At 37.2% G+C, this 245,390-nt stretch overlaps 3 protein-coding genes across 9 annotated transcripts; 2 read left to right on the forward strand and 1 right to left on the reverse strand.

The window, feature by feature from the left end:
• Nucleotides 1-375: 375 nt before the first annotated feature.
• Nucleotides 376-127,284, forward strand: LOC140754677 (uncharacterized). 6 transcript variants are annotated; one of them, XM_073089711.1, is made up of 14 exons: nt 376-585; nt 22,468-22,594; nt 96,067-96,181; nt 97,670-97,800; nt 103,558-103,650; nt 104,173-104,329; nt 107,036-107,147; nt 110,982-111,375; nt 111,838-111,968; nt 112,436-112,644; nt 115,206-115,328; nt 120,052-120,252; nt 121,782-121,859; nt 123,336-127,284. In XM_073089711.1, the coding sequence occupies exons 2-14, from the start codon at nt 22,538-22,540 to the stop codon at nt 123,728-123,730; spliced, it is 2,196 nt and encodes a 731-aa protein (XP_072945812.1). In that variant the 5' UTR covers nt 376-585; nt 22,468-22,537; the 3' UTR covers nt 123,731-127,284. The 6 variants fall into 6 exon arrangements, with proteins under 6 accessions (XP_072945812.1, XP_072945818.1, XP_072945814.1 ...); XM_073089717.1 differs by having other exon boundaries at nt 111,141-111,375; XM_073089713.1 differs by having other exon boundaries at nt 22,471-22,594.
• Nucleotides 127,285-134,238: 6,954 nt separating this feature from the next.
• dop (microtubule-associated serine/threonine (MAST) protein kinase dop) lies at nt 134,239-224,820 on the reverse strand. The gene is made up of 37 exons (XM_073090059.1): nt 224,450-224,820; nt 185,795-185,883; nt 185,152-185,226; nt 174,480-174,613; nt 173,136-173,211; nt 165,381-165,484; nt 164,827-164,952; nt 163,809-163,928; nt 163,240-163,321; nt 162,652-162,756; nt 162,128-162,292; nt 160,932-161,050; nt 160,337-160,489; nt 159,813-159,918; nt 159,234-159,433; nt 155,376-155,446; nt 154,591-154,700; nt 153,728-153,845; nt 153,247-153,371; nt 152,881-152,983; nt 151,937-152,145; nt 151,491-151,577; nt 150,468-150,616; nt 149,142-149,287; nt 147,465-147,591; nt 146,486-146,612; nt 145,785-145,886; nt 145,388-145,459; nt 145,043-145,165; nt 144,417-144,508; nt 143,865-144,011; nt 141,968-142,084; nt 139,670-139,903; nt 138,327-138,505; nt 137,498-138,066; nt 136,940-137,089; nt 134,239-135,547 (listed from the first exon to the last, which is right to left on the reverse strand). Exons 1-37 carry the CDS (start codon nt 224,580-224,582, stop codon nt 135,389-135,391), a joined length of 5,103 nt encoding a protein of 1,700 aa, XP_072946160.1. The 5' UTR covers nt 224,583-224,820; the 3' UTR covers nt 134,239-135,388.
• Nucleotides 224,821-226,153: 1,333 nt separating this feature from the next.
• On the forward strand, nt 226,154-242,554 carry LOC140754856 (uncharacterized). 2 transcript variants are annotated; one of them, XM_073090005.1, is made up of 10 exons: nt 226,154-226,352; nt 232,887-232,961; nt 233,852-233,987; nt 235,183-235,259; nt 235,588-235,636; nt 236,595-236,693; nt 237,230-237,308; nt 239,059-239,254; nt 240,035-240,155; nt 240,367-242,554. In XM_073090005.1, the coding sequence occupies exons 1-10, from the start codon at nt 226,290-226,292 to the stop codon at nt 241,401-241,403; spliced, it is 1,932 nt and encodes a 643-aa protein (XP_072946106.1). In that variant the 5' UTR covers nt 226,154-226,289; the 3' UTR covers nt 241,404-242,554. The 2 variants fall into 2 exon arrangements, with proteins under 2 accessions (XP_072946106.1, XP_072946108.1); XM_073090007.1 differs by lacking the exon at nt 226,154-226,352 and adding an exon at nt 226,375-226,912.
• The last annotated feature ends 2,836 nt before the right edge of the window (nt 242,555-245,390 follow it).

Consider the following 245,390-nt stretch of genomic DNA (forward strand, 5'->3'; position numbering starts at 1 on the left):
CATATGAAAATGCGTTATGAAACACGAAAAAACTGTCAATACCAATACTTGATTTCCACGAAATGAATACGAAATTCACAAAAACATGTAAACTAAGTCTATTGATTTGCCATTATCACATCAGAATCAAAATGAAGCGGTAAAATCGATTGAAGGCCAATTCCAATGCGAGTAATCACTGACACAAATGTCATTTTTCGCGCCGAAACGTCAAACGTCAGTCAGCCATTTTGTGGGACACGATTGGCGGGTGCCAGGGGTAGTTGTGCGATGTAGGTGTCGGGGTCGTGTTGTCTCTTTCCAACTCGTTATGTAATACGGAAACGAGCGAGCAGTGCTGGGTTGCGAGCAAGTTCCGCATGCGGGCACGCTCTGGGGGTAGCTATTGATTTTTCACGGAGTTTGCGGCAGTCGACCGTCAGGCCGGTGCCGAGCGCGAAAAACACATCTGTATCGCGCATCGCGACTCGAAAAATACATTCCACATTCAAAAATTAGTTTCGGAACGTTTTGAGTTTATCATATCGATTCACCGCGAATTAATTTGATTTTTTTGTGCAACTTTAGTGCTGGGAAAGGAATTTCGTAAGTGCTACATGTCTATTTTTTGTCATTGGACTCCATTTTAATCATTCTATGTAACATTTGTAGTTTTGTCATGCTTTTTTTGTGTTTCAATTAACTTGGCTGAATAGATGTGGTTATTTTTCTGTACTTTTTGTTTTAGCAGACTAGTCAGCTGATTGGCACACCCCATAAACGTCAAGCTAGTGATTGCACTCACACTATCATTATTGTAATTGGCATAAAATTCGAGGACATATGCTTATCGATTTTTAATTGAACTAGAATATATTTTCTTCACTCACCAATCGTTCGTTAACCGCATTTTGTTTATTCACCTTTGACCGCACTGTGTGATACACATTCATTTTTTTCTTTTAAAAAAACTTGTCACAGATTGCTTAATATTAGAGCACATCCGCACACACGTTTTTGTTAAAAATTTTGTGAAAATCAGATAATAAAAAATAAAATCCGTCCGCAATCAATAGCAAGTACATCAGACCGGAGACAGATCTCAAGACTAACCGGAGATGTCGTGGAGTCGTGACGTCATGGATCGTTAACACCATGACGTCACCCGTCCTCGAACCCCTAGTCCTCGGATTCATTAGATCAGCATGAGCAATTACTTTATATATTAAATTGTGGCCCCATTTACGACTATAGCGCTTAAGCACTCCGCCTACTAATCTGTAATGATTTATTAGTTACAATATTAAATATAGTATTCTACAAGAAATATAATTTAAAGGATAAATTTGGGCAGATTATATCAGATACTAGGTGTTAACACAAAGAAAAGTATCTTGACATATACCCAGGCAAATAAATTCCCTATCTTTAGGTCGTTAAAGTATAAAGCTACTATGGCAATTCCGGAAAAGTTGAAAATTTTCATCATAAATTTAGGACTGAAATGAAATGAACTGTGACTATGGTTCGCTATATGGCTCGACCGGCATTTCTAACGTGAAGCAGTTCTTGCTTTTGGGTGGAAAGGTGTGGATGCCAGCTAACTTCAACATAAGGCAACCATCTCAGCCTTAACCAGTGGCAAAGCATCTGTGATCTACTTTTTTTTATAATACATTAGTAGCAGACGAGCATGCAGTCCACCTGATGGTAAGTAGCTACTGCCGCCCATGGACATCTGTAATCAACCTCAGATAGAATTAGATATTCCTACCTGAGGTCGGCCACAGATGCGCCGCTACCCCTGAGAACTAAGCTGGAACACCTCGGAAAAGTCTGTCTCCCTTTCCACACCCTTCAAACCGGAACACAGCAGCGCCTAACACTGCTATTATTAGGTAGAAATAGGTGTGGTGGTGGTGCCGCCGAAGTCGAACCACAAAGGGTTCTACCACCTTCTTAACCATCGTTAGAAAAAAATAGTTATCAAAACTGTTTAAAGTCTTCTAAATCGCATTCGACCACCGAGGTGGAACATTGTGCACTTCCACGACCATTGTCTAGCGAAGAGGGTTTAGGCTCTTGCCTAAACCCCTCTCGCCCTGAAAGGAGAACCGTGCCCAGCAGCACAGTAATGGGTGGACGACGATATGCCACAATACATAGGTCTCACTGCTGGGTACTGGATATTTCCAAGAACTGGGGACGCTCCGAACGTACTTTGTTACGTTATAATATATATTCCAATTGACAATCTCATTACCATCCAAACTGCTTACAAATTCAGTCCTGGATGAATACATTTGTCCCTTCTATCCCTTATGTAAGGGTGTTATTGGATTGTTATTTGTTTTTTATCGTCTCAGGATACCGATAGTAATTGATATATCCGCGACTGTGCTTATTTTGGTTGTTAAATAAAATTTTAGATTGTCAAAGTGCACTGCCGCCCATGAACATCTGTAATCTAAGATAGTATTGAAATCCTACCTGAAGTTTGCAACATTAAGATATTATTACTAAAGAAGTTTTTAAGAGTGTAGTAAGGGAGACTTATCCGAGGTATTCCAGCTTAGTCTTCTGGAGTAGCGGCGCATTTGGAGTCGACCTCGGGTAGGAATTCTACACTTATCTGGGGTTGATCATAGATGTACATGGGCGGCAGTAGCCACTTACCATCAGGTGGACTGCATGCTCGTCTGCTACTCTTATATCATACAAAAAGGTTATTGCCCCCGTGAGGACTCAGTTGGAATACAAAGTATGTCTTTGTCCACTGCCATACCCTTCAAAACAAAACACAGCAGCACTTAACACAATTATATGGCGAAAAAATCGTGATGACTCCGAAGTCGAACAAGGAGACTTCTACTGCTTTTAAATCTATTTATGCCTTATAACTATATTGTAGCGCGAATGTGTTCCACTTTGAAGGTTGTGACAAGGCTGATACACTTCGAGGCATTTTGTCGTTAGCCTCTAGAGTTACAAGGTAACTGTGATCGATTACAAATAGGATTTATATTCTATGATTTTGTGGGTCGCACAATCCTTCGTGGCTCGACTCCGGAGGAACTACCGCCACACATATCTACCTAATAACAGCAGCGCTTAGCATTGCTGTGTTTTGGTTGAAAGGTGTGGTAAAGGAGGCATACTTTTCCAACGTTCCAGCTTAGTCCTCAGGGGGAGCGGGGCGTCTGTGACCACAGGAATGAATTTAATCCTATTTGGGGTTTATAACGGATGTCTACGGGTGGCAGTAGCGACTTACCATTAGGTCGACTGCATGGCCGTCTGCTACTCCTATATTATAAAAAAAATACAAATATGACCTTGTGACCGCTTATCATGAAAATCCAAAATTAAAACGAAATAATCAAATTCCGTAGGTCAAATATCACAATTTTAACCTCTTAACATAATGTGCAATATCAATTTTAAGCCACAAAATTTGTAAGTAGCTCTCACGAATTATAAAGGACAGTCCTTCTCATTATAAAGAAAAAGTTTTTATGAAGCCAAATTTGAGTAATAAAAGAATATGAAAATAATATCAAAGACCAAAATTAAACAGTCTTCAGAATCATTGTTAGCAATTCCAACTTTTATTTCAATTAGATTTCGTTTCTTTGTGTAATCAAAATGTCAACTGACATAAAAATATTCAGTTTGAAAATTCAATCTAGGTTTAACGTGGGAGTTTAAGTACAGTATACCTATTGTGTGTCCTTTCATCATTATTTTTAAAGCCAAGTTTTTATCCTGCTATAATAAGGTTTGAATGTCAAGGTACTTACACTTCCACGCTTATTTCTTTCGAGAAGTTGTTTTTTAACACGATTTTATTAGCTCGGGTTGTATCTATGTATGTAAGTATGTATGTACGTATGTATGTATGCATGTAACGAAATATTTGAGCTCAAATTTCACCCGTTTCGAGAATCAAGGTCCTCGAAGAAATTTTAAACTTTGCACACGTCTCAACGACCGATGTCAATGCACTAAAGACTTTAAAGGTGGTAGAACCCTTTGTGGTTCGACTCCGGCGGCACCACCGCCACACCTATTTCTACCTAATAACAGCAGTGTTAAGCGCTGCTGTGTTCCGGTTTGAAGGGTGTGGTAAGGGAGACAGACTTTTCCGAGGCGTTCCAGCTTAGTCCTCAGGGGTAGCGGCGCATCTGTGGCCGACCTCAGGTAAGAATATCTAATCCTATCTGGGGTTGATTACAGATGTCCATGGTAAGTGGCTACTGCCGTAGCCACTTACCATCAGGTGGACTGCATGCTCGTCTGCTACTCTTATATTATAAAAAAAAAAAAAAAAAACTTTACTGCAGTTTATAACTATTAAAATATCAAGCACCCACACTTTTTACTCTGAATTGAAAGTCTTTACTTTGAAACTCTTTGTCATTAAAAATGATTTCTAGTTTCTAAGCGAGATCGAGAGCTAGTTCTAGATTAGCAATAAAAGCGTGATTTTTTAGTTTTTTTAACTTATTTATTTTATTTTTAAAGGAGACGAGCATGCAATAATGGTAAGTGACTACTACCGCCCATGGGCATCTGTAATCAACCCCAGATAAGATTATTATTCTCACGTGAGGTCGGCCTCAAATGTGCCGCTACCCCTGATTGAGCTGGAATGCTTAAGTTCTTATTTACATGATTTTAGACATATCATCGGATAGTTCTTGCATTTTGGTTAACGTATCTGTTATCGGCTTCAGGTAGAACCCTGTTCTATATATTATCTCTATACATCTGTTTCACTTCTTACAACAGGGGGAACGAATCGCACCCTGAGCATATCAGCAATGAATATCTACTAAAACTAACTTTACAATAGTTATGGGAATGTATTTTTAACTAGCTTTTTTGTAACAAGGACATAAGTACCATGAACTGTTTGAAAAACAGAAATAGGTGTGATCATAGGATAGTGATGTGAAGATAACCTTAACAATCACAAATACAATTATTTATCCTAAAAATACAAAAAAATAAAATTAAATATTTATAAATAATTTATATAGTAAAAGTAAATATTTATTAAATAATTTATTTTTAAAGATTAAGGGTTATTTTAAAAAAAAATCTATGTGAGATTCAAAGAGATCCTAAACATAATTAGTAAGACATTCAAATTAGGACGAAAATAGGCCTCCTTAAGTAACCATGTAAGGTAAAGTAAAGTAAAGTAAAATGTAAGGTAATATTAACGTTACCTTATTTTATGGTGAGATTACCAATCTTATCAGATCTTTACATTAATTAACTCGTAGCTCCATCTTCCAGATTAAAGGAGAGAGCTGGATCTAGACCACTAATTTATCAACGCTGATGCCAGCGATCCTTACTGATTAGTAGCTTGATACTATATAACGATACGGACCACCACAGCGATATTCTAGGGGTAGAAACTCTAGCTACACTGTATCACACTTGGGATCTTAAGTTTAAATTCCATACTTATGATTTATAATTACATAAGAAAACAAACACATTACCATCCGGTAGAACAATATAAACAACTCAGCTCATTACTTCAGAAAATAAATTACAAAAATACATATTAACAAGCCTCCTAAATATTCTCAGAGTGAATTTTATTTTCTGTTAAATAAACTTACATAAGATGCATCTCGTAAATGCATATCAATTTCAATTTGCAATTCTATGACCCAACTGAACGTATTTACGACGACGCGACGCTTCCACGTCGATAAACTGATTAGGGCATTCCAAGAAAAAGTAGTACTTTTTTCTATAAATCTAGTATATTTTGAAGAATTTTTACGTCTAGCATAACTTAGTTTGCGTTGTAATGGAGATAATTCTATCTCCATTCGGAGATTCGAGTGTTTGCATAAGGTACTTGACTTTTTAATAGTAATAGATTTTTAATTCTTCGTTATTTTTCACTCGATCTCTCATACAATTTTCAAACGTTCGGTCTCCGAAGTATAAGTTTTTGATATAATGTATTTCTGGTGACTAAAAATGTCGTAACTTGCATCAAGTTTTCAAAAGTGTCATTCAAAAGAAATTTCATTGTATTCGATTGAAAAGCCCATACAACAATAACAATAACATACAACAACAATCTCGCAATATCGTCTTCATTTTAAGTTCCATTTAATACGTTATTCCAAATTCGAATGTAAGATGCATTTTGGAAATGCATATCAATTTCAATTTGCAATTCTATGACGCAACTGGACGTATTTACGACGACACGACGCGACGCTGCGCTTCGACGTCGATAAAGTGATTAGGGAGTTCCAAGAAAAAGTATTACTACATCTGTAGTATATCTATAAGTTTAGTATAACTTCAGTTTGCAATGGAATCGCGATTGGAGTGTATTTCCCTATTACACGTGCTCTGCAGTAGGATGTAATACATAATCGCAATTTGCTATAGGTTTAAAGTAAAACACTTCGTGTTCAAATCCGAATGTAACTCTGGCCTGTCTATTTCTGTTTTGTAATAGGACTAATAAATTAAAAAGAATTTGAAGATCCACGAGTCACAGCGGTCACCATGCTATCTGACAGGCAGTGTGTCCAGAGTTCGATATTTAAATGATGAATTAGATTTGTGTTTTGAGTCTACGTGGTTTTTTTTTCAGATAAAAACGAATATACAGATTGGTTGCTATATACCTACTATATATGAAATGCTTTTAATTCTAAACTCTACAAAAAATTTAAAAAAAATATTTTTCACATATAGGTACTTGCTACGATAACACGTAATAAAAATAAATATTCGTCATTCCCGATTTAGGTACAGTTAACTCCATTAATGAAATCAAATGCAATAGTCGCAAGTGTAAACACAACCTAAAATGTAGTCTAACTGCACTCAATAGCAGTTGAAGAGCCACAGTGAAACTTCGCATCGATGCAACTTTCCCGACGTTAACGTTTGCAACCAATTCAATTATTTCCCTCGCAAACTCCTGATTCGATATCCGATATTTAATATTGAATGATTGTACAAGTAGATAGTACAGAGCTGCTAGATTTGTCGGTATGGGATAGATTTGTCGGTATGGGATTTTGATCAAGAAAATGTTGATCAACTATGGTTTCCATTAAACCTTTAATCTGTTTACATTATCTTGTTTAAAACCAATGTATTTTTTAGATTTTATTTTGAAAACTTACGATAATTTATTTTCCTTATGACGTATAAATATAATATTTATCATCATATACTTGCTTTGGTTTTACTTTATGAGATATTTTGAGCAAAAAATGTGACTAGACTATTTCTTTTGATGTGAAACATCTATAGCCGCACGTAAAACCGATTTCTGGCGTGGCGACGCATGACGCGTCGCCACGCTATACGATGGTATATATATACAGTCTATATACAGTAGTGTGTACGGTGTGGCGACGCGTCGCCATGCGGATCATAATATTTTATTTTATCATTATGACATATTTAGTTCCTATCACAATAATTATGTTCTTTTCTGCATATTACTTTTACAAAATAATGTCGATGTTTCACATCTGCCAGGCGTCCCGTGACGGCTCACATTTTTTTCTAACGATGATACGATTATTGTTACATTATTGATAATAAAATTATGCATTGTGTTTATGCATGCGTGGTAAGGGAGACATCATTTTCTGATGCATTTCAGTTAAGTACTCAAGGGCGCATCTGTGGCTAACCTCAGGTAGGAATGTCTAGTCCTATCTGGAGTTACATGCAACAGGTAGACTACATGCTTGTCTGCTATACCTATATTATAAAAAACGCTCGTGTATATTTGAAGTCTGCAAGATAACTCGTGACAAAGGATTAGCCTCAGAAAACCCGGGTAAAACAATAACACAGGCTAATAAATTACGATTTCATTGCTTTATAAGTCGCTAGTGTGTAAACGACCTAAGACGATAAATGTACATTGAGTTAGCGGACCGCTGAAACTTTATTGCTGGGCTGGGAACTAGTTTTCAGACATCGACAATTGCGAGAAACTCAATTTATGGACCTAACGGACTTAAGATTGAATTTCTTTGTAGTGGAAGTAATATGTAGGGTACATGCCAAGTGTAATTGCTACAGCCAATGGAATTTGTAATTATGTTGTATTAAATCTATTAAGTACTGCCCCACTATTAGCCACGGGTCTCTTCAAGGTTAAGTCCACCGAGTTGACCAACCAACCAACTACCATGGGAATCGGTTTTTCATCGTCATTTATTCGTTATTTTTCACAAAGTAATTTAATCCAAAGTCTCTGTCCAACTCTTTCCAAGTATAAATTGTAGTTTCAAGAAAATTGTGGTGCCTAACCAAAACCCTGAAGTTGTGATGGTTGCAAACCGAAATTCTGGCCAGTAATTTAGAAACACCTTGAGCTCCCTAAGAAGAGGCCTAACGACATTTTTTTTCGGTCTTCTGGTATGATAATTATTAGAGATGCGCCGAATAGTGGTTTCACCGAATAACCGAATACCGAATAATACTCGGTTTAACCTTTACCGAACCGAATATTCGGCCGAATTATTCGATTTCTTACATAAATCACACATAAATCTTACATTTGAAGTTTTGTGTTTTATTCCTGTACCATGTCGTGTACACAAGAAAATAGAAATATTCGAACCGAATATATTCGGCACCAAAACCGAATAATTCGGCCGAATACAAATAGCAAAAAAGATGCCGTATACGCCGAATACCGAATACCGAATCTCTAATAATTATATATTTCTAATAACAAAGACTTGTCGTAACTATCGCTAAGATTTCAAAAGTGTGAAGAGCATCATGTCCACTTTTCTTGAGCAACATTTGAAAGAAACTTCATTGTATTGAATTGAAAAGACTATAAATAGAAGAACAACTTTGCAATAGCGTCTTCACATTAAGTTCCATTTAATATGTTATTCAAAATCTGAATAGTCTGTTCAATTTTAAGGGTTAAAACCAAGTAGTACTCTTTTAAATTTCCTTATTTAAATGGTAAAGTGAATTGAATTTTAAAATTGAAATGTCATAATAACATTGTTTTAAAAACTTTTCAATGTGGACAGTAAAATTCTTTCTTTTTCACCAATTTCAATCTCGCTATTGTCATTAATGGAAATAATGAATTTCCATTACATTTTATTTAACTTATTTTAAAAGGTTTCTGCCATTTTATTCTACGATATTAGTTATAACTACAATACAAACACGATATTCATTACTATTTTTTATGTCAGTAGTATAGTTTTCACAATTGTGGTCTACCACGCTGAACGTATCGCAGTTCCTAGAGTTCTAGTCTAGATCAGTCTAGCCATCCATCCTAATTCCATTAGTTGACAATTGCTGACGCTAGATGCTACTCCAATCAATCCTGTTCCTTCTGTCCCATTTTTGGATGTGATCTTCTTTTGTCAAAGTATCTTCCCAAGGATATTTTCATAGATAATTTTAAACCATTAAACCATTAACCAAGGTGTTACTCTATTTCTGAATTCATCTATTTCAGGTATTTCTTATTAGTCTAGTCTGGGAACAACCGACACTCCTTTATTGTAGACTTGATCCCTATTTCAGACAATTTTTTGTATCCTGATCACTTTAAATCCCATGGACTGTTAGTTCCCAAAGCTGCTTTTTTTACTTAGTAACAAAAAAATAGTGTTCACTGTATATTTGTAAAGTACCTCACCGTAACACGTCATAAGAAATAACGAAATGTAACAATAGAAGGTTGACAAAATCTGCGCTATCATTCCCGAACCGCCGCGACACTGCCTCTCAGGGGATCTTAAGTTCAAGTTAACGCTTCGTGTGATATACTAGTTCCGACCCCGACTTCATGCGCGTAGATTTTAGATTATGAAAATATGGCCATATAGTTTGGTATTCAGTAAAGTACCAGTGTATACCAATTTCATGACCATGGAATGATCATTTAGTGGCAAGTTTATAGCAAAGCAGATAACGCGAATATATTATCCATTTTAAAATAATAATTATATATTATTTGAGAATGGATAATATAATTATTCATCATATTAATGTTCTTAGTAATTTTTAAACGTTGATATGCTACAGCGCCTCCTAAAAGCGAGTCATAAAAATAGGTTAAAAAACCTTTTTATTTAAATATTTCTCGAATATGCGAATTTTCATGCGAATCGATCACATGGTGTTGAAGTTAAGAGGTTGCGCATTCCTAGCCACCTCATCTATTTTTATAAACTAGACAAATTTTGCTGTTCTTAAGAACTACTACCCTAAAAAGCCTATTACGTACAGTGACTCTTTATTCATGCAACCATTTTCAAGAAAAGGCAAGCAAGAAAATGATATGTAAGCAAAGAATATAATATTATAAGTACACGATAGAAAATCTGCGCTGTCATCTCGGAGAATCGCAACCTCCGGAGATGTCAAGATGAAATTTGCATCTCGTTTTTCTGTATATTAATCTCGGTTGACGGATCTAGGTTATTTGGTTCGTCGGCGGTTTTGTGAATGATAGAATTAAAGCATACATTACGAGATCATATTATGAAATGGATATAAGTTTTTGTAAGTTTGAAGTTATTGTATTCAAACTTTATTTTAAGAAGTTAAGTTTCGTTAAATGTGCGTGCTTGCGTTGAATATTAATGAACCAGTACCGATACCAATAATGAAAAATTCTCATTTTATACTAATGTTAAATAAACCATAAAAGGGTTTCTACTCTAGATTTCCCTGTATCGTGGGTGCTATGGACACACAGAGACAAATACACAAACACCCAGACCCAGAAACAGAAACTTAAATTCATACAGATTCTCTTTATTCATCTAATCATTTTCAAGAAAAGGCAAGCAAGAAAATGATATGTAAGCAAAGAATATTATATTATAAGTACACGATAGAAAATCTGCGCTGTCATCTCGGAGAACCAACCTCCGGAGATGTCAAGATGAAATTTGCATCTCGTTTTTCTGTATATTAATCTCGGTTGACGGATCTAGGTTCTTTGGTTAGTCGGCATTTTTGTGAAAGATAGAATTAAAGCATACATTGCGAAAGCATATTATGAAATGAATATAATTTTTTGTACGTTTGAAGTTATTGTATTCAAAATTTATTAGAAGAAATTTAGGTTCGCTATGATGAATCAATACCTATATCAGTCATAAAAAGTACTCATGAATACTAATTTTAAATGAAGGAAAAGCCACAAAAAAACTTTTTGTACAAGTATTACACTACTGTAACGTCTTTATGTGGGACTTAAAAGTACTTTTTTTTACTTGTAGCCATTACAACTTTATTCTCAAACAGAGAGAGGCTATTGATCAACGTCAGGTTCGACTCCTGTCTTAATTATAATTTGATTTTATTGATGACGTCACGAGAAGCATTTGTGACAATTATTAATAATCAATCTATCCAATGTTTTTCCTACCAAAGATCGAGAATTACTTTACAATAGAAATTTTTAAACTTCGATCTTTAATGGATCGAGTATCAATAATGGGTGTTAGTCAGTTGCAAATTTGTAACTTGGCTGCAACCTTTATATGTCCCACTGCTGTGATCCCACAGAATTTTCTTTCCCGAAGCACGGAACTGTTATTGACAGACAGTAAAGGCATTTAACATTTAGCGTACACTTAACTCCTATACCTGACGTTGCTTAACTTTGAACATCCATATAAGCAGTTACACATACCTACATACTTCGTATACCCCATGACTTACATAAAAACACACTCCTACTACCAACATTTCCTTGAATACGAGCCCTAAAATGTTCAATCCAGGCAGCACTAAATCGTTTTGACCCTCAATGTTAAGAAAAGCGCCAGTTTAACGCCCACGTCTTCAAGATTTTGGATGGTTCTTTAGAAAACTTGCCGAAATGGAACGTTAAAGGGCTTACGTACAAAAAGAAAAAATATTGTATAAACGAATTTTAGACACGAGTTAAAACTAAGGTGGTTTTTTGGCCTGAATAAGTCAGTATTTTTAAGTCAGATGTTAGGTTTCCTGCTAGAGATATTTGATGAGAAAAGGAGTTGTCAATGAAATGGTTGCTTGTGTTCTTTTAGTATATATTTTTTGTGACAGGAAAGAGCTTATAATCGCAAATGGTCATAATGTACCAATTACAATTATTTAAAAGTTATCAGTATTACCGTCCTATACTTAGTTAATTGCATTTTTTTGGCTAATCGAGAAACGAATAAAAGGGATATGTTAAAAGAGATAAATGACAATGGCTTGTTTGCTGTGTGTGTGTGCGTTTCTTTTTTACTCTGAGTCTTATTACTCCATAAATATAATCAAAATATTAGGTTCTTACACACAAACACAGAGCAGCAAAAGTTGCCAAATAAACATGTCCTGCCGATCTCAGCTCAACTTGGCGCGACCACTGCCGTGCCTAAATCACAGTCTACGATCTCTAATTCATACAACATTCGCAACAAACTAAGTACTTTACGAAGAACTTTTGAACGATAAACAAGTTCCTCGAATCGAGGCATTTGGCTCGCGTCCATAAAGAAACTGAATGCATTTTTAAGGTTCCCCACCCAAATGGTAAAAACGGAACCCTATTTTTCCACTGTCTGTATGTCTGTCTATCTCTGTCTGTCATAGGGCTCTAACTCCTGAGCCATAATAGATAAACACTTCATTTTTTATGTGTCATGAGCTTTTGCCCGTGGCTTCGCTCGCGTTACGAAGTAATATTTTCATCCCCTATTTTATCCCCTTGGGGGTAGAATTGTACAAAATCCTTTCTTAGCGGATGCCTACGTCATAACATCTACCTGCATGAAAATTTCAGCCCGATCCGTCCAGTGGTTTGGGCTGTGCGTTGATAGATCACTATGTCAGTCAGTTACCTTTGAGTTATATATATTTAGAAGATGTAAGAAATATGTTATATTTCTGTGTTCACAAATTTATAAATGAAAATAATAGTAATAAAAAAACAAAAAATAAAGAAAGTTGAAAATAAATGTGGGTTGCCATACAATAAACCGCTATTTTTCGACGTTTTTCGCTATACCGATTGAACCGTAATATATGGACAGTTCAAATTGACACAATTCATGTACTTTAATAGCTGCTACAATAAAAATACTAAAAATAATAAAAACCCGAAAATTATGGTACGGAACACTCGGTACGAGTTCAACTTGCACTTGGCCAATTATTATACTATTTTTGTAATACGAGCTATTTCGGATAGACACTACTAGTCTACTACATCGTGATTTTAATGGAAATTGGCCAAAGCTCGCAAAAATGCAAATGCAAATGTTATGTACAAATGGAATTGGTCATTCATTTTGAAGACGGACTTGCGGGCTTGGTTTTATAATTTTTGCTTTATGTCGTCATATTTCTCTCATGTAATGTTCCTTCGCTGGTCGGGTTATTAACGCCATAGTGAAATAGGGTGGGATGCTTAAAGTTAGCGAAGCGTTGGCGACTCCTCTGGTGTTACATATGTCCATAGCCGACGGTGACTGTGTTCCACTAGGTAGCCCGTCTGCCTTATCGTTAGTCATACATATTAAAAACAATGTTTGCCACACCCTCATTGTTGTGTGCAGTTAATATAACAATTAGTAATAATTACAATGACAAAAAACCAACTGTATAAAATTACCTAAAAAGAGAAGTAAGGCTACATTACTTCTGTTTTTAGTTCTCTTTTCTTACGTTACGCTGACAATTTAGACAATCCAACGACGTCTCATATGGTAAATCCGTTAAGCAGTTTAGGGTGTAAATCTTGCCGAAGAATGTTATTTGACTAACATTACCCTCCGCAATCCGTCAAAAATAACTTGAGCTCAAAATTGTATGTCTAAACGTAACGATTTACCTGTGCATTGTTTGTTTATCATTGTTACAGTTTTTTTTAAGTAGAATACAACTCACTTAGACCTTTCACTTATAAATAGTCCAAAGATTTAAATAAGCTTTGAATAAACTCAGCTTCGTGAATCAAGGCACTTTTAAAGTGGCAATTCTATCCATTTAATTCTGAGTCGGCTCATTATGAAATACTTTGTAAGAAAATCTACGGCTTTGGTAAACTGAAACCTGTGCTTGGTTATTTAAAATTTTAAATGTGGAAGGTTCCTCCTATATGAAAGAATGAATATTCGTAATATTTGTTATGTTGATTATTCTAGATGGACTTATTCAAAAAATATATGAGATTGAAGCAGATGAGGCATGCATGCAGTCCATGATAGGAACTGATACTACTGCCTCCTTTTTTTGACAGGGAAACCCTGCATGGGTTCCTCTCATCTGTATGGGTAGCGGTGAGGATATACCGGGCTCCTACTGGATAAAAGCCGACGGTGTTTCTCTGGACATACTTTGTCGGGACCACGGGTACGCTAATAGCACTCGTCCGTGGTTCCGACTCCGTTTGCTCGCATCTAGTCCATCTCAGTTAAATATAGAAGTGCTACTCGATCCTGTAGTTTGCAACTTTGCCACCTCACGGTTTGTTGGTTTGATGAAGGGCACTTCCGTGTCATCTTCCAGAGACTACTACTTTCTCCTGTAGCCGATTAGAAATATATTGCCATCTACAAAAAGGTTCCACAAATGTTCTTGCACTTAAGTAAAAAATAAAATATGTGTCTACAAAGCTTGGGTCTTTACCAAAATTAACACCATTTATCACTAAGTAAGAATTAAAGCAAATAAAACCAATTAATATTAATTCTGACCTTTGACCTTTGAGGCACTTGTGAGAGAATCGAGATAAATTATTTATTTACGCCCACGAGTCAGCTATTTTCGACTATCCTCTAGGCTTAGCGAAATTATTTTATTAGAGGGATATACATAAAACAGTACTACATAATACTATTTATTAATAAAAATTACGAGAAAATATATTGTGGTGAGTCTTAGAATATTGAAAACATTTTGAAAATTAAATCGAAGATGTAAAGCTTCGTCAGCCACGTTAAGCCATTGATTTTTATTGTTTTATATTACGTCTTAATCCTAAGGACACAGAGGAAACACCCCGGGATCTCAAAAAGAACGCACCGGTGTTTCCCTTGCGTGGTGCCCCTTTGGCTCTCCTCAGGGCAAGTACCCCTCATATGTCAAATACCCATAAGTCAACAACCACGACGACTTGTAACCACAACAAGTTGTCGTCATCCCAGAATCACAAATAGTGAGCGGTTAGAGCCCCTACTCATGATCGCTAGTGACTCCAAAGGTCCACAAAGCGAAGGAAGACTACTAGGCTACTAGGCTGAGAATAACCACCTCTACTGAGAAGTTCATTTACCTACTCTTACTACATGTAGGGCTTCTGGATTTGACGAAAACCAAGGATTCCCTATAAATAACTTGATTGATTACCCAAAGTTTGAGATAGTGACACTTACTGCGTGGGAGACCGATTTCATATCACTTATGATATTCATATCAGTAGATCATTATATAAGGATTTTAAGAAAACGATGTAGCGTAAAGCTCGCTAAAGGTACTTACCTAAAGGTACGTACCTTAATATTGAATCTTATGAGCACTTGAGTTTAAAAAATTGAGTAAAAGCCCTATTTGAAATTGGCCACAGTCACGTCACTACTCCTGAGATCTGCCCCTGAGAGATGCCCCTGAAATCAAGGTCCTTTGATGTTCTAATCAAGTGGATTCCGACAAAATACTGTCCCCGTAGTAAAATATCAAACGAGTATAAGTATAAGTATAATAAAATAATTTTAATCAATTCGTTTTAAAATGAAGTAAAAATACCTACTTCTAACGTCTAAATTTATAATATAGGAGTAGCATATAGTCCACGAGATGGGAAGTCGTCACTGCCGCCCTGGACATCTGTAATCAACCCCAGATAGGATTCAAACTTCCTACCTGAGATCGGCCACAGATGTGCCGCTATCCCTCAGGACTAAGCTGGAATGTCTCGAAAAGTATGTCTCCTTTCAAACCACATCCTTCAAACCAGAACACATCAGCACTAAACACTGCTCTTATTAGGCAGAAATAGGTGTGGCGGGATCAAACCACAAAAGGTTCTACCACCCTTACCTTTTCAAGCTTAAACACAGCAGCACTTAACACTGCTGTTATTTTGCAGAAATAGATATACCGACACACAGTCGAACCAATAAAGTCTACCTTAAAAAGCAATCTCAAAATCAAACAAATCGTTTTCCAAACCCACAAAATTACCGAAATAATTCAGGGTCAGAACCATTCGAATGTTACAATCCATTAATATTTGATCCAATTCTTCAGATAGATTAACCAGAGAACCCTCATCAGGGCGATCCGTCAGGTGACACGGTCAATTTGAGAGCCTATTTATTGTAACAGTTCCAAGTAACAGCCGATATTTTCCTATAGTGGAACTTGCGGAGGTCAAATTGTTTTAGAGATTTAAGAATATGTTATGTTGAAAATATGTGGTATATTTTTTCATTTATGATGTAGTAAAGATTTCTTATCGCTTTGATGCATGAATAAATTGAAGGTAGTATAATTCCTCGTGGTTCAACTGAAGCGTCTCCACCATACCTATTGCTGCGTTATAACAGCAGTGTTAAGCACTGCTGTGTTCTGGTTTGAAGGATGTTCTAATGTTGAGTTTATGCACTGCATTTTAACTTAGTCCTCACTAAGATAGTAGAGCTTCTGTAGCCGTCCACAAGTAGGATTCTAATCCTATCAAGGGTTAATTATAAATGGCCTTGTGAAGCAGTAAACACTTGTCATCCAGGTGGAGATTCTATATTAAAAAAAAAAACTAATTATTGATTATATTAATAACTGTATTACAGTAAGAATTTTGTGCCACATTTTAAAAGCAACTAAACTAAATTGAAATGGCTAAGAAATGCTTAAAAACCTATAAACCAGTTAATTCCATGGGTAGTTTTAAACCGTTTAAAACTTATTAAAATTGCTAGAAGCCGAGAGAAAGTCCCGGTGGAAAAAGTGTCGGAAAAAATAATAGCGCATTTTTCTAAATGAGAGGTCCAAGTAACAATACAGTCAAGGCCGAGCTTAATTAAAACAGTGGCTATTGTTCCATATTTTTATACTCTACATAGAGTCGCGCCTGGATTTCTTTAAAACGTAGCGTATTAAATTTTACGTCCTTGTCGCAGGTCACTTTTTGCAACTTGGTTTGAAAATTTGAGCTGTAAAATAGATTTAGTAACTTCACAACTTGTTAAGAGATGGCCTTAGACAAATCTGAATCACGCTATAGAAGTTTTTGTAAGTGCCCTCTTTCAGACCCTGCGATATTAGAGATCTTTTGGTGTTGTAAATGTCAAGATGACAGCACCTAATTTTAATTAAATCCTTACTAATATTATAAATCCGAAAGTAACTCTGTCTGTCTGTCTGTCTGTCTGGTTGTCTCTTCTTCACGCCCAAACCACTGAACCGATTTTAATGAAATTTTGTGCAAAGATAGTCTGAGACCCGAGAAAGGACATAGGATAGTTTTTATCCCGGAAATCCCACGGGAACTAGGGATGGCGATCTAAGATCGATTAATCGGAGAATCGATCTTTTGGACCCAAAACATCGATTATTTTAATCGATATTAGTAGGGATTGAATCGTAAACTATGCATTTGATCAAGTGATGATCTTTAGCAAAGTTGAAGGTACGAATTTTCAGTTTTATGTATGTTAGTATGTTATATTATTTTCTTTTAAACGCGGGCGAAGCCGCGGGCAATAACTAGTAGCCTATATGCGTTATAGAAAGTTTTAAAGGCTTAAGTTCTTTGGAGAGCTAGTTAACTCATCAGTCACAGTAATAATTAAAGCTCGTCATAGATCCTATGGATTATCTAAAAGTTTACCGAATCTTTTAAATATGGGTTGCCATTCTGACGTTTTTACATCAAACCGCACTGGAACAATGTAACTTGCCGTAAAACGTAATGTATATTCCATTCGTATGTATTAGGCAGTGATAGCCTAGTATTTAAGATACTCGGCCTCTCGATCGAGGGGTCCGAGGTTTAAATCCCAGGCACGCACCTCTGATTTTTCAAAGTTATGTGCGTATTAGAAATAATGATCACTTGCTAAACGGTGAAGTGAAACATCGTGAGGAAACCTGCATACCTGAGATTTATAAAAAAAAAAGAAATCTCGAAGGTACGTGAAGTCTACCAATACGCACTTGGCCAGCGCGGTGGACTACGGCCTAATCCTTCTCATTATGAGAGGAGACCCGTGCCCAGCAGTGGGACAGTAATGGGTTGATGATGATGATTCCTATGTATTATCATATTCCATGTTTTTCCCAATTATAAGAGACATGTATCCAGCGGTGAGACATACAAAGTGTTAAACTTACATTTTCACGCACAAACATACAAAAATGGCTTAATTAATCCTCGTCTGACACGAACGAGCAGAGACACGAGTGTAACACATAAGAGGCTGGAGTGCAGGCCACAGACACAGTGTCGGGAGCAATGACCGCTATGTTTTTGTTTTACTAAAATGTGTGTATAGCGGGTATTTAAAAAGTAGTATTTAAGAAATATACTTTATGTTTATTTACTAAAAAAATATTATTAATGCCTTACTTTTTCGTCAATGACTGTCGATATGTCCCAGTGCTGGGCACGAGTCCCACCAACATGGGAATGCCCCAACATACTTCTTCAATGTGAATTGGTGGTAAGTCTCATTACTAATAAGTAATAAAATTAATTAACATAAATGCATAAAGCATTATTATTTTTTTATAATATAGGAGTAGCAGACGCGCATGCAGTCCACCTAATGGTAAGTGGCTACTGCCGCCCATGGACATCTGTAATCAACACCAGATAGGAGTAAACATTCCTACCTGAGCTCGGCCACAGATGCGCCGCTACCCCTGAGGACTAAGCTGAAACGCCTCGGAAAATTATGTCTACCTTAGCACACTCTTCAAAGCGGAACACAGCAGCTCTAACACTGCTGTTATTAGGCAGAAATAGGTGTGGCGGTGGTGCCACCGGATTCGAACCACAAAGGGTTCTACCACCTTCAAAAAAAAATAAAAAAATACGGTTACATGATAATTTATGATATTATATTTTTTATCTATATCAATATTTATTTTATAACAGTACATTTTTTGGTATACATATGTGGTTATTCACGAAGCATTTTAAAGAATTCGTAGTACGAGTATTTGTTACAGCAACACATACATAATGAATTAAAAAAAAACGTGAAACCACAGATTTTCTTTTCTTTTACAAATTAAATTGTTAGTCTGTCTGATGACCAACTGACAAAGCTCCAGGTTCAATCCCCGGCTACACAGAAAGCTACTGTATAATTCTGTTCTAAGTCTGGGTATTCGTGTATTTCTATATGTGTACTTTAACACACACTATACAAGAAAGCCTAGAATCTACAAAGTGTTACGTAAATAATATCTTGTTAGCAGCGTTAATACTAATCCATAGTTTGAACGCACGAACACGAAGTAATTAGTTAAACAGTTCTGACCTAATCAAACAAACGGTTGGTACATACCTACAAACTAACAAAGTTATGCTAAAGCACATATTAAGCTACAATACCGCAAACGTGCAAAGGTTGCTCGGTTGATTGATTGAGCAAACTTACGTGCCTATTGTTTTTATAATCAGTTAATCCCAAAAAATAGAAAGTATTGAATACTAATTGCGTTATTTAAGCCATGTTTCTTACATATAATAAAGACATAACAGACAAACATGCAGTCCACCTGATATTAAGTAGCTACTGCCGCCCATGGGGATCTGCAATCAGCCCCAAATAAGACCGGTTTCCCGCATGCGGCCCGCCACAGATGCGCCGCCCCTGAGGACTAAGTTGGCATGCCTCGAAAGAAGTATATCTTCCTTATCACACCCATCAAACCAGAGCACAACATCGGTTAACGCCACTGTTAATAAACAGAAATAGGTGTAGCAGTGGTGCCGCCGGCGTTGAACCACAAAGGGTTCTACCACCTTTAAAATATATTAAATACGATCCTCGGTTGCCATTTCTTTTTGTACACCCCTAAAGAAGGCTCCTTACCACATCTGGTAAATTTTGAAGTATATTTTAGGCTCCAATATAGATAACTGGAGTACCAACATGTTAATATATAGAGAATAAATAATTACTTATCACACATTGCAAAGTAGACGTATAAATATACGGAATAATAGGAATATAAATATTTATTTCATCCAAACAAGAACGGACTTAACATTAATTAACTGAACACAAACGACACAATGCTACACATTCGCAAACATATCGCTTATGCTACAATACGGCCCATATAGAGTGTCTGAAAATACGTATGCTTCAGCACACTGGTCAGTTTTGTAAGCTAATTATTTTTTTGTAATTTATCTAGTTATGAAGATAATAATGGGCCTTGATTCTACACTTAAGCACTAAGTTCCACCTTAGTCCTTAACCCTTAAGCTTTGTAAGGAATTTGTGGCGAATATCCATAGTTTTGAGAATTGAAATAGTTGCGTAAAAAAGTTTTGCCACGTCTCCGTGCTAAAATGTCCCTAAAATATTTGAAATAATTATTTATTTATTATGTAAATTACGCAGTATTAGTTATTTATTCGTAAATTTTCCCTAAAAATGTTTTTATTTGTCAAGAATTAAAAAAAAGAACTTACTAATAAGCCGTTTGTGGCTTTATTCAATTTCAAGACGGCGAAGTATCTTTAGTAATCTATGCGAATATCACGTAATATTCCTGTCGAGTTTACGGTAAATCTCTGTAATCAAATATGAATTAGTTGATAAAACTCCTTAATATTCTTTTGACACCGAACGATGATGATATGCAAGGTTTTCATGGTCCAATTACTAAGCACATAACACAATTACTTTTAATCTGGGTCTAGATTTTTGTAATTTTTCCATGTGTCTACAACGCCTATAAAGACACAGATATAAAATGTATAAAAATAATGATTCTCATAAAAACGTATATGTGTTTGTATACGCGTGTAAGAAGTTATAGTTGTTTACTATAAATAATAGAATAAGTGTATACACGCAAACAAATTATAACTGAGCAAACGACTACATGTAAGAATATACTAAAAATAAATTATCTTTTAAATCGATACGAGCCCTATACATCCTAAACAAACACTCTGATCTATTGTTCACACCAAAAGAAGAATAACTTCAAAATATCTACAAAATCGCACTCGCTACAAGCACACAAACTGTATAATTAGCTAAACACGCTTGTAACATCTGCTACAAGCAAACATATCACACGCTACGCTGGCTTGTTGAGCTCGAGTGCTGTTAGCGACGCTTTTTCTATCTTATCTTCAGTAAATTACGTAATTCCAACATGTCACAGAAAATAAATTGTGCTAGTTTACTTAGTAAATGTTAGTATTTATTCCTAATTGAGCACCCATGCATGTTTGATATAAAGTAGAAGATTACTTTTAACTAGGCCTTTTGTAATTTATATATTACTAGCTGAACCAACGTTTGCCGTTGTGTTGCCATATAAATAAAAAAATGTTAAGGGTGAACAACCCTTATCACTTAGGGGTATGAAAAATAGATAGTAGCCGATTCTCAAACCTTCTGTATATGCATATAAAATTTGGTGAAAATCGGTAAAGCCGTTTCGGAGGAGTACGGAAACTAACATTGTGACACGAAAATTTTATATATAAGATGTAATAAAAAGAGATTAGTAGCATTACCATGAGTTGGCATAGAAACGCCACTATAGAAATGGTAAATAGAAAATTATTGTCATTTTGCTAGTGAATAACATAACTACTATCGTTACGGTATTTCTTGACAACGTCTGTCAAATTAATGACTCATGGGACCGAATTTGTATGGAAATAGATTATAATGACATTCGCTAGCGATTTGATTTCGATAGGTTTTTTACGTATCGAGTTACGTCACTACGGATTTTAGTTCTACGAGGAACCACCAGAGGCGCTGTACAATTTTTCATACATTTATTTTACGCAGTCGCTAGCGAGTAATACTTTTGTAAACTCATGGTAGTCCTATAGTCCTCAGTTTTACTGTAGTAATTCTATTTCTATGACCTACGGGCTATGTTGTACAATCTATATAGTTATTTTAAATACTACAGCATTACACATATTATAATTATGCATATTATTCGTACATACTCTTCAGACTTTTTTTATTAAAATCTCTTTTTATCACGCTTTTATTAGCTTGACCTATGTAGGTATGTATGTAACGGAATCTTTGAACACCACTTTTACCGATTCAACACTTATCAAGAACCGGTGACAATACCCGATTATATTTTGTCTCATTTTCCTCCTCAGCATGGGCAGGAGTAAAGATTTTCCTTGTGCGATGTTTTTAGTTTTTGAACTATAATTATTCCATTCTTTCTTTCTTTTAGTGTAAAACTAATAGCTGCGTTCTCTTCCAGCAGCATCACATGCCCCAGCCCGCGGGGTACAGCTTGACCGCGTAGACCCGAGCCGGAAGGCAGCCCCCAGATGATCGGCTCATTCTGGAACCTGTGCCGTGCGTGCCCCTCCATGCCTGTTGATAAGGTTAGTACTCTTGCAACTCACTTGAATAAAGGGAAATGAGGAAGAAGTGATTATACCTCATTTTCTCTTGCAAGGAACTAATTTCAATTATGAATGAAGGAGAGGAAGAAAGAAGTACTTGTACTACATTCTACGTTTATGTATTTTGGCAAGGTGGAATTCTTGCGTACTTCCACGCTTACAGAATGAAAAAAGATGGAAGTGTTTATTCCTTAGGTTAGGTTAGATTAGGTTATCTTTATTATTCCTTTTTATACAGAAAATTGGAGCAGTGATTAAGTAGCGGTTCAGACTCTGCCTCTTAATCGAGGGTTTTTTTTTTATATTTGAACCTGACGATAAAGCAGACGTGCTACTCGTACCTGAGGGAAAGTAGTTAACGTCGCCTGTGGACATTTGCAACACCAGAGGAGTCGCCAATGCATCGCCGGCTTTGAAGGAGAGCTCTTTTTACACCTTTTTTGAAGAGCCCCATGTCATAGCGCTCCGGGAATACCTCGGGAGGAAGCTCATTCCACATCTTACACGTCCGTGGCAAGAACGTCCGTGCAAACCGAACCGTGGAGGACCGCCACGAGTCCAGTTGGTGTGGATGGAACTTCATCCTTCGGCGAGTGGTGCGATGGAGGAATGGTGACGTAGGCACCAGGTCAAATAGTTCCTCGGAACACTCACCATTATAAAGCCGGTAGAACACGCAGAGGGAACCTATGTCCCTCCGTAAACTTAAAGGTTCTAGCCGATCGGAGATCCTCGTATCGTTGACGATTCGTATTGCGCGTTTCTGCACGGAGTCAAGTGGGTTAAGTTGGTATTGGGGCGCCCCTGCCCAGAGATGTGAGCAGTACTCCATGTGGGGTCTTACTTGCGCCTTATAAAGCAGAAGCAGTTGCCCCGCAGTGAAGTACCGCTTCGCTCTGTTCAAGACGTTCAGCTTTCTTGACGGCAACTTCGCCTTAACGTCCAAATAACCCCGGTACTGCACATCACACGATATGTCAACTCCTAGGTCCCTATACTTTTATTAATGGTGTGTGGAATTCCTTGGAACCGTGGCGCTATGACGAATGGTTTTTTTTTAGCGGTGAACGCGCAGACTTGTGTCTTCGTAGGATTGATCTCAACAAGGTTAAGTCGACCCCATGTCGAGACTTGCTCCAGAGAGTCCTCGATTTCAGACACAAGTCGGATTCTACTTTCCTCCACGAGAGTCCGAGAGGTGTTTGCACGGCCTGTGTACACAGCATCTCCCGTACTATCATCTGCATATGAAATGAAATGAAATGAAATGAAATGAAATGAAATGAAATGAAATGAATGAAATGAAATGAAATGAAATATATTTATTTTGTATAGGCCAACGGCGGCACTTACAAATTGTCAGTTACAATATTTTCTTAAACTACTACCGGATCGGAACGCGACCTCTACTGAGAAGATCCGGTAAGAAACTCAGTGGGTTTGTCTTTTTTAATTTTAAAAATAATTATTCCCTTTTTAATTTTTTTTTTTTTTAAATGCCATTATTTTTACATATAATTAATAAAGCATTAGCTCCAGTATCTTGCTTTACATTTATCTAAAAAAAAAGAAGTTTGTTCAGCAAGATACGCTACACTTTGACATTTTCTTAATTAACTAATAATTATGTTATTGATCAGTCCCAAGCTGTTTTATCATTAATATAATCAGAAATTTTATAATAAGCTTTACGACTAAGTGTGCTTTTGATAATAACTTTAAATTTATTAATTGACAAATTTCTGATTTTGATGGGCAGTTTATTATAAAAACGTATACATTGACCCACAAAAGAATTACTTATTTTGTGGAGACGAGTAACATGTGTAGAAAGGTTAAGTTTGTTCCTTGTATTTACATTATGCGTGTCACACCGTTTTACAAATTTATCAATATTTTTCCTTACATAAATTAGGTTTTCATATATGTATTGGGATATAACAGTTAGAATATTTATTTCTTTAAATAGTTCTTTTAGTGAAGCTCTTGGAGGCAGGCTGTAGATAGCTCGTATAGCTCTCTTTTGCAATATAAATATATCATTTAGGTGTGACGAGCACCCCCATAGCAATATACCATAAGTCATAATACTATGACTGCTGAATACATAGCAATGAATGCTGCCAGTTTTTTGCAACATGTCATTGATATGCAGAATGAATAGAGTGGAAGAGAGGACAGAGCCCTGAGGGACGCCGGCGTTAACAAGCTTTGTGTCTGAGCAGCACCCGTCAACTACGACTTTGATTTGCCGCTCAGACAGAAAACTGGCTGTCCATGTGCACAACCTCTCGGGAAGACCTTAAGATGGAAGCTTCGCGAGAAGGGTTCAAGGTTCGAATCCGTTAAATTCGTCAAAAGTTATGTGCATACTATAAATTAATTGTCATTGTCTAAACGGTGATAAGGTTTAAGAGGTGGTAGAACCCTCTGTAGTTCGACTCCGACGGTAGTGTTAAGCGCTGCTGTGTTCTGGTTTGAAGGGTGTGGTAAGGGAGACATAATTATTGAAGGCGTTGCAACTTGGTCCTCAAGCGAAGCAACGCACCTGTAGCCAACTTCAGATAGGAATCTTATCTTAACGGGTGTTTATTACAGATGTTCATAGGCGGCAGTAACCATTTACCACTGGGTGGACTGAATGCTCGTCTGAAATTTCAATTGTATAGAAAAGTATTCATTGATTATTTTAATTTGATTACAATACTTTTGATAAAAAAACCCTTATCTAAATTAAGACCCTTCCAAAGGAAATTTTGGATCCACCACCGATTCTAAGGTACATAACTAAGTTAGCCTGATACCTAGAACATGATTCTTTGAAACTAGGACATAAATGACGCATTGCTGTTTGCGGTATCTAGATTTTATGGGCGATATTTTAGCCTAAGATTGTTACAGCCTTCGTAAGAATATGACGAAATTCTGATTAATCACTTTTGCATGTACCTACCTAATAGTGGTAATAGTAGGTCCTTGAGCGTACTTTAAGTCCAAAATTAAGTAAACATCTTGAGGTAACGTTTAATTGTTTTTCGCTTTGTTTAAGTAATGATAAAAAGATTTAGTAATATGTTGTCCATGTTAATATGAGCTTGCTTGTAGCCATTGGATTATTATTAGGTCCTTGAGCGTAATTTAAGTCCAAAATTAAGTTAGTAAACATCTATAATTAGTGTGTACCTCATGGCTTTTCGCATTTATTAAACAATGCCTATACTTTAATAAGAGTAAAGAGCTGCACTTTTTGTTATTTTGACTTTAGCCTGTAAAATGTTTAAGAAACAAATATACGAAAATAAAGTGCCTCAAATTCTAGTTTTTATTCTGGCGTTTAAGGGATGTCATATTTAGACCATAATTATTTTTATTTTATATTAATAAGCATGCAATTCAGCTGATCGTAAATGTTCAATACTACCCATGGACATTTGTGATTAATCCCAAAGTGGAAGTCTTACCTCCGGTCGGTCACAAATATGTTTCTACGAGTTTCAACTGAAAGTCTATGGCTTACGGTAGGCATTCCAACTTAATTCTCAGGTCCATCAGTCCTTACAGACATCAAAAAACCCCACCATCAATTAGACCTGATATAACACAAAATACAGGCAGATATGATTCAATCGCACAGACTTAACACTTTAAACAATATGTAATTAAATTTAATGTTCATTTACTCGTCACAAAGCTCGAATTCCACGCCCAGCAAGCCCCGTTGATAGGTAGACAGCAATGTATGTCAATCAAGAGTAACTAATCGTCGTCTTGACAGATACGTGCGACGCTGGATTACAGCTGTCGCCGTGTGACCAAACTAATTACCTACGTCACTAATTCTATTAGTTGGTGTGTTAAGTGTCTGAAGCTTATAGCATAGACCCAAATACCTGAAATACTATTAATCACAAGGGTTTAGGAGATAAAGGAATATCATCGTCAACCGTTCGAAGGTGTTAGTATCCATTCTGGCTTAACTCCGGCGGCACCACCCCCACACCTATTTCTGCCTCATAACAGCAGCGTTAAACGCTGCTGTGTTCTGGTTTGAAGGGTGTGGTAAGGGAGACATACTTTTTCGAGGCGTTCCAACTTAGTCTTCAGGGGTAGTGTCGCACCAGTGGCCGACCTCATGTAGGAATATCTAATCCGGTCTGGGGTTGATTACAGACGTCTAAGGACGGTACTATCCACTTACCAACAGGTGGACTGCAATCTGCTAATCCTCTATTATAAAAAAAACCTATTCTGTTTCACTGCTGGGCACGGGTCTCCTCTCAGAGTGAGAGAGGTTTTAGGCCATAGTCCACTGCGCTGGCCAAGTGCGATATGGTAGACGTCACACACGATTAAGAACTTTTTTCGTTTTTATCTTAGGCGTATAGGCTTCCTCATAATGTTTTCTTTCAGCTTTATAGAAAGTAATATTTATTATCTAATACGCAATAACTTTGAAAAATCGGAGGTGCGTGCGTGGGTTTCGAACTTCGCGATTGAGGAGCCGAATTTCAACCACTAGGCTATTACTGCATTACAATGTGTAGGTACTCGAATAATTAAAAAGACATTTTGAAAAAAAAGGACTTTGAACCTAAGACCAAAACTTATTTTTGTGTAGTTCTTTAAACACCTTTTTTTTGTTTACGAGGGGAAACCTTCAAAAGGTACCCGTTTAAAAAGTTCTTTATATACCTAACATCGTTGCTATATTGTTATAGTGAAAATAAAAATACGAGTATATGTATTGATTCAGCGTAAATTCTGTACAGAATTATTTTTTAACGTCAATAAGACACTTCACAAATAGTTTCGTTTATGGTAAAGATACTTCGAAACACACATAATAACATAATAATATTTCAAATATATAGTTATATTGTATACGAAACCATAGATTAGTAAAGATACTTCGCCGCCTTGAAATTAAACAAACGGCTTATTAGTAAGTTCTTTTTTTTTAATTCTTGGCAAATAAAAACATTTTTAGAGAAAAATTACGAATAAATAATTAATACTGCGTAATTTACATAATAAATAAATAATTATTTCAAATATTTTAGGGACATTTTAGCACGGAGACGTGTCAAAACTTTTTTACGCAACTATTTCAATTCTCAAAACTGGGTACATTTTCTTGTTAGGAGTGAATAATCTTTACTAATATAAGTACGAAACTAATAAAAACAACGGTAATTTGGAGGATCCACTAAACAACAAAATCTACTTAAATTCTAAAATTCAAAATTCATTCGAAATTCAAATGAAAGACAGACTAAATCTGCTTCGACAGAACTGGTAACGTAGATAAAGACTTAAGCTCGAAGCTCATGCAACGCTTTAAGCTCTCTGGCATCCTGTAACAAAGCTTTATATAGTTGAAAATTTCATTGGAAAAGCTTATTATTTTAAAATGTTTCTACAATGTGTAAACAGAAAAATAAATTTGGCGGTTAAAGTTTTTGAACTCCAATTCTGAAAGTCATTTTTAGGGTTCCGTACCGAAAGGGTATCAACAAATACTAAAAATAAAATAAAGTTGAATGTTAAAGAGGGTCTCCCATACAACAAACCGATAATTTTCGGCATTTTTCGATCTAACTGTTAAAGAGTACTAGTAACTGTTAAAGAGATCTAACTGTAAAAAGTACTTTTACAATCCGTTTACTACTTTAACTGGTATTATAATAAATACAAATAAGAACCATAAAACATATTTCAATACAGTTATTTTAATTTTATTATACGATGTTTACGTATCATTCATCATCACCTCAACGCCATCTATTGTTGTTTCATATAACTAAGTATTGTTGAAAATAATAAAATGAATAAAAATAAGTAAAAAATAATGGTACGGAAGCCTCATATATATATTTTTGAATTTTCTAGGGACATAATCAATATAATCATCTTTAATCCATTACGGTCCTATAGCTGGGAAAGTACAGATATCTTCTTATCCAATCAATTAACTGTTGAATTATCATATAAACACAAAACCGTACCTCTTAAAAATATATCCTACGGTACTCTTATTAAGAAGAATCCAACGATACCTCAAATGTTAAAATCCGTCAAGCCATTTGGGCTAAAGGGTGTGCCAAAGGATGTGACATACATACATACGTTTGAAAACATTACCCTCTGCAATCGTGTAATTTCTTAATCCTCTATTATAAAATGCTTTTAGGATAAACCGATATAACAGATCCCCTCTGCGCTGACTATGAAAAATGTTACTAATAAATTGATTTGAAATCCATTAGCTTATACACTGCCGCCAAAAATAGATCTAGACTTAAATTTCTGAGTGATGGATTCTGGCCAGTATGAGTATGAGTTTACGTTTTTACAAAAATGACTGTTTTCGTATTTGTTTACGTATTTCCCATACATTTTCAATCAGTTCTGATACAGTCCGCTAGGGGCGCTGATTGGAAATGTATGGCAAATACGTACGTACCAAGAAGAAATAACGTATTAAGGAAGACATACTCTTCTAGGGCGTTCCAACTTAGTCCCTAGGGATAGCAACTCACCTGTGGCCAACCTCAAGCAGGACATAATATTATCTAGAACGAGCTCTTGCCCGCGGCTTCGCTCGCGTTACAAAGTAATATTTTCATCCCCTATTTTATCCCCTTGAGGGTAGAATTGATCAAAATCCTTTCTTAGTGGATGCCTACGTCATAACATCTACCTGCATGCCAAATTTCAGCCCGATCCGTCCAGTGGTTTGGGCTGTGCGCTGGTAGATCTCTATGTCATTCAGTCACCTTTGAGTTATATATATTTAGATTGATCATAGATGTCCACTGACAGCAGTACCCACTTACCATCAGGAAAACTGAATACGCATTTAATAGATCTAGTCTTTTATAATTTTCGTAGAGTGATGGATTCTGGTCGGTTGTAGCGCGCTGATAAAACCTGTCATCTCGAAACAATACCATTCATCTGGCTATTACGCTTATGCCAGCGTTAAATGATTTATGGGCCGCCGTTATCAGCAAAATGGGTGTTAGTGAATTTTTGCTGAAAAAGCCGTTTGTGGGGCAAAATGCTGTCCTTGAGTTTTTTTCGCAAATAGCTAAAATAAATTATTGGTATATAAAATAAAAAGCGTAGGTATATAAAGGCAATTGCAAGCATCTGAATAAAACCAAGAAGAAATAACGTATTAAGGAAGACATACTCTTCTAGGGCGTTCCAACTTAGTCTTAAGGGGTAGCTACACATCCGTGGCCAAACTCAGGTAGGAATTTAATATTATCTAGGATTGATCACAGATGTCCACGGACAGCAAGCCACTTACCATCAGGAAAACTGAATACGCATTTAATAGATCTAGTCTTTTATAATTTTCGTAGAGTGATGGATTCCGGTCGGTTGTAGCGCGCTGATAAAACCTGTCATCTCGAAACAATGCCATTCATGTAGCTATTACGCTTATGCCAGCGTTAAATAATTTATGGGCCGCCGTTATCACGAAAATGGGTGTTGGTGAATTTTGCTGCAAAAGCGGCTTGTGTGGCAAAATGCTGATTTTGGATTTTTTCGCGAATAGCTAAAATAAATTATTGGTCTCAGGTAGGAATGTAATCTTATCTGGGGTTGATCACAAATATTCACGGGCGGCAGTAGCACATACCTTTAGATAGACTGAAAGGTAATTTGGAAAGTCTTTAATATTAAAAAACCTCTACCACTTTCAATAAATTTAGACTTTTTTAAATGTTAATAGAGCGTTGGGTTCTGGCCAGTTGTAGCGCGCTGATAAAACCTGTCATCTCGAAACAATGCCATTCATCTGGCTATTACGCTTATACCAGCGTTCAATGATTTATGGGCCGCCGTTATTACGAAAATGGGTGTTGGTGAATTTTGCTGCAAAAGCGGCTTGTGTGGCAAAATGCTGATTTTGGATTTTTTCGCGAATAGCTAAAATAAATTATTGGTCTCAGGTAGGAATGTAATCTTATCTGGGGTTGATCACAAATATCCACGGGCGGCAGTAGCACATACCTTTAGATAGACTGAAAGGTAATTTGGAAAGTCTTTAATATTAAAAAACCTCTACCACTTTCAATAAATTTAGACTTTTTTAAATGTTAATAGAGCGTTGGGTTCTGGCCAGTTGTAGCGCGCTGATAAAACCTGTCATCTCGAAACAATGCCATTCATCTGGCTATTACGCTTATACCAGCGTTCAATGATTTATGGGCCGCCGTTATTACGAAAATGGGTGTTGGTGAATTTTGCTGCAAAAGCGGCTTGTGTGGCAAAATGCTGATTTTGGATTTTTTCGCGAATAGCTAAAATAAATTATTGGTCTCAGGTAGGAATGTAATCTTATCTGGGGTTGATCACAAATATCCACGGGCGGCAGTAGCACATACCTTTAGATAGACTGAAAGGTAATTTGGAAAGTCTTTAATATTAAAAAACCTCTACCACTTTCAATAAATTTAGACTTTTTTAAATGTTAATAGAGCGTTGGGTTCTGGCCAGTTGTAGAGCACTGATAAAACCTGTCATCTCGAAACAATGCCATTCAGCTGGTTAGTACGCTTATTCCAGCGTAATAAGATTTATGCGCCGCCTTTATCCACAGACTGTGTGTTGGTAAAATTTTGCTTAAGTGGCAAAATGTTGACTTTCGGGGATTTTAGGGGGGATTTTAGGGGATTTTACTAATAATAAAGAACTAACAAAAATATTAAAACATATTTATGATTGTAGAGCTTTGTAGGTTTTACCACGCTTTTATTAACTTGACTTGTATGTATGTAACGGAATCTTTGAATTCGATGTTTGCCCACTTTGAACGGTCCGATTAATTTAAAATTTGAACAATTATCAAGAACCAATGACAATACACAGTTTAATAATTTTTATCCCATTCTCCTCATCAGGATCGTCAGGAATCAGGATTAACGATTTTCCTTGTGCGATTTTAGAGTGGTTTATATTTTTTAAACTATAATTATTAATTGCTATGCGTGGAACCCTAAATCATTTTCTGAAAGGAAATGCCTAAGCTACTCCTTATAATCAATCTTATATACTTTTATATACATTTAGTAAAAACTATTTTGACATTAAAAACAGACACTTCAATTTTATTAATTTTGAAAATTAATTGCAGTCCATCTGGTATTGATTGTCACTACTGCCCTAGACATCTGTACCCAACTCTTAGTAGCTCTAACCTACCTGAAGTCTTTCATTTCTGTTTCTGGCGGATAAGTTAAAACGCTTTGTGTAACTTACTGCCTTACACGCCATTCAAACCAGAACACTAGAAACGCTATATTGCTATACACCAGACATGTGTATTAACGGTAATGTTACTCCTGTTCTAAGTTAAGAAAATGAATGTTCTTTCGTCATTACGACTTAATAATCGAGCTATCTATCTATTGCTTTCCCTGTCAAAGTTTGTCATTTAACATTTCCTATCCACTACAAATTGTTACGATCTTTGGCGAGCGAAAATTGGATTCATTCTTTATTTAGGGGCTTAAAGATTTAAAGTGCTACAAAAATTCATATATTTGCTAATTCCATTCTCAAATAAATAATGATTTACAATATACCTATATTATTTATAAGACACTTCCTACAATCTCAGCTCCACACCAAGATTCCTGGGTGCCATGGACACGCACAAAGACGAATACACAAACACCCAGACCCAAATATCTAGATTCATCCAGATATTTGTATGGACGGGGATCGAACACGGAACCCTTTGCGCGTCAGACCGGTATCGTCGTCAACATTAATAATAATTCAATGTACAAGTTTATTAAACTTTTGAAACTAAATATTACCTATACTAGTTTGTTTGCACAAAATTAATAGTTTATAACACCGGTTTAAACAATGTTACGATCACGTTACAAACTTTACTCGGTATATGGCTTTATGGACAATACCCAACTTTACGTGGAATGGAGTTTCAGGTAAAATTGGAAACTTCGAATTTTGCCTGAAATTTCATGTTGCTGCGTAAAGTTTGTAGCCACAAAGACATGATGAATTTGTGAAATGATGTTCGGTTTTTTGACTGCCTTTAGAAGTTTGGGATCTCATAACTGAGAATCAAAAAGACCATTATTACTTTCTATGATTGCCTCTCTGTTTCTCCAAGTACCCTTATAGATGAGTATCATAGTAGGTACTTAATTCAAAAACTTGTAACAGATGTCAGAAGTAACAGATGTCCACGGACAGCAGTAGCCACTTACCATCAGGAAAACTGAATACGCATTTAATAGATCTAGTCTTTTTTTAATTTGAGTGTTGAGTGTTGAGAGTGATGGATTCTGGTCGGTTGTAGCGCGCTGATAAAACCTGTCATCTCGAAACAATGCCATTCATCTGGCTATAACGCTTATGCCAGCGTTAAATGATTTATGGGCCGCCGTTATCACGAAAATGGGTGTTGGTGAATTTTGCTGAAAAAGCCGTTAGTGGGGCAAAATTGGGTTTTTTCGCAAATAGCTAAAATAAATTGTCGGTACGTAAAATATAAAGCGTAGGTATATAAAGGCAATTGCGTGCATCTGACTAACTAAAAAGCAAGAAGAAGTAACGTGATAAAGGAAACATACTTAGCCGAGGTGTTCCAAGTAAGTCCTCAGGGGTACCAACACATTTGTGGCCAAGTTCAGGTAGGAATTGCTCACTCATTTGCTCCTTCTTTATTATGTAAAAAGTTGAACCACAAAGGACCCCTGAATATATAAATTCTATCAGAAGGTTCACGTAACAACCCATCACATATCGGCGGAATGGCTTCCACCCCTAGGGAACACGGGCCGCAATTATAAAGAGAATACATTACTGGCTTTACTCTTACAAAAAATATTATACACAATTTTACTTATAGATAATATTGTGGCATTTTTTATAATATAGAAGTAGCAGACGAGCATGCAATCCACCTGATGGTAAGTGGCTACTGCTGCCCATCTTTAAACAATCCTAGATAAAATTAGATTCCTCCTGCCTTAGGTCGGACACAGAAGCGCCGCTACCTAACTACTAAACTGGAACGCCTCGGAAAAGTGTGTCTCCCTTACCACACCCTTCAAACCAGAACACAGCAGTGCCACACTGCTGTGTATTGGTTTGAAATAGGCAGAAATAGGTGTGGCGGTGGTACCGCCGGAGGCGAACCACAACGGGTTCTACCACCTTCAAAATTCACAATTTTACTTATTGTTACATATGTGGTTCAGTCAGTTACATAAAGTAGATCAAGGAGACAACGCCACGAATATTTAGTTTTTATGTGAGCAATGATACATGTACGTAAACACTCAAAGGATTACAATTTTATGAGTTTTCACATTCTCAATAGATTGTCATGAAACTTGTTTAAGCTGCAACACTTTAACATTTCGCTGGTGAACACTTGTTTCCTACAATCGAGGGAGGTGTGGAGAACTGCACCACTCTGTCCCAATGCGTATTTTTTAGGGAGTTCAACCAGTAACGAATATGTTTCAAGCCGCGCATAAAGCCTCCGTTTGATTTCTCCTATCTAATACACAGACCCAGAGCTTCATGTGCACTTCAACGCACGGTTGGACTCATAAAATTTAGCCACTAACGGTCACCGATCCAGCAACTGACCGGGCTCTATGTTACTTTATTTTATAGTTAACGAGCTTTTGCCCGCGGCTTCGTTCGCGTTACGAAGTAATATTTTCATCCCCTATTATTATCCCCTTGGCGGAAGAATTGATCAAAATCCTTTCTTACTGGATGCCTACGTCATAACATCTACCTGCCTGCCAAATTTCAGCCCGATCCATCCAGTGGTTTGTGCTGTGCATTGATAGATCACTATGTCCGTCAGTCACCTTTGAATTATATATATTTAGATTTAAAATCTACGCAATTAATAAAGCGTATATTATGCATATTAGTTACGTGTGGAATATTCTCTTACACAGGTACAAAACAAATTCAGCTGCGATATAAAATATATATCAACAGTTTTCACGACTAATAGCCTTTTAAAAGCAACAAAGTTTACCAATAAAAATAAAAGCTACACAAGCCGGTAATACGGAATACATAATAGTATTACGGTGTAGCCTCGATCAGGCTCTAGAGAGCTACGAGCCATCGAAAGTACAAAGAAGATACGCTAATGACTTTCAGGCCTTTAAGTGGCTCTTTATATTTTTTATTTCAAATGACTTATTTTTTACGTCGTTACCTGATACTTATAAGAAACATTCCATTCGAAATGCAATTCTAGTGAGTCCCATAATTTCATGTACTGGCACACAAGGCATCCTAACTTAATTTTCAAGTGTAACGCAATAAAAATAAAAGCTACACAAGCCGGTAATGATATAGAATACATAATAGCATTAGAGTGTAGCCTCGATCAGGCTCTAGAGAGCTACGAGCCATCGAAAGTACAAAGAGGATACGCTAATGACTTTCAGGCCTTTAAGTGGCTCTTTATATTTTTTATTAAGTATTATTTATTTTATATGTTGTAGATTATTACCTATTTCATACTTTCAAAACACATTCTAAGCGCCATTCCATTTTAAAGAGTCGCATAGTTGCCTATGTGGGCACACAAGACGTAACTCGTAACGTCCTAACTTAATTTTCAAGTACAACGCGTTCGATTAAATATAAAAAAGTCAATTCATAACATTCAAAATAGGATCTAGAACTTACCACAATAGTCCTCAAGAGTATCAAGGGATCGTAAACTACCCTTGAATAAAATTATATCCAATCATAACTAATATTATATGTGCGAATGACAGCTTGTTACTTTGTTTGCTTCACTTACACGACTTGACTACATAACCGATTATCATGAAATTTTTACACACGTTGTCAGGGGTTTAGAAAAGGATATAGGGTATTTTTTATTCCGAAAAAAGTACCGTTCCGAGGCATAGATAAAAACTAACCGCAAGCGAAGCCGCAAATAAAATCGTAATTAAAATAAACGCCCGTGGGCTTTCACAAACACATGTGTACCTGAGCGAGCGTGAAACATATACTTCTACGATATGTAGCAATGAGATTGCGAAATTAAAAATGAAAAGAGCCATAATGCAAGTCCGTAATGGTCTCAAACGGCCTCAGTTAAGTCTCTAAAGAGCATACGAGCCAGTGCAGTTACAAAGTTAAGGTTTTAAAGTTTTTTACTGCCTTTTAGTGGCTCTTTATAATATTAAAGTTTGCTTATAACCAATATTCTTCTCAAGAACAAGAAGAATAGACTACGTTTTATAATTATTCTGCTCTGAAGAGCATATTAATAGTACTAGAACACGTAACATTCCAGTTTAGTTATTCTATTTTTCCATTACATAGATCAAATAATTTACTAAATGATGATAAAACGGTATTGGAAAATAAAATATGACAGGCGCGACAATGCGCATCAGTATTGGCCACATCTGAAAGAGCTGAGACCACATAAGTCTCTAGAGACCACATGAGCCCGTTAAAGTACAAAGGAATACATTAGTGGAGTTTAATGCCTTTCAGAAGCTCTTAACGACATTTTATAGTCATACTTTAAACCGTAAAGTTATATGTAAAATCGTAATACCCATTGCTAGAAATGTTTGCGCTGTTATCATTTTAAATTGTATAGAACGTGCTGGCATATTAAGCGTTCCAACTCAGTCTATAAATTCTGTCATAATTTTGTTATTTAATATGGAACATCGTTCTATGCAATTATTTTAAAACTAGCTGACCCAGCAAATTTTGTACCGCCTCAAAATCTATTTATCACATATATTTCATATAAAATATAGCCTATGTTACTCGTGGATAATGTAGCTTTCGAATGCTGAAAGAATTTTTAAAATCGGTCCAGTACTTTTTGAGCCTATTCATTACAATCAAACAAACAAACAAAGTTTTCCTCTTTATAATATTAGTATAGATATAGATAACAAAACGCGCTTGCATCTCTAAAAAATATAGTAATACATGCACTGGCACACTAAACATTCTTATTTAGTCTTAGAATCACTAATCAACCAATAACTCTAATGTTAGAAATTTGAAAATGTATTCATAACTTCACGTATATAACCACTTCCTTTTTGAAGTCAGTTAAAAATATATTGCAGATATTTTAAAAATATGTTTAGGAAGAATACATTTCTTATACGATTTTATTGCCGTATTAATCTTTATTGATGTAATAAAGCAAGAGCCCATCTTACATTATTCAAGTGCGGGAAGGCGGTATATTTGAAAAGCCAGAGCCTATAGAAGGCGAAGCCTATAACCGTATTTCCGTAGACGTTAGCCTATTGTATAGGCACAATACTGGTTGTATCAATAGAAATTCAATACACCAAAGGAATATTATATTACGAGTTAATCCCTATTGCAATCTTTAAAATGTTTAACATATACATAATAGAGCGTAATATTTTTTATGGTAATGTTTTTGGTTTTATATTATTGTTTTTCATTTTTATATAAATGTGTTATACATTTTGTAAATAAGTTTTTATTAGTATATAGTTTAATTTATTTTATCTTAATTAATGATTATTTTAATATTTTATCTGTACATATATTGTATGTAGCGTAAGAATAAACACCTTTTAATTGCTAATTTTAAGGACTAAATTAGAACGCTTCATAAATAGAAATCGTAGAACACTTTGCGGCTCGACCAGTCGGTATCATCGTCAGTATGTTTGTCGAATAACAGCAGTGTTGTGTCGAATAACAGTACTGTTGTGTTGTGGTTTGAAGCATGTGGTAAGACAAATACTTTTCCGAGGCATTCCAACTTAGGGTTTTAACATGTTGTGTTCCGCTTAAAGAGTGTGGTGAGGGAAACATACTTTTTGAGGCGTTCCGACTTAGTCTTCAGAGTTAGCAATCTATGGGTTAATTGCACTTATCCTCAGATGGATTCCAAGCTCGCTTACTACTTTTATCTTATATATTCTCGTGTCACAATGTTAGTAACCGTACTCCTCCGAAACGGCTTTACCGATTTTCACCAAATTTTATATACATATTCAGTAGGTCTGAAAATCGGCTAGTATCTATTTTTCATACCCCAAAGTGATTAGGGTTTTTCACCCTTAACATTTTTTTATTTATATGTCAACACAATGTTTGCCGGGTCAGCTAGTATTATATAAGAAAATTAATATCAACATCCATTTTGTTAGTAAGATAATAAATTTATCGCTTATATCGCTATTACTAGACAAGTAGGTAACGATAGATTCTAATCGCCAATCTCAATAACCTATTACGGTAGGCTAGGATCCAGGTTACGTACATTGCTCTACATTAGTCTACAACCCTTGAGCGTATGTGGGATTATTTGAAAAAATCTGGGTTACTTAATTATAAGGGGTGTTTAGGCGTAGGAGTAAGTAAGAAAGTAATAAGTATGTTGTAAAAAATCACTCAGTAGCCGAATTTCTTTAACAAGAGTGTTCTAAGACGCTCTGTACACTCACATACCATTCACGCTCCACACTAGAATTCCTTATGACGTCGGTACCATAGACACACAAGGACAAATACATAAACGCCTAGAACCAGAAACAGAAACCTAAATTCATCATTTAAATATCTGTCTATTCAGGGATCGAGCCCGGGACCCTCTGCGCGTCATAACGCTCTGCTATGCGGATCGTTTTTACTTGCTTGACTGTATTTATTTGATGCTTACAAAAGATCTAAAATTAACAATTTCTGCTACAAGATATTATCAAATTTTGATCTTTAGTGGGTAAATCTTGGATACATTGATTATAAATAACGCTCGTAAGACTAGAGGTTGAAAGCAGATAAGTCACTAAAAACGCCGTAGAAACAAGAAACGAACAGTACCCTTACCACGAGTTTTTAAAACATCGCACAATTTTACGTTACGTTTACTTAATCCATTATTCTGTTCCGTTTGCTTCAGTATACTGAGTAAACGTAACAATAAGTAGTGCTCAAGTCTTTTTGACTGCCTCAAATATTCGCCAAAAAGAGAAACTAAACATAACTATTTTGTCAATTTAGACATTTAATGTTACGTTACTGATACTACAGTTCTGATACAATCCGCTAGGGGCGCTGGTTGGAATTTGTAAGGGCAAACCGTAAACAAGTACCAAAATAGTCATACTTATCAAAACGTAAAAACTCATGGTAAGGGTACCGATATACACGAAATGTGACATGACGTAAGGTAACGTGACGTCACTTAACGTTACGCTCACGAAAATGCCTCTTACAAAAAGCAATTAAAAAAACCTTAACCGAGAGTACGCCTTTACATTTAATTATTTCTGCAAAATACAATTCTGCGGAGGAAAAACAAATATCTTCAGGTCAAGGTCATCAGCGGCTTTCTAACTTTCCGGATTTTCCGGGACGCGACCCTCAAGAGTCGTTTTCCGTAAGTAAAATGGCTTCGGGGAAGCTGGAAAATTTTTAAAACATTTTGTTGACTTATAAATGTTTTAAACATTTAATGGCAATTAGTGGTTGAAATATTTAAAAATATGTTTTAAAGTAGATATTTCAATTCCGTGTGTTGTGGTTGTTTTATAGGTACATAATTTGCAAAAACATGCAGATCTAATTGATTAAAAACTAACAATTTCTAAGCTGCACGATGGTAGAGGGTGGTAGAACCCATTGTGGTTCGACTCCGGCGGCACCACCGCCACACCTATTTCTACCTAATAACAGCAGTGTTAGGCGCTGCTGTGTTCCGGTTTGAAGGGTGTAGTAAGGGAGACATACTTTTCCGAGGCGTTCCAGCTTAGTCCTCAGGGGTAGCGGCGCATCTGTGGCCGACCTCAGACAGGAATATCTAATCCGGTCTGGGATTGATTACAGATGTCCATGGGCGGCAGTAGCCACTTACCATCAGGTGGACTGCATGCTCGTCTGCTACTCCTATATTATAAAAAAAAAAAAAAAATTAAATAAAAGCTTTTTTTTATATTGCTCATGAAAAAAGATGAATAAAACAGAAATACACGGAAGGTTAAGCATATGTACGAGTATATTTTCTAACAACGGGCAGAAGCTCTGTTCTATTCTTCTTCTTAGTCGTTCCTTCATGGCTGAAGTTCGTTACTGCTTTGGCAGTCTGTTGTGCACATAGACTTAGAATTTTTTCGCTACGCTAAAGACCAACAAAGCATGAGAAAGACATATGTCAACTCATATAGACAATCTACTCGAGAGAAAGAGATGCCAAGAAAAGTGACGGCGTGTCAATTTCTCTTCGAATAAGTGGCCTTAAGCTCCCCCGACTACGGCGCGTTTTCTTATTTTACCAAAATTAATACTAGTATTAATATATTGCTGAGTTTTTGTTACAAGGGTGTCTTGCTCTATTGTCAAGTGTACCGTTACAAGGAAAAATAATCCACGGAAGTATACGTTACACAGGTAAATGCGATTTTTCTATCCTAGGTTTTTAAGCAATATTTGGTAAAATTTCATATTAATTGGTTTCATACATAGTTGTTACAATTGTATATTCATTTATCTTGCTATAAATACATATATTTCATAGATAGATGAAAAGTTACCAAAATATATACGAGAATTAAATTATTTATTTACGCTAGGGCTTGACAAAATGGTGACGTCATATTATATCGATAATGTGTCGATAATATACTAACGATCATTTCATGCATCACAAAAGTAGTATAAAAGTAAACATTGTTGACGTATTGTAACGGATTTTACATATTCTGAATTTTTATGTTATTATAACTCGAATAATATTTGTATCACCTATATCTTTTCAAGGATACCAAGTCGATCAAGTGAGGTACGTGAAATGTGGATAAGAATAATAAATCGGCCAGAATGGACTGCTATTAAATCATCGGTAATATGTAACAAACATTTTGAGGAAAAATAGTTTATACCAAGGAAGTCGTCGTATTAATTTGTATGTCATAATACTTGTTTTATAATATTAATAAATAATCATCTATGAAAATATGGTATTTTATTAATTTGTGTAATAATTTGGATACGAAAGCTACGTTGCCACGGCAGGCTCATCAAATTAATACTGGATGTCAATCGATAAAAAGTATGAAGGTAACAACACTATTACGCACACATACACATATCAATTTTGGTAATCTTTGGTAATGCGTTTAAACTGACATTGTGTATCTTGGACATCCTATATCTATGGTTGTGCAGGTGTGCTGCATATCCATCCAGCCAGTGTGCTCGTTCGTCTGCTTCTAAAGCACTCCGTAACAGACATCTCGGTGAGGCCTTTAATCTGGTCAGGCCACCTAGTTGGTGATCTTCCCCAAGGTCCCCGTTCTTCTATACTAATATTATAAAGAGGAAAACTTTGTTTGTTTGTTTGATTGTAATGAATAGGCTCAACAACTACTGGACCGATTTTAAAAATTCTTTCACCATTCGAAAGCTACATTATCCACGAGTAACATAGGCTATATTTTATATGATATATATTCGATAAATAGATTTTGAGGCGGTACAAACTTTGCCGGGTCAGCTAGTATTTTAAATGTTGATTACAGATATCCATGGATAGTAATGATTTACCATCAGATGGACAGCATGTTCATTTGCTGCTTCTGTCGATTAAATGCTGTTTTGACACATAAATCAGACTCTTAAGAATCTAGTACGGGAATGGTACAAGGGAAAAAGTAAAATCATGACATGTTGCAAAACAATGATGTTAGGAGACAAAAAAACAGCAATTAGCAGGACAATGGAGGTGGAAATGACTGAGATAACGTCTCACTTCACACGCTGTTAAGGAACTGTGCATTGTTATTTTATTTGCCTAGTTATTTTCATTTAACAGTAGAACATTAGGCCATGATTTGGCCATATGTGAAGGACTATACAACCAGTGTGGTATCACCTTCATAATTCTCATTCATAATATCCTTAGGACAAAGTGCATAATAAATTTTACAAACATGACTAAAAAAATTTAAATAAGGCTCCAGTGATCACTTAAAATAGAATCAAAGTGAACTGTATGCTCATTTATTATATCTTACTAGCTGACTCGGCAAGCGTTGTGTTGCCATATAAATAAAAAAATGTTAAGGGTGAACAACCACTCAGGGGTATGAAAAATAGATAGTAGCCGATTCTCAGACCTACTGAATATGCAAATTAATTTGGTGAAAATCGGTAAAGCCGTTTCGAAGGAGTACGGTAACTAACACTGTGACACGAAAATTTTATATATAAGATAACAAATATTTATACCTATAGTGTGTAGTGTCAAAGTAACTAAATTAAATGTTTCATTTGCGCTACCAACTATTCTGACTCAAGAATCACTAAATTGCTTCACTTCATAAATCAATTCTAAAAATTAAAAATAATAATTTCGATTAAAAACAACATCATGTATAGCGTCCTTCTCACCGCGCATAAAAAGCATCTGTTCGCATTCAATCAAAATAAAGCTAACGCGTTGGTGTGCGATCAATCAATTTGCTTCTACGAAACGCTCATGAAAACACCCTTTCAGAGCACAAAGCGGAATAAAATTCTAATATAACCTCCATTTTGACGCGCTTTCAAGTCAAACTTCCTTTGTCAGCCAATAAGCGCAGAGCTCGCTGAACGCTGATTGGCCGGCTCGGTTATTGCGGCGCGGCGCTGCGTGCCCATTCGTCAGTTATTCAGGGCAACAACCTTAATGCCTTGAACTTTATACAGCGTGTTTGTTTTTAACATTGCGTGACCCGCCCAGGGAAATACGTTGGAAGTTTTAATCATATTTTGTTAATGTTGTTTATGTGTTGAATTTCTCATCGTATCAGTAGGACTACCATGAGTTTACAAAAGTATTACTCGCTAGCGACTGTGTAAAATAAATGTATGAAAAATTGTACAGCGCCTCTGGTGGTTACTCGTAGAACTAAAATCCGTAGTGACGTAACTCGATACGTAAAAAACCTATCGAAATCAAATCGCTAGCGAATGTCATTATGATCTATTGCCATACAAATTCGGTCCCATGAGTCATTAATTTGACAGACGTTGTCAAGAAATACCGTAACGATAGTAGTTATGTTATTCACTAGCAAAATGACAATAGTTTTCTATTTACCATTTCTATAGTGGCGTTTCTATGCCAACTCATGGTAATGCTACAGATTGTGGCGTGAACAACTGAAATCTCATAAAATGTTTCAATGCTCTTCATTCATAACTGAGTCTGGTTTTAGGGTCCCGTACCCGAAGGGTTCTAACAGAGCACTATTACTAAGGTTCTCCTATATGTGTACCATCCCTTGAACCATTATAGGTAGATACTTGTAATGTTCATAAAATGATACGCGTCAAATAACATAACTGCTTTGTACAACGTAAAAATTAAGAAAAAAAATAACTAGTAAATCAGTGCTCTCGGTGATGTTCGCTATTTTTAATAAATTATTTTAAAAATATACTTATAGAGTTAAATATTTCACGAAATAACGGAACCTCTCATATTAAAACTCGACTCGCACTTCACTAGTTTTCTATTTCAATACCGCTTAAATACAGTGACAAAAACATATATGTAATACTAGCCATATCTATTTATTACAATAATAACTAACATTTTTACAATAGTTATTTTGATTAATGTTAGCTGTAAAGTTAACATGTAATTTTAATTACACGCGAACAGCAGTTAACTGTGTGAACAAACATTAAGTTACTAATTAGTCGTGTGTAAAACCACTTATGTTACGTTATATTAAGAAGTTACTGCGGTAGTAACGTTACAAACGATATAACATCTATATAAGGTACAATTAGTATGGTTCGACCGAGGACCATCTCTACACCTATTTCTAGCGTGAATATATGCGTTTCGCCGTAGATGCTGCTGACTTACATAATTATGAGAAGATCATTTTAGTCTCCAGAAATAACAACGCATCAGTCCTCAGAGATAGAGGCGCATCTTTGACCGACATAATGTAGGAACAACTAATCCTATCTGAGATTGATTACAGATGTCCAAAGTCAGCAGTAGCCTCTTACCATCAGGTTGACTGCATGCTCGTTTGCAAGTCCTATAAATACAAAAAAATACAGGTAGAACCACTTGTCTATATGGAGCTGTTACAGATGTCCATATCCATTATTAGTTCCATGCCCATGTCCTGTGTCATGTGTAACATGCACTTACACAACGAAATCTCATACACCGAAACAGAAACAGAAATCTCATTTCCTTATTTAGATATATGTCTGATCGGGAATCGAACCCGGAAACCCGAAACTTAATGCATGTCAGGAATGGTGACCACTCCCACACGCGCGTTAAATGTACGTCGCCAAAAAAGTACACCCTGTATAAAGCGAAAATAGGTGTGTTGAAGATTCCACGCAATCACAAGATATTCTATCGCTTTTGAATTATATCCGGTACAAGCGTTATGCCCTTTCGAACATTGTTTACTATTTGTCCTCGTTACTTGAAGCAATATCCGTCGCCGGCATCTACAGGGTGATTTAAAGGAAATTGAAAATTGTATTTCTTGAAGTGGAAATAGTTCTTTTATTAAACTACTTCTGATTGGAAATGAATTGGAAACGGAGAAAATAATGTTTGTTCTTTTATTTTGTTGTGTACAGTTATCGATGTACAATATGTGTGAAATTATAAAGGTACAAAGTTTGTTAAGGTAGTATAATTTAATTTTTTCCACTAAAATGAAACTACCTTCATATCTACTTAAAATACATACCAATTCTATGCCCATATAGAATTTTATTGTAATGAGTCAACATTTAAGTCGAAACTAATGTAATAAATACAGAATACTAAGATGCAATTATTGTAGTACAAGGAGCCTTAGATATATTTAAACCAATTTAGATAAGGGCAAAAATGATTTTAAACAAATTGCGACCCTAAAGGGCGTAATTTTTATCGCGTAAATAATAAAATAACTGCCTGAACAACCCCTCAACCTAAACTTTCTAAACCAAGGCGAAGTTGAAGGTGGTAGAACCTTTTGTGGTTAGACTCAGGAGGCACCACCACACCTATTTCTCACTGCTGCACTGCTGTGTTCTCGTTTGAAGGGTGTGGTAAGGCTGACATACTTACGCGAGACGTTTCAACTTACTCCTCAAGAGAAGCAACGCATCTTTGGCCGACCTCAGGTAGGAATCTAATCTTATCTAGGATTGTCAGAGATCTAAATGCTGTTGTAGCCACTTACCAAATGGACGATGTTTGCTACTTTTATATTATAAACTAGCTGACCCAGCAAACTTTGTACCGCCTCAAAATGGATTTATCATTTATATTTCATATAAAATATAGCCTGTGTTACTCGTGGATAATGTAGCTTTCGAATGGTGAAAGAATTTTTAAAATCGATCCAGTAGTTTTTGAGCCTATTCATTACAATCAAACAAACAAAGTTTTCCTCTTTATAATATTAGTATAGAAAACTAAACCACTACTTTCTGAACTCAACCATTACCAAAAACATCCCTACAATAGTAGAAGCGTTTAGAACGATAAATTAACCCCCAACCATTGTGGTTGACATCATATATCATAAGAACCTTGAAGCTTGTCTTATACGAGATAAGTGGTCCCTTGCTACAGACAGTTTGAAACTCAACTTTTTAGACATTTGACCCAAAACTGAGGCAGACCGCTTACTGTGGAGATATAACACAAAACTGTTAGGAGATTTAATATATCTATATATACACTAGCTGACCCGGCAAACGTTGTTGCCATATAAATAAAAAAATGTTAAGGGTGAACAACCCTTATCACTTAGAGGTATGAAAAATAAATAGTTACCGATTCTCAAACCTACTGGCTATACATATAAAATTTGAAAATCGGTAAGGCCGTGTCGGAAGAGTACAGTAACTAACATTGTGACACGAGAATTTTATATATGTGAATCTAAACCATTCTCAACTCCCCTTGAACACACACAACAAATTTCATCAACATCAGTCCAGTCGTTTAGGAGGAGTTCAGTGACATACATACGCACATAAGAAATATATATATAAAGATGTACAAAAATTTCTCTTATATCCTATGTTATAATGGGACATAGGAAAATTGTTGTTATTTTTCATAAGGTAAGTTTTTAAATTTAACTAGTAAGTTTGAATTTCTAAGTCTAACTAGTATTTTTATAAGAAAAAAGTCTGAATGCTTTACAATAAATAATTTAAAATTAATGTAATGAATGTCACTCATTTATTTTCAATTTAGATGTTTTTTTTATAATATAGGAGTAGCAGACGAGCATGCAGTCCACCTGATGGTAAGTGGCTACTGCCGCCCATGGACATCTGTAATCAATCCCAGATAGGATTAGTTATTCGGTCACAGATGCGCCGCTACCCCTGAGGACTAAGCTGGAACGCCTCGGGAAAGTCTGTCTCACTTACCAGACCCTTCAAACCGGAACACAGCAGTGCCTAACACTGCTGTTATTAGGTAGAAATAGGTGTGGCGGTGGTGCCGCCGGAGTCGAACCACAAAGTTTTGTACCACCTTCAAGCTGTTTTGGGCTGTGGGGCGGGCCAAAGAAAAAGTTTATATACGTTCGAAAATCATTACCTTCCGTAGACGGTTAAAATAAATTAAAGCATCAAATTTATTCTAATAGTTTCAATATCATAGTGTATTGATATCTCGTCTTCTAACTTCTAAATATGATTAATATTTTAAGTAGTTTTTTTTAGGATTTGATGCCAATAAACAATAATGCCTTCTACACTCAGCACATATGGTGGGTGCCATAAACAAAGACATAGACAAGAGAAAACACCGAGACCGAAAATAAAACTCTGTTCATCGGTCGGGAATCAAACTTGGAACCTTTTTAAATCTGCTTCAAGATAAACTTGTCCTAATTAGTTTTTCTACTTCTGAGCCTTTCCGCTGCCTTCTTAAGTCACTAAAGCACCGTTTTTACAAATAATTTCTTTTAAGGCTTAAAACGTCATTCCCCTTAAAGCCCCATAAAGCCTTTAGCATTTAAGAAAGCCTTAAGAAACTATTTAAAAGTCCTACCTTTATGGAAATTTCTTTATTCCTGTATTTAAAATTCAATCATAATCATGAATTTTCCATTTTTCCATCTTTCCAAACAAAAATAAAGAAAACCGGTTGAAGCGCTCTTAGAGCTCTAATATAAGAGTAACAGCCAACGCCGACAACAGTCGCTGTCAGTCGGCAGTAGTCGCTAACATCAGGCGACAACCAGTGACGACAGTCGTCGCCAGTCGCTTACAACAGGCGGCGAACTTTGTCGATGATAATTACAAGTCTCTAACAACAGGCAACAATCCTCGACAAAGTCGTCAACAGTCGCTAACAACAGTTGTCGACCATCAACGACAGTCGTCGACCATTATTAGTCTCTAACAACAGGCAGCAATCCTCGACAACATCATCAACAGCCGCTAACAACAGGTGTCGACAATGAACGACAGTCGTCGACAGTCAGTAACAGCTGGCAGCGAACCTCGACAACGGTCGTCGACAGTCGCTAACAACAAGCGACGACAGGCGTCGAACAACAGTGACGTTATCAGTGTTATGTCGTATGCTATAGTCCGCGCCAAACTGCTAGTCCTCTCCGAATATCGAAACAAGTCGCGTTGCAATAGAAAATTGTAGATATTAGCGGGATGAAGACAGCGCGGGACCCTCCCTACCTTTTTTTATATAATATAGGAGCATATGTAGCAGATATGTAGCAGACGAGCATGCAGTCCACCTGATGGTAAGTGGCTACTGCCGCCCATGGATATCTGTAATCAACCCCAGATAGAATTAGATATTCCTACCTAAGGTCGGCCACAGACGCGCTGCTACCCCTGAGGACTTAGCTGTACGCCTCGGAAAAGTATGTCTCCCTTACCACACCCTTCAAAGCGGAACACAGCAGCGCCTAACACTGCTGTTATTAGGCAGAAATAGGTGTGGTGGTGGTGCCGCCGGAGTCGAAACACAAAGGGTTCTACCACCTTCAAACCCCCCCCCCCCTACCTCCGTAATAATTCCATATTGACCCTCTGCATATCATATCAGAAGGTCAATCACCTGATAATAACAATTTATATTTAGTAACATCTTATAAAACCAATTTTCTACAACCTACATTTCGACCATTCAACCTTTCTATAAGATAAAATCGTATCAGTTACGCACTTGAAGATGTACGGTCGATACGGATACCTCTCTGAAGGTTCTGCCCTATATCAGGGGTCAATGACCGACTGTACCTTCCAGTGTCTTATAGCGGGTTCATGAACTTTGATAAGTAAGTTAGTATAGAAATACTTGACTTCATCTTAAAACTTAATAAGTACCTACTTTTACCACGACTGTTACATATTAAATTATATTTCGTAGCTTTATTTATAATCGTTTATTGAGTTGGTTATTTATTGATAGCTTGAAAGGTTGTATGGTTGTTATTGTTAAGTCTATCTCCATTTATAGTTGAAGTAGAACCCTTAGTTTGGTAGAACCCTTTGTGGTTTGACTCCGGCGGCACCACCGCCACACTTATTTCTACCTAAAAACAGCAGTGTTAGGCGCTGCTGTGTTCCGTTTTGAAGGGTGTGGTAAGGGAGACATACTTTTCCGAGGCGTTCCAGCCCTCAAGGGTAGCGGCGCATCTGTGGCCGACCTCAGGTAGGAATATCTAATCCTACCTAGGTTTGATTACAGATGTCCATGGGCGGCAGCAGCCACTTACCATCAGGTAGACTGCATGCTCGTATTTAAAAAAAAATTGAAACATGTTACATATTAGGTACTTTGTGGCAAATTTAAAATGTATAATTGTTTATTGTGTTTGATATTTATTAGTAGCTTGGAAGGTTGTATAGTTATTTTTGTAGAGTCAGTCTTTATACTCTCTATTTATATGCCCTGCAACTGCTACTTTGTTCTGGTTTTGAAGGGTATCGTAAAAGACGAATACTTTTACGAGGCTTTAAATTAGTCATACGAGTTCTAAGACAATTGTAGTATTCCCCAAGTAAGGATACAATCCTCTTTGCAGGTAAAAGGGTATTTATCCTGGCTGATTTATGAGCTCTCAGTCCTTAGTCATGACAACGCAACGATCGGCTCCCCTGGAACCCTTTTATATGCAGTCATAGATAAGTATAGATATCTCATCATCATCATCATCAACAACCCATTACTGTCCCACTGCTGGGCACGGGTCTCCTCTCATAATGAGAAGGATTAGGCCATAGTCCACCGCGCTGGCCAAGTGCGTATTGGTAGACTTCACATACCTTTGAGATTTTTTTCTTATTTTTATAAATCTCTCAGGTTTGCAGGTTTCCTCACGATGTTTTCCTTCACCGTTTAGCAAGTGATAATTAATTTCTAATACGCACATAACTTTGAAAAATCAGAGGTGCGTGCCTGGGATTTGAACCTCGGACCTCTCGATCGAGAGGCCGAGTTTCTTAACCACTAGGCTATCACTGTATAGATATCTCACCGCCTTGTAATTGTAAGAATCCATTAAATGGTTTAAACGGCTAACATATTTGTTAATGGCTGTCATGGTGAAATTTACTCGGAATAATGTGCAGTTAAGACGTGCAAAAACACGAAATCGAAGAAAAAGTGCGGAGAAATATCGTTTCATTCGTAAATGATCTAAAACATACATTTTTTTAATATTTACCAAACACGAAAATAGGTATAGTCCGATTCATAATTAGGTGTCCAAAATGTAAACAAAGGTGTTGACCTATCAATAAAATATGTGTCAAATGGCAGTTTCTTATTTTTGACAATATTAAATTAATACATCGATAATAAAATAATAATCTAAATAAATTAAACCCAATTCACATTTTCCAATATTTATATTAACTCAATTTCATTTCATACAGTAATAATAATAAAAAACAAGATTTATGAGAGAAAATTAAATTGTGATAATGGTCACACAATCGGCATCCAAAACATTTTTTGTGCCGCCATTTTTAAGTTTCGTAGTTGATATTATTCATTTTCGTGATCGTGATCAAACTCGATTTTTTTCTAGTTTTCTTAGAGCGTTTTTTTTTTAATTGTGTGCAGTTATTAAGTTTTTGTTTTATGTTGAATTTTGTGAAATTTTTCGTTTCTTGTTAATTTGTTAAGGTTTGCAATACCTGTCATCGAATTTTGACAATGACATTTCTTTGTTTACATTTTGGACACCTAATTATGAATCAGACTATAGATGACAGTGACAATTTTAATTGTCAAAACGGGTTACATTTTCTTGTTAGGAGTAAGTAATCTTTACTAATCTATGTATGGAGTTAATCACAGATGTCCATAGGATGGCAGTCACTCATTCTTACCGACAGGTGAACTGCATTCTCGATTTCTATTACATTATCATAGAAAATAAATTATAGTTCAAAAAACTAAAAACCACACTTTTATATGTGCGACCACACATACCGTCGTCCTTCCCGGGGCCACTGGCTGGGCGCTTCGAGCTCCCACTCTTGCCACCCGCGACCCCAGAAGCCCCCTTTTAGTCGCCTCTTACGACAGGCAGGGGATACCGTAGCCCTATTCTGGTCCCGGATCTACAGGGACAATACATACAGATCAAGCAAACAAAATCATAGTAAACCCAGATAAAACTGTGATCAAAAATTCAATCGTAATTTGGCGCATAGTTAAATATTTGATATGGTTGCAGAAATCATTCCACATGTCATTGCAAAAACAAATATTTGTTGTTTTAAATGCTGGTTTTGATCCCAAAAACAATGAAATCGTAAACAAATGTGCGTAAAATAAAAACTTAATTTGTATTCCATTAATTATAATTTGTATTTGTATTAATTTTAATTCGTATTTGTTTTACCTTCAACATTCGCTATAAATATCAAATGAACAGAAAACCTAAATTATGTTAAGTCACATTGACATCCGTAGTCAATCCCAAATAGGATTAGAGTCCTATCTAAGATAGATCGCAGATGCTTTGCAACCCTTGAAGATAAGATAAAAACACCTTGCTAATCCTTCATTAATAGTACTCACTAAATTATGTCGTAATTAGACAATGGGCAAAAATTGTCAATTTTCGGTCTTTAATAAGCAAACCATTATGCACCCATTACTGTCCCACTGCTGGGCACGGGTCTCCTCTCATAATGAGAAGGATTAGGCCATAGTCCACCGCGCTGGCCGCGCCGCGCGTATTGGTAGACTTCACATACCTTTGCGATTTTTTTTTTTTATAAATCTCTCAGGTATGCAGGTTTCCTCACGATGTTTTCCTTCACCGTTTATAAATTTATAAATTATAAATAAGCAAACATTCGATAAGATTAAACTGCCGTTTGTGTCTCTCACCACACTACATAAGTAGCGGTAGTGCTATAGGAATCACAAAATATGCTACTTTAAAATTTGGTGAAAATCGGTAAAGCCGTTTCGGAAGAGTACGGTAACTAATATTGTGACACGAGAATTTTATATATAAGAAAATCCGTCAAACCGTTTAGGTTGTAGAGCGCGTAAAATAAATTCGCTCAAAGAAGTACCAAAAAATATTCTACAATTTTAAAATATCTTACAGCAAAAAGCAGTATAATTTTCATTTCAGTTGTTTTCACAGTTTAACTAAGTAAATGGTAGAAGCTTACAAAGATAATTGGTATTTTCCCTCAGAGTGCTTTGCAGTTAATTGGCTAACGTTAGCTTTCCGGAGCTCGAGATGAACTCGTGGATGCTGTAGACGTAATTGTCGAATCGATCTTTTGTAGACAAAAAAAATATAATAATAATATCTCTCTCATGTCTCTAATATCTCTCTCACCACACCCTTTAACCAGTGCTTAACACTGCTGTTATAAGATTGAAATCGATGTGGCGTCCGTATATGAAAGAAAAAAATATTTTCATAATATTTAATTTAAAAACACATTACCCTCCGCAGTAAACTAAAAATAGGTGTATCGGTAGTACTACAGTAACTACAACATATTCTATAATTTTAAAACGTTTTACAGCAAAAAGCAGAACAATTTTAAGTTAGCTTACTTTAAGTTAGCTAAATGGTAGAAGCTTACAAAGATAATTGGTATTTTCCTTCAGTTAATTGGCTAACGTTAGCTTTCCGGAGCTCGAGATGACCTCGTGGATGCAGTAGACGGGAATAATTGTGAATTCACCACTAAATTAGTTCAAATAGTCGCAGACAAGATGGCTAACAAACTAAAGTATATCTACAGTTATCAAATTAAATCGTTTAAAGGTTTATAACGTGGGTGTGAGTAAATCTTTGCAATCATAGCGTATTATGAAAGTTACAATTATAAAAGAATTATAGGTCAGAAGTGTACCAGTAAAACCAATAGATATTCACTTCACAATTATATTTTCCAATCAAACACTTGTAACAACACACTTATTGCTCTTCTAGTAAGGACTCAATATACCCTCCGTTCAAATCAAGATGGCCGGCCGAGTTATTCTTAAAAAATAAAGTACCGAAGTCAAGTTGCGAACATAACATGTTTTCAATAATTGGTATATAGAAAATATACTATTTAACCTTAAAATTAGATTATTATTTTGATTAAATAAATCTTAAAATTTAAATTGATAAAATAATTAATAAAAGCTTACACAATTAAAACCCGTCTTAATTAGAACGCGTTTTCCCGGGTTAGAATTAGGTAATACTAAGTCCTTTGTTAAGACTAGAATTAACTGATGCTTGAATATCGGTTAAAACTAGTTCTAACTAGGGAAAACGCGTTAGTTCCGAAGCATTCGCTTCCGAAGCAGTCAAAGGTCATAATATGTTTGAAAATAAAAATTAAAAACAGGTTTTAACTGTAACATGTCTATGTCGTCAACTCATTGTCTCACTCCTGAACTCGAGTCTTGACTCTTGAGAACTTGTTTTAAGGAAATCTCAAGAATGTCAGTATAGTAAAACGCGACCAATCAATCGAGTGGGCGAGGTTCAAATCCCAGACACGCGTCTTTGATTTACAAAATAATGTGCGTATTTCAAATTAATTATCACTATCTTTACTGGTAAAATAAAACATCATTACAAAACAGATTACAGATGTGCATGGATGAAAGTAGCCATACCATATGACTATATGCTCGTCTGCTACTCCTATTTTATAAAATAACTAGCTGACCCGGTAAACGTTGTGTTGCCATATTAATTTAAAAAAATGTTAAGGGTGAACAACCCTTATCACGTAGGGGTATGAAAAATATACCTATGCCTATAAAATTTGGTGAAAATCAGTAAAGCTGTTTCGGAGGAGTACGGTAACTACCATTGTGACACGAGAATTTTATATATAACATAATGATTCCTTTTGTGAAAATAAGTATCGTATTATACGAGTACATTAACAACATTGTCACGATTTCTTTATAAACTTCTAGTGCATTGCCGCTTACGAATATAAAAGGAATTCTAGCTTGGAGTCTGTCCAAGACATGCAGTTAAGTTTATGTGCTTTAGTATTCAGACAGCTTTACTATATTTTACAACAGACATCAAAAATCGGTTAAGTTTGAGCTTATTCAAACTACAGCTTCCTTAGCTCCCCTCAATAAGTTTGTTTTTTTTTTTATAATATAGGAGTAGCAGACGAGCATGCGGTCCATTTGATGGTAAGTGGCTACTGCCGCCCATGGACATCTGTAATCAACCTCAGATAGGATTAGCACTTAACACTGCTGTTATTAGGTAGAAATAGGTGTGGCGGTGGTGCCGCCGGAGTCGAACCACAAAAGGTTCTACCACCTTCAAAATTATAGTATTATTTATTTATAGTATCATATTAATTAATTATTTTGGGTTATTTTAATAATATGTTATTTTTATAATAATAAGTGCCCATTTATATAGTCAAATAACATGTTCTACAAATGTAGTAACAAATTCATTTAAGTCCGACAAGTAAAAACATCTTCCAGAACAAATTGGATTTTTGGAAGGATTCCACTAAAAGCCAATCCGACCTGATGCACTGCGGCAGCTGCAACGGTCGATAATCCCTCCTCTTGCCAATACACGAACTTTTGGAAAGGAAAAGAAAATGCCTCTGCATTTATACCGGCAACGTCCTTATGTAATACTGAGGTTCAGGAACCTATTTTTAAATAAATTATACGGACAATGTGAAATGTCAACGTAAAACCGGATGTAAATTATGTTAATTCAATGAATGATATTAACAGTCCTGTTCAGGAATTTGGTAATGTACTTTGTGGTTCTTGTTTTTTGACGTGACAACGTCTTAAATTAGGTTGCGGCTGGGAGTCACTTATGAAAAAGTGTAACGCCCGGTAACGTTACGATGAGTCACCGAACGAGAGAGAGGCCCGCCGAATGCCTTGCGTCTCTCTCCCACTCAACTATGATCGGTCTGCCGCGCGCGCAGCACTAGAGAATTAGGCGCATTGAATCGGCGCATGCTTGTGTCTCTGTCTTTGTCTTTCTCGAACGTTCTTGGCGTTGGAAAAACAAGAAAGCGTCACAATACAAGTTCACACGTGTGGTTAAAGTATCGTCAGCTGTGTCTGTAGTGAAAATATTTATATTCATATCAATAAATATTGTACCGAGAAAAAGACGTTGTCACGTAAAATCTTCGCCCGTAAAACCGACTTTACAGGCAACCATTTTTATTGTTTTTATTTATTATTTGGATTATTATTTTGAAATAAATACACAATACAATATTGTAGAGATGTAACCAGGCTCGTCTGTCTGATGATGTCTTTATTGTGACTGTCCTAATACTAAGCTTAACCTAACTTATATAACTAAGAGTCTGACGCACACTACAATATACTCGTAATTAACAACTATTTTTAAGTCTGTTAAAATTGGAAAAAATTAGCGTACAGTTAATAAATTGTTAATTTCAATCTTACGATCTGTCAGACTTAGAAATGACTTAACAGACTGAGACTAGAGTTTTAATCATCTGTGCATATATTTTATACAGATTAAAAATCCACTAACATAACCTGTGCGTCACCTGACAATATCAAAGTTTATAAGGTATACATCAGACAGACAATTTAAGTTATCTTCATCTTTAGATATAATTAGCACAGATTAAAAATCCACCTGTTATTTTTTATTTATTTATTTTATTGTGTAAAGCATTTAGTACAATAGGTCAAATAACGATACGTAAAATCCGATTAAATGCTACCTTTACAGGTGTTACCTACACATATCAAAACTTAGTTAAAACCTGTAAAAAGCTGTGCATTCCTGTCAATGTCAATTATAAGGTGTACTTCACACAGGCAATTTAAGTTATATGTAGACACTACAGATTCTATAAGGACCTGTAGTCACTGCATCAATTTGTCAAATTCAAAATTGAGATTGTAAAATCAGCGAACTGGTTCTGTTTTAGAGGGTGGTAAGGGAGAGATTATTTTCCAGCTTAGTCCTAGCGGCGCATCTGTGGCCGTCCTCAGTAGGCGGCGGCAGTAGACACTTACAATCAGGTGGGTTGCATGCTCGTCTGCTACTCCTATATTATAAAAAAATACAGAATTTATAAGGTGCTTCAAAGAGGCAATTTAAGTTATCTGTAGACTCTACAGATTCCGTAAGGATGTAGGCACTGCATCAATTTGTCCGCAGTGCACGGCACTCCGGCAATCTTACGTAATCCTTGGCAATGGCACACGGGACGTGCCTATAAAAATATAGGTTAGTTAACTTCAAGCTATGCAAAGTTACATTCTGTTAAATAATAACCACATTTATTATCATAGATTAGTAAAGATTACTCACTCCTAACAAGAAAATGTACCCAGTTTTGAGAATTGAAATAGTTGCGTAAAAAAGTTTTGCCACGTCTCCGTGCTAAAATGTCCCTATAATATTTGTAATAATTATTTATTTATTATGTAAATTACGCAGTATTCGTTATTTATTCGTAATTTTTTTCTAAAAATGTTTTTATTTGTCAAGAATTCAAAAAAGGAACTTACTAATAAGCCGTTTTTGGCTTCATTCAATTTCAAGGCGGCGAAGTATCTTTACTAATCTATGGGGCCTGTATAGTATTTTAACTTTTTGGAGGGATTCTAGATTACATTTATTGTAATTTGTATGCCTGTTTTTCGGTTACTTTTTAAAGGATTTCTAATCCTTTGGAGGTGAAATTTAATGTTACTTTTTAAATTTATGGTGACGTGAAAAAATTCATTCCGTCCGGATTTTTTCATTTATTTAAACATGAAATTTAATCGAGTTTTCTAGATCGTTTTTATATTTCACATACGGTAAGTTAGAACTGGGTAGAACTCTCTGTGGTTCGATTCCTGTGGCACCACCGCCACCGAGTTTTACTTAATAACAACAGTGTTAGGCGCTGCTGCGCCACTACAAAATTATTGAAATATATATGCGAGACGTCTCAACTTAGTTGTCAGGGGCTTTTTGGTACTGTATTCATAGTAGCCTGTCCTCCAGCAGCAGTGATAGCCTAGTGGTTACGATACTCTCGATCGAGGGGTCCGAGGTTCAAACCCCAGGCACGCACCTCTGATTTTTCAAAGTTATGTGCGTATTATAAATTAATTATCACTTGCTAAGCGGTAAAGAAAAAAACATCGTGAGGAAACCTGCATACCTGAGAGAATATAAAAAAAATCACAAAAGTATGGGAAGTCTACCAATACGCACTTGGCCAGCGCGGTGGATTATGGCCTAATCCTTCTCATTATGAGAGGAGACCCGTGCCCAGCAGTGGGACAATAATGGGTTGCTGATGATGATGATGTCCTCCACGGTTCGGTTTGCACAGACGTTCTTGCCGCGAACTGTAAGATGTGGAATGATCTTCCCCCTGAGGTATTCCCGGAGCGCTATGACACGGGGCTCTTCAAAAAAGGTGCAAAAAGAGCTCTCATACAAGGCCGGTGATGCATTGGCGACTCTTCTGGTGTTGCAAATGTCCATAGGCGACGTTAACTGCGTTCCATGAAGTAGTACGTCTGCCTAATCGTTAGGTTAAACAATAAAAAAGCAGCCTACAAGAGAGGCATTATTAGTAATCCTCAAAATAACTTAGATTCCCTATGTCGTATTTTCCCTGTACCAAAACTCCTTTGACATAGTGCATAATACAGTACTGCCATTTTTATTTATTATACTATAGAAAATTACTGAACGCACAAAAATATATATTCTGCGAATTAATTACCATCGGACTTACTTTACCTACATATGTAATTGAATATGGACCCAAATCAAACGGATATTACAGTTTATAGCTCAGACCAAAAATAATAAACTCGGCAAAATATTAGGGCACACCAAGTCCTCTGCCAAGTGCGAATTGGTAGATCTCACACACCATCGAGAACTTTTCAAATTCTACCAATTGTCCCACCTCACACATCCTTGGGAACTTGTTTATAGAATTTTCAGGCGTGCAGATTTCGGAGCGATGTTTTCCTTTAACGTTTTATCAAGTAATTAATTTGTAATATAAGTGCGTATTAAAAAAAATGAGGAAAATTTGCAAATTTTTCTTCATTAAACCTAGGTGCATGCCTGGAATTTAAACATCAGACCCCCCCGAATAAGGCGTTGTCTATCTTTTCTGATCTCAGGTCCATGGCTTACCACTCTGAAACCTTTTAACGTAGCAATTACTGTTTTGTTTCGGGTTTGATTTGGTTTCTCGGAAGCCACTGTCTAAATTCGATGAAATTTTGTGCTTACATAACGTTTTACTGTCCAAGTTCGGCTCGGCTCGGTGACGGTGGCGGTGGACAAACAACGTAACGATATAACCATTATACGTAAGTAAGTACACACTAGTGATTAGAGGTGTTATACCTATATCTCCGCTATTCGATTGCTCTTGCTGAAATCTTCAACCAGAATGCCGCTCTCTGTTAACTCGAGCGCCGCCATGATATCATCCCCACTACGCATCCTCGCTGCATCTGTGTTTGAACTGTAGTATCATATTAGTAATTTATTATTTTAAAGTACTACATTTTTTTTTTATAATATAGGAGTAGCTGACGAGCATGCAGTCCACCTGATGGTAAGTGGCTACTGCCGCCCATGGACATTTGTAATCAACCCCATATAGGATTAGATATTCCTACCTGAGGTCGGCCACAGATGCGCAGCTACCCCTGAGGACTAAGCTGGAACGCCTCGGAAAAGTCTGTCTCCCTTACCACACCCTTCAAACCGGAACACAGCAGCGCTTAACACTGCTGTTATTAGGTAGAAATAGGTGTGGCGGTGTTGCCGCCGGAGTCGAACCACAAAGGGTTCTACCACCTACCACCACACCACAAAGGGTTCTAACTCGAGCGCCGCCATGATATCATCCCCACGACACATCCTCGCTGCATCTGTGTTTGAACTGTAGTATCATATTAGTAATTTATTATTTTAAAGTACTACATATTATTAAAATGCGATATCGTTAACATCCAAGCTTCTTTTTAACGACGATAATAAGTAGGTAACGTGCATACACTGTACCAGTAGCACTACCATGAGTTGGCATAGAAACGCCACTATAGAAATTGTAAATAGAAAACTATTGTCATTTTGCTAGTGAATAACATAACTACTATCGTTACGGTATTTCTTGACAACGTCTGTCAAATTAATGACTCATGGGACCGAATTTGTATGGCAATAGATCATAATGACATTCGCTAGCGATTTGATTTCGATAGGTTTTTTTACGTTACGAGTGGCTCACACTACGGAATTTAGTTCTACCAGTAACCACCAGAGGCGCTGTACAATTTTTCATACATTTATTTTACGCAGTCGCTAGCGAGTAATACTTTTGTAAACTCATGGTAGTGCTACAGGGATGTCAGACTTCATTAAGATGTAAATTACAGTAATTAACTACACAAAATGGCTGACAAGCTACAGTTAACGCTGTGATAACATACTTTAACTTTTAACAATGTTTAAATCTATAACATTACTTAAAAACGCCTTTTATTTAATTACACACTTTTATCTCGTATTTAGTGTCATAGGGTATTGTTTAAAAATTCTTTCTAGTGCTCATTTACGTCACAGATGTAATTTGTGTGCAAAAAGTTAATATTTCTAATTCGAGACGACAGGACAAAAAGACGACAGAGAGGTCACCATACCAGTCAGACGCACTGGTTCCGGGTTCATTCCCCGGCTAAGTAGAAATCTAAATAATGAATTATAATTTCTGTTCTGGGTATGGGTGTTTGTTCCTTCGTCTATGTATATGTCTATGGCAAAAACGATACAGGGAATCCTAGTGTGGGGCTGTGAATGTATAAAGTCTTTTTCACCTTTGTTTAACACGGAGAAATCCTCATGGATTCGCTTCGACCTTACTTTGGACTGGTTGGACTCTTACAGACTAACCACCCGGGAGAGCAGCGACATGTTGGACTCTTACCGACTAAACCTCGCCGTTCTTAACGCCGGTGCCGGTACACATGAAGCGTTATAATTACCTTCGTGGCCCGGCAACATCTACCGGCGCTGGTTGACGCCAGGCACGTGCTGAGAGGGAGAGACCACTCTTAGTATATTTTATGTGATACGTCTGTCTTTTATGAGATGAGCAGAGTATACACGACATTTCCAGACGTAATGACCAGAGTTAGATTCTGCCCCCAAATCTGTACCCTTGCCATGAGTTTTACGTTTTGACAAATATGACTGTTTTGGTATTTGTTTACGTATTGGCCCATACAATTTCCAAGTTCTGATATAATCCGCTAGGGGCACTGATTGGAATTTGTATGGGCAAATACGTAAACAAATACCAAAACAGTCATGTTTGTCAAAACGTAAAAACTCATGGTAAGGGTACTGCTCCCGTGAGCTCATAGCTCAGCGAAAGCCGCGATAAGAGTGAGATTTTCACGGAAAAATGACATGAATCATAAAAATGACATTGGCTTGATACTTAGAAAAATCAGAGTTTTCTAAGAAAAAAATACCTAAGAAGATCTAAAATAAAGCAACTCTTTACTGATATGATACATGACTAAAACAAGATAACCTTAATCCCAAATAAATCTGTGACAAATCTGAGAAACAAAGTCTTTTTATCTTTTATCTTTCAGACAGATGATAAAGTTGATAAAGTTTATCCACTTTCCTAAAAGATAATCAATGTTGAAAGAATACATTCTCAAAGTAAAAATAAGAGAATTCGGACGGTAAAAAGATAATAAATCTTCATGTTGAGAAAAACAGTCATATTTGTGGGGTCAATGAACCCGTTTTGGGTTTATTCCAGTTAGGGTTTAATCCAGTTAATTAAAAATGTCCCAAGAATTTGCAAGTTTTATGAAGCCCTCGCTACATTTATTTTGTTTATGTTACTATGTCTTGAGTGCATTTAAACATGTAATGTAAATATATTATTGTTATAGAAATCTGTATCTATCTATACATAATCTATATATAATGTAACCCAAAAAAATTAAAGGTGATAGGAGCCCTTTGTGGTTCGACTTAGGGCCACAGATGTGCCTCTACCAAGGACTAAGCTGGAATGCCTTGGAAAAGTATGTCTCCCTTACCACATTCTTCAAACCAGAACACAGCAGCGCTTAACACTGCTGTTATTAGACCGAAATAGGTGTGACTGCGGAGTCGAACCACAGAGGATTCTACCACCTTCGTCTGCTTCTGCTATATTAAAAAAGAAAAACCCTTACCATCTAGGCGACTGTCCACTCCTTTTCTCCACTAAATTATCCACCACTGTACACACTATCACACTATCTCCACTGTGATATCAAAATAGTTCTTTAAAAATAGAAAAATCTTTATAATATGTTCAACTTTAACATTTTAGAAGTTAGATATAAATCCTATCTAGAAATTTACATAACATCTGTAGCATACCATTGTGACCTTTAGGGTATAGGGTATAGGTCGTTAGCGATCGTTAGGCTAAAAAGAAATCCTGAGGTCACGGTCACTTAATGCCCTTTTTCAAACCTGACAGTTCAGTTTCCTGACCAGATTTATGACATTCTCTAATAATAAACTATTTGTAATTGAGACCAATAAATAGTGGTTTAGATTTTGGGCTATTACGTGGCTTGTGGTTATAACCACAAACTTAAATTACTATTTAGTCTCTCTACTATGTCCGCGCCTTCTCATTAGAACCTTCTAATTCCAAGATTCAAATCCCACGGAACTCTGAATTTTCGAAGACAAGACAGATATTTGTGGGGTCAATGAACCCGTTTTGTGTTTATTCCAGTTAGGGTTTAATCCAGTTAATTAAAAATGTCTCAAGAATTTGCAAGTTTTACCCTCGCTACTGCTATGTAAGGTCCAAGATTCAAATCCCACGGACCTCTGATTTTTGAAAGTCATGTGCTTTTAAGAAAGTATCAGTTTAAACAAACTTTCACCGTTCTTTAACGGTGAAAGAAAATATCTTAAACATATATACCTACCTAAGAATGAAACACAGCATCGCTTAACACTGCTGTTATTAGGTAGAAATAGATGTGACGATGAAGCCATCGGAGTCAAAACACAAAGGATTTCGATTTCGAAACCATTTAAGAGAAATATTTAATAAATTATCACTTGCTTTAACGGCGAACGAAAATATCTATGTACATACGTGAATCTACATACCTGAGAAATCTGTAAAAAATCCCTATGTTTGTGAAATTATGTAAAGATTTTCACTTTTATTTTGTAATAAAAGAGTAGCAAACGCAACCACAATGAGCATGTAGTCCACCTGAGGGTTTGTGGTAACTACGGACATCTGTAATCAACCTCGGATAAGATTAAAATCCTAATTCCCACCTGAGTTCGGCCAAAGATGCTGCCCCTTAGGTCTAAGCTAGAATGTCTCGGAAAAGTACGTCTCCCTTACCACACCCTTTAAACCAGAACACAGCAGCGCTCAACACTGCTTTTATGAGGGAGAAATAGGTGTGGCGGTGTTGCCCCCGGAGTCGAACCACAAAGGGTTCTACCACCTTCAAATAGCCTAAAGTTTCTCAAGTTAATTTCTCTTTTTGAAACCAGTAGCCTGTATGTTGACGATAAACTTGATATAACTTTACCTCATACAGTTTGGAATCAAACTTTTGTGTATAAGTTGTTACAAGAACTTCAAGTGATTTCTGAAGACTTTTGAAAGTTTTTTCGAACTATTTGTAAGCTTCTTCAAACAAGGTTTAGTTTGACGTATTTCGGTTTTCTGGGAAACTTAATCGGTTTTACAATTTCTGAGAAAAGAAAGAGTTAAACAAGATTTTCGGTTCGTGTGCGGGCGTCATTGTAATTAATTCAGTTTTCCTTTTTCGTTCGAGATTTCTGGATAAGTCTAGATAAATACTGTTAGTATAAAAATTAAAAGTAGTTGATACCTACGCCTTCTTCTATTTCTTGGAGAAATATATAGGATGTTTTACAAGGGAGGTCCAAATATTGAAATTAAGAAACCACGGCATGTATTTTGAAGGAGACAAAATCTCTAATAAGAATCTTTTAGATTATTTTAACAAAAATAGATTAAAAAATGTATGACATTATTTATCACTGCTTAATTACACAAATAAATGTTGTAATTCTGTGTCAAAAATAAAAGTATCATTTTTCAAAAAAAAATAACATAGCCAAGGTAAAAACACTTTCGTTTCCTCAAACGAAAAGTCATTTTCCTTCTACTGCAGGAAATTGCGCTGAAAGGAAATTCCACGAGAGACGTAATGCTCAAAGGGTTTCTTCTGACATGTCTGTGTTTTCTGGCTTTTGGTTCCATTATTTTTGTTGCAAAGATGCGTGTGTGTTTAAAATGTTTATGAAATTATATTTACCTTTTTCATATATTCAGAACTATAAGGTAATTTTATGTTTATAAATTCTATACTGTTTTAACTTTATGTTGTGGCAACTTCCCACAACTCGTCAAAAGATAGCGCTACACGTTTCTGAATCACGTTATTGAAGTTTTCTCAATGACTTGTACGAGTATATATAAAAGTACATGATCCCCTTCTCTCATTCTTTCCTTTTGTATGTTCTCCTTTCTCTTTTTTTTTTCATTTTATTTTATTTCGTATTTTTTATTATTATTATTTTTAGTATAGTTGTACCGCCTTTAATTATTCTGCACATCCCTAAGGTTGACTGGGAGAAAATACTATTTAGCATTAAGTCCGCCTTTTGCACCACATTGTTTTTAAAATGATCAATAAAGAGTAAATAAATAAATAAATAAAAATGCCCGTACATTTCCCCGTACATCACGTAGCCCAGCGGGAGATCTCCCATTACCAAATATAATTTAAGTAATGAGAATTATTATGTCCCTTTCATCTTTGTATTACTGAATACATATGATTCAATAGTAGAACGTGTTTTCGAAATGATATGGCCAAATGAAGCCAATAATTATGCTATTGAAGGTAAGATACAAGATACTCGTAGCCTGTATTTTTTATAATATAGCATTGGCAGACGAGCATGTAGTCCGCCTGATGATAAATGGCTACTGCCGCATGGCATACATGGCATGGACATCTGTAATCAACCCCAGATAGGGTTATATTTCTACCTGAGAACGGGCACAGATGTGCCGCTACCCATGAGGATTAAGCTATGACGCCTCGGAAAAGTATGTCTCCCTTACCACACGCTCCAAATCAGAACACAGCAGCGCTTAACACTGCTGTTATTAAATTACCTATACCTTAAGTTTCTCAATGATATTTTCAAGCTTTCATAACTAAATGGCCCTGAGGCTAACTTCTTCTCAATCTGAGAGGCAACAGCCCAGCAGTGGGACACTAGACTAACTATTTGACTACCCGCGTAGCGAAGCGGTCCCCATATTGTTCTGACGAGGAAAGAGTCCCGGGATCGATCTCTGGCTAGACAGACACCTAAATAATCGATTTAGATTTCCGTTTCTGGATCTAGGTGTTTGTTTAATTATTATCTGTTTGTGTGTCAATGGCACCCATGTCACAGGCAATCCTAGGGTAAAGTGAAGAAAGCGTTTTATGACCCTAGTAGGTACTAAATACACCTGTTACTACTACGTTTTCACATCGATAAAATATCAATAAGCCATTAGTAAGGCTTTCGTGACCTTTACACGTCACTGGGCGTAAACGGATCCTGGCAGAGGGGTGGCCACGGTGCTTGCGTCACGCGGCTGCGACATGCGGCTGCGTCAGGCGGCTGCGTCAGTTGCTCTATTTTACCATTTATACTGGTAAAACATACAATGGTCTTTGACGTGGAAAGTCTTGTGTAATTTATGTGGTAATCGCGTATTTATTTGATTGTTTATGCATTTTTTATGCAAATAACATTAATAAAATAAAACTTGTAACTTCTGAAAGTAATTTATCCTCAAATGTACAAAACCTATATGCTAGTGGTTGAAATTTGGCCTCTTAATTGAGGAGTCCCACATACGAATTCAAAACACACCTATGATTTTTCTGAGTTATGTGCGTGTTTATAATTAAGTAAACATTTTTGTTAAAGATCTGTTAATATAAACCAACACAATTATTTAAAAAAAAATCTCAACATTATGTGAGATCTACTAATTTGGCCAGTGCGGTAGACTATGGCTTAATAAACCCCTCTCACTCTGAAACCCGTGCCCAGCTGTGGGACAATAACTCCTTGCTGACGGGGTACCATATGGCCGGATACACGAAGTTAGTTTAATAAAAACAGAGCCGCAATTGACGCAAGCCGCATGCGACTAACGCAGAAGCCACAAGGTACTGGGGTCGATAATTATTCTGTTTTGAAGAGAAACCTTTCATATTAAATTAGTTTGTCAATTTCCATCAATTTGTTATGAAGTCTAATTAATAAGTTATTTGGCCTTGCTTTTACAAAACCGTTATTTACGTAGCTTAAATAAATATTTTATGATTATGCTTAAATATTTTTTTATCATTTAGATACTCGCGAACAATAATTATCTACCTAATAACTCGTCGAACAATGACAAATATGTAAACGCCGTTTCGCGTATATATTCGCTGTGAAAGCTCTACATCCCGCGGAATACACGAACATCGTAGCGATCACCGAATACAGCCGCGGAAGCGTATTTGCACATTGTACTCGCGCCTATTCGCTTATACTCGGCAAATATTTCCGTTGCAAATAATCTTAAAATCCATTACATAGAATTCGGAGCAAAGAAAATCAACATTATCCTCACAATAAAACGAAGTAATATGATGCGTACTCTATTCCACCTCACACACTATGTCGTGGGTCTGCTTCGTGCCCGATAGACCCAGAACTTATTCAATTGGTGTTTGTTTCACCGGGGATTGAATCAAAAACCGTCCGTACGAGGAATAAAAACAACATAAAGTACTATTTTCTTAAGGTATAGTCCGTGCCAAAGTACTAGTCCGCTGTGAAGTTGTTGCGAGCAGGTGTAGTCATACATTGCTATGGCGACACGATTCATTTCTATATTCAGAACGGACTAGCAGTCTTACGCGGTCTCTACTAGTCTAATATATTTTACTGCGCAATTCAATTGCACAATCACTTTAATCATTTTAATAGTATTCAATGTTTACTTCCTTATACAATTTGTTTTAGTAAAAGATAATGTTCTAACTAAATAAGTGATTACGGTATGACTCAAAATGAGTCAAATTATCAAAACCGGACAATTGTCCATGAAGGTGACTGTACGGTCACGTGTATTGTTGTTTTTGTATTGTCGTGTGAATGTCGTTAATGCCTTTTAGCGCATGGAAATAAAAGTGTTGTGTAAATGGCTCTTAAATTTTATAATACACAAACATACACACAAACTAGACATTTTTTGTATATAGGACAATACAGGAATTGTGAATAGTCGTAAATATTAATAAAGTTATTTAATTAAATCGCTTTATGTGCCAAAAATGTCATAAAGGTCAAGCCTTTAATATTCATGGAATATCTATTTTCATTTTCCCAAAAAGACCTTGTTGGAGTCACCACCGCCACACCTATTTGTGCTTAATAATAGCACTTTAGAGCAGAGGGCTTTTCCTACAGGACACATTCCATTCTAGTCCTCAGGTAGCAACGCATCTGCGACCGATCTCAGACCGAACTCTACCACTATCTGGGGTTGATTATAGACGTTCTTTGGCATCAGTTGCCACTCACTTTGCTACTTCTATAAAATAAAACTCCTATTCTACGTGTAATATTATTTTTTCTTTCTTTCTTTCTAATAACACAGCTCAGTGATCATTGATGCAAAAATTAAAAAAACATCTACTACGTACTAGTAATTAGCTTTTTAATTAAAAGGGTGTTATAATTCACGTAATTAAATGCAAAGTAAGAATGCAGTTATTGAACCAGAACACATCTGTAATCAACCAAGCGACTTTGGAGTAAACATATTTAGGGTTCCGTACAAAAGGGGTAGAAACGGAACCCTATTACTACGACACCGCTGTCTGTCTGTCTGTCACAGGGCTCTATCTATTGAGCCGTAAATGATAGACACTTAAAATGATGCCGCTATTACAATAAATACTAAAAATAAAAAGGGCTGGAAATAAATAGTACTCGCTCTACAAGTAAATGTCATTTTTCGTCGTATTTAGGGTTACGTCCCTAAAGGGTAAAAACGGAACCCTATTACTAAGCCTCCGCTATCTGTCTGTCTGTCACAGAGCTCTATCTCTTGAACCGTAATAGATAGTCACTTGAAAATTTTACAGAGTATGTATAACGGTGGCCGCTATGACGACAAATACTAAAAATAAAAATACTTGAAAATTAAATGGGGGTCACCATGCAAGAAGCCGTTCTTTTTGGCGTTTTCAGCTTTATCTCTTGAACCGTAATAGGTGGACAGTACCAATTTGCTCTATGCGTTTACTTCTGTGGCTGCTATAATAACAAATACTAAAATAATGAAGTTGATTAAAAATAAGAAATAAACTAAAATTTTGGCGTACGGAATGCTCTGTTTGCAAGTTCGACTCGCACTTGGCCAATTATTTTACATACATTATATTATGTTTCTGTGCGATAGGTATCTTTACGTTGATAGTACTGAATATTTATGAACTCAATCATAATTTGATTGAGAAAAAAAATCAATCGAATTTTTTAAACTCTACATTTTTTTTCTTAAGGCGGTATGTGTAAAATAAGGAATATCGGTAAAACATAATTATGTCGGTGTATGTTACTATGCCTTGTAATAGCTACCTAACGTTTTCTACCGAAATATATTTATTTTTGCATTCAAAATAAACTTTTAGAGAAAGTCCCAAAATGAAAAAGAATTTTACCATAATTCACCACATTATCAAAGAAAAGGTTGGTAGACTTTATACACCTATAATATCACTATTTATATACATTGATGTCGTCCGGTTGTTTTCTGCAAGTTACGCAAAATTAAATAAAATCAAATACACACTCAAAGTATAAAAATCCGATATAGTGTGATATCGCCTTCGAATTTGAACCCGAACCTTCAGAGCGAAAAACCGGAGTTGATGCCATTGGGCTATTACCGTTCATTCTCTTGGTTTTATTGTTATTAAAACATAAATGTACACTAATAGACGATAATATTTCGTTCGAAACAATAAACGCCTATTAGTAAACACGGTCACCTATTTCCGCTCGTATTTCGTCCAATTAAACAGATACATAATTCCGCACCCCGTAATGTCAGGCGATCCAAATATAGCATGAAAACCCCACCGCGAGCGGTCAGTGCGTGCGCCCCAGACTGTGGTATCGATCCCACCACCGTCCACCACTCCCTCGCTCCACTTCTTGTCGCTCACTTCTAGTCGGTCATAGCCCCGCGACACGAAATCATGTTACACACACCGCGTTCCAATTAAAAAAAAATAAACTGTCACCTGTCAAAATTCCCGCGCAACGTTCGGAAATTGAAAACTGTCAATCGATCACGTGTTTCGGTGAATATTTTTTATTAGTGTCGCGAGTGAGCCAGCAACACCTCGTCTAATTGCACGATGATTCATTGCCCTCGTTCGGGATAGACATTATCTCAATTTACGGCATCGCGTTTCATAATTGCGCTCGGTAGGATAAACTGTTGAAATTAATATGATATTTAAAACGAAAACTAAATGAAGTGTCGATGAACGAGACAGCCATCGCTCCGGATTCGAAGCCTTTCGGCTTTCTAGTGCTTTCACCGTAATAATCTGTCTAACAATAGGATGCAAAAAAGGAAATTATTATCAGCCGCCTATCAGATGCAAATTATCACGCCACTTATCTAGCAGTCCCCCTAGATAGAGCGGGACGGGCGATGCGGGCGTCTCTGTCGGCACACTAACCCGATCGAGCGTAATATAGTTTTCTTACTGTATGTAACAGCTGATTTAGTCATTACCGGCGACGTCCGAGAGGTGTTTGAGCGATGGTGAAGTGAAAAATGCAAGATTTGCATAGCGCCGCGTCATAATAAAGTGGCTAGTGGAGTGACTCAGTAGTCGACGCCGCAGCCGCGCTCCGGACACCGGCAATTACGTTTTTCTAACGGAGTTTCTAAAAAATACCGCACTAGAAAGAAAACGAAACGAAACGATTCACCTCGACTTATTTTTTTCGAAATTTCATCTTTTATTCTTAGCGATTCGGTTGACGATATTGAACGAAGTGAGAGTGAGATGGTGTCGTGATTAACTTTTCTTTCTCTTTCTGACAATGGAGAGAAGCGTTTTGGCGGACACGAGGCACGTTCATTGGGCTTCTGAAGTGAGTATTTTTTTTTGGCTGAATGTCCAATGACCTTTGACCTTAGTTTGCGTGCGAAAGCAAGGCGACGGCGCGGCGGCCATTGCCGAAATCGAGGCATTAGATTACTGTGACCGCACTGCAATTGTGTCAAAATATTCGCAATCCCTGTATATTTTATTAAAATAACACTTTGGTAAATCTTTTATTAATATTGGTTGTCTGTGATCGAGAGACTACGATATTTTACGGTTTTACAGTCTAGTAGATTTAATTCAGAGTTTTTATAATCTGTATAGTGTATCCACTGAGAAATGGCCACTGAAGCCTCTGAAGAGGTAAGTATATAAACATTTTTATATATTGACTGACTTATACAATTCTCAACCAAATATTTGTTTCTCAAAAAACCTATCTTCAAAACAAACATGTTTTATCAATTTTCGCATACTTCAGATATTTATTTAGTTGATAAACGAAAACCTATGACGTATAATCACAGTTTTTATCTACCACAGAGTAAAAATAGAGAATAAAAACCAGCTATTGTTATGGCTCGTGGTTTTTGTGCTAACAATAGGTATCACGCTTCACTTTACATTTTTTACAAGATGGTGTCCAATTTGAATACCGTGATACAGCCTGTAATTTTAGTTCAAGTTTTAATTTTAAGTTTTTTGGCTGGTCAAAGATTTTTTCCTGTTCAGTTTGAAGAACCAATCCCGGAAATTGAATTTTATAGGAAATCGGGGTTTTACATATAAGTTCTACTAAAATATGATTACCAGATTAAATTATCAAATACAAATAGATATTATACTCCTTGTTCTTGGATTTCATTTCGTGTTATGATTAAATGCACGTAAAAATGTTTCATAGTCCGGACTTTTGTAGCAGTATTTTATCGTTGATCTATATATACATTTTTTAGTTATAATTACTTGGATGATGAAAAATTTATGAAATCTTTGCTCATTGCTCAAAACTGGCCCTGAAAAAAGAACATCCTGGTATATACAGAATACAACCTGGCACTGCACTACCATACACCCAAACATTTCTATATAAAATAATTGTCTTAAATAGAAAAAGATAAAAAAATATATTTCTTTAGCGCAATTTTCTTTAATATGTATGATACATGATACCACATCAATCCACAAACAAATGTACGAACTTTGAATTTTAAAGAGCAAACAAATATGTTTTCTTCTGATGTATGGAGCCAACACCATACTCATAAATTCACTTACAAATAACTGATTCAATTCAATTCATTCATAAATAAGTTCTGATCGAACACAGACACCCAAATATTGTGTAACTGTGTGATTGATATATATTATTGATAGTAATGGAACAGTGGTATGGATTTGGGTCAATCTGTAAGATTTCGGAGTTCTAATCTGTAGCGAATGACTCTAAATTTCATGTTGACTATATTTTTTACTACTTTTTGCCCGCGGCTTCACCCGCGTTTAAAAGAAAATAACATGACATACTAACATACATAAAACTGAAATATCATTCATTGGAATGACAGTGGCGCCATCTGGTGAAAATTGGTCGTACCTACTCTGAAACCTTCGTGAGCTCTTGGACAATAACTTTGCTAAAGATCATCACTTGATCAAATGCAAAGTTTACGATTCAATCCTTACTAATATCGATTAAAATAATCCAGTTTTTTGGTCCAAAAGATCGATTCTCCGATTAATCGTCTTAGATCGCCATCCCTAGTTCCCGTGGGATTTCCGGGATAAAAACTATCCTATGTCCTTTCTCGGGTCTCAGACTATCTTTGTACAAAATTTCATTAAAATCGGTTCAGTGGTTTAGGCGTGAAGTAGAGACAACCAGACAGACAGAGTTAATTTTGGATTTATAATATTAGTAAGGATTTAGAGAAACAAATGAGGACGCAAGGTGGTACCTATGCCTTATAAATGGTTATCGACACCCATGGAAATGTTTAATTAAACTTCTAAGAATAAGCATTGAAATTCTGCCTGATTTTGCCATAGACGCATTGCTAACCTGGAGGAATACACTGGAATTATTTTATAGATGCCTTACTAAATTAGAATGCCTTGTTTATATGTATTTCCTACTAAATCCTTTAAACTATTCCTCATTTTAAAGTATATTAAATAAATAATATATAAAAATAAACGTAACATATACCGCGTTTTAAAACATAACAAAGTTAATATAGCCTTTTTAATTTTTTTAAAATTTTGATGTATTCAAGCAAAGCAAAAAAAGCAGTAAATATACTCGAAAAGCATGTAGGTACTAATTTTTTTTTTATAAATAAATTAGAAGTAGCAGACGAGCATGCAGTCAACCTGATGATAAGTGGCTTCTGCCGCCCATGGACATCTGTAATCAACCCCAGACAGGACTAGATATTCCTACCTGAGGTCGGCCACAGATGCCCCACTACCCCAGAGGACTAAGCTAGAACATCTCGGAAAAGTATGTCTTACTTACCACACCCATCAAAACACAGCAGATTATTAGACGGAAATAGGTGTAAATACGAATGTATAAGTAGTACCTATAGTATTGAATACTCTAACTACATCTATATCTGTAACCCATCCTTCCAATCGTTCCACAAGCCTTTTTGTGCCTTCAACAACCCGATTCATCCGCTGTCAAGCAGTACTAGTTAATTTGTCTTTCCTTCCCATTCAACTATGTCTGCGAAATCGATTATCGACTTATCTTTTTCAACTTTACTGTGAATAAGGATTTACAATTCAGTCTAAAGATAGTTTGGATTAAATTGTGATGGAGAAAAGGATTCACGATTACCCTTAAAGGTATATTGGATTCAAATTTTAAATTTGACGACGAATCCTTTTGCGAACTGATTGTTAAAATTTAAGGACATCTTTTCACTAGTCTTAAGCGAAGTACCCAACGATGAGTATTGAGTATATTAAATTTTAAAACGATTGACGCTCGATTGTCTGGTCGAAACACCAGACAATCAAGCAATTCTATCGGATCTACCCGGCATTTCATGAAAGGCTCTTTAATGTTTTACATAGTATGCTCTCAATATGCCAATCCAAATTGTACCTAATAGCTAAGTGGAATATGGCATAACACACTATTGAAACGAAACAGTGGTACAGAGCTACACACATAGGAATAGATATACCAAAGTGTCTTAAGATCGTCAAAAAACCTTAAAAATATTTAGAGGATGGGGGAACCCTTTGTAATATTATAAATACCTTTGTAGTACACTTCTTTGGCATCCCGCCTATCTGCCTAACAGCAAAGCTGAGCTATGTTCTGGTTTGAAGGGTGTGGTAAGGGAGATATACCGAGATATTGCAACTTAATCAGGCGTAGCAGAGCATCTGTGGACGACATCTAGAAGAATTCCATTACATTTCCATTCCATTTCCATTACATTACATGTAGTTCAATTCCATACTGCAGTTTTTTTCCCTAACGCGGAGGGTATTGTTTTTCGAGCGTATGTTTGTGTGTTTCATTATTTGGGATGTCCTACAGCCCAAATGGCTTGACGGATTTTAACAAGTTATGAGGTTTCGTTGGATTCGTTCGATTCGGGAATTGGCATATCCTTTTTTTAAACAGGTGGGTTTTTGTTTTTTTCCTAATTATTTTTTTTCAATTTCTAGTCCTAGCTTATTTTTGATTACTTCCATAACAAGCTTTTGTGTCCATAGGCTATATTTTTAAGCAGTCCTGTTTTTGTTGTCATAATTGCTATTTTTCAATTTAGCTATTTTGATTACTTCTACAACAAACTTATATTTTTCAATTACTAGTCCTATATTATTTTGATTACTTCTACAACAAACTTATATTTTTCAATTACTAGTCCTATATTATTTTGATTACTTCTACAACAAACTTCTATTTTTCAATTACTAGTCCTAAGTTATTTTGATTACTTCTACAACAAACTTATATTTATAATTTACTAGTCCTAACTTATTTTTATTATATCTATAATAAACTTGCGTAACTTGTTTTAGTTTTAGATCATCAAAAGTATCTATGATTAAACACAGGCGGACGTATTATGCAACTAATTGACTGCTTCCTATAAAACTACATAGAATGGAGCCGAAATAGCCCGTTCTACATTCATGTTTGTTTTCGTCTACTCACGAACATAACTCAAGAATGGTGTAATAAAAATGTTTTCTTAAGTCTTTAGTGCATTATCCAGTTTTATGGAGATTTCGTAAGATACTATTTACTATTATATCGTAAGACCTAATACGATTTATTTTACGGTGGTCAATTCATATATATTTTATATAGAATTATAAAGATTGTATTGCACCTGAAGGTAAGTGGTCACCGATGGACATCGGTAATAAACCCTAGATAAGATTAAAATCCTACCTGAGGTCGAACACAGATGCGCCGCTACCCCTAAGGACTAAACCGGGAATGCCTCGCAAAATTATGTCTCCCTTGCCACACCCTTTAAACCACAACAATAGCGATTAACACTACTGTTACACGCAAAAAATAATAAAATTAGGCAGAAATAGGTGTGGCGGTTGTGCCGCCGGAGTCGAACCACTGAGAGTTCCTTTACCTTTTTTTCGCCTCATATCATAAATGAGATATATTTAACTACAACAACAGCAACAACATATTCTTTATTTGTACACCAAATATAAGCAACATATAAAAACAATATATGAGACAGCATACAAATAGGCGGTCTTATCGCTTAGAAGCGATCTCTTCCAGACAACCTTTGGGATGGAGTTAAAGATATATGAGATCGTGAAAGGTATATTTATTTTTAACTATATTTATTTGTACCAATATTTCTGTACAATTTTAGTCATGGATACGGAATATTTATATATATAAATCTATATGAATTTATATAAATCTAATCATATATAATCCTTTTTGAACGTAAACAATCTACTACCGCTTCTCAAGGTATCATGTTATGGAGAAAAAGCGACACAAGAAACTCCATTGATATGCATAATTTGCTTTTAAAAATAAAAATATACTTAGGTGCTTGCATGTACTTAAAATTTAATTACGGTGGAGTTACGTCACACCATGGGTATTTTGCATTTAAGGAGCCATTTACATTTAAAATAGCAAAAGAAACGTAATAACCTAGAGCACTCGTTTTAAATATTATGCAACATTTTAATCGGACAAGTAACTCGCCGAACAATTACGAGTGTGTAAACACGCTAAAAACCCCCGTAGAACACGAGCATTACTAAACGTTGCATTACACTCATGATGTTTATGTTATAGTCAAAGTCCGATACACAGTCTCTTCGCGGAAGGACTGGTTTATCCTAGGTTTGGCCAAAGCCATCAGGCAATCCCCGAAATACATTTCAATTTCGCCCTTTGCCTGAAGTATTTTTAGTCAAACCCAGGAGCTCCTAACTTTTCAGTCAAACGTCGAAAGTAAATTATTCTGCTTCGGTTTTGGCCTAGTCAATCCTAGAAGTGACTGCAAAACTCGGTCAAACGTTGATCTGAACATGTTTAAACAGGTTCATAATGTCTCTCGCGGTGTTCCGACCGATTGTTTTGTCATTTCATGTTCGTTCATTGAGCGTGCGGGCGTGTAATTGTGTAAAATTGAAGATGAGTGAGGTTAGGTTAGGTTAGGTTTTTTTAAATTATTAAAACAATAAACATCAAAATTTTAAAAATGTTATTTTTTTATACCTAATGTTACAAACTAACCGCCGTATATTCCAAAGCATTTATTTATTTATTTTATACTTTATTGCACATCGTACAAAAGGTGGGCCTAATGCCACACGGCATTCTCTCAAAGCATCTCAAATATAAAAGTGAAAATCACGTAAGCTGACCAATCAGGTGTCAGAACTGGCAGAGTTAAGCGGTTCTTAAGACTTGAAAGCTGCTTAAATGATAAAATGCTTCCAAATATACGAAGATAAGACACTTCATACCTATATCGGAGTTTGACTCGTCAAACCCCGATTTAATAAAATTGTGTTTTGACGTTTGCCTGACCAAATTAGTCTCTCCCAGGTTTGACGAAAATTGTTTAGTCAAAGGCCGAAAATTTACATTTGTTTGGGCTTTGACTAAGTCATTCAGTCTGACCTGAGGATTGACCAGTCCAACCTAGGAGCGCCGGAGCTTCGGAGTTTGCCTATAACATTTAGACTAGACTAGTTTAGTTTAGACAGTCGCCGAATATAGACAAATAGGAATAAAATAACCTCGGGTGTATTCAAAACTTACCACGATGTTCGGCATTGCGCGGTGTAGGTTACTCAAAACAAATTAATCCTATGGGCTTATACTGATGGACGGAGTTTATACACTAGTAATTGTCCGGCGATATATTCGGCGAATAATTCGTAAGTATTTGACGATATATTGTTAAGAAAAAAGACAATACGCAAATGTAAGTAGACCTGCTTTAAAAAGTATAAAATTACTATAAAAGTATGGCAACACTCGCCGAACACCGACCTACAAGTTATTGTCCATAGAATTTACGTTTCCCAGTGTTATGGGAAATCGATAGCGCCGGTTTCTCCTCGCGGGAAAGTCGTGAGAATAATGGCTTTGTTCACTTGTTCTCAATGTAAGTAAAAATGAGAATAAAGTACCGTTTTACTTTAATTTTTACTGATATATTGTGGTCAGTTGAAATTGGAAATATTTCTGGTTTAATAATGTATATTTATAGTATTTCATAATACAAGTAATTGGTGACTGGATGTGTCCAAAAATGTTTAAAATAGTAAATTTCCCACATCTGACACACATTTTCCCACATTCAAATGTGTTTTCTCAGGAAAGAGCTCTATTCCCGACCCAATTCTAGCAGAATTGCCTCTTCTGTGCTCAGTCGTAAATTAAGATTTTTATTACATAGGTACGAAAAAGAATCTGGACGCTAGATAATTTAATTTTTTTTCGGAATATTAATCTATAATTTACGTTTTATAGCTTTTATAGTTTAAACAATTTAATTTGTTATATAGAACCAAAGTATTATGTGTGTATGTGTGTGTTTGAATGTAAGAGTGTTGAATGTAGTATTTTCATTTATTATGTTATGAAATGTAACTATGTCACTCCCATAATTTAGACGAATCCAACGACACGTAATAATCACATATACATACTCATATTATTAAAATCTATAAAAAAACGCTTTCTATACTCACAGCCCCACACTAGGATTACCTGTATCGTGGGTGCCATGGACACACACAGACACAAATACACAAACACCCAGACCCAGAAACAGAAATCTAAATTCATAATTTAGAAATCTGTCTGACAGGGGATAGAACCCGGGACCCTCTGCGCGTCAGACCGGCATGGTGACCGCTCCGCCACGCGGGTCGTATAAAGCCGTTTGGGTTTCAGGGTGCACCTAAGAATGCAACATATACGTAGGTACTTTCGTAAAACATTACCCTCCAAAGTCTTTTAAAAACGTATTTTAAAACGGAACTGTATAATACGCTAACGAGAGCACACGTCTCAGAGATAAAAGTAAAACAATAAAACTGACATTAAAACAAAGCATTATCTGCACAATACCTATATCTGAAAGAGCAACAATTTCTCTAATGATATGTTTCAAACAGACATCATTATACGAATATCATTTTAAAGGTAGAACCCTTTGTAGTTCGACTCCGGCGGCACCACCGCCACACCTATTTCTGCCTTATAACAGCAGTGTTAAACGCTGCTGTGTTCTGATATCACAACTTCAGCTAAAGGAGACATACTTTTCCGAGGCGTTCCAGCTTAGTCCTCTAGGGGTAGCAGCGCATCTGTGACCAACCTCAGGTAGGAATATCTAATCCTATCGTTGATTACAGATGGCTATGGGCGGCAGTATCCACTTACCATCAGGTGAAGTGCATGCTCGTCTGCTACTCCTATATTATAAAAAGAAGCATGGTTATTGATTACAGACAAAGATTCTACGTTAACGGCTAGATTTTTGTAATTTTCCGTTGAAAAGCGTTAACATGTTTTGAGAATTAGGTCGGGAGTAGAGCTCTTATGGATGCTAAGGTGTCTTTGTCTTTTTTAATCGCACCCTTGTGGCGTAAAGCACTATGTTTTTTTTTAAACCTTTACTTAGAAAATACCAACAGAAATTTTAATCTCGAAACACTACAATTTCGATGGTTCTAAGGCAATTAAAATAATGTGCTTCAAAAATAATTAAATTTGACTTTTACCTATTTAGTGCCTAGTATATAAGTAATACGGCAGTGATATATGGTTAAAAAACCCGGTCTTACGATCGAGGAGTCTGAGGTTTAAATCCCAGGCATGCACCTCGGATTTTTCAAAGATGTGCGTATTAGAAATTCATTATCACTTGCTAAACGTTGAAGGAAAACATCGTGAGGAAACCAGCATACCTGAGAGATTTAAAAAAAAAGTATGTGAAGTCTACCAATACGCACTTGGCCAGTGCGGCGGACTATGGCTTAATCCTTCTCATTCTGAGAGGAGACCTCTGCCCAGTAGTGGGACAATAATGGGTTGATGATGATGATGAGTATATAAGTCATAAATGTAATATTCATACTACTCACAATAGTTAATCTTATCTCTATATTTGAATGTACAGAATCACCTGTAATATCAAAAGTTTTCAATGAACATTACGCGGTCTGCAGGTACAATTTCGAAAAATAAAACAAATTATTTATAGGAGATAACGATCAAAAATAGTTTTACAATTAAAAAGTCACTCAAAACCCATTTTTTTTTCGTTTGATAAATTAACAAAATAAAACAAAAGTAGTTATAATAATATTCCGCAATTCGTCAGAATTAGCGTAATCAGCGTTACATTATCCTGAATCACGCTATCGAAGTTTTTTACACATCGTGCATATATACAAGCTCCAAATTGATACTAATGTAGCACGGCCGCTCCTAGGCATAATCACCTTCCTCCCTTTGCCAAAACGACAAACAATTGTCGTATCATTTCTTCTGTCCACGGTTTAAATTCAATTCTAATTTACACACGCAGTATACTTATTGTAAAGTATTTTCTATAATACCAAGTCATTTGTGTTACATAATACGATATACTATTACTTAATCAACTTTTAACAAAAAATATTACAAGTAATAGTTACGTAATGTATGCAATAGGTTTTATCGCTGTATGATTCAATAGCGAAGAAATTTGGAAAAAGTGCGTTACATTTTGATGGTAAGCAATGTTATTGATAATAAGCACGTACTAAAATACAAGGTAAAATCGAATTAACTAATTGGAGAAAATGATTGAAAAATCGACTAATAATAAACGTAACTAAAGGTAATATCAGTATAGATAGACAACTAGACGCGTAAATATATTTCGATGATTAATTTCACGTATTAACCAAAATATGTCAATCCAAAATCGAGGAAATAAATAGAAAAAATACTTCAATTCTTGATGTAGCTTCTTCAAATTAAAGAAAGACTAGGATTTTTTAAATCAATTTTCGGGAAAGCGAAACACGCCATAACTAAGAAGTGACACAAAAAGTTGGGCAGAAAATAGATTAATATTTTTATGAGATACGTTGCGCCGAATGGTTTTTATTGATCGAACATTAATAGCTAAAAAAATACTCCTAGCAAATTAAAATCGCTTAGACAAGAACACAAGTAATCTAATGGAGAACTGATGATGACACCTATATTCATTGAATTAATAGATATGACGGCCTGAGAAATTGAAAATTTTTTTCATGTGTTAGCAATATATTCAAATTATTTAATTACGTATAGTATTATTTTGTATTATTTTCATGATGTTTTATTTTTATAATAATAAGTGCCCATTTATATAGTCACTGGCTGTATGGGTTATACGATTGTGTGCATTAGCATAAAAAAGAAAAAAGAACGCGCTTGGCGCGAGACTTGTATTTTACGCGGGAGTAATTAAAGTTGTAAATTGGACCAAGAAAATAGTTTATGTTATTACATGGCAAACCAATAGATTAGTAAAGATACTTCGCCGCCTTGAAATTGAATGAAGCCACAAACGGCTTATTAGTAAGTTCTTTTTTTGAATTCTTGACAAATAAAAAAAAATTTAGAGAAAATTTACGAATAAATAACTAATACTGCTTAATTTACATAATAAATAAATAATTATTTCAAATATTTTAGGGACATTTTCGCACGGAGACGTCGCAAAACTTTTTTACGCAACTATTTCAATTCTCAAAACTGGGTACATTTTTTTGTTAGGAGTGAGTAATCTTTACTAATCTATGGGCAAACCATTAAATGCCTATAGTTCTGCGTGGATAGTAGAAATACAACATCGTAAGTGTTGCGTATCGATTCAGCAAAATATCGATACAATCTGTTTGCATACTTGCAGATTTCGAACCAAACTCGTAAAAAGTTTATTGCGGTTCGGAAGCGGTTCGGAAAACCCTTCATTTACCGTAGGCTTCGTATGAAGTCGATATTGCAATATTGATAGTTTTATCGATGTTTTCATGATAAGTTTAGGATATATTGCCTCTTGCATATGCAATACAAACCATCAACTAATCATGAACTAAATTCACGATTCTCAAATTACTTTCAATTTTACAATGTCACGTGATCCCAAATTGACAGACTGTCAAAAATTTGAAGATAACATATTAAATTTCTCATCGAATTTTAAGTCCAAATAATTTACACAAGACTAAACTTTCAGATCCTTTAGATCCCTTCGGAGGAAGTTGATTAAGATATTTTCGGCAAACTTTAAGCTAAGATGTGGACGATATTTAGGTTTATTCGGGTAACATGCGAGACGAATCGACCGTGTGATTGGACCGCGGCGGATGATTATCAAAATTGACCGTTCGTGTACAGGTCACGAAATTTCTTCATCTTATACATAAAATTCTCGTGTCACAATGTTAGTTACCGTACTCCTCCGAAACGGCTTTACGTATTTCCACCAAATTTTATATGCATATTCAGTAGGTCTGAGAATCGGCTACTATCTATTTTTCATACCCCTAAGTGATAAGGGTTGTTCACCCCTAACATTTTTTTATTTATATGGCAACACAACGTTTGCCGGGTCAGCTAGTAAATTATAAATCTTTACGTGTTGCCCTATAAAACCAAAGATATTCTACTATCTATAGTTATACATCGGACATGAGGATGGAAAGTGTCATTCACGGTTTATTGCATAGACCTTTGTGATTTATTGCCTGTTGGTATGACGTCGTTCTGAAATACATACCAGTACTTGTACGAGTATGTTGAACGGCAACCAAACCGATTGAGAGTATTTGTTGTTATAGCGGCCACCGGTATGCATCCTCTGTAAAAAAATCTTGTGTCTATCTATTACGGTTCCGGAGATAGAGCCCTGTGACAGACGGACAGACAGCGAAGTCTTAGTAATAAGGTTCCGTTTTTACCCTTTGGGTACGGAACCCTAAAATCAGATAAATCCGAGATTATCTCTGAAACATACAAAAGTTTGTAATAGTTTTGAATTTTCTATAAAATATTCTATACTGCAGTGACGAGACTGTTATTTTTTATTAGCTGTATCTTTGAATGACTATCAAGTCATTTGTCAATGTGACATGTCAATTTGTCATGTTGACAGATGACAATCAGTATGGTGTACACTAGCGCCATCTACATAAAGTATTTCTCTATCATAGACAACGTTCTACAAATCGACAGTGTTGACCTTGTATCGATACACATTATCGAGTATTCCATAAAATTGTGATTGAATGTTATTATGTAAATAAGGAAGAGAATAGGTCGGTAGCAAAATAAATTGTATATCGATAAAATAATGTTTCTCGCGTGAAGTGAATATATTACGTTCAGATAGGAAATTATATAGGAAATTGTGTGTATATAAATTCCGGAACAAACTGTTCCTTATTACTCTAAAGTAACGGTAACATTAACTGGATCCAAGCTCTTTGGTAGAGACTATTTTAGACGCGGTTTTTACAAGAAAGTTTTAATTTAAAAGGCTGAAAATAGATTTTCAGACTAAAAATAATATTGAAAACCTTAAATTGATTTATTTTTAACATATTAGTAAAAGTGAAAACAATTTCGAATAAATTCCATTTGGGTTGTTATAAGGCGGTTATTTTCCATCAATCAGATTTCTGTCTGGCCGGAGATCGAACCCGGAACCTTTTGCGAAACAGACCACTACAGTGACATACTTAATTTAAGAAACTAACCAAAACTAAGTCATTTTTATAATATAGGAGTAGCAGAGAAACATGCAGTCCATCTGATCGTAAATGGCTAACCATGGACATCTTTAATCAACCCCAGATAGGATTAGACATTTCTACTTGAGGTCAGCCCCAGATGCGCCGCTAACCCAGAGGACTAAGCTGGAACGCCTCGAAAAAGTATGTCTACCTTACCACACCCTTCAAACCAGAACACAGCAGCTTTTAACACTACTGTTAGTAGGGAGATATAGGTGTGGCGGTGGTGCCGCCGGAGTCGAAACACAAAGGGTTTCTACCTTCAAAAGTCTTCATATAAGCAGGAAAACAAACGTGGTTATGAAATCACAGTTGCCAATTCTATTTACTATGAAAGGTATCAAATTTAGAGTAACCCGATACTATTATTGAAAAGATTGACATGTGGACGTGAGACGTATTGTTGTCGTGATTGCGAGGGAGGCAAGAAATCTGATATTATGTGCCATGAGTGCTTTGTTCTTATTTCAGTTTATTATAGCTACCCTTTCTTCCTATAGATAGTGTATAAATATACGCGCCTATCTTCATTAACACCTTTCGAACCAGAACATAGCAACACTTAACAATGATGTTATTAGGCAGAAATGGTGTGGCGGTGGTACAGCCGAGGTCGCACACCTTCAAAAGTGTTATTAGGTTGTCCCTGTAGCTCGGGACCAGAATAGGACCTATTGTGATTTTACTCCAAAGGTACTGTCACAGCTATTTCTGTCTAATAGCAGCAGTGTTAGGCGCTGCTGTGTACTGGTTTGAAGGATGTGTTTATGAAGACATACTTATCCAAGGCGATCCAACTCAAACCTCAGGCACAGTGACTAGCTTTACGACCTTAATCGGTGGTTAATTAAGAATAGTAAAAAATGTAATACGGTATCTCCAGCCTCTGGTAAACGGCGACTAGAAAGGGGCTCCCAGGTTACGTCGGTATGAGCTTGAACCGCCCAGTTAGCGACCCCTAGTAGGACAATGGTATATGTAGCCGCGTATCGTCATAATCACCTGAAACGCCGTTGAGAATTCAGATTTCTCACCCAAGCAGAATGGCGTAAGTGGTATAGGAATCCTTTTTTTTTTTTGTTTTCGAGGGGAAACCTTCAAAAGGTACCCGATGACGTGGGAGCGACGCCGGGTTATGTAGAATTTTTACCGCACTAAAACCCCCACCGGTGGCCGTCCTCAACGCTTGGTGGAGAACTCCGGGATCTCCGACGGAATGCAACTGGAGTCCTCCGAGCGCGATGTCCCGGTCGGGCTCTGCCCTGGGGGGAGCAATTTTGGCTCCTCCCACACCATCTGGTGTTTACGACGGTATGCGACCACACATGCCGCAATCCTTCCCGGGGTTGCTTGCTGGACGGTCCGAGCTCCCGCTCTTTTCGCCTCTTACGACAGGCAGGGGATACCGTAGCCCTATTCTTTTCCCGGGACTACAGGGACAATCATCGTAAACACCTGAAACGCCGTTGAGAATTCAGATTTCACACTCAAGCAAAGTGGCATAAGTGGTATAAGAATCCTACGTAACCCAGCGTCATTTTCAAGATTACCACTGTATCTTTCGAAGGTCAATGGATACTCGACTTTATAAACAACATATCTATTTTTAATTACATAATACATTACTCACACAAGTACACTGACCGTTTTTGCAATTCAAATGAGATACCGCTGAATATGTTAAAATTTTGTGTATGTTTGCAAAATATTCCGTGAATGGAAAATGCTTTTATTCGGATTAGATTTCCATATTTCACATATGGGTAATATGGACACAATTCTTATATACCTACTCGTAGAATACTATTAGAATGGGTAGTCGGAGCTTTCAGGTCTGACACGCGCTGGATTCTAAGTTCGATTCCCGGCTAGGTAGGGTGTTTTACAACATGGAGTAGCAGACGAGCATGCAGTCCACCTGATGGTAAATGGCTACTGCCGCCCATGGACATAAATATTCGTACCTGAGGTCGGCAACAGACGCGCCGCTACCCCTGAGAACTAAGCAGGAACGCATCGGAAAAGTATATCTCCCTTACCATACCCTTCAAACCAGAAAACAACAGCGCTTAACACTGCCGTTATAAGGCAGAAATAGGTATAGCGGTGGTGCCGCCGGAGTCGAACCACAAAGGGTTCTACCACCTAGGGAGTGTAGAAAGCATTATTTAATATAATAATTTACAATCTTAATCTATCAGATTTAATACCTATAATAATTATTAGTAAAGTTTCCTTTACCCCACTGCGGAAGGTAATGTTTTCCGAGCGTATGTATGTCATTCTGTGGCACGCCTGCTATATGACTTGACGGATTTTAACATATAAGGTGTCGTTGGATTTGTCTAAGCCGTTCCAGTGAAATAGGCTAAATGCATACTACCCTTTCCATTAATGTTATTTTCAATTATTCAGATTTTTTGTTTCTACAATCCTTACTAATATTATAAATCCGAAAGTAACTCTGTCTGTCTGTCTATCTGGTTGTCTCTTCTTCACGCCCAAAACACTGAACCGATTTTAATGAAATTTTGTACAAAGATAGTCTGAGACCCGAGAAAGGACATAGGATAGTTTTTATCTCGGAAATCCCACGGGAACTAGGGATGGCGATCTAAGATCGATTAATCGGAGAATCGACCTTTTGGACCCAAAACATCGATTATTTTAATCGATATTAGTAAGGATTGAATCGTAAATTAAGCATTTGATCAAGTGATGATCTTTAGCAAAGTTGAAGGTACGATTTTCAGTTTTATGTATGTTAGTATGTTATATTATTTTCTTTTAAAAGCGGGCGAAGCCGCGGGCAAAAACTAGTAATTACTAAATTCAAATGTTACTAATGCTTAGTAGCATTAGTAGCTACTAAGAATCACATTTGGTAGGTCCTGTACCCTTAGTATGAGTTTTTACGTTTTTACAAAAATGTTTTGCTATTTGGCCATACATTTCCAATCAGCACCCCTAGCGGATTCTATCAGAACTGATTGGAAATATATAGGAAATACGTAAACAAATTTTGTCAAAACGTAAAAACTCATGCTATGGGTACTGATTTAAATACGTTAAGAATTGCTTTTATGCGCTTAACCACTTAAAAACAGTAACTGAATTGGTTGATTCTTCACATGTGTGTCTTTATGTTTCCCAAAAACCTCACATATCATACAATTTTATCACCCAACACAATCTAGATACAACGTGCTTAGACTGCTTACATAAGACTTGCTGTTATGTGGAGCGCTGACGAAATGTCTAAGCGAAAGTGCTATCTCAGACAATACTTAGGTATGTCTGAAACATGGTTTCAAACGTAAAGTTGCACGTATTACGAATACATTAAAGTTTTTTTTTGTAATATAGGTAGCAGATGTGGTAAGTGGCTGATGGTAAGTGGCTACTGCCGCCCATAGATATCTGTTATCAACCTCAGATAGGATTGGATTCCTACCGTACAGGTACCTGACCATGAATTTTTTACGTTTTGACAAATATGACTGTTTTGGTATTTGTTTACGTATTTGCCCGTACAATTTACAGTCAGCGCCCCTAGCAGATTGTATCAGAACTATAGTGTCAGTAACGTAACATTAAATGTCTAAATTGACAAAATGGCGCTTTATGTTTTGTGTTTCTTTTTTGCGAACATGTGAGGCAGACAAAAAGACTTGAGCACTTACTTATTGTTACGTTTACTCAGTCTACTGAAAAAAACGGTACAGAATAATGGATTGAGTAAACGAAACGTAAAATTGTGGGATGTATTAAAAACTCATAGTAAGGGTACTGAGGTCGGCCACAAATGCACCGCTACCCCTGAGGACTAAGCTGGAACGCCTCGGAAAAGTATAACTTCCTAACACATGTAGGTGTTTCTTGTATAGCCCTTACCTGAAACTTATTTATTTTTTAAGTATTTGTTGTTATAGCGGCCACCTTTATAAATACTCTGTAAAGTCCATCTATGTATGATATAGAGTCCTATGACAGACGGACACACAGCGGAGGCTTAGTAATAGTACCGTTTTTAACCTTTTAATACGGAACCCTAAAAGTACAACCACTATAAGAACCAAAGCGCCATCACGACTCACAAGTGCCCGATTACATATCATAAAGCGATGGACTTTCTCTCTTACGTTATAGCAATAAAACAATTACGACACGTAATTAGAATAGATTATCGCACAAGCTAATGACATTCCCTGTGGCTAATGAGAGTGAAACCTATAACTCTTACTTCTGGGTCATTTGTATTCATACTGTATTCTGAGTGTAACTTATTATAAGGCCTGCACGACTTTATACCTATTGTTTGTTTATTTTGAGCAAAGGATTTTTCGGCTTTTGAATATCCATCATCATTATCATCAACCCATTGTTGTCCCACTGCTGGGCATGGTTCTCCTCTCAGAATGAGAAAGATTAGGCCTTAGTCCACCTTTCTTAACCACTAGGGTATATCCTATCCATGAATTAATTAATTATCTAACCTTTGAATATCCATAAAGCAAAATATTCAAAGGAAAATTCTCGTGTCTGTCTGTATGTACGTCTGTCTTCGTGTATAAGCGTCTTCCAAATATTTGAACAGAGAAATATTGAAAATTGATTTTTATAGAGATTCAAATCATTTTATGATGGACTTAAGCTTCATAAAAGAATTCTGATTTTGTAGGATAATTTAAGGGGAAAACTAAAAAATACATTTAATTTTTTAACATGTTGATGTCAAAGAAAATATACGAAACTCGAGCTTCCTCTCCACCATAACCAATCCACAAACAAGAAAATTGAAATAAAAAAACCTTTGCAGGTAAATTGGGAATCTCACTCACAGTTTGTCGAAAATCTGAACGATATACCTATACCATTATATTCCTACGGGAAACGGCATATTTCACTATATGCATGTCAGACTCTGAACTAACCATTATATTTAGGTACTAGCTGACCCGGCAAACGTTGTATTATATAAATAAAAAAATGTTAAGGGTGAACAACCCTTATCACTTAGGGTTATGAAAAATAGATAGTAGCCGATTCTCAGACCTACTGAATATGCATATAAAATTTGCTGAAAATCGGTAAAGCCGTTTCGGAGGAGTACGGTAACTAACATTGTGACACGAGAATTTTATATATAAGATTAGCCATATAAACCACTTTAAAAGATCAATTTCATTTGTTTACAAAACTCATTTTAATTACTTATAGCCTATGTTACTCCAGGATAAATTACCTAACATATTTAAAAAGATATATTTATTCGAATCAGTAGTTTCGAAGCCTATTAAATGCAAAGAAACAAACAATGAAATCTTTCCTCTTTATAATATTAGTATAGACATGTTTCTTACATCTATATTTTCCTTTTAAAACAGTTACTCCAAGATTTCTACCGTGAAGTCTTCAAGAAAATAACCTAAACGTTAAAGAATACAATTTATCATAATATTTAAGATATTTCACGGCACAATGTTTCTCTCTCTTAATTAAATTCAGCGACCTTTAGGGTACTTGAGGGCTCATTCAACAAAAAGGCTGTAATGTTTTGAACACCGCAAACAGTCGGAATTAAACCTTTTACCACTAGACATAATGATATTGTTGTTTTATTGCAATCACGACGAAGCTTTTACCATTAGAGATTTAAGAAATAAATATAGATATTAAATTAAAAAAATACAACCGACTTCTATGTCACTACAAAGCAAGAAATAATTGAAATAAATGTTGGTTTAGTACATATTTCTAAATGAAGAAAAATACTTAACGAAAAAACTTACAAACGCACTAGTCGCCCCTACGATTTTTAAAAGTTCCCATCGATTTATCTGGTCTACCATCATCAGACCCTGATTTCCTTATCATTACCACATTTAAAATATATTTTTTCCAACAAAAAAATAATCATCAAAATCGGTTCATAAACGACCAAGTTATCCGCGAACATACAAAAAAAAACATATATACGGTCGAATTTAGAAACCTCCTCCTCTTTTGAAATCGGCTAAAAATATTTATTAAAGGTCAATGTCGCCTCCCAGCCTGGATTATACGACATACCTACTTCATATACGATGGCATAGTAACTAGTCAGACTGTAATCCCTCCGAGAAGTCCAATAACTGAGGATCATACGAGGTTCGACCGAAAAGGTATTACCTAAACGGGGAAATAAATTTTCCGTCTGACTTATTGGATGCCTTATAAGGGTGGATTCAAAGCTTTGAACGTTTCATGGGGTTGGACTTATTGGGACTGGATCGATTACAAGGTATCCGGGTTTGATTCTCCTTTTCGATATTATGAAAAAATAAAAAAAAACTTAAAAATAAGTATGTTCCAAATAGAGGTCACACAAGACACCGTTTTCTGCTATATCTGTTAAATTGTCCTTATCATGCCGCCGCCACACCTATTTCTGCCTCATAACAGCAGTGTTAAACGCTACTATGTTCTGGTTTAAAGAGTGTGGTAAGGGAGAAATACTTTTCCGAGGCGTTCCAGCGTAGTCCTTAGGAATAGCGGCGTATCTATGGCCGACCTCAGGTAGAAATATGTTATCCTATCTGGGGTTGATTACAGACGTCCATGATCAGAAGCCACTTACCATCAGGTGGATGGTATGACTGCATGCTTGTCTGCTACTCTTATATTATAAAAAAAAACTTAGCCAATTATTATTTTTTATTAAATACGCCATAGGCGTTTAAATTCTTGTCCCTGTAGTTCCGGGACCAGAATAGGGCTATGGTATCCCCTGCCTGTCGTAAGAGGCGACTAAAAGGGGGCTTCCGGGGTTGCGGACGGCAAGAGTGGGAGCTCAAACCGCCCGACCAGCAACCCCGATGGACCCGATGGGACGATGGGAGCCCGACGGGGCAACGCGCCAAGTGGACTCCGGTTGCGTTCCGTTGGAGATGCCGGAGTCCTCTACGCAGCTCCGAGAACGGCCACCGGGGGGGTTTTAGTGCGGTAAGAATCCCACATAACCCCGTGCCGCTCCCACGGCATAGGGTACCTTTTGAAGGTTTCCCCCTCGACAACAAAAAAAAGCGTTTAAATTCTGACATGCGTATTACATCCGCTACTTTTATTCTTTATTCAGTCTTTTACTTTGCCAGTAGAAAATTAGCAGTTTTGCCACTTCATAGCTAGGAATGTGCTAGATAGTAGCGCTATAACATTCCTAATCCAATTAAGGCGGATGAATCTAATCATCAGGTTAGCGGACCTTAATCTGGGGCAATGTGCCAGTATGAATTTCACGAATAAAATGGATTTCAACACGTTTTCATTAATTTTAGAGTGATGAGATAGAAAACAAATACAGGTCTGTGGATGAGATAGTAAATCGCGCTTTGGTTTTTGGATTGATAGTCGATCGGTAAATTTGTAATATGTGAATGTGTAATTTCGTTTTACTGTTATTGTATTTTTAATATTCTTGCTACACCACATATCTACTGTATGTTATGTGGTAGATATCCCGATACAGGTTGCAAAACATTTTTATTGTTTATTTCCCTCCCCAAAGTCACTCCCATTCATAATTCAGTTGTATACTTTATACCATAGTCTTTGGATCACGAAAAGGCATATAAATACCAAACAACTCTTGGCTATGACAGACGGACAGACACCTATTTCTACCCAATAACAGCGGTGTTAAGCGCTGCTGTGTTCTCGTTTGAAAGGTATGTTAATCTTATCTGGGATTGATTACAGATGTCCATAGACAGCAGTAGCCGTCAAGTGGAGTGCATGTTCGTCTGCTACTCCTATATTAAAAAAAATATAGGCTATAAAAGACTGGCTGACAGTGTGACGTGGTCCTATAAAAGTTCCGTTTTTTGTCTTCCCGTACAGAACCCTAAAAAGTCATTTTACTACCCAAGTAGGTAGTAATCATTGTAGATACTGATCCTGTTAATCAAGGTCAGTAACAACGTCTCCGATTAATGATATAATCGCAAGATAATTTGAAGCGAGAGGCATCCATTTGTGTAATTAGCAATTACGCTGTTTACGAGTAATTACACGTGGAACCAGGTTAACGGTAGTCGGTCGCCATGTTGCATCGTTGGGTGGCCATCAATATCTAGATTTAGGTAATATGGGTAAAATAGATTTTAATTTTTGTTGAGTGCATATGTCTGTAGAGTTATATTTTTTGAATGTATGCATTATGGGTATATGTCTTTTAGGCACGATTCTTGACTTGATGGGGTGTCGTTAGATTCACTACCAAGCGAAAATGACACCAAGTACATTAAAATAATAAATGAATATGTATACACTTACTGACTTCATTTTTTGTTTGCAAGTGGATTATTTATAGAAGTATATTTCGTCAATTATTAATGTTTCTTATTTTCGTGAGGCGATCATTTTAGTCCTTATAAGAGGCAAGGCTTCTGTCGCCTTCAAGTCGAACTAAGTTATATATGGAATCGGTACAAAAATCAAAATCAAAAGTAAACCTTTAACGTTCTTATTAGTGATCGAAGACTTTAACGTAATATTTTTGAACGTCAATAGCCTGTCACTGCTTCGCAACATCTTTACAAATGTATATGAGCGGCAATGACTACTTACCATTACATGAACTGCATGCTTGACTACTTAAATCTTACAAAATAACATCTTTAAAATGCTTTTTTCGGTGCGCCGAATACAACTTATTCACAGAGCCGATTTCCGTTTTTAAAATATGTGATGTCTTGAAGTTTACTTTTTTTTATGCGTTAGGAAAACTAATCAGTGTATACAACCAGCGTGTTACGGAAATGACGCTCGTCGCTTACGGAAATTGCGTACTCGGTCGACACTACTGAAGGCAGAGCATAACTATAATAATAACACCATATAATAATACAGATAAAATAAAAAAAATCAAAGGTTTGCACTCCGGAAGAAGTGATAACTTTCGAAATTTAACCTGAATAATAAAATACAATAAATAAAAAATGAAACTAACACTCATTGACATATTTTTTATATGCTAACACCGGACGATATCTTGAATTTTGCAGTTTTCATTGCCCGTTTCGTGCAGTTTTCATTTTTTACCCGACGGCATTATGCACAATGCCGCTAAAGAAGATTTTACTTCAAAAATAAAAACAATAACTATTTAAAAAAATACTTTAACGGTCGAAATATGATGAAGCATCTATAGCTCCATTAAATAAGTTATAGAATATTTAAAGGTTTTTATGCGCAAATCCATTTTTAATAAATTAGTTTCTTCTCTATATACGAACAATTGAAACATTTCACTTTAAATAAAAAAAAAATATTTTTAACCGACTTCATAAATTTTGTACAGAGAAATCAAATATTGTAGTCACCCGATTGGCCGCATTTCCGTGCACAGAATAATTTACGAGGCGCTGTCGATTTGATGGCTCTGTTTATTTATACATCTGTGTCTATATATCTCTTTCTTTCTCTGTACATCTGAAATAAAAGAATTTATCGCTTCATATTATCGTTCGGCTTGAGAACAGTACCTACTAAAAGCTAATTGCCCATTCGCTACTACTATTCCTTGAATCCAATCCGGTAGTAGTTTAAGAAAAATATTGTAACTTACAATTTGTAAGTGCCGTCGTTGGCCTATACAAAATAAATATATTTCATTTCATTTCATGAATTTCTGGTAGCTTAAGCGATAAGCATCTGTTTTCAATAATCAATCTATCCATTGATGGTCTGACAAATATCGAAAAATAACAATATTTATTGCGAAGAACTGGTCAAATTTCGATCGTCGGTAGATAAAACGTTGGATAGATTAATTATTAATAACGAGCGTTAGCTTGAATAGTGGTTTTCTGCGCACAGAATAATTTACGAGGCGCTGTCGATTTGATGGCTCTGTTTATTTATACATCTGTGTCTATCTATCTCTTTCTTTCTCTATACATCTGAATTGAAAGGTATTATGTCTTCATATTATTGTTCAACTTGAGAACAGTACTAAAAACTAATCGCCCATTAGCTACTACTATTCCTTGAATTCCTGGTAGCTTTAGCGATTAGCATCTGTTTTCAATAATCAATCTTTCAATTGTTTGCGTATCAAAGACCGACATTTGCCGATTACATCAAAGTGTCAAATTTTATCTTTGTCAGGCAAAATTTACTAAGATTGAATAATAGCGAACATTACTAAACATTATTAATTTTTGATCCTTGATAGATAACATTGGATGGATTAATTATTAATACGGGGTGATTTTGTAAAAGCAACTCTTCACACACAATTGGTTAAAATCTAGGGTCCATACGCAATCGATATCCGCGATGTCTAGCATAATAGGCTACCCTTAGGGCTAAGAGGCCATTGAGGGTAAGGGCGTAGGGTGCGTTGGGTGATGAGTTAGCAAGCTAACAAGCTTTCACACTAGAGCTGTTACTATCCAAATTAAACCTGTAGGAAATATTATTTCCGAATTACGATAATGTCTTATTTTTGCTATATATTCTATTTATGTACAGGGTGATTATAAGGATTAAGGGTATTATAAGGATTAGCTAAAACTGCGAATAGGAACAGACCGATTTTGATGAAAATCAAAACTGCATTATAAACTATTTCCTAGTGCCCTAGTGGAGCTGTGAGTGTAGAAAATGTTTATTATTTGTTTTTTGAAAAGAAACACCATGTATTTATTACGCCATGGGATGGTGCCGCTTATAAAGATCAAAATTCTGAGAGACTATTATAAATGATACAATTATAAATACAGGATGTATTTTTCAATAAACAAACAGAATAACGTCTATCTAAAAGAATCGCCTTAATGTAAGTATGTATTGTCCGCGCCAAACTGCTAGTCCGCTCTGAAGTTGTTGCGAGCGGTGTAGTCATACAATTTGCTATGGCGACGCGACTCATTTCTATATTCAGAGCGGACTAGCAGTTTGGCGCGGACTATACATACTTGACTATCAGAAAACGTAGGGCTACTGCATTGTATACGTTTACCCAGTGTGTACTATATCTATGTACAGTAAATAGGCAATGTGTACATTTGAGGCCAACGAATAAACAGTAACGTGACGTCATGAAAGCCACATCACCACGTTAATAATTCCGCACCCCGGGGTGTGAACGATAGCCGAATTTATGCGTAATTTCGTATAAAAGTAGGTCAACTCTGATGAGTGTCATGAGTTGATCGTAGATAGGTTTGTTAATGCTATGTCCATCTGTTTTTAATAAAGATATTGCTTATAGATTAATGAGCGATAGTTTATGTTGACTATCGTTGGTGAGTCGATGATTGTTGCCGCCTGTCGTCGTCGTAGTGTCCGATGACCGACTACGGTTTGACCGTCGACCGACCGTCGTCAGCAGCACCTGACGACAGGTTACCACAGTCGAGGACAGTCGACAACCGTTGTCGAATGGCTGTGACAGTCAATAACAGTAGGCGATTGTCGTTAAGAGCAGGTGGCAACAAAAGCGATAATCGTCGACACGAACTGTCACTCGTGTATTACCCGTATTATTGTACCCTTTTAGGGTTCGTACACAAAACTGCGATGCGACGTCGCATCGCAAAAATCTGCGAGCTCCCTCGACGCATCGCAAGAACTTGCGAATTGATTCGCATCGCACAGTGGTTGTTGTTGTTGGTCACCCTGAGAGACGCTACGCCGTACGATATCGCATCGCAGCAATTCGCATCGCAATTTTCTGCGTTGCGAATTCGCATCGCGTCGCATCGCAGTTTTGTGTTCGAGCCCTTAAAGAGATATGCATAAAAATGTAGTTTGTGTTGATCGCATCAATATACTTCACACATCTCTGAAATGTATATAATATTGAAATAGCTAATTAGCATGAAGTCCAACTGATGATAAGTGGCTACTGCCGCCCATGGGTATTAGTCATACACCCCAGATAATATAAGAGTCTGAGCTGACAGCCACCGCTGTGTTGTTATCCCCAAGGACTAAGTTGAAACGCCTCTAATAAGTATGTCTTGCTTACCAAACCCTTCAACACCGAACACAGCAGCGCTGAAAAATACTGATAATCACAAATCACCTATTTATAGTTTGAAAATATATTTTTTTATTTCATTATACAGTCACACACATCTACCCACACAAGTAAAAATAAATACCTAAACAGAACACGGAACCTAGAATTATTGTTGTTATAATTATTTGATCGTGAATGCTAAAATATTGCAGACTAACGACAATCCTTCGGTCGTAAAGAAAATATACGGCATAATAAACCTCTTTATTGGTAAAGTTTGTCTACAGATAAATAGTTAAGATAAGTTGACTCACAGTAATATAGGAAGTCAGTCTACGGATGTAATGTAGCGCTCTTATCATTGTTTCGACTGAGTGAAAAAATAAGTTCGATTTTGATTAGGTATGATTACCACTTACCATCAGTACCCTTACCATGAGTTTTTACGTTTTGTCAAATATTACTGTTTTGATATTTGTTTACGTATTTGCCCATATAAATTCCAATCAGCGCACCTAGCGGGTTGTATCAGAACTATAGTATCAGTAACGTAACATTAAATGTCTAAATTGACAAAATGGCGCTTTGTTTTGTCTCTCTTTTTTGCGAACATGTGAGGCAGACAGAAATACTTGAGCACTTACTTATTGTTACGTTTACTCAGTCTACTGAAGCAAACGGAACAGAATAATGGATTGAGTAAACGTAACGTAAAATTGTGGAATGTTTTGAAAACTCGTGGTAAGGGTACTGGTGGACTGCATGCTTCTTTTCCTACTTCAATGTTATAATAAAAATCGCTTTATCTATGTCTGTCTTATAGAGAAAGTACCTACGATATGTCATGAAGGCATAACTGTGCAATCTATCATTTATTCGATCCTGTTTTTCAAAAGCATTGACCTTTTACCAGGGTAGCAGATAAATTTGTTACTTAAATCAGTAAAAAATAAATACATTAACTTAAAAATGTTTTTAAAGCAATCTTTTTATAGTTACGTCATTACATTTTTGTATTCTTCTCATAAACCTTTTCATTGGATAGGAATAACGTCACAAATCCTATGTAATATGAAGCGTTTACTTTTAATTTCATAAAATATATCTACATTTACCCAAAAAAGTCAGTTACACCGCCTTAAACAACTTAAAGTATCACTTACAAACAGGTTTAATAAAAAAAAAAAAAATATTTCTCTCGTAAAATTACCATTATCCTCATAACAAGGTAAAAATACAGGAAGGTATGAAAACAACCTTGTAGGCTTACCTTGAATGAAAGTAACACAAATATTTGGTTAAGTACAACCCAGCCCTGAGGGACATTTCACGGAATGAGAATTAATTCTTGAAACTTATTTTCGGGAAATTTTATGAAAGTAACAAGCCCTCTTGATCACTGCCGCCATCAGAACTTTGAGAACACGATTACGAATTTTCTGACACATTATTATGTTGTAGGAAATTTGTTTCTTTACATTTTCCGTTATTTAATAATGTAAATTTAATTGATTACGGTATTACTTTGACCATGATCAGACCATTCTAAAAGATTGGACTCCTTCTACCTACGACTAACACCCGTTAAGGATAATTCATCTATCCTTTTTTCTTTCTTTTTTTTTTCTCGAGGGGGAACCTTCAAAAGGTACCCGACGACGTGGGAGCGACGCCGGGTTATGTGGGATTTTTACCGCACTAAAACCCCCCCGGTGGCCGTCCTCAACGCTCGTTGGAGAACTCCGGGATCTTCAACGGAACACAACCGGAGCCCTCAAAGCGCGATGCCCAACGGGCTCTACCCTGGGGGAGCAGTTTTCGCTCCTCCCACACCTTGTACCTTGTTGTTTATGACGGTATGCGACCACACATACCGCCGTCCTTCCCGGGGTCGCTTGCTGGACGGTTCGAGCTCCCACTCTTGCCGTCTGCAACCCCGGAAGCCCCCTTTTAGTCGCCTCCTACGACAGGCAGGGGATATCTACTTATCGGAGATCGTAATTCAACAATTCTTGTAGGCAGAAATTTCCATTCGATCTTTAGTAAGCAAGAATTGGATAGATTAATTATTAACAATGGGCGTACATTGTTACCATTTTTGTCTTTTAGTCTTGAAAGCTCAGAAATATTAGCTTGGAAATCGAATCTAAACCATTATCTTAGGTATAAGATCAACTGAATCTATACATCTATAAAACATTACTACAATTTCCTACTTCTCATCCTTGAAAACTTCTTCATTACCTGAAAGAAATATGAGTTATTTGCCTTGCATTCGAACTCAGACTACTTACTATTGGATCGAAATACAACTGAATAGTCACTACCTTTAAATCTGCGACCATTTTCATTATTTTCAAATTATCTCTATTTCAGCACATCATTTCAGCACCTTTCCAAATCATTCAAAGTAGATTACTAAAATCTTAACATTGATTAAGAATATTTTTCCCTTAAAGCCTGACACTAATGAGATTAGCGTCGAGCGTAGATAATAATTAACAATTAATTAAATTAGGCAGACAGTGTCGGCCTAATTACTGATTTCGAATGAAGCCCCTTTGAGCTAAAATTACTTTGAGCTTAAACTTTGTCACATTTTTATGTAATTTCTTACCTAAGTCTAGTTCTTACTAAAGGCTACATCCTTGTCTCAATCTAAGGTCTAAGATTACAGTGGACTGCTTCTTAGGCTGTTCTGTATTAAAGAATGGGTTGAAACTCAGTCTCTCAATTAAAGGTCCGAGATGTAATAGTAAGCAAACCTCTGATTTTTCAAAATCAAAAAATCAATCAAAAATTATATGTGTATTCGAAATTATGCGTTACATTGCTCTCGGGTAAGACTCCACCTGACTTGGAGTCTGATGGAAATAATCACATACAATAATGTGGGTTGCATTAAAATATACTTATCTAGCCGGGGATTGAACCCGAAACCCTCTACGCGAAACCTTATAAAATCATACCAATATGGCGACCATCTACCAAATTTAATTCCTTTTTTTATATTATAGGAGTAGCAGACGAGCTTGCAGTCCATCTGATGGTAAGTGGCTACTGCCACCCATGGACATCTGTAATCAACTCCAGACAGAATCAGATCTGAGGACTAAGCCGGACCGCCTCGGAAAAGTCTGTCTCCCTTACCACACCCTTCAAACCGGAACACAGCAGCGCCTAACACTGCTGTTATTAGGCAGAAATAGGTGTGGCGGTGATGCCACCGGAGTCGAACCACAAAGGGTTCTACCACCTTTGACCTTCCTTTGCTGTACTTATATTCTTTTTCCATTGTTCCAGCTGCACTCGGAATATCGCAGCACTTACAGATGGCACGAGTACAAAGAGCAGCAACAGCAAGGGGTGGTGAAGCAACCCGCTCCCACCCCGCCCACCGCGCTGCCCATTCCCAGGGGTGAGTATATGTAGAAATAAAGATTAAAGTTAAGGTGGCAGAACGAACCATAGTATGATTGGTTAACGCGAACACTTCACTCGTCTGTCCTCCTCGGTAAATTTGGGACTAGGTATGCCTGTTCCTAGTATTTAAAAATACATGATCCAGAAACCTATTCCTCCTAGTCCCATAAAATCTCGACACGCGTACAATCTGGTCTTGGACTAGGTACTTATTCTTGGACTAGGCTTGGTCTTAATATGTATTAAAACTTGGACTAGGTCGGACCTAGTCCGGTAAAATACCTAGTCCCTGAACCTGTTCCAGTATAAACGCCTCACCTCTACTTTTAACAGCAGTGTTAAAAGTCAACCTGTTCGAAGGGTGTGGTAGAATATAACACGGATAATCATAACTCAGTTTTCAGGGGCAACAATGCGAATGTAGCTATTTCTATCGTGAAGCAGATCTTACGTTTCAGTGAAAGGATGCCGATTGACTTACATATGCGGCGGCAATCTTAGTTCTCAGGAAAGGCAGATCTATCAACGGCTTTAGACAGAAACCCTATTTAGCTTGGAGTTTTTTGCAGTCTATATGCAACAATGACCAATTATCATGAGGTGGAATGTAATATTAGTTATAAAAGGAAACAAATAAATCCTTACTCTTCTTGCCTCTTAATAAACTAAAGACGAAACTTTTTAGTAATATCATCAAAATATGATTTTATCCAAACCATAAAGAGAAATCAGTCAGAGAAATCAGAAGTTAAGATTCTTAAAATTCCAACTTATACTGAACGTTGTATATGTAAAGCCACTTATAAGACCTTCATTATTCCGATTCCAATTTGTATCCTAATTAATAAGTAATAAAAGATGACATAACTGGGAATCGCTGATTGCCTCCAAACTTATTCTTAATTTCCCTTCCGGCGCCATTAGCGAACTTCTGAACATTATCTAAGTAGGACGCTACTTACTCATTCCACTCCGGGATTAAATTACAAGTTAGGGGTTTGTTCTTTTAAAAAACATCTACAGATAATTATTTTGGGATTTCAATACCAGTCAAATTAGTAATTACGCTCGGGATCTCTTCATCATTTTGTTTAATATTAGTTTCTAATTCATCTACAAAGAATTAAAAAAAACCCAGATTTCTAATAAGGCATTTTCATAATATAAACTCTCTGAAAAACCGGGATATTTACAAAGGACAAATAATAAAAAAGGATCGACCCGAAGGAATTTAAAGAATTCAAGATAAGATAGATAAAGATTCAAGAATAAATTGCTCACTTAATTGAAATGTAAGTTAGGATTTGGTGAACTAAGAAAACAATACCCACTTCTTTGGCTAACTTTATAAACTTCGCAATTCTATGGAACCAATGAATGATAAACCAGACAAACCAGTAAAACAATAAACAAGAGAATAATAAAAAAGCAAGAAATGTCCATCCAATTTGGGTCATGAAATAAATTCACTTTCTCTCCCCAGGGCCCATGGAGCCGGCGATGCCTCGTCGCAAGAAGTACCCCGGCGTGGCGTACAAGACGAACGAGCTGTTCGACCCGGCACCGGCTGACGACATCCGCCCGCAGCAGACCTCGGCCTTCGACCGCGCCCGGGTGAGGCACAGCACGTGACAAGTTCACAAAGACCCTTCGATTCCACTGTAGTCTCACCTGGCTGCAAGATATTTTTATATTCCATGCTAAATATAACTGCTGACGACATCCGTCCGCAGCAAATCTCAGCCTTCGACCGCGCCCGGGTGAGGCACAACACGTGACAAGTTCACAAAGATCCTTCGATTCCACTGTAGTCTCACCTGGCTGCAAGATATTTTTATGTTCCACGCTAAATATAACTGCTGACGACATCCGCCCGCAGCAAACCTCGGCTTCGACCGCGCCCGGGTGAGGCACAACACGTGACAAATTCACAGAGGCCCTTCGATTCCATTGCAGTTTCATCTGGCTGGAAGATATTTTATGTCCTATTTCTAAATACAGCTACTGACGTTATCCGTGCGCAGCAGACCTCGGCCTTCGACCGGCGCCCGGGTAAGGCACAACACGTGACAAGTTCACAAAAGTCCTTCGATTCTACTGTAGTCTCATCTGGCTGCAAGATATTTTTATGTCCCATTGCTAAATACAACCGCTGACGTCATCCGCCCGCAGCAAACCTCGGCCTTCGACCGCGCCCGGGTGAGGCACAACATGTGACAAGTTCACAAAGACCCTTCGATTCTACAGCAGTTTAGCTGGCTAAATCTGGCTGCAAGCCTTTTATATATCCTACTGCGAAATACAATTATCTCTCTAAAATTCTCAAAGGGGGTACCTACACTTAATGGCAACAATTTTTATTTCCTACTCTACCTTCGATCGCGCTCGGGTGAGGCACAGCAACTGACAAGTTCACAAATGTCTTCGTGATCCAGTAGTGTTGGTATTACCGTCACCACTGCCTGAAACCTATTATTAACGCGCAAAGGGTTCCGGGTACGATCCAAGGCCAGACAGATATATGAATGATAAATTTAGATTCAAGATCTGGGTATTTATGCATTCCTATTTGTTTGTGTCCATGTCACCTACACAGGAAATCCTAGTGTGGGACTGTAAGGGTAGAAAGCTACTAATATGGAACATAGATCTGTATTATGAAATGTTCCATATTAATCTGTAAATCGGTCACGAATGTATCATATTCTTCTATTATCCAGATGTATCTGAAATTTCATTAACAACCTACATCAATGCATCTAGAATATCCTTAATAACGCAGCAATTTCTGGAATCACTAAACGGGAATATCCTTAGAATGAAAAACAATATCATCTACGTAGGATGTCAAACTTCAGCATTTTGGGTCACACTTAAGCAAAATTGCTCCTGACGTGAAATTCTCCAAGCGAAACATTAGATCCGACGGTTATTCAATTGTGCGGATCTTTTACGTAGATTGCGGATCTTAAGCAAGATTAGTTATAGCAATTTGCTGGCTTTGGATCTAAAATATTTAATCGTAGTCACAATAATAAAAATCTTGTTTCATGACAACGTAATAGAAATTTAAAACGAATGCTAACTAAAGATAAACTGAAATTATAAGATTAAAATTACAATGTAAATAATAATAAAGTTATACTTATAAAATAAATACGTTTTCTAAAACTCCTTGTGTATCGTCATGTGACATTTTAATGCCCAAAAGGCCAGCCTTTCTTTGCATAGCAAGTATCCTGATGTAACATTTTAATGCCCGAAAGGCCAGCGTTTCTTTGCATAGCGAAGCAATTTTTTGGGTGCAAAGCTGCCAGTCATCCAATGCGAGGATAAGCCTGTGGGACATGTCTTTCATAAAAAGTCATATCAGCCGATCAGGGACCCAATATCTCTATAGCAAGCGCAACAATTTCATAGTATTTTAATGGAAGAGTATTTGCGACTCTTCAGAAACTGAGCACGGTCGGCTGCAGCCCCAACTCTACTGTAAATATCCTTTATATAACTATACTAGCTGACCCGGCAAAATTTGTACCGCCTCAAAATCTATTCATCAAATATATTTCATATACAATATAGCCTATGTTACTCGTGGATAATGTAGCTTTCGAATGGTGAAAGAATTTCTAAAATCGGACCAGTAGTTTTTGAGCCTATTCATTACAATCAAACAAACAAACAAAGTTTTCCTCTTTATAATATTAGTATAGATAGGTTAAGGACAGTGTGTCCAGACATGTTACATCCCACATCAGGGCACGACCTAATTTCTCGGCACAAAAGATTAAGGCCCACGACTTAATTTCAAATGTACGGTTCTTCCAAGAATAGATACTCTCAAATAAATAATTACAACTTGGTTTTCCATGCCCTTAACACACTCGGTAATTTCTGAAAATATTATTATTTCTTAAGTATTTTGACATTTCTGAAATTCATGCATGAACGTCATCACTTGGAGCTTAAAAACCTCGCAAAGTTTCAAAGTCTTGAGAGATCTTCAGAGTCGACGTTTCGGAGATGCCTTTAATATTTCAAAGCTTTCATAAGCACTTTACTAAGTAGGACGTTGCTAAGTAAGACGTAACACCTGAATTTTATGAATTTTAAACTAAATAAATAATTAAATGTCTATGTGAAAATTTACTAAGGTCATTAACCGCTTATCGTTGTAAATCCATTTTTGTCCCACCGCTGGGCATAGATGTGCTCTCAATTTGAGACCTTTCACACATTAAGAGGTCATAGTCGAATTTCACCGCGCTGACCAATGGATTGGTAGACTTCACATACCTTTGATAACATCAAAAAAACTAAAAAATAAACTTAAATTTTGGTTCAAGTAAAAATACGGAGCTTCTAACCTCGGATTTCGATTAATAGACCGAGGCTCAATCAGTAAATTATCGCTACTTACTTATAAACCAACCACTTAAAACAATAAGATATTGCAATTAAATATTAAAGAGTATTAGCTTTTTATGACGTTTACCAAAAAGTGGTTATAACAACCACTTTTTGATTAAGCGAAAATCAAATTGCAAATCAGTTTTACCGCAAAAAACTAAAACAACGTTTTGGACATTCCAAAAAACGGATTAATCATACTAAGTATAATACTGTTAACATTTTAAAGTTAATCTTGCGAAAGACTTACAAGATCGGCCTACAGTTTCTAAGTTAGTCGACACTCCATCAGACCTTGGTAACTGACCTTATAAAAAACAATGACGATCTATTTTCATGGTGACTCTGATTGAGTAAACGATGGTTCAGTACCCTTATTATAAGATTTTACGTTTTTACAAAAATGAATGTTTTTGTATTTGCTTACGTATTTGCTCATACATTTCCAATCAGCGCGCCTAGCGGACTGTATCAGAACTGATTGGAAATATATGGGAAATACGTAAACAAATACAAAAACAGTAATTTTTGTAAAAACGTAAATCTCATAGTAAGGGTACAGATAACTAAAATCTTTTAGTTTACTTAGTACCGGAATTTTCTTTGTATCGCAGAGGTTCTCAAACTTTTTGACTACTGACTGCTTTTAGAATAAAATATTTTTTAGCATCCCAAAATTGCCAATTTGCGCTCTTTATAAATGGGACCATGAAAAAAAGACATATCATGGAATAAAAAAAGATATATAAAATATATATAAACAGTCATCTGTCGCTATAATAAGACGGCAAAAAAGGTCCGTTGTGATATCAAACATCGTCCCAAAAACAACGCTTCCAATTTTTCACTGCTCTATAACTTCCAGTGCCCAAGAGAGGGTTTATGCCACTTTGAGAATCACTGATCTAAAGCATTATCGACAGTGACAAGTGAAATTTTATCATGATATTGAAATCAGACCCTTCTCTATTAAACTTGCTTGAGAGGATATAGTTTTTGCTGGAGGCGAAGTTAAATTGCAATCTCCTTTAGTTTGCTTAAGGTCTTATAACTTCGAGGTTGCAAAACCGTTGGCATTACAGAGAACTTGATTTAAATTGAATCATTTTTAGGGTTCCGTACCCAAAGAGTAGAAACGGAACCTTATACTATTTTTTCTCCGCTGTATGTCTGACCGTCTATCAAAGATTTCTTGAAACCTAATACATAGACACTTAAAATTTTTACAGAGTATAACAATAGCCGTTATAACAAAGAATTCTAAAAATAATAATAATCTAAAAGCAATAATTGGGGATCGCTATGCAAGAAACCACTATGTTACGGTGTTGTCGCTTTAACTATTTAATTGTAAGACAATTCAAGTTTAAGAGACAATACTAATCTTAACAATGCATTTACTTCTATAGCTACTATGATAACACATACTAAAAATAAAATATACATAAAACTTTGGCATGGAACCCTCCATGTACTAGTTTGACTCGCACTTAACCAATTATTCAATAATACAAAATTAAAATAAAGATTGTATTTTTTTTATTCATATATATAGAAGGTGGTAGAACCCTTTGTGGTTCGACTCCGGCGGCACCACCGCCACACCTATTTCTACCTAATAACAGCAGTGTTAGGCGCTGCTGTGTTCCGGTTTGACGGGTGTGGTAAGGGAAACAGACTTTTCCGAGGCATTCCAGCTTAGTCCTCAGAGGTAGCGGCGCATCTGTGGCCTACCTCAGGTAGGAATATCTAATCCTGGGGTTGATTACAAATGTTCATGGGCGGCAGTAGCCACTTACCATCAGGTGGACTGCATGCTCGTCTGCTACTCTTATATTATAAAAAAAAATCCCTTACTACATTGTTTTGCTTCTTACATCATGCGTAAGTTAGAACCAAATTTATTGAATTTCAATAAGCCATAATGAGTAGCTTCAGCGTTCATTAGTCGGGCTAATTATCATTCTCCTATGTTCCACTCCCAATTAATTTGGGGTCAACGTAATATGATCACGCTCATGTGTCAGTATCCAGAGTTAATTTATATTCAGGCATGTTTAGCGCTGTTACTATGATAAAAATGTTACTATTGACTTTACATCTTAATCCAAAGGAATAGTAATAAGCAAGCGACCTTTTTTTGTGGACGGGAGGGAATCCTTCCAGTTATGTAGGAATTTTACACACTAATGCCCCTTATTGGTCGTTCTAAACGCTATGTGTCTCCGTGATATCCGATTAAACGCAAACAGAGTACTCGGAATTCTAAACACTGTGCCCCCGTTGGGCCCTTCTCAAAGAGAGCTTGCGATCATCCCGCAGGTTTCATAGGTATGCGACCACACCCACCACGCTCTTTTCTAGGATCACTGACTCGTCGGTTCCATCTCCTGCTCTTACCTCCTTAAGTCCCCTTAGTCACCTCTTATGACAGGCAGAAGATATCGTAATTCTATCTTGATCCCGAGATTACAATAACAAAGATTAGTAGCAATAAGTTGCAACTGTGACATCCTCCAATCGTATTAAAGGACTTAAATCCTATTTGGGATTAATTACAGATTACCATCTGGAGAACTGCACATTAATTTGCTACTTAAAAACAGTTATTTTATGACCGGCTTCTTAGAAAAGCCGAAGTCGATAAAATAAAAATAAAAAATGTGGCGAAGATTCATAAACACTTTTCATAATGTTCTGATAGCATATTCATCTAATAGTTTGATGCACGAAAAGAAAGTGAAGAATCGAATATGACAATAATGGTGTGGGGAAATACGATAATAATGGTGTTAGCTATAACTTTAGAAATACTTACAAGGAATAAAAATACAAAATCGTGATTCTTACAATTACAAAAGTCGATATTCTGATCCAAATTAATGTGACCTTCATGCACTTGGCATTGTGGCGTATTATTGCAATGTAATTGATTGTAAATGACCTTTATTTGTGTTATAGAGTGCTCAAAGGAACGATGCAGACCGCGCCGGCCGACGCAGCAAATCTGAGGGCCCTCGTCAGCCGCGCTGGACTGATACTGTGGAGCCTAAGGTAATCTCTCTACCCTTGAGTTTTTATTAGCATTTTTTAATGCCTACTGCATTGATATGCCTGTGGCGGACAAGGACTTCACTTGAAAAGAAAAGTTCAGGATAACATGTCACAATTTCCATTCGTTGCATATGGCAGAGCCAATAAGACAAATGTGTCAACAGTCCAAAAAGGCTTCGAAATGCTTAAAGATCATTGCGATATAACAACCAGGACTAGCTACTAATATAAAGATCTTTTTAAGAAATAAACAATTTTAATTGTTTCTAAGCATCGTAGTTACTTACTATGGTTTAAATTCGTTTAATTTTTTTGAGACTTTCAAAAAATTAACCGACCAATTTTTATTTCTACTGATAATATGTCTGTATTATCTATAGTACTTATATTTCTATTTAGTTTTTAAGTCATCGCAAACATTTGTCGATTAAAATGGCCACACATATTATCTATAGTAAATTGGCCTGCATACCACAAAGTGTACTTTCTTGCTTTGTAAATGACCTTCTCATTGTTACCCAGGCAACAACCGCCTTGGGGGAAGTCCTGGCTGTGAAGGAGCCAGAGGTGGTGAGCACGGAGTACCGCAACCAGTTCGCCTGGCCTAAAGACAGCACCGACTCCGCCCCCCGGAAAAGCATCTCCATGGGTGCACTGAAGAAGGCTGCGGTGGCCGAAGGTTTGTGACGGGACACTCGAAAATTTAAACATAGATTATAGGGGTAGCTTCAAGAAAAGCCTAAAAATACAGACGAAATCTTAGTGATTGTTTTTAGCACTGCCTATCTTATTAAATCTGAAAGTTATGGTAGGTTATGTTATAAAAGAAATTTAAAATGTTAATATTAATTTAATTTGTTTTCGGTATCGTTTATCAGAATATGAAGCTCTCCCGATATAGATAAAGCTTTGGATTAGTTTGATTCAAAAAGTTAGATAAAACTACCTTTTCTTCCTTCTACACTTCATCATTACGTAAATTTAGTTATAACGTGATAAACTCCTGATAGCACTCATCTGGTAGGTCATCCAATGACGACAGTGACCGCTATAACACAAACCCGTTTGAATCTGATGTTAATCCAAAATCCAAAGCGTCGTAAACTATTTCTTACAATTAAAGAGAAATTATCTCTCTTGTTCATCTCATCTGCAAAAGGTCCCAATGCTCCAATTGTAATCTCAAGTAGGCTCGTGATTTCATACATTTGAATACACTCCACAAAGTTCTCCACAAACTTTTACTCATACATAAAACATTCGACACAAGCAATTCGTAGACGTGATTCGCATTTGCGGTTTACATTTAGGTAAATGTGTTTTTGGAACGAGAGAAACCTCTGAATGTACAATTATATCCTTTGTAAACCTATCTAAAAGGAGATCTCGTGCGTAAAGGTGGACAAACACGCACGTAATTACAAGTAAAAACAATCTGATAATACTTTTGGTCAAAATGTGTCTTATATACATAACGGTTTAAGGGTTAAAGGGGTCGCCCCCCTACCACTCTTTTTTGTATAGGCCAAAAAAATGTTCTTTAAACCTTTTTTTTTATCGACAAATTTCTGAAAGTAAGTAAGAAAAAATTAAGTAGGAGGACCTTTTTTTCGGTAATATATTACGAATCCAAACTATATAATATAACCTACTCTTAACAAAGCTGTTGCTAGGCCCATGGAAGAAGCCCACATGGTTAGGTATACTGCTGTGAAAAATATTAACGTAATCGAAATACTTATTATTGCTTTTCATAAAATAGATTCATATTAATCAAACTGAATTGTTGTTGTAAATGGCTGTCATGTCAATATTACCAATATTTTCTGCTCAAAAAAAAACAAAAAAAAATCTAAGTTATCTCTTGTAACTCTAAACGAAGGGATACAATATCTCTGGACGAAATTAATAGTGTCTCAAGATTTCGCGTGTTTGTAAACAAAAAGGATTAACATTTGAATTAACTTGATCACAAGTTTCATTTGCCAATTCGAATTAATTTGCATACAATTGAATCGCTCGAAACTTAATCAACATTTCCCATTTCCATCAAATACGTCATGTATATGTATCTACTAGTAATTGTTCTCGCATTCGAATTTGGAATCAAATGTTTAAATTTAATTACGAATAATGAATCTATTTAAAAAGTTATCGATAGTTTAAAAATGGGTCATGTTTAATAGTACACACACACAGCACATGTATGGAGTTTCTTGCGCCGCTTCTTCTCCATAGCGTAACACCTTCCGAAGCGGTGGTAGTTTGTTGACTTTCAAAAAGTATTCTATATGAATAAATGAGATTTGAATTTGAATTAAGTTTATGTCGGACCCCGTGCTCGTGATATGAAATTTAGAACAGTTTCAAGATGCTAAAATAATTAGAAAAGTACAACTAATCTAAATGCTAACCAATACCGACTAAATTGCGAATTTCATTAAAATGGATTGAATATTTCCAAACACCTTTTATACTTCTATTTCTTATGATTATTTATAGATAGCTCTGTATATAGATCTGTAGATTTTTTGTGTAATTTGTCGTTTAACATGAATTCCCATAATTTAATCCTTTTAGGCAAAACCATCCGTGGTAGAATAATACGGGCTGTATTTTTTAAATAAACCCGTTAAAAAAATTCGATGATGATGTTTTTTTTTAATAGACTTAATAACTCCTTTCTGAGTTTTCGCTACTTATTTACTTATACTTTAGCATTTGGCCATGACGGTTCACTAGGCAAATTCACCCTGAATATTTTATTTACACATCCATTTGCCATTTGCAGTTGTCAACTAATTTCCATTCTGTTGTATCTGTCCTGATCAACAATTCCATTAACTGTGCCATTCGTATTTGTATATTAACAAGGAGAATGCAAAATTCCTTCAGCTAAGTGAGTTTCTAAGTAACTTGGATTAATCGTTTCTTTGAACGTGTGCAAATTGCTGCAGAATTAAATGGAATTGCTATTGAGTATTCTTGTTGAAGGTTGAAGTTTAGTAGACTAAGTATATAAAACATATATATTTTATAACGGACTTCTATGTCACTACAAAAAAAAATAAAACATAATTTAAATAAAACATAATTTTAGTCAATAACATACATAGTCCTGAAGTTAATAAGTATACTGAAAATCTTATACCAAATTGAATTACATGTAAAAAAACTGTAGCCTCAAATGTGACACCTAACGGCGAAAATTAGCAAATATTGCTATATTTTTTTATTTTTTAAATACTTAAAAGTTAATAAATAAGTTAATTAATTTGTATACATTTCAAATTAGGTTAATATTGTAAATAATTAAATATAAATGAAATATACCTATGTAGATGAATATATATAAATTATTTAAGGTCAAATAATAAATTTCCAGGTTCAGTGGAAGCGGAGCCACTGATGAACCACGTGGACGGTGACCACGACGATGGTCAGAAACGGTACATCGAGGACTACCTGTGGAACGGACAAAAACCGGGCGTCCAGAGGTAAGTGTAACATGGACATACTAGTGTTTCCATATACAGGTTGATCTTTTTCTTCACATTTATGTAAACTTATTTTTTTGCAAAATATTTTACACTTAAATGTAATTGTAATATAATTATGTTTTTTATCAAATTTACATATTATTTTTACTTACGAAAACGTTGCCTGAAAGATCTAAATAAATTAAATAAAATCCTGAATGCAAATAATATGTTTACAAAACGTGAAATTAAGATCAATCCAATGATAACAGAATCTGTTTACAAAATATTATTTATCTATGTATCAAATATACTAATACGTCAATGCTTTTGTAAATAGTTTCTGACTAAAGATTAGCTTTAGCTTAACACGTCATTTAAGCTTTTCATAATCTTGTCTCTTAGTCAACAACGTTATAGATTGTTTCAAATTCGTATTTTAACATTATTTTCGCATGCTCTCATTTGACTCTTATTCAAATTATCTAATACATAAAACGGGAACAGTCTATAATAAAATTAAATGAACACGATGTTTTGTCATCAAAAACGCTTTGCTTCTGCTAAAGCGCTTATTCGCAAGCCTTCATAAAAATTACCATCAAATGGGTTAATAGCACCGTGTTCCACAAGACACCTTCACAGTTCACACAACACTTACACAAACAATATTATTTTGAAAAATCCGTGAGAATCCGGACTATACATAACTATATTTTTCTTCAAAAAACAATAAACAAATTTGAACACACTGTATAAAACATTTTTATTTACATGTTATATAAATATTTAGAAAATACATATTTTCTTTCTTAATATTTTTGTAAAACTAGATAAATAACTTTTGTAAAAAATATTTTTTGAAAACGAATTTTTCAGGTGAAGATAACTCAATGATATCCCGTTTTGGGTTCACTGCTATGCTTCTGATATTTCTATGTCTAGTTTTGTGTAAAACGCGAAGGAAACTTTTACATAGACGATCTGTCTAAAATTCCTATATACTTTACAATTTACATAAATTAAACTTGATCAATATAGAAATTTATGGATTCTCAAAAGATGTTGCAACGATATTTTTGCCGTTCCGTTAAAATCCTACTTTTGCCTCGCTTACATATTATGAGGCCATCTTAGTCTTCAGGAGTGGCAACCCATCTGTAATCAGCTTCAGGTAGAACACCAATTCTATATGAAGTTGGTTACAGATGTAACGGCAGTAGCCACTTATCATTAAGTGGACTAATGTGGCATACTATTTGCTTCTTCTATTTCGTAAAAAAAAAACTAACAAATAAACAAAAAATGCCCAAAAACTCAAACACCATTTCCATATACAGAATCCGTAGAGCTATACTTCGATCTCATAAGCTCATTGTATTTTCGATTTAACCATCGAATAATTTAAAGGTGAACTTAAAACAAAAGGCTAATTATTACAATTTAACATAATTGTTAACGTAGTACTTATGTACTTATGCACATCGATTTGAAAAAGGTATGAAAAAGTCTGATAAAAAATACATAGACCGTTTAGTATAGGGTTTCTCAAAGTAGCGGCGAAGGGGTACGCCCTTGGGGTACGTCAATTAATAGTACGGATCAAGTGACAAATTTTGCTCAATAGTGGTTTTTATTTAGCAAAATAAAGCAAATAAATTTTCTTCGTAGAATAGTCTGTTTGGGATGAGTAACATCAATCGATAACGTTAATATTACACTCTCTATATATATAAAAGGAGTTCAAGTTATAAGTTTGAGAAGCCTTGGTTTAGTATACTTAAAAAAACTAACAAAGTTTCAACGTGATCAAAACCCATTGGAAACGAAGTCTTACTTCGTTAGTTACATAGTTCTAAATGGCGTCTTCTGAAGTCTCGTCACAATTTAATCAGTTCTTACAACGCCGATGAAATTTTTACAAATTCGTTTCTGGCACGCGATAAAGTTCTGCTACGTTGAACAAAGGAAGACTAAACAAAGACAGGGTAATAAACGGTTGCCAGATGCCCCGATTTTGGCGGGACATTCTAATTTTTAACACAATAAATGAGTCCTAATTTTCGAGGATTTGACCCAAAATTAAATATAGGAAAACTCAGGCGCAATTTTCGAGATTTTTTTAATGTCTGTTTTTAATAGTTAATTGATTTTTGAATACTAAAGATGGAAATTTGATAATTTCTAGTAGAGACAAATTGTCAAATTTTGATCTTTAGTAGGCAAATAATTGAAAAGATTAATTATTAATAATATGCATGAATCTTCAGTTACTGTTTATAAAGTTACGTAACTTCGTTAAACAGTAACACTGCTCGTATTAACTTATCACTAAATATTTCAAACTGCTCTAAAAACTAACAATGGTCTTTATAAAGTGATAGCTAATTTTGTAACCATGGTAAAACTATGTGATACGAAGGCCATACTTAATCTAAAGGTTAAATTTCTTTGGTTGAAGGGCTTTCTTAAACGGAGCATTAGAGTTTACTCCTCAAGGGTAGAAACGCATGGTTTGCGTACAACGCACTACTCAACATAAGTAATATAAAATATGTTTTCAATAGAAAAAGCTAATGTTTTTTTCATACAGCCACAATATTTGTCACTGTGACCTTGATGTAAATTAGTTTTCCAATGATATTCCCCTGTCGCTTATATTGTACAGAGAATATTATGTATTTAGGATCAAGGCTGCCTTCGTACGTGTTACTATTATTGTTATATGACCTTGTATATTTCGTTTATTTACAAAGGATTTATGCAAGTAATATTGAGTCATCAGTTTTGACGTAAATATTTTTGCTACGTAATAAACGAGCCTTTTACAAAAGACCGATCCAATAATTACTAGCGTTCAATTAAAGGGACACATATTATAATCATATTATGATTGTTGAGACGAAGCACACGATACTATGAGTTTTTGTGACTTATCTAAAGCGTTTGACTATGTTGAAATAATAGAAAACAATTGGAACTAAGTGGATACAACCAATACGCTCTAATAATGAAATTAGTGTTCCTCAGGGCTCCTATCTAGGTGAATTTTTGTTTTAAGTGAAATAATTTGTTTATCTATGACACTTAATATTTAAAATAAACCTATAAAATCAGTCATAGCTTTGATAAATTCCAGACCTGAGGACTAAGTTAAAACGTCTAATAGTGGTTTTGAAATAAAAAAGTAAATTATCAAGAACCTAAGTAAAATACTCATCAGTAGTGAATTAGAAAACAAACAAAAATGGTACTTGTACGACCAACAAGTGACACTTCTAATCTAGCATCGCAGACAATTCTTTGTAGTTATTTCCTTTTTCTATAATCTTTTGCTGAAATCCATAAAATAAAAGAGGTTCTAGTAAAAGTTTCCTACGCGGCTGTTCTGCCCCTGCTCTTATTTCTCACAATTTACTGGGTACTGCAGAACAAGTCTAAATTTCGTTTTTGGTATTTGCTTACATCTCAATCTCCTCACGGTGGCGGTTCCTAGGCCGAGTAGAATTAGACCAGACTATATTAGTTCGGAATGACAGCTAATAGATACTTTTTTGATATCGATGTGTCCTGCACTTTTGTCGATGTGAACGTTAATTCAGATTTTTGTTAGATTGTATGTCGATGTTTCACCTAACACTATCGAACACCAGTCTAGCAACGCGACGCCGCCCGCGGCCGATCCTTCTAGACTCTTCCAGGACTTACATCCTAACCTCACCATTGCGAGCTTAACAATTATTTGAAGCATGACTACCTTACTAACCTGGCTCGGCGCGAGCTCCTTGTTTTGCCGCATATCATCGTAAGAAAAAAGTCCAGCCGTCTAAGATTAAAAATGGAATTTTCCAGAAAATCGACGTTCCGTAGCGCGCTATCGGCCCTCATATACAACGGGGAGGATCGTTCCAAAGATAATAGGAAACGTTACAAAAGCGAGTACAAAAAGAAATTTAGACCGTTCTCTCAATACGTGTACGAGGCGTCTAAAGGGACATTTACGAAATGCAGGGGGAAAGGGAAGTCGAATGAGGAGGCGAGCGAGAGGTTGGTGGGGGAGGCGGAAGCGGGCGCGGGAGCGGGGGCGGGCGCGGGGGCGGGGGCGGGCGCGGGCGCGGGGGCGAGCGCGGGGGAGGACACGGCCAGCACGCTGCGCGCGGCCGGCCTGCAGCCGCTGGGGCTCGCGCAGGGCGACTCCTGGTACCGGGAAGTGCTGGACCTGCGCAAGCGCGCCGGCGAGTACAAGGTGTGCGCCCCACCACCACTATTCTACCCTACATCACAGCCCCTACACCTAGCCCTCTACACCGACCTAGCATCCACTACCGACCACCACAATCGACAGATGCGCGGCTGTGGTTTGTACTTAGACTACCCACATGGGCTAGTATTAAATCCAGGAAAGACCATAATATATTGATCATAATTTATTCATTTAACGCCGTTTTAATTATGTCAGGTTTTGATCCTTCATGCTAAGAAATGAATATGAAACTCCATACTGTACTTGTTCAGAAAACATGTATTAAACGTCCCCCACAACTACAACTGTATCACTGCAACAGAACCCTTAATTTTGTTCCAATAGTCTACTTCACGCGTAAATTTGCAAATGAGCCGTTCTACTGTCCGTCAAATGCATCCATTTGATGGATGGTGTGACGCAATCATGCTTACATCATATTCAAAATTGCCATTAATTCGACAGTACCGCGGCTGGGGAACAGAACTAGCGCCAGAACACATCACTCAGCTTTACAATAAGCAAATCGAGCTCTGGTACCAAGTGTCCCGACGGTCCTCGCTGTCAGCTCTATCACTCGCTTCCACCAGTCACAAGTAAGTGATGCACTAGATATTTTGATAGCAGGTGAACTATCCGGCTCAGAGGACCAATAAATGCGATTTTTTCAAATCAACAAATCTAGTTTTTATTTCTATCTCCCTTAATTCCTATGCCAAGAGTTGCCAAGAGAGAGTTCACATAACAGTTTTGGTCACTTATCTCATTCAAAATCCTAATAATGTTTCCATAATCCTACGCTATGAGATCTGATTTTCCCAAAATGTCCTTTTAGCTGAATGTCACCCGCTTCAACACTATCATTATAAGTTAGTTGGCAAAGTGGCTGATGCAAGCAAAGAATGGCTTGGATTGCGATTGTGAAGCCAATAATGCAAATGTAGACGCTGTAAAAGAGAGATTTAGAGAGACAGAAAATATTTGGCCACCGCCTAAATAATTTTTAAAATCTAAAACCTAATCTTCATCATCAAAAGTTTACAGTGTATTCTAAAATTTCTAGGGCTCTGCCACGTGATGAGAAGGATGGGAAGGAATCCAGGAACCATTCTCCCAAGAAGTTCAGGTCCTTCCGCTCGGCTCCGCACCAGTCCATCCATGCCAAACTCCAAGAGACCAAGGCTTTAGAGCGGTCGCCTCATAAGACCTCGCCACAGAAGCAACGCAAGAAGATTCAAGGTCATAGCTTCGATGATGGTGCTACCCAAGACGGTAATAAACATTTGAGCTATAGTAATCTTGATATCTTAAACAGCGCTTGATTTAGGAAAGGTAGTAGAGCCAATAGGTTCAATCAAGAAGGTACCACCGCAGTCCACCTGGTGATAAGTGGCTACTGCCGCCGGTGGACATCTGTAAACAACCCCAGATAGGATTAGATATTCCTACCTGAGGTCGGCCACAGATGCGCCGCTACCCCTGAGGTCTAAGCTGGAACGTCTCGGAAAAGTATTTCTCCCTTAACCACACCCTTCAAACCAAAACACAGCAGCACTTAATACTTCTGTTGTTAGGCAGAAATAGATACCGGCTTACATATGAGACTATCATCTTAGTCCTCAGAGAGAGTAAACCCTTGCTCAGCAGCAGCAGTGGGTTAACAATGTATGTTTTATCGATTTTGTTACAAAGCAATAATGGAGGCGGAAGTGTTCTGGTTTAAACATTACCTAAACAGACAAAGGAACTTATGTAGACCATTCAAAATTAGTCTTCAAGGATAGCCATTTACAAAACATTTGCGCTAATCTTACTAGCATGAACATACATTTAGTTTGAAAAAGATTTTTTTCATGTTAATAACTATTTGCATTAAGGTCAAAGACTGCTAATTAGGAAGTTTAAAAGCAAAAGATATTAAAAATGTAACTTTTTATTATTCATTTCCTGCTGTTTCTTGGCACATTAAAAATTGTTGTCCTCATGCATAAAGTTAGTTGGGGTAATATCGGACATGGAGTATTTATTACCTGACATGCATAGGGAAATGTTTGTCGAGCGTATGTATGTAAGTTTATATGTATTGGCTCATTTTTGGCATCAACAGCGTTACGGAATTTAACATATGAGATGTTGTTGAATTCGTCTAAATCGCGACAATGACATAGGCGATGTTTTTAAGCAGGTGGGGACTTATCGTTAAAAAATGCCAGGTTTTTATAAATAATAGGTTTTTATTATTAAAAAATTAGTTTATCAACACCATAGCGCAGTGTATGATTGCAACAATTTTAAAATATGCTGCATAAATTATATTCATACAATTTTGGTCGTGTTGAAGGTGGTAGAACCCTTTGTGGTTCGACTCCGGCGGCACCACCGCCACACCTATTCTACCTAATAACAGCAGTGTTAGGAGCTACTGTGTTCCGGTTTGAAGGGCGTGGTAAGGGAGACAGACTTTTCCGAGGCGTTCCAGCTTAGTCCTCAGGGGTAGCAGCGCATCTGTGGCCGACCTCAGGTAGGAATATCTTATCTTAACTGGGGTTGATTACAGATGTCCATGGGCGGCAGTAGCCACTTACCATCAGGTGGACTGCATGCTCGTCTGCTACTCTTACATTATAAAAAAAAATACCTCATGTCCGATATTACCCTAACTAACCTTACATTATAATTTTCATTGCTACCATCTTCTGACTCAAATCGAAAATACTCTAAACAAAGCATACTTATAACACTTTTCTTTGTTTAACCGAATTAATTAACCAACTTATTGTTCATGAAATTCTATCGTGTGAAACTTGAACCGAATGGTTCCGGTGTATGAGTTCCGTAGCCACTAACCTTCGAATGTATTAGACCATTAAGTATTGTGTTACGATAAATCAGTAGCCGCAGAACTGTCGGACCCACAGGTTGTGTTGCCTCGTAAGTTAACATTTAACTTAAATTTAACATTTTTATTAACGGTAACTTAACATCGATATTTAATGTGCATCGCTTAAAATTAGTGAGGTTAGCTTATGTACTTCAATGACTTTGGTGGTAAAACAAGGTTAGATTTATTTATTTGAGGTAGTTCAAATTTATAAATAGTCGAACATAATCGACATGGGATATGGCTTAACTCGCTGTATTATATAGGTACCTATTTTTTGTAGGTAACTTTTTTATAGAACGTCAAAATTTACAAGTACATACACAGACATTGTATTGTTACTAATAAAGTTTTCCGTTCTTTGTTTTTATTATATAAATACTACTATGGTTCGACCGGGGGTTACCATCACCATCATACATTTCTAGCGTGGAGTAATTCTTTAGTTTTGATGCAAGAGGGTGGACGTCGGTTACCTTACATATGAAGCAACCATTCCCTTAAGAGTGTCGATGCATCTGTGAATAACTCGTGCTCTATACAGAACTAGGCACAATCTTCGAAATCCGTTGTACCCTCTTACAATTTATAGGCTTTAGAAGGTAGTAGAATTTTCTATGGTTTAACTCCTGAGGTATCACCTCCACAACTCCACATATGTCTGCCTAATAGCTGCAGTGTTAAGCGCTGCTGTTATGAGGCAGGATAAGGTATGGCGGTAGTGCTGTCGGAGTCGAACCACAAAGGTCTACCACCTTCAAAACCTACCCCGAGGTGTCCTAATTTAGACCTCAAGTGTAGGAATTCATCTGAAGCAATCCGCGGACAGGAATATTATCTTATCTGAGATTAATTGGAGGTGTTCATCGACAGCAGTGGGTATTTACCATCATGCGTTTGCTACTTCAGTAGATTAAAAAAAAAAGGTATTATTTAGTAACATGTGTCGCAGGGGCGAAGTCCGAGGGCGCGTTCCGGTCGCCGCGGCGGCGGCCGCGCTCGGCGGACCCCGCGCCGGCGCCCGCGCGCCACCTGCCCAACGGCGACGTGCACCCGCGCCCCGCCAAGCCGCAAGGTAACACATACCCCCTATTTAGTCTTATCTAGTCGCTTTATATTACCTGTTTAGTTTTTAGGTGACAATAGGTCGACTGATATCAGTGACGATATCATTTAAAGAAGTTTAGTCGTCATAGATCAACACTGATCGCAGTTACGAAATAATTTAAGAAGGGTCTAGAAGTCTGTTAGCGAAGAAGTAAAATTAATTAATAGACTACTGAACAGATGAATAAAAGACCTTTTTGACAACCCTAATTTATTTTATTCGTCTGCTTAGGGGACCACTGATCTATTTTATTCGTCCACTTAGCGAACAGCTAGCAACAGCCATTATTTAACCAATTTCCTTAAGTTATGAGGAATCAGGACTCACCAAATAGCCTTCGTACCTTTCACTGGCCATGAGAGATTCTAAACTTATGTGGAATAAATTAGTAATCGTTTCCACTATAATGAGAATATAGTTTCCACTATAATGAAATATGTTTGATTTTCGAGTAGAAATATACTCTTAGTCATGTTTTTAACACTATCTTGTATCCAAATGAAACTAATAATGTGCTGTGAAACAGCAAAACATTTTCCGAAAACAACATCTTATGTAACGTTATGTGATGTTATGCGAGAAAAATAAAATAAATGCTACCAAGAACTAAGCTTCACAAAATCCTTTAACTCTAGAGGAACAAACACAAAACAAAAATTGTGCTAAAATAATATATACCTTTATATATATTGGGCTGTAACTAACATCAATATGTGCCAAAAAAGCGATCTTGTTTACTCAAAGATCGCGGGCAAATTGCTGAAAATAAATGAACGTGTGAAATTGCTCGAATGTATAAGTTTTAAGAGCGAAGTGACATTAGATAGTTTAATGTTAAAATCACCGATTTTCTGGCTGTTCGTTGAATCGCCTACTTTTTTTTAAATAGTCTATTAGATATGTTTATAAAAACTATAAAATACAAACAGTACAGTTATTAAATTTGCAAGGGATATCGACAAAATAAAAGGTAGTAATTATACAATTGGACTTTTCTTAAAATTTAATTTCTTCTTTCTTCTAAAATTTTTAATCATTCTTCCATTTATATGTGTAGAACTTAGATAGTTCTGATTCGTTTATTTAATCTGTGTAATAGATTTAAAATTAATTATTACTTATTATTGTTGTTATCCTGCCTGATGCCTGTACCCCGACCATTGGCTGTTTATTGAGAATTTGGCTCTGTTTTCAAAATTATTTATTTTTATTTTTCCTATACAACACTTTTTATTTTAAAATATTTGATTCGAATACTTTTTAAATACAGGTAACGTGTTAATTAAAACTTATATTTAGTTTACAACACATGCGATTTTTAATCTATAAAAACCCCGAGCCAATTCTCCGCCAATTTTTTAGTGTGGCAACATTTGTTCTGTAGGTTTGCCGTTGAATAGAGGGAGTAGTATTAGGGTTAGGTCCACATCGCGGGGCGGCCGGTCGCCTTCCGCGCCGAGCAAGCCCGTGGGCGGACCGGGCGGGGCCCCCGCAGCCCCCGGGGCCCCCGAGGCCTCCGAGCAGGCCCGACGCAGCCGCAGCGTCTCTAAAGTTGGCATTAAACTGGGTGCGTACTACCGCCAGGTGGCAGTTGCGTCGACGCTCTGTTTTTTCCTTTGGCAACACCCCACGGCCAAGCTTGTTAACGGCAGTTGTGGCGCTTTATGTGGATGTGATTTTGATTGGCAACGCAAAATGTAATGGAAAATTTTCATTCAGCTTACTGTAGCTCAAAATTTATAAAGTTTCTTATTGCTTCTGTGTTGTGGGCTTACGATTACATTTTTGAAGTGTTAACTTCTAGGCGCACCGCACACATTTATGTGGCCAGTAAATAAGTCAAATCTTGTTCGGCGATGTAAACTCGGCGAAACTCGGGTAGCCGAGCGAGATGGAAATACCCGAACCACTGTAATTCGATGTACGACTATTGTTTACAGTTGCATTTAACTTTATTATTAAAAATAAACTTGATTTTTTTATTAAAAGTATAACAAGTACATTTACTTTATTGTGTACAGAACAGATAACCGCCATAGAAGTTACCACTTCTTCAGTGTAAGCACACGCAGTTATTCGAATGGAAGTTTTTCTTTAGATGTCAGTGCGTCTACGCAACGTCACGTTTGCGCATTGGCAAGAATGGCTTCGACACGGCACCTGGAGTGTTGTTCTTGTCCGTGTGAACACCGAGCACTTGTGAACCAGGGTACCCGTACACTATGAAGTATACTTGTGCAGTTAATGAAATGTTATCCTTGACCGTGTCACCCCGAGCACTTCGACCTTGTGAACCAGGGTACCCGTACACTATGAAGTATATATTACAATTAATTACTTGTGCAGTTAATGGAATGTTGTGCGTTGCCCCGCGCACTTCGACGTTGTGAACCAGGGTACCCGTACACAATGAAGTACCAAAGTTGCAATTTACCTAATTATTACAACCTGTGCAGTTAATGGAGTGTTGTTCCTGTCCACGTGGACATCCCGAGCACTATGAACTTGTGAACTAGGGTACCCACCTTAAAGAATACCTACATACAATGAACTATATTAAATGTGCAATCGTGAATTTCATGAATCCTTATGTAACGTTCTAATACCTTCATGAGATCTTATTGCAAACATGTGATAAGATTATGATGAATGTATGGATGACTGATTTGATGGATGAATTATCGTAGGATGACCTTCTTTGCAACTCCTTGATGAAAGTCACGAAGGTGTACGTTGATATAAACCCTACTTGTTAAATGTATATACCGTTAGTATACCTTCAGTCATAGATATACTATTAGTAGTAGTATACTATTAGTAGTATATCTATGCCTTCAGTCAAGTTCTTGTAAATTTATTTATATATATATAATCCTGAATTTTATTATAAGTTTCGATTCTGTTACTTCAATTTTAGGGCAAAACCCTTAAAATAGTACCTAGATTACCTTACTGTTACAAAGTTTGTCTCTAGAAGTAGTATTCAGAAATAAATTAGTTTGAATGCAACCATTCGATGTTGTAGTTTCTCAAATCCTAGCAAATAAATGTTTGTGCATGCGATTTTTTTTGGATTGTACTTAGCTTATTAAACTTCAAGTTTTAAAGTTATAAAGAATTATCTGTAAAAACTAAACATTGTGATCACAATTACAACTGTTTTAATTGGGGTTTCCGGTTTTTTGATCGGACTTTGCACTTTTTTTAATTCTAGCAGTTTTTCTTGTTTTAAAATTAACGTTATCTTTATTATTTCTTTTAGCTACTAATTAAAGTCTTATATTTCATAAATATCTTTTTGGTAAATAGTTAGGTTTATAATGAAAAAAATGGTTTTAAACTTTATGACTAATCTGTAAATAGATAAAGCAAAGTAGAATCCAAAAGAAATGTGTGAAATGTGTACTTTTTGTTATATAGGAATTAGATAATCTCTGTTATGTGTTGATATGATCTGTGTTTGTAGAAGTTCTTACGCCTGTTGTTATAAATGATCAATATATCCAACTTTTTCCTACTAACAATCTAAATTTGAAAACTTACAATAGGCATAGATTGTCAAATGTATAATAGGCATAAGTTGTCATAATTATAATAGCCATAAATTGTCAAATTTTGATATTTAGTAGGCAAATCGTTTGGTTGATTGAATATAATTAATAATAGATGTTAGATAGCCGATAAGAAATTTAGATCTTTTCCAATAAAATTTCAACTTTTCTTCCTCATCGAGCCTTTATACACGACATGCAGTCCTGATAAATACGATGCAAACTCAATGCAGTTATAATGTTAATATTTTACAAGTGTCGTGAATAAACGCCTTTATTCTATCTGTTCTTACTAATAGCTTAATTGTACCTTTTGCAACATTTATATTTATTGTTTACCTATCGGTTGATAAATTACTTTTAATTAAATATTTATGACGTGATCAATGCGTAGCTTTATTTTTTTTTATATTTTATTAATATTTTAATATTTTAATGTGAAATGAATGTTAAATATAAAATAAAGCCAAATGTAATATAGGTATATTTATATATCATATTCAGTCAAATAGTTATATGTATGTGTTCATTTTATATCTCAATCAAAACTTGACCATATTTTAAGTTCAATTTTTTTGCTTCAAATTGTCAAAAATAAGTCATATAATAGGTAATATAGCATACCAATTTTATACAATTCTGGCCTAGTATGCTGTCACATTTATATGATCCCTCTGTTGTAATATTAAATACTAGCATAAATTAATATCGAAATATATTATGTTCCCTTTTCAATTTCATTATAAACCAATATTTGTAATTATTTGAAACACAATTAAACATACAATCCTTGTCCCTTGTCATTTCATGTCACACTTTATATATTCGTTCCCTTCCCTAGTATATTAAACAAGAAGCCATATATTAAGTCATACATGATATAATATACGGTTATCCAGTGGCTTAACAACACAATGTCGGACCCTTGTTCAAATTTTTGATTGGGGTCCCAAAATAATAAAATCTATCTAAATTACCTTTGTAAATTATTAATAATACTATGGGTCATTCCTACAACGGCTCTCGGCTACATGGGTCCCTTTCAGCGAGGGCCCCTGACATTTAAAGTTTTGTTACACTACTGGCAACTCCTAATCGTGTCATTAAAAAGATAACATTCGAAATTCAAACCGTTCCAGACGACGAGATTCCGTCGCACCGCAGCGCTTCGGTCGCCAAAGACCATTTCTTCGACGACTCTCCCATAGTGAAGTCGCCCCCGGAGCCCACCCGGGTGAAGTCGCCCGAGCAGATGAACATGCGCTCGCCCGACCCGGTCAACTGGACGGTGCCTCTCGACACCGGCAAGACCTTCACAGTCACCCAAAACGTTAAAAACGGTGAGTGCAGTTTCATAAGCAGATTGGCGGCCAACATCATAAAATTAAGCTAGATTAAGTTGGTAGTCATTCTGAACTGACTGAGCCCCGACGTTCCCCAAATTGTAATCGATTAAAGAGTATCTTCTTCCGTAGGAATTGGTGTTGGTAGTGCAATGGTATCACTGGTGTGGGCACGTTAGTTAGGCTCTGTATTCCAAATATAAGCCAAATTATTTATAAATTAATTGTTTAATAAGGTAGGAAAATTTATTGTAAGAATCTCGTATGTATATGGCAACATTGTGTAAACCATAGACAAGGAGCTAGAACGTAACAAGTTACGCTCGATTTTTATTACTGTCATTTATTAGATGCATTTTTATGAATGCATTTTTACGAACGAGATACTCTTTATACTCATAACATTGAAAACCTTGTCGAACAAATATTACGTAGGTAAGCGATATGTAGTAATATACGAATTTGATTACCCATAACAGAAATCTTTTGTCTTAATTACAATGTGTACTTAGAATAGTTTAATGTTAATATTTAACTTGAAATTATTATGAAAGAAACGGTTTCGTTATATGATAATTTAGATATAATTAAAGATAAGTCTAAGTCATATCTAAACAATAGTTAAAAAATAACTAGGCTGAAAGACGTTATTTACTTTTGATAAAAAAAAATATCTATAAATATATTCTCACATAATATCTTAATTCTTTAAAAAGTAATTATCCTAAATACCTAATTATATATTCCCAACTGAGCAGATATATAAATAATAAGAATATCTCATTAGATTTTTTGTAGAACCTTAATAATTACGATTTAAGGATTTTTATATAACATCAGCTGAAAATATGACAATACAAAACTTTTTCGAAATTCAGATTTACATATAAAACTATTGTTTAGATATGACCTTATAAGTGTTAGGGTTTTTATTAAGTACCTACATTGTTTTGTGGAATTGGCATGTTGATATGGGTGATTTAATTCTCGTTTCAAGCCATCACACTGTCATGCAACACGACAGTACGCTAGACATACATTTGACTGCATAATACTCATTACGTCATCTGTTATGTACCGAAGGTGTGAATAGCAACCCCACACTAGTAAACATGTAGAGAGCTTGCAACACTGACACCGAATTCAAAAACACAATGAAATCATGTACATTACTGTCAAAAAAATACAAGCAACACTACAAAAGTTTTCTGAAAAATATTAAGTCATCTACACTCATTCAATTTCTCATACCACGATTTATTTGTGATCATCTCAGTGATTAATTTTCTTTGTACATTGTTCATGGTCTACAGATATTGTTTTTATTAATAATGTTCATAAAGCACACATTATTATGTCCTGACTAATATATTGTTACAATCTAATATTTAAATGTGCCTAGTATGTAATCTAAAATGATAACCGTTTTTTAATAATTAACGAAACACTCAAAACTCTATCTGTGGACGTAGAACGTAGCGTTTGTTGTGTCACGTCATCCGACCATACGACTCACCATATTTCAGATGAGAGCATTAAGCGCCCTAGCTCTGAGTTTAAGAGTAGCTCCGTGGCCGAAGACGGTGTCGCAGTGAAGCCGGCAGGTACGACGAACACCGCCACCGCCTAGACCATCGGCCATACACACGATAATGAGTGTGACAGACAGCCATGCGACAGTGAACTCTACGAGAGCTGACTTTAAGTTATTAAGAATTCACTGCCACATTAGCACGACACACAATCGACACCAGAAAATATATAACCTGTTTTTTATAATTATATCTATTGAATAGTTCATGATTAAATTGTGTTAATCCAATAACTGAGATGCTTTTATTTATTTTGACCGTACTCCGCTGAGACGTCGACCACGTATGTATTCACTCGTCTGTGTGTGTGTCTGTTTCGATGTTTGCGTTCGTACACTGTCACTGTATGGCACTTCAACCTTCCTATTATTTATTCATACCATTTATCGTTCACTTTTGCATGCTGCCTGTACCCGTTTTGGGAAGATGCCACTATATATTATCTAGATTTTGGGTGTTGGTGACGTTTAGATGTTTAGATATACAGGGGTTATATATGTTGATTCAGGATTGGCATCTTTCTACCATACCTCCTAGCTATCATAAACCGAAAGGCTTATATGCTAAATTCCCTAAATAACTAGTTATAGATATATTAACGAATGTGTTACAAGCTGTCAAATGTTTTTATGAATTTAAAAAAGATTGCATGTTGTTTTGGAAAAAAAGAAATATATGAATATTAGTTAGCTTTATAAAATATACTTGGGGTTTATACTATATCTACTATAAATATAAATATAGATAGCATGAGTTTAAGAGATATTGACACCAACATTTTTGTCATAGACATTTTAATAGCAGACCCAGACTTGTTATTTCTGCACATAGTATATGTGACCTAAAGAGGATTCACCTATAGATACCTCACTGTTTTTAAGATTCTTCTCATTATTAGATTTTCCCATTAAATATTTTTCCCACAATAATAATTTTACTATCTATAATCATGCCTGAGTACTTCTTCTTCTTCTTCTAGTTTTCTCTCTTCTAGCATGTAGACAAATAGTTCAGTGTTGGTGCCAATATCTTCAGTTAGCAAAAAGCATGGAAAATTGAAAAATATTGATACAAGTTCGAAAAAGAAAAATAATTTCAAAATTTCGGTAAAATTGGAATTAAACTATATTTGGTATTTTAATTAAATTTTTCCAAAATTGAACGAAAATTTCCACATGCAAGTAAAAGTAAGTACTGCAAAAATATAAGGGTATCTCATAAAACCTAATTAAATGGGAGTATATAGATAAATGTAAGCGTTTATGTAAAAAAGTATTATATGGTTTTCTTTGTTAAAGCAATAAATGGTATTGTATGTGCTTATTGGTGTACAGTTGGAAGTTTCAAATTTAAACATGTTTATTGCGTAGTGCAAATTATATATTGATGAGGCTTCAAAATTGTCGTATGCAGAGAATATGTTTGAAACTCCCAAAGAGCGAACTGTGCTCGAAAGATGGAAAATAAACTATTCGAATGATGTTCCAGAAATCGCTCCGATTCACCATCAACAAATGTCGCCGATTCGTTCGCTGAAAAAGAGCGAATCACCCACAAGCCTGAGCAAGCGCACTGACAAGACGCCGACCACACCGACCAGCCTCACGCCTATCGATGAGACTAGGGCTTTAGACATGAACAAGATTAACGGAATTAATGGAATAAATAGCAACCAACTGACTCCAGAAACACCTATACAAGAATCTATTAAAGAAAAGGAAGTGGTTAAGAAGTCGACTGAAGCTACTCAGATAGCACCGGGTGTTGTGGACACGACTGTGGTGAACGAGCCCACTACGGGCGGACTTACTGCCGCCGAAGTCCTCGACAGGGCTCGTACGAGGTTCGATAAATTCTGGGGCAAAAAAGAGGATGACGTTTAGTCCATGCAATTAAAAATTACTCCGCGAATTGTGACATATGAGCTTAAATTAGATTTAAAGTCAAGGATGCGTCCTAGAGCCGAAATTGTAGCATGAGGCATGACATTGTTCTGTAGTGCAGTGCTCTTTTAATCCTATTTATATCGCGACATTACTTTATAACAACAAATCGTTATATAACTGACAATTATTCCGATTGTTAGTAGTTTCACATAATCGTAGTGTCGAAATTTTGAAGCTGTTACAATAACGAAGTAACAATAAGGCAGGGCGCATCTATGATATAAATATACATTTGAGCGTGTGTCTTCTCTTTACCCGAATTTATTCCCGCTACTATCATAGTGAGTGATATTATCTCACGATAGTTCGACATAAAAATGTCACAATTCGTCGAATAATCAGATAAGTAGGGGAATTTAATGCAGTATTTAAAATGAACTAGCTTCGCTTCAAAACGACGACTGTAACGATATTATGTATTTATTCAATAATTTACAAACAAAGATCACTATCTATCAAATAGGAGTGTGGTGGCTTGTGATTGTAGTGAAGAGTAGTAATTGATTTTGTGATTTTATTGGTTATTAACATTTATATACATGTAAAAATACTACAAGTCGAATATAGTACTTCATTGTGAGACAAAATGGTTAGGAACTTAAAGTTATTCTGGCATAATATTTGTTGCTTGTTATAAATAAGGTACATTTTGGATGGCCATTTATGGTTTAAGTATCAAATAATTATTCCGGTTATCGTTAATAATATTTCCAAATAATTTTTGAATAATTAAATAATCAATTATCTCGTAATTTAATGAAATTGTTATTAACAGGCTCTATCTAATTTTCATAATCAATATCACATGTCATGTCTGTCTTATTCGAGTGTTATCGATCATAATTTTTAACTATTTCAATCTCTTAACATTTCTCTATTAATCGAAATCAATGGAATGTGGTGTATGGTAAGGGAAACCTCGCATTTATGAGAATTTCTTTGGACAGTGTCTAAAATTACTTGAAATTTACTTAGTTATTACTAAATATTTCTAGCAAAATATGAATACTACATTTAGGTATCTATTTAACCTAATATTAAATATAACGCAAATTAATATTTAAACATCGATATAATATCGATGTATTTAAAATAAATTAAACAGTACTTGTTTGTTTACGTTCTACGCGCACGTAGTTGACGGTTTAAATATTCTGGCAAAATCCAGTAATTAAGTTTCAATATTCAAAAAGTTCAATGAACCTACATAATACTATCCATCAAGCCGTCCAAGGTAGTATTTTTTGCAAAAATATTATTAATGCCTATTTACGTGGCTTTTATTCTTAGAACTAAATGCAAAAAATATTTTTTTATCTGCAGCCGAATAATATTTTTATCTGTGAAATCAACCAATCACAGACTAGCAGATTTTTAGCGGGAAACTTAGGTTTTGCTAATGCTATCTACTTGTTTATATAAATATATTGAAAAATTGTAAAAATGGAAGTGTCACATCTAACTTGCCGCTTGTGTCTTTCGGTGACCGATTTTAACGTATCCCTATTCGGAAGTTATTGCCGTAAAACAAATATGTTAGACAAAATTCTCGTGTGTCTAAAACTAGTCATTGAAGAAACTGATAATTTGCACACGATTTGCTACAAATGCGCGGAAAGTATCGAGAGATTTTACGATTTTATTGCATTCGTGAAGAAAACGCAAACAAAGCTTTGTGACAATGAAAGGTTCGAGTCGAATAGTTTCAAAGAGCCACCGGCTGACGTGAGCCGCCGTCACGTCACCTCGTACGTGAGAGAGCAGGTATTTGACGCAGATTATACATTCTCCTTTCTCGAAATGGCCAATAATGACGAGAAAAAAGAAACAAAGACATCGAGTCCGTTCTTTTCTTACTTCTCCCCACCAAATGTCGTTTTGAAATCGTCCGACCCTCGCGTGTGGAAAACGCCGCGTCCACGTAACGACGACTTTCAAAAAAGTGAGCGGAAAAAACCTGATTTGCAAAGTAAAATAGAAAGACCTCGCCAGCACTCCAGAGATTTGTTTGAATCGCAATCTCAGGACGCTGAAGAGGTGGAAACGAGGTGTCTAGATTGGAAATTAACCCCGGACGAGAATATAATGAGGCGGGTCCGAGAAAGGTGCTTCGGACCCTCCGATTTCTAGTTTCAGCTAGATTTTGTATCTTTTTGTCATACCCCAAAGATATAATACATGTCTAGATTAGTCGCACTCGTATTCCGACAGTGACGTAACACGATAAAAGTTCAATTTTTAAATGTATGAGCATTGTAGATCATAGACAACACAAAAACAATATTTCTAAGACTATTCTACACATGTAAAATATCTTTGTCATACCTATAGAACGTTTCCTTTTCCTTAATTCCGTAGAACAGGGTAATGTAATAGCTGATTTGTAAGTTTGAACTAGTAATACTGTAGAAACCTGTCTGATTCCTCTAATTGAGAACTCATAATGTGTGGTATGGTAAGACATTGGCAATATCAAATATCGAGTCATTTACGCTTAAATTCGCAGTTAGATACTCGCCGAATCCAGACTAATAGGCCCGAATAGGAGTTTGTTTCACCTAATCGGGTGTATTCTATATTCGGCAAGACCCTCGATCGTTCTCCAGCGGGTGTAGATTGGCGCGAATCAAAACATAACGCGTCTATGCTCGTGTGTTTACGTACTTGACATTGATCGACGAGCTACTCGGCGAGTTGTTCGCGAGTATCTAAGTGTTACACAAGATATTTGATACGGTCAATGTGTATGTAGCTTCGGACACATTTTTGTAAGCGAACTAAATTATTTATTATAAGCTAATTCTATATTGTATAATTTAATATTCTATTGTAGTTAATTCTGCCGAACACGTTGAGTGGTCAGTGTGGAATGAATTGAAACCATAATTATTTATTAAATGTAATATTTATTGTATGAGTGTAAATTGATGTATTGGAATTTCATGTTTGTTAATGTTTACTGGGGTGTTTTGGGCTGATTTTCTGATCTTGCTTTTATTGATAAAAACCTTACATAGACGAAGTGACAATATCGACTCGTAATTACTTTAAATCAATTAATAATTAACGTAGGCGAAATACGTAAACAATATAAATTATTATTATTATTATATTTAACTTTTTTAAATAAACAAATGTGTTCATTATTCACAGCTATAGGTACTAGACCTACTAAAGTCTATTCGACTGATAAACCACCAAAAATGTCTTATTCGGAGTCGATACGATTACTTCGTCGTTGTACTCCAAGGGCCCCAGCTTTGATTACTGTAAACCACAACAGTTTAAGTTCCTATCGACGTCGCCATTATTTTTCCGCGCACAAAACAAACCACATATAATATTTATTTGTACGCTGACCCGGAGTCAAGTCGTTTAGCCGGTAATAATGAGACGTTTAGCTTTGCTACGGGTTTATATTAGCGTGTTTTTGGTTTTCAGTCGTTACATCAAAATGGACACCTCAATAAAATAAAATTTAAAAAACTGTATCTTGTGTCTTACTTGTTCCTTTATCAACCAATTTACACAGACTGCAATTACTACTGTACATTTACGTATACTTCGATCAAGAAAACCAACTAAAACATTTGTGTACAAATAATATACCTTATGTACACACTATAAGCCATCAGGAGGGGAGATCAGTTGTATTGCTCTTCCTTAGGACTAAACTAACGTTACCATGTATGGTATTGTAATAATCTGTAGCAATCTTACAAACTACATGCAAATAAACCGAGAAGAACTCAACTGAGCCAATCAGCTTTCAGACCTACTACGAACCTATTTATTTGTCTATTATTTGTAATCTGATCACACTCAGATCAAATCTGTGTCACAGATTACAAAAAAATCAGTCTCACAAAAACAAAAAGGTTAATACAAAATAAAACTGCACACAAACAGTTTATTCATGACTTTATTTTCATATCAATTCATACACATATTAGTCTACAGAAAATATCCCCTCGCTCACTATAGACACTTGTTTATTTATAAATCACATTCAACATTTTAAAAACTAAGTTATATTAAATTACTTTTGCATTAATATATAAATTTTATTATTATGGCAGGCAACGTAACACATGAAAATGAAATAATACTACTGACAAGCCTTCTAAGATAAACTTAACAGCGAAATTAGGATCTACTAACCATGTTTAAATGCGAAATGGTAAGGAGCTAGTAACGAAATAAACTCCTTATCTTATGGCGAGTCTAGAAACAACCATTATGCGGAGTCTATTTCGTTCCTTGATTAATGACAACATTAGCGCATATACATTCAGTCGTATAAAACAGCAAATCATATATATTTACTCAATATTTTATTAATTAATATATTTTCAAACATTTGTTAGTAGAACCAACATGACTGCTGCGTACATACAAAACGAATCGCTCTTTTGATAAATTTCGCTAAAATTATAACATCAAGATATACATATAATTTTAAGCCATGGTCCCAAAACAATTTAATGATCAACTAATGATAATAATAAACAAATCATTTCTGTTGGTCACTAGCGTACTTTTTGATTCACAAGTTTTTTATGCACGTCTTTTTAAATATACGCTTCACTGGACATAATCTGTAACGCCATAATGATTCTGATCGAATGTTTAGACAAAATCCATGACAAATTACTAAACTGTACAATTTAATTTTTAACAATAACTTGGTCTTTTGGTATTTATATGTTTTTAACAATTGCATATTTTGTCAACAGTTATTCCCTTATTTTTAAAATCTCAAATATAGCCCCATTTCTTCCCAAAAGCATAGCGGCCATCACATGCAACCAGATTTTATGATCAAATACCACGAACACTACAAGAAATTTATGTTAACACGCCAAAATAATTACAGCGTTACGAGTATATTCAGTGTGCGACCTCCCTAACTCTTATACATGATAGTATTAAAGGACTTAGATACAAGTGACATATAAACATCATACAAAGTGTCTTAAGCTAATCGGAAGTATGATGAAATTGTCCTAAAATATTTTGTTATATGTAAGAAATGTATAGTGCATCTAAGAATTACAATGACTAAGTGCAAAAAAAACATTCCAGTGTCTTATGTATAATACACACTTGAAATAGAAAGAGCAAACTATGTAATACAAAATTGTACATGTTACATTTAATTTCGACTAGATGGAAGTAGTGTTTATGTCGGAATTGAGAAGGAATTCAAAGAACAGGCATTTGCATTTATGACATTGTAATTCAAAAGATTTGACACCAGTATTATTGCCCATTATTAATAAACGATCTATCCATGTTTAGCTAAAGACCAACATTTGAAAATTTGTTTACACAATGTATTGTCAAATTGGACAAAAATAGATAGATTGCGTATTAACATCGGGCATATGACTATCACATATAAAAGTAGGGATTTACATACGGGCATAATTTTACCCTGTCTGACCACGCACAAGTAAATAAACTTTACTAAAAATCATTTATAAATTAAAAATAACCAACCAATGAGTATTATTCGCATAAATGACTTATTCTACTTTAGAAAGCTGAATATATGCTATCAAAGTGGTTAGAAGATAGTTACAAAACATATTCAACGAAAAATAAAACAAAAATACAGAAAGTTTAATAATTTTGACATGAACAAATAAAAGTGAATTCTTCTATAAACAGTTTTAAGGATTTTATACAACAATTATAAGTATTTTTTATAAATTGTTATATTGTTGTCATGGTTGTTGAGTTTTATGCAAAGTTGTTTTTGAAAAAATATTGACATCATTTCACTTAAGTTATGATTATTTCGCACAATTCAATTTTATATTTTGTATTATTACATATTATAAAATTTTAGTGATGGCTCTTAACAGTTTGTGTAATAATTTGAACATTTTAAATTATTTAAATAAATTACTTATGAATCCTTGCAATCTTACAAGCATAGATAAGCAAAACATTTTAACATACGGTTTTATCAATTTTAGGCGTAGTACAAATATTTTCTTATAATTTAAACATATTTTTTTCTTTTAAAATTCAGAAAATGAATTTATTGGAATGTTGAATGCCACAAATATATGCAAATATCGTATTAAAATAAAACATAAGGTGAAGGCCAAAATGTAACATATAATCTTAATTTAAATTCTGGATAAAAAGCATTATATTTATAAATTGACGTAGTCAATTCGCATAATACTTTATTAAACCTCGACCTGCGAGAATCATAATTAAAAATCATTACACGGGAGAAGTAAAATAACTGTAATTAACTTATTTAAAGGTAAATATGAGAGCCTGAGATGTTTAACAAATTAACATGTTAACAATGGAAGACTTATATTGATCGACACCTCCCATAGAAATTATTATGTGCCGTTTCTTGACCGCCATGCGTATTTTATGTCCCACTGCTGGGCACGGATTTATACTCAAAACTGGGAAACGTCTAAAGCATATCCCGCTGCATTGGCCATTGACATCTGGAGTAACAACTTTTTTATGGACAGATGACAAATACTTATACCGTAAAAACAATACTACATATTTGAAATATATTTTTCTGCTTCAAATTATGGTATAGCTATTTTCAACAACCGAATATTATTTGAAAATATTGGTTAACTTTAGAGGGGAGGTTCTTAACACTATGGCACTTGGATTAATGATCGGAATGTTAAACATATTATAAGAAATCGATAAGAATCGTTTTTTTTTCTTCTAACAATTAATTAAAATTCGTTCATAGATCGAAGAGTTCGTAATAATTCGTGTCGATAAAGTAGAATCGAATGGAAAACATAAAAAAAAAGGTAAAACATATACATATACATAGAACATATACATAGTGTGTCCAGTCGTTATGAATTAATTATATTGTTATTAAATATAAAAAAAAATATTTATTATTATTTTACCACAAAATATTTGCATTTGCACGAAGCGTGTGTAAGTGCAAATTTAAGACTGTATTACTAGACTTCGCGTGCGAATTATACTCAAGATATTTGTTTTGTATCTTTTTTTGGAATTTGCTCATAATTTTCCAATATCGTTTTCCTCTACCCATTTTTCATACATAAGCCGTTAGGAGATAGATGGCGCTGTATCTCACACATATAAAGCTAAAAATACGACTGGAACCACACTAAGAAACGTTATCTACAAAAAAAAAACAAACAATCAAACAAAAACAACTAAAGACGAAATAAATGTAAATGAACTAAAAAACTAATTAAAAATACAGCGTACAAGTTAAAAAGCGCTAAAAGCGAACGCCTCGGGAAGCGGTTAGTTTTATAACTAATAGGATAAAATATTGCATTTCTAAAAAAAACTACTAAACATTAAAAATTATATCACAATACGACTCTAACGCCTAACGAAATCAAAATCGTTTACAAAATCACCAGCTAAACCCTCACTAAGCTTAAAATGAGATTAATAAAATATAAATACTAACTCTCGACGAAGTTTCAATAACCACGGAAGTGTAACATGTAAATGTTTTCATTACATTAAAGCATTTTACATTATACATTTACATTCATGTCCAATAATGAAGAATCAAAATGTCAAAATGTGTTGAATTTTCTATACAAGGTAAAAAGAAACAAAACATCTGTTTATTCTTATTTGTAAATTTCTACTTTTTATTATCTGTATATTTTTTGTCTATGCGATTTACAGACGAATTCAGAGGTACGATCTGAGCCGATTTTTAACGAAAAATCAGACATAATTTTTAGGTAATTTAGTTAGCAATCCTATGTTAATAAAATTATTATTATTTTGATTTAAACTTCCGTGCTTATCAAACTTAGTAGTTACACATCACGTGACCAAACGTGGACGCAAATCCGACATATTTAATAGTAATTTATAAAACACTAAATAGCCTTTCAACGCATCAACATTGTAATACTGGAAAATAATTAACCAAAACCGAATACAGTCATTAGAGTAGCGGGTTCGGTCCGACCGTCGTAGCGAAGCGATTGTTTTTTAAAGCGATATTTTGTAGAGATGACTTATTAATATACGCATTTATTATTTTTCTTACTAGTCTGTTATGGACACTGTAACATGTTTGAACCCGAGTCAGGTAGGTAATTAATTTAGATATAAATGTACCTGTACTTTTTATTCTACCACTCAAAATATTCTCTGCATTTTTATATACACTCTGTAATGCAAAGAGAGGCGACCACTCGTAACTCGCCAAAATGTATCCTAAAATCTTTTATATCACGGCGTGCGTAAATGGACGTTTTACGCACGCTTCGCGTGCGCAAAACCCCCATTTCCGACCCCGTAATATAAAATTTTATACAACACGCGGACGAAAAATGTTTTTCTGACTCGTGTGATTGCAGTCCTCGCCTGCGGCTCGGCCTGCAAACTCACACTTGTCAGAAAAAAATTTTTCGTCCTCGTATTGTAATGTACTATTGTATTGATGATAAAAATGCCTGCGATTATTCCTAATCACAATCGTTTCTGTACTCATAAAAGTTACACATCACATCGCAAATAACTGCCCGCGATTATTTCAAATCTGAATAAAATCTTTTCTATATTCACATAAGATACACATCGCCACGCTACGCCGGTCGAGCACGACCCTAAAATGTATATTCTCGGGACGAGACTAAAGCTATACACAGTCTAGGGGAAGCTTACAGCGACATTTAATTTTATATAATTTTTATTTACTTTTTTTTTAGTTTATTAATTTATTGTACACAACACCGACGACAAAAACATCCCTTCGGACACGTTTCCCCACGAAATCGTAAAGAAATGAATTCGTAGTGAACGAAAAAAATAGATTTGACAGTATAAAAGAGATCACAGTATTTGCATTTTACTACTCATACTACTACTACTTAATACTATTCGCGTTCTTATTGGTCTGGCAAAATTTCGGTGTCTATTCTGTACATACGTCAACGAACTTACCGTTCATTTCGAAAATAGATTAGACATAACTAGCCGATGAAACAACTGTCATGTTTAATTTATGACGAGCCTTGAAGCCATTTTAAGAAATTGAAATAGTTTATATCATGTCTCTTTCCATTTATATCAAGCCTCTTTCCTGTCACGCGGGTAGTCACTCAATCATGACTTAACCTGTTGATGTCTCTAAGTGACCCGCGGATCTTATGGAACACATGACAAGAATATCTATGAAACCGTAGAATGCGAGTGACACGTAAGCGTTCCGAAACCCCATACAAGCACAAACCCGCAACGTTAAAGTAGGTCAGAGCCCGAATCTTCGTATTTCGTACGTACACAGAAGACTATCAAATTCAACCATTCATATATCATCTATCAAATGGTTAATATGATACGCGTGTGTAGTTTTTTGTGTACTTATTCGTGTATACATCCATATATCATAGTATTACGAGCGTAGCAAGCGATAATTTATTTACATTTGATAGTACACAATTATGAAGTTTAAAATCGTAACTAACACACATTTCGTGGGGAATCACATCAGAAATGAGTAGAATCACATACAGTACGTAATATAGATTAAGAAAGACTCCGTTTCACCAACTTGTCGTTAAGTATCCAAATTGTATGATTTTATAATTATGTGTTATTTATCAAGGAAATTAGAACAATAAGATTGGTACAAATTAAGTCATAGAAATAGTATAATGCTATGCATGTTTATGTCATCAGATGCATCGCCTCTTGCTTTATCACTGGCAGATCGAGTTAACTAATAAATAAAGAAGATTAATAAACTCGAGACACATTAGCGATAATTTTACAAAGAGAAAAGATAAATTGAACAGAAAAAAGTAAAATAACTATATGAAAAAAACTGTTCAGATAGCGAAATTAACAATTATATAACATAAATAAAAAATGTATCAATTGTTCTAAAACATACTACAGTTAGTAAATTATTTTTCTACAATTATTCAATGAATCTTAACGATAAGTCAGCGAAATACCTTATATATACACATACATAGGTCTAAGCGCTTACGCAAAAATCGATGCAAGAATGCACTGGCTTAACATAATATATAAACCTTCAATTACATACACTTTTATTGTTTTACAATACCACCAAATATTTTAAATCAAATATCGAAAAGTTTCGTGTGATACAATTTTAAAAATTCAATAAAATATTGAGAAATCGTGCAATACTAAATCATTTCTTTAAAAAATAATCTAAAGTAATGTTTATTAGGTTGCACATGTAAAAAAATATTTTTTCGTATTATTTTTTCGTTGTCTATTTTAATAAATACAATGATGAAGAAGAACGGATTACATGGTTTTAACTGTACTTTTCCAAAACAGATAAGTGTGGTAGCAACACCGTGGATGTATCTCAAATGTACCAAAAATATTGCTCTTTTTTTATTAAACTAAATCATTGAATGAAAATTAAGCAATTTTATCAATAGAATTGATACACATCCTAAGTTTCACCTCACACATATCTCTGATAAAAGACAAAAAACTAATCGATAATGTATTTAAATCAAATGAAGATTGTAACGACATAAAAGACACACAAACTAATCGAATTTATTTAAATCAAATGAAGTCTGTACAGACAAAAACCAAATATTTAGCTGTATAAGTGTCCAGCCAGCGGACATAAGCCTCAATTATTCATTTATTAGATGCCTACACTGCAGCTCACTGCAAGTACCAGATAAGAGATGACGCTACCAGGTTCAAGTACAAGAAATTGGTGGAGTTATGATACATTTAGATATTCGCCGAGTATAGGTGAATATACGCGGTAAAAGTATGTAAATAGCTTACTCGGGCGTATTCGTTGCTAGCCACGAACACTCGTGAATCTTTATTCGGTATGAGCTATTAACGCTAATAAAAAGATTATTCGCGCACGGCGTTTACATATTCGTCTTTGTACGACACATTATTCGGCGGATTGTGCCCGATAATGCACATAAAGCATTAATATTCCACTATCACCAGTAATTGGTAAATAATATGCCGCTTTGCAAATATCAGTAATTGGCAAAAATTATGCCGCTTTGCAAATATTAGTCTGAATAGATATAACGCCATCTCTTATCAGGTATTTGAAGGTTCATCAGAGTCAAGCTAAGGCTTCCCACACGAGCACGACTAAATTCCCCTACTAATCGTTAGCAATTCTAAATTAATACAATCAAAGTCCACGACTAATGTTAATTTTTAATACGACGATCGCTTCCGCTTATGAATTACGCGCTTAGCTAACCATAGACCTATGCCTTAACGATTGATACGTGCAAAATTGTACTCAATTACGCTCACTTACACTACATATTACAAAATATAAGACAATGGCTTCAGAAATACGACACGAGTACATTTTACGCTTCAATCGCGATAAACACGCTTATTATTATTATGTATACATACGCAAGGAGAACACAGACTAAAGAAGTGATCAAAATATATACGTTATTCATTGTTATTATCACTATGTTGTTGGTTCGTATTGAACACGCTTTCACCTTGGTAAGCACTACGCGACAGTTCCACGACGTATTGCCGTCCCGTTCTAACGTGTACGCGCTGTATATGTCCGTCTCGCTCTTACCTCTCGCCGGAGGAGGAGCTTGAGGCGCGGCCCCGCCCCTTCTTCGACTTCTTGTCGTCAGTCGGGTCCGGTTTGTCGGTGCTCTTCTCCATTACGACCACCTGTTCGGTCTGCTTGCCTGGTACTTGTGGCTGTGGAGCGGGCTGATTGGAATTCTGAAATTAATAATAAAAACAAAATGTAAGTATATAAAATTCTCGTGTCACAATGTTAGTTACCATACTCCTCCGAAACCAATTTTAGACTTTACCAATTTTCACCAAATTTTATATGCTTATTCAGTAGGTCTGAGAATCGGTTAATATCTATTTTTCATACCCCTAAGTGATAAGGGTTGTTCACCCTTAACATTTTTTTATTTATATGACAACACAACGTTTGCAGGGTCAGCTAGTAATAAATAATATCTAATAATAATAAACTTTTTATTTGAAGCCACAAGACTCATATCTGTTAGTATTACATTATAGACTTATCCTATGTTAGTAATAAAATGTATAAGAGAATTGGTTATTGTTCATAAATCCGGTTTTAAATTTTGATCAGTTACTTACGGTATGCGTAGCGATCAATAATAATACAATTTTACTCTATTCTCTAAATATCACAAAAGGATGAAGACAAATTTTTGGAGTTTACTCCTTAAGAAACGATTTGAGTTATAAGGCCCGGTACGGAAATTTTATGAGGAGTAAAATCAAGTGTAACACGAAAAGTTGAGACGTTACGTAGAAAGAGACAAACATATATATCCACACTTTACGCGCAACACCAGTGAAGTCACTGAATAGAAATGTCATAATTTTATTTTTTTGTACTAGTGACGTGAAGGAATGCGTTGTATCGGTAAAATAGGTTCACAGACTACATATTAAAAGCCACACAAGCCTACATATTTTTAGCCACAAATAAAACATAGATAATTTAAAATAAGCCAAATACGAAGGTGCTAAACTCGGACATGTATACATGTCCGTGGACGGTTACGGTACATTTCATTTCGGACATGTATACATGTCGCTGGGCGGCAACGTAAATGATCCATTACAATAACTCCTTTTTATTACAATCATCATATCCTCTCAAAAAGGAAGTAGCGTTTTTAACCAAAATATGAATCAAGAGTGCTTTTATTAATTTAAAATACAGTAAGTTCAAATCCCATATGAAAGTAATTATTACAATAAAAATAATTAGCAATATATAAAACATTAAAACGTTATTAACTATTTTCTATTCGATATATATCATAATTATCGTTCGTAAGGAGTAAACTCCAATCGTGCGTCGTAGCTGACACACACACACACTTTTTTTGTGTTTGTGGTTGTGCTAAAAGCTACCCTGAAGATATTTACGGTAAAAATCATAATAATTAATAATTTATAAAATTCCATGGTAATACGGTAAGAAAGGACATGACCCTTCAAACCAGAATATAGCAGCGCTTAACACTGCTGTTATGAGGCAGAAATAGGTGTGGCGGTGGTGCCGCCGGAGTTGAACCACAAAGGGTTCTACCACTTTCAAAATTGCAAGGTGGGTACCTTCTTCTTGGCGTGCTTGTCGTTCCGCTTGGCGTTGCGCGCGTCCTCGTCGTCGCGCTTGCGGCCCATCACGCCCAGCAGCTTGCTCACCATGCTGCTGCTGCCGCTCTTGCGCGTGTCGCTCGACTCCATCGCGTCCGGACTCTGCAACTTTGTTCAAACAAACAATTATCATTACTTTTGTCAGACCTTAAGACTCGACTTCGGCCATCTTCGACCAAAAGCAGCCGATGTTTTAGCCACCTTCGGCAAAAACGATCCGAAGTTTTGACCCAAACCGAAGTTTTGGCCGAAGCAGAGGCTTTCAACAAGCACCGACCATAATTTAACGAACTAGTAATATTCGTTGTAAGAAACGCGTGAAAGCATATCGAAAATTTAGATATCCCAAGTGACACGATGGTAACTTTACTATTAAAAAAAAAAAACGATATTTACAAGTGCCCAGAACACATTATTATCAAGAATGAGAATTGCAATCAAAAATCATTTAAAACAGCCCACAACATACAATCAAATCATTGCAATTTTAGTATACTGTATATTTGTTATCCCTACCTTACACGCTTCAACAGACTCCTGTCTCTTCAACTCTATCTTCTTCATCGACTCGCTCCGCTTCGCCTCCACCTTCTCCAATTTCTCCAACTTCTTCTCCGCCTTCTCCTGCTTCTTCGCTTCCGCCTTCTCCTGCTTCGTTTCCGATCGTTTCACTGAACCGCTTCTCTCCATCGCCTTGTCCTGCTTCGATTCCGACTTCTTCACGGACCCGCTCCTTTCCATCGCCTTGTCTTGTTTCGATTCAGACTTCTTCACGGACCCGCTTCGCTCCATCGTCTTCTCTTGCTTCGTCTTATCTTCTTTTATTTCCTGAAGCACTTTCTCCTCTTGCTTCGTCTCTATTTTCTCTATCTTCTTAACTGAGTCTTGTTTTTTGAGTTCCGGTTTGTCTTTCTTCGACTTGTCCTTGTCGTCTCGTTTCGGTTCCTCCTTTATACTGGAATCAGACTTCTTTCTTGTTTTGAGTTGCGCTTCGATGACCGGTGGCATCGTTTCAGGGATTGTGTTCAATTTCTTGCTCATTTCGGATGTCGTGAGGCTTGACTCTGTGCTCGATCGACTGTCATCTATAAATGAGACAACAATTACCATCGTTTACTTTATACAATTTCAAATTACGTATTTATTTATTTCGTCTATCACGCACGTAAAATAGAAATTACCCTTGTGCACTTAATTCATATTATCATTCTCTACATATTTATACATCTAGGGATATAAAAACACAATTTTATTTTAGACAAGGTCTTATAACATATCAGAAGTGGTTTTGTTTATTATCTAATTTAAATATGAATAGTACTCTAACATAATTCAACAAACTTACCCAGAGTAATCTCCCTGGACGTATCCAAATTCGACATGTCAATGGACGTATCGGCGACGAACGACTCGTCAGATAGCGATAAGGAAGCGAACGATGCGTTCGCGTCGAACGCAGACTTGTCCAGGCTTGGCTTCGGCGACGACGTGAATATGCTCGGCGTACTTTGCTTTGCTGGGGTCCTGGGAATACATACATGTTATTACAAGATGTAAATATCATGGAATAAATAGGCTCCCAATACAGACACTTGTGATTAAATAGTTTTTTAATCTTTTTTAAGCCAATGAGTAAGTAATTCAAATGTAATTTTGTAGGTAGGATTTTTAGAGTTTTATAACAAAATGGCAAATAATATCTATAATCTATAATAATAATCTATAATATCTACGATTTTTATCCCATCTTCTTAATTATTAAATAAAACAAACACCCTTAATGACAAAAATAATAGTTTGCTACCCTCTATGTCTATGTTGTAAAGATGCATTTTAGTTTGGATGAATCATAATAAGCATATCTTTATCTCTGTATACCAATTTTATAATCGCCGTGAACATACAGACTTCGACCAGGATATGTTACGCTTCAACAAGCTATAAGGATAATATTTATAATACGTTCCTTTACCTATAAGTATGTTTTATGATTAGTTAAAAAATAAAGATATTCAGTACGGACCCACGTACTACGTACGTTGCAGTGATAGCCTAGTGGTTAAGAAACTCTCGATCGAGAGGTCCGAAGTTCAAATCCCAGGCACGCACCTCTGATTTTTCAAAGTTATGTGCGTATTGGAAATTAATTATCACTTACTCAACGATGAAGGAAAACATCATGAGAAAATCTGCATACCTGAGATTTATAAAAAAAAATCTCAAAGATATGTGAAGTCTACCAATACGCACTTGGTCAGCGCGGTGGACTATGGTCTAATCATTCTCATTCTAAGAGGAGACCCGTGTCCAGCAGTGGGACAATAATGGGTTGATGATGTTATCCTCTGTGCATTGTTGTTTGCGCCTATAATTGAGATAACACTTGTTTAATGCCTTGTGATAATTTGTACCTATATTTATTGTTGGTGTATACCTTGTTGGTGCAACTAAATCTAATATATAAAATTCTCATGTCACAGTTTTCGTTGCCATACTCCTCCGAAACGGCTTGACCGATTTTGATGAAATTTTTTGTGCTTATCCGGTATCTATGAGAATCGGCCAACATCTATTTTTCATCCCCCTAAGTGATAAGGGTTGTTCACCCTTAACTTTTTTTTATTTATATGGCAACACAATGTTTGCCGGGTCAGCTAGTAAATAAATAAATAAATGATGAGTACGTACCTGGTAGGTAGCCTGGCAGCGTGATGCGTGGGCGAGTCCTTCTCCTCCGCGATCCTCGGCAGCAGGGGCTCGTCCGGCTTGTCGGGGGGCGGCGGCGTGGGGGGCGCGGGGGGGCCCGGGGGCGCGCGCCAGCCCGGGCCGCGCCGCGCCCCCCCCGCCGCACCCCCCGCGGGACCCCCCGCGCAGCACAGCGGCGAGATCGAGCACTTCGCCTCCGCTGAACGGGGGTGTAGCCTAGTGTTGGAAGTATACAAATTATAATATCGAAAAAAAAACTATTTTCAAAACATTTTTTTTTTTCCTTTTAATCTAAAAAATTGGGGATACGAATCCATTAATTCAATGTTCTATAAGGTTATCGAGCCCCAACAACCTACATTTAGCTATTGACATCAAGTTTAAATTTTCCTTTTTTATGAACTAAGAGAAACCCAGTACTCATTGTATTCAAAAGCATGATCTTAATAACAATATAACCGTTTTTTACATGCAAGAAGCATCAAATAAAAACAAACCATACCATCTGCCTACACGAACAAATAAATAACAACCATAATATGCCATACCTTACGTACTTAACAAATCTACTCCTAATATATAACAATCACCATAAAATAATAAAAAAAAGAATAAAAGATAATCAACATGTATGAAAAACACATAAATTACTATTGTAGTACATTAAAATTAAAATTGTAATGTTTTAAGATAATAGTGTCTACAGCCATGCATGTAATGTAAAACGAAACACAAATGAAAGATAATGAATATTGTAACACATACAAAGCAAACATAAAGCACACATAAATGAAAAGCCCCCTGTCATAGTGCAAATGAAAATAATAAATATACAGGTGAAAATAAATATAAAAATATTTATACCACTAAATAGAAAATATAAAAATATCTTACTTCTATAATACAGTACTTCTACATACAATAAGACTAAAATTTCTATACAAAATCAACGTAAGATTAAAAAAAACTTAAGCGTAGGGAATTGCCAAATTTATCGACATCGAAAATATACAAGAAATAAATTAAATAACACATAATTTTTATTTATAACATAGGAACAAATTAATTATTAACATTTTCAATTAAAAGAAGAAACTTTATTCAAGACGAATCTTTTTACAAAAATCTCATTTGTTTTCAAATTTTATTCAAATTATGTCGATAAATGTGTGCTCCCAGACCTGAAAACCAAAATAAAAACACTCGACCAAATCCAGCACCATCTTTACTGCCACCTGCGTTCATCCTTATCACTATACTCTATTCAAGAAGACGAATTCATAGGAAATAAATGTAGGCAGCATGTTTGCGACTTCATTTTATAATAACAAATAATTAAGACACAAAGATTTCCAAATGAACTAATCTCTGTGACTCCGTGAGTAGAGCATATAGTGCAATAACTTGAATGGACATTGGATCTTGTAGCCACGGTCGATACGAGATGGGTGAGGTAAGGGGACATTTATTATAGGGATATAAGATAGTGGTTCTTATTTCTTTAAAATAATAATTATTATTGGATTTATCGATAAAATCGAATAAAATCGATATTTATCGAATAAAAAAATAATTATTTGAGAAATAATCGACACAAAATTGAATTGAAAAAGGTCGTCACGAAATTGACCCTTGAAACCTTGGGATTGTTGTCCGCGCCAAATTTCTAGTATGCTCTGAAGTTGTTGCGTTGGATTTAATAAAATTAGCTCTGTAACGTACGACCACACTAAGGCAGCTATGTGACGCGACTCATTTCTATATCTCATTTTGAAGGTGGTAGAACCCTTTGTGGTTCGACTCCGGCGGCACCACCGCCACACCTATTTCTACCTTATAACAGCAGTGTTAGGCGCTGTTGTGTTCCGGTTTGAAGGGTGTGGTAAGGGAGACAGACTTTTCCGAGGCGTTCCAGCTTAGTCCTCAGGGGTAGTGGCGCATCTGTGGCCGACCTCAGGTAGGAATATCTAATTCTATCTGGGGTTGATTACATATGTCCATGGGCGGCAGTAGCCACCTACTATCAGGTGGACTGCATGCTCGTCTGATACTCCAATATTATAAAATATTTATATATATACAGGGTGAATTTTTAAAATAGGCCTTCAGGGCCAAATCCGAAACTACAATCCTTACAGTTTCCGATTTGGCCATGAAGGCCCGTTTGAAAATTCACCCTGTATATTCAGAGCGGACTAGCAGTTTGGCGCGAACTATACAAGTTGTTCTCGTGTATCCGGCAAGATCCTCCATCCATGTATCCGTGTCGTGTGTACGCACCTGTCTGGCGAGAGCGCGCGGCGCAGCAGCGGCGAGGCGGGGTCGCGGCGCGGCCAGGCGCGGCGGCAGTCGCGCGCCGCCAGCGGGGACGGGCTGCGCGCCTCGCACCCGCGGACGCTATGCACCGCGATTTGTTTATGTTTATGCGATGGCCTCTCGGTCTTATGACTTGTTTTATGTTTATGCGATAGCTTCTCTATCTTCGTCGACAAGACCATCGTGCCAAAATATGCACCCGGTTGTTAGGTCAGAGTTTGTCGAGCTTGGGGGGATATTTGTCGGTCGATTGGGAATTGGTGTCAGGGTTAAATAATGGAAGATTTAATCAGAGTGCATTGAAAACGATTTGGGATCGGAATTCAACAATGAAAAGTGATTAAAACTCTTAAGAACCGCTGCCGAAGTGAAGCTACGACAGACAAAAATAACAGTAGCTGCCCATTGGTAACGACTATCACAGTTTGTTAAAAACCATCAGAAAATATAGCGGACAAGTATGTAGAAAATCATGGTTGTATGAGAAAATTTCGTTATGTTCATACAATATAAAAACAATAAAGAAATGTACTATATGAACGAACCTCGAATATCGACAGACATATTTAATGCTCGAGAAACAATGCTCTAACAATATATATATCTTACAATATACTTATCGTACGGTACACAAAAAAATTTCCTGCTATGTGCTTCATATCCTGTCCATCAGCTCCATTGTCAGCAGAAACTGCACTCCCGCGTTTAAAGAACAAGCCAACCACTTAGCAACTAGCTCTGAGCGGTATATCTACTATATTTAATTAACAAAATAGACTCTTTATAGCTTTCGTAAAAACTAGCAATTTGTGTAGCAAAAATATATATTTTCAAATGTGATAGCACATTAGTTAGTGTGAATACACGTTAATAATGAACTTGCATTCGATTATTTACTGAACACCTGACGCAACACAGTGAAAGTAGCACAATTATGTTTATGTTATACATAAACTTATTTCGTGAGGATATGAAGACACACATAATTATTAATTTGTTATTGTTCACATTATTACACCAATGTTGAACGTGCATCTTAACTTAGGTGGACATTTCAGATGTCGATGTATGAAATATTATTCTGCATGATAACATTATCAGAGTAATTTTAATAGTGTAGTGATGTAGTAGTGATGTAGGTGTTTTGACACTTGTGACATATTTTAGTGCAGTGACAAGTTCAGTGCAGCACAGCAGTGTAGTGCGTTATTATATGTTGTGGTAAGCAGTATAGTCTGTATGTTGTATTTTGTGTGTGTGTGTGTGGTGAGTAAGTATTTTGGGTGTGTACTATCGCGCGATACGGTACTGCACGCAGTGCCACGGATAAAATCGTGCGGGTACGGTGTAGTTTGTAGTAGAGTTGTAAGGTACAATTCAGTGTGCAGCATACAGTCACGCACTAGAGTCGCGCGTATATAGTGTGTAGTGTATATTTGCGCGGTATGGCACAGTGCAGTGTGTAGTACAGTCGCGCGGCACAGTGCCATCAGCCATGTGTAGCGTCTATTACAGTGTAGTACAGTCGCACTGTGTGTCATTTGAGGGGGTGCTGCAGCGATGCGCGCCGCTCCTCGCCTTGTGTGTAGTGTACAGTCGCGCGGCACAGTGCCGTGTGTAGCGTGTAGTACAGTCACGCTGTGTGTCACATGACGGGGTGCTGCAGCGATGCGCGCCGCACCTCGCCTTGTGTGTAGTGTACAGTCGCGCGGGACAGTCTGGCGCGTGGTGCGGTGCGGTACAGTCGCACGGTATGCCATCTGGCCGGGTGCTGTAGCGACGCGCGCCTTGTGTGTAGTGTACAGTCGTGCGGGACAGTCTGGCGTGTGGCGCGGTGCGGTACAGTCGCGCGGGGTGTCACCTGGCGGGGTCCTGCGGCGGCGGCGCGGGCTGCGGCGAGGGCGAGGGCGTGCGCGCGAGCGGCGACAGCGGCATGTGCTGCAGCGAGGCGCGCCGCACCTCCCCGCCGCCGCCCAGCTTGTGCTTCAACCCGTGGAGCGAGGACGGCCTGGGGGGCAACGCGATATAGTAAGCTACAATACGATATCATTCGATGTACGACACGGTACAATACAATATAATTTGATGCGATACGATATTAAATGGTTCAGTTAGGCACAATACTACACGAGTCAATATAATACAATATCATACGTGACAAATATATTGTTTTTATATATAAAAAGACCATTTATCGATGCAGCGTCCACATGCTTGACACTTGCCACAATCTCTGAACCTTTACAAACGTTTGAATTGATCAAAGCTATGCTATGATGATGATGTGGTGATGATGCTACAAGGCCCTGCAAATCTACACAAACAATGTCAAACGCTCTCTCTGCCCACATGTTTGAATCTGTCGACTTGTTCAGGCTCAACGCGTGCGGGCGAGACAAGATACTGTCCTCACCTCTGGTAGTGTTGCGTAGTGTGCAGCGGGCTGTCGGCGGCGGGCGACGCGGCCGGCGACGACGGGCAGTCGCTGCTGCCCCCGGACACCATCTGCCAAACACACACTGACATCAACACATACTCTATGACGTCACCACACACACTGACGTCAACATAGACTCGCTGACGTCATCACACACACTGATGTCACCACGCGTGCTACATGTGATACACGGATTTATTTCTAAATGCACAAAATATTTTATTTACAGTAGTAAATAACCAGTACCAGACAATTATTTAAAAGTGAACGAATTTTTTTACTGTATAAATATAGCCTATGTTACTCCCACAATTTAGACAAGTATAAAAACTTCATATTTAAAGCCAGTCAAACCGTTTGAGGTTACCAAAGAATAAGACATACATACATACATACGCTAGAAAAACATTACCCTCCGCAGTGGAGTAAAAATGTTCAAAAAAATTAACAAAATTAATATGAAGTAAATTTCATACTGTAACTTTACTAAAAAATAGTATTATTTTATTCGTTTTTCTGAAATTAGTATTCTTAGACAAAAGATAACTTACTCCAACCTAAACCTAATGACTTAGTTTTGGATCCCGTTACCAAAACCATACCTGATGCATCTCCTGCGATGCCCTTTTGGTAGAGATCCTCCGGAAGAGGGAGCAACGGCGCCGCGGGCGCGGGCGGGGCGGGGCCGAAGCCCTACGGCCTCCAGCACGGCGCCTGCCTCCTGCCTACACACAAATTAATTTAATAAAACTAAACACTACGTAGTTAGTGAAATAAGTACAATTTTATTGTTATGATACTAAGTTGATATCTAATTCTATTCATTTAATTCGAATTTCTACTTACATGGGATAAATAAAAAAAAATCTTATTTTTTACGTCCAAGATATACACGTAATATTTTGGATTTGTTTCACTTGAATATTTGTATAATGTTTAATACATACCTGTATGGTTGTCTGATCAAGCGGCGTAGCTCGTAGTGTGGCGTGCGGAGCAGCTAATAACAGCCGTAGGACCTAAAAAATATATAAAAAAAATGTTTGTGATATTAAAAAAATATACTTTGGAAAATTCCTAAAATTATTAAAAAAGGACTTTTCATGGAATATTAAAAAATATTCTTTGGTTATTTCCTGCAATTATAGAAATTATCATTTTTAATAGATTTTGTTTAGAATCTCTGTATATTACTAACGAATTCGTCAATCAATATATTCAGCATATAATATTGATTATATTTCATAGGTTTCAGACTCAGCGATCCTTTTCCAGCAATTTATATTTAAAGGCACGTAAAACGGAGAACAGTGTAAAAGGGGGAGGATGTACTTAATACCATACCTGTGTGTGCAGCAGCCCTTGTACCGACTCTCCGTTGAGTTGTGTGATGAGGTCGCCGGCACGCAGACCCGCCGCCCACGCAGCTCCCTGTTCGCTTACCGCCTGAGAACGTATAAAAAATGTATTTCTCGTGTTTATTTCATACTAGCTGAACCGGCAAACTTTGTACCGCCTCAAAATCTATTTATCAAATATATTGCATATAAAATATAGCCTATGTTACTCGTAGATAATGTAGCTTTAGAATGGTGAAAGAATTTTTAAATTCGGTCCAGTAGTTTTTGAGCCTATTCATTACAACCAAACAAACAAACAAAGTTTTCCTCTTTATAATATTAGTGTAGACATCTTGATGATATTATTCCATACAAGTTTTCTCAGCTCACAAACTTCAGAATGACTAAAAACCTACTTATATATTGTCAAGTAGATATTAGTAAAGCTATGGTTTTAAAGGAAAACCCTTGAATCTTAAACATCAGAATTTCCGATATCATTTAAAAAACTTGTTACAAAAATGATAACTGTGTGTTAATTTTCGGTACAATACACAGAAATGTTTAAGAAAATTTAACGATCACGCATTCAACCGATATTATTGTTCTTTATGAGATAGTAGCAAATACTTATTTATATAAACATAACAACGTAATTGAACACAAAGATAAAATACAATACTAAAAATAAATACAGGAACTCACCGAAACCAAATGATGCATAGTATAGTAGTCCGTATCTCCATAGTACACTCGCACAGTATGAATCGTGAAGCCGAACCCTCGTGGGCCACGACGCACCACTATCGGCGGCTTCGAAGATTGTATCAACCTATGAATATTTCAAAGTTAATAATATATTTTTGTCACAACGAAGGGTCGGTACATGTCTGACGAAAAATGCGTCACGTACTATCGGTCGCGTTACACCAGAACAGACAACTATATAATAAAACATTCAGCCGTTCACACCTAACCGATGATGCGTTAGTGCGTCGAGCATACGACGTCTGTTCCGTTTCCGTCATTATCAGTCGGTCGGCCGCGCGCCACGTGTATTTTGACATTTTTGACAATGCAATATCAGCAGAGATCGTTTGTATACAGGCAAGAAAGACGCGTAATGTAGCAGGTCTAATTTAATCGAATAGACGCGACCGATGATACGCTCGACGCATTTTCCGTCGTATGCACCGACCTTAAAACCTAAAAACTATTATTAAGCGTTTTTATATCCATATTCTGTTTTGATGGGACTTCGAGACAATCAGTAAAAATGTATACAATTATTTCTTGAAATAATAAAAAGTAACCAATGCATTGGTTATTTTTTGTTCAACCATCTTGGTACACTCAGAGTGCAAGATTTCTGTAATCCAAAAGTATAAAGATCAATTTACATAATGAGATTTTTTTAATTCACTAAACTTCATATTTTATTATATTTTTATGTAAATTGTATTTATTGTGTAGTTGCATTGTAGCTACCTCTCACTACTCGTCAAGAGATGGCGCTGCTGAATCACTCTATCGAAATTTTCTAAACATCTTGCATATATACAAGCTCCGAACCGAGACTGTTAGAGCACGGCCGCTCCCCGGGCATGATCACCTAGTCCGGCGGGAGATCTCCCTTTGCTAAAGCATTTTAAATAGATTCGCAAAGACAGTCAGTTGTACGTACGAGTGGCTGGCGATGGCGAAGGGCGAGGGCGGGTCGCGGCACGGCGAGGAGTCGCGCGACGAGTTCGTGGAGGACGTGTTGCCCGCGCACGGGGACGCCGCGCCGCCGCGGGAGATGCTGTCCTCCGCTACGAACACGGCGCAAATTGATACACTTTTACCATTACATCATATTCATATCGACCCCTCCTACGCATAACATCGTAACCCACAAAGTACCTTTTCGTTTTTATTGCATTAATTGTCTTATTTTAATGTATTTTACACTTTTACCGTTACATCATATTCATATCGTCATAGTTGTAGAACAAAGATTTTTTAAATTGTCAATCATTTTATTTAATGTTTGGTACGTAGTTGCTTTCAGAATGTAGTTTACACCTGTAATTGAGGTGACACTTAGATTTAAGTTCAATGTGATATATCTAGACAATATATAAGTATTCACTTTGTTGGTGTAACCCAATGATAAATAAAAAAAACAAAGACGGATTTGACAAAACTGCGAAATTCACTTTTTATCATATTTGGATAACATATTGTCTAAATATTAGTACTGCATTACAGAAAAAATCTATGTATTTTAGTTTACAAATTAATCAGTCGTTATTACGACGGATTTGAAGTGCGCTCATAGTAAAATGACGTTTGTGACTAACTTGAAATGGCTGCCCTGTAAAGTTTGGTATTTAATAAATCCAAGTCGGTGTTCTACGACTATGACGATATAGACCCCTCCTACGTATAATATTGTAACCCACAAAACTAGGTTTTCGTTTTTATTGCATAAATTGCCTTATTTTAATGTGTTTTATCGACATAAGTAACGTTATAAAGCATTACAAATGAAATATATACAACAAATTTTTTAAAAATACCTGTAGAAATGCAGATTTTATTCGCATTTTAGCATATTCGAAACTTTGAAACGTTCTCCTATAAAGTTGTCATTTTGCAGTTACGATATTATACGTAGGAGGGGTCGATATCTATCTACAAAATTATCATATCTATCTACAAAAAGGTGTAAGTCTATGATCCCAATATAAGACGACCTTCACCGAGCTGGTTAATGGGTGAAAAGTATTTTAAGTCGAATTAAGGATGTCGATAATTATATGCAATATACTGAAACTGACTGACCGGGCTGAATTTTTTTAGTAAATCCATTTGCAATATACTTTTTGACATATTTAATTTAATATAAAAAACGTTTCATGCATTAACCAGCTCGGTAAAGGTCATCTTATATCGGAATCTTCTATTATATTTGTACATGTAAAAAATTTCAGGTAAAAATTCGCTAAGGCCTGACCGAATTGTGTTTTTTTTTTTTGAAGATTTTCAACCCGTTAACATTTTAACTAGTTCAACATTTTAGCTAGCTGTGGAGTATGTAGATTTGTCCCGAGCATATAGATCACAAGGCGACTGTCGAGTTATAGTTGTTAGTCGGTGTTCGACCGCTGATTCGAAAGCATGTGTCATTGAGTCGATGAGACAAATAATAGAATAAGGTTTTTTTAGCAATAACGGTAATCCTCGTCATTAAATACCAAATAAAACTATACGAAAAAAATCTATTCACAAACAAAAAATAAAAATATTCTTAACAATTTTTCCTTAGCCGTTTTTATAACATTTATTATGATTAAGTGTACTACTTCTAATTCATTACCTGGATGTATAACGAGCGATAGTCCGGAGGTACTGGCGGAGCGCCGCATGGACTTGGGCGCTGCGAGCGCGATAGCCTTGCTCTTGTCCGGTTTGTCCGGTCTGTCCGGCCTGTCTACACTCCGCTCTTTCTTTGATATTTCGATCCTGTAACACATAAAATTATGGTGTCGTTATCATTACAAGCTAGTAAAAGTAATATTACATATCTTATATATTACCGTTATTTTTATATAAATAGCATTTTTTTATAATATGGAGTAGCAGACGAGCATTCAGTCCACCTGATGGTTAAGTGGCTACTGCCGCCCATGGACATCTGTAATCGACTCCAGATAGTATTAGATATTCGTACTGGAGGTCGGCCATAGATGCGCCGCAATCCCTGAGGACTAAGCTGGAACGCCTCGTAAAAGTATGTCTCCCTTACCACACCCTTCAAACCAAAACACAGCAGCGCTTAACACTGCTGTTATAAGGCAGAAATAGGTGTGGCGGCTGTGTCGCCGGAGTCGAACCACAAAGGGTTCTACCACCTTCAAAATTATAATTAATTTCAATTATACATTAAGTATAATTGAATTATAAAAAAAAAATATTATAAAAATATAATTATTGAAATATAAAAATTATATTCAATATTCTACGAATGTCAATTCTAGTTTATATTGATGTTCAATAAAAACCACGTACAACTGCTTTTATTGGCGATCGGCGCGCTCCCGAGGAACATGGGAGTGTAGACTCGGTACAAGTTCTCGCGCCTTTGTCTCGCGACAAAAATCAGAGAACAGGACGAGAACGCGAGAAGAACACGAGAATCGTCTCCACATTCTCGTTTCTCGTGCAGTTCTTGCGTTGTCGCGAGATACTTGCGAGAATGTGGAGTGGGCTTTACGCTATTTGTCCACCAACCACCGATAGCGAGCCGATACCGATAATTAATGACGGCGCCGAAGTAGCGTACATACATTTACTATAGCAGCTTGTCCACCGAACGTCCGTCATCCGAGCACCGTCGTCTCGGCCGCCGATATTCCGAGTAGATCGGCGTGACCGCTAGATCGGCACAGAGTTTTTGACGGGCCGATGTGCCGGCAATGTAAAACACATTGGAACTCGTCCATACACCGCCGTCACACGAGTGACAGCTGGAACAAAATAAACCGCCGATATCGGTCGCAGTGGACAAACTATCGCCGTCAGGACATAATTAAAATCGGCTCGAATTAATCTCGTTCCCGGTATCGGTTCGGTGACGGTGCTGTGGACGAACAGAGTAATGAGTGAGGTGGCACGTTCGTAACGGGCGGAGTGCAGGACTGACCAGCGCGTGGCGGGCGGCGGCGCGGGCGGCGCGTGCGCGAGCGCGGGCGGGCGCAGCGCGGCGCGGCGGCGGCACGCCGGCGACACGTCGTCCGAGTCCGTCTGCGACGACTCCGCCGTCGACCCGCCGCCGCCGCTCGCGCAGATCGCCTGCGACGAACACGCAATATAAGTATGTAATAATAACACAATGTGCATTGAAAGTTTTGTTAGAGTCCGCGCCAAAGTACTAGTCTGCTCCTAATATAGAAACGAATCGCGTAACAATAGCAAATTGTAAATATTAGCGAGACGAAGGTAGCGCGGTAGCCCCCGGCACTTACATTGCTACGGAGTATATGATTGTGCGTGTGGTTGATTGTGTTCGACCGTATTGGTTCTCTGACTGACACCTGCGCACATAAACTTCAGAGCAGACTTGAAATTTGCCACGGACTATAATAATACATCAATGTGAAACAATCAATTGGAGGTATTGTTACTTAGTACTTTGCTATTAAAACAGTAATACCCCGTACGTACGTGTTAGGTGGAAGTAAGCAATAAGCCATGTAAGTCGAATTCGCATAAGTCGCGATAAGATTTCACATATAAATGACATCATATGGTAATAATTCGTACGTAACGTAGTACGTACCTATGCGTCGACTTCACACAATAATTGCGAAAATAAACATTACTTGAACAATAATGAGAGACAGAAAATCAATAATTGACACTTGCATGTCGCTCAAACAAAAACAAATCGACGTGATTTGAAAATAGCGTACCTTCAGACTCGTGTTAGTCGTGATAGTGTAGGTCGAGGTATTACTGTACTCAAAAAGAATTATGTTTCTCGAATGCTTAAATGACATGACATTCATATGAATCCAAACAATAATAAAAAAAAAACAGTTTGCAAGTAAGTAAAACCAAAGTCTCACAATGAGATAAAGTATCGAAATATCAAGCATATTGCCACCATTAAAATAACACTTACAGTAACAAGTTAAGCTTTAAAAGTAAAAATCAATTTACTCACAGGACATTTAGGATGATGATGTAACGGCGCTGTGGGCGTAGTAGGCGGGCCCGCACTGTCCGGCGTGCCCGGCCAACTGTCCGTGCTCTGTACATAATAAATAAAATAAATGTAGAATCTAGTAGGAGTAATGGTGCAACTTATTCGCAAATTATCAAGAGATAATGCCTGCATGTTTCTAAGCGAATGACATGATGACTTTCCCATTCACAACTCATGAAGTGGCACGGCTAAATCACGCTACCAAAGTTTTCTTATCTTAACATCTTGCATGTACACAAACTTGGAAGTATGATCAAAAGTTAAATAGATATTACGCATATTCATGTCTGCGAGTTTTATTCGTATCTATATGTATAACAACATAGGAGACATCAGTGTCACGTTCATAAATATGTAGAATCACAGATCATAGGAATCCTTTATAAATCTAGATAAATACATACACGTGAGTCATGCGACACAGCCGACACGGCCGAGTGCGAGTGGTGGTAATGTCGTCTCCACTGCGGCGACGTCGACGAGAATGCCGCGAAGAGGCTCGCCTCGTCCCCGCCCTCGCCGCCCTCCGCCCCGCCCTCCGCGCCGCCCTCCGCCCCGCCCTCCGCCGCCTCGTCAGTATCCACCTCGCTGTGGTTGTAGCGGTCGCAACGACCTACGGAAACATACCATTGGTTATTGTACGAGGCAAGTCGTACATTCTGCTGTGCCAGCAATTTACGTGAGCCGCGTGATTATTTATTTGTCACCAAAAAGTTAGTACGTTCGTTAGCACCAAGGCGATCGCGCGTGCTCACTAATCATACATTAATCAAGCTCCATGTAGGATTAGTAACATCAAGTTATATCAAGGAGATTAAATCTTTAAATACATCCACGCGTTTAAATCAACACTAAATAAAAGAGTGTAGCGGTCAACCAAGGACCCCACAGTTATATAGCAACAGTCAGTGCACACGAAATAAAAAAACATGCTTTATAACAGACCACGTTTGTATTTTTTTGACGTGTCTCTCTAAAATACTGAATCACACAACACTTAGCTTACAATTTTATTACTTATAGATTCGTATACACGTAGGATTGATTGAACGATTCGGGCAAAACAAAAATAAAAAAATGGAGAGTAATACCCAATACCCCTTAACATTTACTTTCATAAAAAAGTCAAAGAGCTTAAGATATATTAAAGGTGTATAAATAAATATTATATATAATATAATAAAAGTATATATATAAATATATATTAATAAACTTAATGCCAAACAAAGTACTTTGATTTAACAATGTACTCGTAAGAACGTTTTTGAAACTACTTAAAAGTCATCTACGTAAAAGATTAAAAAACCGTAATATAAAAAAAATCTAACGTTAAAAATGATATGCTTACTATCAAAATAACTGGTATCCTCGTCGTTCTCAAGCTGCGGAATGAATTCAGCCTTCCGCCGCAGAAGATTATTCCAATCCAATCCGTAGAAATAGATGTGTTCCTATAAAAAATAAAGCTTGTTTATATAACGAAATCGTTATTCAGTGACATTATGTTGATCAATTCGATCAAACGTAAATAAACTCTTACTATCGATTCGCCCATACACATCTACATGCAGCGCCTCTGGTGGATAGTTTAGGAACTAAAATTTGACATTATAATACATGGTTCTATGGTAATATTTAAGTGTGTAACTTAAATATTTCCATACATTAAACTTGCTACATACTAAACAAAGGGAACATAAGTAAGAAAGAATACCTTCACTTGATGAGTGCCTCCCGTACCGAGCCTGTCTCTAGGATTACGCGCCAGCAGCTCTGTGATGATAGCTCTCGCCTCCACCGCTATCGGGAAGTCGTCTTCGGAAGGCCACTCTATGTCATCTGAACAGAGTAGACGAATAAATAAGGACAGATATTCTCAACCTTAATGTGACATTATTTTTTCATATTATGTTAATAGTATAAGAACATTTAATATGCATAAATGATAAAAATTAACGGGGCTCCATAATGATACGAATTAAAAAAAAACAGGGTTATTTTTTTAGTCAGATAATTATCGAGTAAGAGGCATCATAAAGGGAACAAAATCGGCTCTAAGTTTAAACTATACAGAATTATTTAAAACATACTGACAACAACACATATAGTCCTAGAAAATATCTATTATTCTAATTTGACAGATAACATTTTTGTTTATTTTCGTTTCGGTAAAAAGAAATGATGTCTTGACTTACCATTGACGGTATGAGCGAAGAGTTCCTCAGGTGTGTCTCCGAAGAAAGGTACACAGCCAACGATAAACTCGTACAGGATAATACCCATCGACCACCAATCCACTGGCTTGCCGTAGCCCTGAAAGAAAAGAATGTTCATTGTAACTGTATAGACATTATTGTGCTTCTTCAATTCAATTTTATGTTTCTTTTTTTCCATTAACTTGCTTGTAGTCTACACCTATAATTATAGTGGCATTAAGCTAGCCCCTTATGTTCATAATGTTGGTGTTCAATAAATAAATAAATAAATAAATGTTCAGCAAGTCTTTCTACGAGAAATATAAAATTTGTGTACTATTATATTATTTTAAACGTGTGAATATATTGTAATATATTTTAACCAATACTTTTTTATATGCACATAAATTTATAAAGTTGTGTGCGTATGAGAAATTAATTGTCAGTTGCTAAAGGAAAACATCTTGAACAAACCTGCGGACCTGAGAATTAAAAAAAAAAAGAAAAAAAGTAAGGGTGTGTGAAGTCTACTAATTCGCACTTAGCGGATGGACTATGGCCTCAATTCTGAAACCTTACACACTGTGGAGAGACCCATGCCCAGCAGTGTGACAGTAATGGTTGACGACGACGGCTATAGTTATACATAGTTGACGACCCGAATGGCGGAATGATTACCACACCATTGTGACGCGCAAAGAGTTCTATTACCGGCCTGACAAATATTTCAATGACAAATTTGAATATCTGTTTTGGGTCTGGGTAGTTGTATATTCGTCTGTGTGTGCCCACGACACATCACTCCTCTTACTGTGGGGCTGTGAGTGTAGAAAGCTTCAATAAATGTAGTATTATCGTGTTACCTGTCGCAGGATGACCTCTGGCGCGATGTACTCGGGCGTGCCGCACACTTGCTTGTCGCTGAACTGGCGCGCCTCGCGGTCGGCATACTCTTCGTAGAGATTCGTCGCCACTGCACAAACATACGTCAAATATAACACATTATTGTTAGAGATGTGCCGAGTCAGGACGACTCGAGTCAGTACTCAAGAACTTACATAAACTCGCATACTCGAGTACTAATAAGTGATTGAGTCAAAACTCGAGTACATTGTTCTCTGGACTCGAGTATTGACTCGATTCTTTTTTATACGAGTACTAAAGTACTCGAATACCAAAAAGAGCCGACTTGGTACATCATTAATTTTGTAGAAAAATATTCTTGAAGTAAAAATTCTTTACGCACGCTTGACTTGGGGAGTAAGTCGGTGAATTCGTGACAAGAGCGTTACGAAAAGTGTGATCGGGCAAGGCGAACGGAAGTTGAGAGGGAGATACAAGTTAGTGAATAGAGACGGAGAGAGTTAACGTTTCGTATATTTAAATATATGTAGATGGAGATAAAGAAGTTTTAATTCAGTCGTGCGGTCTAAAGCACAATTGTATTTATTTATTTTTTCCATTTTACTTTACATTTTTTCACAGTTCAAAGTTCTTGAAGCATTGTCGTACAGGATAATCGGCGTAGATGTCCGTTACTAATGAATAAAACAAAACTTGACTATATCAACTATTATCCATAAAAACTAATTGAGGAAAGTATCTTTTTTCTAATTATGAGAAATTATCAATAGAGAGTAATACTTACAGGACATGAGACCCATCTTGCTGAGCCCGAAGTCAGTCAACTTTATGTGGCCTGTTGCGGTGATGAGTAAACTGTAAGGGTAATATTATTGAAATTAAATAAAGCCGCCGATACCATCGATTTGTTAGGTTTATCTTAAAAATACTGTCTTATACTTACCCTTTAACTAAATTAAATCTAAAAATTGAAAATAAAGGGCTCGAAAAATAATTATTCTGATACGATAAATAATGTTAACAATATATTACTTTTATTATACTTTCTAGTCATAAAGTATATTTAATAATATCAAAAATGCGCTATCCTCGTCGCGGTAATATTTACAATTTGCTATTGCAACGCGACTCGTTTCTATATTCAGAGGGGACTAGCAGTTAAGCACGGATTCTACTCGACGGCGAGCACGGCCTCGGCGAAGCAGTGTCTTCATACTTATCCTAGAGTTCCTAGACCACATTACTAGTGTCTAGCACTCACTTGTCGGGCTTGAGGTCCCTGTGCACGATGCCGTACGAGTGCAGGTACTCCACGGCGAGCACGGCCTCCGCGAAGTAGTGTCTGGCCATGTCGGGCGGCAGCGGGCCCGCGCGGAGTAACGTGGCATTACTAGTGTCTAGCACTCACTTGTCGGGCTTGAGGTCCCTGTGCACGATGCCGTACGAGTGCAGGTACTCCACGGCGAGCACGGCCTCCGCGAAGTAGTGTCTGGCCATGTCGGGCGGCAGCGGGCCCGCGCGGAGTAACGTGGCATTACTAGTGTCTAGCACTCACTTGTCGGGCTTGAGGTCCCTGTGCACGATGCCGTACGAGTGCAGGTACTCCACGGCGAGCACGGCCTCCGCGAAGTAGTGTCTGGCCATGTCGGGCGGCAGCGGGCCCGCGCGGAGTAACGTGGCATTACTAGTGTCTAGCACTCACTTGTCGGGCTTGAGGTCCCTGTGCACGATGCCGTACGAGTGCAGGTACTCCACGGCGAGCACGGCCTCCGCGAAGTAGTGTCTGGCCATGTCGGGCGGCAGCGGGCCCGCGCGGAGTAACGTGGCATTACTAGTGTCTAGCACTCACTTGTCGGGCTTGAGGTCCCTGTGCACGATGCCGTACGAGTGCAGGTACTCCACGGCGAGCACGGCCTCCGCGAAGTAGTGTCTGGCCATGTCGGGCGGCAGCGGGCCCGCGCGGAGTAACGTGGCATTACTAGTGTCTAGCACTCACTTGTCGGGCTTGAGGTCCCTGTGCACGATGCCGTACGAGTGCAGGTACTCCACGGCGAGCACGGCCTCCGCGAAGTAGTGTCTGGCCATGTCGGGCGGCAGCGGGCCCGCGCGGAGTAACGTGGCATTACTAGTGTCTAGCACTCACTTGTCGGGCTTGAGGTCCCTGTGCACGATGCCGTACGAGTGCAGGTACTCCACGGCGAGCACGGCCTCCGCGAAGTAGTGTCTGGCCATGTCGGGCGGCAGCGGGCCCGCGCGGAGTAACGTGGCATTACTAGTGTCTAGCACTCACTTGTCGGGCTTGAGGTCCCTGTGCACGATGCCGTACGAGTGCAGGTACTCCACGGCGAGCACGGCCTCCGCGAAGTAGTGTCTGGCCATGTCGGGCGGCAGCGGGCCCGCGCGGAGTAACGTGGCATTACTAGTGTCTAGCACTCACTTGTCGGGCTTGAGGTCCCTGTGCACGATGCCGTACGAGTGCAGGTACTCCACGGCGAGCACGGCCTCCGCGAAGTAGTGTCTGGCCATGTCGGGCGGCAGCGGGCCCGCGCGGAGTAACGTGGCATTACTAGTGTCTAGCACTCACTTGTCGGGCTTGAGGTCCCTGTGCACGATGCCGTACGAGTGCAGGTACTCCACGGCGAGCACGGCCTCCGCGAAGTAGTGTCTGGCCATGTCGGGCGGCAGCGGGCCCGCGCGGAGTAACGTGGCATTACTAGTGTCTAGCACTCACTTGTCGGGCTTGAGGTCCCTGTGCACGATGCCGTACGAGTGCAGGTACTCCACGGCGAGCACGGCCTCCGCGAAGTAGTGTCTGGCCATGTCGGGCGGCAGCGGGCCCGCGCGGAGTAACGTGGCATTACTAGTGTCTAGCACTCACTTGTCGGGCTTGAGGTCCCTGTGCACGATGCCGTACGAGTGCAGGTACTCCACGGCGAGCACGGCCTCCGCGAAGTAGTGTCTGGCCATGTCGGGCGGCAGCGGGCCCGCGCGGAGTAACGTGGCATTACTAGTGTCTAGCACTCACTTGTCGGGCTTGAGGTCCCTGTGCACGATGCCGTACGAGTGCAGGTACTCCACGGCGAGCACGGCCTCCGCGAAGTAGTGTCTGGCCATGTCGGGCGGCAGCGGGCCCGCGCGGAGTAACGTGGCATTACTAGTGTCTAGCACTCACTTGTCGGGCTTGAGGTCCCTGTGCACGATGCCGTACGAGTGCAGGTACTCCACGGCGAGCACGGCCTCCGCGAAGTAGTGTCTGGCCATGTCGGGCGGCAGCGGGCCCGCGCGGAGTAACGTGGCATTACTAGTGTCTAGCACTCACTTGTCGGGCTTGAGGTCCCTGTGCACGATGCCGTACGAGTGCAGGTACTCCACGGCGAGCACGGCCTCCGCGAAGTAGTGTCTGGCCATGTCGGGCGGCAGCGGGCCCGCGCGGAGTAACGTGGCATTACTAGTGTCTAGCACTCACTTGTCGGGCTTGAGGTCCCTGTGCACGATGCCGTACGAGTGCAGGTACTCCACGGCGAGCACGGCCTCCGCGAAGTAGTGTCTGGCCATGTCGGGCGGCAGCGGGCCCGCGCGGAGTAACGTGGCATTACTAGTGTCTAGCACTCACTTGTCGGGCTTGAGGTCCCTGTGCACGATGCCGTACGAGTGCAGGTACTCCACGGCGAGCACGGCCTCCGCGAAGTAGTGTCTGGCCATGTCGGGCGGCAGCGGGCCCGCGCGGAGTAACGTGGCATTACTAGTGTCTAGCACTCACTTGTCGGGCTTGAGGTCCCTGTGCACGATGCCGTACGAGTGCAGGTACTCCACGGCGAGCACGGCCTCCGCGAAGTAGTGTCTGGCCATGTCGGGCGGCAGCGGGCCCGCGCGGAGTAACGTGGCATTACTAGTGTCTAGCACTCACTTGTCGGGCTTGAGGTCCCTGTGCACGATGCCGTACGAGTGCAGGTACTCCACGGCGAGCACGGCCTCCGCGAAGTAGTGTCTGGCCATGTCGGGCGGCAGCGGGCCCGCGCGGAGTAACGTGGCATTACTAGTGTCTAGCACTCACTTGTCGGGCTTGAGGTCCCTGTGCACGATGCCGTACGAGTGCAGGTACTCCACGGCGAGCACGGCCTCCGCGAAGTAGTGTCTGGCCATGTCGGGCGGCAGCGGGCCCGCGCGGAGTAACGTGGCATTACTAGTGTCTAGCACTCACTTGTCGGGCTTGAGGTCCCTGTGCACGATGCCGTACGAGTGCAGGTACTCCACGGCGAGCACGGCCTCCGCGAAGTAGTGTCTGGCCATGTCGGGCGGCAGCGGGCCCGCGCGGAGTAACGTGGCATTACTAGTGTCTAGCACTCACTTGTCGGGCTTGAGGTCCCTGTGCACGATGCCGTACGAGTGCAGGTACTCCACGGCGAGCACGGCCTCCGCGAAGTAGTGTCTGGCCATGTCGGGCGGCAGCGGGCCCGCGCGGAGTAACGTGGCATTACTAGTGTCTAGCACTCACTTGTCGGGCTTGAGGTCCCTGTGCACGATGCCGTACGAGTGCAGGTACTCCACGGCGAGCACGGCCTCCGCGAAGTAGTGTCTGGCCATGTCGGGCGGCAGCGGGCCCGCGCGGAGTAACGTGGCATTACTAGTGTCTAGCACTCACTTGTCGGGCTTGAGGTCCCTGTGCACGATGCCGTACGAGTGCAGGTACTCCACGGCGAGCACGGCCTCCGCGAAGTAGTGTCTGGCCATGTCGGGCGGCAGCGGGCCCGCGCGGAGCAGTGTGGCACAGTCACCGCCCTCCACGAACTCCAGGATTAGGCACAGGTGGCGTTTGGTCTCGAACGAGCAGTACATCGTCACCTGTATGGTATAATGCAATTATAATCTGACAAAAGCGAATGTGGCAGGAGCGCCTAGTGTTCTTAGCTAGTGTCAAAAGCGTCTTAAAATGGGAAATTATATTAATCAGTATTTAGAATGTTTTACTAATCTTTTAATAGTATTTTAATAACTATACATTTTATTGACACAACATGATAATATCGTCATCATCATCAATATCATTAAATTCAAATAGTTTTTTTACCTAAAGAAATTTAAAAACTGTTTCTGAAAACCGCCACACACTTCAATCGAAATATCGCAAACAATTGAAAAATCGCGAATAGTGAATAATCGTTACATAATAAAATTTCGCGATAATATTGTTCTAAAATTATTTATTAAGTGATTTACTTACCACGAATGGATTATCTGCAAAACTCAATATATCCCTTTCAGCGAATGCTTGTTCCACTTGATTCCTTAGTATTAAGTTGTTTTTACTGATCTTCTTCATAGCGTACCTAAAAATTAACAAATTACAGTTAATCTTTTGATAATTTCTTTACATCTTTGGGATACAATCTATAAAACGATGAAAGAGAAGTTTTAATACCATCACGCAAAAACGACAGATTCACATCACGCATGAGACGACAGAAAACAATCTCAGAAGCAGATACCTCAATATACAGTTTAGCGTGATAAAATATTTAATCATTATGTAACTGGGGGCACGGCAGCTCCCCCGCCAAGTCAAACCAAAAAAAAAAACAGCACGGCCGTACTATTCTTTTCCCGAAACAATTCAGACTTATTTGTATTTTGTCAGAGCATATGTTTGTCAATATTTTATCATTTTATCACAACAATATGTTTTGTAAGAACACATGTTTGTCGGAGCTCATGTTTGTCAGACCACAAGTTTCATCGCTAACTCACCTCTGTCGAGTCTGCTTATGTTTGACGAGGTACACAGCGCCGTAAGCTCCGTTTGAGATCAGCTTGATGACTTGGTAGTCGTTCTCCGTGGGCGTCGCCCCGCCCTGGCCGCCCGCCGCCGTGCCCGTCGGGGGGGACTGACGACCCCGCACTCTGGGGGTAGAAATATATATGAAAATTTCAATAAATTCTACACACACATAGTAATCCTATTTTTTCACACACATAGTATTCACAGGATTTTTACAAGTGTGCATGGATGGCAAAACCCGAAACTATAAGTAATTTCGAAATATGCTAAAGGCAGTTACGCGACCGATGTTATTAGTTTAAAAAAAACTATTTCTCAAGAAATGTTCTTTACTTAGTTTAGAAAAAAACACACTAAATTATTGTGCCATCGTATATTGTTGCTTAAAGAAGCAATTCTGGAAAGCTTTAATAAAGAAAAGAGAAACTGAAGAAAAAAAAAGTAATTTTCAAGAAAATACTTTTCTACCAATGCATCTGCCATGACTTTATTCTGACATTAACACGCATTTAAAATCTAGTTACAAAAGTAACATACGACATTAAAACTTTAAAACATATTTACTTGGAAGGCGAAGTGTTCTGCGGCAAGGGCGGCGGCGGCGGCACCTGTAGCTCCGCGAGCGGATCCCGCGATAGCCCCAACTTGTGGATTATGTACTGCGGGATGTCCGTTGATATGCCCTGGAAATGTAAACCGATTGTTAGTAAGGAGTTTAGTTTGTTAAATATGCTTCGCAGTTTGATTCTGATGTTAACACTTCCATTTGTTACTTTATAACAGCAATTACTAAGCACTAATGTGGTCTGAATATATGTATACAGTATGTTTAAGGTTAAATTACTTATATAGCAATCTATCGACGTTTTATGTACCACTGGCCTAATTTTGTCAATTGCTGCCTGCTCGAAATTGTCAAATGTCGATCTTTAGTGAACAAAAAATTGCATAGATTGATTATTAATAACGGATTTTAGACCTTCAACGCAATGTACAGCGACGCGTCTGATACCTAACTAAAGTCTTTACTTTAATATTATTTAAAGTTGATTACAGATGTCCATGGAAGGTTTACTTCTTCAAAATTTTAGCGAGATATTATCACAAGTGTTGATAGTCAAATTTTATTTTTAAATACCAATAAGTCTTTATACCCATTTCCATTTCATGCCTACCCCCTAAAATTGGCCTTCGTCCCTAGATAGAGCCCGCGAAACTGCTAGTCCGGTCCGAATATAGAAGCGAGTCGCGTTGCAATAGCAAATTGTAGATATTAGTGGGATGAAGACATAACCAAAACCCCCTCCCGGCACCCTCCACGGCCCGCTCTCGCCCACGGGTACAAAGCTGCGTTAATGTGCCCTTACGTTGCTACGGAGTATATGCTTGTAGTTGTTCCACCGCATTGGCATCTGACTGACACCTTTTTTTTTTTTTTTTTTTTTGTTGACGAGGGGGAAACCTTCAAAAGGTACCCGACGCCATGGGAGTGACGCCGGGTTATGTGGGATTTTTACCACACTAAAACCCCCCCGGTGGCCGTCCTCAGCGTTTGGTGGAGAACTCCGGGATCTCCAACGGAACACGACCGGAGTCCTCCTAACGCGATGCCCTTTTATCGGGCTCTGCCCTGGGGGGAGCAATTTACGCTCCTCTCACATCCCCTGGTGATTACAGCGATATGCGACCACACAAACCGCTGTACGCGCATTAACTTCAGAGCGGACTTGAAGTTTGGCGCGGACTACCGACCAACCAACCTGCAAGTGCCGCGCGTGTCCCTCGGCGGCCTCGAGCAGGCGGTAGAAGCGCTCGGGGTCGAACTCGAGACACTCGAGCAGGCGCGCCGGCCGCGCCATGGCCAGCGTCAGCCGCGTCACCAGCGGCGCCACCTGCGCGCCAGCCTCCGCTGACTTCTCGCGCGTCTGGAAGATGGTTTATGTTCCTATAAAGTGCTCTGTAAAGAACCTATTTTGAATTAAAAAAAAATTGATTTTATAGCTTAATTTGGTCACGTGTAATTTTTTAACAATAATAGTCTTCTTAAGTAAAGTTTTAAATTATAGAATAGGATAATATAGGGTTCCTTTCAAGTATTTTATTTGTAACATAATAACATCGACTTTAATTTTCCAAATAACAAAGTCAAATGAAATGTAAATATGATGTTTGTTTTCACACAAATAAATATTCTTATTTAATCAAAAATATTAATTGCTATGAAATTATAAATTGACATTTAATATACTCGTATGTTTTAATTAAAATGTATACTACAACTCACCTCAGCCAATAACCTATCCAAACTGTCTGCCATATCATAAAAATAGCTGCTGGTAACTTGCTTAGATTCCGACTTGTGTAAGCAGTCGCGTGCCATCTCCAGTACCTACAATAAAATCATTGAATAAGCACTTTTTTAATACGCTTTTATTAGCTTGGCTTTACGGGTTGTATCTATGTATGCATGTATGTGAGGGAATCTTTGAACTCAATTTTCACCAATTTCCACAACTCTAATTAATTGGAAACTTTGCACACGTTTCAAGGACCGATGACAATGCAATAGTTTAAAAACAGTTTTTCCATTATCCGTATTAGATTAATTAATTTCCCAATTTATGAGTAAGTCACAGACTAAAAAATTAAACTTTTTTTATTTATTCACAATCGGCCAATTTTTCAGACGAGTTTTGTCTGAAAGCAAAACTTAGAACGAAATTTAGTTTTTGGCTAAAACTGAAAAATAACCGGTCACTAGAAAGAACATAGTTCAAATCAATCGTTATTGAATTACATACGATAGACGTCGGTCGATTACGATCAATCGACGGCGATCGTATCAAATAGTACGCTCATAGAAAACAATTACCTGTCTTTGTACAAATCTTTCTATCGGCGGTCTATCTGGCTTCTTATCTAATTCAGTAAGTTCTTCAATGAGTGCTCTTAATCTGAAACAATTAATTTTTATGTGTTTTTATTTAATGATTTTTAACATCCAGTTATTATAAGAACATAGCATCATTGGTTGTTACAACTTATAAAAATTTGTTAATATTGATGATAATAGTGTTGATGGTAAAATCGTTAATGTTAGTAATGATGAACATGTTGATAACAATCACATTAATGTATGATTGTGTACCGTATAGGAGAACGTTATTACAAGATTGATAACAATGACGATAATGATGATGATGAATTATCAATATAAAATGTCATGTGTTACTTGCGATAACGCTGATGAAAATTTTGATGATATCCATGATTAGAACATTGATGAAGATGATGATAATAATGATGAATTATCAATATAAAATGCCATGTGTTACTTGTGATAACGTCGATGAAAAATTTCATAATATTAATGATTAAAACTTTGATAGCGATGTTGATGATGATAATAATGACTTATCAATATAAAATGTCATATATTACTTATCATCCATAGCTCGTTGTGCGGCGGGGAAGCGCGCGGCGAACAGCGAGGACATCGCCGACACCGCGTCGTCCCGCGCGCCCTCCGCGCCCGCGCCGCCCGGGGATCGCGATGGGGAACTGTGGTGAAATAAATCTTAATTAGAATAGTTCAGTGAAAATAAATGAGTTGATGGTAACGTCAACAAATCTGCCTCACTTCTGATCACAGGTCTCCACTCAGCGAAAAGGGTTTAAGTCATAATTAGGCCATGTAGGATTTAGAAAAGTTCAGGTGTATATATTTCCTTGCGATGTTTTCTTTCATCGTTATAGGAAGTTTTTGTTATATTTTAATTTAAGTTTGAAAAAATACTGTTACACCTCAGACATAAGAGTTTCAACCATTACTGCTTTAAATTGGATGTTTCATAGAAATATGACATAAGAAAGTGTTAAACTTTAAAGTTTTCTTAAATACAGCTTAAAGAAAATTGACATCAAAAAAAAAAATACATAGTTAATTAAGGACTCTCTGATTATTAAAGTCTATGGTAGTAAAATAGAATGTATTTTTTAATTGCTTTAAAGAGGAAGTAATTTCTGGTTTAGACTAATTGGCCGGAGATCTTAATACATCCAGCGACCTTCCATCCTCTTGGCAACTCGAAGGTGGTAGAATCCTTTGTGGTTCGACTCCGGCGGCACCATCGCCACACCTATTTCTACCTAACAACAGCGATGCTAGGCGCTGCTGTGTTCCGGTTTGAAGGGTGTGGCAAGGGAGACAGACTTTTCCGAGGCGTTCCAGATTGGTCCTCAGGGGTAGCGGCGTATCTGTGACCGATCTCAGATAGGAATATCTAATCTTATCTGGGGTTGATTACAGATGTCCATGGGCGGCAGTAGACACTTACCATCAGGTGGATATGCAGTCATGCAGGCTCGTCTACTACTCTTATATTATAAAAAAAAAACTGAAAACCCAAAGACATAATAACAACATAACATAACATATACATATGTGCACAGTGCGTACCTCAAGCTCCGACTGCGCACGCGTCGCGGCAGCGCGCGGGGCGAGGGCGAGGGCGCGCGCGCCGCGTGTCCGCTGCCGCCGCTGTCCGACAGCGACGCCCAGTTCATGCCGCTGCCCTGCGAGCTGCTGCACGATCCAAATTAAAAAATATATTAAAACCTGATGTCTATGACTAGAGTAGGTATTGAAAAATTGATTTTAACAAAAGTACTTGAATACAGAAATCTTCATCTAAAATGTATTTTAAAACTACTTAAATTAAATTTTAATTTGTGAAAATAAAGGAAATTTGTACTATATTCCCCAAATATATCCTCAAGATAAAAATCCTCAAGATTTAAAGAGCAATTGTCAGGTCACCGGGTGCAGAGCATATTTCGCCGTAGGATAAATGAATCTAAATAATACCGTAGTCAAACCCATTACTATCCCACTGATGGCGCGAGTCTTCTCTCAAAATGAGAAGGATTAGGCCATAGTCCACCGCCTTCGTCGAGTGTGTATTGAAAGACTGAAAATCAACAATAGACCAATCAATAATAACCAATACATACTTGAGCGAGTTTTGGTGTTGGTGGCAGTGCGGGCAGGGCGCGCGCGGCGGCGGCTCGCACGCCGCCTGCACCGCGAGCAGGCGCTCTTGCGACGAACATTGCGACTGCAACACATCGGAAACGCACCGTGAACATAATACTATTATAGTTTTATATCATTTGATGAGGTTACTGGAATAATAAATAGTGCGCCATTGTAGCACGTGAGAACAGAACGCATCCTAGTGTGAAAGCTATTCAAAATTATAATTATGTGAGATTATCGGAATGAGATGAGATGATACAGGATGTGATGGGATGGGACAGGAGTGAATTGGAGCTATAACGAGATAAAATAAAATTAAGTGGCATGACTTTCCTCTTAGGTATATAACCTAAGAGAAAAGTTATAAATTGGAAGATACAATTTTTTTCTTACTAATAATGGGTCTAATTTATCATAAATCATTTAAACAAGTGTTAATAACACATAACCTACCACAAGCTTTTATACCTGAACATATACTATGAGCTTAGCCGTCACAATACTGAATCTACAATCTACCCACACACACAGGCTAAAAATAATAAAGAATTCGACTACAACAACTATAACTTTTGTTTAGTTTTACATAATTTGTTTTTTTTACTCGTCTCTTTGTTACAATGTTTATGATATTTACATTTACTAGTCTCAAAAATAACAAAACAGTGAAAATTAACGTAATGTTGTAAATTCTTCGCGTTACGGTTTTATTTTTGAAATACAGTGGATGTTGCTTACATGCAGTTATATTATAAGTATTCGCATGGGTAATGCTCTCAAAATTATCATCATTATCATTTTTTTATAAATATAGTCATTTTTCAATTGACATTCACATTCAGCAACGAAATCTTACTTATCTACCGAAACATGCGGAGTGGCGCAGAATAATATGTCACAACATTTACATGTATTAATGATTTCTACTTATTAAAAAAAGTGAAAAGTAGATATTTAAAAATTCTCAATAGATTGAAATTTTGTATATAAAAAATAGTTTGTCTGTATTTTACAAATGGCTTTTTATTAAAAAAATAAAAGTAACCAGATTTAAAAATAATAAAGACACATAAAATCACAAATGTTATGCTTATGTATTAAATTACCAAACAGTATAGCTAACTATAACATTATTTACTACGGTATTACCGTATTACTCACGACGTTTCTACAAATGCACTCCTTATCTGGACGCAGTCATGTGGCGGTAAGCGGCTATAAATAGAGGTGTCATAACACTATCGTTCGCCGAGTTGACCACCTTCGATAGGTAATCGATCCATGATAGCATGATCAATGATATCGTAGTCGTAAAATCATATAATAGGTTCCGTAGGTATATTAAAAAATATTAAAGTTTTTATCTACTCCGGTTCACGAGGTAAAGCCCATAATAGACGGACAGGCAAAGGGGCTTAGTAATAATAGGGTACCGATTTTATCCTTTGGGTACGGAAACCTAAAAACGTTAATGCTGGTAAGCAGGATCTCTTAAGAAGACTAGAGTTTAAGCTGTAAATCACTAACACAGTCTGAATGGCCAATTTATCACCTAGAATTGATCACATAGAGTGAATGTTAGCCAACACATTTGACGGGTGTATTCTAAAGTGTAAAAAGGGCTCCATGAAAATTGGTCAAATTTAAACACCTAAATACAATTTTTAAATGTTAATTATTCGATATTATACAATTTTACAAAACTGGAACTGGCGGCTGGTCTACGGAATATTTTAGGGACCTCTGATTTCTGCCATACACTAGCTGAGATTGAAAGGATCAAATAACTAGAACTTTAATTGCAAAGTGCCTGAATCAACTTACATATCAATGTGATATGATGCACATGAATCACATCATCACATAACATCTTTCTATAAATAAAAGTGATTTTATATGAAAAGATGACCACATAAGAACGTTAAGAGTTAATTTCTGGTAAACAATAGGTATAGTCCGCGTAAAACTGTTAGTCCGCTCTTAATATAGAAATGAATTGCGTCGCCATAGCAAATTATATGACTACACCTGCTCGCAACAACTTCAGAGCGGACTAGCAGTGTGGCTCGGACTCTACTTGACAAACTCCTCCAAATTAATAATTAATTTTGTCAACAAATCGTTAAAACGTTTGAAAATAAGAAATCCATCCCAGACAGCTGTATAAGTTGATGTGTATCGTTAAAGCAGCTATCAATTCCGTAAATAAAACTTCAAAGTGTAAGATAACGCGACAGCGGACACAATGTCCGCTTTGCCCGCTAATACGTTGGAGCACACACGCTAACAATAGTCTTCATCGAGATGCAATATTAAGCCGCGGATCCATTAGCGAGTTATTACTGTAACGTTGCAGTTATTATAACCAATAATTGGTCAAATGTGAGTCGAACTCCCACATGGAGGGTTCCGTACCACCGAATTTTAATTTATTTTTTATTTACTATTTGTTATCACAGCAGCCATAAAATGCATGGTGAAAATTTAAACTATCTACCTATTAGGGTTCAATAAATAAACTGTAAAAAAACCGGTTTCTTATACGGGGTCTCCCTTTGTAACTTATATTTTATTTGAAATATTTGTTACAGTTACAAAAGTTATAGCGACTACAGTTTTACATACTTTATAAAAATACAAGTGTCTAAATATGACGGTTCAAGTGATAGCGCCCTGGGTCAAACAGACAAACGAACAGACAGCAGAGGATTATTTCTGTTTTTACCCTTTGGGTGCAGAACCCTAAAATTTAGCGTGTAAGCACGCGAGTCAACCGCGAGCGGCTCGCAGCAAACCGATTATAAAATCATATTCATTTTGTAACTGTTGCATCTTACTGTTAGCGAAGACGCGTTACTGTATCAATTCTGTTACAGTTAAAGCTCATTATGTGTACTCGGCTTTAAGTTCGCGTTCAATCCAAACATATTGTCAGTCGATAATTGGACGTAGTTATGCAAAATAGATCCAACCACAAAAACTAGCTTTTGAGAAAATAGGTCTTTTAGTAAAAGTTATTATAGTTGATATCACTGATATCTGTATATTTCAAAAGAAAAAATGTACCATGCATATTATTTTTTGCATATACGAAAGTTGATCTGGAGATGGCATTTGTGATAGTAACTAAAAAACGGTTTTTGTGAGATGGATCCATTTTGCATAACATGCATAACTAGGTCCAATTGTGAGCTAGCGTTATGCATTTGTCTGCTTTGCCATATTCAACTTTCGTCTCCACCAACCCGACAATACAACAGAAATCACTTCTCACTATGCCACGCGTAGTCTAGTATGCTACGCGTAATACTTGTGGCATTTGATGTCACATTCACATTGAGGCTTAAAGTTACCCTGGTCATATTTAATAACAATATCCACTTTCCCCACACTCCCATCCTTACCCCTATGCCTATACACCGAACTCCCACCAATTAAAAAACATTTGGTTGATCTCCCGGTTATATTGTGATATAAGTGGGATGTCAACCTCCATGGTACCTCTATGGTACATCTATGGTGGGCATCGCGCTTGGAGGGCTCCGGTTGTGTTCCGTCGGAGATCCCGGAGTTCTCCAACAAGCGTTAAGGACGGCCACCGGGGGGGGGGGGGGGGGGGGGTGTTAGTGCGGTAAAAATCCCACATAACTCGGCGTCGCTCCCACGTCGTCGGGTACCTTTTGAAGGTTTCCCCCTCGAGAAAAAAAAATGGTACATCTATGGTATGAACTGTGTTTCCACCACACCATACCATAGAGATGTCAAGCTAGATCTCCAGTTCCAGATTACCGTTTTCTATAAAAGATAGCTTAAAAAGATCGTCAATAAATGACTTATCACGTCCACAAATATTTTTGAAGTCCAATAGGCAATTTTGCGCGTTTAACAATCAATCTCTTTGCTCTATAATCGTATATAGATACAAAGATAGATTAGTATACATATTTCAGATCTTGTTTATCACCGATCAACACTCTCATCTGACTGAATACTTGGACGACATTCAAAACAAACGATAGGGAGACGAGAACGATTTTGAACTCTATGTAAACGATTTCGGGTTGAAATTACATTGCTATGCGCAATGACACTATGCAGTACGTATATCTCGTATGTACCTGACTCGCTGAAAATGTTAATTTTAGTGCATTTCGGTATTTTTGCGTTTAATGGATCAGTAGTACGTAGGAAGTTAGCTGTCGGTTGTCCTGGTAATTTAATTATTTCACCTGCATACCTGATAACAAACCTTGTTCATTATATTTCATCAGTTTTTCTTATAGTAAGTCTTTGTTTATGGACATCTGTAATTAAGTCCTAAATGAAGTTAGTCACGGATGCATTACTACAGAACTAAGTTGGAACACCTTTTGGAAGTGTGCAGCTATGAGCAGATATTGTGTACATATCTGTTTTCAGTTACTTTTAAATAGAGCACATAATCCTATATAAGATACAAATTACAAGACCGAAATAAATGTGCCCATAGTATCCCTCAAGTCGAATCCTTGTAAAATCCCTGCCTCTCCAAACTTTCGGGAAAGTCACGTGAAAAATTACTCTAAATTTTCTTTCTTTCTTTCTTCATAGTATCCCTCCAGTCGAATCCTTGTAAAATCCCTGCCTCCCCAAACTTTCGGGAAAGTCACGTTGAAATTTACTCTAAATTTAGCACGCACAAACAAGCCAAAACGACTTTTAGAACGCTTTTCCTGTCACTGTCACTGTCGACTTTTAGGACTGTGTGTGTCCGCACGCGGGGCCAATCCGCATGTGTATCCGTTACTTCCAATCCTTTACGCACACACATACGAGTCACCACTACTACGAGTTAATTGATTGATGATGATTATGATGATGATTTGATCGCCTGGGAGAGTAGACACACTGGACAGGAAAGGCGCCTTAAGTGAACACGCGTGCAGGCGGAACGTGCATACGGGCATAAGCATGCGCGACCGGAGACACACCCTTATATTTTACTATTGCACAAATGGCAACTCGCTTAGAAAACGACGTTTATTTTGTAACAAACACTTCCGTTTTATTTATTTGTATAGATGTATATAGATTACCGTGTGTTCGTCATCCATCATAGCAAACGAGCGGGAGTCCGGTTGCAGTTTCGAGTGAATGAATCACGCGATCCGCGCTCTTGGAGCGGCAATTAGCACACGTGCTGCTAACAAGCCACTTGGGCCACTAAACCAGCGGTTGACAATTTCTTTTTAACATATTCTATTAAAAAGGTAATAAACTATTTTTGTGTGGTCCTGTCCTTTTTAAGTAAACTTAAGTTCTTCTAATGTTCTTTTTAAGAAATGCCTATACTAGACAATTAGTGCGTGGATAATGTCGACGTGCGGCTCTGGGTCGGAGCGATCGCACCGGGCGCCGTTTGCAATTTTTCGCTTGGACCATTAAACTAAAAAATTGTTTTCATATTAAGGACCCACCACATACGAGACCATAAGAGAGTTCTAAAAATATGGCACAGAAAATGTTTTAAAGCACCAATTCCCAGGTCTGGAGTTTTTTTGATATTGAAGAATTTGAATTGAATTGAATTTGAAATTTGAAATTGAATTGAAATAATTGAAATAAAGTATGCATTATGCAGTACTCACTCGTATTTTACTTATAGAAGAACATAATTAGCAAATCAGTAGCATTAGTAACAACAAACGTATGACGTTTGTTATTGATAACTAATTAATGTAGGAAATTACAAGTTCATTAACAATTAAGGATAAATTTTGCATTTTAATTATTATTAAGTATTCTATAATTATTCATAACAATATTCTTAATCTCGTCCTCGCAGTTTATTTACTTTATTCTTTATAGTATACTTTTTTACTTGGAAAAATAAAAAACACGATAAAATGTCCAACGATTTTATAAGCACATACTAATTAATTTTGAAGTATATTTCTATTAAGGAGGCATTTTGTTTTGAAACAAAGACAGTTATTGCTTTGTTTGTACAATTAAATTCAAATTAAAGTCGATTAAAATCACATTAGATAACGCATGAACGTCATAATCTCATACGATTATAAATAGGTACTCCTATTTAGATTTATTATTTACGATCTTTTATTGTTTCAACATGGGTATTAATCAAAAACAGTATTTTCTTTGCATGAGTCTGGTTCTGATTGTTTAGATGTACATTGGTTTAGTGCAGTAGCACTGAATCTGTACTAATATGTCAGGATTCATTTTTACCAATAATCCTAAACTGAAATAATAAAATGAAAATGTGTATAAAATCTGAATATGCAAATTTTGCATTGTTTAGACGATAGCAAATAAATCATTAAATCATATATATTATTATGGCCAAGACTCCATGAAATATACACTTTGGAAAGCTTCAGGTTTTTTTAACTTTGAAATAAATTTATTTGCTGGCAAAACTTATCAACGACTTATTAAAGTACGACTGGTAATTAAATATCAAATGTTATTTACTTTTATGAATACAACACTTGACCTAAATATAGGTCAACCACAAGGTATTCATTTCATGCCAAATGATGACACTCATCACTCACTCGTCGCGGTCTTCGTGGCCCCGTGCTATAACTAGTGACTTACGGAGATTCATAATTGACCAAAATAGATTTTTATTTTATATCTTCAAAAAGATATAAAACATTCATTTAATTACTTACTTTTAATAGTTACTTTCACTGATTCGATATTTGTAAGTTATTTAAAAAAATCATAATTTATTTATTTCTTAAAATTACATTACATTTCTTACAATTACGGACACAAAGAAATTCCATAGACTTTAGTATTATCTTTAAAAAAAAAACACGATACAAAAAAAAAAACAAAAATAACATTTGATTACGATAACAGTTTTTTTTTAAATGAAAAAAAAATCAAATGTGCTTTTACAAATACTATAAATCTACATACTGGTTATCTATATACAAATATATAAAACGTGTGTTTTACAAAGCCGCACACTAGGGACTGATGTGTTTTGAGTCACAAGTGACGTAAATATTTCGCGTAATCGTTATCGAGTTAGTTTGTAAGTGGTATAATGGCACTAGAATGCAATTCGGATGGCGTCTGGCGGTGACATCGTGGCCTACTTTCATAGAAGAATGTCAAGTTTTTCTATATGATACATTTATCTGTGTTAAGAAACAAATTTGTATGAAAAAGCGATAAAATTTAAAAGAAAGAAACAATGATACATTCATTTCAGTACTCATTGTGTGTGGGTAGTTTGTCATAGTATCGTTTTCAAAGGTGACAAGTCCAAATGTAGCTGTGACCCGCGCTTAAGCGTGCAGTACGGTGTAATAGTAATAAGGGCATTTAAACACTGGATCTACCTTTTTTTATAATATAGGAGTAGCAGACGAGCATGCAGTCCACCTGGTGGTAAGTGGCTACTGCCGCCCATGGACATCTGCAATCAACCCCAGATAGGATTAGCTATTCCCACCTAAGGTCGGCCACAGATGCGCCGCTACCCCTGAGGACTAAACTGGAACGTCTCGGAAAAGTCTGTCTCCCTTACCACACCCTTCAAACCGGAAACAGCAGCGCCTAACACTGCTGTTATTAGGCAGAAATAGGTGTGGCGGTGGTGCCGCCGGAGTCGAACCGCAAAGGGTTCTACCACCTTCGCTTTCGAAGAGCCTGGACGTTTATTAATATATTTCATTTGTTACAACGAGTTTGTGAATAAAATTACTTACTGACAAACTAGAGCTCCCCGGTGTGGTGCCGTAACCTGACGACGGTAGCGACGCCACCGACCACCTTCGGCCATCTCTGTAACATTAACAAAACATAACATCACCATATCATAAGTCCGCCTTTTGTATCAATTCCTATGGTATTATAAAGTTTTAAATAAATAAATATTATATCGATGTAATTGTTGCATAAGGATTACGACCTCGATATCGGTCAATGGACGGTAATTACAAGTGAATTATCAGCAATCGTGTTAACGTGCTTTAATAGCAACGTGCTTTAATTGTTTTTTTTTAATTTCCTATACTATTGAAATACATATTTCCATCGCCCATAAAAATACATACTATTTATCCGGCCGGGACTCGAACCCAAGAATCCTCTGCAATCTGATGTACATGTACAGAATGGTGACCATTATTGGGTTATCCAACGAGCTTAGAGCTTTAAATTCCATTCCCTAATTACGAAGCTAGCTTGCACTCCGTTACATCCCATCTGAAGTAATTTAAAGTTGCACTTCGCTCACACTACATTATTTAAACTTAGTTAGAGAATTAGATTACTCTCAGACAATTGTGTTTTAAACGAATTCCAGCAAATAACAATTTCAGAATAGCACAGAGCAAAAGCTTAACCTTTTGTAATGTTCACTTACATATCCTTGCTTCTGATTTGGACAGACATGAAAAGTAAAATGTTTTTGAACAAAAGTAAATAAAATGTTTAAACGTAAAATGTTTTACAGACAATTACAATCAAAATAGCTATTGAATGTTTTTTCAACGTTAGTAGATGTATAACCATAGATGACTAACCAAATAGACTCATAAGTATCTTCTAAGCTATTGCGTCTCGCCGACTCTTACAGACTCCATCCGAACCCATATCGTATGTGAAGCCTCCACGCTATCCAAGAAGTAGTTTATTGCATTCTGATTGGCTCGTATTACACAATGATTGGCCCAAACAAGCGCGCCAACAACGCGATTTATTATAATCAAAGCGAATACATTTAAACGCTTTCTACACTCATAGGCTCACATTGATATGTTGTAGTGCCACAGATGCACACAAAGCTAAACATACACATCTAGACCCCAAATCTAAATTTGTCATTTAGATGTCTGTCTGGCCGAGGATCGATCTCGGAACACATTGCGTTTCCAACCGGTATGGTGCCACTATGCCACATGAATCGTATACACATGATTATATGTACGATACATACATAAAATGCACATGATGTCAAATTATTATTTATGAGACTTATATACACACAACACAGGGCAATTGGAGTTCCTTATCAGGTGTTCATGGACAGTTTACTACGGATAACTTACAGATCCTTTCCCCTCTTGACGCTAGAGGAGAGCAGAGCATGGTGGAGAGGGTGGGCGTGGTGCGCGTGCCACCGCGGCCCGTCCGCCGGAGATAAGGGTCCGGTGCCCGGCGACGAGCAGCGCCCTGAACCCACCTGGACACACAAAAACATTAGCATTAATTAATTTGACCCAGATTTTATTTTTATAATATAGGAGTAGCAGACGAGCATACAGTCCACCTGATGGTAAGTGGCTACTGCCGCCCATGGACATCTGTAATCAACCTCAGATAGGATTAGATATTCCTACCTGAGGTCGGCCACAGATGCGCCGCTACCCGGTAGGACTAAGCTGGAACGCCTCGGAAAAGTCTGTCTCCCTTCAAACCGGAACACAGCAGCGCTTAACACTGTTGTTATAAGGTAGAAATAGGTGTGGCGGTGGTACCGCCGGAGTCAAACCACAAAGGATTCTACCACCTTCGAATTTAAGAACTAGGCTAACAAGCTATCGCGTGTTGTGCTACTCGTGGAGAAATATGAAAATGTATGTAACTGACAGTTGTCATTTTCACGGTGCGCATTTATAACCGCGACTCGCGTTATCCCGGTTATTAACTTATATCGTCCATCGTTTTACATCAAATCGTGTTCCATTGATTCTGCGGAGGTACCCTATGTAACCGCGGCGGCTACGTAACCGCACAAAAAGGCGATCTCATGAGTTTTGAAATAAAAAAAGGTATTCGCCGTCCACGACGGAGACGAAAGAAAATCGCTCCGTGGATTTACATCGAAACTAAATAGCAAAGCAATACTATGCATTGTATTTTTATAAGTTTTCATCCCTAATTAGCCCACTTAGGGGACGAATTAAAAAGTCAGTCGTCAACTCAGTTATATGTCATGCCTTGACCTTAAACAGAACGCCTCATACTATGTCTATCTTTATCACGTCTTTCAAACCAGAACGCTGCAACATTGTTGCTATACTGGCTTCAACACCAAAGTCGGAATCTTTGTTTTTGTAATTGAAATTCTAGCTGCGTTTTTATGTTCTCAATATACTTAGTACAATACTCATAGAGTCATTATTTTTAAATTGTCAGTTAAATGATAAAAATACTGCAATGTTTAATTCATCTCAACAATCCACCAACAGGAACGTATACAATATTAATACAATATAACGAATTCAACGGCTATCTATAACTGGTTACGAGCACTGTCAACCACATCTGTCATAACTAATGTGTATTATTGATCAACCACAAATCATGGCCAGAGATATATATCACGAGATTTAGCGCGTTTCCACTGACCGCAACCACACGGGACCACATAATAATAGGGAATTATATATATAATATAGGGAATATATTCACTTTTCGATAAAAAAAATTACATAATTCGAAGTACATGATAGTATTCAAATTTCTCAAATAACTCGGGTCTCCGTTGTCCTTAAATGAAATTGCCTCAATATTCACACGTCGATGGTATATGCGTTCGTGACTTTTTGCATATCTATTTGTAAAATTGTGTACACATTAAAACCATTCTTCATTCTCTCAAATAATAACATGTCAATATTAAATAATAATACAGACATTGCCTAATCGCTATGTAGGCGAATAAGATGAATGTAAGAATAAACATAAATACATTTTTTCCTATAACAACCTATCACAATAATACCGAATCAGCAACAGCCTAACCTGAACCTAGTCAAATTAAAACTGACGTCATCAATGCCGTGTCGGAGATAGCAGTGGAAACAAACCTGTTGACAGGCTATCTACAGTGCACGAGATACGAAATCAATTTAATCTAATATGTAAATGATAGGTTTGCAACTTCCTGGCTGGTTCCTTGATACCGGAGGGCATCTATTGGGCAACCGTTGAATTATGACCTTTATTCACTCTTTGATTTTATTTTAGTGTGGACCTAAATGTTAGGCTTGAATACTTTTTAATCTATTGAATCTTTTATCATCATCAATATCATTAGTTTCGTGAGATATCTATTAAAGTTTGAAAGTTGAAAAATCCTTTGTGGTTATGCTCAAAAAAAGGCATGACAGCCACAATATTTCTGCTCAACAGCAAACATGTTAAGCGCTACTGTGTTCTGCTTTGAAAAGTGTGGTAAGGGAGGCGATGGATATGAAGCATTTCAACTTAGTCATCAGGGGTAGCAACGGATCTGTAGCCAAATTTAGATAGAAATCTAGTCACATCAGGTCTGTGAATCTAGTCTCATCTGCCGTTGATTACAGATGTGTATGGGCGTCAGAAGCCACTTACCATTAGACGGACTGCATGCTCGTTTACTACTTCAATATTATAAAAAAGTTCCATATATATGTATCTATTTTGTCTTAGGCTTATTGGGAAGGGTCAACACACTGGTCGATCACGCCTAGCGACCAAATACGGGTTAGCTGACTTCACACATCTTTGAGACAATTATGGACAAGTCTTGGTCAGGCCATCACATCACATTAGGACAAGATCATATTGAAAACATTTTTTTTTTTTTGTAAACTAATTCTGCCATGATACCGATTTGGTTTGTCGTGCACCTACGCCCGTCATTTTTTACCTACAAACAGTGAAATTTGACTATATCTTGTATTGATCATTATTAAAAATCTATTTATTCAATGTTTTTCAAAGATCGACATTTGAGAATTTCTTCATACAACACGTTATCAATTTTCGATATTTGGTAGGATAAATATGGATATACTAATTAATTATTAATCATGAATCGTGACATTAAGTAAAAATTGACAAATCGACCTTTGGTAGGCAGAACATTAGATAGATTGGAAATTAAATGGCGTTGGCAAAACGATTAGTGTGCCAGACACATCCAGAAACAAATCAGTATCACAGTATACCAAGGAAGAAATACCAAAACAAGGAAGTGTACGTATTTTGATAGCGGATTTTCGTCACAATGATCGCGTACGTTCGTACACAAACTTCCTCGAATTGCCATGTGATCATACAATAACTTTGAATAAGATATCCTTAATGGCGTGCGTCATCCTAGTCACATTAATGTATTTGCATTACAACAGACTTGACTGCATGCTTAGTGAGAAAGTTTGAGATGAATAAAGAGTATTTAGCGAAGGCGGTAGAATGTAGTGGTTCGACTACTGCCGAATCTCCGATATGATTTGTGCAACAAAGATTCCTATTACTCGTAATATTATAAAGCCGAAAGTTTGTGAGGATTTCACGTTTCCACCCGACTCCTGACAGTAATATTCTTCGAGCGTAGAATATGTATGTACATATATTTGTACCTATATCATGGCACGACCTTGGCCAAGCCCAAACGGCTTAATGGATTATAACATATGAGGTGCCGTTGGATTCGTCTAAACTCTAGGAGTGATACAGGAAAAAGGGAAGTAATATACATACTTTTGATCATTTGATCCGAGAGGATAATGTCTAAACCCATGACAAGCATTCAACAGTAATTAGTTGACAATTTCTTTGCCTATTAATTACACAAAAGCCTTATGAACTAGTTTACTAACAAAAGAAATAAGATAATTCAGTAGTAACACGTAATTTTAAGACCCAATTATTCCATTATGTGTTTCAAGGGACAGTGTCTTTGTCAGCGGTTTAAAGGAAGTTGTAAAGTCTGTACAAGTTCATTGAACTTGAGCTGGTCCAAACAAGACCTAGGTGTTTTATGCCACGGGCCAAATGAAAATAGGTCGTTTTGTAGATCTTCAGGACAGCAGAAGATCATATGAGAACACGATTCTAAGATAAACAGTGCCTACTTACAGATTCCGATGGAACATATGAACAACTAATTTATACGATGTTTAAAAAATATGTTAAAAGAATCCATCCATTGACACATATAGGTGAAGCTAATATAAATTGAGATTCTAGGCCAAAACTATATTAGTTATGGCCAAGAGTCTCAATTTTTCCAAAAGTCCTCTTAGTTCAGGCAAATAAACATTTTAAAAGTCCCAATAACAATTTAGAAAATGCAAAATTACAAACATTAAAGTTATTTTATGAGTGCGTAACTTTGGCAAGATATACTTATCAACAAAACTTGTATACATCATCATAGTACTGACTGTTGAAATCAAGCATCATTTTATAAAGCAACAGCTGAACAAACTGTCTATCGCAACTCCTCATTAGCATGCAGAAGTCGTTTTAAGTCCATTTGCCGGATTAAGTAATGTGGGACGGATCGACTGAGCGATTGCTCGGAAATAGCTGACAGTTGAGTGCCAAAATCCCATAGACGTCATGCAAAATGCATAATCCGATTGAATCGAAACCAGACAATCCACTCTGTTATGGATTATAAAAAACGCTTCTACAATCAAAGCCATTCGTCTTCAAAGCAAAGCTCCCACATTAGGATTGTTTGAGCTATGGGTGCCATCGACACATATAAAAGAACGAGTACGAAGATACTCAGGGACAGAGATTAAATTTAACTTCATTATTAAAATACTCTCTGCGTCGTCGTCGCCAACCCATTACTGTTCCTCTGCTTGGAAGGGGTTTCCTTTCACGGTGAACTTCACAGACTCTGGAAAACCTTTTCTAAAAAGGTTTTACGCATTCCTCACAATGCTTTCGTTTATCGCTGTAGCGATACTTAATCGCTGTAGTGATACTTAATTCCTAATACATAACTTTGAAAAAAATAAAGGTGCCTGGAATTTGAACATCGGACTGCTTGATCGAGAGGGCGTTTTTAGATTATCGCTACTTATTATGTGTATGAGACTGATATAGTGACCGCTTCAATATGTCATCAATAGATACAATACACACGGGAACAATCAGAACAGAGACAGGTACCAGTGAAAACACTAGCCAAGTACACAGAGTCAGATTTCACACACTATAGTAACAATCGCACTATCACGCCTAAACTGTTTTTGCCTATGTCGCCTTGGTGCGGATTTTGACACTGGCCGCTGAGTCACGGCGGTCACAGGCGCGGCCTTAACTGCCAAATATACAATGTGCCGGCCCTTTCAGACGAGCGACGGGTGAACCGCGTTATTCGTAGATAATGAAAGTAATTTCCAAAATAAACACCCGTTATCAATCGTTAGTCAATCTATCCAATTATTACCTACCAAAGATTTGACGTTTGAGAAATTTGACAAAGAAGAAATACCGTTACTTGGTAGATTAAATATTAATACCCGCGCGCATAAATTAGCACGAATAATTAGCGCGAATTTATATATGGAATAAAACTACATGATCCATTTTAACCATTATAACATTCGCTAACTTTATATACCCTTTATATTAAATTTTCCATATGCTAAATGACATGAATTACTGAATGAATGACACTACCTTATTTTGAATACAAAAGATTACATATTCAAATTATTAAATAGTGCGTGCACGCTTATAAAAATAGGAAAGATGACAAAATAAATTATTATCATAAGAAAACAGCATTATCAACAAAAAAACCCACCAACAAAAAGTTATTCGATAGTACATCGGTCGGAGAGGACCCCCGGAAGTCACCAGACTCGCGTCTCACGTCGCCGCAAATACGTGATTTAGTTATAAGTATATATTAGTATGTATGTTAGTCTGTAAGGTATATGTAATATGGACCTTGTTGTCTGAAATAAATGAATAAATAAATAAAAAATAAAATAAAATAAAACGACGGTCGTATGACCACACCCCACAAACAAACGTACACAACGGTAGCGATACATTTCAATGTTACCTTGTTGTATCACGAGGCATGCGCGAATAGAATATGAATTGGTACCTGTCCAAATTTCCCCAACATTTCAACTTTTCGAATTGAGAAAGTTTTTCTAAATTAAAAAACATGACATGTGTTTGTGGACGAGATGTACGTTTCAAATATACAACACAAACATGAAATAAGGGACTATATACAGGCATCGTAACAAAAACATGGACGTACCTATCATTTCGTCTTTATAACAACTGACAATATTCAAGTTCTTGTAGACCTCCGACAAGGATTATAACGACCTTATCTTTAAGCGTGGGTGGTTTGAATATACAAGTACAAAGATTTAAATCTATCTCGGCAAACGATTGTTCAAAGACGTACCTAATAGGAGCCTACATTTTCATCAAAATAGTTTTTAAAATCCACCGCAAATCTGCATACTTTCCCTCAATCAGTGTAAATCTAATCTCCTGAATCTAAACTCGAGTACCTTTCAAATCTTATTTGTTCATGGATATAATCCCTAAGCAGTGTACATACATCTATCTATTGATCTACGATTGAATCCACTGGATTATCTGGTCGGGGCGACCGGAGATCCTTTTGCGGTTTGGTGCCCACAATGCAACTAATGCAAGACACTTTCTAACTTGTACAAGTAAAGAGCATATCTATCTATCAGATCTATCTGATTTGTCTGTCTATCAATCTATCATTTGAATTCAGCTAACAAGCTGATCTGACAACAGGGATAACCGTTTGATAAAGGCAAACGAACTTCCTTGTGCAGATTTATATAATTTTTTGTCCTTCCCTTAAGATGCTCCAGACGTTTATTCTTATGCCTAACAATAATACTCTCTTTTGACGAGTTTTATATGTAACCAACATGTAATATGCTTCCATTTTTCGTTTATTTTCAAGTTGCGTTTAAACAAAATTACTTCTTATATAATGCTTTTTAAACTTCAATTAGCAACCACTGCTTCGTCAGGTGGTTCGCTATGGAAAATAAATGTGACATGAAACTTAATACATGTATATATTTTTCTATCCTTTACTACACTTCACATAACTCCCGAAATATCAATAAGAAACTTATAACACTTGTGTTACTTACATCAACATAGTATTATTTTTTGTCGTCTTCAATTAGCCGATATTATTAGCCTTCAAGTAAGTATTTCGGCGTTATCATCATTGAGCAAGGTATTCGCCAATTGCCCATCTAAACGGTCCTCCAAAATTGTTGACAACCTGCCAATTCGTTTGCACGGACGCTATCGGATACGAAATTTGGCGTAACACATGTTTCGTGATAACATGGCTTCGCGATAACTTTCTATTTCTAAAACAGATGAACACATGCCCTGAATCAAACAAGCTCTTAAAAAAGAAAAAGGCTAACTACTCAATCGTAGTATCTTTATGGAAATAATAAACACTTTTTGAAAACAAAGTATATTTCTAAGTCGTTACAATTGAGCGAGTTACTATATTGCCTGCCACAGTAAATCACAAAGAAACAGTACTTCATGCATCTTCACTTTATCACACATCTTTATTACTTTACGAACGAGTTCATACACACGAGGCAGTCTATATTAGTATCGTAGAAATGTTATAATATACTGCAAGCGTTCAAGTTTAGCTCAATTCTTGCTTCACTATATTGAATGCGTTTTGCGCAAATATGCACTAAAGCAGCGGTATTGTAAATGAATATTTAAGATGTTCCTTTTCAAAGTAGTGAATTATTTTTCTCATTATTCATATAATGTATTACTGTTGTAGCTATGTAGCGGTTTTAAAATTACATTAAAAAAAGCATATTGACCGAAATGAAAACTGGAGTTCCGCAAGGCAGCGCTTTAGACCCGTTCCTATAGCTATTATACATGTCAAATATAGACTAGAGGAACATTTTTGCAATCTTTACAGATGACACAGCTGTTATGTTTAATGCGTTACAAATGAGATCTATGACTGGACGAAACGATCGCGAATCACGTTAGTCTAAATCACAAGTTACATGAAATGATTCACCAACAAAAACAACTAGACTTCGAAGTATAGACGTCCTGTGACTCTTTTTTGCAAATACTGGCAAATATTTTCGCCTGAGATTCATATCAGACACGAAGCTGTGAGAAAAATGGTATAAAGAAACTTGAAGAACTCGAAATATTCGTTCGAAAGATTATCGGACTTTTTAAAAAAAAGATTAAGGAATTTGTATAATAACGAATGTGTATTTTTAAATAAATGTTAAGGCAAAACTGAGAATCAACAAAATAACATTTAAATCAAGTTTAAAATACCCTTACGATTCTTATTTTTTTCATACGATTAATTTAAATGTCACGTAAAAAAATCGCCATAGGACGTCATTCTAAGACGAGACTGACGTTGGATCTTGGTGATCACGTCCTTAACTGAGAAACAGTGACACCAATACATAAAGCCATCGTCAATATATAACTAAAACAATTACTTTTTTGCTTATCAGGAAAGCAACAAGTCGAATAAACAAAACACCCTTCACCATGAGTCGACACTAAGACAAAAATGATTTCAGTTAGATTGTTTCTGATAAAATACTTCCCATTCCTTAAATTTTTATACAAAAAAATCTTCGATGAAGTCAAGTTCCCTCGTAAATTTTCAAGAAAAAAATGTTCTTAAAACAATCCAACGATTTCCCAATTTATTTTCCTTGGATCATCTCAACTTTGAACGGGAAACCATATTTTTACAACTTTCTTTAAATATACGATATAAAAAGACAAACGATGGTTGGTAAAGGAAAGAATTGTCGATCAAAATTCCATGACTTAGGCATACGTTTTTATGTCACAACGCCAGTAGCAATGAATAGATCTGTGGAAGAACTGTGGAATCTTAGAATCTTACATTGGTGATATGAAAGACAATGTAGGGAAACAGGAAGATACCTCGGTTAAATTTAATCTAATTAATTAAGCAGGAGTTTAAAAGGCGATTAATGGAAGGTTATGCAAAAGTCATGACACATAAAGGCGAAGAAGAATTGTCTTATGAACTGGTATGAAAGTGGAAGCAAGTAGTAAAGACGAACGAACGCCTATCTTTGTATATAACCGATCGTTAAACAATTATTACGTTAACCATCGATACAGAACCGACCGTAAACAACCTTTATCTACACTTGACCAACATAATACGATCGTACCTATGTAAGTTATATAGGCACATATATCGATACATGTTGCGCAAAGCACATCTCATATTCCTGCGGTGTATCAAGGGCGTCTGCTAATTATATAAATAGATTAAATCGAAGTGTCTGTCTGTGATTTTAAAACAACAATTCTTTTTACTTGTTGCTTCCTATTTTCTGACTTAAGCATGAATCTTGGTAATCTATGAAATAAATTACAGGCGATTTTTAGGTTGAGGGCAAATTGGAAAGCGAATTCGAATTCGACAATCAATATAATAGGTGACGTTTTTGCTTAAAATGATTTACTCGATTTAATGATAAAGAGTCCATTCGTAAAATTGACAAACACTATAGAAGTCTATAGTCGAGTGGAGTCGTGAGCAAACACTAGTTGCGACACTAGTTGTGAAATCGAGCCTCCGATAATATCTTGTAATCCGCTGAGTTTCCAAGTTATGGTGAAAACTGGTACGGTATCCGGTGTTGCTATAGAACCTGTGTGAAATTAATCCTGACTTCCGGTATTAGTAGTACTAGTAAAGAAAATCCACCTACGTCTTAGGCTTAAATATCCTCTTTTAAATACCACACCGCCTTAAGTGATATGCTTCTTCGCTTGACTGACCGCACATAGAGCTAACGCAACTGACTGAACATAAGGTATAATGGAAGCATTTGTAGAGCACATAAAGTAACGCAATATAAAATATATCATACGTATAGGCACATGTAGGTATGAGATATTATATGTATGAAACAAAGTATGGTACAATAGATAATACATTTTTACCATATTTAAATAAGGAGATCGTTTTGAAGATACGAATGGACAGAAAACGAGCAAGTTAGAAAAATGGAATAAAATGAGGTTTGACGATTACAATATTTATAGAGGGATTACTAATAGAAATAGAAGAGATCGGCACAGAATAATTGAAGAAAAACATAAGAAAAGCATGTATACATATTATTATTTATAGATATAATATAACAAACAAGCTGGATGAAAGAAAGTACACGCTAATATTCTAGGCACTTCAATTGCAAATGATCATTAACTAGCAAAAATAGAAAGAGCAAAAGACAAAAGTAGAGGATCGAAGGTCAGAGCAGACGAAAACAAAATGTCACCACAACCTACATTTGTTTACTTCCAAAGATTATCTAACACACCTTCACCTTCCAATTCGCGAATTAGCACAAGTTACGAGCGATGTAGCGTCATTAGAGTTTCTCCGATAGACAGATATGACTACAAACGACTTCCGAACAACATTCGAGCCTATCAATCTTGTGATGCAACTTTATTGTCGAGATGGTAGATATATGTTATGGCGCATGGTATTGACATTTTAAATTCGGTATTAGATAATAAGAAATAACAAGAATTTTTTAGAAACAAAATATCCTTTTATCTTTTTTTTTTCTTCTCGAGGGGGAAACCTTCAAAAGGTACCCGGTGCCGTGGGAGCGACACGGGGTTATGTGAAATATCCTTTTACCTACAACTTTTACAACCACTTAATATCATACGGATTTATATAATTTTTACCCGATTACGGAGGTTTCTCGAGCGTATGTGTGTCTCATTCTTTAGCATGTCCTACAGCCCAATCGGCTTGATGAATTTTAACATACGAGGTGTCGTTGGATTTATTGAGTCCAAGATTAGGTAGTAACGTCAATGCAATTGCAATTTTTTTGTGTTTTCATCAGTTCAATGGTGAGCACTCACCACAAGCGAGAGTCTGTGGTGCGGCGGCGGCGGTGGCAGCCGGGACGGCCGCCGCGACACCGCGCATGGCTCCTTCTGCAAACGATATTGTATTAGACATTATCTTATGTGTCTGTTAAGTTGTCTGTATTGCTTCGAAACATTGATAATTCGTAGACAAATGATACAAGATGTAAACTACTTTGTCCGTGTGTTCGTCATTTGCGTACAATGTGCAAACCAGCCAAAAATACAGAAACACGAATAGTTCCACTTTCATTGAACTTTGTTAATATGATAATAGAGATATTTTAACGCTAATAAGCGCTGCGCTTCCCTCATGAATAGTAACTTTTATCAAAATAAATGGAATACATTCGCTTCCCGCTCTTTGTAATCTCTGAATAAGCAACATACATATAGAAAGAAAAAAAGATAGAAAGAAAATACTTTATTCAGGCAAATTGCAACATTATAGTAAAATTTCAAATAGACAAAATAAATAAACAAACTGCACGGTACAAAACCACAATTTTAAATAACACTCTTCATCGAGACAATTTTATACCTATAAACATAATCCACAGCTAACCAACAACCCACACAACATCACTCCACTTCAACTTAGACATTGAGAACATGGTGGAAACATGGTAACACTCACCACATGGACGGAGAGCGTGGGCGCGGACTTGCCGAGCGCCGAGCGGCGCATGCGCACCAGGTTGCTCGCACGCAACGCCTTGCCCGCATCTACAAGATAACATAACATTAATATATACATTCTTATAAATAATAAGTATTTAAATATAGTGGAGCATAAAAGTGGAAGTAAATATTTTTAAGGGGGTTACATACAAGTAAAAAGGTCGTAAAAAGTTGTTAAAGGTGTGTGACGTATACCAGTTTGCACATGGCCAGCGCAGAGAACCTATTATAATGGTCTGAACTCCTTCCACTCTGAAAGGAGACTCAGCAGTAGGACAGTAATGAGTTGACGATGATGTCAAAATAAAATGTTATCCAAAGATAAAATCTGATCAATGTACCGACTCCTTCGATCAGCGACCTTACCCTGGGTCCCTTACCACGCCCAACTTAAAGACTATTAAAATTTGCGCTACATGGCCTATATGCATATGTAAGCCTTTTCAAGCTGTTAGTTCTATGGAAATCTAAAACGAACCAGGCTCGAGTGAAAGTTATGGCGACCGAATCAGTTATTTTATTATCCAGCTCCATTTACTGTCCATAAAAACAAGCTTTCATTTTACGAGTATTTTATATAAACTTACTTAGAAATAATAAAATCGAAATATTTGTCTCATTTTGACAACATACGTGGCGGATGGGTCACCATACCAGTATGACGCGCAAAGGATCCCGGGTTCGGTCCCCGGCCAGGCAAACATCTGAACGATAAATTTAGATATCTTTTCTGGGTCTGGGTTTTTGTGTATTCGTCTTTATTTGTGTTCATGTCACCCACGACTCGGGGAATCCTACTCGTAGTGTGGGGCTGTAGTTGTATAAAGCGCTATTTATCAAAATGGTGATAATTTTCTGCGTTCAATTCTTTCTTTGAACCAAACCATAAAATAACATGTTTATTTACGCATAACTGAAAATGACTCAACCAATTTTAATGGGGGGTTTCCACACAAAGACTCAAATAATTTTCACGGTAGGTACGTGTCATTACTCACTTTTTACCGAGAAAGCATTTGGAATCTTACATTTAAAATACTTAAGATAACACGCGAGCTAAGTTGCTCAAAATACCACATTTTGTATACTATAGAAATCGTAGCAAATGCCGTCAACAAAACGCGACCCGCGCCGCACCTCCGCCACGCCTGAAATAAGCTTATCAAAATAAACACGCACTACCACTTACTACTGATACTAATATAGAAAATTCATGAGATTCCGCGTCATCCACGCTTGGATCAAATGTTTGGACGAACATTCGTTAAGCTAACAAATTCTATAAATACGCAGACTATGCACGTCATTAACAAAAAAAGTTGGACAAATATTTGAACAAACGTTGTGAATCAGTAACTTATTAACGACTGTTATTAATAATAATTTTATACAATATTTTGATTATACAAGATCGAAAATTGACAAAGTCCAGAAGGCAGGAATTGTCAATTTCGATTTCGATTTAACAAAAGAACACATTAGATAGATTGATAATTAATAACGGCCATTAATAGATCTTAACACGTGATTCTTAACTTATGAGCATTCAGATCAATAGTCTATGTTTGAAGAGCCAAGTAAGGTTAATTAAATAAACAACTTACTACAATACGATTTTTACGTCATTTACATTTAAGACTAATATGTGAACAATTGAACACACATTTGAACCAACAATTAATCAGATAAGATAACATTTAAAGTAAATGAGATAAGATCAAACATAAACATTAGGTACCTATATTTTTTTTTCAAATAAACAAAAAATATTTTGCAATGTACGACTCTAAAACCAATTTCATTGTGAAATAAGTGTAATGATCATTAAGAATAAATTAAACCGATTATAATTTAGAATTTATTATTATTTTAAGATTATGTTTTAAAATCATAATTGTAGTCACTTTGGTAGTGAAGATTATCCTTGACATAGGAATAAACATTTCAAGAACTGATGTTAGTTTCTAAAATCTATAAATTGCATGCAGTTATATATTATGATCAAGCACGATAGTTATATAACACTTTATGTAAACACATTTAATTGTTCATATAATAGTTAAGATAACATTATTATACCTACAAAGAGATTAAGATGATAGTATTAATAATTAATATGAAATATTTATAGTATCATGTTTTCCCTATATTATTGTTTATCGACCTCTAAAGCACTCTACGAGTTACATAACATTGTTACGATCTCCCGATGTAAAACAACGTTTAAACAAACAAGTAAATATAGATTATCTGTTTTTAATACAAAATAACAGCTTTTTTGTTAAAACACTTGCAATAAATTAGTTTTTCGTTAATACATACATAACTTTGAAAAATTGAGGTCTGGGATTCGAGCCTCCCGACTGAAAGGCCGAGTTTGAACCATTAGACTTACTTATTCAATACAGACACAAAGAAAGCTCTGCAGCAATGTTTAAAGTATACAAGACGCGCATCACAGTCGCTTCGAGTCGTTCGAGTCACAGTCGAGCACATTAGCTCGCTCGATCGGTACCGCTAATAACGGCGGCCGTCGCCGCAAAACGTAGTCAGACACATTCAAGCAATTCTCTCAGCACAACCCTTTCTAGAGCAACCCTACATCAGAGGTAGTTTGGCTGCGTGGGTCGCACCGCCCGGGGCGGAAGTTTAATTCACAGCCGACTCACATTCGACATGTGACCTCGGCAATATTTGTCAACGAAAAAAATTTCGTCCTATTTTAAATTTTGCTACCCCCTACCATGCCACTCGGGGGCAGAATTGTTTTTGAAAGCTTTTCCTGTATAAAATACACATTATATAATACGAAAACGCTAGTTATGAGGATCCAGCTCCTACACTACGCCTCTGATCAAAGGACTCACAAGAGCTGATAGATAGACGCACTTTTTATCATATATGAGTACCAGACGACTGCAGTCCACTTGATGGTAAGTGGCTACTGCCGCCCATGCACATGAAAAACCCCAGATAGGATTAGACATTCCTACCTGTGGTCGGTCACAGATGCGCCGATGCCCTCAGGAGTAATCTGGAAAAGTATGTGTCCCTTACCACATCTTTCAAACCAGAACACAACAGCATTTAACGGTACTGGTATCGGGCAGAAATAGGCGTAGCGTTCTACCACCGTCTAAACATATTGCACGTATACAAGTTTATCACTAGCTTTCCAACACAAGTCTGTAGTCTGTACATAGGCTACAGACTACGTAGCGACTAAGCTAACAATATGTTACTGTGAAAGTTTAGATCATGACATACAATGGCGAGCTCCGATACAATACAGAAGTTGAGTAAGCTATCAGTGGCATAGTAAGCCCACGTTTCGCTTTACGCAAGACTAGTAGCACACAGGCATGAAGTCCACCTGAAGTGGTCAGTGTAAATGTCAGTCCCGATTGTTATCATTTGATAGCAGTCGTTGAACATTGTCAAGGACTTTGGAAACATCATACACAGATTGGCCACTCTTGCATTCCTTTTTTCAGTAAAACTTATTACAAACTTAGTAAAACTTAGTGGAAAATGTTTAAGTCTTGGGAAAAATCCTGGAAGAACAAACAATGCAGCCAATGAGTTTGCATATCACGATGAGAGTAAGAGTAGAGACCGTAGAAGATCCCCACATGGTGCTCTACACTCGGAGAACAGCGATTGGGTTCTGTCATCGTCATTGTCAGAGGGAATTTTAGTGGGCAATTTCACATAACCCGGTATTGCTCCCATGACACCGAGTTCCTTTTGCAGGTTTTCTACCGTCGCCCAAAAATACACATATAATTATAACAATATCGTTGACAATTAAGCAATTGCAAAAAATATAAAATTAAATATGGAAAACCATTTCTTTAATCAAGAAAAATGAATAATGCAGTAATACAATTTTAAAGTAAACTTAAAACTTATGAGTTTGTTTTGCCTTCGTTGTTTACTCGTAACATTCAAAAATAATAACCGCGAAACATGCCAAACCTTGTTCAACAGTTGTAAGTCTTCAAATAAATCAGTCACGCGTGATATATGATTTAAACGTGTTAATTTCGATAAAAGCCGTCGGGGTATTAGCATTATTTAAAATAACCTTTACCTAAATCTAATTAACGTAAGATGTATGTAGTAGTCGAGAAATCGGTCAACTGTTCGCGGTCACTCATGAAATGTGTGACCGCTAAGTTCAATTTTCAAAGCGTTTTTGCTAGTTTTGTTTGCGAGTTTAGTTAAAGCTATTTATTATCTTAATTAGATAGCAGTCTAATAAATAAAATATATTTTTATGAAGATAGACGTGCGTAAATGCCGCTACAAAGCATTTATGGATATACATATATATGTCGGAGGAAGAGTCAGAGTTATTTAATATAGCTTTAGCTATACTGTTACTTTAGTATTTTAGTAATGTTATTGGTACTTGATCAATCGAAGTCATTGTATAGCTTTCGTATTACAATCAGAGCAGAGACTTAAAAGGTCTCTAGTGGGGTCGAGGTATGTGGTGGCGCGGTGGGGAAACTTTGATAAGAACTGATGTGAGTGATCGAGGTGGATCATTATTTTCGTTGTGCTTTGGAGCGTGTAGTCACTACCTTGAACCTGCTGCTCAAATCCTTTGTTTTTAAAGTAATAGTAGTAGCATAGTATAGTTATTTTGTAAATCCGAAGTCATTAATGTAAAGAACAATAAATATTGTGATTACTGTATTTGTGCCTGCATCTACCCTATGACAACGCCCACAAAACCTATAGATTCTATCAATGATGTCGATGAGAGCCGTCCTTCTCCGACATCAGAAGTGGGATCTGTGCAGGCACAAAAGACTTAAGTGAATTGAGTGTAACAAATAACGGCGGCGGTGTTCAACGAGAAATAGTAAAATAACTCTGACTCTTCCTCCGACAGGACGTGTGAAGCGTCAGGATGGCCGTGTCGGAGGAAGAGTCAGAGTTATTTAATATTTATTTATTTATTTATTTATTTATTTATACATACATAGGCTTAAAACTAACATTACAGGTAACCCCAAGTCGTTAGTTCTCCTAATTTCAAATTATACAATTAATCCAAAAAACAATTTCACAAATTCAATCAACTATAAAAACAATAATTCAATGTCATAATAACTATTAAATATATTAAATGGTTATCGTAAAAAAATAATCACCGAGAAATAATAAATTAATTAATTGCAATTATAATAACAATTCATTTATAACAATGTCAAACAAAAATAAAAATAAAATCAATACATAATTCCATGTCAACAATAATAAAATAAATAAGGAAATAAATTGAATATCGTTACAAGTCACAAATAGAATTAAATATAATTAAATACAATTAATTTGATGCAACACTATACGCAACCCTCGTGAACTCATTCAGTGTACAGCTAAAGATGTCAATACGGTCTGCAACCGTGTTTAGCGTGCGCAGCGCTCGCGTGAGCGGCGCCTCGCGCAGCAAGTTAGTGCGTGCGCGCGGCAACGCCAGCAGCTGTGGCCGCCGACGCTGTCCTGCTGCGTCATCCAACACACACAGCTTAATCTCTTCCAGGATGGCTGGACTTTCAATTTTCCCCCGTAATACCTTGAAGAGGTACTTGGCAAGGAAAACTTCACGCCTCGTGTCCAGTTTACTGTATCCCACCATGCCGAGCACGAACAACGTTGGATACAGAAGTGGATACCCAGGATACACACCATATAATTTTGAGTACAGGAACCGACAGAATTTGTTTTGGATGCGTTCCAGCATCGATTTGTACTTGATCTCACAAGGAGCCCATATAACCGAATTATACTCCAAGTGACTTTTTACCAAAGCTTCATATAAGGCACGCAGAGCACTAAAGTTGGTAAAGGCGCTTGATTGCCTTAATATGAAGCCAAGGTTTTTGTACGCTTTTTTGCATACTTCGGCTATATGGTCTCGGAAGTGAAGATCAGCGGTAAATCGGACGCCCAGATCCTTAACCTCTGTAACGCGCTGCAGCGGCTCACCATCGATGTGGTACAGATGGTGCCGTGGAGCGCGCGCTCGGCTGAATGATAAAACGGAGCACTTGGCCACGTTGAAGTACAGCTTGTTCTCGTGACTCCATTCCACTATCCTATCTATGTCTCGCTGTAAGCTAGCGTGGTCGGAAATATCACCCACTTCACGAAACAATTTCAGGTCGTCAGCAAATAGGAGGCATGTTGACTCATGGATCACCTCCGGCAAGTCATTGATCATAATGACAAACTGGAGGGGGCCCAAATTACTGCCTTGGCTGACGCCTGATCTTGTTAGGTACTCGTCCGAATGACATCCGCCACAGTCGACATACTGACGTCGGTCCCGCAAGTAGCTGGCGAAGAATGATAGCGTGTGTGGCGTACAGCCCACGCCGGCCAGCTTTGCGAGCAGGACGTCGCCATCGACTGTATCGAATGCCTTCCTGAAGTCGAAGTAGGCGACATCCACCTGCCGTCCGGCATCGACCACCGGCACCACCCGCGACATTAACTGTAACAAGTTCCCAGCGGTCCCCCGCCCCGGACGGAAGCCGTGCTGAGCGTCGGACAACTGGGATCTAACTTGAGCTTGCAATGAGTTATGAATGGCGGACTCGAATACCTTGGCTGGAGTACATAGAAGTGCGACCGGTCTGTAATCGCCCGGCTCTGGACCCCCCCTTCCCTTCGGCACCGGCACCACCCGGGTGAGTTTCCAACAGTCGGGAAAGGTCGCAGACTCTAGGCAGACGTTAAAGACGTGCAGCAGAGGCTCCTCCAATGCGGAACGGCAGTCCTTGATAATAAAAGGCGGGATGCCGTCGGGCCCTACCGAACGCTTCGGCGGGAGTCGCGCAAGCGCGCGACGCACATCCGCCAGCTCCAGGCACTTCACATGTACGCGAGCAGTGCCCCCCGCTGCCCCTGCCATCGCGCTACACGCCGAAACGTCAAGTCGTGCCGGCTCTGGGCTGTACACAGATTCAAAGAAGTGTGCAAACCTGTCTGCGCATTCCTGGTCCGAGAGTGTTTGTCCATTGTGGACTAACTTACTTTGCCGTGTGTTGCCCCGCTTTGATCGAATGAAATTCCAAAAAGATTTTGGATCAGAAGCCAGCTGGTCTTGCACACGGTCTCGATGTCGGTTGCGAGCCACCACAATATCTGATTTCACTCTTGCCCTGCACTCAGAGAACGCATCATAATCGCATCGTGCCTTACTTGCTTTGTACGTTTTATGTAACTCGTACTTTTGTTGGATACCCTTTATTATCTCTACCGTGTACCACACTGGATAAGTATATCTGTTGCAATTTGCCGTGCTTCGTGTTTTGAGGGGAACACAATCACAAAAAACGGTATTAATTTTTTCATAGAAACAATTTAACGCCATGTCAGGATTATTTGTAGCGTAAACGTCACTCCAGTCTATATTCATTAGTGACCCATACATCTGGTGAAAATTTGCTTTATAAAAATTCCACGGCCTACACGGTACATGTTGGCTTTGGTAGAGGCGGGCTGAAGGCGCGGACAGTGGCGCGGATAGGGGGGTAGCGACGAGGGTGACGGTGACAGCGAGCGGCGGGTGGTATGCGTCCACCGGCTCGAGAGCCTCGTCCGCCGCCGCCACCGACACCGCGTCGCCACGCCCGCTCAGCACTAGGTCCAACTGTCTGCCACTACAGTTAGGAACTGCATTGCACTGAACGAGTTCACTAAAGGCTACAAAGTATTCATAATGATTGCATACTAAACTATTACTCGAATGCAAATTGAAATCACCGAGTATCAAAACATTATTTCTATATCTAACACATATATTTTCTAATAAATTAAACATTACAACGTAGTCGACTTCGTCAGTTTTAGGTGGAATGTACACCACACAGCAAGTGAACAGAAACCTGTTGCGTACAAACACAGTCGCACACACCAGTTCAAAGTTGTACCTGTCTATGTCAACCTCGTCCGGTAGTTGTAGTTGCCGCAAGAGGAACCGCGGCGCGGCCGCCAGCAGCACCCCTCCCTGCTTGCGCCCGTCCGCCCGGTCGCAACGCACCACGGAGTACCCTGGTGGAACGATCTCTCCGCTCAGTATTGAGTCGTTGCAGCCCGTCTCGGTGATGGCAAACAAGTCGGAAACCGAAGATTCTAACAACGATGAAAATTCTGATGTCTTTGTTCGCAGGCCTCTTACGTTTTGATATAAGACGGTAATCGCTCTATTCGGCCTGGGTCTGACTGTGTGTGTTATTCTTTTCACGAAAAAACACCCACTCACTATATTCGGCATCCTTGGGCCAGATGTTTGTATCGAACAATTTTTCGAAATTATTTTCGGACACACATATTCTAAAAGAAGCGTATCCTCGTTCGGTTTTATGCTTAATCCTGTCAACCTTTACATAACAGTCTTCCCCCAATACTTCCTTTACGTACTCTGTTAAACTATCCTCCGTTGTATCAGTGTGAAGTCTCCATATATGTAAATATTTCCTTCGTTCGACTGCTTTTATTTTGAGAGCCGATGTGTTACTTCCCTTACTAATTGGCGTTATTTTACCTAATTTTGGTGTTGTCTTTTTCGGTGCTGCCCTTGGTCTCTGTACTTTTTCCACCTCTTTATCAGAGTTGGTGTTTACTGCTCGGCGCCGGGGCTGCACGTTAACCCAGGCGGCTTCTTCTAATACATTGGCCTGCGTGCAATTTTCACTTGCAACTTGATGCGCATTGTGTGTAGGCGCCGAGTTTAATTGTTTACGCTCCCGCCGGTCTGACGTGCGCGGCGAAGGCGGGGCGCTTGCTGACGACGACGCTCGGGTAGGATCGGCTGGTTCGGCGATCGTTACTGTCTTGCTCTTGCGAGTGGGCACGGAAACCGCCGATTTCATCCGATCGCTAGCTTCCCGCATTGGACGTTGAAACGGTTGCGTTGTCATTGTACCCTCTTCTTCTCCGACAATTTTAGCACTGACCGGCACATTAAAATTTGCACAACCACTTATCAAATGTTTAATTAAGTTATTTTGATCCAGAACAGTCTTTTCCAGTGATGTTACTTTATTCTGTAGGTCGATCACAGTTTTAGTGAGACTTTGAATAGCACTTTCCATATTTTTAGAAGCTATTAGAATATTCCGAATATATCTAACGCGGAGCAACTTTGCAAACGACCTCCGATCCCAAGGGGGGGGGAAATATAGCTTTAGCTATACTGTTACTTTAGTATTTTAGTAATGTTATTGGTACTTGATCAATCGAAGTCATTGTATAGCTTTCGTATTACAATCAGAGCAGAGACTTAAAAGGTCTCTAGTGGGGTCGAGGTATGTGGCGGCGCGGTGGGGAAACTTTGATAAGAACTGATGTGAGTGATCGAGGTGGATCATTATTTTCGTTGTGCTTTGGAGCGTGTAGTCACTACCTTGAACCTGCTGCTCAAATCCTTTGTTTTTAAAGTAATAGTAGTAGCATAGTATAGTTATTTTGTAAATCCGAAGTCATTAATGTAAAGAACAATAAATATTGTGATTACTGTATTTGTGCCTGCATCTACCCTATGACAACGCCCACAAAACCTATAGATTCTATCAATGATGTCGATGAGAGCCGTCCTTCTCCGACATATACATTATATCTATTGGATATATTTATCACTTGTTTAACGCCCGTTATTAATAATCAATATATCCAATGATTTACCCACCAAAGATCGACATTGAAATATTTTTTTCATACTCGATATTGTCAAATTTAGATTTTTGGGTAAACAAAAATTGGATGAATTGTTTATTAATAATGGCCGGTTAATAAATACATATGAAACTTAAATGCCATGGAGTTCTACAAAAAAATCTCAAAAATATGTAATGGCCTAAATGGCAAGCATGGCCTAAAGCCCTCTCATTACACTCTAGACCCATGCCAAGCATTGGGACAGAAATGATTCCACGATAATTACACTCATGTACTAATTACATGTAAATAAACAACATAGCATCGGAGTCTATTCGATTACGTTATCTACGAGTGCAAATCCAAATCTGTCGAACATCTGTGACGGTCGCGTGAGTCCGTGACGTCACCGTGCGGATTCTGGAACGTGAAAATAATCTCACGTGGGCTCGCCTCGGCGGGCTTCCAAATATTTGTTTTTTCTCACCGCAACGCTTCATAACAGCCAGCGGGTATAACTTGTGATGTATATTATATTATTTATGTAAATGTGGCAACGAGGAGATCGTTTAATATAAAGACACCAATTCCCCTAATAACAACAGTGTTAAGCTCTGTTGTGTTTCGCTTTGTAGGGTGTCGTAAGAGACATCCGAGGCGTTCCAACTTATTACTCAGGCGTAGCAACGAAAACAAACAAAACTCAACATGGTGTCTGCGGATAATATTAGAGTTAAGTGCTGTTGTATTTTGGCGTGGTATGATAGAAAGTAAATTGTCAATTTTCAGGAGGTACAATTTGTTTAATTTCGATCTTTACGCAAAACACATTGATTGTTTATTATAATAAAACCATTAGAAGTAGTTACCGACCTCGGATAGTGCTCGCTATTTGGAGTCGATTACAGATGTCCTTAGACGGAAACACTATAAAGCGAATTAGGTAAATGCTCTTTCTGCTACTACGATTAAAAAATAAACAGGTCAAATAATTGAAGGAATTTCTCATGGCTATATAATATGAGAGACAGCTGAAAATCTGTGCCTCAGCACTCACGCCACATAAAGCACAACCTTTTGAAGAGCGTAGGTAGTACTTACTCCTGCACCGTAAATACCGTATGGGTTTTGTCCGTTAAATAAATTATTTGTTGACAGATAAACGGACCGACACGAGTGTGAGGCTGCGTATAAAGTGGATGGACGTCCGGATTTATTTTCAGTTATCAACGGATCTGTTTTAAAAGCGACTGAGTTGTATGGACGTAGTTAAATTACATCGAATATTTGACGGATGAATGTGGATTTTTATTTGGAGTCTGGGTGTTTTTATACTCGTCTTTTTTATAATATTAGCCCCAGATAAGATCAGACTCCTACTCGAGGTCAACCACAGATGCGCCGCGTAGACTAAGCTGGAATGCGTCGAAAAGTATGTCTCCCTTACCACACCACCCATCTGTTGTTATTAGGCAGAATTAGGTGTAGCGGTGATGCCCCAGAAGTCGAACGAATTCTCAGAACTCTGAATCTACCACCTTTAACCTGCGTGTGCTCATAGTTCCTTGACACACGGAATCCTAGTGTAAGGTAATAGTTATAATAACATTTTCTACACTCATAGCCCTACAGTAGGACTTTTCCCGTATCATTTGGCCATGGACACGCAAAGAGGAATAGACGAACATCCAACTAGGTATATAATTGTTCTGGGTCCGGGTGTTTACTACGTACTTATCTTAAGACCCATTTCACCCTTCAAAACAATGTGTAAATACAGCGAGTGTAAAAGCAATAATTTATTTTTACTCAAGAATATCCTGCGTGTTTGACATGACGCCTCCACAATATCGCTGTAACGGTTGCCAGAGTGTAACCAAATGTAACGCGAATAGCGGCGCCGGGTCATGTTTGGTAAATAAACCGCGGCGGTGAGTGAGATATATGGACGCGCGAAGGTGCCAACTGTAAACAAGACAGCCCTATAATCGCGTTCAAATTTAAATTTAGAACAATTTCATTTTAATTTTTGTATGCACACCGTCCATACACACGAACCTTAAATGAAAAATTAAATTATAAGCAAATGTTGAAATGTTGATGAAACTGATGTTGATGAAATTATGGGCCATACGTCACGTACGCCTATCATTAATATTAATCAATCTATCCAATTATTATACTTACCAAAGATTATACTTAACATATTGTCAAATATCGAGCTTTTGTAGGCAAGAATTTGATAGACTAATTTATTAACGGAATATACTAGAAATTGACAAATTTGTATCTTTCGTGATCTATATTTGGATAGATTGAGTATTTATAATGGGCGTTAGTAATTCAATAAAAAGGGTTAAAATTTACTACAAATATTACCTAATGTTTGGTCATTCCAAAACATTACTTATCTTCAATGATAAAAAACTAAATATTTGTTCTTGCACAACAACTTGTGCTATGCCTTTGTTTGTCAAAAGCTGCAACTAATCGTTTTTATTTATGTAACTTACCTCGATTCAAAATCGAGACACAAAGGCCACCATTGTTTCAAACAAACCTCCTTTATGGTGATACAACACGCTTACCCAAATACACAATACATTTAAACTTTCGTCGGCCATCTGAGAAACTTGTGACTCAAGGGATCATGACCTGCCTTACAATTGTTTGTTACACTTCGCGGGGCGTGATTGTGTGGGTGGCAGTTTCGTAAGAAGCATTAGGTTTATGATTCCGTTCTCTTTCTTTAGAGCCCTGTTAGAGTTTAGTTTACTTTCAGTCCCTAAGGGGTCAAACTATTTGAGAGATCTAAGTAAAATTTATAGATATATTATTTTTTATAGAGCGGCAACCATACCGGTATGATATGCAGTGAGGTCCGGATTCGATCCCCGGCCAGTTAGACTTCTAAATGATGGATTTAGTGGATCTGGATATTCCTCATCAAAACGGCGGAGTACGTGTCTGTCACACACGGGAGATGTGAGTTACAGGGAGAGAACTGGTGCAGACAGTATGACATAAATAGTTGAACCCATTATATTTACCGATGAAATAGTGCCCCAAAGATCTCAAAACTCACCAGGGAAGACCCATTACACCCCTCTGAAATATTATAGGGACATAAAACCCTAAGTAGTCGCGGCGATATATTCCAGAATATTCCTCTGAGCATCCGTTCAGTTTAAGACAGTAAAAGCGTTGCAAACATAAACAAAATAATAATTGGCCAAGTGCGAGTCGGACTCACACATTTCATTTGTTTTTTCTTTTATTTGGTATCCAAAGAAGTGAATGTATGGTGAAACTTTGAACTGTCCATTACGGTTCAATAGGTAAAGCGAAAAATTTCAAACGTCTATCTATAACGGTTCTAGAGATAGAGTCATGTGAGAAACGGACAGACAGCGGAGGCATAGCAATAGGGTTCTGTTTTTAGCCTTTAGGCACGGAACCCTTATAAAAACGGTTTTTTCATGGGCAAGTGTGCAAAGCTTTGGCACGTTACTAACTCAATTAATTAAACTAATACTACTAATAATACATACCGACATGGTTGATACGTTGTAAAAAAAATATTCACTCAATTCAAATAGAAATGTCTGTTTGTGATTTGAATAATAGGATTTTAAAACTCAAAATGACGTTTTAATATTTTTTTTTTGCGTTTCGTCGTCTGTTGCTATGCGGTTCTAATGACTTTAATGTATATGTATGCATAGGTTGCGTTTTGTTCCTTTTCGCGGTAGTTGCAACACATATAATAATAATACACTTTCAGTGTATTTTTATTGTCCTCTTGTATTTTTTTTTGTTTTTCTGTTTCTTTTATTTAATACTTGTGTTCCAATTATGCGAATAAAGATTTTCTCTTTTTCTTTCTTTCATTATCAAAAAGTAATAAATAACCGTCGTACTAAATTCGGAAGATATCTCACAAGATATTCGGAAGATACTTCTTCACATTCAATCACAATAGTAATTTACAACAAACACATTACTATCCTATTATCCTTTCAACCAGCCAGCCGTCATCCAGTCACGCAGCTCGTGGCCTATCCTGACATTTATCTGGCATTAACCGATGTCAGCTCGCATCGCATTGTATTTGAAATCACGTTTCTGCTTCGAAATCTCATTGTGCGAATAAATTCAACGTGGATTGATGAAATATGAAACATAAATTCGCGTATTGATATGAACTACGTTATAATATTCTATACAGGTTTTATACATCATCATCGTCAATCGTATAGTGAGTACTGACTGTCCCACTGCTGGGCACTGGTCTCACATCAGTGTGAAAGAATTTAAGGTCGAAGTCCTTAGCAATGAACAAATGCGAATTAATAGACATTATACATCTTTAAAAAAGAAATAACTTTCAGGGATGCTATATCCTCACAATGTTTTCCGAAAATTAGTCGACATTACACACCTTTGAAAAAGAAATAACTAACTCACAAGAGTATAGGTTTTCTCGCGATGTTTTCCTTCACAATTGAAGCAAGTGATAATTAATTTGTTATATGCAATTACTTATGTAAAGACTTTGTAAAATCAAAGTTGCATGGATGGATTCGAATCTTGAAGTTGCAGATTAAGAGACCGAATTTCTAACCACTACTCACTCACTTCTAACTGCCTACTACTTAACACCATATAACTTTCCTACTTCGATGAAAGTATATAAATTTGCCGCCATTTTACCGTGTTTAACTAACTAGTCTATACATAGTTTTCTGCCTGTAAAAGCTTGTTAGCTCGGAAATAATTTCGTTAGAGAGAGCCCTTAATCAGCGAATCGTGATTACAAGTGAGATTGGCTAACATCCTAAAGGTATTAACTAGATATTATACAGGAAATTTATGAGATAACTATAAAAGTTGATATTATATTATAAGTTGACATTACGTCGAACAGAATATTTTGTCCTAATAAATGGGTAGACCAAATCCTTAGACAAATATATCTAAGGATTTTACCTAACTTCTGTCTCTTCAGACCGTCAACTCTTTTGTAAGCACTATCTTGTACCTAAGTAATGATCCATTAGGTTCTTGATTGGTCACAAGAGAATCGATCAGGAATATAAGAATTTGGCTTTTACAGTTGGATGTCCCGTGATGCACAAGATCGCAAACTAAATTACGTAGACTTGTCGAAAAGCTTTAAGTCATAGTACTGTATCAAATAGCGGTCCTATGACCATCTTATCAACCTGATGTACAAAATGAACCCATCCCCACAATAAAACAAGAAATAAGCGAAAATACTCCACATAAGTTCTAAAACTCACATTACTTCAAATAAAAAAATCAAGGTAACTGATATTCGAACTCTATACTCCGAATATTTAGTTTCCAATGTCAAACCACCAAACCAGAACTTCACTTTAATATCGTTCCATAAGACGTAACAAGAACTTCCATCGCAAGTTCATAAAGAATGAATTACCGAGTAACAAGACCCCTCGTAAAGAAAGGAACTTATGGATATTTTATGAAGAAGCCTCTTTGTTATTCTGAAATAATATACGAACTTGACTCTTATTACGAGCACGGAGGGCATATTTTATCATATTTACATTTTTAGTGATTTGATATAAATAAAATAAAATAATGCTAATAATTTTAAAATTGAATTTTGAAGGTGGTAGAACCCATTGTGGTTCGACTCCGGCGGCACCACCGCCACGCCTATTTTTATTTAATAACAGCATTGTTAGGTGCTGCTGTGTTCCGTTTTGAAGGATGTGGTAAGGGAGACAGAATTTTCCAAAGCGTTCCAGCTTAGTCCTCAGGGGTAGCGGCGCATCTGTGGCCGACCTCCGGTATGGTATGGGTGGCAGTAGCCACTTACCATCAAGTGGACTGCATGTTCGTCTGCTACTCGTAGATTATAAAAAAAAATCAATTTCTAAGTCTTTTCTTAAGCATCTTAACTAAACAAAGACTTCATCATTAATAAAAAATTCAGACTTTCGACAAAGAAAATAGGCAAAGATCGCCTAGTATTTCCCCCTAAAATATTTCCGCTAAAAACGGAAAATCACGAATAACATTCAATTAATCGAACATTAAAGGCAACAATCAATTAATTTTCCAAACAATTGAAACCTCTTTTAACTGACTAACACTAAACATTACATGTTAGTTACAGTGCAAAAAGCTGGTAATTGACAGACATGCCTAGATAAGGTTATCTAATAATTACCAGTGAAGACTAGTAATAAAGTGCAATAATAGGATCCGTATGACATACCTATTTATACGGCAAATCAACACGTAATACATACAATATTCGTGTGGTACGGGGGACATACTTTTCCAAGGCGTTCTAAGTTAGTCTTCAGAGGTAGCGAAACATTTGTGTGACCGCCCTCAGATTAGACTCTGAGATTATTAGGGGATGAATACAGATGTCCATGACAGGCGGTGGCCATCTACCATCAGATGAAGTGCATACTCGTTATAAAAAATCCATATACTCAATAATTTTCTAACAATAATATAAAAAATAAAAATGTTAAAATCATACATACAATAGTAATTATATTTCTTATCTCACCCTAATGAGTAATACTTTTATGACTAACTTCGAAGCTTTTTCTTAGAAATCAAAGAAGTATATAAAATAATATAAATATAAGAAGTTCGTCATCTTACTTCCTAAAACAATTAACGCACTAATAATAACATTATGGGCTCTGTAATATATAAATAAGAATTTATTGCTGTTATTTTTAAAGAGTATATACGAATTTTTAAAAGTATTATTTATACTTTTCACTCTAAAAACTATATAATACCTCCTTTTACGAAGTTAGTAAAATATGTAGAGTCCCTGCTTAGATTCAAATATCTCCAGGAAAACTCCACAAAGCCATGAACACAATTAAATATGCCTTACCGAGCACCGAACCCAGACTACATCTCAGCGCTTGCCGTCCGTTCATATCGAAATTCCAGCACAATAGAAGCCGCAGAATCTTTGGTTGAAAATTTAATAGACTCTTGCACAGTACGACGGCGCATTGCATGACTCTTATGCTCTTAGTAATTAGGTGGAAAGTCGTTTGAAGGCCCGTCCTCGTGGGATGACGGTACCTCAATTCCCCTTAGGGGCTACCTCTGCCTTCATATTCAGCATCGATCGATATGCAACGTACTAGTTTCGAAATTGTTATGATTTCATGTATCGCGACGGCCTATTTCTGATCGGTAATGTTGCCAAACGTTATTGGTACCTGAGCTACGTACGGCCAATTTGGGTGTTTGAGTACCTACCTAACATGAAATACGATGATGATCCATACAATTAGTTTCAAATTCTATTTACGGGTGAATTTTAGAAGTTTGCGTACAGTACAAAATTCGAATGGATAAAAAATAAAAATGCTGACAGGAGTTATGGGGACAGTTTTAATTAAAAATAAAACTGCATATAAATTTAATTTAGCGGTAATCGAATAAATTCATTAAAAAAAAGCTAAAGCAGTATCGAATGGCTAAAAAAAAATGCTGAAAGGGGTTATGGGGACAGGTTTAATTAAAATAAAATTGCATGATTAAAATTTGAATTTACCGTTAATCGAATAAATTCATTAAAAAAAAGCAAAAGCAGCACTAGGGCGCTTGTTAAATTAAATTTATTCGTGCGTTCCCCTTAAAAAACTTAGTTAAATACCTACCTATGTGTGGTGCGGTTATGTGGGGAAACCCGGGTAACATTATAATAATTCCAACTAATATCGAAAATAATAATACACAGCACAGGTAGTTTAATTACACCATAGAACAAACAAACTTAGTACTTCCTAAATTATGCATCTTACATAAAGCCCATTATAAATGTAATGTTACCCCTGAGGACTAAATTGGAACGCTTTCAAGAGAAAACGGCATCTTATTGCGGCAGTTGCACTGCTAGCAATAAAGATGAACTGATTCTGCAGTCAACTACTTCTACTAGTGATTTGTACACTGGTTTTAAATATTTAACATTTTTATTAATTTAAAGTGTATATACCCAATAAAAAATATTCCACTATACTAAGTCAATAAGGGCCTACAAGAAAGACTACTAAATTCTGTCACCATTTTTACTTTCAAATGGATTAGGTACATAACCCAACACACCTTCCTTGGATACATAACTCAGTGCCTACTTATAAGTATGTATTTTTAAAGTAATGGTGAATAATAAGAAACATTTTACCTGACATTTTAACTCGTTTACCTGAGAGCAATCATTTCATATCTACTGGTCTCCCCACAACTGGGGGAAGAGTGAAGCGTACTCCACCATGCTCTAATAAATATTAAATCTTTTTTATATGAATCTCTTTTATATTTACCTTTCGATGTTCTAGTTATTTTTTTGCTTACGTATCATCTATACCCATACCTACTAGGTCATAAACCAATAAATCCATCAACAGATCCTATCCTAAAAAATCTAAGAATATAAAATTTGTTTTATTAACAAAAAAAATGGGAACAGTTACTCAAAAACAGGGTTGTCAGATTGTAAATATTTTCGTGGTTCGACGGCTGCGGAACTACCGCTACATCCACATAGCTTCTTTTGTGTAAAATATTTTTTGCTCATATTGCTAACTGTCGTAAGAAACTGCCGTTTACGAATTTTAACGAAAGTTGACAACCCTATAACACTATCAGTATATTACATCCCAATTCCTTCTGAAACCCTATAATACTATCAACACATTACATCCCAACTCCTTCTGACCCTGCATTACCATTAAATGGGTCACCATCACCTAGATATACCTACTTTCTCTTGCACTAGCGCCTCGACCGGTGCGCAAGCGCCATTATCCACGACAATCGGGCCGTGTGATGTGTAGCGACAGTTTAACGGTTCGCGTAACAATTGTAGGTTTTTTTCTAGTAACCTTTATAAGATCTTGCCAATAGTTGCTTTTTTCTTTTATGGATATGGAACTATTTTTGTTCCACTACTGAGCACGGTAGAGAGAATTGTAATTTAGGCCTATTTGACACTCAAACAATCTATTTGCATAGCTTTACCTACTTAGTTCTTTCCCGGACGTGTATGTTTATTTTCGTAGTTCATAGGGTACGAAAGATCGTGATTATTTTTATGCAATGGTAGTTGTTAAACCTTGGGAGGATTATAATCCTCCCAAGGTTCCAAAGCATCTATAATCCTCCAGTATATCGACACACATCAGTTAATCCCTTCACTCCTACAACAATAAGTACTTATACTGCATAATGAAATATGCTTCACACCTCCCCTAGTCGGAAGACTATGCTGACTATGCTGTCTGAAATAACAAGGTAGTAGCTAGCTGCTAGTGGCACTGACTCGTAAGAGGATAATCGCCGTACGTCTAATAGCATTGAGAAAAGAGCTGGGCATACCCAAATAATACCGAGACATCACTGCTTCTGAATATTGACAAAAAGGTCTGATTATATACTTCCATAATGTACATTAAAACCTAATCACCCAATCTTAGAAAGCAATAGCCCACTGCACCATTCATAAAAACCAACAGCGGTAGAAGGGCGACCGGCCGAAACCGAGTCACGGTTTCTTTATAATCGGCCTTGAACTGAAATGTGGTTACTTGTTGCACACGTTAGCTAACGAAAACATTAACATAACCGGTTATAATCAATTAAGCGATCTAATCCGTTAAATGGTTAGAACAATTGTTTGTCTAACTGTTGTGGACTGTGGTGAGAAAATGTGCGTTTGTATGTATAAATATTTTAATTAAGTATGAAAAGAAGTCGTTTAATGTTTTTACTATGTGTAGTGAATAGTGGCAATTAATGGGATAGATAATTGATTTATAACAATATAAGTTATAATTTCGAAATTCAAATCCTAGAAACCTCAAAATTTTCGCATTTTTAAAAGGCGCTTTCTACACTCACTCCCATACTAGAATTCCCTATGTCGGGACACGCACAAGCACACACACATAAAGACACCCAGACCTAGAATAGATATCAAAATTCATCATTCAGTTATCTGTTTGGCTGGGGATCGAATCGCGAAAACTTTTGGTATGATGACTGATCGGCCACGCCACGCGGGTCGTCATTTGAAACCATGCTTAGGAGAAACCGAAACCCCGAATATTTAATACCAAGTAAGATAAAAGTCAATAAGTTTGATGAGGAAAGCATTTAAACATCTAATAATTATAGTTTAAAAACTAAAAACCACGCTAAAATCGCACAAGGAAAATCGTTAATCCTGACGATCTGATGAGGAGAATGGGATAAAGTTAATTAAATCGTGTATGGTCATCGGATCTTGATAATTGTTCAAATTTTTAAAAATCGAGTTCAAAGATTCCGTTACATACATACAGGTCAAGCTAATAAAAGCGTGGTAAAAATTAAGATCAACATGACATAGAGAACCTCCAATTAAATTCCTTTGTATAGTTACGAAATGCTACCTGGTATGTGACACCATCGAAGCGGAGAATACAAAAGATTTGTTACGTGCACCGAAGCCTGCCAAGAGCACGAATCGTGTGCCACGACCATTACAGTTATCATTACGTAACAATGTATTATTATTTAACTTTTTTCTACCCGACTACAGAAGGTAATGTTTTTCGTGTCTTTTTTTGTAATATAGGAGTAGGCGAGCATGCAGTCCACCTGATGGTAAGAGGATACTGCCGCCCATAGACATCTATAATCAACGACAGATAGGAATATCTCCTACTTGAGGTCGGCCACAGATGCGTTGTACCCCGTGGAGTAATTGGAACGACTTGGTTAAGTATGTCTCCCTTACCACACCCATCAAATCAGCAGCGCTTAACAATGCCGTTAAGCAGAATTAAGCAGAAAAAGGCGTGGCAATGGTGCCTACGGAGTGGAACCAGAAAGGGTTCTGCCGCCAATATTTCTTATGAAGAGTTACAAGTTACAATCATTACAATTACAAAATCATTTTTAACTGGTATGAACTTCACCAGGACTTGTACCGTTTAAATAAAATAAGTCTTTTAACATTCGTCTAAAAATAAATATAAATCTACACATATTGAATATCTTTTATACAGAAAAAAATATATGCACTGCAGAGATCCATGTTATTTCTAATGACAGGCTCTCGTCATAATCATCGTCGTCATCGTCATCGTAAAATTATTAATATAAACCTACAGATATTAAACTGCACATAGATAAGCTTTAAACATAAGTACCGACGCTACAGATCAGCACCATTTCTAATGTGCCCGTGTAAATCAATCACCGGTATCATCGCTTATCAGTTGAATGCACTCCCCGCGAACGTACCGCGTTATCACACGTCGAACGCTCAATGTCGTATGTGACTTGTCATGGTAAAGGTGTGGTCACACTATAGTCTGATTCATAATTAGTTTTTTTTTTATAATATAGGAGTAGCAGACGAGCATGCAGTCCACCTGATGGTAAGTGGCTACTGCCGCCCATGGACATCTGTAATCAACCCCAGATAGGATTAGATATTCCTACCTGAGGTCGGCCACAGATGCGCCGCTACTCCTGAGGACTAAGCTGGAACGCCTCCGAAAAGTATGTCTCCCTTACCACACCCTTCAAAACGGAACACAGCAGCGCTTGACACTGCCATTATAAGGCAGAAATAGGTGTGGCGGTGGTGCCGCCGGAGTCGAACCACAAAGGGTTCTACCACCTTCAATGTCGAAAGAAATGTCATTATCAAAATACGATTACGGGTATTGTAAACTTTTTAACAAATAAACAAGAATCAAAAACTTTAACGATTGCGATCACGAAAATTAATAACATTGGCTACGAAACTTAAAAATGGCGGCACAAAAAATGTTTTGGAACCCGATTACCATTATACTCGTACACTTTAATGTTCTACCAAAAACCTTATTTTTAAGCTATTTTTATTATTATTACTGTATGGAACGAAATTGAGGTAATATAAATATTAGAAAATGCGAATTGATCTTAATTTAAATAAATTAAGATAATAATCTAAATAGATTTTTATTATATAATTGTTGTATTACTTTAATATCGTACAAAATAGAAACTACCATTTGAAACGTATTTTTTGATACGTTTCAAATGGTAGTTTCTATATACCTACTATAGTTGTTGGACTGTTTCACTGACTGTATTTACACTATCTACAACTGTAGATTTAAAATGGATATAGTAGGTAATCCTGGATAGTAGTAACTATTGGTTCATTGTTATATGGTAATATTCATAATGTGGAGACCATAGATTAGTAAAAATTACTCACTCCTAACAAGAAAATGTACCCAGTTTTGAGAATAGAAATAGTTGCGAAAAAAAGTTTTGCCACGTCTACGTGCTAAAAAATCCCTATAATATTTGAAATAATTATTTATTTATTATGAAAATTACGCAGTATTAGTGATTTATTCGTAATTTTTCTCTAAAAATGTTTTTATTTCTAGAGATAAGAATTCAAAAAAAGAACTTACTAATAAGCCGTTTGTGGCTTCCTTCAATTTCAAGGCGGCGAAGTATCTTTCTATGGTGGAGACATAAATAAATATTTGTATCTTCTATCTGTACGGAAAAAATATGAAAATGACAAATTTATTTTAAAAGGCATCCAACAAATAATCAACACTTTATTTATATAAAAATTAATATAATTGTGTCTGTTACGTTAACGTAATAGACACAATTAATCTGATAAATAAATGTAGTGTGCAAAAGCCTTTACATATCTACCACTTTCCAATGCACCCGTATAGCATACTGACAATCGAATTGAAAATAAAATATGCGATAGCAAAACACGAATAATACAAAAAAATGCCATGCAAACACCGTTCGTTGTATCTCCAACACAATTTTCCAGGTATGTACAAAGCAAATTTCCCAGAAACAATGAAAACTTGTTGAGTTTTAGAAAGTAGACTATTAATTGATCAGAGTCAATTAAAGTATGAGAAGACGCTTTTCATGCTTAATTACAATGGCGGAAATACTTTTTTTATTTTGCGTAAGTGTAAAAACTGTATGAACTCACGTTGATCATTTTTACACATTGTCGATTTAAATCTTATTCCTAGCTCTTTAATTGAAGGGCTGAATATAAATTCAATCATACAGGCAGATAGGCAGATTAAACGGCACTGTTTACTAAAGAGTAAGGCAATAATTGAACGGCTAATTATGCTAATTGGCTGGGGAATATAATGGATATAACAAACCACGAAATTTTACCTTTAACTGTATTCCAAAATGAAAACTATAATACGTTTTCTCTACTATTTTATATCATTGACCTATAGCTACGATACTTATAACATGTCCTAAAGGGTCCAATTGTATCATCATCCAATAAACCCTAGGTCTCACAACAATCATAGCACCCTCACAGCGTGATCCGTTTTATTAAGCCATCCTGTTTAAGATAACATTACTCTATTGGCAGGATATAGTACATGTATAAGAACTTTCGTACACAAGGGATTTGTGTTTTATAATGTAGTAGGAGTGAACGAGTATTGTCACTGCAGTCCCGGGATCAGAATAGGGCTACAGTATCCCCTACCTGTCGAAAGTGGCGACTAAAAGGGGCTTCCGGGGTTGCGGGCGGCAAGATTGGGAGCTCAAACTGTCCAGCGAGCGACCCCGGAATGGACGGCGGTATGTGTTGTCGCTGTAATCACCAGGGGATGTGAGAGTGTAAATTACTTTTCTCCCCCCAGGCCAGAGCTCGACAGGGGCATCGCGTTAGGAGGACTCCGGTTGTGTTCCGTTGGAGATCCTGGAGTTCTCCCCCAAACGCCAAACGTTTTAGTGCAGTCCCATATAACCCGGTGTCGCTTCGACGCCGAAGGTTTCCCCGAAACTAAAAGGAGTAAACGATTATGCAGTCCAACTAATGTAAGTAAATGCCGCTCTATTTATAATATACGTCGAAATATAATTGGAATGAAATCAAGTTATTTATTCGCATGAATATTGATAAGGACAGCTAGTACAACGAAATTGTTCTATATATGTATTCTACCCCTATAGATTGAACCCAGCAGTAATTAACACTGCTGTCATAAGACAAAAAAAAACACATTCTTCCTTTAACGTGGGGTGTGAACCCCACGTTAAAGGATTCTCGTGAGTCCATTGACACATATATAGACGAATACCCAAACACCTAGACCCAGAAAAAAAACCCAAATTCATCATTTAGATATATGTCTGGCCGGGAATCGAACCCGGAACTCTACGCGTCACACCAGTTTGGTGAAAGCTAAGCCACAAGAGTCGATAAACAGACTTGGCTTAGACCTTAGAATACCAACAAACGCAACAAATTCGACCCAATTCGAAACGCACGAAATATTACGTTCACAAATTAAGAAGATCGAAAGGAACTATACATTTCCTTAAATAACGAACATTGAAAGGAACTCTCGTAATTTGTTCTGGTACGCGCCATCTGCTTCTTCTCTTTAATCTAAGGACAAAACAAGCTATAACTTAAAAGCGTACAAAGGAAAATGACTTGCACTTTGAAACGAACCGTTTTCATTGTACTTTTTGGGGTTTCGTGTTTTAACTATCAAACGTTGTAGATTGTCATAGAGGAAGAAATCAAATAGACTCCTAGTATCTTTTTACGGGGTCAAAGAATCCCAAGCTTCTATGGACACATAAAAACACTTTGTTTTTTTTACAATATAGGAGTAGCAGACGAGCATGCAGTCCACCTGACGGTAAGTGGCTACTGCCGCTCATGGGCTTCTGTAATCAACCCCCGATAAGATAAGATATTCCTAACTGAGGTCGGCCACAAATACGCCGCTACCCCTGAGGACTAAGCTGGAACGCCTCGGGAAAGTATGTCTGCCTTACCACACCCTTCAAACCAGAACACAACAGGACTTAACACTGTTGTTGTTAGGCTGAAAAAGAAGTAGTGGTGGAGTTGAACCTCAAAGGGTTCTACCACGATTTATTATAATAAGCACAAGACTTGAAAAATCATTGCTATATTCAACCGACAACCCAACTTTAAAGTAATATTTATTTTAATACTGGTATCAATCGAAAACCGAATACAAAGAGTTAATCAACGTGCGTACAGTTTACCTAATGAAAAATGATGTCACTACCGTACAATCGATTTTAGTTTATTCATAAACAATATGTATTCAACGGGTTTGTTTCGATTTGCCGCCACCGCCTTTTATAGGTGAGTGAAATGAAATTATTAGAGTTGCATGCAAGATTATATACGCTGGATAGTATAACGGTATCAACGGGGACATAGAGGAAGTCACTTTTTTTTCGAAACTTTAATATCAATCTTGATTCTTGACTTACATTGAGACCGAGCATGCAATTCACCTAATGGGAAATGGCTAGTGCCGCCCATGGACATCTGTAATCAACTCCAGATAAAATTTCATTTGTATCTGAGGTCGACCACAGATGCGCCGCTACACCTGAGCACTAAGCTGGAATGCCTCGGATAAGTATTCCTTACCCCATCCATCAAATTAGAACGCAGCAGCGATTAACACGGCTGTTAATTGGCAGAAATATGGTGGTACCGCCAAATTCGAACCACGCAGGGTTCTACCATCTTCAATTATCGTGTTAAAGCAAACAAAATTACAATTACAAACAAAATTAACGCTAAAATTAACTTTCCACAACGCTACAGTCAGAACAAAAGCGTAGAATAGAAATCTAGAAATTACTTTAGGTAGGTAAAAACGCTCGCGTGTTCTCAAACAAAATCCGACCGGAAATAATAATTCACGTGTTGAGGCATGTTACTGATGAAATTAAAGCTACATTTTTAAGGTTTCACTGAAAATTCCGAGAATAAAACTTAATAATAGATCCAGGGGGTGCTTAAAAAGGTAAATTTCCTGCAAAAATAGTAAAAGTATGATTAAATAATATTGTTTTAAGAGATGGTAGTAACCCCCCAGGAAACTTTTATTCTTACATACAGTTATAATGTTTTATTTATTTATTTATTTACATGCCAACAGCAACACACAATACATTATATAGTACTTAGAAGTACACTATACTAATAATAAGGCTCGTATGAGTGCCAATTATAGGCATGAACAACGTTTATATATTAGTTTATATTTTGAATTTGTTTATATTAATGTAATCTACGTTCACACATAAAAATACCCTAGTGGTTACAAATTTGGCTTTTTAATCGCGAGGTCTAAAGTTAGATTTCCGGTCTTGATTTTTCAGTTATATCTGTTGTAGAAATTAATAATCGCTTGCTTAAACCGCAATAGAAAACATCAGGGCGAAACGTACATGCATGAAAGTTGTAAACAAGTTCTCAAGGGTGTGGTGAAGTCATGAAGTCTACTAATTCGCACTTGGCCAGCGCGGTGGACTGTGGCCTGAACCTGTCCAAAACGGTGAGGAGACTTTTTTTTTGTTTTCGAGGGAGAAACCTTCAAAAAGTACCCGACGACGTGGGAGCGACGCCGGGTTATGTGGGATTTTTACCGCACTAAAACCCCCCCGGTGGCCGTCCTCAACGCTTGGTGAGAACACAACCGGAGTCCTCCAAGCGCGATGCCCCGGTCGGGCTCTGCCCTGGGCGGAGCACTTTACGCTCCTCCCGCACACCTGGTGTTTACGATGGCATGTGACTACACATGCCACCGTCCTTCCCGGGGTTGCTCTCCGGACGGTTCGAGCTCCCATTCTTGCCGCCGGCAACTCCGGAAGCCCCCGTTTTAGTCGCCTCTTACGACAGGCAGGGGATACCGTAGCCCTATCCTAGTTCCGGAACTACAGGGACAACGGGACCTGTGAGTTCATTGTATTGGTAATTTCAAGTTAATTCTTAGTATCTTATGCACTTTAAAATTAAATTTAATACGTTAGGTAGGTAATACGAATCTTAATACGTATGCAAGTAAATGCATTTACATTGACTACAAAAAGCTGCATAATGTTGAATTCGGAAAGGTTTAGTAAGATATTCAAATCACGTTTTAAACATGACCTTGGGACCTTTAAATAACTGGAACAATGACACGATAATCTTACTGTTGCAGTTAATATCAAACTGTCGTTTATATAGGCAAGATTTAGCAATAGTCTTCACTAAGATGCTACGTTGTTTTCCAAAAGAAAAAAAAATAAACTAATAGTGAACAATTTAACTTTACAAACAAAAAAATTTACGGCTCTAATAAAAAAATAATATGTTTGCGATACAATATTATTAGTAAAATGAATTCAACAAACTTAAAACTTATATAAAAATCTTTAAATTAGCCAGTGTCGATGGTAAACAATGAGTGGGTGATGAGTGAGATGATTTCTCCAAATTTTCAAAAATACAAACAACTCCAAAACCACAAACAAGGTATCTACAAACAGTTAAGTCAATATTCCGAACAAGCCCTTCTGTGACCTTCGCAAGATTAGAAGGTTATCCACTATTCACGAAAATACAACACAATATTTCAGTGTCATTATTTCACCTACTACAATGTTAGTAATAAAAACATTCCTAAAGAAAAACAAGCTCATTGTATTCAATATGTTCATGGGTCGGTTCATTAAAATCATGCATAATTATGCATCATGCATAACGCCCAAGTTTGCATATGCGTATAATCATGAGAATAACATTTTCTCAGTTTAACCAGAGAGTGGAACGAAAGGTTATAGCGGTAATGTTGCATTGTTTCATTTATCTAAGTAATATATTCATACAGAACGACATTTTAAAATATAGGAGTAGCAGACGAGTATGCAGTTCACCTGATAGTAAGTGGCTACTGCCATTTGGACGTTTGTAATCAACCCAGATAGGATGACATATTCCTACCTGAGTTTGACCACAGGTGCACCACTAACCCCGAGGACTAAGCTGGAACGCCTCGGTTTTTTTTTTTATAATATAGGAGTAGCAGACGAGCATGCAGTCCACCTGATGGTAAGTGGCTACTGCCGCCCATGAACATCTGTAATTAACCCTAGATAGGATTAGATATTCCTATCTGAGGTCGGGCACAGATGCGCCGCTACCCCTGAGGACTACGCTGGAACGCCTCGGAAAAGTCTGTCTCCCTTACCACACCCTTCAAAACGGAACACAGCACGGAACAATGCTGTTATTAGGTAGAAATAGGTGAGGCGGTGGTGCCGCCGGAGTCGAACCACAAAGGGTTCTACCACCTTCAAAATTGTGTGTAAGGGACACACCATTCAAACCACAACGCAGCAGCGCTTATCACTGCTGTTATGAGGTAGAATTTGGTGTGGCGGTGGTGCCGCCGGAGTCAAACGACAAAGGGTTCTACCACATTCGCATGACATAGGTTTTTATATTGTAGAAGTAGCAATCAAGCATGCCATTTGACAAGGACCAACTGCCGTAGGATTAGCGTCCTATCTGGGATCGTTCATAGATGCATCACTACCCTTGAGGATTGGAATACTGGAACGCCTCGTGTACGTAAACGGTGGGGCCTGCAGAGACGAACCAGGCAGGCTTTAAAAAGATATGTAGAGCTTATAATTTGTAAGCTATTTATCTAGTAGGGCAACACTGAGTGCCATAGGTCTTCAAGAAGTAGAAGTTAGAGGCAAATTTTTATGAGCGTTTTCCTTTCAAAAGGGTACAGTCGGTATTTTCTATTACACTATGTTGACTGAATAAAATAACACGTGGTTTCGCATTACGAAAATAGGATTGGTGGCCAAGGTTACACAATTCACAAAATGATCCTGTCATGCGACGATCGTCATACAAATGGGTCAATTAGGACTTAATAAACATGTAGTTTTGGAAGCGGGTGTAAAGGTGGTAAAATAAGTGAATTTTGATATATCGACGATGTAGTAGCAATAACCGTATTTCAATTTTTTACGTAAAAGCGATTTTTGCATATTTGGACTTAAAAACGTATCACAAGTCGTCCTTAAGACACCAGGTCCTTAGGTTCAAAATTGAGCAAAATATTAAAGTGTGGCAATACGTTCTGTCTTTTTAAAGTAGCGTTTCTTCTTATTTAAAGTAGCGTTTCTCCTAATGTCAAGTAGCGTTTTTTGAGTTACGAGTTATTGCCAATTCGTCGTCGATATATCTTGCGTGGAGCTCGTGACTTACAGTGGACGGGTGTGGATGCCGGCTGACTTACATAGCGACCATCTTAGCCCTTAGAAGAAACAGCGCATTTGCGATCGACTACAGGTAGAACCTTTGCTCTGTACGTTACTAATATCCGTGGGCAGCAGGGACCACTTATCACCAGGTGGACTGCACACTGTTTCTCTACATCAATTTTATAAAAAAAAACTAGCTGACCCGGCAAACTTTGTACCGCCTCAAAATCTATTTATCAAATGTATTTCATATAAAATATAGCCTATGTTACTCGTGGATAATGTAGCTTTCGAATGGTGAAACAATTTTTAAAATCGGTCCAGTAGTTTTTGAGCCTATTCATTACAATCAAACAAACAAAGTTTTCCTCTTTATAATATTAGTATAGATATACGAGGGTGCGTTTTTAAGTCCGCGGAATGGCAGGGTTGGAGGGGGGATAGCGGGCTCGTTAAGGGCGGTACGTGTTAAGTGACTCATAAATAGTATAAATATAAAGTTTTATCACAATTGCATCATTAGTTTTAAAACTATCGACAATTAAACAACTCAATCCGGAAGAAAATTGGAAGTATGGAGAAAATCGAGCATCGCGCCGTTATAAAGTTCCTTACCAAGTAAGGAAAGTCTGTGCAAATCATAATGGAAGGGATGTCATCGGTTTACGGGGACTCTTGCCCTGGAAAAACGATGGTTTACAAGTGGAACAACCTTTTTAAGCAAGGCAGGGATTCACTTGAAGACGACCCACGACCAGGACGGTCTGTTGAGGTGACCATTCCGGAAACGATAGCGGAAGTCGAAAAATTAGTACTGGAAGATGCTCGGCTAAAGAAGAAACAGCTTGCAGAAATGGTTGGAGTATCGGATACAACCATTTTTAAAATTCTGCATGACCATCTTGGCATGACTAAGGTCAGCGCGCGGTGGGTGCCGAGAATGCTCACGCCGCCTCAAAAACAACAGCGCGTTGAATGTTCCCGTGCGTTTTTGAACCTCTGTGGAGAAGATAAGGATATTGTACTGAATCGAATTGTTACTGGAGATGAAACTTGGGTTCACCATTATGAACCTGAGTCTAAACAAGACTCCATGCAGTGGCATAAAAAGGGTACAGCACCTCCTAAAAAGTTTAAGGTGTCACAATCGGCCGGCAAACTCATGGCGACAGTCTTTTGGGATGCAGAAGGAATTTTGTTAATAGATTACAAAGATAAAGGTGTCTCTATAACCGGAGAATATTACGCAACAATCTTGGAGCGGTTAAAAGAAGCCATCAAAGAAAAAAGACGAGGAAAATTATCCAGAGGTGTCCTGCTGTTGCACGACTATGCGCCCGTACACAAGAGCCGTATTGCACTGGCTGCCCTGCATAAGGTGGGCTTTGATATTTTAAATCACCCACCCTATAGTCCAGACCTGGCTCCCAGCGATTATTATCTCTTTCCAAAAATGAAAAAAGAGCTTCGTGGAAAGAAATTTTCTACAGACGAAGAAGTAAAGGACGCAATTTCCTCGTATTTTTCCGACAAGGACAAAACATTTTTTATGAGGGTTTAAATAAGTTAATACAAAGATCTGAAAAATGCATTCGTCTTGCAGGAGAATATGTAGAAAAAGAAAAATAATTTTGACATTTTATTTTCGCTCCTTGTCCCTCATTCCGCGAACTTAAAAACGTACCCTCGTATATAGTTACCACTTAGCTAGACCCGCAAAATACTCTAGACATCTCTGACAAAAGACTTGCGGTTTAGCGCAGCTGTGTATGGACGCCTACCTTAATTGCAAAGTTCGCAATCCCTTCGAGATCCTTTGACTCGACACAAAACCCGATAATAAAACCGAGACGGCCTAAGAATCTTGTGGCTGGGCACAAAGTTAGTTAAGACTATTTTGTCACACAAATTCGTAATATTCTTCGTGACCTTTGATTCATGCGAACGAATTGAGAAGACAGTCCGAGCTGAGAATGTACAGCCGCCATGATTTTTTCTTTCATTTATTCAACTTTATCAACAGTTGTATATTACTAGTTGTATATTACTCCCTTACAAACTGTGTACCTTATGTTATAAAATCTAAATGTACAGCTACATACAGATAAACACATGATGCGAAAAAGGAAAGACGTACCAATTTAATCATACAATGCATTATACTCTAGACACTCTAATAATGACAGTATTCTAATTAATTTAATTCTATTAAATTACGAAACTTTGATAAATCTTGATTAATATCTAATTCGCTTCGTCGATGGGCACGAAAACGTCTCAATCGGGACCTGCTTGTCGCTGCTGCCCACGTCGTGGACTGGTCGAACGCTGCTGAGGGGGATGACCAACTCGATCTCGAGGGGGAGGCTATCCGGCTCAGGGATGACATGACGGCTATCTGCGATAGCGCGATGCCGCGTGCCAAACCGGGCTGGAGGCGCCCTGTGTACTGGTGGTCGGAGCACATCGCACGGCTGCGTGCGGCCTGCCTGCGCGCTAGACGCCAGTACACTCGGGCGCGACGGCGTCGGTCAGCGGGCGCTACGGAATGGGAGGAGAAGTACGTGGAGTACCGGGCCGCAACGACTTTGCTTCAGGGCGCAATCGCCGAAAGCAAGGCCCGGAACTGGAGCGCGCTCGTGGAGGGGCTAGACCGGGACCCATGGGGACGCCCATACAGGATGGTTCTCGGCAAGCTACGTCCATGGGTGCCTCCGCTCACGGAAACTCTCGACCCGCTTTTCGTGGACACAGTGGTGGACAGCCTGTTTCCAGGAACCACTGACGAATCGGGTCCTCCCGCCGTGTCGCCTGAGCGCCCTGATTGGTCCGATGACTTGGCGGTGACCGAATGCGAGCTCGAGAGTGCCATTAAGCGCATGGCGAGGCGAAACACTGCCCCGGGGCCGGACGGAATCCCAGGTCAGGCATGGGTCTTAGCGCTGACGGTGTTGGGGGGGAGGCTGCAAAAGCTGTTTACCGCCTGCTTCCGCTACGGACAGTTTCCGTCGGTGTGGAGGCGGGCGAAGCTAGTGCTAGTGCATAAGTTGGGCAAGCCTCGAGACTCCCCATTAGCGTATAGACCCATTTGCCTATTGGATGAGGCAGGCAAGCTATTCGAGAGGATAATTTCCTCTCGAATTAGCTATCACTTAGCATGCCATGGTCCGGACCTGTCCGAAGACCAGTTCGGCTTCCGGCAGCAGCGTTCGACGATGGACGCCATCCTTCGTGTCCGAACGCTCTCAGAGCGGGCCATATCTCAGGGTAGAGTAGTTTTGGCAGTCAGCCTTGACATTGTCAACGCTTTTAACTCTCTGCCCTGGAGTGCGATCATGGAGGGCCTGTCTGCACATGAAGTGCCTTCATACTTACGGGAGGTTCTTAAGGCCTACTTGTCAGACAGGCGTATCCGCTTCCCAGGCCGCTATGGGAGCGTTCGGGGTAGGAACGTCGTGCGCGGGGTGCCGCAGGGTTCGGTACTGGGCCCACTACTGTGGAATATCGCGTATGACGCAGTGCTGAGAACGGTGCTCCCACAAGGAGTGAGCATCGTCTGCTACGCCGATGACACCCTCGTTCTTGCAGAAGGGGTGTCTTTTTGTAGAACGGTTCGGCTAGCAGAGCTCGGGGTGGCACGCGTCATAGCGAAGATCCACGGGTTGGGCCTACAGGTCGCGTCCCAGAAGACCGAGGCGATGTGGTTCCACGGCCGTGGACGTAGAGTCGAGTCAGCTGAAACTTCAGTGCGCGTCGGTGAAGCGGACGTCCGGATAGGCAGGTACATGAAGTATCTTGGCCTTACACTGGACGACCGCTGGTGCTTCGATGAGCACTTTGACCGTCTCGTCCCCCGGATTCATAAGGTAGCGGGTGCCTTGCACAGACTGCTGCCAAATCTCGGGGGACCAAGGGAAGAAGTCCGCCGCCTCTACGCGGGTGTGATACGCTCGATTGCGCTCTACGGCGCGCCGGTATGGTCGGACAGATTGTCTGCCTGCCGGCGCCGCGCGCGGAAATTGAATTCCGCGCAACGTATGATCGCAATCAGAGTCGCCCGTGGGTATCGTACCATATCGTATGAGGCGGCGACAGTCCTGGGGCGGCTTCCGCCTCTGGACATTCTGGCGGATATGGACGCACGGGTCTTTCATAAGATCCGCGTCCTCCGCCAGAGGGCTGAACCCTTTAACGAAGAGACGGTCGCAGCGCTTCGTAGAAGAGCCAGGTGGCGTGCTCTGAGGTGCTGGCGTGATCGACTCCTGGAACCACACAATATCCGCCAACGGGTGGTCGACGCAATCCTGCCGAATTTCAGGGCTTGGTTGAGAAGTAAAGGTCGTGTGACGTTCCGCCTGACTCAGATACTCACCGGACATGGCTGTTTCGGTGAGTATCTGAATAGGATAAGGAGGGAGGAGACGGCCCAGTGCCATCATTGTGAGTGCGACGAGGATTCTGCACAGCACACGCTGCAGTACTGTCCAGCGTGGGAGTCTCAGCGGCGGATCCTCGTCGAAAAAGTGGGACCGGATCTCTCTCCATCGGCCGTCATCGGGGCGATGGTTCAGCGTAGCGAAGCCTGGGATGGCATGATCACCTTCTGCAATGACGTAATGTCTGCAAAGGAAGACGCCGAACGAGCTAGGGAGCGCGCTGAACCCGCTCGCAGGAGAAGGAGGAGGCGCCGCGGGCGTAGATAACGCCTCTAGGCGCGGTGTCCCTGTAGTTCCGGGACCAGAATAGGGCTACAGTATCTCCTGCTTGTCGTAAGAGGCGACTAAAAGGGGCTTTCGGGGTTGCGGATGGTAAGAGTGGGAGCTCGAACCGTCCGGCCAACGACCCCGGGAAGGACGGCGGTATGTGTGGTCGCATACCGACGTGTACATCGGACGGTGGGGTGATTCAATCTCACTTGGGCGGAGCCCGACGGGGCAGTGCGCTGAGAGGACTCCGGTTGCGTTCCTTTGGAGATCCCGGAGTCCTCTACGCAGCGCTGAGGACGGCCACCGGGGGGGTTTTAGTGCGGTAAAAATCCCACATAACCCCGTGTCGCTCCCACGGCACCGGGTACCTTTTGAAGGTTTCCCCCTCGAGAAGAAAAAAAAAAAAAAAAAAAAAAAAAAAAAAAAAAAATATCTAATTCGCTTAGGCTATTAAAATTTTCACCTAATTTATATGTAACTAATTTGTCACAGCTCTCCTTATATATTTTCACGGTCCACCGGTGAAGATGAATATTAAGGCTAACACTAGGCGTACATAGGCTACATAGCTATCCATGATTCATCTAATGTACGATGGCGATGAACATCAAAACTAACATTAGGCGTAAATAACGTATCCGTTAGCTTCTACTAATGCAGTATTTTTCATCTTTTCTCACGGCACGAACCCTTTAGTATGTAAAACTATTTCGTGAACACCTACTTTTCGCATTTCCAACCTACATATTATATTAACATAACTAGATATTACCTTAATACCTATCCTCCACTATTTTAAAACTAAATTTACCTATAACATTACAAATAGCAAATCCTTACATTTTAATTTCATGAATTTACTTTCATGAATAGGTACCGGTTAAATGTATATGATTAAGTACGTAGTTTTTTTTTTAATTTATGTGTATTGTTTTTTTTTTTACGGTCGTCTCGCAGTTCCCTTTTAAAAGGTTGAAGGAGGTCCCTTTTATGAAGGTGGTAAAACCCTCTCTGGTTCGACTCCGGCGGCACCACCGCCACACCTATTTCTGCCTAATAACAGCAGTGTTAAGCGCTGCTGTGTTCCGTTTTGAAGGGTGTGGTAAGGGAGACATACTTTTCCGAGGCGTTCCAACTTAGTCCTCAGGGGTAGCGGCGCATCTGTGGTCGACCTCAGGGAGGAATATTTAATCCCATCTGGGGTTGATTACAAATGTCCATGGGCGGCACTAGCCACTTACCATCAGGTGGACTGCATGCTCGTCTGCTAGTAAATTACTAGTAAAGATAAACACAACAGTCAATAGTAAAACTTTCATCATTTTCGTATAAAATTTCCATAATTTAATATTATCATTTCCAATTGGCAGAGACGTGTTAATTACACAAAGTGAACTCATAAAACGGGGTCACCCATTACATTGCATTTCTCGTCGTAATAACAATAATTTAATAAGTAAAATTAATTACTTTCCATAACAAGAAACACAGCTATCGGAAAATTTTGTAGCCATCTAGGGAAATTATGAAAATAACGTTGTTTTAATGTTATATAGAACCGCAATATTTTCCCCAGCGTCGAAAATGCCATGTCGTTATAAAAAATAACTCTTCTTTTTCTATTTAAAATTAATGTTATCTCTGATATCTACACTAATATTATAAAGAGGAAAACTTTGTTTGTTTGGTTTTAATGAATAGGCTCAAAAACTACTGGACCGATTTTAAAAATTCTTTCACCATTCGAAAGCTACGTTATCCACGAGTAACATAGGCTATATTTTATATGAAATACATTTGATAAATAGATTTTGAGGCGGTACAAAGTTTGCCGGGTCAGCTAGTTTTTAATAAGGTTGAAATAGCAAATGAGTTTGCTATCGATCTGATGGTAAGTAATCTAACTTTATTTGCGATAGGTTCTCGATAGGTTCGCGATAGGAATGGTCGCCTCATAAGTAAATCGGTCGATATTACCAACATGCCATATGTTACATGCAACAAAATTGCTTTAAACTAGGAGTTGAAGGTGGTAGAACCCTTTGTGGTTCGACTCCGGCGGCACCACCGCGTCACCTATTTCTACATCATAACAGCAGCGTTATGCACTGCTGTGTTTTGGTCTGAAGAGTGTGGTAAGGGAGACATACTTTTCCGAGGTGTTCCAGCTAGTCCTCAGGGGTAGCGGCGCATCTGTGGCCGACCTCAGGTAGGAATATCTAATCCTATCTGGTATTGATTACAGATGTCCATGAGCGGCAGTAGCCACTTACCATCAGGTGGCCTGCATGCTCGTCTGCTACTCCTATATTATAAAAAAATAAAAATAAGAAACTACTCTAATCGCGTGGTGTGGTGTGGTAAGGCCTCAAGTGACAAGGATCACTTACTAACACAATTTGTTCCAGTTTAGGCCACACACACACACATCTATAACAAACAGCGGCTAGAATTCCCTAAGCCCCCTACTTTAACACATCGTTTGTTCAGTTTGTTGCCTTAAAATAATAAACAGCGTGAGCACTGCTACTTAAGGTTAAAACACGTATGACGGAGTTGCCGCATAGAAGTGAATCATAAACATAAATTACATGCAGACACACCCACACATGACACAGACAAGTAAATAAACATTTGCCTCAAACAAAAGATGCAAATCCTACACGACTTAGATGTCGCATGGGGTAAATTCACTAAACTGTTCGCTTCTAATCGTATGCGATTTTAATATCGCGAAATTCGACGAAATGCATGTCGGTCTCCCACACGAATACCGATCGATATTTTATATTATTTAAGTGATCTATTAGAAAATATGAGCCGGGCACATCGCTCTGAGGACCGATAAATGATGGGGAAGAAAGGTCCTCCACTGGCGACCACGTGTAGGCAAAAAGAACGTAGGTCGCCCCCCGACGAGGTGGACCGAGGACCTGAAGTAGACTGCGGGAAACCACTGGATTCAAGGGCACGGTAACGGATTTAGTGTCGCCAATTAGGAGAGGCCTATGTCCAGCAGTGGACCTTAAAAGGCTGATTGGATGGATTAGAAAATATATTTTTTTTAATGTCAGTGTTAAATATTAATTACTATTTATTATTATTAAACAGTACTCTCTAGCAACCTACAAGCAAATTCTTAGAAACTAATTAAGAAAGCTTCAAATACAACCACCCACATAAAATGTTAATTACAGTTAGACTTCATTCAAAATTGAGGTAACTTAAATGGTAAGTAAAAGAAACATTGAGACTAAGACATTGTTTTTAAACTGACAATGGATATGTGGGTTTCATTAATTTTATAATATAGGAGTAGCAGACGAGCATACAGTCCACCTGATGGTAAGTGGCTACTGCCGCCCATGGACATCTGTAATCAACCCCAGATAGGATTAGATATTCCTACCTGAGGTCAGCCCCAGATGTGCCGCTATCCCTGAGGACTAAGCTGGAACACCTCACAACACTTTAAAGGATGTGGTAAGGAGCACACTTAAATGAGGTGTGCCAACTTAGTCCTCAGGGATAGCGACACATTTATGGACTACTTTGTGGACAAATCCTACCTGGGGTTGATTATGTTGGATGTCCATAGGCAGCCATTGCCTCTTTCTCAATTGCATGATCATTTGTTACTTCTTTTATAAAAAAAAAAACTCTAGCTAATATATACTTCATAGTACAAATTCCAGTCTATATGGAGGTCTAGGTTGAAGTCTAGGCACAGGTTTAGATTTTCGAAAATCTTTTGTACATTATTATTTTGAGAAAACCTACTCAAACAATACTTAAAAATTTAAATACCAAAAATTAGGAAATGTAAAAAATCCATAAAGCTATGTGCATCATATTCCACTTTCAAATAATTGTTTTTATTATTTTTATAAATGATTTTTCTTTATTGATAAATAAAAATTGACACAAGTGTTTCTTGAACGGTAGTAAAAACAAGTAACGGAACTTGTTACGCTCTAGATATTTAAGACTGCAAACATAATTTTAATTTGGAAAATAGTGAGAGTATTCAACAACAATCATAGTAACATTCTAAAACTTTTAGCTCATGATATAACTGACTTTGGAAAAAAAATCATACAGAGTAAACATCACACTATAAAATTTGACTTTATCATTATATTAATTTAAAAAAAATATTTTATTTTTCTATGTTAACTATTTAATAATGGTTATTATAGTAAGTCTTTTAAAAATGAGATTTGATAATCAGTCGACTAATTTATTGATATGATTTATACAACAATTATTATTAAATTATAATTTAATAAGCCTGAAGTATTCATAACGACTTTTCTGAAGGTAAAAATAATTTGAGTAAATTTTCTATAATATCTATTCTTGTTAAGTTTAAATTGATGATGTTTTAAAATATTAGTTTCACCTAATTACTGGTTTTATAACTTTAATTTTTGTAAATTTGTTTTCCTCAGGCCTTATTAATTTATCTATAGACAGAGTTAAGTTAAAATATGTTAAAGATGCCAATTTATTTGGGTCAACATATAAGTGAAAATAAGTCAACACTTAGCTTATATTATGTGCAAACCTCAATAACAATACATTTTAAAGAAATTGAGTCAGAAAAAAATATGCAAATGTTGCACAAATGCATAATTATGCTTAACCATCACAAAAGAGATTTGTTTGTTTACCCTCAATATAATGACCCACATACGTTACGTGTGTAGGTAGTTCAAATTGATCATTTGTCATAATTAAAAATACATTCAGTACTCTTAATCTAGATCATGATTTGAGCATGGTACGCGGATTATCGTCTTATCAACGTCGCTATCTGTACTGCATACATGCATTTGCGTTCATTAGGCGAGAGTCGAGACTGCTTGTACCCATGTAGGCGGTCACGAAAAACATCTCGACGGATCGTAATTGGCGCACAATTCGGCGCGGCCAATCGCCCGCGTCCGCTCATTCACGCCTTAAACTCGAATCGTATTGACAGCTGAGTAAACCTTGAAAACACCACCGATTACAAAATGTCTATGACAACAACACGCTACTTATTCAACTAACTACTCTACTTCTCTGACCTTCCACGCTCTGGTTCAGCGACGACGGGAACCCGGACGATGCCAAGTCCTTCTTCTGCCCGCTCTTCGGCGGATCAGAGTCCGAATCGTCGAAAACTAGCGTCCGAACCGACTGTGAACACCGACGATCCATCGCCTCACTCACTACACAACACACAAACTAATATTTTCGCCATTTATCAATCAGATGACCGTATTTCGACCCGAAACCAGGTGTACATGGCTCTGCGAAATTTGATTTATCTAGAAACGCGAATAAATTCGCTATATTTTAAAAGAAAATATGTATATTTATGTATTTATGCCATCGTATTTTACGCGACACACGACTTCATACAAATCGAAAAATGACACTTTTACGTTTTGAAAGATTAAGGCAGATTACAGTGTTACTAGCAGTAAAAATTAAATTTCCCAAGGATATAAATACGTTCAGAAATCGTTAATATTTTCACATTTTAATGTTTACATGGCATATTTGATTTTATAATTTTGTTATATATGTAAAAATAAGAAATATGTTATTAAATTAAATAGAGGTAATGTTTTTTTTGATAATGTTATATTTTTTCGTTCCAGTTTAAATTAAGTGTCTATGGTTAAATGTATTAATACTGGGGTATTTACTGACTAAATAAAAAATGTTACCCAAGTATTGGTTAACATTTTGAATTTTTGAGTCTATTATTAATATATAGAAGCCTTGCCTAAATAGAAAACCATATTATTATCATTTTTAAATAAAACCTTACTGTACAATATAACTGGAAATTATTAAAGCTAAAATATGTATATACAAATTATTTCTAATTTACAATATGTACAATAAAGAGTAAAAAAGATAAAATAAACCATCTATCATCATTACCGCAATATAAAAAAAAAATCGATATTCTGCTGTTCACTGTGTACATAACATACATTTACATACGTTTCAACTCGAGGAAAATGCTATTTTACACGGTTTTTAAAATGAAATCAAGCAAATCAAATGTAAATGTAAACACGGCTTTAGCAAATTAATTCTTTGGCAGAAAAAATATTATTCAAATATTGAGTATCCATTTTTAGTAAGATTTTATTTTTCCAAAGAACCGCTGTGTTGTAAACAATATATGTCTTTATATTTATTTACAAAAAGTTTGGAGGTTCGATTTCGAGTTCAATTCTTTTAATAAACCATATTATGGAAATGGTTATTTTAGTTATTAATAATAAGTGAGTTATTTATTGTTTCGAACGTAACATATTTCCCTGAATTGCGCTATTATGTTTCATTTCTTCATTTGTTTACCTGTTGAATCAGGGAGTTTGCTCGTATTTACAAGGGAAAATAATTATAGTCCTGGCAAGAAAAGTACGAAACAAGAACAGAAAATATTCTACCTCCCTTTCTTACTTCCTACTGCCATCTATGTTTAATTTTACGAACTAAAATGAAAATACTTGCCATGTGCTGTAAAATTACTAACTGAAAGTTACTAGTATTTGAATTTTGTTGAACATTATTCACTTATGTGGCATATTTATATATTTTTTTACATAAAAAATCTCCCAAAGCGCATTAATTGATAGTATAAAATCAATTATTTTCAGCAATTTATACGAAAAAATGAAATATTTCATTCTCTGACACATCGCCATCTAGTGTGAATTAGGAGTAAACATCAAGTTTTCCCGTCAAAAGAAACGGAAAAACACGAGTGTGCGTCGCCTCAGTAGATATCAGCTGAATTATTCGGCTAAAATGCCCTGGCACGGGCATACGTAGTCGTCGGTCCGCCATTACGACGCAGCCGAGACACGTTCGTCGTATTTAGTTAAATATTTTCGTTTATAAATGAGTAATAACGCTCATGAGCTCAGTAATCGACTTCTGAATGCGTTGGATAACAATTACAATGTAAGTTTCCGAGTTTTGAAGATCTTAAGTCCGATAAGCGAGTCTGAGATACGGAAACGGTCCACACGAGCCTGTGACACCCGATTCGAGTCGCGATTCGGCCTCTTGGGAGGTTGCCTCGAGGTTCCCTAGCGGCGTATGCCGTGGCAAAAGCGTAACAGGTCTCATCTAAGAGGCTGGATAGTGAATAAAGCGAGATGTGTGTTGAAAATGTGGTGTCTGTGTGGGGATACGTGAGCGTGAAGTGCGATGTACGGGGCCACTGACGTCGTCAGCGCTCCTCTCGTCCCTCCGTCCCTAGTGCCAAATGTTTTGCAATGTGAAAGTATGGAATTGTGCCACGCGCGACCTTTCCCGTAGATTTTCGTCAGGTAGAGTCGTTAAACTCGGATTAGTGATAAAAGATTTTTCGTATTCTGGCTTTACGCGTGTTGAGAGTTTCCGTCGGCGGTGTGGGTACTCGGAATGCACCTCATGTTCACATGGTGGTCGCCATCCAATTTGGTGGAGGCTGGAGATGTTACTAAGTCTATTTTTTGGTTACGATGGTGCAATATCAGGTCAGTGGAATTTTCGTAACAATTTAGCATCCTCATGCGACTTTTAGGAAGGCTTCTCAAAGTTATAGTTCCTGGTACTTTCAGACTTTGGTTATGATATTCAAACTATACTTCTGTTAGATAACTTACAAGAATGTTACTGGTATTAATTTTAAATCTTTCTAAGCAAGTTATAAGATACCAAATTAATACATACTGTAAGTATGTATTTGACTGCAATGTGATCCTTACATTTTACTGAATAGCATTTGCTGACAATGAACTTGACTGCCAATACACCTGCAATATACATCTACACTATACTATAACAGACTCAGAGTATTACAAGAAATTAATATAAAGTATTTTATACAAGTCCACATGGGCTGTTAAGTCATAATTGCTCTATTTGGCATACACTTAGCACTATGGTAAACCATGTGGTTCGGACTAGCCATGTGGTCTGAACAAACACCTATAAATTATTCTGTAAGAATGCTATTTTCGGTATTATAATATTTGTGTATTTAAGATTAATATTACTTATTTTGTCATATTGGAGGAGTGTGGTAGAGTATGCTCCAGAACTTCGCAAGTTGGAGGGAGAGACTCTTGCCTCATAAAAGGCCATTATAAGGCAATCATTAAGGTAAACAATACTAGGCGATCTATATAAGAATATTTCTAAAAAGTTTTCACTTTATGTTTTTCTTTTTATAAATAATTCTCTTATCAGGACCATCAAACCCATAATAATTTGATTACAATGAAAATCCAGGTATAATTTCAGATGTAAGAAATTTTTTCAGATATAAAAAGCATGCCAAATGTATTAAGTTAAGAAAGAGGTCCTTATGATGTATGTTAAGGACCAAAGAAGCACATTAACAAAATGATCCATTTGCACAATACCAGATTCCTATGTGAATTTTGTATCAGACGGATCTTTCCTTGAAAGATAAGACATCCACAACTTTAATTTAATTAGTAAGAACTATGGATATATATTCTATTTTGGAGCATCTTAAATACGCTACAAATATCCTTCTCAATAAGTTGGTAATGGCTTGGGCAAAAGTCTAAAATTGGTTGTTTTGAAAAGTTAATTGAAAAGTTTGTAATCTAGCAGGTTGCAGTAAGCTCCCAATTGAATTGATCACCACACATGTGTATGCCAAATAATAGTGTGGTAAGCATCAATGAAAATTCATAGAAAGAACTGTAGAGATTCCTTATTATACAAATTTCTTAAAGGCCTTGGCACATCAATGGTCAACCAATGACACATAAAGAAAAAAAACACTTAAGTATAAAACTACTAAGACACCTATGATTTAAAAGTTGATAGAATTTGCCACAGGCAAAATCGGAAGGTAATTTAGGTAACAATTAGATTTGTATGAATATAATATTATGCAGCTAAAAAAATTGCTTGTTAAGAATGTCTTTATTCATCTTATTATTCATTTTAATTAAGTAACATAATTATATATAATATATCTATCTATTTACAAACTTAAAATCTATATACAATATACACAAAAAATATAATTTAAACTTTAAACTAATATAAGAATGTCTTAATCTCTGAAAGCACCAGTCATATTTGAAGAAATTAATTTTATTGCCAATTCATTAGAAGATTTTAGGCTATGTAACATCACATTTTTTAATACAATACATAATATTTTTTAAACTCGGGTGAAACCACTAGGCAAAATTAAATAATAAAAAAGAGGTCTTAAATTTTGATGCAAATTTTTATAATAAATAATGCTAGAGTTTTATATACATCAGGATCATTAAGATAAGTTAAGAGTCGCTTCATTATTTCAACTTAGATTATGTAAATTATTTAATATACTAAGTTCAACAAACTTTTAAATTTATACAATATACATAATGGTAGAGTATAGTGAATTTATCATTATACTAGGAAAACATATGAGTCACTTGATATACCTTTATTTTATATATTTGACTTATATTATATACAGAACACCGTAGATGAAGTATAGATATCTTCCAGTGATAGAAATTATGTAATGTTGTAACTTATTTATGACTACACAATACATAAGTAAATAAAGTATAAGGAGTCATGTCATGTCATGTCATGTCTGAGGATCAAATCTCAGTCACGCACTTCTAATTTTTGAAAGTTATGTGCATATTAGGAATTAAATATAACTTGCTCTAATGGTAAAGGAAAAACATTGTTAGGAAACATGCATACCTGAGAGATCTTTAAAAAAATCTCAAAGGTATATGAAATCTACCAATATGTACTAGGCCAGTGCAGTGGACTATGGCCTAATACTTCTCATTCTGAGAGGAAACCCGAGCCCAGCAGTGGGCCAGTAATGGGTTGACGATGACCATATTCTTCAGTGTCCATTGCCCAGCAGTGATAGCTTAGTGGTTGGAAACTCAAATCTTGATTCGCCAGATAAACATACCTCAGATTCTTAAGTTTCATTATTATTACATATTAGAACCATATACATTTAAATGAACACTTTCTTGTCCTTCCTAGTAAACTTTGAACATAATCACAATAATCACACACTTCCTAGTAACTTCCCAGTAAATAATTATTATCATTGTTGTTATCAAACAACTGATTAGGTGCTGTATTAAATGAAATTCATTGTTTTTTCTCATTAATTACCTTTTGCTTGTAATGTTTTGTTATGAAAATGGGTGCGTATATCTTTTTGTGTACCTTTCCTAAGCAGTTAAATGCTTACTTGTTAAGTTCATCTGCTTTCATTAAAACACATTTTTATACATAATTTATTACTAGCAATATTTTTAATAACAAAACATGATTGCAAGTTTTAGTAAATTAAAGAAAATACATTATACATTAAATTTTTATATTAAATTGTCACTGACATATTTAAGTGTTGAATGTGAAACAATTTATTTTAAAAGAGAATGAACCAGTGTATATCTAATGTGTAAGGTAATCTTTAAATTTAGTGAATTCAAAGCAGGGTGAACAGAGGTCACATAATGCAATTTGGAGGATCAATTTTGAGTGACTTGTGTATATGTTAACTTTAATTTAAGTGTATATCAATGCATGTGTGCAAAATACAGTCCAATACATAGTTAGACATGTAATAAAGCTTACATTTAAAATAATTTATTGGACCTCCAGGAAAATCTAAGACACTTAGTGAAATTATTCGAATTTCTTTCTCTTTCTCTTATAAGAAATAACAGTTTAATCTGCCATTTTAGGTGCCATAAACTGTATCATAAAGTAGTCTTCATATGTCATTTCCATATTTCCTTTTACTATTTCAGTAATGCTTTTTTTCAGATTCTAACTCAGACCTTGATTTTGGTTCATTTAACAAAAAAAAAAACCAAAGTATATAATTCTGCTATACATGAATTGATCAAATTACGCTCTTATTCCATGTCTCCAGTCAAACAAACTTACTTACATCAGACAAATAAATCTTATGTTAAGTCACATCTATTAATATTGTCAGTCTTTAAAAAATTATTATTGAACCAATAAGAGACCACTTTCCTGCAGTATTGTTCCCAAGGTATCCGTATACACTATTACTACCCATTATGAGTCTATTCCCTTAATTGGCCCTCATTCCACCTGGAATCTTGGTTAATCAGTTGTTTTGATTTCTCCTCCATATGATAGGAAGGATATTTTACTAGGATATCACTGGAGTTTATCCATACATTTCATATTAAAATCTTGTATATAAAATTATTGAAACGGCTTTACCGATTTTCACCAAATTTTATTTGCATATTCAGTAGGTCTGAGAATCCGCTACTATCTATGTTTCATACCCCTAAGTGATAAGGGTTATTCACCCTTAACACTTTTTTATTTATGTAGCAACACAATGTTTGCCGGGTCAGATAGTAAAACATAATTTTCATTCCATTACTATCTTACTACTGGTCATGGGTCTCCTTTCAGAATGAGAGGGGTTTATGCTATGGTCTGAGTGCCAATTGGTAGACTCTGCACAGGGCTATATATATATTTTTAAAGAACTCTATTAAGGTGTGAAGTTTTCCACACAATAATTTCCTTCACTGTTGTAATCAGAGGCATATGTCTAGGATTCAAACCTTAAACTCCAGATTGTGAGGTTTCACATAAACCACTAGGCTATCACCGCTTATGTAACATATAAACAACCATATCAGTTTTTGAATTCACCTGTCATAACTTTTTCTCAATATGTAGAAAATTTTATTGAAATCTTAACCACAATAGTAGGAAGTTGATAGTATTTTTTTTTTTTGTTTTAATGCTCTGTGTATTGATTGGCAAGGATCGTAAAATGCGCTGGAACGATAAACTGAGTTACAATCTGTGATACCTCGAAATAGGATTTTATGCTGTATGTTGACAATATAGACTTTTTCCTATATATTATATATTTTTTAAAAGTATGATGATAAATATTTTTTTTCTCATAGTCTAAAAAATGTGTCAGATTTCTTGCTTTTTCCAACTATTATTATAGTATTCTAGGAATTATGTGAATTTTGCTACAATTATTATATATATACATATTATATTATAATTACAGATGTTTTAAAGTCGATTATATACATATGTGCATTTTTTACTATTCTAAGAAATATCTATATTTTCTTGTTGATAATTGTTCTGGAAATTTGAAATGGAATTTCCTTATGAGGAATCATAAGGAAATTCCATCACCATACATCACCTCTGTTACAAATTACCTTTGGTTACTAAACATAGGTCCAAGAAATGATCTATAAAACGGGTTATTTCAGAAATTTTCTTACATCTTAAAAACCCAGGTACAAAAAAGTTGGATGCAGAATATTTCTTTTTACCAGTCGGAATAATTTTGTAGTTTTATGCAGAAAAGTGGTTAGTCACATGTAGTAAAAAATTTTATTATTTATTTATTTGTAAACAAACTGATATGTTTAGCATAATATATGTGTACTGTATAGCATAATATATATGTTACTACGTTGATGACGAATTATAATCTCATACAAATCTTGGTATAAGTGGTATTTATTATACAAAAAAAAATTCTTTTCCTTGATTGTATTATGAATTTTGCTAATTGTTTGATTTTTAAATTACCCATATAATAGCTGTTTATTTATTTATATGTAATCACAATTATGTCTCGTTCTGAATATAGAAGATAGGAGGAAATTTTTTGAATATACTATGCATTTAACATTTAGTTTACTTATTATACACAAAGTTTTAGGCTTTAGGTATTGAATTATGATTAATAATTTGCTTGGTTATTGTTTCATAATTTATGAACGAAAAGTTTAAATAAAATTAGGGTTTATTTTATAAAATTAAAATATTTGACCTGGGTTCTGTACATTCTTCCATGTGCAAAAGGTATTATATCATATTAATATTACACCTTATTTGAAATGTACAGCTTAGTTAATTTATACCTTACAACCTACGTGCCTACCTTAAACCTACCTAGTATTGAGAAAGTGCCCAGCGGTGGGACACGAGTTTCCGCTAATCAAATGAAAGTTTGCTTAGGAATTTATAACTCCAAAAATTCATGAAATAAAAAAATGTAATTGGCCGACATACATTATAGAATAGTATAATCAATGCGGCTGTTATTCTTCCTAAGATCAACCTTAAAAAGGATATGTGCATTAAATGTTTAAACCTAATTCTCAAGCTTAAAATGTTTCATACAAGTGACTTGTAATGTCTTTCAATGTAAATTAATAATTTATAATCTAATATAAATATACTTAAAGGGTTTTTCATGTATATCGCCCACAAACATTTTTTTCTATGTTCTATGTGACCAAAGACGAATACACAGACACCACAACAGAAGTCAACACTCATCATATTTTTTTATTTGTCAGTTCGGGGATCGAACTTGGAACCTATTATGTATCAGACTGTTATATATATTGATTATATTTTATTTGTATTTATTTTTTTACTTTTCACTTTCAGGTGGTCGACATGCAGGCTGTCAACGAAATTATATCCATATTGGAAAAATTCAATATCACAAAAGAGCTGTTGGAGGTAATTTAAATAACTATTTTCTTTTTGAGTGAAAATTCGATTTTCATAATTAAGCTCTGATCTTTGGGAACCAATTGTAACACCAAAAACAGGCATTTAAATTATTATAACATAACACTTGATATCTACTGCAGATATATACCTAAATGTGATATAACAAATAAACATAAATAAAGAAAATTTGCTCAAGTTTTGATGCAGGTGTACAGTATTTATTATGAGGTATTGATCAATACCTGACCTTATTTCATTTCTATAAATTATTGTAATGTTTGCATTTTGGTATCCAAGTAACACAGTGCATATTTTTTTAAATATTTAATATGTGTCTCTGTAATAAGCTTTGTAAGTGGTCTATAAAAAATGTATCTAGGTGAAAATGACACAGCTCAATCATATTGTGACTGAAAAATTACAGTATGTGGCCTGTATTGATCCATCCGATAACGTCACTTACAAGGGTCATGCTCTTGAAAATTTTTACAGAAAGTATGTTATGGCAAAAGATATATTACTATACTATAAGTAGTTTAATAGTCTATAAATATTAGATTTGATATATTATATGCACAAGTTATTATTTTTTTATAATATCTGATGATAAGTGGCTAGTGGCTACTGCCACCTATGGACATCTTTTATCATCCCCAGATAACATTAGATATCTACCCGAGGTCGGCTACAGATGCGCCGATACCCATAAGGACTAAGCTGTAATGCCTCTAAAAAGTATATCTCACTTACCACACCCTTCAAACCATAACATAGTAGCGCACACAACGCTGCTGTTATTAGGGAGAAACAGGTGTGATGGCGGTGGTGCCAGAGTCGAACCACTGAGCGTTCTTCTATCTTTACAAAATTAACCGTAGTAAACTTACATTTTGCAGACCACCAGACTGGGAAAGCACGTGAACGAGCTCCGACGGAAGACCACAGACCCGACTCTCGCGCGCCGCGCCAAGGTGCTGGTGAAGCGGTGGCGGGACCTCGTCATACCCTCGGTAGCCTCCCCGGGACACACTGGTTAGCAACTTCAAATAATTTTTCGAAATTATAAATTGGGGGGAAAATAATGAGACATAGAATAGAATACTCTTTATTGCACACTTACAGTAGAATTTAACAGTATTAATTAAGGTAAAAACAGTATGCAGTAGGCGGCCTTATCGCTAAGCAGCGATATATTTTTTTATAAAACTGACATTAAATTCGACACTATAAAGTTGGCTAGTAAATGGCGCAAATTTTACAGACAAGGATACAAACAAAGTATAATTTAAATATTTTTATTTTTTAAGTGCAATATAGTGCAGATTATTGTATAAAAACAATTAAAAATAATATCATTAAAATGTAATACTGAAATCTATATGTATCAAAAAATATTGAGCAACTTGGTGCAATATGCTTATAGCCTCCCTATCTAAGGGAGAGTCTAAATAGTAACATTAAACACAAAACAACAACAGTTGCCATGAAATATAAATATACACAAAGAAAATAACTTTATCTTGTTTACACAAATAAAACCACTTCATTTAGTCGGTATTGTGTGATACGTGCGAGCGCTTTTAAAGTTCACCCTCTTTTTTCCAATGCGACTAAGAAATTATGATTTAAATAATTTAAAATCTCGCAAATGTTGGTACGAATGTTTTAAATAACTCGTTACTAATTGCTAAAAGACACTTAACAAAATAGGGTTTAATGAGTTTGCGCCACACTTGGGTGATTTTTTGGCAACACGCCAATACGCCGTTTCGGTTGTAATAAGACTGTGTGACCTGTAAATAGTTTGATGTACATTTTTGATTACTATATTAGAATTATTTGCCTAAGGATCATATGAACATATGTAAAGGTCTCTTCGTACTTCAGTGGTGCATCCACAATCTTACTATTTTTTTTTTAAATTTAATAAACATCATGCATTGCAGTTTAGGTCCTCAAAGCAATATATTTAAGTTGGACTTTAAGTGTTCTAAAGTCGGTTCATTTGTCCATATACATACTTGTATACTAGTCCATGTGCTCAACTCTTAAAAGACAGTTGAACTGTATTCCATTTGTCTGTTGCAAAAAGAAATTCGAAACGCTGCAAAGGTGTTAAAGGTGAATGAAAGGCAAATGTAGTTAAAAGTTATAAAATATTGGAGTATCATAATGGAGTTATAGCTTTTAAAAGATTATAATTTTCATGTGTAATTCTAAATTTTAGGTTCAAATCGGTCATCAGCCGAGCGACAAGTGCGACGGTTGGGCGGGACTCCTCTCACCTCCCCCGCCCTCTCGAGGGTAAGTTTCAAAATTGATATTCTAACAGCATAATTAATTTTCAATTTAAAAAATTAAATGATCACTACAAAAAATATAATTGGTAATTCATTAGAATTTTTTCTTATTAATTATTTGCATTTCATTACTGTTTATTCCTTTGGTTACAATCATAACTGCACATTTTGATAACTTCTATGGTTTTTTCTCTATGGATATCTCAAATTTGAATGATGTATTGATTAATTATTTCTCTTACAAAAATTCATACTGATTCGATGTAGATATCCATGAAAGTATAAAAAGATCTGAAATTTGGATTATGCACTGAATTGGCAAATATTTACAGCAAGTGGTGAGCCCAGCGGTGAACAGTCCGAGGCCACCTTCCAGGCCAGGTAATACTTGCTTATATTAAACTTATACAATCAATATACTTATTATATAAGAATTCAAAAATATGTAAATTATATAACGTAAAAACCTGTGTATATATAGGTTTCACTAGTTTTTGACCTATTAATTTTGAATAATTGTCCATAAAAATATAACATGAATATTGTCTAAAATTAAGGGGATTTTTAATAAATGATCATATGAATGATGAAACACATAATATAACTATAAAAAGTTAAACATTGATTTCAACTATCGTTGTTACCTGCATTTATATAGGTGTACATATTATTCTTATATTATAAACATTTAAAACATATTGTTTTGTTGTTTATTTACATTGAATGACAGTATAATGTGAAGTTATTTGATTTTGATAAATATAAAAGGGATTCATATATTGTTGCCTGCATTACTACAATGGATATTTCAGCTTTTTAAATAGGATCCCCCATAACTATAAGCGTAAGTTTAGGACTCCCTAATGTACGCCTATAGATATCTAGTGCGTCCTAAGTTGAAATAAATTTGATACTCTTATAATATAACTAGGCGAATAAAAACAAAAACAAAAAAAACTAACTGCTAAAAATATAGCCAATGTCATTACCACAATTTAGTCGAGGCCAACAATACCTCAAATGTTAAAATTCGTCTAGCCATTTGGGCTGCAGGGCGTGCCAAACAATAGGATATACATACATTTATTTTTACCCTCCAGAGTCGGGTCAAAATAAATTTCAATGTGTTTTCATTAATAATTGATTTCTATTTTTCTGCATTAACTTAAACGTGTATAAATCGACGGCAGCAAAAAACAAAACAAACGGCTATCTACAAGTACTTGTAGATAGCCGTTTGTTGTTTGCTGCCGTCGAAAATTAATAAAGACTACATACGGCCTTTACACGAACCTCCTCATTTTCGAAGTATGTTAATAACGTGAGTTTGTTATTGCAGCATGGGGTGGGTACGAGTCGGACTCGCAGGACGTGATCCTCGTGGACGACGACCCGCCCGCGCCGCCGCCGCCCGCGCCTCTCAAGCCCGTCACACCGCGTGAGTTGCGCACATAATGACACTTGTAGCCCCACACAGGGACTTTTCCTATGTCCACACACACCGACAAAAACATACAAACACACACGCGAGCTCATAGACACACAAACACGCTCAGGGACGGACAGACACGAGCGCACAACACACACACGCGCGCTAGCTCACAGACACACAAACACGCTCAAGGTCAGACAGACACGAACGCTCACACAAACAAACACACAACACACACACTCGCAAGCTCACAGACACACAAAAACGATCAGGGACGGACAGACACGAACGCGCAACACACACACACAAAGGAAGGGACAGACAGACAGACTTATACACAAAAACAGTTATTATTTAGGTTACATAACCACTTACATTAAATTAAATTAGTCAGAGACCAATAACATAATTATACAAAAAAAAACTTTAATAGATCATTTACAAAGCTTAAGGAAAATACCCTTATTTGAAATTTTTAATAATGAATATTTGAAGTTAAAATTAAAAATATATCAAAGGTAAAATTGAACCTTTTGTTACAGCTGTGAAGAGGCCGCCGTCCCCCGAACCTCTCCACGATGACAAGAAGGCGAAAAGGGACAAAAAACCTAAGAAAAGAAGGTGAGTAATAGTATTAGAAGTTGTTCGGACTTAAGAAACATGTTTAATAAATTGCTATGTAGAAAAAGATTACTTTCTTCGGTAAGTTATATAACTATTACTTAGTTATACGCAGGAGTTTTTATTTTTTTATACGCTTAGGTGACCTTAGCTCTTCATATACTTTATTTGTCACATAAGTCATGCAATATTTACAATTTTTAGTATTCATTATAAAATTAAACTTAAAAAATTAAGCAAAGAATAGAATATAAGTTACTTTATTTAGCATGATTCATTCTCAATAAACAACACAAGTAATATCTTAATCATTCAAATACATTCTAATAAAGTTGTAACAATAATCAGTAATGGTACAAATGTACAAACGGTAATGCAAGGTACATTGTAACATAATGAATCTTTTGAATTCATAATGGGTCAATGATAAGAATTTTACTATATTGTAAACAAAGTCTAAATGTTTTCATTGTTTGAAATAATCTGGTTTATTCTTTGTTGTTTTTAAGGAAATATAACTTTTAAACATTGATTTTTTATAAAATAAATCATTGGGCTTATGTTCAAAAAGAAAATTGTTTATAGATGTCAAAATATTAGGTTTGTTGGTGTAAATTTCATCAGTGTGAAAAAGTGCTCATCGGTGATGTTATCTGCCCTTAGGCAGCGTTTCGGCCTTTGATAATGAAGATGTGTTTAGTCTAGCATATGTTTTATATATTTCCGGTACCTATAAGTTGTCCAGGTGGACTCTTTTTCCGATAGAGGTCTTACGTGTCACACATAAACACAATTGTAAAATATATACAGAATAGAGTGCCTGTTCGATTTTACTATTTTTTACTATTATACCTAACAATAAAATGATGGAAAACATTCATGGACTACCAGCCATACCAGAAGAGTCGCCAATGCATGCCCGACCTCGAGAATAAGCTGTTTTTGCTCTTTTCTTAAAGAGCCCAATATCATAGCGACCCAAGATTTCGGACCGAGCGAGAGTCTGAATACTTCATAATCATAATCTTTATTGCATCAGGCGGTTATCACATACATATAAACGTGTTACAAATTTTCATACAGTGTCATGAAACCCTGTAAGGGTGTAGCAATTTATATTAATTAAAGCAGTGATAGCCTAGTGGTTAAGAAATCTGCCTCTCGATCGAGGTGTCAGAGGTTAAAATCGCAGGCACGTCTGATTTTTTCTAAGTTACCTGTGTATTAGAAATTAATTATCACTTGCTAAACCTTGAGATTTATAAAAAAAAATCTCAAGGGTATTTGAAGTCTACCAATACGCATTTGGCCAGTGCGGTGGACTAAGGCCTAATCCTTCTTATTATGAGAGGAGACCCGTTCCCAGCAGTGGGACAGTAATGGGTTATTGATGATGATGATGATCCGGACGAAGCTTTTTTTTGAAGTCATAGATTAGTAAAGATTACTCACTCCTAACAAAAAAATGTATCCAGTTTTGAGAATTGAAATAGTTGCGTAAAAAAGATTTTGCCAGGTCTCCGTGCTAAAATGTCCCTAAAATATTTGAAATAATTATTTATATATTATGTAAATTACGCAGTATTCATTATTTATTCGTAAATTTTCTCTAAAAATGTTTTTATTTGTCAAGAATTCAACAAAAGAACTTACTAATAAGCCGTTTGTGGCTTCATTAAATTTCAAGGCGGCGAAGTATCTTTACTAATCTATGTTTGAAGTATGTAATAAATGTTGTCCGTGTGCACAGGGGCCACAGTCGCGCGGGCACCGGCACGGAGACGCCGGCGGGCGCGGTCGGCGCGGTGGGTGTGGGCGGTGCGGCGGGCGCGTGGGGCGCGCGCAACGGCGCGGCGGCGGGCGAGCGCCGCAACGGCTGGCGGCGCGACGCGGCCGACCCGTACACCGCGCTCGCGCACCGCCTGCCGCCCGCCGGCGCTAAGAAGGTACGCTAACTACACAGGACGACAGACTACCAGATATGTCTTTCGGGCTTTTTTTTTCAATTCGACGTGTAAAGCTTCACCGGGTTTTGGAGGCGAGCCTAGAGCCCGCTCCACATTCTCGCGATAATCTCGCGAGAACGTTCTCGCGTTCTCTCTTTTTTTCGCGTTCTCGCGAGAATGCGAAAAAACCCGATTCGTATCGGCTCCACATTCTCGTTTCTCGTGCTTTCCTCACGTTCTCGCGAGATTCTCGCGAGAATGTGGAGCGGGCTTAAGGCTCAGCCGGGACAAGAAAACTATGGGCTGGAAGGGAAAGATAACTTTGGTCACCGTTGCCAGTTTCCTAGGCCGTCCACCTTCGCTAGAGGGAGAGAAGGTTGCGAACCCAGCTACTGCCGGAGTCCTGACCACCTCTTGTCATATAGGGCGGGCGTCTTCGATACCGGTGAATTAAATCAAGGAATATAATTATATCTTAGTGAATTGTGTGTTCATATTGCTTATGATTAATTTATGTAGTATTAATAAGTAACCATTAAAATTATAATTTAAACAAGACAGTAAAAGATTCATGATCATTCATCATAACAGTGTTAAAGAATTATTTTCCAATTTAGTTTATTGATTCAAATATTTCTTAATACACTGTTTTTTGTTTAACTGATTGATTCAGCTCGTTTTAATATAAATTCTGGACCTGTTGAATTCATAAAATTAGTATGCTTTCGATTTACTACCTTTCTTAATACTCTAATAATATAAATCCGTGGTAAATTGCAGGTGAAGACGACGAAGGAGCTGCTAGAGCAGATCCAGTCTCGGGGCAGCAAGACGGCGACGTCGCGCCCGCCCTCGCCCGGCTCGCCCGCCTCGCCCGACGTCATGCTAATAGAGCCGGACCGTGAGTGAGCCTTGTGCTTGTTTCTTATACGCAACATGTGAATATACTTGACAGTAGGCATTCTTTTAAACTTTAGATGTAGTTTATGTTGTGACCTCTATTGACGTGACTTTTGCTCATAAATATTTTGAACATGTAGATGTATCATACCTATCGAGTCAAGAATTCAATAAATAAAAATCGTTTTTGTAGATGAAATGGTAAATTGCAGCGAGTCCGGTGAAGGTGGAGTCGCCGATGCGCAACGGCAGCAGCGAGCCGCCCGCGCCGAGCATCTTCCCGCTGGAGGACGAGCGCGAGTACCCCGAGTGCACGTGCGAGCACGACGAGGCGCAGGCGGAGTGCCCCGCGGCGCACCGCCTCGCCGTGGAGCCGCTGCACGTGCAGCTGCTGCACCACGCGCTGCTGCCCGGCGTCAACGGCACGCGCGCGCCGCCGCACCCGCACCCCTACGCCGTGCGCCGCGCCGCGCACCCCGACCGCGACGGCCTCTTCGCCGCCGTCGTGCCGCTCTACAAGTACTCCGACTACTCGGACGACGCCTGCGTCAAGAACCTCGCGCGCGTGCCGCTGGGCCTCGACCTGCCCTGGACGGAGTTCGCGCCGCCCCCGCCCTCGCCGCCGCCGCCGCCGCCGACGCCGCCGCCGCGCCCCTACCCGCTCGAGGACCCGCCGCCGCCGCCGCCCGAGCCGGCGGACGACGACGACCCCGGCTCGCCGCCCGACGCGAGGCCGGAGCCCCCGGCCTCCCCCGCGCCGGACCCGGGGGCCGCCGCGGCGCGGGACGACGGGCCGCGGATCGAGGCCGAGGCGGTCCGGATCGCGCCGCTCGAGCCGAGCGAGAGACTGAAGGCGCCGCTGCTCGACGCCGAGGAGGAGGCGCAGTTCGAGGCGCGCGCGAGCCCCGCGGCGGACGCGCCGCCCGCGAGGGAGTTCGCGCTCGAGCCGAGCTCGCACCGCACCGTGGAGCGGACGAAAGCGGACATCGACGGGCGCGCGCTGCTGGCGGCGTGCGACGCGGCGCTGCGGGCGGCGCCCTGCTCGTACGCGCAGGCGGCGGCCGCGCCGGTGCTGGCGCTGGCGGAGGCGGCGCGCGGCGAGGCGGCGCTGCGCGCGGCGCTGGCGCCGGCGGCGGCGGAGGCGCGCGACGCGCTGGGGCGGCCGCCGCGGCCCGCGCTGTTCGCGGAGTGGCACGAGTGCGCGCGGCTGGGCGAGCTGCTGGCGCTGCCCTACGTCGTGATCGACTGACGCCGCGCGGCCGCGCCGTCCCAAGTGTCCTTACGTTAGATATAAGTGTGCGCGCCGGCCGCGCCCGCGCCTCGCGGCCGCCGGCTCGAGTTAGTCACGTATTTATTTTTTAATCGTTTTGGGCGGAGGACCGAGTGTTATCGTGCGGTGGACGTTCCCGCGCGAGCTGTGATATGACCGCCGGGCCCGGCGCGCCCGCCGCCCGGCCCGGCGGCCGCCCCGGGCCGATTCCCGACTAAGACAAAAAAAATCTCTACACTGTTTTCTTATTGAGTTATCTTGTTACCGATTGTGATTTATGAGAGGGAGAAAATTAGGTAATTAATAATAATAGGAGTTCCAATTGTATATTATACATATATATTGCTATATCGAATCAAATATCAGATGCGAAGTGATTTATAAACTTGTAACGTCAAAACGACCACTATAATTGTTTCGTAAGTGAAAAATGGTACCTTGAGCGATTGATAAATTATTTTCAATACATTTATGAGATGTTGCGGGACACGCGAGTGTCGTCCCGCGGCGGGGTCGCGCGCCGTTCGTCGTTCCTCTCGTTTGTTTGTTCGTTGCGTTGTGTATAGGTTATGTTTAGTTGCCGCGCGGCCCCCCCGCGGCTGGTCGATGGGTCCGTCTGTTCGTGTGCCAGTCGCGAGCGCCAACGCTCGCCGTTTGTATACTCACAAACTATTCTGGACGCTCCGAAGCATTTATTTTCAAGTAGCACAAAAGTAAACAAACAAAACGAATTTTTAATATAGAGTAAAATATTGTTAGCTCAGAGCGTCCAGGATCAATTGACTACGTTTTTGTTGTTGTTAATTATAAAATGTGGTAATTAGATTTTTTTGTACGAGGGCGTTTTGTTATAAAAATGTGTATTTAATATTGGAAAGTGTTTTACGTATTACAAATAGCATTAAAACCAAAAGTATTACCTACAATAGAAACAAAAGTGCTACAAGACTTTCGCAACTATCGGTCCAAAATTATAAATCGAATGCATTAGATAGCTAAATTTATTTTGTAGACAGAGAAATAATTCTAACCAATTTCTATTACGTTTTCTTTACGATCTCAAGGGGTATTGATTGTGTAATTTGTCCTTGTATGTATGAGGTATATGTCTGCACAAATGGTGACGTATTCATTCACATTGATTAACAAGTCAAAAAAAGAAGTACAAGAGTAAGAAAATAGGTGACGTAATTGGCAATTATGTATAATAAGGAATAGAGAAAACATAGAGATTGTAAAGTACAACAATAGTATACAATAATATAAGACTCATCTTGATAGTCTCAAATAGAAATCACAGATTTTAACGGAAATATTTCTATGTCTATGATATAGACTCTATGGTAGTCAACTATAATGTAGTGAAAATATTTTTATTGAGAGATCGAAACTACCAACAGACCAAATCATAATTTGTGACTACATTAAATGTGTACAGAAACACGTACTGAGCATTCATTTGTGTGTATAGATTATTTCATTCCATGTATGTTTGTGTGACTTGTAGTTCTGTTTGTATCTGTGTGACTCTTCAGCAGTTGTTCGATTAACACGTTATAACTATACGTCTATTAACTTCTAATTCTAATAAGACGGTTGATAAAAGTCTGCATCTTTGTCTTAGAGATAATATTTGATGATACTCATAGGTAGATTCTTTTAAAACTTTGTGTTCTTAAAACGTAGACTGTTCAATTTGTGTACAAATGTAACCCACACATACCACCGCGTACAAATACGTTTATAACATTCTCCTATGTATACATTCGATACTGTTTTTATAATTTAAAACAAATAATACTGCTTATTCTATTTCTTATTCTAGTTGTGAAAGTCTTAATTTCCATCTGCACATTCTATTGATATACATTTGTAATTTATTTGGCTGTTTAAAACTAAATAAGCTCTCTTCATATATATTTTAATCTTTTTTCTTTGTCCAAATTTAAACGTGAGAAGTCTAGACGAAATGTATGAACTTTTCTATTTTTATAATTAATGTAAACTCTTCGTTGCCAAATTTTACGCTACTAAGTGTAGCTATTACGGTATTATTATGAACATCGGTTTTAGTCATAGATATGCTACGCTGTACTGCGATTTTTTTTTCACCATGTGAGTTATTGCAATCCATTAGTAAAAAGAGAATAAAAGCCTTATTTCAATGAGAGTAACAGAAATAACAGTAATATTTAATTATATGGAACATAAATAAGTTGAGATAAACTTATTGATATATTACTTTAGAGATCATTAAAATTCAGTATCACTTTATACTATATTTTTATTGACTGCAGTGAGAGCAAGGCGATCTATGATTTAAATCGTATGATTACGAATAAGTAAATAACTAAAATGTCACATTTTATGGTAGGGATCTGCATCTCATACTACTTACTTATTTCTTTATTAATTTATTTACCAATACATGCACATTGTACTAAACGAGCTATGTTTTTAGGAAATTTGGTTCAAGAATTGGTGGAATTGGTGGAAGATTCAAAATTGGACAATTTAGAAATTTGAGAAATATATGAAATGCTATTTCATCGTTATATTTATCGTTAGTTATAATCGTTATTAAAAGTACATCGTTTGCATACCCGCTAGTTCGCAACTCATTTATCTTGCCATAATTCCTTTTTAAATATAATTATTCTGTTTTCCAAAAAACGTATCACCATTATTGTGAACTACAATCGTTTTATGATTCCTTTATAAAATTTTGTATTTTCGCCTTAAAGGTTTATTTTGTCATTGTATATAAAAAAAGCGTTCATCCTCTACTTAGCCCCATAGAGGATAAACTTTCAAATATTTTTTTTGTTTATAAGTCACTCTTGTGAAAAATTTTATGCATCTAGTCCCATGATTTCAGCTGAGCGTTTTCTTCAAATCAATCTGTTCTTTTCATATATCTCATTTTGAACATATACTGCTGAAAAACCTAGGATTACACCTTTCCTAAAAGCATAGCTCGTCTAGAACAACCATTAGACATAACATGACAACTTGCAAGCCACACATCGATATCCCATTTTATTTGTTGCTCATGTATCGTATACCTGATGATTGAATTATCTAATTTATTAATCCGTCCACTAGTTTGTTATATGGTACGTACAAATTTAATATTAACGTTGTATTTTGATTACTAGTACGAATTGCCTATGCTTCCTTTTGTCAATGTATTGAGTAAAATCTGTAGCCGCCTGTTTACGGAATAAGTGGGTGTGATATTTTATTTGTATGTATGTAGGTGAATATGTATGTATGTATATTGTATATATGTATGTTCGATTCGCTTGCAAATTTTATTGTTGTGTCTAATGAAAAATGAAATATCGTACCATTACTATTACTATCCTATACTATGCACTAGTCTACTCTGGAAATGAGATTGATGCCATATCACAGTGCAAAAAACCTTTTGAAGATATTATCGAGAACTCTCAGTAGGTTAATATTTTCATTCGCCATGGTTTACATAGGGACAGTGGACAATTAAGTATTAAGTACAATATAGTGGTCAGTTACGCACTGATAGACAGTGATCATTTGGATTCTAGCCAATGACCACATTTTTTTAATATACAACTTCGCGAACTTTAAAGAAATTCTTTAATTTTCTTATCTTTTAGACCAATAATAAGAACGGAAGACGGAAATTGGGTCCATCAATTTGCAAGATAAAATTTAACAAAATGTGCAGAATTTAGTATGTTTCAATAATTTCTTCGAAAGCTTGTCTTCCCATTGGTTTGATACAAACAACACTTTTTTATTCAGTTCCACTTAAAAGCTAAATTACTGGGCGTTACCCACTTTACTAATTCAACTGTCCCTATGTAAATAGAAGCATTATCTGACGTGACTTCGAAAATCGAAATTAATTCGGCATCTCGAACTTCGGATATAAGAATTCGTATTACACGATAAAAAATATGTACCAGAAATTGCGTCAAT

Source organism: Epargyreus clarus, unplaced genomic scaffold (assembly GCF_041222505.1).
Source record: "Epargyreus clarus isolate Ecla_fem2 unplaced genomic scaffold, WU_Ecla_fem_2.2 ptg000031l, whole genome shotgun sequence".
Lineage (NCBI taxonomy): Eukaryota > Metazoa > Arthropoda > Insecta > Lepidoptera > Hesperiidae > Epargyreus > Epargyreus clarus.

Coding starts and splice junctions, on each gene's coding strand:
- LOC140754677 (XM_073089711.1), top strand. CDS start 22,538: ATGATCGGCTCATTCTGGAACCTGTGCCGTGCGTGCCCCTCCATGCCT. Junction 103,651..104,172: donor CTGATACTGTGGAGCCTAAG/GTAATCTCTCTA, acceptor ATTGTTACCCAG/GCAACAACCGCCTTGGGGGA. Junction 112,645..115,205: donor TGATGGTGCTACCCAAGACG/GTAATAAACATT, acceptor CATGTGTCGCAG/GGGCGAAGTCCGAGGGCGCG.
- dop (XM_073090059.1), bottom strand. CDS start 224,582: ATGGATCGTCGGTGTTCACAGTCGGTTCGGACGCTAGTTTTCGACGAT. Junction 149,288..150,467: donor CCGCCGCCCGCCACGCGCTG/GTCAGTCCTGCA, acceptor TATGTGTTACAG/GATCGAAATATCAAAGAAAG. Junction 146,613..147,464: donor TTCGCCATCGCCAGCCACTC/GTACGTACAACT, acceptor AAATATTCATAG/GTTGATACAATCTTCGAAGC.
- LOC140754856 (XM_073090005.1), top strand. CDS start 226,290: ATGAGTAATAACGCTCATGAGCTCAGTAATCGACTTCTGAATGCGTTG. Junction 226,353..232,886: donor CGTTGGATAACAATTACAAT/GTAAGTTTCCGA, acceptor TTTCACTTTCAG/GTGGTCGACATGCAGGCTGT. Junction 240,156..240,366: donor CATGCTAATAGAGCCGGACC/GTGAGTGAGCCT, acceptor GGTAAATTGCAG/CGAGTCCGGTGAAGGTGGAG.